Source organism: Panthera onca, chromosome A2, assembly GCF_046562875.1.
Source record: "Panthera onca isolate mPanOnc1 chromosome A2, mPanOnc1 haplotype 2, whole genome shotgun sequence".
NCBI lineage: Eukaryota > Metazoa > Chordata > Mammalia > Carnivora > Felidae > Panthera > Panthera onca.
This window is the reverse complement of record NC_138340.1, coordinates 84,978,336-85,266,693: the sequence shown is the minus strand read 5'-3', so window position 1 is coordinate 85,266,693 and position 288,358 is coordinate 84,978,336. Positions and strand designations below refer to the sequence as shown.

Here is a 288,358-nt window from a genome sequence, read left to right as displayed (position 1 = left end):
TTTTTTGTTACTGATGTTTATAAGATAAAAAATTGGTTCAAATAAGTGATGATGCAAAAATGCCCTTGTAGAATAAGCACTGTGTTCTGAAAGAAAAGACTGTTTACAGAATTTAGAGTCAATCTGTTTTCTCAGGTCACATCACCACGAAAGCATAAGTTATCCAAAAAAGCTAATGTTTGCAACTGACCCAAAGATGCATTTATTCCATCCTCTACCTCTGCCTCCCTTCCCCTAGATGGTGGTTAGACATAAAAGAGCCTTTCAGTGCTTCTTGGGTTGAAATTGTGCTGGCAGTTTTTGTTCCTTGCCGTGGTGAAAAATTCATCTCACTTGTTTATTTTTTTCTTATTTATCATGCTTGTATGTGTAACAAGTTCCAGACCTCGGATCTGGCAGAAGTTTCTAAAACAACATTCAGGAGTGATATTATGATGAGGCACTCTTCGATTTAGACTCTATGGAATGTGTGGTTTGTCTTTTAATCTAGGTGTGTACTCTGAGTAATTCTGCACCATTATGAATCCCTTAGGGGAAGTGGTTTTAGAATTTAAAGTTGGAAAAATGTATTTAGGTATGTATTTATGTAATTTTAAATAAATGGGTATCCATTGGTCTTGATGATATATTACTATACAAACATAATTCTTGTCTTAATGCTGAATAAGCACTATAGGAAAAAATGAAGGGGAATAAGACACTGTTCTTTTGAGGACAAGATAATTCCAAGGGAAATTGGGAATGTTCATACAAATCCTCAACATTTTTTTTCTATTCTTTAATTTCCTGTTAGTGTGTTAGGTTTCAACTATTTAATCTTGATGATTAAATTCACCTCTAGCCAACTATATTGCAATTTTTGTTCAGTCTCATTTGGTCAATTACAATATGTTCTCCATAATAACAAGTTTACAGTCAATATTGGTATAAAATCATTTTTTGTAAAATAGCATATTTAAAGAAAACCAGGTTGAGTTGTTTACTTTGTAATGTAGTGAAGTGAATTGAAATGAGAACAAGTAGACTCTGGTCGCCTGTGCCTGGTCCTGTGTCTTACGGTATCTAGCTATTTCAACCTGAGAAAATTTGTGTAAACTAACTGGTCTCATTTTAAATTACATATAAATTGACAAAGTTAGATTAAATGATTTCTCTTTATGTTTAGTTGAAGTAACTAAGGGATTACATTTAAGGACAGAATTATGCTGTCTTTTTTTTTTTTAATTGAGGTTTGACTGACATATTAGTTTCAGGTGTACAACATAATAATTTGATATTTGTATATATTGTGAAGTGATCACCCTAAGTTAATACCCATCACCACATATAGTTAAAATTTTGTTTCTTGTGATAAGAACATTCAAGATCTACTCTTTAATTTTTATTATTTTAATTCCAGTATAGTTAACATACAGTTTATAAAGTGTACAATATACAATATACTGATTCAATAGTTCCACACATCACCTAGTGTTCATCAAGGTAAGTATACTCTTAATCCCCCTTACCTATTTCACCGTCTCTTCACCCACCTCCCCTCTGGTAACCAACTGTTTGTTCTCTATAGTTAAGAAAGAGTCTGTTTCTTGGTTTGTCCCTCTTTTTTTTTTTTTTTTTTTTACTTTGTTTTGCTTCTTAAATTCTGCATATGAGTGAAATCCTATGGCTTTTATCATTTATTTCCATCCATGTTGTTGCAGATGGTAAGATTTCATTCTTTTTATAGCTGAATAGTATGTGTGTATATATACACACACACACACATACATACACATACATAGTATATTATTACATATACTTAGGTTATTTATTATATATAATAAAATTATATACAAATACTATATATATTATAAATAGTATATATATGTGTGTGTGTGTGTGTAATATATACTCTTTAAAGTTATATTTATATATTTAAAGAGTATAGGGGCATCTGGATGGCTCAGTCATTTTCGCATCGAACTTTGGCTCAGGTCATGATCTTGTGGTTCAGGCTTTGTGATGATAGCTTGGAGCCTAGAGCCCGCTTCGGATTCTGTGTCTCCTTCTCTCCCTCCCCTTCCCCTGCTCGCTCGCTCTCTCTCTCTCTAAAAAAAAACATTAAAAAATTAAAGAAAATTAAAAATATATATATATTTTTTATATGTTATTTATATATATTATATATATATATATATATCCATCCATTCATCCATCCATCCATCAATAGACATTTGGGCTGCTTCCATAATTTGGCTGTTGCAAATAATGATGCAATAAACAAAGGAGTGAATGTATCGCTTTGAATTCATGTTTTTCAAATACCCAGTAGTGCAATTGCTGGATAGTAGGGTAGTTCTATTTTTACCTTTTTGAGGAACCTCCATATTCTATTTCATAGTGGCTGCACCAGTTTTCATTCCCACCGACAGTGCATGTGTGTTCCATTATTCTCTACATCCTTGCCAAAACTGTTGTTCCTTGTGTTTTTGATGTTAGCCATTCTGACAGGTGTGAGGTGGTATCTCCTTGTGGTTTTTATTTGCATTTCCCTGATGATTAGTGATGCTGAGCATCTTTTCATTTGTTTGTTGGCCATATGTATGCCTTCTTTGGAGGAAGGTCTGTTCATACAAGATCTACTCTTTTAGCATCTTTCCAATTTAGAATTAGGCTACCTTTGACTTTTTTCAATTTCTCTCCCAATTTTTCAGTATTCCATTTCTCCTCTCTCTGCTTCTAATTGTTCATCCTTTACTTTCCTCTTGGTCTAGGAATACAATACCTCCCTTCCAACCTTCTATAAAACTAAAACCTTTACTTTGCAAGATTTTTTCCTAAGATCTTATCTCTGGTCCTGTTTTTCTAACTCATATTTTATTTACATTAGCTAAAAGGAGTAATAATGACTCATAAAGGCATAAATAATTATACAGAAACTTTTCCAGGCTTTTTCAATGTAAAATAAATATTAAAGAAGTGAATCACTAATAGAGATTTTTAAACAACTTGGTGAAACAGAGTTCAGAGAGATTCCTCTGAATCCTTCCCAGGATTCCTTAAAATTTCAGACAAATTTTTGTCTAATGATGGCAAATCATGTACCCTTTCATATTTTTTCCTTCAGGTGGAATACACACAAGTGTTATAAAATTATCATTCAAATTGAAACTAACATGCTAATTTTTATACTAACTAAGAAGTTAAAATTACATTTATTTGGAAATAACTTCATCTTTTTCATTTATATAAACTCCTGATAAAAAGTATTTTATGAAATTTTATAAAAGCTACGTAAAATTGTATATAGAATTATATAAAAGAATGCTGTCTCAGAAGCAAATAAGAATATTATAGTACATTGTCAAATATTTGGAAAAAGCAATTAGATACATTCATCTATGTCACTCTTTAAAGTTAAATAGCAAAGTTTTCTACATAGTATTTACTGGTATCTTATGTAATTATGCTTAAAGTGATTATATAATAAAATATTTATTGGACTTATTCCATAATGACTGGAAATTCAAAATACTTCAATTATCCCTATTACTAGAAATCAGGAATGAGAGGAGTCTATTTAACAATTTCAGTCAGGGGTACCTGGGTGACTCAGTTCAGTGTGTGACTCTTCATTTCATCTCAGGTCATGATGTCACAGTTTGTGAGACTGAGTGCCAAGTTGGGCTCTGTGCTGATGGCACGGAGCCTGATTAGGATTCTCTCTCTCTCTCTCTCCCTCTCTCTCTCTCTCTCTCCCTCCCTCCCTCCCTCCCTCCCTCTCTCTCTTCCTCTCTCTTCCTCTCTCTTCTGTGTATGCTTTCTCTCTCCCTTGAATTAAATAAGTACACTTTAAAAAATTATTTTTAGTCAAAAATTTTGATGGCCAAAAACTTAAATATGGTAAAATGTTGAAATAAAAAGTTACTTTTTTCTACTTAGGCGTGCTACTCATTTCAGTTTCATAAATGTATGAATAAAGAAGCCTGGCATATTTTAAAAAATGGTATATATTAAGGTACTAAAAATTTTACAGTAAACCTTATCATTAGTCATTGACTAAAATTAAAATTCAAAGTCTGGTGCACCACATGTCATTATATTCCTCAAAATCTGTTGAGTAAATGGCCTTACTTTAGTGATTCCCCAAATTACCCTCAGCAGATTTTATTTTCCAAACAAAATCCTACAAGGAAAAACAATGATGAGTAAAATGAGACATAAAAAAAGAGACTGGCTTTTCGAAACGGCACTAGAAAGATGAGCTTCTCTACTGGCCTAACTTCTCTATCATTGTTTGCAACTACCTGGGACCCAGTGTGTCTCCAAGGAATACAGTTCCAAAACTCACCTGTCATTTTCGATAATATCTAATGGCTTAGATAGAACTAACTCTTCTGCAAATAGCACTTAAATATGGACAAATGGTATTAAAAAATAGATTTTGAAATCACAGGAAACTGACACAAACCAGGCAGAAACTGGAGAGTTGACCCTTGAAAAAAAGAATTTTACTAGGTGAGTTCTATGCTTATATATTTTTGTTACTGTTGTTGTTGTTGTCATTGTTGTGTTTTTCTTGAGCCTTACATAGGCCACAACGTTGAGGAAAATTTTAGAGATCAAACAGAAAGCTGCAGTGTTATTGGGTTGAGGTATAGTGTCAGAGGCATAGAGTTTGGGGTTACCAGATCGCTGAAAATTAAGATTAATTCAGGAAAGGAGAAAGACATAAACATAGAAACCTGTAAATTTGCATATAACTCCCTTATATCCTTGGCTGAACTTTTAATTGCGTGAATATGAAAGACTACAAGAAATCATGCAGAGAACAAAAGCTGTAAAGCAGAAAATGTTGAGTAGAACTTCGAAGGCTGGTCACTATACGGGAGTTAGATTTTGAAATTTGAAATGTACTAGATTAGTGGGTTCTGTTAAAACCTAGGAAGGCCCACACCCTCACATAGTTCTGTGCCTTAGAACTAAGAATTTTCCTTAAGGCAAAACACAAACTGACCCTTTCTAACAAAATGTAAAATCAAGGCATCAGTCAGTAATTTAACCCCATGCCAGGAGATTAATTACCAGTTTTCAGAGGAATATAACAGTATCCAATATCTGTACAATATGTCACCCACAATGTTCAGTGTACAGTAAGAAAGATTTATGCAAAGAAACAGAAAAACAAGTGACCTACAATTAGGATAAAATCCATTCAATAGATCCAGACCATAAGATCACTAAGATACTAGAATTAGCAGACCTGGACTTTAAAACAGCTAATAAATATGTTCAGTGACTAGCTTAAAGAAAATTATCATATGAAATGCACCAGAGAGGAATCTCAGAGGATAAATTGGAACTGGTTTAAAGACTCAAATTGGAAATTCTAGAACTAAAAATTACAGTATCTGAAATTTAAAAATCCATTGTGTGGTCTTGGGATTATATTGGAGAGAACAGAATGGAAGGGCAGTAAACAGGAAGAGAAAATCAATAGCAACTGTCTAATATGAAGAAGAGAGAGGGGAAAAGTGTCTATGAAATGAACAAATAGAGAAACTGTCATCTATGAGACAATATCATTGTTTTCAAATATTTTTCTTTCCCAGTCTCTCTACACTCTTTTTTGAACGTCAAGCACATTAGACAAATTGATCTGTTTGTTAGACTGGATTCAAAAGTGAGAACTAATAATCAAAAAAGAAATAAATAAAAAAACAATACTCAGTTACATTTGTCTATAAAAGATGTACCTGAAATATGAATAACAGAGAGAATGAATGTAAAATGATAGAAGGGTTCATTCTTTACAAAAATAAAGCAAAATATGACAGAACTAAGGGTAGACCATGACTAATCCAAAATCATATTTAGAGCTTTTAACAACCATCTGAATAAATGATTGTACAATGACTAATTACCTAACTAAACAGACTATGTTGATACTACTATCAATCCCTTTGACCATATACTCCTCAAGTTGTGGAATAAACATTCTTTTAAGTGCACATGAAATGTTCTCTACAATAGGCAATATGTTCAGCTATAAAATGTATCATTGAGTTTACAAAGATTTATGTCTCTTCTGTCACAAAATTTAATCAGTCACAATAGGATACATACAAAGTAACATAAGTGATTTTTAAAATAATAACTCTTTCAATAGAAACATTTTAATACAAATGAAATGAGTTTTCAATTTAATTTATTTGAGGAATGGGATTAATGATTTTCAAAACTAGATAAATATTCAGTATTTATATTTTATAAGGAAAATAAAATAATAGAATTTCCTTAAATGATGTTTTGTCATTTTGATTTTGAATATTTTGAGTGAAATATTTTCTTTAGATAAAGTAACTGGATATTTGAAAATAATTTAGTAAATGGTTTTGAGTTTCCATTCAACCTCCTGATTGCATAGATTTTACTGCTGAACCAAGTGCACTTAGTTTACTCGTGCTATTTAATACGGTCAGATTCTCAAAGTCGGGAACCATTCTCTTCTGATCCTTAGGAGTTAATTTTGTGACTTAAAGGTATTCAATAAGTATTTGTTGAATAGATGAATATATATTTGGTTCAGGAAATGATAAACATTTATCAAAGGAAAATGAAACAGTAACACAGGAAGAAATTTAGAGCTAATATAGCATAAGATGTAAAGTATAAGTTAAACTGCATTAGCTAGAATAGAGAAAGCTTTTGACATACAACCTTATAATAAGTGAGATAATAGGTTTTACTGAGCTTCTTCATCCTATTTGAAGTCCCAGTCCACAGTATTTTGGATGGTATTAGAAAAAGTTTATGATAAAAATGAGAATATTTGTTTTACTTATATTTTAGGATTTAAATTTATAATATGAAGTCACTTTTAGACATTATCTATGAAATTATATTTTTAGCATTCACATCTTGATTTTCTTTGTACAGTGAGACTCAAAGAATAATATTTTGTCTTTCCTGAATTGGATGAGAATTGAAGACCTTAGGACAAATAGCCACATACAAAAGTAATTCTCTTTGTAAGTAGAAAACAAGAATTGTAACATAAGCCCTAGGACTTCGAAATTCTCCAACACACTCTATTATTATTCTTTATTCTTCCTTTACCTCTTCTCCACCAAGTATCTGGCTCAAACATACTTAGTCACTGTGTAGCCCAATGCTGTTACTCTTAAATTATACACCAGGAAACTTCTATTTAAAATCTTTTTCTCTTACCACTTTGTCTTCACAACAACAACTCTTTTGTGCTTTTATCCACCTGCATCCCACTGAGATGAGGTGGAGAACAAAGGCAGAGTTATTAGTATGGAAACAGAAGCACAAAGAACAAAGCAATTTATCAAGAGCATGTACAGTATCAGTAATAATGGAAATAAATCCTAGATATGAATCCTTAGATTCTCATGGTCTTATGCTGAAAGTTGGAAATTACATTAGAAACAAAATGAGTCTTTTAGGGATGTCAAATAAACTGGGTATTCTAATAAAGATATATTTAATATGGATGTCTTCATTTGGGGCTAAAAATATGTTTATACCCAAGTAAATAAATTTCATGTAAAATAGAATTACATAGCATGATTTTTAATTAACTAAAATTATTATGACTATCCCTGGAGTTCAAGTTTTGTTATTTCATGGCAGTAGCATTAAATGGGAACACAGAAATCTAAACTAAAATACTGGGTAACAGCCAATTAAAACACTGTTTGACCTTGGGGAAATAATTTCAGTTTCCTGAGATTCAATTTCTTTATTCATATAATAAAACTTTAAACCACTTTTATGTATAAAAATTTGAATCTTTAACTCTCTAGATAGCAGCTAAGTGACTTAGATTGGAAATATAAGCTTGTGTTTTCAGTCTGCACTTAAAGAGAGGAAACAAAGGAAACATATTTTATGTTTTGGTAGATGCATAAGCAGAGCCCAAGTTCATTTTTGTTGTTGTCATTTCCACTATTGTTCTCTTGTGTTATTTGACATATTTGTACCTAATACAGAACAAACTCTTTACTTTTCTGGATCCGTCCAAATGAGAGATCCAAATCATTATGAACAAGGAAAAATAGTGAAGCTACATTACTGCTGATGATTTCTACTAATTCAAGGGAAACATTTTGAAATTTTTAGTGGGAAATTTTAGTTACTTACATCCCTATAATAGTTGCTGAATGTTGATTCTTTTCTAACTAGGAACATCATTATCCCCTACTAGTTATCTAGATTTTTCAGGAGAGCAAACTGATTTGTAAAGGGAAGTGGATGGCTATAGAAATACAGAATAATGATAGCTCTTAACCCAGAATAATGATAGCTCTTAACTCATATACGTACAAACCCAAATGTGGCTTTGTACCAACTACTAAGTACTTCTACTCTATTCTAAGTATACATTCAGGAACGGGGTAATAACCATTAGTTGGGTTGTATCATCCCCATTGCCATTAGAGAGCCTAGTTCTTTAATGGCTTTTCTTTCTGTCATCCCTGGCTTACAGAGCCATCAATGAACCCATCTTTTGCTAAAAGTACATCATCTGTCTCTTCCCATAGTAGGTTTTCTTTACTCCAGCATAACCACTTCTCTGAGTCTAGCAGGTTTCTCAACGTCAGCACTATTGACTCTCTTTTTATATTTTAGTTGGTTAATATATGGTGCAATTTTAGTTTCAGAAGTAGAATTCAGTGATTCATCACTTACCTATAACACCCAGTGCTCATCACAAGTACCCTTCTTAATACCTATCACCCATCTAGCCCATCTTCCTCCTCCCACCACCTTCTTCATCAACCCTCAGTTTGCTTCCTATCATTAAGAGTCTCTTGTAGTTTATTTTCCTTTTGTCTCTTTTCTCCCCCGTATGGTCATCTGTTTTGTTTCTTAAATTCCACATGTGAATGAAATCGTAGGATATTTCTTTCTCTGACTGACTTATTTCACTTAGCATAATACATTCTAGCTCTACCCACGTCGTTGCAAATGCCAAGATTTCTTTTTTTTTTTTTTTTGATGGCTGAGTAATATTCCCTTGCATATATATACCACATCTTGTTTATCCATTCATTAGTGGGTGGACATTTGGGTTTTCTCCATAGTTTGGCTCTTGTTGATAACGCTGCTATAAACACTGGGGTGTATGTATCCCTATGAATGTGCATTTTTGTATCCTCTGAGTAAATACCTAGTAGTGCAATTGCTGGGCCATAGGGCAGTTCTATTTGTAGTTTTTTGAGGAATCTCCATACTGTTCTCCAAAGTGTCTGCACCAGTTTGCATTCCCACCAGCAAGCACTATTGATATTTTGGCCAGATAATTTTGTGTGTTTCTGTTGAAGCTGCCATGTGTATTGTAGGATGTTTAGCAGCATCCCTGACCTCTACTTACTTGATGCTACTAACACCTACCTCTCTAGTTGTGACAACCCAAAGTATCTCATCAATCCTGGGGAAGAAAGTAGTAGCAGAATTATCCTCAGCTAAGAACTATGATGCTATGGCATTTCCATAATTGCAAGCTGACATATCATGGGCCATAACTTTATGCTTACTTCTACAAATATTCAGTTTCAAGTTTGCACCATACTAGCAAAGCTGGAGAAATGTGGGAGGAACTTGATCCTGAGGGTGCTGGAATGAATATGGAAGATTCTAATTTTAAGTTGGACTGAATTTATTGGTATCAGTGCCTTTAAGGGTTGTGATTCAGAGTGCTAACATATAGAATTGGGACTGATTTAAATTGTTTGCCTACTTGGTTAACTGAAAGCAGAATCCATTGGGGGCTATTTCAAATAAATCTGAAATGCCAAACTCATGAGGCTCAGAGCAAGAGAAAGCTCTCCATGGGATCCAGTCTGAAGTTTAAGTAACTTTATTTCTGGTGCTTATGAACTAGTATATTCAAATGGATTTAAAACATATAAAGTGTGTTGGGATCCTCCCAATGGACAGAACTTTGTGCAGTGCACCTGGTCATCTACTTTGTGTGAAACAAGAAGTGGCTTTAGATTAGAATATACATGAAATCATGGACAGGGACAATGGTTTGCCTGGCTAGTCAGGGGCCTAGAAAGAGAAAGAGCAGTGTCAGAGACAAGAAATTCTGGAATAGAGATGTATGAATGTACACATAGAAATGGGAATCAAGGGGCGCCTGGGTGGCTCAGTCAGTTAAGCGTCCGACTTCAGCTCAGGTCACGATCTCGCGGTCCGTGAGTTCGAGCCCCGCATCGGGCTCTGGGCTGATGGCTCAGAGCCTGGAGCCTGCTTCCGATTCTGTGTCTCCCTCTCTCTCTGCCCCTCCCCCGTTCATGCTCTGTCTCAAAAATAAATAAAAACGTTAAAAAAATTAAAAAAAAAAAAAAAAAGAAATGGGAATCAAGTATGAAGATCCGTGTATCACACCCTCATACCTACAGGGAGTATCCACCAGAGAAGAACTACAAAACAACTCAGCAGACAAAATGATTTGTCCATTTGTAGTTAAGCCTTTTCATTCCACCTGACTGTAATGTGTCCATTGAGATAGAGATGAAACTTATGCATAGTCCCCAGAAAGAGAAACTAATAATGTTGTGTTCCTTATTTAGGGTAATCCCTCAAGGGTTGTATAACAGGATAGTGAGAGTCAAGATGACCACTTTGGACCTCTTCTGCCCTGCAGGGAACAACCAGAAATTCTCTCTGATGGGAAGAAACAGGAACTCTGGTATGTTCTTTTCTGTCTTGCCTACAGGATTTACTCGCCCAAGGCCCCACATGAATGTGACATCAGAGAAGGGAACACATTTTAGAGCAAAGAAGATGCCAGAGTGGAACCAGGAGTGAGGACTGTGTTACATTCTACACTAACCAAAATCTACTGACCTGACAGAACAGTAGAACAGCTTCTTAAAGTCATAGCTAAAGTGGTAGTTTGAAGATGACACATTATGAAAATGGGGCACCATCCTCTAGGATGCAATAAAGAAGTATACACTTTACATCAAAGACCTTTATGTGACACTCTACTCCCAATAGAAAGAGTAGATGAATCCAACAACAACAAAATGACTTATCGTTACTTCCAGTGACCCACTTGGGAGTCTGTGCTACCTGGGCTTGCAGTTCTGCCCATCATAGGCTTAGAAGTCCTGGTTCCCAAAGGGTATAATGGGACACAGCAAGAATCCCATTGAGTTAGAAAAAAATGATAATAACCACAAATTTAAAACATTTTTCTCAAGCACCTATTATATGTCAGGCACTGCCTCAGTTTTGACACTTCTTAGGCAACCATATCCAGTGACAGAATAATGCAACGGTATAAAGGACCAACTATCTCAGCCCAACCTGGGATTGATTCTAACTCCATTTTGATACACTGGGTGAGATTTCAAAACAACGTGTTGAATTGACTTGAATAGAGACATTCAGTTATCAAAATCAAATAGATTGCCTTTTAGCTCCAAATCCACATTTTATTGCCTGTTCTGCAAAAATGTAGATGAACCCTTTAAAGATTCTACTTTTAACAAGATTCTACTTGTATTGATGTTAAGCTTTGTCAGTAAAGGGGGCTGGAAAGATATTGCAGGATTAGTTTTCCATTGTGCTCTCTTGGAAGACTTTATAAATGCACAGCTCCTCTAGTACCTGGTTACAACAGCGAGGGCGGCCTCTCCATCGTCTGCTTCTGACAGTGCAGAAAGCTTCCCTAATGCACACCTTTTGCAGTGGGGGTTGTATATTAACCATTCTTTTATTTTCTATTCTGATGCTTTGACACACTGGGGCCTTGCTGATACTGGAGGGATTGCCCTTCCCAGTGTTAGCTAATGTCTATAGAAAGCAAACAACTTGCTTGCAAGAGCTTCTTTCATAAGCATACTGACCAATCCAGAGCCTAATCCCTAAGGATTTCCCTTTACCGGGTTCTCATACTCTGAGTCACTCTCCTCTTGCCCCAGTCATCCCTGAGTCAGGTACCAGACTACTAGAGACAGTTCCTATGCCCCAGAAGCTACTGAAATTATTCAAACTAACCAATCATAAGCCTGCTTACACTGAATTGCCTTTTTCTTCCCTCCGAAACAATAAAGTTTCTTGCCACATTTTCTTCTCACTCTCTTTGCCTCTCAGCTGACACTGGTGCTTCCCCCGATGGCATGCCCCCTCCTCTTGGGATGTGTGAATGTAACTGTCTTTTCAATAGCAATCATCTCCTGATCCACTGACCTCACCATACCTGAATAATAAAACCTACATTTTAAAATAGGTAGCTTCAGGGCTCCTGGGTGGATCAGTCAGTTGAGTGTCCGACTTCAGCTCAGGTCATGATCTTGCTATTTCCAAGTTGGAGCCCCGCATTGGGCACTGTGCTGACAGCTCAAAGCCTGGAGCCTGTTTTGGATTCTCTCTCTCTCTCTCTCTCTCTCTCTCTCTCTCTCTCTCTGCCCCTCCCCTGCTCAGACTCTGTCTCACTCTCCCAAATACAAACACTAAAGAAAAAAAAAAAAAAATAGCTTCTTCAACACTAGGCTTCTGCAGTGCAGTAATCAGTACCACTCAGGTATCAAAAGCTTCCCCAGCATACCCCTGGGTGGTTTCATAAGACAGTGCCTCTGATGACACAGCTCCCCAATAATAGCTTTTCCTAGATAATCACCAAAAGAGTGAGTGTTGGCAAGTTCTGAAGGACAGATTTCCTGCAAGTTGCACCATAACAACTACCCTTTCAGTGAGTCAGTATTATTTTCTCTCCAACAAACTCTGGATCTCAGGCTTTGGGGAAGGGAGACTCTTCTGTGGATACCTTATCTCATCTCTAGGGTGCTGACTGTTCCTTGTATGTTCCATTTCCAGATTTGTTAGAGTTCCCCTTAATTCCTACTAGGCAACCCCTTGTTTTTCCAATCCCCTGTTACATCTAATAATTCTTTATATTAAACTCTTCCCGCTCAAATTACTATATGGTTTTATTTCCTGATTGGATTCAGATTTATAAAGTATTAAAATACATACAATTATGAAGAGATGACTGAGTTTCACAGCCAATAGGAATTATACATTTTTTTAGCATTAGTGTTATTATTAATTGTTCAGCAAATGCTTGGAAAACACAGTCCCATTCCTAATACTTAGCATACTGGTCTGCCCTACAGTAGTTATTTGACCAGTTGGCACAAGAGCAATAACAATAGTCTGTGTGAATAAAGAACCAAATCTTCATTTTTAACTTTTATATAACTATTTATTTTTTTAAAAAATTATTCTGGATCAAGGAAAATTTCAAAATCAAAGTGTGCATATGGGTAAGGGGCTTAAGGAATCTGCTCTTGAAATCACTGTTGCACCACGTGCTAACTAACTTGGATGTAAATTATAAAAATAAATTATAGAAAGTAAAAAAAAAAATCAAACTTGGGAAAGAAACAACATAAAATTTACATTAGCTGCATGAGGGTGTGGGATATCTGAATGAAAGTCATGGTACTCCCAGTAATGGAAGATAAGCAATACATTTTACCAATGAAAGACCTAATTGTTCACATTATCTTTGATGTACCTCCTAGTTACCCTTACACTTCAATGACCTGCAGTTTCTATCGATTAACTGAGTTTGGCTTCCAAACAATTCATTCTACAAACAGATTAAGAGGTCACACCATGTGCCAGGCACCCTGTGGAAGATAAATTTTAGTAGAGTCATGCTGATAAAGCCTAAATCAAAAGAATAATAATGTAGACTTTCCATTTTATGGCCTGGTTATAAAGTCATTGTCTGATGTTTTCTGTAAATGTTCTTCCAACAAGTGAACAATTGGGAAACCCCAGGGTCTATGAGTAATTTCTGTAGAAAATTATCAGTTCTTAAATTTTCCTCTCTCTCATTTTTCTGGAAGATTCACAATTAATATGTTTAGAATTACTATTAAATTCTATAAAGAAGTTACAAGATAATGATCAGGGATCACACATCATGAGTTTTATTAATTTCCCACATTATTTCTGCTATTGACATTCTGTTTCCCTATGGCTAATTGGCAGTAAAATCCTTCACTCAAAAAGGAGAATAAAGGAGTTTATGTAAGCCAGATATATCCGAATCTGGAAAAACAGGTGTTAGATGACCTCAAGATGGTTTCTCCATGTGTGAAACACCAAACTGTTAAATGCTTTGTTCAACACAAGGTTTTTCCCCTCCTTACCACTACCCCCACAGCTACAAGATTTCTTTGTCATAACTCAGAAACAGTCCACTTGGCCCTCATATATGATTAAAAAAAAGAACACTATAAAAGGAAAAACCTAACAGATGGTAATGGGGAAATAAGTAGGCTCTGAAAAATAAAACCCCTCAATTCTGATTGAATTGAATCAATTCTGATTGAGGGGTTTTATTTTTGCTTCTCACTACACTACTTAATTTCACTTCCCTACACTGTGAAATAAGAAATATTATAAGGTCATATTATAAGGACATGAAAAGAATACCTTTAAAAGATATTTTCTGATAATGTAAAAAAGAACTTACTAGTAGAAATGCTTTTCTGATAATTCCAAACACATGTTGTCTTAGTCTATTTGGGCTGCTAGAATAGAATACCATAGACTGGATGGCTTATAAGCAACAGATACTCATTTCTAATTGTTCTGGAGCCTGGAAAGTCCAACATCAAGGCACCAGCACATTTGGTGTCTAGTAAGAGCTTGTTTCCTGGTTCACACAGACAGCAGTGTTCTCCCTGTGTTCTCACAAGGTAGAATGGGAATGGGGAACGAAGCTCTCTGGGGTCTCATTTATAAGGGCACTAATCCCATTTATGAGGGCTCTGCCCTCTTGACCTAATTACTATACAAAGGCCCCACCTCCAAATACCATCACAGTGGGAGTTAGGATTTAACATACCAATTTGGGGAGGATACAAGCATTCAGTCTATAGCACAGATGATAACTCCTTTCAACTACCTACATCTCAAGGTCTGGTTGTTGAGTATTTGTTACAGGCATAAACTGCATTCACTCAGCCTTAAAAAATAAAACAAATAAAATATTTCAGATCACAGATTCCTATTTTCCCTCCATCCTTTAACGTATTTTATTTACAAATTATGGTGATTTTTTTGTTTTCAATAATATTTCATTGTAATAGCAAATCATCTTTAGGACTATGGTATGGTATTATGGATAGTTCATAGTTACTAAAATCCCTGCCTTCTGATACATTTTATTCCTTTATACAAGGACCACCCACTGAGGTAATTAGGCAGTTGTTTTCCAGCTCATTCCTTCTTCATGACTTAAGTGAACATCTCAGTTTACTCTCTGAATCCTGGGAATACAGAGAAGAAACAGGAATTCTTTAAGATGTTTACTAAGGTAGCAAAGAAGAAAACAAGTGAGGAAAAAAAGTAAAGTGGTTTAGAGGTTTTATGAGGAAAGCAAATAATTCATATGATTTGATACATTTAAATCAGACTGGGCAAAACACTTAAGGAAAAATGATAGGAAACAAATTTGTTCTGGTCTCAAGGGAAGAGGAAAAGTGACTTAAGGTGGTCTTTTCCATTTCTTATTTATGTGATTAGACAACTTGATCTCTGACCTTTTTACTGACTTTGCTAAAGAAAAAACCAATTGGTAACAATTAGGATGTTGGCTTACTATATAGACACCTGCTCTAATAGCTAAGGCGAGAGTTGATTAATTTCAAATATGTCAGCAGCTGTCAGGTGGTAACAATTTCAAGTCATTTCTAACCTCAGCTGGGAGCAAACCAGGAGCACACACGGGTAAAGTTGCTTAGGAATCCTTGGATACATCGAATTCCTATTACATAAACATTTTGGTCACTTCTTCAGTTCCACTGTTTTAATTTAAAAACATTGGGTCGGGGCACCTGGGTGGCTCAGTCGGTTGAGTGTCCAACTTTTGGCTCAGGTCATGATCTCATGGTTCGTGAGTTCGAGTCCCGCATCGGGCTCTGGGCTGCCAGCTCAGGGCCTGGAGCCTGCTTCAGATTCTGTGTCTCCCTCTCTCTCTGCTCCTCCCCTGCTCACACTCTGTCTCTCTCTCAAAAAATAAAGATTAAAAAAATAAAAACATTGGGTCATTCCTAGTCTTTATGGATTATTTATAAAAGGACTCTAGTTGCCGTTTAATCAGACATCATATAGTCTCCAAATGTCAGCACATAGAATATGCTTTTGAATTATAACTTCAAGTGCTTTATATAAACAAAATAGCATAGCATTTAATGGGCCTCTTAACAATTCCCAAGGGTTTACTCTTATTGTCTGTGCTTTAAACCTGCAAATTGTATATTTTAATCACCAATTAGTAGTAAGTCTTGTCCTACATATATCATTCCCCCAGATTAAAGCCTCTCTTTGGCTTCCCTGTGCTCTTAAGGTAATAAGAAATCTCATTATGTGGGCTTAACACAAGTCTGGCAGTTGCCTCCAGCTTTATCTCTCCAGCTTCATCTTCTATTACATTTCCCTTATTTTTTCCTTCACATTTGCTTTCTCTTTTTCAGTCACTCTGCTCTTCTTTCATGTTCTGAACCAGCATGTTCCCTTCTACTGCAAGATCTTTAACCATGCTGTTCCCACTGCTAGAATACTCCTCCGTCCCCTCTTTGAGTTCGTGAAAGATCACTCCTTCAAGAAAAGTTCCCAGAGTTTTATCCCTAGGTCAGTGCCCTATTGTAGGCTGATACAGTGCTTTTTTATCCCTTGTCATATTCGCTTGGACTATTGCAGATTAGTGCCTTTCTGCCCCACTAGAAGGTACACTCGGGGAGACTAGGGGACTCTCTCTCCTTTGTTCACCATTATGTCATTAGCACCCAGAACAGTGCACAATACATACTTGTTAAACAAATGAATTACAGGGAAGTAAGTAATTGAACATTGTTAGGGCAAGCAAATGGTATGTGTCAGTAAATTACAAGGTCATCATTTTTAGATAAGTTTTAGCCAATATGACCAGCTTCAGTTTCTCTCACATCATCTGGCTAATGCCCTGCTATTGCTGTTTATGGACAACTGTATGTCCTATATCATGAAGTTTATGAGGTGCCAGGGTGGCTCAGCCGGCTAAGCATCTGACTCTTGATTTTACTTAGGTCATGATCTCATGGTTTGTGGGTTCAAGCCCCTGCTTGGGATTCTCTCTCTCCCTCTCCCTCCCTTTCTACCCCACCCCCTGCTGTCTCTCTCTGTCTCTCTCTCTCTCAATAAACATTTAAAAATATTTTAAAAAATAGAAGAAGCTTGAAAAGAAACAGGGAAGCAAAATCAACAAAGCAAAAGTTACTTCTCAGGTGAAATCACCACACCCTTCAAAAGAAAAAATAAAATAATTAAAATAAAATAAAATAAAATAAAATAATAAAATAAATGGAAAACAAAATATTATCACAATGACATGATAATTCCTTATTACTATCAAGAATAGTAAAATTCTGGGGGTACCTGGGTGGCTCAGTCAGTTAAGCTTCCAACTTAGCCTGAGGTCATGATGTTGCCATCTGTGAGTTCAAGCCCCACATCCAGCTCTGTGCTGACAGCTCAGAGCCTGGAGCCTGCTTCAGATTCTGTATCTCCCTCTCCCTCTGCCCTTCGCCTGCTTGTGCTCTGTCTCTCTAGCTCTCAAAAATGAATAAATGTTAAAAAAATGTTTTTAAAGAATAGGAAAATTCTGTTAAAATGAGGAAGGATAGGTCTTTCTAAATCTTGAGCAAACTCAAGAATTTTTAAATAACAAGAAAGGATAGTTGAAACAGTAAGGAGACTGGCATATATAGAGTAGTGGGGTTTACACTAGGAATGAGCGGATTAGATTGAAAAGCTGTGTGTATGTGCATTGTATGTTGTGAATTTCATGCTGAATTGTTTGGAACTTACATGGAAGAAATGTGGAATCTTTGTAGTATTTTTTGATAAAAGGTTTGACAATATAAAATCATTTTCATGATTAATCTGGAGAAAAGAGGCAGAATTTTTAGAAGCACAGAGACCGTATTTTGCAGTAATGCACACAGATAGCCGGGACTATATGGCTTACAAGGAGAATGAACATAGGGGACAGATACATGACATGTTGAAAGAGTAATTGCAGAGGCTGATAATTTACACAGTTAAAGGAGAGGAAAAAGAACAAAATGGTACATATTCAAGGCTTGTTGAAAGGCTAATTTCTTTACAAACACATTCAAAAGAGAGATACTATTAGTCTTGGCCAACATACTTATTTTCATACCTGTGTAATACTTTTAATTTGTATTTGAGAATGGTTGACACACAATGTTACATTAGTTTTAGGTGTACAACATAATTATGTGACTCCTCTATATATTGTGCTATATTCACAAGTGTAGCTACCATCTGTCACCATACGATGCTATTACAGTATCATTGCCTCTCTTCCCTATGCTGTGTCTTTTACTCCCTTAACTTATTCATTCCATACCTGGAAGTCTGTGCTCCCACTCCCTTTCAATTATTTTGCCCATCTTGTTATCCCTTTCCCTCTGGCAACCATCAGTTTGTTCTTTGTATTCATAGGTGTGATTCTGCATTTTGTTTGTTTATTCATTTGTTATGTTGTTAGATTCCACATATGAGTGGAATTATATGGTATCTGTCTTTCTCAATCTGAATTACTTCATTTAGCATAATATCCACTGGGTCCATCCATGTTTTCACAAATGGAATATCTCATTCTTTTTGTGGCTGGGTGATATCCCACTGTGTATATACCACATATCCCTTCTCCATTTGTTTATCAGTGGACACTTAGGTTGCTTCCATACTTTAGCTATTGTAACTTATAACGCAGTAAGCATAGAGGTACATACATCTCTTTGAATTAGTGTTTTTGTTTTCTTTGGATAAATACCCAGTAGTGGAATTATTGGATCATATGATGTTTTGATTTTTAAATTTTTGAGGAACCTCCACGCTGCTTTCTACAGTGGCTTCACCAATGTGCCTTTCCACCAGAAGCGCACAGGGTTTCTTTTTCTCCACATCCTCACCAACACTTGTTATTTCTTGTGTTTTTTATCTTAGCCATTCTGACAAGTGTAAGAAATGCTTTTACCTTTTGACTGTACTAAATCTCCATTTACGTTCTTGGTGCCCACATACACATAGGAATGCAAACATTTTTAGGAATGAAGGAAGGCATTTTTGCATTGGTGTTACCACTTTGGCCTCGGAATGAGTTTTAATCCCCATAGTAGTTCGTCGTGTAAATCCAGATTATTCCAGATTTTCCTGATAAAAATTAAACAGTATAGCATGAAAGTATCAAACCTAAAATATTGTACGTCTTTTTATATGTGTTCCCCATTCAAAGTCTGACAGAGGATAAGCAAAGTACACCTGTCAAAATATCTGCCAACAACAAACCAATGCAGCCACAACTTTAATAGCCAATAGTAATTTTAAAATTTGTAGCATCACACATTGATTCATGTTTTAGAATCAATGTTTAATTGTTTTCAAAATGTAAACAAGTCCTGTGGTGGTATTTGGGAGGCTCTATAACCAATTACTTATAATTTAAAAAATTTTTAATATATTTTAACTCTTTAAAAGTTATGATGAGAGACAACATCCATAGCAAATATATTTTGTATTAAGTTGCAACCCTTCAGAATCACTAACACATCAATGTGTTCTTCAGGGTTAACTCATCGCGTGCAGCTCTTAAAGCATTTCCAGCGATTTCTGTGCACGTACTTGAATTTCTTGTAAATCTTACCATGAATTAAGAAAGTACAGTTCAGTACTGTGTTTCCCCATTAAAAAAAAAAAAATTTAGGCCTCTGAGCCTATTCATTATTGTAAATCAGTATAAGTGAGTATATTATTCAACCAAATGTACCTGTTATCAAGCCCCATTAGTGAGGCTCAGATGCATTTTCTCAGTAGTTCCACATGTCAGAATAAAAGTGCAAATGGATAAATAACAAATGAACAACACTTTATTGTAGAGTATTACCACTTTTGGGTTTTCTTTTCCTCATTTTATATTTATGATAACAGTGCTTCAACTTCAATATTTCCCACCATCTGCTTATCCACCAGGCCTTGAAAGATTGTCCTGAAATTGCAAGGTAATGTCTGGGAAAAAGTTATGTTTGCAACTACAAATCTGTGTCAATCAAGATGATCTGCATATGGTACAATCAAACCAAAATAGAGCAATGACAGATATTACCTACAACTGTATTTTCAAGCCCTTGATTTCAATTTTTAACATCTTTAAGACAACAAAATTACTCTCATTGACACACATTAAATAAGTAAAAGCTTTACATGTGCATTGAGGTTCACCCTGTGATTTACTTTGGAGTTTTAGCTGGAAAAAAAAAGGATAACTTAAAAACAAAATATGTGCAAGGGTTACAGTCAAACACTCCTGCTTTTAGAGTTTTATGTTAGAAGATGGGTATGTGCAGAGAGACTGGAAGATGGCGTCGTAGGAGGATGCTGGTCTCACCTCGTCCTGCTGATCACTTAGATTCCACCCACACCTGCCTAAATAACCCAGAAAACCGCCAGAAGACTAGCAGAACAGACTCTCTGGAGCCAAGCATAGACAAGAGGCCCACAGAAGAGGGTAGGAAGAGCTGAGAGGGGGTGCGTGCTACGCGGACTGGCAGAAGGGAGCCAGGGCAGTGGAGGGGCAGCCCGCCCGGCAAGGCAGAGCCCCCAAGTCTGGCTTGCAAAAGCAGAGGGGCCGGAGAGAGTGTGTGTTGACAGCCAGCGGTACTTAACATCTGGAATGTTATAAGTCAACAGCTCTGCTCAGAGAGCAGGAGGGTGAGAAGACACCAGGAGGGAGAGGTGTTGAGCCCCAGAAGACAGAGATCAGCTTGGTGGGGAACAAAGGCACTGGCCAGCGCCATCTCCCTCTCCTATCCCCCAGCCGAAATCCCAAAGGGAACCAGTTCCCGTCAGGGAACTTGCTTGCACCGCGCAAACACCCAATGCTGTGCTTCTGTGGATCCATCCCTCCAATGGTTCGGCCTCCCTCCCAGTGCTGCAGGGCCCCTCCCACAGGGGACCACCAATGGCAAAGCAAGCTGAGCCTGCCCCTCCCGCCCCTGTGCACCTTGCAGATCCACCCCGGCTAATACGCCAGATCCCATCAAAGCAGCACCACAAGCCTGGCAGTGTGCAAGTAGCCCAGACAGGGGCCACACAACTCCACAGTGAGTCCTGCCCCTGGGAGAGAGGAAGAGAAGGTACACACACCAGTCTGACTATGGCCCCAGTGGTGGGCTGGGGGCAGACATCAGGTGTGACTGCGGTCCTGCCCACCAACACAAGTTACTCCAGACCGCACAGGGGAAGAGCCCTGCTGTTCCGCACCACTCCAGGGACTATCCAAAATGATGAAATGGAAGAATTCTCCTCAAAAGAAACTCCAGGAAGTAGCAACAGCCAACGAATTGATCAAAAACGATTTAAGCAATATAACAGAACAAGAATTTAGAATAATAGTCATAAAATTAATCACTGGGCTTGAAAAAAGTATAGAGGACAGCAGAGAATCTATTGCTACAGAGATCAGGGGACTAAGAAATAGTCATGAGGAGCCAAAAAATGCTATAAGTGAGGTGCAAAATAAAATGGAGGTGACCACAGCACGAGTTGAAGAAGCAGAGGAGAGAATATGTGAATTAGAAGATAAAATTATGGAAGAAGAGGAAGATGAGAAAAAGAGAGATAAAAAATCCAGGAGTATGAGAGGAGAATTAGAGAACTCAGTAATGCAATCAAACTGAACAATATCCATATAGTAGGAATTCCAGAAGAGGAAGAGAGAGAGAGAAAGGGGCTGAAGGTGTACTTGAACAAATCATAGCTGAGAACTTCCCTGATCTGGGGAAGGAAAAAGGCATTGAAATCCAAGAGGCACAGAGAACTCCCTTCAGACGTAACTTGAATCGATCTTCTGTGTGACATATCACAGTGAAACTGGCAAAATACAAGGATAAAGAGAAAATTCTGAAAGCAGCTAGGGATAAACAGGCTCTAATCTACAAAGAGAGACCCATAAGACTAGTGGCAGACCTATCTACGGAAACTTGGAAGGCCAGAAAGGAATTGCAGGATATCTTCAATGTGATGAACAGAAAACATATGCAGCTGAGAATTCTTTATTCAGCAAGTCTGTAATTTAGAATAGAAGGAGAGATAAAGGTCTTCCCAAACAAACAAAAACTGAAGGAATTCATCACCACTAAACCAGCCCTACAAGAGGTCCTAAGGGGGATTCTGTGAGTGAATTGTTGCAAGGACCACAAAGTACCAGAGACATCACTACAAGCATGAAACCTACAGACATCACAATGACTCCAAACCCATATCTTTCAATAATAACGCTGAATGCAAATGGACTAAATGCTCCAACCAAAAGACATAGGGTATCAGAATGGATTAAAAAAAAAAAAAAAAAAAAAACAAGACCCATCTATTTGCTGTCTACAAGAGAGTCATTTTAGACCTGAGGACACCTTCAGATTGAAAGTGAGGAGATGGAGAACTATCTGTCATGCTACTGGAAGTCAAAAGAAAGCTGGAGTAGCCATACTTATATCAGACGAACTAGGCTTCAAATTAAAGGCTGTAACAGGAGATGAAGAAGGGCATTATATAATAATCACAGGGTCTATCCATCAGGAAGAACTAACAATTATGTCTATGTGCCAAATACGGGAGCCCCCAAATATATAAAACAAATACAAACGTAAGCGACCTTATTGATAAGAATGTGGTAATTGCAGGGGACTTTAATACTCCACTTACAACAATGGATAGATCATCTAGACACGGGATCAATAAAGAAACAAGGGCTCTGCATAATACATTGGATCAGATGGACTTGACATATATATTTAGAACTCTGCATCCCAAAGCAACAGAATATACTTTCTTCTCAAGTGCACATGGAACATTCTTCAAGATAGATGACATACTGGGTCACAAAACAGCCCTTCATAAGTATACAAGAATTGAGATCATACATACCATGCATACTTTTGGACCACAATGCAATGAAGCTTGAAATCAACCACAGGAAAAAGTCTGGAAAACCTCCAAAAGCATGGAGGTTAAAGAACACCCTACCAAATAATGAATGGGTCAACAAGGCAATTAGAGAAGAAATTAAAAAATATATGGAAACAAATGAAAATGAAAATACAACAATTCAAATGCTTTGGGATGCAGCAAAGGCAGTCCTAAGAGGAAAATACATTGCAATCCAGGCCTGTCTCAAGAAATAAGAAAAATCGCAAATACAAAATCTAACAGCACACCTAAAGGAAATAGAAGCAGAACAGCAAAGACACCCCAAACCCAGCAGAAGAGAAATAATAAAGATCAGAGCAGAAATGAACAATATAGAATCTAAAAAAATCTGTAGAGCATATCAATGAAACCAAGAGTTGGTTTTTTGAAAAAAATAAACAAAATTGATAAACCTCTAGCCAGGGTTCTCAAAAAGAAAAGGGAGATGACACAAATAGATAAAATCATGAATGAAAATGGAATTATTACAACCAATCCCCCAGAAATGCAAGAAATTATCAGGGAATACTATGAAAAATTATATGCCAACAAACTGGACAACCTGGAAGAAGTGGACAAATTCCTAAGCACCCACACACTTCCAAAACTCAAATAGGAAGAAATAGAAAACTTGAACAGACCCATAACCAGCGAAGAAATTGAATCAGTTATCAAAAATCTCCCAACAAATAAGAGTCCAGGACCAGATGGCTTCCTTGAGGAATTCTACCAGACATTTAAAGCAGAGATAGTACCTATCCTTCTCAAGCTATTCCAAAAAATAGAAAGGGAAGGAAAACTTCCAGACTCATTCTATGAAGCCAGCGTTACTTTGATTCCTAAACCAGACAGAGACCCAGCAAAACAAACAAACAAACAAACAAAAAAACTACAGGCCAATATCCCTGATGAATATGGATGCAAAAATTCTCAATAAGATATTAGCAAATCGAATTCAACAGCATATAAAGAGAATTATTCACCATGATCAAGTGGGATTCATTCCTGGGATGCAGGGCTGGGTCAACATTCACAAATCAATCAGTGTGATACATCACATTAATAAAAGAAAAGATAAGAACCATATGATCCTGTCAATTGATGCAGAAAAAGCATTTGACAAAATTCAGCATCCTTTCTTAATAAAAACCCTCGAAAAAGTCGGGATAGAAGGAACATACTTAAACATCATAAAAGCCATTTATTAAAAGCCCACAGCTAATATCATCCTCAATGGGAGAAACTGAGAGCTTTCCCCCTGAGATCAGGAACATGACAGGGATGTCCACTCTCACCGCTGTTGTTTAACATAGTGTTGGAAGTGCTAGCATCAGCAATCAGACAACAAAAGGAAATCAGAGGCATCAAAATTGGCAAAGATGAAGTTAAGCTTTCACTTTTTGCAGATGACATGATATTATACATGGAAAACCCGATAGACTCCACTGAAAGTCTACTAGAACAGATACATGAATTCAGCAAAGGTGCAGGATACAAAATCAATGTACAGACATCAGTTGCATCCTTATATGCTAATAATGAAGCAACAGAAAGACAAATAAACTGATCCCATTCACAACTGCACCAAGAAGCATAAAATACCTAGGAATAAACATAACCAAATATGTAAAAGATCTGTATGCTGAAAACTGTAGAAAGTTTATGAAGGAAATTGAAGAAGATATAAAGAAATGGAAAAACATTCCATGCTCATGGATTGGAAGAATAAATATTTTTAAAATGTCAATACTACCCAAAGCTATCTATACATTCAATGCAATCCCAATCAAAATGGCACCAGCATTCTTCTTGAAGCTAGAACAAGCAATCCTAAAATTTGTATGGAACCACAAAAGACCCCAAGTAGCCAAAGTAATTTTGAAGAAGAAAACCAAAGCAGGAGGCATCACAATCCCAGACTTTAGCCTCTACTACAAAGCTGTAATCATCAAGACAGCATGGTATTGGCACAAAAACAGACACACAGACCAATGGAATAGAACAGAGACTCCAGAATTGGACCCATAAAGGTATGGCCAACTAATCTTTGACAAAGCAGGAAGGAATATCCAACAGAAAAAAGACAGTCTCTTTAACAAATGGTGCTGGGAGAACTGGACAGCAACATGCAGAAGGATGAAACTAGACCACTTTCTTACACCATTCACAAAAATAAACTCAAAATGGATAAAGGACCTGAATGTGAGACAGGAAACCATCAAAACCCTAGAGGAGAAAGCAGGAAAACACCTCTCTGACCTCAGCCGCAGCAATTTCTTACTTGACACATCCCCAAAGACAAGGGAATTAAAAGCAAAAATGAACTATTGGGACCTCATGAAGATAAAAAGCTTCTGCACAGCAAAGGAAACAACCAACAAAACTAAAAGGCAACCAACGGAATGGGAGAGGATATTTGCAAATGACATATTGGACTAAGGGCTGTAGTCCTTTGCAATCCAGGCCTATCTCAAAACCTATAAAGAACTAACCAAACTCCACACCCGAAAAACAAATAACCCAGTGAAGAAATGGGCAGAAAACATGAATAGACACTTCTCCAAAGAAGACATCTGGATGGCCAACAGGCACATGAAAAGATGCTCAATGTCACTCCTCATCAGAGAAACACGTATCAAAACCACACAGATACCACCTCATGCCAGTCAGAGTGGCTAAAGTGAACAAATCAGGAGACTATAGATGCTGATGAGAATGTGGAGAAACGGGAACCCTCTCGCACTGTTCGTGGGAATGCAAACTGGTGTAGCCGCTCTGGAAAACAGTGTGGAGGTTCCTCAAAAAATTAAAAATACATCTACCCTATGACCCAGCAATAGCACTCTAGGAATTCACCCAAGGGATACAGGAGTGCTGATGCATAGGGGCACTTGTACCCCAATGTTTATAGCAGTACTTTGAACAATAGCCAAAATATGGAAAGAGCCTAAATGTCCATCAACTGATGAATGGATAAAGAAATTGTGGTTTATATACACAATGGAATACTACGTGGCAATGAGAAAGAATGAAATCTGGCCTTTTGTAGCAACGTGGATGGAACTGGAGACTGTTATGCTAAGTGAAATAAGTCATACCGAGAATGACAGATACCACATGTTTTCACTCTTATGTGGATCCTGAGAAACTTAACAGAAGACCGTGGGGGAGGGGAAGGGAAAAAAAAAAGTTAGGGAGGGAGCCATAGCATAAGAGATTCTTAAAAACTGAGAACAAACTGGTTGATGGGGGGTGGGAGGGAGAGGTGGGTGGGTGATGGGTATTGAGGAGGGCACCTGTTGGGATGAGCACTGGGTGTTGTATGGAAACCAATTTGTCAATAAATTTCATATTAAAAAAATAAAGAAACATTAACAAAAGATGTTTATGCTCCATAAAACTATTTTTTATAAGCATAAATGTAAATATAAAACCATATGCTATTTTTAGCAAAGGGTATGGAATTCTACATTTACAGAAAGATGAGTAATATGCACAGTGAAACTAGAAGCTGCATTAATCCATGGCCTATATAATGAGTTAACCAGCCAGAATAGCTTAATTCCTTGATTGCTCTAGTCTGTATCAACTTATATTATAAGTCACCAGAGGGTGAAAAGCATAGATTATGGACCTAAGCTCCTGGGTTCAAAATTCCGGTTCCAGCACCTGATCCCTGCATGGTCATAGGCAAGTACCCACACATCTCAGTGCCTTGGTTTCCTCTTCTGTAATTCAAGTTGAATGAGACCAACAAGAAGTATTATCCATAGAATGCTTAGAATAGCACCAGACACTTAGCAATTGGTAAATAAAAGATATCTTTTAGCAGTTTTTCCAAAGGTTAAAACTATGTAGTAAGAAATAATATTATACTCTCGGGTTTGTAGAAATACTAGAATGCCTCAGTAGATATCATTGTTTTCCTTTTGCAACCATTGATTGAACCCTACTTTTATCAAAATTATTTTTGGATTTCAGTAATAACTATGTGATTCTCAAAGAACAAACATGATTTTATATACCTTCCCAATCATTATTTACATGAGCTTCAGATTTCATTCCCTGACTAGTTTATGATAGACAGGTACGTTGGTAGACATACTGACATATTCTGAAATCTAATGTTCCACATCTGATTTCAGATTAAAAAAACATTTCACTACAAATAAACAACAACCCAAAATATTGGAAAACCACTGAATCTAGTGTAATTGTCAGTTTGCAGAAGTAAAAGAGGTTTAAAAACATACAGTGTCATACCTGAGGTCATAAAGCTATGAAAACACACACAAATTTCCTGATCCCCACATCTTTGGTTTTGCCAGTGTGTTATGTTACATTTAAAAACACTTGGCTCATCTCTCTTTTGTAAATTAATTAATTGATAGATTTTTATTGAAGTGTGATTAAAATATAGTGTTACATTACTTTCATATGTAGAATATTTAATTCCACATTTATATACATTTCTCCGTGCTCATCATGATAAGTGTACTCTTAACCTATATCTATTTTACCTATCCCTCCACCCACCTCCCTTCTGGCAACCACCAGTTTGCTTTCTGTATTTAAGAGTCTGATTTTTTGTTTGTCTTCTTTTTTATTTATTTGTTTTGTTTCTTAAACTTCACATATGAGTGAAATTATATGGTATTTGTCTTTCCCTGATTGACTTACTTCACTTAGCACTATGCCCTCTAGTTTCATCCATGTTGTTGTAAATGGCAAGATTCCATTCCTTTCTATGACTAGCATTCCATTTTATATATATACATATATATGTAACGTATAAATATGTATATATAAAGTGTATTATATACTTATATTTATTTATATATATTTATATTTACATATAAATATATATTTATATTATATATATAAAGTATATTATACACCCACACATACGTATATATACTATATGTATATATACTACTACTTCTCTATCCATCTGTGAATGGGAACTTAAATTCTTCCATATCTTGGCAGTTGTAAGTAATGCTGCAGTAAACAAAGGGGTGCATATGTCTTTTCAATTAATGTTTTGTTTTATTCACTAGTGGAATTACTGAATCATATGGTATTTCTATTTTTAATTTTTTAAGGAACCTCCATACTGTTTTCCACATTGGCTGTGCCAATTCCTGCCAACAGTGCATGACAGTTCCTTTTTCTCTGTATTCTTGTCAGCACTTATAATTGCTTGTATTTTTTATTTTAGCCATCTGACAGGCATAAAGTGCTATCTCGCTGGGTTTTAACTTGCATTTCTCTGATGATTACTGATGTTGAGCATCTTTTCATATGTCTGTTGGCCATCTGTATGTTTTCTTTGGAGAAATGTCTGTTCATGTTTTCTGCCCATTTTTAAATTGGATTGTTTGGGTTTTGTGTGTTGAGTTGTATAAGTTCTTTATATATTTTGGAAATTAACTCCTTATCAGATATATAATTAAATAAATAAATAAATAAATAAATAAATAATCAGAAATGAAAGAGGAGAAATGACAACTCACATCACACAGATGCAAAGAATTATAAGAGAATTATGAAAAGTTACATGCGAACAAATTGGACAACTGAGAAGAAATGGATGCATATTTGGAAACATATAACTTTCCAAAGTTAATCAAGAGGAAATCAAAAATCTGAACAGACCTTTTACTAGCAACAAAAGTGAATCAGTAATTTAAAAACTCCCAACAAACAAGTCTAAGACATGAAGGCTTCACAGGTGAATTCTACCAAGTATTAAAGAAAAGTTACTACCTATTCTTCTCAAATTATTCCATAAAATAGAAGAGGAGGTAAAGCTTCCAAATTTATTCTATGAAACCAGCATTACCCTGATACCAAAACTAGATAAAGACACCACAAACAAACAAACTATAGGTCAAGATCTCTGATGAACATAAAAGCAAAAATTCTCAACAAAATATTAGCAAACCTAATCTAACAGTACATTAAAAAAGCATTCACCACTTTCAAGTAGTAATTATTCCAGGGATGAAAGGGTGGATCAATATTTGCAATTCAATGAGTGTGACACATCCCATTAACAAGAGAAAGGATAAGAACCATATGATCACCTCAAAAAATGCAGAATAAGCATCTGACAAAAGATAACATTCATTCATGATAAATACTATCAACAAAGTAGGTTCAGAGGGAATGTATCTTAGAATAATAAAGGCCATCATATGAAAAACCCACAACTAACGTAATGCTCAATGGTGAAAAACGGAGAGATTTTTCTGTAAGATCAGGAACAAGAAAAAGATATTCACTGTCATCACTTTAATTCAACATAGTCCTGGAAGCCCTAGCTACATCAATTAGACAAGAAAAAGGAATAAAAGGCATCCATATTGGTAAGGAAGAAGTAAAACTTCCACTATTTGCAGATGATATCATACTCTACATAGAAAACCCTAAAGATTTACCAAAAAACAAAAAACAAAAAAAAAAACTACTAGAGTTGATAAATGAATTCAATGAAGTCACAAAATATAAAATTAATATACAGAAATCTGTTGCATCCCTATACAGTAATAATGAAATAGGATAAACAGAAGTTAATCCCTTTGACAGTTGTACCATAAATGATAAAATGCCTATGAACAAACTTAACCAAGGAGGTGAAAGACCTTACTTCAAATACTGTAAAACAGTGATGAAAGAATTAGAAGATGACACAAACAAATGGAAAGATACCCCATGATCATTGGAATTGGAAGAAAGAATATTATTGAAATGTCCATGCTTGGGATGCCTGGATGGCTCAGTCAGTTGAGTGTCCAACTCTTGATTTCGGCTCATGTCATGATCCCAGGGCTGAAGGATTGAGCCTCATGTCAGTCTCTGCACTGAGAATAGAGTCTGCTTAAGATTCTCTTTCTCTCTCTCTCTCTCTCTCTCTCTCTCTCTCTCTCTCTCTGCTTTCTCCTGCTCTCTCTCTCAAATAATAAAAAAAAAATTTAAAGTGTCCATAGTACTCAAAGTAATCTACAGATTTAACACTATCCATATCAAAATACCACCAGCATTTATTCATAGAACTAGAACAAATAATCCTAAAATTTATATGGAAACACAAAAAACCTGAATAGCTAAAGCAATTTTGAGTAAGAACAAAACTGGATATATCAGAATACCAGATTTCAAGATATGCTACAAAGCTGTAATCATCAAAGCAGTATGGTACTGGCACAAAAATAAACACATAGGTCAATGGAACAGAATAAAAATTCCAGAAATAAATTTCCTTATATGGTCAATTAATCTATGGCAAAGAAAGCAAGAATATACCATCGGGAAAAGACAGTCTCTTCAACAAATGATGTTGGGAAAACTGTACAGCTAGATGCAAAAGAATGAAACTGGACCACTTTCTAACACAAACATAGAATTAAACTCAAAATGGATCAAGGATGTAAATGTGAGACCTGAAACCATAAAATTCCTAGAAAACATAGGCAATAATTCCTTTGACATCAGCTGTGGAAACATTTTCCTAGAAATGTCTCCTCAGGCAAGGGAAACAAAAGCAAAATCAAACTATTGGGACTACACCAAAATAAAAAGCTTATACACAGTGAAAGAAACTACAAAAAACAAACAAACAAAAAACACCAAAAAGGCAGCCTATTAAATGGGAAAGGATATTTGCAAATGGTATATCTGATAAGGGGTTAATATCAACTTATCTCCTTTTTAAAAAAATACTTGTCTATTTTTGAGAGAGAAAGCATGAGCAGGGGAATGGCAAAAAGAGAGGGAGACACAGAATCCGGAGCAGCCTCCAGGCTCTGAGCTGTCAGCACAGGGACCAACACGGGGCTCAAACTCACAGACCCATGACATCATGACCTGAGCCGAAGTCAGATGCTTGACCGACTAGGCCACCCAGGCACCCCAATATCAACATTATCTCTTAATGTCGCTATAAGTTGTAAATTTCTAGAGGGCTATTTGTGAAAATGACATCATTTTTGAAGTCTTAGCAAAACATGTTTTCAGTTGTGGAGATGTTTAAAAAACTAAAACTGTATTCATTGAATCCCACTTTTTCAGCTTTTGACCTATATTATGGAGATAAAAATACAATAAAAAAAATCAATTGTATCATATTTTGTAGAACATGATATATTGGTAACAGTAGAACCAATCAATTGTATCATATTCTGTAGAACATGATATATTGGTAACAGTGGATTTGGTAATTACTAGCTATAGTCCCAGGGAATAGGGGAATACTGTTTCAGAGCCCTTACTTCACATATTCTCTAATAGTGTCATCCAAAGGGTGATTCCAAAGCTTCATGTACATTTTCTAGAGGCCTGTAAAATTTCTCGTTATTATCTGAAATGTCTTGTCAACAGCCATTCTTTTTGAATGTGTAACACTGTCAGGCACATGATTGTGAAGATACCAGTTCAAATTGGTCAATTAACTTTCTAACCTATCAATTTAACTTATGTATTATGTTTCTCTCACAGGGCAGTTAGTACTTGAAGATTTCATTAAACAGTTCAGACACAGGTTAATTTATTACATTTTAAAGACAGTATGATATTTATTTTTTGATTTCTTATTGGATACCACTGAATAGTTTCCCAAAACTGTCATCAGTTTATTTTCAAGCCATATGTTGTGTTTTGCTACCAAGTCCTGCGAAAAGGAAATATCTTAATTTTTTATATTTTGTATTTTCTACTTTGGATTTATAGTAAACAACTTTTTCCCCCCTCAGACTTACATAGCATTTTAATTTGCTTTTATTATAGTCTTTGGAATTTTATGACTCATGTCACATTCTGACCAGTTATTTCCTGGAAGTCGTTTTTACATGGTTTGAGGAAAAAGAATAGGTTTTACAAAAATCCCTGTTATACCCAACTTGTTTTCCCATCTGTAGCTATTTTTTAAAATCTCTAATTTCTCCGAAGAGGTTGCACCAGTATTCACTCATATCTTGAGAAACTTAACAGAAGTCCCTGGGGGAAGGAAAGGAGAAAAAAATAGTTAACAAACAGAGAGGGAGGGAGGCAAACCACAAGAGACTTAAAAACAGAGAAGAAGCTGAGGGTGGATGGGGGCAGGGGAGAGGGGAGAAGGGGTGATGGGCATTGAGGATGACACTTGTTGGGAGGAGCACTGGGTGTTGTATGTAAGTGAATTTGACAATAAATTATATTAAATAAATAAATAAAATATCTAATTTTTTACTAATAAGGCAATTTGAGGTACATAGATACATTATTTTAAAAGAATGTCTTATCATAGACTTCAATTTTAATGCATTTTTGAAATAGCATGTATTTTCAATTTGGCACTTTACCTTATAGTATATTATATATATATATGTATATAATATATATATATATATGTATAATATATATATATAATATACATATATATATTTACTTGCACACATATAATTTTAAGGCATTAGAGTTTCTATTGTTTTTCAATAAAATGATACCTATTAATACTTTTAGAAATATGAAATATAGGTGACAATACCTAAATTCTTCAAAAGTAAAAAGAATCAGGTTATTTGCAACAAATTACACAATAGAAAAACATTATTTTAAGTAAGAATGGTATACTGTGTTCATACTACATATAGAATTAGACATATTACTTAAAAAATAAATGACTCTACCCTTACAGTGTGCATAATTTAATAGAAACCATCTATTATCCAATATTTTGTCAGTAGACTCTAAAAGTTAAATATTACAATAAATATTTTAGTTAAAACTGGCTACAAATAAATAATAAGCAAAATGTAAGTGATCAAAATAGTATTGTTTTGGATAGTCAAAGAAAATACCCTCTGGATGGTTTATCAGAGAACCAGTGGGAAGGAAGAAGCAAAGAAAGCCATATGTTTAGAATAAAAGATGATGATCGATGAAGAATTGCAAGCAAAATTATACAGATAAGATCACAGGATGGTACAAGATGTCGAGGAGTGCAAAATTCTTGCATTGCCCCAGTGTACCATGCGCTCTTTCTCCTCTGTTGTGCATTTGCACATTTTATTTGTTCATATTTACACCCCTTCCCTACTTATTCTTTTCCCCATGATTCCTTGGCATACTTTTCACCTCTAAATATCAAGAAAGACCTCTGCTTTGAAGACCTTCCTGACCCATCTGGAGACTTGGGAATTTATTTCTCCAAATTCTAATTGGTTTCAATTGGAACTGCTGTTCTAACCCACTGGTTCTCAATCTTCGCTACACATTGAGACCATCTAGAAAATTTTAAATGTATTAATGCTTCAACCTCACCCTCAGAAACTCATATTTAAGTGGTATAGGAGTACCATGGGCGTTGAAATTAAAAAAAAACAAAAAAACAAAACTCTCCAATCTCAAGTAATTATAAAGTTCACTGGTTTGCAGAAGAACATTCTAAAATAAAATTTTAAATAAATTATAAATATTATTTGGTCTTATTTTACATATGAGGAAATTGTCATGCAGAGAGGTCAAATAATTTGCCCTAGAAACCTGCTGAAGCTCACAAATTAGGTTAAGAGGCAGAACTGGGGTTTGAAACCCGTTAGTGTAATTTCTGACCCTGTGATTGTTACCACTATAACTTAGAAAGGATAAAACTATTTAAAAATACATATTCTTGTTAATCATATGTCATATGTGACATATGAGTGTTGGAAACAAATTATTTTAGAGGTTTAGAAGGGAAGAATTATTTATGACCAAGAGCTCAAGAGAGGGTTCGTGGAGGAAGTGAAATTTGAGCTATATTCCCAGACTGTTTCCAATATTATGCATGGAACTTCATGCACATACACAAAACACCTTATTGAAGCTTTGCGTAATAGCTACTCTAGAGTTGAAGTGTTTTAAGTGAGATGTAGCATTTCTTGGAAGTATATAAGAAGCAAAAATTGAATAAGAATGAATGCACCTATATTTAGGGTCATGAAGTACGGTGGATAACTCTGTTAATAAAGAGCACAGGATGTGAGTCTATGCTAGAATGAATATTTTAACCTTGAGCATAAACACAGATTGTTACATGATTCGAAAGGAAGTGTTATATTTCAATGAGAATATCATTTTCCTTAAATCACATGTGGAGAATTATTCACCAAACACTTATAAATTACTTTCCTTTACAATTAGGACAACGGCAAGGATGTCCACTGTTACCAGGACTGTAATATTACATTAGAAGTTCTAGAAAATACAATAGGATAAAAAGCAAAACAAAACAGTAAGAGATTTAGAGAAGGATAATCTACATTTGTGTCATTTGTGGTTATACAGAAAACCCAAAAGAATCAACTTTATATCTTTTAGAATGAAAACTAGAGTTTGATAAACTGAAGAAAGCTAAATAAATAAATAGCCAAACTTGACCTGTTTAAATGGTGGCTAGGGAAGACTACATTTGTGATAGCCTCTCTGTATGGTATTAGAAATAAGTAAGAAGTGTATAGAACATACAGGAAAAAATATTTACATCAAAGAAAGAGAAACATGCTATATCATTCAATGAAAAGTCTGATTCTGGGGGCAGCTGGGTGGCTCAGTTGGTTAAGCATCTAACTCCTGGTTTCAGTTCAGGTCGTGATCTCCTGACTCTGGGCTGGCAGCGTGGAGCCTGCCTGAGATTCGCACTGCCCTCTCTATCTGCTCCTCCCCCACCTGCATGCACATATGCACTCTCTCTCAAAATAAATAAATAAACTTGAAAAGGCTGATTTTGTAACGCAATTCATTTTCTTCATGATTGTATAGATTTAATGCTCTTCAAGTCACTATCTCAATGGGCTGTTTTTGGTAACTTGACAAAATAGTTTCAAAATGTACATTAAAAACAAGGAAAATGTGAAATAGAATGAGTTTAGCTATGCAAGTTGAGTATGAAATTACAAGAATTAAAAACATCCCAAGGGGTTGGTATAAAAAAGCAGCATATAGATTAGAAGATTATTATGAGTAGCCCTGAAATAGATCTTGTAACATATGGGAACATAACACTTAATAAAAGATGCCTTGCAATGGATAATGAGGGCATTTATCTTTATTGAGTCTTTGTGCTATATGTCAAATTAAATTATATGTATTTAAATAATTAAATTTATAATTAAGCCATAAAAGAACAAGAAGAAATATAGGTAAAGATTTAATTTATATTAGTAAGTTGGACCATTTTCTTGTGACAATTCTATTATTCTAGGCCCAGATTGATTTGAAAATTAAGTGAATGATGGTTACGAAGCCTCCCTCTGGGGGAAGAAAGGGAAATATATATATGCACATATAGAAAATCCTGCATATAATTACAGATAATTCATAAATATTGGAGAGGAGATATATGGGTAGAGGATAAAGAGAAGCAGTAAATCATATGTGACTACTGTCATTCCATCCCTCAAAAATCAACTTTCTTTTAGGTAGTCCCACTGGATTCCTGAATTAAATTGAATCCTGCTTAAGTTTTGGGATAAGAGAAGATAAGATTATGATTATGAGGTGGTATGGGGGAGGAGAGTTTCAGGTGTCAGTGTATTCTCTTTACTTCCCTTGACAAGTAAACACTATTGGTGGGAATGCAAACTGGTGCAGCCACTCTGGAAAACTGTATAGAGGTTTTTCAGAAAGTTAAAAATAGAACTACCTGATGATCCAGCAATTGCACTACTAGGTATTTACCCAAAGGATACAAAAATACTAATTCAGAGGGATATATGCACCCCAATGTTTATAGCAGCATTATCAACAATAGCCAAATTATGGAAAAAACTCAAATGTACATTGACAAATGAATAAATAAAGAATATGTGGTATGAATAATATAAATAAATATAAATATAAATGTACAATGGAATATTACTCAGCCATCAAAAGAATGAAATCTTACCATTTACAACAACATGGATGGAGCTAGAGAGTATTATGCAAAGCAAAATAAATCAGTCAGAGAAAGACAAATACCATATGATTTCACTCATAGGTGGAATTTAAGAAAAAGCTGATGAACAAAGGTGGAAAAAAGACAGAGGCAAGCCATAAAACAGACTCTTAACTATAGAGAATAAACTAAGGGTTACTGGAGGGCAGGTTGGTGGAGGGATGGGCTAAATGTGTGATGGGATTAAGAAGAACACTTGTGATGAGCACTGGGTGTTAAATGTAAGTGATGAGTCACTAAATTATACTTCTGAAACTAATATTACACTATATGTTAACTAACTGAAATTTAAATAAAAACTTGAAACTATAAAAAAGAAAAAAAAAGTGTTGCTACAGACTGAATATTTGTGTCTTCCCAGAACTCAGCGAAATACTAAGCAAAGTGTGATGGTATGAGAAGGTGGGGCCTTTGGGAGATAATTATATGATGAGGTTGGAGCCTTTATGAATAAGATTAGTGTCCTTATAAAAGAGACCTTAGAGAGCTCCCTTCCCCCTTCTCCCATGTGAGGACACAGCAAGAAAATCTGTCTGTGAACCAGGAGCAGACCCTTAGCAGACAGCAAATCTGTCTGTGCCTTGATCTTAGCCTTTTCAGACTCCAGAACTGTGACAAATGTTTGTTGTTCATAAACCATCTAGTCTATGGCATTTTGTTATAGCAGCTTAAACAGACTAAGACAGTGGTAAGAGGACAACTGCATAGCATACAGATGAAAAATAGAGATTCCTGTAGCCTAGTGATACTGCTCCCTTCTTTTTTTACTTAAGTCTTTTGATTCCCTCTATCTTGAGCAGAAACATCCCTTTCTTTGAAAAGCATCCTCTGACTTCCCAAAACTATAATTCCTATGTTCTTGGTTCCCAGTTTACTTTGTGCTTCTTAAAAACACTTAAAATGTTCATATAATTATTACCTAATACCTCTCTTCTCCATAACACTGCATAGTTCCCTGAGAACAAGAAATGTGTGTCTTAAAAAATCACTGATCCCTAGAGTTTATTCAATACCAAACACATTCTAGTTACTTGAACAATAGATACTGAATAAATAAGGTGGCATAAATAATAAATCATCACTTTCATAACTTTTTACAATTTTGCTTCATCACTCAAAATTAGTTCAGCTACTATGCAAGGCACTTGCTCTTGGACCTTAAAATAGAATTTAATCTCAAAAATTGAGAAAATTTTAAAATCATATGAAATGTCTAGAGTATAGAAATAACACCCATTTTGTCATTGAAATAAGTTCAGCAAATTCTCCTGGATAATGATATATAGCTTTGCTCTGTTTTATGATTCTTTATGCCATGTCATATAAACTAAGTGCCAAGCTGTGGGGCCTTCTGGTTCTATCCTGGGAGCATCATCTGGACAGGCATTGGATTAGTAGATCTACAAAATCAAAGAGGGTTTTGTGATGTGATAGACCCTTTGGAATTTGAGGATCAAGTTCCAAAAGCTTCATGCATGCTCTGGCAATTCTTGGCAATGATGCACCATACTCAGAATAGGAAAGGCAGAACCACTTATACTGGAGACTTAGGAGGATACCAGTACCAGAGTTCTGATGATCTGTATTATCAAACCATCTCTCTGTCTTCCCTTTTAGCTGTTCTAAGAGAGATTCTCCACAAAGTCCTCTAAAAATATTTCTATACAAATACCTTTTAGTAAATGACATTTTTATTAAATAGTTCATTATCAGTTACAACTATTGGACTTAACACTATTTCTGTGAGAACTTATTTTAGCATTTTCAGTGTTATAAATGGAGTAGTAATTAAAGAATGATAAATTACTTTGCACCTCTACACTAGCCATGAGAGAATATTTAGATCTCCAATAATTAATAAATCATTAGTTAATTACCCAGGCCAAACACAACCAGGCAAAAACTTCTAGCAATTAATTTATGAGCACTTGCTTTTATAATTATTTTCTGGAATTTGACCCTCATTATATGTATTGGAATGTAAAGTGTTCTATTTCAAATTCCATAAAATGTAGAGTTAACAGTAGTGTCTAGAAAATTGAGCAAAAAGCTTATTACTGTATATTTTTACTCCCACTAAAGAAAGTTACTTATTGGCTAAAACCATTAACAAAGCAAAAGGGATTCCATTATGTTTTCAGGTACATAATAGGAGACAGAATTCAAATGAAATAAATGCTAGAGGAATTCAGAGAATAATATTTTAAAAATAGAAAAATTATAAAAAAATTATACCATATTGACATTGACATGTATTATGTCAATACATGGTTGTAATCTTTTTACTGATTTTGTGGGTTCGGGTTTAATATATTTTATGAATGTTTGATAGAATTTATCTTTACATCATTCAGAGACTGCGACTAAATATTGTGCAAAGACTGAGTAAGAATGACCCTAAAATGACAGCACAGTAATAAACCAGGTAACATTTTCTTGGAGCTCTAGGCAAAAATTAGGTTTTTAGGTGTGGGATTGGTAAAGCTCTTTAAAACAACAAGGAAACCATCCTGAGTTGAAGTGCAGATATTCTTACATCATAGACAATTTCAAGCTACCAACAGTTTACCAACTGACTATCACAATTCCTGAATATTTAACAACCATGTTCTTCTGGGCACAACCTGCCTCTGCCCTGAACTCACTAGTTTGTCTTACAGAAAGGAGAGAAGAGGAGGGGAGGAGACGGGAGGGGAGGAGAGGGGAGGGAAGGGGAAGGGAGGGGAGGGGAGGAGAGGAGAGCAGAGGAGAGGAGAGGAGAGGAGAGGAGAGGAGAGGAAAAGAAAAGAGAAAAGAAAAGAAAAAAAAAGAAAGAAAACACACCTACACACAGAGAGACAGAGACAGAAAGCAATTATTTAAATTACCATATTTTGACATTAAATGTATTCGAAGAAGTCTAGCAGAGTCCTTATGCATAATGGTTACTTAACATTTTCCTTATGTTCTTATGTGTCTGACTCTATGCTAACTCAAGTAGTATCCTGGGAAACGTTTAAGAACCAGTTTGGTGAGAGGACACATTTCTGTAGCATATACTCCTATCATGGCTGATTTAAAATTACTAACCTGCTGTCAATGAGCAGAATTAAAAAGTAAAGTGCAGTAATAGTAATACACCATTAGATAGTATTTTTACCATAGAAAGACAATACATTTAAATAGCCTCGAAGCATTAACAATAGAAGTATGTAGTAAGAAAATTATGAAGTCATACGTTCTAGATGGTTATTACATTTGTTTTTAATATAATTAAGTTGTAAAAGTATATAATTAAAATTTTAATACTGACTATGTTGGACAATTGGCTTCCCAAACCCCTGAAAATATAATAATCCATTCTACAAGGCCAATACAAGCCTACTCGGGATGCCACTACCTCTTACCACCCACCTGCCTCCCTGACAATCATGTAAAAGTAATGGAAAGACTTGGAGCCTCCCACCAAACTGAGACCTCTACACAGAAAGAAGCCAAAGTATCACTGCATGAATCTGCCAAAACTTGTACCCAAGGTCACTACCAGGATATCCTATGATAGTTTCCTATCCCTTTCTATAAACAACAGCAACAAAGCCGTGATCATCTGTCATTTTAGGCCCAGAGATGTCATCAAGTTTAAATCCAAAAGTAATGTACTGGGTATAGGAGTAGGGAGGTAGCCAAGACCAGTCACATCAGATACATTCTGCTCTCTTTTGTCTCTCCTTTTCCTGAAAACACCTGCTGACAAATGCTAGTTAGTCCTGTGAACAGAGCCTGAGATTCAGAATGCTAAATGCTCTAATGATTGCCTGCAGCTAACTGAGAGCAGATTAATATCTTCTCAGCAAAGATTTTGCTCTGCTCCAAGTGCTCCAAGCACTATGATAAACTCGTAAAATAGATGTTCTCATTTAATCTCATTGCTTATTTTTAAGTTTTTTTAATGTTTGTTTATTTTTGAGAGAGAGAGAGAGACAGAGCACGAGCGGGGACGGGGAGAGAGAGGGAGACAGAATCTGAAGCAGGCTTCAGGCTCTGAGCTGTCAGTACAGAGACCGATGCAGGGCTCGAACCCACAAGCCTTGAGATCATGACCTGAGCTGAAGTTGGATACTTAAGTGACTGAGCCACCCAGGCGCCCCAGATCTCATTACTTTTTTAGTAGAAGTCTTATATTTCCATTTTTAGTAAGAAGAAACTAGGCTTGGAGAAATTATATAACTTTCCAGGACCCACAGGTAATAAATGACAGAGTAAGATCTGAACTTAGGCTTCAGAAACTGTGCTTCTAACAATCCCACTATCCTGCATAAGGTAATCATGATGATGTTTATGATAATAATGACTGACATTTTTTGAGTGATACTTTTATACTAAGTTCTGTTCTGAGCACTTTATTTGTAGTGACTCATCTAATCCTCGTGACAACTGTGCATTAGTTAGCACATTGCCTCAATTCTAAGATATTATGGACTGTAGACACACTATTGGCCTGACGCCACCATTCAAGGAGAAATAGTAGCATGACATGTACTATGTTAAATGTCATATAGATTGAAGATATATAGAGACTGAAGATAGATTTAAGATATACATCTTAATTTAATAAATATTTTAAAACATAGAGGTTATGATAGAAGACCAAAGAAATATGGTGCATTAATGCCTGTGTTAACAAGAACACCAAAGGAAGAAAGTCTGTATCAGGAAGTGCAAGCTGTAAGGGAGAATGAGAAAGTGAAATTCTAAATTACTTGAAGACCATGCAGTTTCTCTAAATTTCTGTATACACTGGTATTCACTACTCTGACATCCTTTTCTGCCTTCCTCTTCCATAATGAAGGATACTGTGATTACATTGAGCTTAATTGGATATTCAGGATAGTCTCTCTATTTTAAAGTCAAATACTAGCAACCTTTACTCCACGTGCAGCCTTAGTTTCCCTTTGCCATGTAACCTCACGTATTCACAGGCTCTGTGTATTAGGACATGGACGTCTCTTGGGGGCCATTTTTCTGCCTACCCCAAGGACCAAACTGTAGAAACACTATAGCTGTCCTTCATTTCAATTAAAAAAAAAATTAAAAATCTAGAGAAGAGTTCCACTCAGTCTGGCAAAAGCCACCTGCCCATTTTTGTGGCAAGGATGGGATTGGGAGCCAGACAATATATCATAATTGGCAGTCCCAAATAGAGTCCTGTATTTTTTAGTGACATGAGCAAGACATGATTGAAAAGAAAAGACGGCTTTTCTCAGAAGGAAGGAAAGGTACTAGGCAGATCAAACAGTGGCTGGCCCAGTGTGCAGCCTTTTCATCCTGACCTTCTGCTACTTCTTTAAGGCACAGAGTGTTCTAGGCATACCATTATACTAGCTGGTTCTTCCAATTGCCTTTCATTTTCCTATAGCTCTTCATATCTCCTCTCAGATGGTACAGCCTTCCTGTCATTCTCTGCCTATGGCAATCTTCATTCTTCTAATTACACTTCAGATACTAGTTTAGAAGAGAAGTGGATTTCTGGAACCGCTTAGTTCTCAAATATTCAAACCATCTAATGCCATATGAAAGATTTAACAATAATATTGCCATTATTATGAAAGCAAATATTATCCTTTCTCATTGCTTGAATGTTTCAGAAACCCTCTTAACTCTTAACTTGGAAAAATTCATTTGTATTTGTCTGCCTGTCCTTGTATTGTCCTCTGCTTTAAGAGTTATTGCAAATGCTTTCCAAAAGTCCAGGATATTTGATTTTGCTTTTGAGTGATTTATGAATGCCAAGTTTACTTGCTAGTTCAAATCTCTTTTCCTACAGCTCTAATAGAAAATAATGACAATTCCACACCTTCAGGCCATTTGACTTATTTGTGCAAAGGGAGATTTAATATTCAAAGGGTATGTTTTGTATCAGAAAAGAAGTCATTGAATCAAAATTAGATTTTACTAGGAATTACTTTATAAAATAATGATTAAATTCTGACATAAAAATCTAAAAAAAATAGTGTCTTGGCATATGCTTCATCATATCTTATTTTTGTATAAAATGAAATTTGTCTTAAGCATATTCATGAACATCAGTTCACTGCTCTAACAGGGAGTTCTAAGACCAACACATTACTGTGTTCTCAGAAAAAGGTTCTGAGAAAAAGGTTTTGTTCTCATTATGGGGAAGCAAATTAAAATGCCAACTCTTGGGCGTCAGGTTGGCTCAGTCAGCTAAGCATCTGGCTCTTGATTTCAGCTTAGGTCATGATCTCATGGTTTGTGAGTTCAAGGCCTGCATCAGGCTCTGTGCTCACAGTGCAGAGCCTGCTTGGAATTCTCTCCCTCCCTCTCTTTCTGCTCCTCCCCTACTCTCTCTCTCTTTCACAATAAATAAATAAACTTAATTTTTTTTTTTTTTTTTTTAGAAAGCCAACTCTTACTTTTAGGTAAATGAGATGATGTATGATGTCAGTATTTGGTAAAACAATATCAATTAAATTCTCTAAATGCAATAAAGAATGTGAAAATTGTGACAAATAGCACAGAGGTTTGATTTTTTACCCTAGAGATTTTATCCATGGGATAAATCCAAGGCTTTTTACACTTTTTAACTCTTCTAATAATTGTGGGCACTTCTGATTATATTATTTTTCTAATAACATAATGCTAATATTCACCTGAATAATTCACGTGGGGAAAAGTTTGGGGGCTTCTCTTCAGAAAAAAAATTGTAATACAATGCCACCCATCCATGTTAGATTTTATAGTATTTGGACCAATATTATTTTTACATCTATTAGATCTCTACTAACAGTTTTTCTTCTTAAGTTACTTAATTTTAACTTGAATTACCTGAATGTGAAACAAAACTTTTTGTTGGACCTTGACAAAATTCACTTTGGTAAATCTTGTAAAATTGGTTTGTCTTCTTAAATCGCTAGCTTGCTAATAGCTGGTAAAGTATTTCACACACACTTTCGGTCTGATTAACTGACACTCCTTCTTTATTAAAACACTTTAAAATGCTGAAGCTCCTTATGGCTCTCTCCTAAGCTTTCTTCCTTTACCACACTGCACTTTTTACTTGGACTTTATTATCTTCAATTACCCTCTGTGTGTGGGAGATTTTATTTTTTTATTTTTTTTTTTTTTAATTTTTTTTTCAACGTTTTTTATTTTTGGGACAGAGAGAGACAGAGCATGAACAGGGGAGGGGCAGAGAGAGAGGGAGACACAGAATCGGAAACAGGCTCCAGGCTCCGAGCCATCAGCCCAGAGCCTGACGCGGGGCTCGAACTCACGGACCGCGAGATCGTGACCTGGCTGAAGTCGGACGCTTAACCGACTACGCCACCCAGGCGCCCCAATGTGGGAGATTTTAAGATAGAAATCTGAATCCTGTAACTGTCGTCTGAGCATCACACTAATGTAATAATCATTTGCCTACTGGACAGCTCCACCCAGGTGTACTATAACTACCTCATATTCAGTGTATCACATTCAGGGAACACATGATTTTCTCATGGCCAGCTGCCTCCTCCTGTGTTCCATTGTCAAAAAGTGACTTTAAAATCCACTTAGTTGCTTAAGCCAGAAAGCAGATAATCATCTTTGATACCTCCCTCTTTCTTAAATTTTCTGTCCAATCTAGCATCAAGTCCTGTCAGTTTATATCAAATCTATTTCAAATATTTTCAATTTTCATACACTAACTGGATCCACACATCTACATTATCCACCTCCAAGCTATAATTCCTCAGCCAGAAAATCTGATGAGATAAATATTCTATTTTTTTTCCCCTTAAAGGAAAGAGAAAATGCCTACTCTTTGCTTTTATAACCCTATCATACTAAAGAGTTTACCTTTAATCTTCTAGGAAACTATGTGCCACCCAAGATTCAACATGGAAGTGGATTATGCAGATTTATTTTTTTAAAGCAACATTATTGATATTTTGAAGCATGGACAAAAAAGATGAATGACTACATTTACTGAAGCAAATAGATTTTATCTTTTTTTGCCCATTCCTGTAAATCACAAGCACTTAGATACATGTCTCAAGTGAAATTTCTGCAGAAAATGTTGTTTATCCAACAGCAATGTCTACCATCTGTGGGGAAAGGGTGTGGCTCATGAATACAGGAACATCAACATACTGGATAGAGGGTGAAGTTCCTGAGGGAGCAGTGCCAATAGCACTGAGACTTTTGCAATGGGAACCAAATGGAGTGTTGGAACTGAAGAGATATTTTAGAAGTTGACAGCAGCATGGCATCTCAAAAAAGATAATTAAGAAACAGGGATAGGAAGCAGTTTTCTGGAGTCTAAAAGAAAGTTTGTCCATTCCTGTACTTTGGTTTTGGCACAGATGAACTACTAATAAAGTAGGGATGAAACGAAGAGAGGCTTCTGCAATCTCTACGTCTGATGTCTCCCACATATTTTTGTTGTATTATATTAAGTTTTTGTTTGTTTGTTTTCAGATGACTATCTTTCTTTTTTTTTAATTTTTTTTTTCAACTTTTTTAATTTATTTTTGGGACAGAGAGAGACAGAGCATGAACGGGGGAGGGGCAGAGAGAGAGGGAGACACAGAATCGGAAACAGGCTCCAGGCTCCGAGCCATCAGCCCAGAGCCTGACGCGGGGCTCGAACTCACAGACCGCGAGATCGTGACCTGGCTGAAGTCGGACGCTTAACCGACTGCGCCACCCAGGCGCCCCCAGATGACTATCTTTCTAGATTTGCAGGAGCAATTTTCTTTTGGAGGCTCTCTTGGGATAAAACTAGAATATTGGTTGAAAGGAAAGAGTATAGCATTCATAGAACCTAACTAATATACTTCATATATGAATCACAATGTTATTTATTAAAGCAGCAAATGTTTGTTCAGTAAATCTTTTGAATCATCTTGTTTAATTATTAAAATCAGTAAACATTTGTTCACTGACTCTGTATTACCTGAGTACATACTCATTAATCCAGGGGGAATAAAAAGGAAAAAAAAAAGTAGCATAGTCCCTCCCTATGGAAGGGGTTAACGTTTTCCATATTTTCAGAGTAAAATTAACTACTTAGAAACTATCCCTCTCCTAGAGCCCTCCAAGCCAACCTATTAACCACTGTGTGTTCATAGGAAGGAAGTGGTTCCATCTAGGGCTAACAGCCAAAAATCTTGCATTCCATTCCATTCATTGCTTCTGTTACTGATTTATTGAGTAATATTAAGTAGCAATTCTGTAAACTTTCTCTTTGTCCTTGTGAGTGGGCAATGCACTGGAAATTCCACTAATGTGGGCATGGCTTGGGGCATGACAAATAAATAGGTGGGGACCAGAAGTACATCTCTGGCACGTCTCAGGAATGTCCCTAGAGATGGCTCATTACTGAGTAGCTGAGCAGAGACATGACTCAGCCAGAGTTTCTGCAGTGGGCTGTCTGGGGCAGCTATGAAAGTCTGGCAAGGGCTATGGATCAGCCGGTGTTTCCTGGATGTAGAAGAGAAAACTGAGCCTTCTATTTAGAATCAGCGTTCCTAAATCACAATCTGATTATACAAAGGAAGTTTTTTTCAGCACTGCAATATTAAGACGTCTTCTATCTCCTTACCATAACTTTTTCAAATATTATTAATGTATTTGAAGCACATTGAAAACAATTATTATTTAATCAGCAGATATTAGAACTTATCTTTGGAATGGATTTGTTAGTAAAATATGTTGTTTTTACAGCTGAAAAGTGAAGAAAGTCTCTGTTGGCAAGGAAATAACCAAGTGATCTATAAACTTGTTTCTTAAGAAATAAACACTAAATTGGAAATGGAAGAAAGGGGAGAGGAAAGAGAAGAGAGAGAAGAAAGGTGACCAAACAACAGAACAGAAAGGATAAAAGATTCTGTTGAACAGGAGTGTTGAAAAAATAGTACTTACATAAATTTTTCTTGTAAGTGATATGATATCCATATAGAAATGTATTTTGCATTGGGGTTTTATGGCTTGATATTTGTTTTGGGGATTGTGTTCAGTCTCTGATAAGAAGAAATTTAAGAATTTCTCTTTATATTAGGTATCGCTGTGTTTTCCAGTGTTTAATTTTTTATGACAGAAACTGGGCAATTAAGACTAAGTGCAATCATTCTGTTGAACTTATTGGGCAATAGTTGCATGATCCTCATTTGTAGGAATTTGTTTGTCCAGGCTCATGTGACAATTTCTTTATGGCACAGAAAGAAGACTGTAATTGTCTTTGCTGTGTCCTTCCTGCCTGTCCTTGGTGTATTGCTTATAACAATGAGTTTGTATTTATGAATCAGAAGATGACTAGCTTCTAACTACAAAATTAATCCCCTACCCCTGAAGGCACCAGCTGTCCCCAGGTTAGATAATTGCCATTATTCTCAGACCAAAAAGTCCAGTTCTATCTAAGACAGAGCCTTGAAATGGGAGCCCCTCAAGAGGCCACTTTTGATTCAGCAATCTCTTATCAGAGTATCAATGAATTCTCACACACAGTTTCTTTCTTTCTTTCTTTCTTTCTTTTCTTTCCTCCTTCTTTTTTTTTTTTTTTTTTTTTTTTTTTTTTTTTTTTTTTTTTTTTTTTTTTTTTGTAGTAAAGACCAAAGATTCCCAAAGGAGGCTATCCCAAACCCATTACTCAAATCTGGCTTACATGTTACTGCTTTATTAGCCAGGACCTAGTAGAGTGGTCAAAGAACAGGACACAGGGAGCAGATGGTAAATTTTATGGTAGAGTTGACTCAACATCTGAGAAATATGTAGTGGACAGTGTAGGGCCTCTTCACAGATCCATTTGGATTCTCTTTACCATTCTGGTGTGGGGGTTCTGGGCTGTTAATGGTTTGATGTGTATTCAGCAATCTCTCTCCTACCTCTCAACAATGACGGAAGCCTGTCAGATGCTGTGAAAACAGCTCTCTTGCCTCCAATCGGGGTGCTTCTAAGACACAGTGTATACTTCAGAGCTCCCTGCAGGCTGAAGACTTAGGCTTGAGTCTACATCTGCACTGTTGCTTGGCTTCCTTCCCTTCTCTCTCCCGCTTCCTCCAACTCCCGAACCAGTATCCCCTGGGGGCACTTCCTTAATAAATCACTTACACATATGTCCTTGGCTCAGGGTCTGCTTCTTTGGAACCTGACCAAGACAAAAGGAGAGGTAAGTGAAAAAGGAGAAAAAGGGAAAATAGGAATCTCCAAGTGTGAGATAAGAGAATAGATTACCAGAAGGCAGGATGGAAGAGAGCAAGATAATCTGGAAAAAAAGGAGTAGAAGTAGGGTGAAGCAGGGGACAGAAAAGCAAGTTACTGTAGTCTGGGGCCACAGTATGTTGGTCCTTCATTTAGGGGTTCTGAAACATGATTAAACATGATCCTTGAACTCATATTGATTGGGGATAAAATTCCAACTTCGCCACTTCATAACTGTGTAAACTTTGGCAAGGTGTTTTACTCTCTAAGCTTCTATTTTTCCATCTATAAAATGAATCTGAATGTTAACCCTTGGAAATACTTTTACATATGGAAAGAAGCTTTATACCTAAAGGTATTTATTGCAGCATGATTTAGAGATGTGGTTCCCAACTGGAGGTTGGCACATTTGGCCATATTTGGGGGGATTTTTTTTCACAATTTGGGGATGGGGAAGTTACCAGTTTCTAGTGGGTAAAGGCCCAAGATGCTATACATCTTACAATGCAAGAGACAGCATTCCACTTCCATCCCCAGTAAGGAAATATTTGGACCAAAATTCCAATAGTGCCAAGATTGAGAAACTTTAATTTAGAGCAATAAGAAGTTAAAAGCAAACTAAATATTTAAAACAATGAAAAATAGAGAATTATTAAGTAAATTATAACACATCTTCTAGATGATGTGCTATAACTGAAAATAAATTATTTTGTTGATTCATTGATTTCATTCATTGATTCCTATGATGAGATTATAATAACATAAAAAGTGCTAAGAGTCTGTAATTGTGCAATTCATTTATTCAAGTCATAATTTTTGAGAGCTACTTCATGCCAGGCATTGGACTAGGGAGATTATAGTTGTGAAAGAGATACATGTATTGCTATCATGAATTTACATTCTAGTGAGGAGAAAGAGCCATGGGAAGATGATAGATAGATAGATACATAGATACATAGATAGATTGATAAAAATAAGTTATGAAAAATTTACTCACTAAAAATAAGAATAAAAAGTAAATGCCTGCATAATTAAAATAATAACTAAAATATAAACAAATAAATGAACAAGGATTCTCTGAAGAGCTGACATTTCTACTTAGATCTTAAATACTAGAAGTTGTGAAGCATGCAAGAAGGGAGAGCATTCCCAGGCAGAAGACCCCAAAGTGAGACCAAGTTTGGCACTTTTGAAGAACATAAAGGTGAGGATCCAAAGAAAAGTACTGTTAACAATATAGACTGTGGGAAAAATAGATTTGAAGTGGAATTCCTGCTCCATGAGATACAAAGTGAGATGTTCATGCGCTCAAAGACTGTTTTGTCAGCATTGCTTCCTCATCTGTAACTGGGGACAAGAAAACTTCTCAGGGTCATTATGAGAATTAAATCAGATAATATATGTAAAGTGCTATATGCTTTTTATGTAGTAAGTACTCAATAAATAGTTTTAATTGAATAAAAAAATCAAGATTTAAACATATGCATAGGATATAAACTGAATACAAAAATATGCATATATTAAGCCTATACAATATTAAACATGATACACATTATAAGGGTACAGAAGGTATAAGTATAATAGATTGAATGACCTCTAAGATATTATCTGTTGATACCAGGACTCTGGATTCCTGTACAACAGTAAATGACAAATTTCTGTACGGTAGTAAATGAACTGATTTCCTGAGAACCAAGTTCTCCGAACCCATGAAGAATGAGTATCTAGTTTACTGAGGTATGAGAATATGGTGAACACAAGGTGACAACAGAAAGAGGTCTGGACTGGTAACTAACAGGTATTGATTCTATCTTAGGCTTTAATGCATATTAGTTTTATTATTCTAACTATTCACCAACCAACTCAAGCATCATTTTCTATAGGTATTAAGAATGAATTAGGCAACATGATTTCAAAGATTCCTTCTAATTCTAGGATAATAGCATTACAGATAATTTAGGAATAAAAGGCAGCTTGACGAGATTTTAATCTAATCAAGTATAAAACTAGTTTTTAGATAAAAATACTATTCCCAAAAGAAAAACTAAAGGAATATTCTATATTAAGGGAAGTGTGTATTAATAACTTGTATAAAGTTATATTAATTTTTTAATGTTTATTTTTGTGATAGAGAAAGAAACAGAGTGTGAACAAGGGAGGACAGAGAGAGAGGGAGACACAGAATCTGAAGTGGACTCCAAGCTCTGAGTTGTCAGCACAGAGCCCACGTGGGTCTCAAACTCATGAATGGTGAAATCATGACCTGTGCCAAAACTGGATGCTCAACTGACTGAGCCACCGAGGTGCCCCTCCATAAAATTATATTAATTATCACAACCAAAATATAGTGGTTATAAACTTTTTGTTTTAATGCATTTGCTTTTAATTTAACTTTATATACAGAAGTGAAAAAGGCCAGGTTTTTACAATAAGTAGTTTAAAGAGACGAGGCAGGCACATAAGGAAATTCTATAAATACCTGCAGTGGAGAAACACAAGTTGGCCTAGATATCATTGTAATGGCCGTACATTAAACAGAGGCCATTTCTGACACTGGAAATGGCATCACATGGAATGTTTAACCCAGATGCACAAATCCAAAATTTGGTGCATCAATATTCCTTTTATACCATAATTAAAAATAACTTTATCACTAATTTATCACATCAGTAAAATGATTTACAAATATTGGTTCATCACATAACAAAAGAAATTAATGACAAGTGATGAAGGTACTGGCTTTGTTCCACATAAGTTCACTGAATAAAGAACATGGGTTTAGTGGTTTACAGAAAGCCACATTCAAATAAGATAAGGTCAGGGTCAGGATCCACTTAAAATCCATTAAAATGTCATTGAAGTCACTGTTCCACCACACATCAGAAGGCAATTTTACTGTCTGGTGATAAAGAAAAATATCCTTACAAGGAGATGCAGAGACTTGCAAAGTCCTTAAGACTAGTGAATACATAAACAATTTTACATGAATATGTTTAGTACATATATTTTTACTTACTTAATATATATATATTAATTTATTAAATTAGAAGAGATATTATCTAATGAGTAGATGGAGCATTTGTATTTATATCTTTCCCAGTTAACTTTGTGGTAAAGGGATATTAAAGGAAATGTAACAACCAGGTGAGCAGAATGGGGCTATTCATGAGATTTTGACATATTTCTAGAAGATGGAAAGCATATCATAAAGTGATACTATTGAAAAAGGATAGGGAAGCACTTGGGTGGCTCAGTCAGTGAAGCATCCAACACTTGATTCTGCTCAGGTCATGATCTCATGGTTTGTGGGTTCGAACCCCACACTGGGCTCTGCCCTAACAGGGAGCCTAACAGGGATTCTCTTTCCCTCTCTCTTGACCCATCCCCCGCTTCTGCTCCTTCTTTCTCTCACTCAAAATGAAAGAAAGAAAGAAAGAAAGAAAGAAAGAAAGAAAGAAAGAGAAAGAGCAAGAAAGCAAGCAAGAAAGAAAAAGAATGTGTGACCTAGAGAATATGGGGAGAAGGCAGCAGTTGGTGAGGAAAGAATCAGTATGTGCTACAAAACTACAAGAAGGTTAAGAACCGGGGGTAGCAGTAACCATAAAAGATGGAAGATTAATTTAAAGTTGTAGTTGGAATAATTGGCCTACTCTGTTTATTGCAACTCAATGTAGAACACTTGGCAGGCAGCTTTTTAACTCTAAGATCAAAAATGAACCTTTAAGAGTTGTTGTATGTCTGGAAATAGTCATCGTAAGACCAGCTATCATAAGACCACCTATATTTTGATAGTTAGGGATCCAAGTACGTAGCAATCCAATTTCCTGACCTCATTCCAAGCAGTCTGGCAATCAGCAAATACCTCACACACATAAAGACTGATAACCATGAGTCCACATAAATGGAAGACTGAAGTTCACAGGAAAGTTTAGAAGAGTATGAAACATGAAAAAGCCAAAGTGAACAAACCAAAAATGACCCTAAGGGAACAGATAATTCATAAAAGAGAATAAAACATAAAAAATATAATAGGCTCATTAGGCTTTTCTAAAGAATATACTGTACCCATCATATAAGAATAGGATTCTATAATAAAGGAATAATCAGAGAACAAAAGTGATCTCCTAGCAATTAACAATTTATTGCCTGCAATTAATTCACTAAGAAGTTTAGAATATAAAGTCAAATTTCTCAAGAAGTTAAAAAAGATAGAAGATCAGTCCTGGGGACATAGGTCAAACTAATAAAAATTTCTAGGAAGCATGAAGAGAGAAAATACAAGGAAGAGAATTAAAAATAAATTAATAGACAATCACTTCTGAAACTTAAAGGCATAAGTTTACAGATTAAAAGGGCTGAGTACTGGGGTGCCTGGGTGGCTCAGTTTGTGAGTTTGAACTCTGCATTGGGCTGTCTGCTGTCAGCACAGAGTCTGTTTCAGATCCTCTGTCCCCCTCTCTTCACCCCTCCTCAACTCTCTCTCTCTCTTAAAAATAAATAGATGTTAAAAAAAAGTTAAAAATAAAAAAGAGCTGAGTACTTAGGGAAGGATGTGAAAAAGATATACATTTAGTAAAATATCATAAAATTTCAGTATGGCAAAGATGAAACAGGTTAACTACAAAGGAATAATAATCAAACTGGTATGAGACTTCTTAACAAAATTGAATCCTGGAAGAAAGTGGTATAGTGCCCCCAGAGTTGACCAGTCTTCATACTGGAACATATGAAGAGAACGGTGGATGGAAAATCATCTCCACACAATTAAGGTGTGAGAATATTACTTTCCACATAGTCTTTTTAATTTTTTTTAAGTTTTATTTATTTTTGAGACAGAGTGCGAGAGACAGCGCAAGTTGGGGAGGGGCAGAGAGGGAGACACAAAATCTGAAGCTGACTCCAGGCTCTGAGCTGTCAACACAGAGCTGGATGCAGGTTCAAACCCATGAACCATGAGTTTATGACCTGAGCTGAAGTCGGATGCTTAACCGACTGAGCCACCCAGGTGCCCCTCCACATAGTCTTTTTAAAGGGAGTTCCTTAAGTATAGGTTGCAGAAAAATTAAAGTGTAAATGGGCAAACTAGCCCCAAAAGAGGAAGATGAACATAATGGAATGTAGAAAAAAAAGAATCGAAACCTTGAGAGAGTCATACAGATATGTACCAGAGTATTTTATAGAGTAATCAGCCTCGACTGCAGCAGGACAATGAACGGTGGAGAAGGGAGTTATTTCATGAGGAAGAAAAGAGAATTTCATAGGTTTGTTACTTTGAGAACTTTGAAGAACATAAAACATGATAAAGACTACAAAAAAAAAAAGTTCACCTTAGCGACTCAGTCAATTGAACATCAGACTCTTGATTTCGGCTGAGGTCATGATATCAGGGTCGTGGGATCAAGCCCCATGTCGGGCTCTGTGCTGAGGGCAGAGCCTGCTTTAGATTCTTTCTTTCTGCCCCTCTCCCTGTTCTCACTTTCTATGTGTGTCTCTAAAAAAAAAAAAAAAAAAAGTCACCTTAAACTTTAAACTCCAGGATAGATATAAATAATGGAATAAATGACTAAAAGTATAGAATAGAAAATGTCATCACAGGTTCCATGGCAATACTATTTAGGTGGGTATGAATAAGAAAGGCCTCATACTGCCTTTCAATTTTAAAAAGTAAGCTAGGGACGCCTGAGTGGCTCAATCTGTTAAGTGTCAGTTTAGCTAAGGTCATAATCTCATGGTTCATGAGTTCCAGCCCTGCATCAGGCTCTATGCTGACAGTGCAAGGCCTGCTTCATATCCTCTGTCCCCCTGTTTTTACCCTTCCCCCACTCATGCAAGCACATACTTGCTCTCTCTCTCACAAAAATGAATAAACATTAAAAAAAAAGTAATCTATACATGAAGACCAGAAGTGTTATTTATTATTTAGAACAGACTAAAATGTAACCAACCTTAACAACATGTAAGAAAATGCTCACATGACTGAAGAGAAGACATTGGAGAAGAATTGAAGAAAAAGTTTTGGGTAGTAATAACATACAGATTTTACGAAATGAGATTTTGAGAGACACTGGCAAGTGTTAACGGAATAAAGAATAAAAGTGTAAGAATATAATTTAAAAGATAAACAAAAGTGAAAGTAACAATAATCATAATCTCACTCTTACAGGAAGAGAAAATTGAAAACAAATGATATATTTTATGAATTCTCTGCTTCCACCTATCATTCCACGGACACAAAAGATCACCTCTGAAATTGAGTAAGAAATGTTAATATACCTTTACACATGTTTAAAATTAGAGTGTGGGACTGGAGGAAAACAGGAATTAGCCAGAGAACTGCTATTTTTTATTATTAAGTCCATCTCTACGATTTGCTTTTTAAAATCAGCGCTCCTTTAAAAAAATCTTTCTCTTTTGTAATATTTTAGATTTAGAGAAAAGTGACAAAGATAGTATAGAGTTCTCATATACCTTCATTCAATTCCTTCCAGTGTTAACATTTTACATTACTGTGGTACATTTATCAGAACTAAGAAACTGGGATGCCTGAGTGGCTCAGTCAGTGAAGCGTCAGACTTCGGCTCAGTCCATGATCTCATGGTTCATTCATGGGTTAGAGCCCTGCATTGGACTCTGGGCTGACAGTGTGGAGTCTGCTTGGGATTCTGCCCCTCCCTCTCTCTCTGCCCCTCCCCTACTTGCACTTTTTTTCTCTCTCAAAATAAATAAACTTTAAAAAATTAGCTAAAAAAAAAAAGAAAGAACTAAGAAACTGACATTGATTCATTACTATTGACTGAATTCGACTTTATCTGGATTTCACCAAGTTTTTCATAATGTCCTCCATGTTCCAGATCTAGAATCCAGGGTCATATTTTGCACATAGTTTTCAGGCCTCCCTACTCTTCTTTGATCTGTGGCAGTTTCTCTGTCTTTCTTTGTTTTTCATGACCTTGACAATCCTGAGGAGTACTGGACAGGTATTCTGCATAATGCCTTCTAATTTTGCTTTGTTGGTTGTTTTCTCAGTATTACACCATGGTCATGGATTTTGGAAAGAATACAACCGGTGAAGTGCCCTTCTCTTCACGTTATCAGAAGTACATGCTATCTAAATTATATCACTCATGATATTAATCTTAATTACTTGGTTATGTTAGTGTTTTCTGTGGTTCTCCACGATATAGTTGCTATTTCCCCTTGTGTAGCTCTATTCTTTGGAAGTGAGTCATTAAGTCTAGGCCACAAGCATGTATGGAGACAGAAATTAATCTTCACCTGCTGTAGGGGGTAGTGACTACACCTCTTATGTGGAATTCTTCTGGGGAGAAACATTTGTCTCTTCTCCTTCAATTATTTATTCATTTTGTCATTTACATCAGTATGGACTCAAGTATACTTATTTTATACTTTAGTTAAACCTAGTACTATGTTACTTATTTTGTTCCTGAAATTGTTCCAAATTTGCCCTTGAGAACTCTTTTTAAGTTGTGTTTCTTTGAAGTGTTTCATTTTCAACAGTTCTTTGCTTTTTGGAAATACAAGACAATCCAGACTCTTTGTTTGTTTGTTTATTTGTTATTTAATTTTTTTAAACGTTTATTTATTTTTTGAAAGACGGAGAGAAACAGAACGAGAGCGGGGTGGGGGGGAGAGGTAGAGAGAGACACACACACACACAGAATCTGAAGCAGGCTCCAGGCTCTGAGCTGTCAGCACAGAGTCCGACATGGGGCTTGAACCCATGAACCATGAGATCATGCCCTGAGCTGACATCAGTTGCTTAACTGACTGAGCCACCCAGGTGCACCTATTTATTTATTTTTGCCCCAGTCCGAGAACCAGCCATTTCTCCAAAGCGCCCTGATTCCTTTTAATTGGAGAATGGTATTCAGAGACCAAGGTCTAGCTAGGTATTGGCTGTGCTTGTTGTGATGGTGTCATTGCTTCTAGGATTTCTCAGTGTATACTGCTAGGTATTATATGCATGTATGCTGATCCATGTATACATACTATATTAAGGTTCTCCAGAAGAAAAGAACCAGTAGAATATGTGCATTATAGAAAGAGATTTATGTTAAGGAATTGGTTCATGTGGTTATGCAGGCTGGTAAGTACCAAATCTTCAGGATGGGCTAGCAAGTAGGAGATCCAAAGAAGAGCCAATGTTTCAGTTTAGATTTGAAGGACATCTGTTGCAGAATTCCTCTGTGCTCAAGAGAGGTCAGTCTTTTTCTATTCAGACTTTCAACTGATTGACTGAGGCTCACCCTCATTATAGTGGGTAGTATACTTTACTCAAAGGCCACTTATTTAAATGTTAATTCCATCCAAAAAGATTCTCACAGAAATAACCAGAATAATGTTTGACCAAATATCTGAACACTGTGGCCCAGCCACGCAGACACATAAAATTAATCATCACACATACATATCTATAACTTCTAGTGAAACAGGGAAATGATCAATGATTCCCGATACATGTCAGATATTTTATATTGTTACTTGGTTTAAGCTACACGGTTGTGGGAAGGAAACATCATTGGACAAGTCAGGATTCTGAAGCTGGAAGAGAATAGAGAACTTTTCCAAGTTCTCACACAATGTTAATTTGCAGCAAATAGTATGATCCAGAGAAAAGAAGATAGCACAGTGTAGGCAGCAGGAGCAGAAAATAAATTAGTATTACTTAAGTTCCTATTGCTGCCATGGAAAATGCCACAAACTGGGTGGCTTAAAACAACAGAAATTTATTCTCTTACAGTTCTGAGGTTAGAAGTCCAAACTCAGTGGTATCAGCAGTGCCATGCTTCCTTTGAGCCCTCTCTGACAATCCTTCCTTGTCTCTTCCAGCTTCTGGTAGCCCTCAGATATTCCTTAGCTTGTGGCAATGTAACTCAAATCTCTACCACCATATTCACAAGGCCTTCTTCTTTTAACTTTCTTACTATTTTTTAAATGTTTAATTGTTTTGTGAGAGAGAGAGAGAGCGTGTGTGCAAGTAGGGGGGGGGGGGGCAGAGAGAGAGGGAGAGAGAAAATCCCAAGCAGGCTCTGCACTGTCAGTGCAGAGCCCTATACTAGGCTCGAACCCATGACCTGTGAGATCATGACCTGAGCTGAAATCAAGATCTTGACACTTAAGTGACTGAACTACCCAGACACCTCAAGGCCTTCTTCTTTGAAAGATACCACTCATATTGGATTAAGTGCCTACTCTAATGACCTCCTAATTTGGTTATCTGCAAGGACTGTTTCCAAAAGGTCACATTCACAGGCACAGGGGATTAGGACTTCAACATATATTTTTGAGAAACACAATTGAACCCATAATTCCTCCTGAGTAACGCTGATATAATTCAGAAAGCTGAGGAAATTGTAGTTGAGACAATGTAGTCACGGCCTACATGGAGGGAGAGCATTCCAGGGGATGTGGCAGGGCTAAATGGTGATGACCCAAAAAAAGTAGGAAGAGATGGAGATTCTGAGTACAGCATTCTGTCTTTCCTATGTTTCACTCAGACTTATGTCCTTACCTTTCATTGTTTTCAAATCTTGGTTGAGGTGTAGAAGATAGGATATGCTAAAAATATAAGCTGTAAATGCTAACAGAGTTGTTCCTTGCAAAATTCCTTAAGACAGTAGGATGCAAACTCAATTGTTAGAAATTATAAGAAATGGGAAATAAAGTATTTCCCTCCACCTCCAACTTTCTTTGGAATTGTAGAAAGCAAAATTTTGATTCCCTAAATGCTTCCATATTTCAGCAGCAGGCATGGGCTTTTTGTCTCAGAGATGACAGTGAGGAGTTGACAGTACAAGAGGAAAGGGACAGTGGTTGTAGGTACCAGGGTGGCTTACTGTATTGATTTGTAACACCATGTAAGAAACATTTCAAAAAATTCTAAAAGACCATACATTATTTGGGTTAAACTATTGTGTAAACTGGCATGTTAATAAAATATGGATCATCAATATGATTTGGTTAGTCACCAGGCTATGATGCCTGAGAAAAGGAGATTCATATTTGAGCTTATGTCAACCTGTAAAATCTTAGCTTAAAAATGATGAAACTGCACAGTGAATAGATTATCTCTTTCAAGTCTAAATATGGGGAAAATGTTAAACTTTAAAAGCAAAGGACACATGTTTGCCTTTCCAAACCAGAGAAAATTAAACACGGCACATTCAAAACTTCACTGAGTGTTAAGCAGTGCATTGTTTAATGATTCATTGTTTCAAGGTTACTTCCTCCATTAAAAGTAATTTCTTGTGTTTAATTTGTAGATACTCCCACCATATTTTGCTTTCATTCAAATCATTATCCAAAATAAATTTTTTAAAAGGCTGATAAGGGAGGGAGTGCAAAAAAGAATAAAAACAACAGATGATTATGGGTTTAGAGAGCCTTAAAATGGAAAACAAAATGAATCAAATATGCATATCTTGTATAAATGTGTCATATAATCAAATTGTACCTCAGGAGATACATAAGGTAAGGTATGTAAAGAAGATAAATCCCATGGAGAAACAATATATTATTACCAAAGAGCTTATAACACACTCAAGAGATTTAAATTAAGTGGAACTCAAATAATGAAGTATTTCCTAATATTAGACTGTTGCACTGTAGAAACCTTTTCAATTTGGTCTCTATACACACACATAGACAGTAACAACATTGATAAATGGATGCACAGAACTAATTTGTACTGGAAAAATTAAGGTTATGTCTTCAGTATACCTATGTTATAATAGAATTAGAGTATATTTTAGTGTTTGTTCTTAAACACTGCAGACCCAGGGTCGGAATATTCCTAAAACATTTTAATAGGACACTTTTTCAAAATATATGCATGTGTGTTAGAAGTTAGGGGGTAGGCTTTTTAAAATAAGGAAGACAAATTGTTCATATTGAAAAGAAAAGTTGTCTAGATAAAATCTCACCCAGTGATTTTCTGGAGTTATAGGTGCACATTTATGTTTTCTAAGGTATCAAGGAGAAAAATATCCAGTAATAACACTTGATTCCCTGGTCACAGCTCCATGCTTCTCAATAAAGTTTACTTTTATAAAATTTTCAAAGCTTCTGTAATCATGAGGTACAAATGCTTGTTTTTCCTAGTTAATATGGGTTTGCTGTAGATAAATACAGAGTATACCATATATCCCTGAAATAATATGCTAATAATTACAAAAGTTTTGCATTAATTTCCTCACTGTATCTTAAAACTGAATATTTGGTATTATTGATGACATGTATTATAACTATTTCAATCATAGCTATTTTTGAAAACCAACGCATGTATGTATATTTTTAACTTGGATATATTAGGGGAATATGCTGATTAAAGGAATCTTTTGGATAAACTGCAGAATCTTTTGGTAAAGCAAGTTTTTAAACACCATGCTATTATTAATGCATTAGATTACTCCAGATGTTTAGTATCTGAGATTATTGTAAATGATATATACCTTAAAAATAAAGAAAGAAGTGGAGATGGAAATCTAAAAGTTGATAGATTAAAATATGAAAATAAAATTAGAAAATTGATTTCTTAAAAGATTATATTCTTGTTGCTTCAGATTAAGACCTTGGTAGAAGAAAGCTGGAATAAAACATAAAGAGAAACAAAATTATATCCAATTTCTGGAAACAGATATTTTTTCTCTTTCTATGCCAAGAATTTCTGCTACTAGTTTCTTTTTAATCTGCTCTTATTTTTATGTTTAATGCAACAAGATTTTCACAGAATCTTGTTTTAAATTTTACACAAAGAACTCAAAACATATTTTCCAAGTTTTAATTTTGAAACTTAAATGGAAAAAGAATTTAAGATTAATTCATACCACCTGTTCCTATAGTAGTTGATGATCAAGAATCAGCCAGTTCAAATGTTCCCACAGTTTTTACAAACTCAAATTAAAATTCAAATATGGCCTAAAGGGAAAAATACAACATAATTACCATTGAGAGTAAAGTTATGAACCTTGGAAAATGGTTACTTAAGAAGCCTGTAAGAAATTGCACGTGTTTGAATGCAACACCAACAGTGACAATAAAATATTTTATTTAGGCTTTTTAAGGTCCACAGAACATCACTGAAAGGAAAGTTTGGTTTAATTAATTGGATGACCATTTATCCAACAAGACTTGGCTTTGCTGCTGGCTGAAAAATATCTAAGATTCCTGGGTCTTGTTCTGTAGCAGTTGGGCATCAATGGAGAAAATGTTCATGCAACTGTAACATTAAGTGATACAGCAAAGGAATAAACAAATTTATGGGAATACAGAAATGAGAGAGAAGGTGTTAACACACATTATACTATCCAATTAACCAATCAACCCAACGGTAGTTGTAATTCTTATTTTGCAAATAACAAAACTAACACTGGCAAGCAAGCAGAACTCACAGTTAGGTATTAGAGATGTAAATAAAAATTTATTTGACATCAAAACTGATAAGGTTACCAATCGATACATAACATCCAGGACTTGATTACTGCTTTTGCCTAGAATTATAGAAAAAGGAATTTTCTACAGAGAAGATTTATTTGAGGTGAGTTTCAATTAATAAGAGAATTTTCTAGGTGGATGAGATGGAAAAAAATAGGGGAAATAGCATGTGCAAAACCACAGAAGTGTGATGAGGCACAGTGTGATCAAAGAATTTAAGGTATGGCATTTGATACATATGTAGCTTAAAGTGACAGAGGAAGGAATGGGTAAGAGGGAGTGAGGGATTAATGTTAACAAAGGAGTGAAAGGGAATGTAAGAGCTACTAAAATAAACTGGAACCTTATCCTTCAGTAAATGAACAAAAGATTTTTTGGTAACCCTTGTGACAGTTGGCATAACAGGTAATCTGTGACTTGTAATTTTATTTTATTTATTTTATTTTATTTTATTTTATTTTTTATTTTGAGAGATAGAAAGAGAGAGTAAGTGTGTGCACATGCACTGGAAGGCAGGGGAGGAGCAGAGGGAGAGAGAGGGAGAGTATCTTAAGCAGGCTCCATGCTCAGCACAGAATAGAACAGACATGGTTTTCTCATGATGGAAGAACAAATATTGTTTAAAAATCTATTCTACCCAAAGCAATCTATAAATATAATGCAATCTCTGTCAAAATACCAACAGTATTTTTCACAGAGCCAGAATAAACAATCCTAAAATTTGTATAGAACCAAAAAAGACCCTGAATAGCCAAAGCAATCTTGAAAAAGAAAAATAAAGCTGGAGATATCATATTCCAGATTTCAAGTTATACTACCAAGCTGTAGTAATCAAAACAGTATTTTTTAAAAAAGCAGTATGATACTAGCACAAAAATAGACATGTCCATCAATGGAACAGGATTGAAAACCCAGAAAGAAACCCACTATATAGTCAATTACTGTTCAACAAAGTGGGTAAGAATATGCAATGGGGAAAAGACAGCCTCTGACACATGGTGCTGTGAAAACTACATGTGAAAGAATAAAACTGGATTACTTTCTTACACCATACACAAAAAATACACTCAAAATGGATTAAAGACCAGGGAGCCTGGGTGGCTCAGTTGGTTGAGTGTCTGACTCTTGATTTTGGCTCAGGTCATGATCCCAGAGTCTTGGGATCAAGCCCCACATCAGGCTCCACACTGAGTGGACATATGGACACTGAATGGACAATATGACATTGGCCATAACAACATTTTTCTAGATATGTCTCCTGAGGCAAGGGAAACAAAAGCAAAAATAAACTATTATGACTTCATCAAAATAAAAAGTTTCTTCACAGCAAAGGAAATAAATAAAACTAAAAAGCAACCAACTGAATGAGAGAAGATATTTGCAAATGACATATCCAGTAAAGGTTAGTATCCAAAATACATAAAGAACTTATACAACTCAACACCCAAAAAACAAATAAACCAATTAAAAAGTGGGTAGAAGGCATGAACAGATATTTCTCCAAAGAAGACATACAAATGGCCAATTGACATATAAGAAGGTATTCAACATCATTCATCATCAGGAAAATGCAAATCAAAACCACAGTGGCCATGAGATCATGACCTGACCTGAAATCAAGAGTCTGACGCTTAACCAACTGAGCCACCCAGGTGCCCCTGTGACCCGTAATTTTAAAATCAGACTTGATCTTCCCTGATATTGATTAGTTTCATGTTACTTAGGCTTGAATCCACTGTGTAAATTTGTTTCTGGGTTAACATTTACTAAATTCACATAATTTACAAACTAAATATTTTAAAGGAATAAAGCCAATTTATATAATTTTATAAAGGTATTTGGATGGATGATGAAAGAATTTGCATGAATTTTTGTTTTGTAACTGGGTGGTCCATTACCTAGCCAATTGTTATTGGTTGCCTCTTCTCCCCCCATATTCCCTAAAATCCTCCTCCGTCTACATGTCAAGTTGTTCATTAATCACTACAGGTCTAACTGTTCTAAGAGATGTACAGGAAGATTAGACAGTGATTCTGCTCTCAAGCTGTGGGTTCATGATGAAGATAGGATGTCTGCATTTATAATACAAATCTATGGGATGAAATATTTAGTATCCAACAAGAGCAGAAAACCTTCTTCAGAACCTAAATAGCCTACGAAGAGAGGTGAGGGTCTCCACTCCCTTTTTCCTATTTATTGGACTATTAGATTGATGCACCAATAGCAGTGAAAAACAGGAAGCACATGGACTCTGGAACAGGCAGATCTGAATTTATTGCCTCGGGGTGGGGCCCAGGTAGGGAAAGGGTACCTCAAATTTCTGAATAAGCTTTCTTGTGTGCACAATGGAGATACTTCTGTCTTCTCTTTGGAGACTAAAAGAAGTACTCTTTGTAAAATATTTAGTAAATAATACATGCTCTTTCAAGCATACCCCCCTCTGGTACACTTGTGGTCTAAAGTTCAGTGAGCCCATTGCAATGGATACAATCCATCAACAAGAAGTCTTTCACTGAAATGTACCCTTAGAGTTGCATATTTTAACTTAAGTCTGTTTGTTAAAAAATAAAAATTATATGTCCTTCTTTAAAGTTATTAAATGTCCCTTGAAATTTCAAAGCATTAAGTATCATGACAAAAAATAAGGAAGGAAAATAAGGAGTTGATGCTTTTTAAGTTTACTCTATGCCCCTCTCCATCTTCTGGAAGTCACTGGTAATAGAGGACAACTTGAGTTCAGCATATGATTTTCATCATGAGAATGTCTCTACTAGGTTGTGAAAGTTGTTTACACAATTCGATTCTCTACTTTCTAGTCAACCATTTAAAATCCATAAAGAGTAGAAAAATGGTGAAATCTGAAGATTACATGGAAAAGGCCTCTGACCATGTTAAAGGGCTGTGGATTGGAGTCAATTAGCCGTAACTAACAGTCCTGAATTCATTACTCCAGCTGGTTATTATTTTTGAGCCTCATTACACACATCTGACAATCAGAGGCACTTATGCAACCCTCTCCTGGCTCTCCCATGAGAATAAATATGGAAAGGGTTTTGTACTCCCAGGTGAAGAGAAAGAGAGCATTAGATACAATAGGTCTATAAAAACAGTTTGCCTTACTTCAAAGAAATATGATTGTGGATGCATGTATATATGTATATTCAACTAATGAGCATTATCTTTGAAATAATGGTGGATTGCTTTGCAATGGCAGTTGTATCAAATTCATCTTAAAGTCATGTAGTCCCCTCACAGAGATTTTACATGAAATATTAGAATAAAGACAAAACAGAGTTTGCATTTCACCCCTGTGATACAAGTGTGAATGATCACAACACTCTTACAACTTTATCAGGTGCAAGTACTAAAAAAGCAAAGTCACCAGCAGACTCTTTTACTGAAATTCTTTAATATTCTACTTTTACATTTGAAATATTGTAATTTGTAGACATTAGAGATAATGTGTTCTTATTTTGGTTGAGTTGGAAAATATGTCACTTTATTATGTTTGAGATGTTGAAAGATATTTAACAAATGGTGAAGAATTAAACTCTGAATTTTGTTAAGAGTTTGTACATTTACCTGGCTTAAAATTACAAAGGTAAAAAGAAGAAAACAGTGAAAATTCCCTTTCTGGCCAGTTTTCCTCTCCAGAACAAACCACTGTAACTGTTTGGTTTGTTTAATGCCAGTGGCCCTGTAGTTTGAGAAGCCTAGAATGTAGGCTGACCTGAAATCAAGAGTCTGACACTTAACCAACTGAGGAAGAGATCAAGGGTCAGGAATATACATTAGCAATGTGTTAAGAATGAAAGTAGAGGTACACTCATCTTATTGAAAAATAAAGAATGGTTTTAATGAAGGAAATACTAAAGCCTATCAACTGTACAGAGAGTAATTGCACACATAGATTTCTAGACCAGACCTGTTTGACCGGCTTGGTCTCAGAGCAGCTAATGTACCTAAGGAGAAGAAAGGCTGATGTAAACAAAGTAAATAACCATTTGAGGCAGAGACTTTCCAAAGATAAAGCTCAGGAAATTTAAAGTGCTAGTATCTGGAAGTTGAGAAGAGGAAGAAGATAGAGAAGAGAAGGAAGGAGAATAATTCTTGCTCAGGTTCATATTCAAGAACTCAAGGCAGTGAGTCAGTCACGCTTAAGTAACTCTATTCCAATATTTACTATCTGTGTGTGACTTTGGACAAAGCTTCAGTGTTCTCTTTTGGAGATAGTAACGTCATTAAAGAATGCTATTCATATAATACACAAAGTGCTTGGAAAAATGTAGTCTCTAATCTCCTGAGACAAATATTACTTATGACAATAAGAAGACAACTTTCCATCTCTGGAGGATTGAGATTCTTTTGTTAGATAAAGTTGATTCATATAGCTCATCTACATGATGGAGAAAAATCTGAAAACAGTCTACGTTCTGTAAATTTGAAACGAGAATTCACAGCTGCACAACTCATAAACAAAAGATGGGTACATCACTCAAAATCAGTCCAACAGTTAAATGGCTTCTTTCAGGACCATCAAAAATATAAAATATTAAAAATAAGGCCACTACAGCAGAGAAACTTCAGTGTATAAGACACCACACCATTTCTTTAACATCTTAATGAGACTGATTCTAAATATGTTAACTTGGCTGTTTTTTCCCAAGATACTTTGATGAGGGCAAACTTTGTGGCCTCTAAATTGAATTGTGTCATTACTCCTATGGATCTATTCAGTGTCCTCCTTTCCCAAACTAGCTCACTGAATTAGCTCATATTGTTTCCCATGTCTAGGGAAAGAGTCAAAGACCCAGCCTAGGCAAGTGGCACTGGCCATCAATATTTCTTATATAAAGGTCCTGTTTTATTAAGGTGTTTTAGGTTTCTGAGTAGTTTGGAGAAATGGGGGCAGAGAGAAATCTTATTAGGGGCACCTATTGCCACTCTTAAAATTTCACTGTATGGCCCAAGTTTCAGGCAGGCATGAGCACTAATTAAATGTGCCTTGGCTTAATGCTTATCAATAATTTCATGACTTATTTTGAGGTGAGGCCAATGGTAAATATCTCAGTGCTAAGCAAATACTATTAAATGTCTCAGTATTAAACAAAATGCATTCAGTTAAGTACATTGAAAAGAAGTTTATTTACACAAGACAGAATCACAACACAAATTGCATCGTCTGCGACTAAACCTAAGCTATTTGTCATCGTTTCCAAAGCTTTGTAAATATGTGTGAAACATGGAGTTGATTCTTTGGATTTTTGTAAACTGAGATAGGTAGTAAACTTCCTTGTAAAAACAGCATTTGACATGCATGTCTTTATCTTGGTTCCCTGGAACTTAAAGATAAAATGTATAAATATATTCTACCTTACATCGATTTACAAATTAATCAGTGTCTTGTGGCTACACATTTCCAAATTAACAAATATATACTTTGTGTGAAGGTTCACAGCAATCTTCTCTAATGATTTCTTCTTCTCCTTCCTTAATTTATGACTCAGACATCACTGGCAAGATAATAGTGCTCGGTATATGGTGTCTTAATCAGTTTTAGAAGTACTTCAGATAAATGTGCTTGGTGCTTATTCATGTTTGCATCTGCCTTTTAAAACTGTCAGATGTTTGGTGGATGAAATTCATTACTAAAACTTATGTTAAGGAGCTGCTCATATTTTTATTGCACTAATCATCACAAAAACAGCTCAACTGTGTTAAACTTTTAAACACCCCATCCATTGAATCAGTAATTTCCTTCATAAACATAGACATTTGAAGATAATATTTGCCCTGGAATATAATTTTGAACTTCTAAACTTACATTCTTTTGAACTCTTAAAATGGCATTTGATGTCATCCCTTCATAGCTCATCTATACAGAAAGAGTTAAGCATGTTTATGTCGACAGGACATGACAGGTGGTGCTTAGACACAAGGAAGAAACGCCTTAATCACCTGTTCACTTCCTCTTACCTGAGATTTAATTCAACTGTCCCACACCAGCAATGATTTTTCACCCCCAGAAGTATTTTCTGTGATACAATTTTTAAGAATTTAGTGATCTGCTTTATTTCATAAATGAAAAAATATATATATAAAGAACAAGTTGGAGAAATCATATTCCATATTTTCTACATACAGTGACATCTGTGGGCTGCTGTAGCCCAAAGTGGTTTTTAAACAACTACCTGCTCATTTTATGGGGGTCAAAGCTCATTTCTACCGCTGTTCAACTATGTAGTCCGTTGTGGTCCGTAGAAATAATTTTCACTTAAACATTAAAGCCAGTTCCAGACTGTAACCAGTTTTCCTGAAAGTAGTGCTGGAAATATACCTTTGAGTTTGTAAACTATTCTCTTGGCATGGTTCAGAACAGCCTTCTTCCACAAAATTGTTAAGGAATTTCTTGTAATTATGTTTTGAGGGAACGTCTATCCAGGAGGGAAGAGTACTGGACAGGAGTCAATGTGGAGAGGTCAACAGAATTACTGCCTTATGGATATTAAGGAAACGCAATGGGAAACAATACCCATTAAAAGGATAAACTGCGACGAGATAGTTGGTTTATCTCTACCGGTTTTAGAAAATCTTCAGCAGGAAAAGGATAACACCCGTGCCCTTTTAAAAACGCATCTCTTTGCCTTAAAAGGATGCAGTGATCCTTTTCTGGCAAGAAAGCTGCTTTGCACTTTGATATTTATGGCTAAGCAAATCCTGTATGCCTTCCAAGAGCTGCCGGTAACAAACCAAAGCTTTAGAGCGCACCCTGTGAGTTGCTCACTCCGCCGCGGACCGCGAGAGGAGCGGACTCGGGCAGCTGGACCTCTAGCCTGCAGCGACGCATTCCTGCGTCTCCCGGCAGCGGGTCCCGGGCTGGGCCCCGCCCCGCCCTGCCGGCCGCTCGCCCGCCGACCGCCCTCGCGGCTCCCTGCCACCCTCTCGCGGGCGCGCTCTGGGTGGGGCCTCGCGGCGGCGGAGATGCGGCGGGTGTGCTGGGCGGGTGAGGCTAGCCGGCTGGGCGGCGCGCCCGGGCAGCCCGAGCCGCGCGCCGCGTCGCTGTAATCGGACACCCGAGCGCTCGCCCCCGGTGCCCGGCCACTTTCCATTCACTCCGAGGTGCTTGATTGAGCGACGCGGAGTCGAGCTCCCGGTGCCGCGGCACTGCTACGCTGAGGATTCCTTTACAAAGAAACTCAGACGACCGGGAAGAAAGAATTTCACCGCTGGGACGCTCTAGAAATTAAGGTCTTCTGGGAAAAAGACTAGAGAGGCACTCGCGGAGCCACACCGGTAGCAAATTGATGACTTTTCCGTGCTGATCTCTTCCCATCTCGGTAAGCTGGGTTCCTTATTGTCAGCATTACACATTTAGCAAAATACCAAGCCTAACTTTTGGTTCTGCGTATCGACTTTTTACACATCGGTGTGCTTGAGTCTGGACATATTCTGAAGAGCACATGCAGTTTGTCAGGGAAGTGTTTCCCTTGCTGAGAGCCCTGCTTGAGTTTTCTTTAGATATGACACCTGCGGAGAGTTTAAAGTGGAGTATTTCCGTGCCTTCTGATGTAGAACTGCTCGAGAGGACATAAAAGATTCCTTTTCTTACATGTTGTTAGTGTTCCATCAGAAGTGAAAACAACAAACAGCATGTCTAAGTGAGTTAAAGGGAAGTTATATGGGGGGAGGGGGGCGGGCACATGTAAGACACTTGGCTTTCAGTCACTTCTCATCGCTAGGTAGACTTGAAATCACATTGCTCTGTATACTTATTTCATTTGACCTGTCATTTCATCTCCACTATTATTCTTCTCACTTTTTAGCACATGTCGCTTTTGGTGAGACATGTCAGATAAGACACTGATAATAGCAATACGTAAAAATGTGTAATTATCTGCCTGCTTAATGAAGTGAGGAAGGTTAGGCATATTTATAGCTTTTTTTTTTTTTTTTTTGGTTTAATTATAAAGTCAACAAAACCAGGGAGCAAATCATTAAGGGAAAGTTATCCTATAAAATCAGTTTTCTTGTAAGTTAATTTAGGTATGACAAGGTGAAGAGGTTGTGGAAGCAGGAAGAAACTGTTTCATTTGAAAATTACCAGTACAAACATCTCTAAGGTTTCCTCCCATCTGTGTGGCAAAAGAGGCAGACAGTTTCGTTTCTAAGTCTTATGACATGTGTACCACCTAGGAAATCCACTGTTTAAAATGTTTCAATTGTTCAACATGGCGTGTTCAGTTTAATTGTTTAATTAATATAATACTTTTTTTCTTCTGTATTAGTGAAGTAGTCTTTTCAATTTTTAGTGGCATTTCTTTCTTAAATAAAATAGTGTTAAGATTTTAATGTAAATAACCATATAATACTGAAGATTAGCATTGTTTTAACCTGTAAAACATTTCTAGATTAAACTCTGTCATTTTATTGTATAATTATATTAGACTCAAAATGACAGGATTTCTTTCATGGTCCTGAGTTTGTTTTGCATATTGTGGCCACTAGAGCTGCTGTAGATAGATCTCTAGTTACCCATTACCAGATCTTCCTTAGTATTCAGACATTAGTTAATAGCATGTATCAATTTTATAGCTACAGTTTCAAAAGGTAATGCTTCTGTCTCTGATTTATCTTTTGGAATTTTGACAGCTTGCTTTCTGGTTGATTTATTTTAAATATGCATTGAGGGATACATGGTTCAGTGGATTGCTCACCACTAAGTCATTGGTTTGAACTTGGCACTAGTCCATGGTTACCTCATCTGCATCATTTAACAGCTGCATGGTCATCTGTATAAATTGGCAGATAACTAATTTGAGTGATTTCAGTGGTCAGGGATTGAGCACACATAGATTTATGTGTAGAAACATCATTTCAGAGATATTACTCCAAAAGAGCTAATGAGGGTGGAAGCAAGTGGGTATACATGATTTTTCATGTGACTTTTTCTTGCTACTACAATATTTATGGTAGAAAGACAAGTTTTCATCTAATACCCACTGGTACCATTCTCAAGTCTTTTCAATGTTATGTGATTATTAGATCAAGTTTAAATATGGAGTTTCCTTTGGGAATCAATACCTTTTTCCTAGCTGCTTTGTTCTGCTTTAAGATTAGCATTATTTCCTGGAAAAAGAAACAGTTTCTCTTTTTGCAAAGACTTCCAGACATAAATGAATTAAATCCAACTTTTCACATCGAAGCAACAAAGTCAGAGCACCTCCTACTGTTTGCATGACTGTAAAAGTTCAGATATATCTTTTATGAATAAGGTGCTCTGTCTAGATCACTAGTTATATGTGTGTGTGTGTGTGTGCACGCGCGCGCACACACACACACACACACACACACGTACGTGTATGCTCCTAAAATGTGAAATGAAATATAACAAACTTGTTACCTCTCTTTTAAAGGTATTTTCTCTTGGATATTAATTTGCAAATCTGAAGAAATGGCAGTCCAGGCAATTTTCGTGTTGGTTGGAGTATTTGTTTGTTCTATCAGTGTAAAAGGATCGTCTCAGCCCCAAGCAAGAGTTTATTTAACATTTGATGGTAAGATAAATACTCTGGAAAAATGTTATTTGAAGTCTTTTTAAAAATTTCACATCCAGATTCAAACATTAATAATAAAACACAGTAAAATATTATTGAATGTTGATTAATTTTAAAAATATTTACTGGACTGCTTTTTGGAGGACATGGCTATTTTAAATTATGTGTTCATAGGCAAAAGCTCTCTACTACATGTGTTTATGAAAATGCTTGAAGTATATTCTACCCGTTTTGAAGTTTCTTCTTAATAGTCACCTGGTGTTTGAGAAACACCCTCAATGTGCTAATGCTCATCAGCAGAGAAGTCTATGCAAGTTTAATTACTTAAAATTTTTCTTCATAAGTTTTGGTCTTGGCCTCCAAACTTGTTTCTCCATATGTTGTTCTAATGGTGTTTTTTTTTTTCCATTTCCAAAAGGCATTCCTGAGGTTGGCAAAATCTCCTAATTAATTGAAAAGGATCTAAAAGAATAGTTGGAAATATGTTTTTGACTGCTGTTGTGTACAAATGTTTTCTTCAGAAGTTTGGGAAAATTGGCGTGATTTCAAATTTGCACAAATGTAAAAGGTGTAAGATCCTCTGAGGAAATGGTTTGCCAAATGTATCCATGAGCTTTGATGTATATAGTTCAAACAACTTACAGATGGATGATTTTGGTCAGTCACATAACCCATACTAGTTGGACGTATGGGATAAGAAATAGATCAGGAAGATCATCTCGCCAATAAGGGTTATTTATATTTTTATTACTTCTTTCAACTTAAGTTCTTCATAAACATTGGTGTCATTGAGCATATTTTATTTTACTTGAGAAACAGTAAACTCTCAGAACTTTCTATAGCAGTGTCTTTGAAACACTCTATTATCTTGAATTTCAAACAGCAGTATGACTGACACTTATCAGTCACATGGATATCTTATTTTTTTTCTTTCCTTCTTAAGTCACTAAGGGCTTTCCCCAAGGTTATGATAAGCACTGAAAGAGCTTTATTTAGAACTTAGAGTGTGTGACCTTCTAATTGCTTCTTTAGCTTCTAAGCCAGTCATTCCACTAAAAACCCATGGCTGTCCAGTTAAGTTATGAAGAAAGGGAAAACAGACCCTTTGAAGTGTCTTTTTTTTTTTTTTTGATTACTGTAACATCTTGTAGTCTACTTATACCTTTTCTTCCAAGTTGAGAACTATGAAATATCTAATCAAATGAAAAATAAAGGCATTAGGGTGTATTGCAATTTCTCTTTTCTATATGTCTCCCAATATGTAGAAAGATGGAGTGGTCCCACAGGTTAGTTATCTGAACCTGTTCTCTCTAATACATCAAAACTGACCAAACTTTTTTTTTTAACCCAAACTTAACCCAAAATTTGTAAACTGTAAAAGCACGTGTATCACCAGAGATAATCCATCAAGTTCATATTTGAAAGACTTTACAGTTTATCTTTTACAGAAGAAATTAATTAGTATAATCTTTTAAAACCAAACTAATACTAAGTAGGACAGTAACTACTATATATAAAGTGACTAGAAGTTGTGATGGGATTTTTAAAATACTCCATGTCTAATATTTTAAATGCTCTCAAAGTCAAAACAGATTCTTGCAGAATGAGACTTACCTTAATTTATAGCATATGTAGAGTACAGCATGATGCGATAAGCTTTTGATCTGAGATTTCTACCAATTCCTGATATTTTGTTTTTCTGAAGAGTCATGCTAGGAAATAACCAGAGATACAGAGTATCACTTTATTTGTATTAAAGATATATATCAACAGGGAGAACAAATAATGAAACTCCATAATTTCTAAATTAATACAAAAAACTCCTGAAGTGAACTATATTTTAGACATATTATCATAGGAAAAATACCTCGGACAAAAAAAAGTGTTAAAAGGTATAAATTGTAATCAGCTCATCATCCTCTTCTTAATAGATTAGACAGTGCACCTGTTTCAGTGTACCTTTTCCAAATTTCTTATTATTTAAAGTTTCTCATTTTATTACAACTTTTCTGTATATCACAATAAGTTACTAAATTTCTTCCAAAGTGGTTTACTCTTTACATCAAAATATAGAACTTTGTAAGGGTGACACATATATGAACATATATTAATTAAAATACATATAGTGTATACTTTTATTTATTTCAAAATTTCTATCACTATTTTTCAGCCAAATATTATGAGTTGGAAAATGATTCTGAGGAAATTCAAATAACATCAAATTATATCATCTGTGTCTTTATATTCTCAGAATTTCCTTGCCTCCTGACTCTTTTGTCTTGAATTATTTTCCTTCACCATTACTTGGTCTTCTGCCAGTCTCTTTCTGGATGGAACTTTAGAAGAATCCTCTCAGTCTTGCCTTACAGTCCAACTAACAAAGTCAATTTTAAAATGTGTGAAATGAGATCTCTTCTTACATCCAAGTTTTATCCCTTCTTGTAGTAGAATGATGCAGAGATAACATTTGGGAAACATTGATTTACACATTTGCCTTCCCTATTGATCTAGTGTAAGGTCAACCAGATGGTCATCTGTCCTGTGGGAGAATGTATTTCAGATGTTATTAATTAGTTACATTTGTACAAACTAAATCTTGCATGTTAAAAAAAACTATGGTTCCTATTAGATATTACACTTTATAATTGTTATCATTCTAATTTTATTCCAAATAGCTTTTCAAATAAATATAAAGTTCATGAAATACCTTTTGATTAAGTTGAATTTTTGTTTAAAAAAATCTGGTGGTTTAACAGATTCACATTTCATAGCATTATTGTCATTGTAATTTTTTTCTCAGAAAATCTTTGGAATCTATAAGGGTCATAAGATAAGTCAAGGCTACATATATTCAATAGACAAATTTGTTTTGCTTGTTAATATAAAAGGGAAAGCATTGTTGAAATGGTTCTGCCTTTATCCAGTAGAGACTTTAGCCTGTAGTATTTTACATAGCCAGGAATTGATACTATAGTTTGACAAAAAGCATCAGTTACATGTCATTTTACAAAAAGGTTCTAAGGTTGAGAAAAATGGACATATTGTTTATATTTGAATTGATATAAAACATGATTACTGAGTTAAATATGTTAACATTGTTTCTGTTTAAAAATGAGGTAGATTCAAAATAAGATTATTTTTCACCTAGTAATTAGGTTGTGAATCTAAAATGTTAAATTTGTTGACATAAAGTCATCTATAATATTACCTTATTATCCTCACTGTGCCTGTAGGATCTGTAGTAATGTCTTTTTCTTCATTTCTGATATTATTAATTTACATCTACTTCCTTTATGTTCTGACTGCTGTAGAAATCATTTTTTTCTTTTTATTGATCTCTTTAGATAATCAGCTTTTGGATTTGTTGTGTTTTTTTTCTTATTGTTTTTCTGTTTAATATTTCCTTGGTTTATGCTCTAAAATGAAATTATCTTATTCTTGTCTTGTGTTTAATTTACTCTTCTTTTTGGAAATTCTTAACATGGAAACTTAGATCACTGATTTGAGAACTTTTTCCTAATGTAACCAGTTGTGCTATAAATTTCCCTTGAAACACTGTTTAGCAGTGCTCCACATATTTTGATAAAATTTGTTTTGTAGTCAGTTCAAAATGTCTTCTAATTGCTCCTCTTACTTTTTCTTTACTCACAAATTACTCAGAAATATGTTGTATAATTTGAAGATATTTGTGTATGTCTTATGTATCTTTCTGTTGTAGATCTTTGATTCAGTTTCTTGTTGTCAAAGAACATACATAATATGCTTCTGATTTTCTAAAAAACTATTAAAAATCATTTTATGACACTGAATGTAGCCTACATAGAAAAGAATCTGTATTCTGCTTTTATTGCATGAATGTTTTATTAATGCCAGTTAGATTCAGTCAGTTGATGGTTTGTTATGTTTTCTATATCCCTACTGATTTTCTGTCTACTTATTCTTTGAATTACTTACAGAAGAAGTTGAACTTTCCAACTATAATTATGGATTTGTCTATTTCTCTTTTCAGGTCTATCAGTTTTTACTTCATGTTTTTGAATTTCTGTTTTTAATACTGACCTATTTAAGAGTGTTATGCCTTCTGATGAACTGACCTCTTTTCCATTACAAAATATCACCAATTATTTTTGGTAATAATTGTTCTGAAATTAATTTTGTACATAAAACTTCTGTCTTTTTTGTGTAAGGAAAAATACCAACAAAATTTTAGTTACAATTAAGTAGGGAAAATGTTTGTCATGATTCCAGTGACCTCTGGGAAGTTTTTGTTAAAATATTAGGAAACATGTCTAAACATATATTTTTTGATGTATGTAAAAGTATGGACATTTGATTGGCAGTGCAGTATAGTGAGAACAGCATTTATGTGGAAAAAATAACAGAGTTTTCAAGCTTTGGTTCCTCAGTAATTAATTCTGAAACTTTGTCAGGACCTCAGTTCTCCCAACCAGTTAAAAAATTTGGGGGCTAACTAAACTCTAAGACTCTTTATTGCCCTAAATTTTTATGATGTTTAAGCTTAGTTTTTGTTTTTGTTTTTTTTTTTATAATATCATCTTCTTTAAGGAAGGCTTGTATAGTAATTCCTCTCATTGCTTTCAAGAACATTTTGTATGAAGGACTTGGGCAAGGGACAGAACAAAACTAAACAATTTATAAAAGTTCACAGATTTTGAAGTCCTACAGAGCTGATTTTAAGTCATAGTTGCTTGCTACTTTCTGAGGAGTGCTACATTGGGGTAGTTACTTAATCTCCCTAATCCAGAATTTTATCATCTGTAAAATGGGAATGACACACACTTCATAGAACTGTTTTGAAAATGAAATGAATTAAATTTGTAAAATGTATTGTGTGCTTATAGTGTGCATCTTGTTAAAATACACAAAGAATTACTCTAATTGAGTTAACATTTATAAATTCCTTTAGGGTACAAATATGGTCTTCTTTTGTACTATAATTAGTCCCCCCCAATTAGCATAGAGACTGCCATTTGTTATTGTTCAATAAATGTTGAATTAACATAAATTTTGATACTTCTTAACCACTGTACCTCCCCAACCAGTAGAGCCTTGGTACACTATAAACACGCTTCAGTGAATCTTAGTTAATTTAAAAATAATGATAGAGACTAGGTAGAACACAAAATTTCTTCATCATAGCATTAAGGTAAAAGCATCATGGGAGAAAAATTTTGGTTAATTTGTGGATGAATAACTTTAGACTCATATCCTGGTACACTGCTGATGGTCAAATATTTTCCATCTAGTTACAACCTTTTCCTACATTATACATTATACAGAGATTCAATGTTGTCTGGGAATTCAACGTTTATATTTACCCTTCCCAGTTAATTCTCAAATCTCCTAATTATTGTATTTTCTTCCCTAATAGACCTTCTTCTCTATAGATGTTAGATATTTTCTTCCAGAAAGTTGTTGAGTGTGTGTGTTCAAATTTTATTTATTTTTGAGAGAGAGCACAAGTAGCAGAGAGGCCTAGAGAGAATCCCCAGCAGACTCCACACTATCAGTGAGGAGCCAAGAAGGAGCTTGAACTCACCAACCATGAGATCATGACCTGAGCTGAAATCAAGAGTCAAATGCTTAACTGACTGAGCCACCCAAGCACCTCTGAGTTTTTTTGTGTGTGTTTTGATTGGAAGCATAGTGTTTTATATTAAAAGGAAGAGATCTCATATATACACAGCCTTCCAAAGGGCCTTGATTGGTGGCCTGTCAGGGATGTTGCCTTAAATCTTAATACTGTTGGCATATATATAAGTTAGTATGTCTAGCATGTCTAGATATGTCTAGACTTTTAAAGTAATGCACAAATGCATTATTTTTTTTAAGATTCGGTTTTTTTGAAAGTCCAATTTTTCATGATAAGCTTGAACTTAATAAGAACTCCATCTACTTAGTTTACTTCTTATGATTATCATGGCATAGTGGATGGCTTGAAATTGCATTTAACTATTTGCCACTCTTGGGACATTTAAGAGTACCATAAAGGGGCGCCTGGGTGGCTCAGTCGGTTAACCGTCTGACTTCAGCTCAGGTCACGATCTCACGGTCCGTGAGTTCGAGCCCCGCGTTGGGCTCTGGGCTGATGGCTCAGAGCCTGGAGCCTGCCTCCCATTCTGTGTCTCCCTCTCTCTCTGCCCTGCCCCCTTTCATGCTCTGTCTCTCTCTGTCTCAAAAATAAGTAAACATTAAAAATAAATAAATAAATAAATAAATAAATAAATAAATAAATAAATAAGCAAGCTTTAAAAAAAAAAAAAAAGAGTACCATAAAGCCTCAGGAAGGCAGGGAGTCATGATAATTAAATCAGGATAATTTCTGATCCACTTCTGTACCTTGATATGAAATATATCTGTATAAATAGACCCATAAAATAAAATACAAATGTAAATATATCCATATAAATACCAAGTATAGGTTATATACATGCTCCTAAAGTAATGGCTGTTAAATATTATATTTTATTTTTTACCCTTTTTCTTTTGATGAATAAATTGAAAATTATTCAGGAATATTTGCTCTTTGGAATACTTTCTATGTGAAGAAATTAACACCTGAATTCACTATTTTATTATTTAATTTTTTCAAGGTTATTTATTTATCTTAAGAGAGAGAGAGCCGGGGAGGGGCAGAGAGAAAGAAAGAGAAAGAGAATCCCAAGCAGGCTCTGCACTGTCAGTTTGGAATCAGATTTGGGGCTGGAACTCACAAACCACAAGATCATGACGACCTGAGCTGAAGTCAAGAGTCAGACACTTAACCGACTGAGCCACCCAGGCACCGCAAAATTCACTACTTCAGTTGAGAATTATTTACTCAATTCGTTTATCTTGTATTATCTAATGAGTATTTATATTATTAAGTTACTGAAATAGCAAAATTTCTTGTTTGTTTATAAGATTGGGTATCAACTGCAATTCAGGAGTTACCCAAAATTACACAGTCCCACCTCTGTTGCCATAAAGGCAATAATTCAGTCATGTGCATGTTTTGTCTCTCTACTACAAATGTCTAAGATATCAGACATTTTTAAGTAATCCTGATGAATATTAGATTATGATTTTTATTTGCATGCTTTTAGATCTAGAAACATAATATCCAGAAATAAAGAAGTAGTATATCCCCACATCACTCATCACTTTGCTCTTAAATAAAGAAGCCTGGGACACACACACACACACACACACACACACACACACACACTCAAAACACAATATAAAATAAAGAAGTAGGATGCACTCAATATTCCACAGGCTTCAAAAAACCTGAATATCATTTTATTGAATAGACAGCAGTCTGGCTCTACTTCAGGTTTTCTCTTGGCTTGAAACTCTTATGAGTTATCAAGATGCCCATGGAAATATTTAAGGCAGTGAAAACTCAAAAATAAATTGACTGATAAATACATGGCAAAAAAGTCGATTATTTGTGACTGCTATTAATTCTTTGCTGGTGTTCACTAGAACAGTAAAGATCCCCTACTACTAAACTGCTTTCCACCCCATTGAAACCTATGACTCATGGCTTTAAACTCAAAAGGAAAATGATAATTAAAAAATTAAAGATTCTACCATTTGGATACATTTTTCTTTAGCTAATATTGGCCAGTTTTTCAGCTCAAGGTTGACTTTTACATTTACATGTGCACAACAGTGTTTTAAAAACATAAAAATGTCAGTCTGAGTTATATTGGGAAACAAGTATATTAAGTGTAGGGACTTAGCTTTCATAGGATTATAAGTTCTTTCAGTTATTTACTTTGATGCTTTTTTGCCTTCTTTCAGTGCTGAAATTTTCATTAATATAATTGTCAAAGTCTCCAGGTCATCGATAGTATATAAATGAAAGATGACGAAATTTTACAAAACACCTTTTATCTTTTAATACCTGCCTCATTTGACAAGAAGCATAATAATTAAACAACAAATAAAAGGACCCCTGGGAACTAGTGAGCTAAATGAATTGTTGTTGGACAATAAACTCAAAATAATAAATTGTGTCTTTATGAACTCTGGTAGCATTAACATTACAAGGCACATTTGTTGAAAACAGTTTGTCTATGGTTGCCCAAGAGATAAAAATAAAGCCAATTGTTCTTGATTTTTCCATTAATCTTGGAGAACGCTCCTTCTGATTGTATTGAATCTTCTGAAATATTTAGTTCTTGGGAAAACTTGTGTTAATACAGCTTAATTCCCCTTCTGACGGTTTCAGTTAAATGCCAATTAAACATCTTTAATAACATAAACTATTTATGTTTTAATAAACTCAGACTCAACAAGGAATGCTCTGTGAATAAAACTCTGCATTTTTCCCCTGTGAGAGTGTCTTTAAAATCAGGAAGGGATTGATAAATACAATTATGAGCGGGACATTACCTAAATCATAAAGAGTCTTAAGTAGAGCAGCACTAAATTTATGATACAAGAGCAAGTTAAAACTGTTATAAACACATTGAGAACAGAAGATGAGAAGAAATTGCTGAGAAATTTCATGTCTGTTTTTCCCTGTAATATATATTGATTCAGGACTCTTAGTAGTCAAAATAAAATGAAATATCTTTTATAGCCTTGAATTGGGGAAGATTTAAGTAGTGCAAAGAATGTCCCTTGAGAAGTATTAGGATAGAAATATGTTACAATGATGTCTTCTTTTAAAGATTCTTAGAAAAAAGTTGGAAACTCCTATTTTCCTGGCATAAAAAAGTAATTCTAATAAGCTTAAATCTGTTGCCAAAAGACGATGCTGTGATATTAAGCCATTTAAAAACGTACAAGGGTCCTGAAATTGAGAACAAAGCTGAGATGCTCCAATGACCTGAAATTAAGAGTGAGTGTTTTGTGCTATGTTTATTCAGTCATCTGATCAAAACAATTCCATGAGAAAATGTGTCGTAGTCCATGATTATCCATAGATATGTGGAAACAATTATGACTGAACTCTTGAGCTATCAAGAGATGCTAGGTGGTTTAACTAATTAATGTTATTGAAATATAATTGATATACAATGTTATATTAATTTCAGGTGTGTGACATAATGATTCAGTAATTCTATACATTACTCAGTGCTCACCATGGTAAATGTAGTGAACGGTTGTTACCGTAAAACATTATTACACTGTTATTTATGATATTATTCCCTATGCTGTACTTTTCATCTCTGTAACTTGTTTATTTTATAACCGGAAGTTTGCACCTCTTAATCTCTTTCACCTGTTTTGCCCATCCCCCCCACCCTCCTCTCTGGAGGAGAGTTCTCTGTATTTATGAGTCTGTCTCTGTTTTTTTGTTTGTTGGTTCATTTGTTTTGCTTTATACATTCTGTGTATAAGTGAAGTAATACGGAATTTGTCTTTTTCTGTCTGACTTATTTCACTTAGCATAATGCCCTCTAAGTCTATTTATGTTGTTGCAAATGGTAAGATTTCATTCCTTTTTATGGCTAAGTAATATTCCAGTCTGTGTGTGTGTGTGTGTGTGTGTGTGTGTGTGTGTGTGTGTGTGTGTGTCTATACCGCATCTTCTTTATCCATTCATTTATTGATGGGGCGCTTAGGTAGTTTCCATATTTTGGCTATTGTGCATAATGTTGCAATAAACATAGGGGTACCTGTATCTTTTCGAATTAGTGTTTTTGTTTTCTTTGGGAATACCCAGAAATGGAATTACTGGGTCATATGGTATTTTTATTTTTAATTTTTTGAGGAATCCTTCTACTGTTTTCCCTAACGGCTGCACCAATTTATATTCCTCTCAGCAGTGCACAACACTTCTATCTTGTCTTTTTAAAATGCTAGCCATTCCGGTTGTTATGAGGTAATAGTTCATTGTAACTTTGGTTGGTATTTCCCTGATGATTAGTAATGTCGAGCATATTTTCATGTGTTTGTTGGCCATCTGTATGTCTTTGGAGAAATGTCTATCTAGATCCCCTCTGCTCACTTTTTATTGGATTATTTATTTGGTGTTGAGTTGTGTAAGTTCTTTATATATTTTGGATATTAATCTCTAATTGGACATGTCATTTGCAAATATATTCTCCTGTCTGGTAGATTGCTTTTTCATTTTGTTGAACGTTTCCTTTGTTGTGCAAAATCTTTTGAGTTTGATTTGATCCTATTTATTTTTTCTTTTGTTTCCCTTGGTTGTGGAGAAAGATCCAGAAAAATATTGCTAAGACTGATTACTGCCCATATTTTCTTCTAGGAGTTTTATGGTTTCAGGTCTCACATTTAGGTCCCTAATCCATTTTGAATTTATTTTTGTTTATGGTATAAGATAGTGGTCCAGTGTCATTCTTTTGCATGTGTCACCTAGTTTTCCTAACACCATATATTGAAGAGATTGTCTTTTCCCCATTGTATTCTTGTTTTCTTTCTGACCATATAAGTATGGGTTTATTTCTGCATTGTCTATCTTGTCCCATTGATCTTTGTATCTGTTGTTTGCCAGTACCATACTATTTTGATTAGTATGGCTTTGTAGTATATCTTGAAATCTGGGATTGTGATAATTCCAGTTTCCTTCTTCTTTTTCAGAATTGCTCTGGTTATCCGGGGTCTTTTGTGGTTCCATACAAATTTTAGGATTTGTTGCTGTAGTTCTGTGAAAAATACTATTGGTATCTTGATAAAGAAAAAATACTGTTAGTATTTTGATAGGGATTACATTGAATCTATAGATTGCTTATTTTAGATAACCTGGTTTATACTCATTCACATGTTTATTAAATATTTTGATGTGTTACTCACATATGTAGATTGAAAGTGTATGTTACATACCTTTCTTTGTAATTTGATTTAGAAGAACACTTAGAAATAAAGATATGCATTTTTCCATAATATCCATAATATCCATAATATCCTGGATATTCCATAATATCCATAATATCATGGATATTATCTTATGTTTTTACAAAATAATTTTGGTTATGTATTTGCATTTATATAATAATCACTAACATTAATATTGCCTTTGTGCCAGGCATTATTTTTAATTTTCTTAACAACACTGTGAGTTAGGTGCTATTTTTATCCTCATAAAATGGAGATTCTGCAAGAGTAACTTGCCTGAGGTCACAGGGATGGAAAAGGACACAATTAAAACACAAGCAGTCAGACGCCAGAGCCAGAGCCATTTTGGTAGATGTTGCTAGAATTAGTTTTAAGATTCACAAAATCACAATTAAAAGAAAAGAACATTTTTCTCAGGCATTCTGTAAACTCACTTTATCATGTTAAAGGTGTCACAGTAGACTTCTGCTTTTCTTTTAGAACATCCATCCTTCCTGAAAATAAAGGAGATAAAATTCATTCTCTATACTGCCCCTAATTGCCCCTTTAATTTCAGATTCACCCAGGTGAGGATAAGGGAATTACAACTGTGGAACATGCTTATTTCGTTGCTGTGGGTAAGGTCTTCTTTTGTGGCTGTGGAAACAAGTTTGAGCTCAAAGGATGACTGTAGAAAAATTTATTATTCATTCCCTTCACCTCACTGTGCAAATTAATCAGAGTAGTCTCCATAAGTTCAACATAGCCTACACTTTCTCTTAAAGAAAAGAAAATGATTGGTTCTTTGTTACAGATACCACTGTAGCATCAACTAACTATAACACCAAGATATGCTCAATTTTTCCATTTCCTAAATATCTTTTATATAACAAGGTATGAAAAACTATCATTTTGGTTTTAGTTCCATTACTGTCAAAAGTAAAAGTATCGAGAAAGAGCTCAAATGTAAGCTTTGGGCAAATTCCAGCACTTCTTTGCCTTCTGCATTTTCATTTCTTTGTTCCTGAGGACCACTGTTGTTAATGAAAACAAATTTAAAAGCACGGAACAGAAAAGTTTGACGTTTTCTAATGCAGAAGTGTGAGTTGGCAAGAAGGGCACATAAAAGGGAGAGCTCAGTGCTGAGCCATGTGCTATTTTAGGGTAGCGCCAGCCCTGGAACAATGTGCTGAGCTGTAAAAGATGGCAAGTTCATTCTACATTTTCAAGGTGCATGCTTTTCAAAAACAATCTTTTCAGCCTTCCCTCCTTATTCAGTGGGAATTAACTGCCTTTGAGAACTCAACAGTGGTAGGTTACTGTTGCAGACTGCTTTTAACTTTTTGGAGATTTTCCACTTGTTATGTCTTTTATTACAGAATGCCTATGAAGTAGTTAGGCATGAAGGCCCAGACAGGCTAACTGTTTTGGCTAACAGACACAGCTTGATGGTGGCAGAGACAATACTAGAGAAAATGGTATATGGAGAGAAAAATTAACTATAGCTGTCCTTGTAGCAATAATTTATGGATTATTATGTCAAACTTTAACACTATATTAGAAATGTTTCTCAATTCTCTTTGGAAAGGTTGAGGCAATAAATATCAAAAATTCGTATTTTATTTGTCTCTAATTATATAAATGAATGAACAGGCTTTGTCTTGCCTTTCCCAAGTTGCAACGCCCATAATCAAGAGTTTTGTTGTGCTATATACATCAGGATACCATTTTCCTCTTTGTCAATCCTTAGAATATTCTATTCTGCTTATTTATATATTGCCTTAGGAGGAAAACAGTCTTTAAAATAATTTTTTTAATGTTTATTTACTTTTTAAGGAAATAGAGAGAGAGCATGAGCAAGGGAGGGACAGAGAGAAAGGGAGACACAGCTTGAAGCAGGCTCCAGGCTTTGAGCTGTCAGCACAGAGCCCAACGTGGGGCTCGAACTCACCAACCAGGAGATCATGACCTGAACTGAAGTCGGACACCCAACCGACTGAGCCACCCAGGCGCCCCAATCATTACAATAACCTTATGTACTCGTTTGAAGTGATATCAGTGAACATGCCTAATATTCCTGCCTTTCTCAATATTAATACCTGCTAGCATTTAAGATACTTCATTAAAAAGTATGAAATATTCTACCTAATTAATTCTTAAATTACTTCCTCACTGAAACTATTTTCTTATAAATAATGAGCAGATACCAGACTTTGAATATAAGATTGGTCATATTTTTTAAATTTCTTTTAGTGTTTATTTTTGAGAGAGAGAGAGAGAGAGAGAGAGAGAGACAAGTGAGCGTGAGTGGGGGGGGGGGGTGGGCAGAGAGAGAGGAAGGCACAGAATCTGAAGCAGGCTCCAGGCTCTGAGCTGTTTGCACAGAGCCTGATGTGGGGCTTGAACCCACAAACTGTGAGATCATGACCTGAGCTGAAGTCAGACACTGACTAAGCCACCCAGGCACCCCTAACTAAGATTGATCACCTTTAATCTTATATGTAATGTAATGGCTAATATCAAGTCTCTAGTCTCAGTGGAATTGATAGACCAAAGGAGTCAAAGCAATATAATTTTACAAACAATAATTGCTACTCTTCTAAGAAGAGGGTCAGACAGCTGATATCATAAAATGAAAACCTTGATTCTCTGCAGGAGTAATAGCACCAGAGAAACAGTTGCTAAATTCTTTCAAGAAAAACATCTTATTTCCTTGGTATGGAGTTTCACTTTCTAAAAATAGAATCAGTTATGGAGAGGGGATGTATATCTGAGTAAAAAATAAATGTCCTCTCTATACACACACCCACACACATACCTACATACACATACCCTGTGAGTAAAGATTTGTTGTGTTTCACACAACAAATTAGGTCTTTCCTAAGTGTATACTGTCCTGTAAATGCACAGAACAAAAATTGAGAAGTCAGGGGAAAAAAAAGCTATTATATTCCTGGTATCGTTTTTAATATATTATTTATATGTTTTCTTACTTTAAAGGTTCAAATACCACAACTTTATATTTTGCATAATAATTGGGTGATTAGCTCGGCAAACACTTTAGTACTTGTCATATTACTGCAACACAGGTGTGCAGTAACAGCTTGGTGCAAGTGAGCTGAGGGGCAGAGCAAGAAACTCTAGTGACTTCTGTATTTGAGCCTTGCCTCCTTCCCATCACTGATGGCGAGGAATGGCGAGAACTAAAGGACTTGCTGAAAAACAACCTGCCAGAAGGAGGTAATCCATTTTTACTACAGCTAATAGGAACATAAAGGGAATGAATGGGGCAAATCATATGTAAAGACACCATCAATGCATGAATTTGTTCACTAGGCTTGCTGCTTTGACAGCTAGTGAAGTCTTACAACCCAGGTTGCTAGTGTTACTTACTGTAGTTAGCATCAATTGCCAAGGAGTTAGCAGATTTCCAATTATAGCATGTGAAACATAATCTTTCATTCCGTGTTTCATTTTCTAAAGTCTTCATTTCACAAAATTAGATTAGAAACGACCTCTTTTCTTTTGTAAATAGACATAATTTTGTACAAACTGTGTGAAGTGCACCAAGCTGGCTCTTCATTCATTACTGAAACTTGATAATGGACACAAGTCTGAAGATTTTAAGACCACACTAACAAAATTAGAAACTGAGAGTAAAGGGAGTCAAATACCCTAGTATTCCTGACCTTGCTTATTTGGGTCGGGTAAAAGTGGTGTATGTGGCCACAGTTTCTCTCAAGTGTTGGAGACCATTACATGTAAAAGCGCAATTCCAACAGAATTGTAATTCTTAGTACAGGGACCTCTTCATTCTTGTTTAATGAATAAATGAATAGCAGCAAAGTGATAATAAAATTGGCTTCTATAAAATAAAAGTTGTGTTGAATTTCATTATGAAATTAGAGTTCTGTCTCTATGTATACAAACCATTCAATAGACTAGATTGAAAAACTTTCAATAAAGAAACTTAAGATGATGACCAGGCATGTAGAAGTTTTGATAATATGATGCAGTGAATATGTTGGAGCTCTTTTTATAACTTTCCAACCTCTTAAATACACACTAGTTGTTATAATTGAAACAAAAACAAAACCTCATGACTTAAATTTATCCCTTGATTTGAAAAGACTTATTGGATAATTTATCTTGTGTCAGTTGCCAGTAAGAGCCTTAAACATTCTCTAAACCTTATCAACCTGGCTCTGTATTTACACATGCACGTTATTAAGCAATAATGATGCAAACAGTGTGAAGTAATTAGAATCTCATTGGTATTATATACAAATCTGGATTTAAATAGAAGCAGTCTTTCTTGGCATCAAAAACTTCCAACTTTTGCTGGTCCATCCACCTATCGTTACTACATAAATTCAGACCCATGAGCGTTTCTTTTTTTTCTTTTCTTTTCTTTTCTTTTCTTTTCTTTTCTTTTCTTTTCTTCTTTCTCTTTCCTCTCTTCTCCTCTCCTCTCCTCTCCTCTTCTCTCCTCTCCTCTCCTTTCCTTTCCTTTCCCCTGAACAGTAATACTCAGAACATTCCAAGAGACCAGAACTTTAAGCTGGAATAAAACAATGAATGTATTATCATCACCAAAATGAACACTTTGAATTTTATTAGAAGAAACCAATTAAGATGTTATTTTCAAGCAAAGGGCTTGGCATGGCTTCAGGAAGTTACTTTCCTGAGTCGGGCAGGGGGTTAGCTGGCACAGAGAGAAGATCTTTAGCTTAACGTCTTGACAGCTTTAATGCTCATGCAACTGGGAATTTTTTCTTTAAGCTGATTCTCTTAAAAGCATGTTTCCTGCCACTGTTCAACATAATTGTATCAATTCCATTTTTCATTAGTACTCAAAACCTGCTGATATGACTGGAGTTTTAAAACCATTGTGTGAAAATCTAATTATGCACAATTTTTTTTCCAGAGGATCTTATAATGTGTGTGTGATATGCAGGGGTTTTTTTTTCATATCTTAAGTAGGATAAACAAGGAGATCTTTATGCCAGTATTATATACTTTGGTTTTTCATTTAATTGTATCAACTGTAGCGCTCTAAGCTATTTTCTATTACAGGAGGAGAAGAACATTCAATAGGCTATATTTTGTTGAAGAAAAAAGGAGTACATATTGCTTTGCTACAGAAAAATAAAACATTCTGATTTTAGGTGAAAGGAAAGGATTGCTTCTCACTTCGTTGTGCCTATATTAGCTATGTCTCTTTTGTAGTTGGTTTATTTTCAGCAGTTTTTCTTTATAGAATCTTGAATGATCCTCTGCACTATTTACTTCTCCTCCTATCTAATTTTCTGATATGTATTTGACACTTTTCTATACATATAGCTATGTGTAGACATATCAGATGTTACATTAGAAATTTAAAGCATAAAATAGACTCATCCAGCAGTTTATCACCTTGTGTTTATTTTCCTCATGTCCCCTCTTTGGTTTTTCTTCTTTTTTAATTGAAGTGAGAAAAAGATTATCAAGCTTAGCCTGAAATTATTCACGAAATGGTGAAAGCCTCAGAGCTCAGGTGCTGATGGAATGTGTAACAGGAACTGATTTAAAGATGGCCTAGAGTTAAGATGTGTCATTTATGTATGCTTTGGAAGTGAAATTCAGTGTCCTGAGCACTTAGGTGAAATTATCTTTACAACAAATAACCATATTTGCTTTCCAAATTTTCTAATAAATATTTGATAATAAAACAGAATTTTAAAACCTTTTCTAAAACTGCTTCTGGGTAGATTATAGATTATATATTAGATTTTTATAACTAAAGATAAGCTTGCTGAGGTCCATTAATAGCATAGATATTTTTAAATGTTTATTTATTTATTTTTGAGAGGGGGTGGGGCAGGTGCAAAGAGAGAGGGAGACAGAATCCCAAACCAACTCCATGCTGTCAGCCCAGACCCCATGAGGGGCTCAAACTCAGGAATCATGAGATCATAACCTGAGCTGAAATCTAGAGTTGGACACTTACCCTACTGAGCCACCCAGCCCCCCCTCATAGATATTTTTCAAGGTATACAAGTATCTGTATTACGTGCCAACACTACAAATTATGTTCACCTTAAAGAGAAAGCTGGGAAATATGGTTAGGGTTGATTATTGGCAAATTATGGGTCAGTATGAAAAAAAAGTTTTAGACTTTTATAAACAGTGTTGTGTCTATCTGTCTCTTATTCCTTTGCTTCCCACTCATCCTCCCTACTTTAGATAGATTCCATTAATACATTATTTAAATTTAAAAAAAAGACCCAAAGAACTGTATTGAATTCCCGGAATATTTTAGGGTGCCCATCCTGTGCAATGCTGTGTGTTACATCTTTCGATACAAATAGAAGTGTAGCATGAATCCTCTCTTCAGTGACCACCTGTTCTTGTCAGCAACATAAGCCAACTTCATAAAGAACTGGTATACCAGGCACACCAGGCCATAAAAGAGGCACAGACAACAAGAAGAGGTCAGTTTTGAAATAAAAACATTATCTTAAATTGGTTTAGAATATTGGCTTTAAACCCATTGTTGGCATTAATTATTCTGCTAGAAGGGATTACAGTTTTTATCATGGTTATAAACTAGATTGAGAGCAGAGTTCAGTTGGAATGCCAAGGAAGAGATATTTGCATTTAACCAAAGGTCTCCAAGCCTCTGAGGCAAGGCACTTCTGCAGGATTTTGTTTTGTTATTTACCTCCAAATTCCCAGCAGTGCCTGCAACTGCAGAATCAGTATCACTGCCTGACTGATCAGTTGACAAACAGCTTGACTCCAGTTTGCCAAATTGTCTTTAAATGCCCAGCATTAAAAATCCGAAACTGTTTATAGTGGTGGTAGAGATGGGGGACTGCTTTTATCCTTTCCATTTCTTGATTTCCAAATCTCTCTTGTTAGCTCTGGTGCTCACATGATCTCTCTTTCTCTCCTTCCCCGCCCCCCCGCCCCCATCTTGGCCATATTTGAGGGATAGAGCAAAGGCATGAAGGAGCCTGTCTTAAATACCAGAAGTTCAAAATAATCAGGTCTTCAGAAACATCTTCCATGCCCCCAAATAAATTCTATACCAGAGTTCGTGCTTCTCTGGGCTTTCATTCCCATCAGCAGTTTGTCCCTACATCATAAGGGTATAAGACAGAAGAAATTAAACCAGAAATAAAAAAATCAGTAATTCTGAGTTTTGGGAATGAGTGAATGAGTTCAACCTAAGACCTTTAAGAACAGTGATTCTCAACATTGGCTACACGTAAGAGTCATCTGGGAGCTTTAAAATCCTGTTGCCAAGACCACACCCAGAGTTTTTAAGTCAGTATGTCTAGGGATGGGGTGTAGAAACTAGTGTTTTGAAACTACTCCAGGCAATTCCAGTCTGCAGTTACATTAGGAATTACTGTCCCCAAATCCCTGAAGTTCACTTTCTACTAAAGAACATGAGATCTACAAGGATTTTTTAACAATGAAAGAGAACTGTATTCAATCTGTTGCTCTAATGGTTTCCAGCATAGTGATAAACTGTAAATTTTAGCTCCTTTAGTCAATAATTAAGATTTGCAATGCCAGAGAAATAATCAATATAGTCATGCAGCATAATGGGTTGACAACCCATTGAAAGTAAACAGATATCCTTCCTTTCTGTGTGAAATGTGAAGATCCATTGCAAAGCCATGACCTAGAAAATTATGTTTTATTTTCTATTTCCTTTATATTTTGAAATGTAGTGACATCTCAGTGAGGTTCCTGACAACCTAAGCTAGGTCTTCATTTATGTTACATTACCAGACACAGAGTCTCTTGCTAAGAAGATTAAATAAGTTTCATGCAATGGATACTCTCTCATGCGTAATTTCATTTGTATGTATTTTGTGCCTAATTGTTGGATAACAGACTCTCTAGAAAGTTACGAGATTATAGGTAGTAGTGGTGGGAGGTACAGGAAGTATGGGAAGTATAGGTGGGAAGAATGGGAGTAGATATAAGATAGGGAAGATTTCTTCTCAGAAAAAAATATGTCACATATGGAAATGAGAAGTTCTGTTCTTTTTTCCTATATCATGCTTTTCTAGCCTCTTTTATGAGCATGATGTGTAATAGGTACTTAATAAACGCCTGAAAATCAAAGAACAAATGAATTATATCTGAATCAGCAATTTAGAGTAGTAGAGAGGAGCAGAAGTAGGTCAGAAAGCACAAAAGTAGTGAATCAAACTCTGTCTAGCTCTAAGTTCCAGGATCATGAAGTGCCAATAATTCAGAGATACCTTTCTTAAAACACTTTTAACCTTCTTAGAAAATTACCTTGATTTAGGTCTCTGGGCTTTGTACTGTGATCCTACTATTGTCATGTAGGCAGGAAAGACATGGCTTTTGTTAGCTTAGGAAATATGTCTGCATACTTGCAAATCAAAAGATGTCTGGAGTAAAATACCATGTGTAAAAGTTATGAGATAGAAATAAACAAAGCAATATTATGAGCAGGTCAATAAACAAAACACACATCAATTACTTTGGGCCTTTGAAGAGTCAGTGTTGACCAAAAATGATATGTCATATTTACTTGTTTACTTTAAAACAGCATGAATTAAAAACTTGGCCATTGTCAAGAGCTTTATGGTGTATGTTTCAGTGCACCAATATGATGTCTTTCATTGGAGAAAAAAAGAGGGAAAAAACTTTCTGTTTTTGTGGAAGTTATGTTTAACACCTTGAAATGTACAATATATATAAAATGAGCAAACACCAGAAAACACATTTTACTCATTGGATGCAGTTTAGGAAGAATAAAATTAGTCAGCCACTTATTAAATGAAACAGCAAATGGTATTCTAGGACATTGTGTGTTTTTAGGATTCCAGTCACGTCAAACTCAGGTATCATTTTTTCTAAGCTTCCACCTATAACTTTATTGATTGATCTTTAATGGAAAGATACATATTTACCTTTAAAAGAAATGATTAGATTTAGTGTGCTTCTATTATTTAGGACCTGTTAGCAGGTCCTGCAAAGTATATAAACAAAACAAAGCAAACTGACAACTAAGAAATAAATGAATAAAATAGTTCTGGGAATAAAATACCAATCTCTGGCCTAGTAGACTTTAAGAATACAACTCTATGTGTGTTAAAATGCAGATTTCGGGGCGCCTGGGTGGCTCAGTCGGTTAAGCATCTGACTTCGGCTCAGGTCATGATCTCGCGGTTCGTGAGTTCAAGCCCCACGTCAGGCTCTGTGCTGCCAGCTCAGAGCCTGGAGCCTGTTTCAGATTCTGTGTCTCCCTCTCTCTGACCCTCCCCTGTTCATGCTCTGTCTCTCCCTGTCTCAAAAATAAATAAAATGTTAAAAAAATAAAATAAAATAAAATGCAGATTTCACAACTGTACTTCCTTCAGTGGTACAAAAATAATTGCTATGCTACATGGAAATCACTTTTGTAAAATACTAAAATAGCCACATTCGTAAATCTTAGGGTCATGAGTCAAAGGTAGTTTTGGTCCCGCCCCCCCCACCTCCACGGAGTATTTCACTTATTTGTTTTAGAGTATCACTGATAAAAGTCATATCATCATTTAATTCTAACATGACAAATGGAAAAATTGCCTGACTTTTCTTATATTATTCAGGTGGAATTTATACACCAAAATAAAGTGTGGTAATTCCTTGTACCACCCACTTTAGCAGGCAAAACTGTGACTCAGTTCCCCCACCCAATTATACCAGGGTGTTCAGTACAATGTGCGAAATGAGGTGTTATAGTGCAATATTCCCCAATTTATTTTTAAGCCATTTAGTCCAACATCTCTTTCAGGGAACACATACTAAAATACAAATTATACATTTCATTCTTGTTTCTGTGTTATCTCAGAAGTAAAGAGGAAAAAAGTGAGGGAGTATTTATATGATTGTGCTATGAACTAGTCATAAAGGAACTATGTTTTATAAATTCACATATTAGGTAGAAGGGTTTTATTTACTTAAATTTAATGGATAATTTACAGGACAGTAGTGAATAGGCCCTCCTACCTATTATCTTTGCCTGGTTTAAACCATGGAACAACTGTTTCTATTTTGCACAAGCTGTGGCTAAGGCAAATAGGTCAGGCTTAGGAGCTGATTGCCTGGGTTTGAAATATTTCTCCAACATTTAGGAGCCATGTAATTCATGGCAATTTCCTCAACTTCCATTGACTTTTTTTTTTTTTTTTTACTAAGCTATCAACTAAAGATGAATTAGTTGCTACCTCATATTTTCCTTATGAATTTTAAATGTGGTAATGTATGTAAAACATTTAGCAAATATGACACAGAGTAAAAATCTACATGTTAGGCATTATTTTTATAATTTTGTATGAAGCTAAGGGAATTAAAAGATGACTAAGATATACTCCATGCCCCTTAAGAATATATTGTCTACGGGAGCCTGGGTGGCTCAGTTGGTTTGGCGGCTGACTCTTGGTAGGCTCAGGTCATGACTTCATGGGTTCAGAATCTCCCTTGTCCTTGGGCTCCTTGCTGTCAGGGTGGAACCTGCTTGGGATTCTTTTGCCTTCTTTCTCTACCCCTCCCCTGCTCGCACTCGAACTTATATGTGCACTGTCTCTCTCAAAATAGATAAATAAACTTTTTGTTAAAACTCAGATTTCAGTTGATGCTGTATATTTCTCATTGGTCTTAAAAAGTCAGAGGATTAGGAAGCATAGAGGGGGGCTGAGTAGGGCTATCCCCTTCTAGCCTGGTTTTCTTTACTCATTTATGCTCATCTGTCTAAACCTCACCAATATGAAGTTTTCTACTCTTGACACAATAACGGATTAAATCTAGCTAAAGCAAAAGCTCTTTTAAGAATGCTTGATGGCACTGGGCATAAAAGAAAAATAGAACTCTTTCTTTCAAGAATATATAATTAGAAAAGGAAGTAAGCGTAATAAAACAAGGTTTGTATCATAGCTTTCTAAAATATATACATATATCATGTTCATGATATTGAACATGAATTGACCCAAATTGAACAAAATAATACATTTACTTTTGTCTTTGTTTCTGAAAATACTAGTTACAAAAAAGTATGTTGTGAAAGGGCATTTAAGAAATGTTTATCTAGTGAAGGGAATCAACAACAGCACAACTGATTTTTTTCATAAATATGTAGGTATATGCATATGTTAAGGTTTGGACAAAGGCACAAATTGCCTATAAAATCATATAGGCTATGTTGACAGATTCTGGAATAGAATTTATCAAGGCACTATGATTAGTAGAAGTTAGAGAACTTATGGGTAGGCTGGAGTTAGTGTGATAATATAGGCCATTATATCATATCTAAAAAAGTTCATAAAATTTTTTATTCAATCATTTAAAACGTAGCACCAGATATCCTAGCTTCATACATATTTATTTAAATAAAGATATCCTTAAAAAAATTTTGTTAATGTTTATTTATTTTTGAGAGAGAGACAGAGCATGAGCAGGGAAGAGACAAAGAGAGAGGGAGACACAGAATCTGAAGCAGGCTCCAGGCTCTCAGCTGGCAGCACAGGGGCGTGGGGCTCAAACTCACAAATTGTGAGATCGTGATCTGAGCCGAAGTCAACAGTTAACTAACTGAGCCACCCAGGTGCCCCTAAGGAAAGAGATATCTTATGTAAGTGTTCTGATATACAACACAGTGTTATTATGGAAGTCTGATCCCCTGGTACTGTGAGCAGCAGGACTGATATGATTTGGTTCTGCCCATATTTTGCTAAATATTGACAGACAAAAATCATTACCTGGAGCATATATATACTAATAATATAATTCATTTTTATTATTATTATGATACATGTCTCTATCTTTGTTTCTATTATTCTTATGCATGGAACTCAATGTTACTCATCTTTAATAAGAATTATTTCAGATTTAGTCTTTGGGTTTACATATTTTTCATTTTTTAAATCTGCAAAATTTTTTAAGAAAAACAAATATGGAAATGGTCTACATAAACTACATGTAAATTCTCTCTCGTTATTTTTTATGATAGTTCATAAAGAATTTAGAATTTTTCATTATGTATTAATTTCAACATAACTATGATCCATTGTTCTGTACAATCTGACTATATCAGTTAATAAAGATACTGCATAACAAAGTAAACTCTTAATTTAAAAGTTATATTTAAACCAAGTAGCATAGTTGCTTTAATCTTTAAACTGTAAGTGCAACCTTCTTCTTAATATTTTTAGCTTGAATTTCCATTCAATTCTTTGTTTTCCCTAGTATCTAATCTTTCACCTAGTTAGATAGCTTCGCACTATTTTCTGAATTTTTTCCTCAGCCAGTTACCTTTCTGTTGAACTTCAGTTTCTTGATTCTCATTCTTTCCTCTTCTGTACGTCTGAACCCTCTTTTCTGTCCGTGTGCCCTGCCTTGCACACCTCATCTTGTTTTCACTTACCCTACCCTTCAAAGGGAGGCCAGAATTGACCTGGGCAGAGGAGCGGTTTGAAAACTGTGGTCTTCCCTACTAGTCTTTTTATGCCTTTTTTTTTTTTTTTTTTTTTTTTTTTTAACTATATTTACTGCTTGCAGTCCCCAGTGTTAAAAGAAGACATTTCTTCACTCCAGAGATCTACTTATCCAATAAGGAACAAAAATAAAAGAATATTGCTTTTTGTTGTTCTGTGTTTTGATGGCAGTTCCCAAATTTAATATTTCTAATCACTGCCCTACAACCCCATACACTGCCCCATAGGCTACTAGTGTTTTCCAGCTGAGGTTCCATGTCACTGTTACAGACTGGTCTAGGTGGCTACCTACATACATGGCTTTTTGTTTCCCTTTCTATCCTTGTTTTTTGTTGTTGTTGTTTGTTTGTTTATTTTCCTTTACTCTAGACACTTTTACAAAAGGTAACCTGAGATGTACCTGTTCTTGAAAAGGGCATATGACTGAGGCCTAGTTAATTGACAGCATCAGGAGATAGTAAGATGAGAAAGAACTCCCATAATTGGAATGACTAATGGGCAGATGACAAGAGTTTTTACTGTTACCTTGAGTTGATGCAAATGATAATATATGATAATATCAATGGGTACTGTGAGTAATTACTTTAAGATGCTGATTTCATTGTGGTTTGAAGCATTTTCACGTTCTCTACAATTGCATTGTTATTATAGATTAATTTGTTATTACAGATTAATAAGTGAGTCTAATGTTTGTGCTTGTAGGGCTATTTAAAAGCCACTTTAAAAATCACATAATAGGGGTGCCTGGGTGGCTCAGTTGGTCGAGCGTCTGACTTCGGCTCAGGTCATGATCTCACGGTCTGTGGGTTCAAGCCCTGCATCGGGCTCTGTGCTGACAGCTCAGAGCCTGGAGCCTGCTTCGGATCCTGTGTCTCCTTCTCTCTCTGCCCCTCCCCCACTCTCACTTTGTCTTACTCTGTCTCTCAAAAATAAATAAATGTAAAAATCACATAATAATGTGAATTACAGTATTGTGATTATGCTAAAAATTGTGTGAGAATACTATGATTGATAGGAAAAACTAAACATAAATCTTACATTTAAAATGCTGTGCTCTCTGTATTTTCTCTTTTCATTTCATTGCATTTTAAAAAAATATTATGAAAAACATTAATGAGGGAGTACTTACAAACTTTATTCATTTACTAGTATCACATGCCTAAATATCAGACAGTCAATGTTAAGAGTGAATTGTGGGGGAAAAAAAATAAGAACACTTGACATAATTAATTTATGTAGGATGAGCTTTGCTTAGATAGCCCTAAATTGAATCATCACCTTGATTTTAGCAGATCATAGAGATATTTTAGAAAATGAGGTAACTGGATGTTTCATAAGAGATTTTTTCTCCTCTGTGTATTTTTAAAGCTAATCATTGTTTCTACCTAGATAATTAATAGATTGCATATATTACTAAGACCCTTTTATATTTAAACCTATAAATCTCTGCCATATTCTAATCACTCTATGCTAATATATACTTTGATGTAGGAAATGAATTTGTTTTATTTATCAAGCATTAGAATTTCCTCACATTTACATTTAATATGTTCATGAAATTTTGCCACTTTGTTAAACATCATCAATAAATATATTTTAAAAATTAAAAGATTACTGTATCTCAACATTGGATTCAGGGAACACTGCCCTGCATTGTCAGTTTACATAGGGAAAACTAATGAGGCTATAAAGAAATACTATCTGTTTTATTAGAATTTCTTTTACTAGTGAAACAGCTGGAAAAACAGAGTTAGTCGGCTGGCTTCCATTTTCCATTGCTTTCTGCCCTTTAAATTCAGATTTCCTCTTGTTCGTGACCACATGCTCACCACACACAGACTCCTTGGTTTGTTACTTTAAGCCACATAGAGATTAAGCACCATTAGTAAAGACTAGTTTAGGAAAAGTTTTAACTAAAATAAATGGCACTTTCAGAGTGTGGATTTATGGAGAGTGTGTGTATGTGAGAGAGAGGGGGTGGGTGGAATAAATCAATTAGGAAGAAATCAGGTCATGGTGGTTGGGTTGGGTGCCATTAGTGATTGAGACATGTTTTATGTTGCAGTCTTATTTCTAACAGTCTAACTGAAGTAAAATGCTATGTGGCATTCTGATGGCCAGAAAGAATATGCATACTTTCCTATATTTAGAATCAGAATTTTATTGCTGAAAGAAAAATTAGAGGTCATTTAATCTGGCCCTTTTATATTACAGCTAAAGCCTAAGAGATTGAGTATCTTGGACACTAGGCAAATAACTACAACTTGAGTATATTTGTTACTTGTCCACGGCATTCCCACACCATCCTCCCTCTCTTCTCTACCTATCCATGTAAGGGGTATGTAGCAAAACTGCAAATGCAGTGGGAAGGATAAGAGAGAGGGAAAGAATGGATCTAATCAGGCTTTAAAAAGATATAATCCTAAAAGATAAATTGAGAACTGTGAACTAGGAGAGTCTTTGAACCAAAAGCAAATAAACATGTGTTGATGTTTTATACCTACTGTTTACAGTTAGCATCCCAAAGAGAAAAAAAAAGAAAGCATTTATAGTCCTCTGCCTCCCAAACCCATGAAGTGCTAATTAGCCAGTATCAGAGCAGGTCCAAATCCCTCTAACTTTGGAAACATGTTCTCTGGAGAAATATATGAATTTTGTTTAAAAAAAAATTCTGTTGGGAGAAACATGCATCCATGATCTCTGTATTTCTAAAGAACTCCTATAATCCTTCTGGTGAAAAATGTGAAAAAAATGAATCATGTAAAGGTTAATTCTAATAAACATTCTACTAAAATGATAATGAAATAAGTATACTAGATATGAAGAATTCCACTTTATTGGGGAGGCACATGAGGTTTATTTTTTTAAGTTTATTTATTTATTTTGAGGGAGAGAGAGAACGTGCACGTGAGCAGGGGAAGGGGCAGAGGGAGCGGGAGAAAGAGAATCCCAAGCAGGCTCTGTGCTCATAGCACAGAGCCTGATGTGGGGCTATATCTTATGAATTGTGAGGTCATGAACTGAGAGGAAATCAAGAGTCAGACGTTTAACTGACTGAACCACCGAGGTAACCCAGGGAGGCACAAGGAGTTTAAATTGCACATATACAAATCTAATTCAGTTTTTTTAGACTCTTTATCAATAGAGGCCCCCATATTTAAATGTGAAAAAAGTAGTATATTCTAATACACTCTGTTATGCAACTGCCACAGTTAAAACTTTAGTTCACGATATTCAGGAACTATTTTGACATATTTGTATTGTCTACCAAGGGAAGAATTATCTTGTTGCACTATAAACTGGATATTTATTTCATAACAATGGTAAAAGGACTTTGGGAGGTGAGATTAGTTTTCTCATCATTCATGTGTGACAAAAGTTAACACTCAAGTGAGTTATAGCAATATAGCCAAAGTAGAGAGATGTCTTCCGTTACCTTTCAGTCATGACACAGCATTAAAATCCTTGTAACTTTTTAGGGTTTGTTTGTGTTTTTAAAATCCTTATCTGTTTCATAATGGCTGAAGGGAAATTTAAGTTAATTTTTTTGATAAGTCCAGGTCTTTTGTTTTCAGGAATTATTTGATATACCTTGGTAATATCCTTAATGTAATTCCCTGAATTATTCATGTAATCTCAGAGCTAGAATCTACATAAACACTGGATAACAACTAATGCAAAATACACAATGCCCTATATCAATATGATACCTCCATCAAGCCTTTCAAGATATTTTCTGATTTAAAAATTTCTGATTGAGGACCTACCGCATTTAAGGCATCATTTCCTTTATTAAGCAGAATATCCGCAAATGATGGATTCCTTGCTTTCCAGGAATATACAGTCCCATTAAGGAGAAGAAGAAAATAATAAGTCAGTAGGTGACACTGTTAATGATTAGTATTGAAGGCTAAAGAGATAAAAAACAATAACAACAACAACAAAAGAGGTGGTGTAAAATCTGAGTTTTACCTGAAGAAAGTGTACAGTTTAAGAACATGCAGCCATGAAAAAAGGTGGGGAGTGTATCTAATAGAGCAATGGTATAGACATTAATTTCCCAACTTGTTCTGTTTGAGTCTCAGCCATCATGTGATGGATTTGAACGATGTTGATTTATAGGGATTAGGATGAAATTGGATTGGAGAAACTAACCTGGCTAATGTGTTTCCCAAATGTTCAGATAAGTTGATTGGCATGGCCAGTCGGTTGGAGTTCAAGGTACAACATTAAGAAAAAGGGAGAGCTAGACAAGGAGACAAATGTAAACAAACTAGTGAAAGGGGATGATTGTTATTTAAAAGTAAGCAGAAACTCTGGGCATCAGATTTTCTGCCTTTTTTCCATTAATCATCTTCTGATGAAAGAGTTTAGGGACAAGAGGTTGAAGTAAACTTTGATTATCTAATACAGCATTGTTCCTGACTTCCATTCTTTTCTGAAAAATAGGGGGATACTCTAAGAATAGTCAATGTTCTATATTGTTTTAGAATAAGTTCACAAGAGACAAAATATTTTCATGCTAGAGCAATGGAAAACAGAGGGAAAAAAAGATCGTAATACAACCACACATGCCTAATTTTAACAGGGGAGTCACTTATTCAGAGTGGAAGTTTGGTTAGGAACTTGAGTAGATCCAGAAAAAAATACTTACACCTGAATTTTTAAAAATTACTTTAAAAATGAATGCTAGAGACCATGTTTTTGAAGAATCTGTATTTGTGAAAAATGATCTAGTGGCTTATATTCTTCAACTCAAAACATATTGGAATGTCTTAGTGTCTGTTATCTATAGGATGCTCTGTCTCTCTCTTTTTCCCTTTGATTTCAACACTTCTTAGGACATCATTTTCCTACAATGTCTGGGACCTACTTCTGTCTCCTTTTTTAGGCAATATACATATGGAACTTAATCACAGGTCTATAATAAAGTAGAAAGTCCTGTGAAAAGAAGTAAATACCATGACCATCTTTGAAATATTGTATGTAAAAGAATCTATATAACTCTGCAGGATATAGATGACCTTGATATTATATATTTTTTTAAAGACCCCATTAAGTGTTAAAGTAGAGAATGGTCTCTCTGTAAATACATTTCAATAATCTGTGCTAAATCTCCCATTAAAACGTTGGAATGTACTCAACATTTAACTGTGAAAGATTACAAAGAACTGCAAGATGAATCAAATGTCAAAGTAATCTTTGTCAGTTTGTAAAGCAGTAGTTTATTGTCTCCTGTAAATAGACTATCTATACAAGCCAATAATTTTGTATGTGATCCTAAGATTTTAACATTATGCAAAGAGTAATTACAAAGTTGTATTTCTAAATGAAGCAGCCTGTAACTAACAGAAAAATAAATGGAGGAATATATATATATATATATATATACATATATATATATATATATATATATGTGTGTGTGTGTGTGTGTGTGTGTGTGTGTGTGTGTGTGTATTTAAAAATTTTTAATGTTAATTTATTTTTGAAAGAGAGAGGCAGAGTGTGAGTGGGGGTGGGTCAGAGAGAGAGGAAGACACAGAATCCAAAGCAGGCTCTAGGCTCTGAGCTCTCAGCACAGAGCCCGATGTGGGGCTTGAACTCACAAATCATAAGATCAAGACCTGAGCGAAAGTCAGACGCTTAACCAACTGAGCCACTCAGGTGCCCCGGAATATATCTTTTTTAAGAAGACATTTACTATTTCAAACTTTTGCAGTTATTATCTTAAACACATAGTAGGCACTTTTAGAAGAATCAGAGGGAAAAAAATACATAATTATTCTTATTTTAATTCCATCATTTCAAATAGTTTTTTTTAATGTCTTATTTATATTTTAAGAGACAGAGAGAGAGAGAACGTGAGTGGCAGAGGGACAAAGAGAGAGAGAGGGAGACAGAGAATCCAAAGCAGGCTTGAGGCTATGAGCTGTCAGCCCAGAGTGGGTGCTGGGCCCGGACTCACGAACTGTGAGCTCATGACCTGCTCTGAAGATGGCCGCTTAACCAACTGAGCCACCCAGGCACCCCTGAATTCCACCATTCCAAATGCTTTTTCCATCCAAGAGTAAATGCCATAGTAATACAATTTTCTAGTTACTGTGGGGGAAATAATCATGATTTAGGCAAAGTATAATAGTTCAGTTGTCTGGATAATATATTTCAGTTAAGCAGGTGAAATTTCTAGTCCTGGTACCTTTGTAGTTTCTAATTTGATTTTGACTATTATAGTCAGCAGAAAAGGTAGAATATTTTTCCCCAGGACTCAAAAAAATAATTTTCATATTTTTGTTTGTTCTTTAAAAAAATTAGATATTTCCCCTTAGGAAAAAAAAAATAATCAATTGATCATCAATGTATTTTACCATTAAAACCAGAAAAAAGAGTATGAAAAAGAAACATAGTTATGTCTCTTTGCTTTCCATTGCTTTTAAGTTCTCTTTCCTCATTCTCATTCCTCTGGAACCCAAATTATTTGAAGAATTTTTTGTGTGTATGTAATGCAATGGATATAGTCCATTTGTCAGAATTTGAAGGGGGGTTGGAGCTGATAAACTGGCCTTCTGGCTATTTCTAGTACACACAGTAGAGGTATCATGGGGAGGGAGGATAGGGATGGAGGGACATTGGACTCACTGCAGTACGTTGTGCATGGTGAGGAGGTACACATATCAGGAGTTTGGGCTCAGGAAGGAGTGTAGAGGAAAGATGACAAAAGAGCTTTAATGACTGATGAGATACTCCTGTCTCACTCATGGGCCATCTGTAAATTTGCTAAGCATCACAAAATGCTGAGTGTGTCTGAAATTTCTGTGGAAATCAGCAGGAAAGTGGAACATCCAAACACTATCTCACATGGGTTAGAAGTATATGTAGACTGCTCTGAACCAAGAAGTAAAACAGAAGTACAAGACTTTTGATTGTAGTAGGCCAAGAAATTTGGGTTTGAAGCAAGATTCACTAAATTTTGTTAGCTTAGGGAGGCATCAGGTAACATACAGACTACATGTGCATATGCTTCATAAAGAAATACACTAAAAGGGGTGCCTGGGTGGCTCAGTCAGTTAAGTGTCCAACTTCAGTTCAGGTTATGATCTCATGGTTCATGAGTTTGAGCCCCGCATCTGACTCTGTGCTGACAGCTTAGAGCCTGGAGCCTGCTTCAGATTCTGTGTCTCCCTCTCTCTCTGACTTTCTCACAAAAATAAAAATAAACATTAAAAAAAAAGAAATACACTAAAATACAATACTGGAAAGATCATAAAATGATAGCATTGTATCTAGATTGTGCATTTATTTGATACATACACAGGATATTTGACTGTTTTGGGGGGTTTCGGAGAAAGTGATAATATGCTAGTAATATCACATGATCCAGGACAGTATTTAAAAAACAAAACAAAACAAACAAACATAACTTAGCTAGAATCTACATTTTCTCTGTAGAGATACTACTGAGCTCTTGGTTCTTCTTTGGTTATTTTTGGAACTCCATGAACTGTGTAGTTAGTTCATTATGTGCCAAGCTAGTTGGGGAAAGTTCAGTCACCACTGAACATATGTGTTTCAGCCTTCAGACCAACAGATTTAAAAAGTAGCAAGTATATATAATAAAAAAACTCAGCCAAACCTCAAGTGAAAAGCAACTTTGGTCATTTTTGAGCCTTTAGGTTATTTAGAAGTGGTTTCTAAAGTTTATTTTACCAAGTACCCTTTCAAGATTATAAGTTTTCTGAACTTACTTTCATATTTCTTTGTACACTTTTAACCTTGTCATTAATCTTTTCATTGAGTTTTATGGTCGATGTTGAAAAGGGTGTGGCAAGTAAAGGGTACCTTTGGAACCTTGGAAGACCCTCAGCTTCCTTCAGGAAACATTTGCCTGTATCAGCCACTGAGGAGATCAAAACTAAAAATAAGCTTTCTTTTTTCTTGCCCTTGATTGAGCCATGGTAAAATTTTATCCGAAAGTGACAGCAATAAATGTTAACGATTTACATATTGAAAATGTGCTAGATTAAATTGGACAAGTGCCCAGACTGTCAAAGACAACAGACTTTTTAGCCACAATGTCAATGCCTTCAATATGTTAGATTTCTGAAAACAAATGGTTTCTCTTAACACACATCTAATCTGATTCACTTCTACACATTTTAATTAGTTTTTCCAATTATGAGAACAATAGACTGCATTTGAGAAGATCAGACATCTAAAAACTGAATAATATGGTTGCTAAATTTGCTTAAAGGTGCAAAGATAAAATTTGGATGATTATTTTCCCTCTCCCAAACCCATGGTTGTCTTGACTAAATTAGTTATTTGTGACTGTGGTATTAAAAATTGTCATAGATACAAAAATATTTTATTATTGGATACTATTTAGGAGGGTGCTACACAAAGGAATCCTTTTTTCTTTTTATAATGTACAATGTCTCATCGTTTCTATCATCACATTTATGCTTAGAATAACTACTTTTACAATATTGTACTGTATTTGGAAATGTTTACTATTGTGTTGTTATTTTTATGTAAATAATACACATTTTAAAAATAAATAAAATAATATACATTTTACTAATAATGCACACTAAATTTATAAACATATCTCTTTGAGAAGAATATATTTTAAAGGTTAAACTGAATTATAATTTAAAACTTATATGACAGGTATTTTAGGTCAGTCACAAGGATGGGTGATAATATAAGAAAGAAGAAAATGACACTTTCTATATTAAAAGGTAATTATACATGATAAGTAATTACTTGCAGATTTATCCATAATATAAAAAGGAGATTGTATGTATGTGATTATATGTAACACAAAGTGTACAAGATTAGGAATACTGAGGCCTAGATTCTAGTTTTAATTTTACTTCCTATTCCTTTAAACTTCACAGTCTTTCCTTTTCTCTTATCTAAATGAAAATAATAATAACTTTTCTTTCTCAACGGGATTATTTTGAGATCAAATAGAAAAATAGACATTTATTTTTGTGATATACAATTCAGGACATATTTCAAATATACAATCAAATCAAAGACATTGTAGCATTAAACTATGAGACAAAATACAGCATATTGTATCTCCTTAATTGGACTTAGTGTATTTCTGTAATTATTGTGGTTATAGATATATAAAATGTTTACTATGTCCAGGCATAATCAGAACCATTTCAAAGATCTTTACACCTTTGCGACATGAAACAGAAGTAGTGGGAAAGACAAAATTCAGTTACTTAAGAATAACAGATCTTGGGGCACCTGGGTGGCGCAGTCGGTTAAGCGTCCGACTTCAGCCAGGTCACGATCTCACGGTCCGTGAGTTCGAGCCCCGCGTCGGGCTCTGGGCTGATGGCTCGGAGCCTGGAGCCTGTTTCCGATTCTGTGTCTCCCCCTCTCTCTGTCCCTCCCCCGTTCATGCTCTGTCTCTCTCTGTCCCAAAAATAAAATAAACGTTGAAAAAAAAAAAAAATTTAAAAAAAAAAAATAAAAAAAAAGAATAACAGATCTTTTGAATTCTTTGTCATTTACTATATAAATAGATGTCCAGTGTGTATCATCTTCCTTTCAGATGTCTCTTCACTATATTAGTACTGTAAACTTAGTGTTCATGTCAATAATTTCATATCAAGTACAAAATATTTCTTTTTAAATTTCCTAGAGGCCATTTCAGGAATATCTCTGACTTTAAGTGGTGTAAGGGAAAAAAATGCCAAGGGACATCTTTCTAAAATGTTTCATTTTATTTTGTTTAAATCTGTAATCTTTAAAACATGCAAAGAGACTTCTTAGACATTAATCTATATTCCCATTCTTTTTTCTTTATATAGACTATTTATTATATTGTTTATATAGACTATTTACTGGTGTCAAACTAAAATAAAAATTTTACTCTTTGGGATGTCTAAGATAACATAAAAAATCAATAGAAAGCCTCTATACTCGATCATGTTGACTGTTTGAATATTGCTTTAAAGATATAAATTTGGAGTCTTTTAAGATTCTCTTGCATGATACACAACTGCAGGTTGGTATCCAGGCTCATTTACTCTTTATTCTCAGGTAGGCAGTGCTTTCAATTCCTGGAACAGGTCTGTGTTATAATGAACTCTAAGAACCATAAAGCCTATAACCAGCATCTCAAAACTGGTTTGACAGATTGAAGGTAATACCCTTTAACTTTTGCCTTGAGGCTACTGTATTTCTTAATACTATAATTTGTTAGACATGCTACCAATGCTTTGAATTGGGAATTTGAATCATCCACTTTTATGTTGGTTTGGGGAGGTAAATCATCAATTTAATCTTTCTGCTTTACTCTAAATTCAGCCTTTACTGAAGACAAAAATCTTAGTGAGAGGCATTCAGTGGGTCACTCTTTTCTATTTATTGACGTTTGTTTTCTCAACCTATTTCTGGCAAACCAAATTGAAATAATTGTTTTGGATGCTATCTATAAATTGGCAAGCTCAATCTGTTTAAACATTTAGTAACTCTTTTCATTTAAAATTTCATCAACATGTTAAATAAGGATTCCATGTGAGAACATGTAAATTTATTTGACCCATGCCTTAAACTTTGGATCTGATCTCTAAAATTACATCGCTACATTAAAATAGAAATCTTTTCATGGGATAATTTATCTAGTGTGTATGTATCTAGATAATTTATCTAGTTTGTGTAAGCTAAGCCCTGAGAGGCTGTAAATATATGCCACCGGTTAATTAACATAACCTATTCGTGACTTTACATCTACATGCACACATTTAAAGATCTTAGTGGTCAGTGTTAGAATGAGAGAAAAATTGATCAATATTTGTTGCCTAAAAATATCCTAATTCCTTTCTCATTGGTCTTTTTTTAAGAAAATAATTGACTTAGTGAGATTTTTTAATGTTTATATAAATTCAACCATATTATTCAGCGTTAAGGACAAACGCTGGTTTATCTAACCAGCGCTGGCTACTTTTTAGCACAAAGCTTAACAAATTTTAAGATATTATGTTTTACTCCTAGAATTTCGAATCCTTGATCGCCAAGCCACTTCAAATAGTCACTTGCCATGGGTGACCTTGTGAAAGAAAGTGATCCTTAAGAAGTTTAGTTTCTGAATGTACATACATGCTCAGCTAAGCCTTTTTTCATAAATACATGGACATAGGAATACATACTGCATATACAGCATACACTTATTGCACAAATACCAACTGAGAAGCACTTTACCAGAGGTTAAAAATATGACGTGATATGTGCAAAGCTGTAATTAATTAATTTGCTGATTGGTCTTTACTGTGAGCATCTTCAACAGGAGATGCATTCACCAGTGATCAACTATCCCTCCGTTTGAATTGCTTTCAGTGGATAATGTGAGTATGCTGTAGGCTCAGTGGAATCTTACGAAAAAACACAGCTGCTCTGAAGTCTCAAGGGAGACAACTGAAACTAAAAAATCAATATGTCACCAGCAGGTTTGTTGTAATAGATGCTTAGCACAGCAGGTTTGTATAAACTAATGGCTCACTAGGCAGTCACAGGACAGTTAGATTACAGGACTGCAGAGGCAGAATCACCAGGGCGGCAAGGCATGCAAATATACAAATGTGGTATTTGGAGCGCTGTTGGGGGGCAGTGAGGCTAGAATTCATAGGTGCCTTGGCTGGGATATAGTAATGAAAAGAGAGAGATTTTGAACTTAACAAATATACGTGGGTGTAACAATCACTTCGAATTGACTCTTGTATTTAAAACTCATTATCAAAGAGCTGTTACATTTTTTTACTTTATTGGAATTTTAGATGAAGTCACCAGTGTAAAGACTCTTTTTTTTTTTTATTAATGTTTATTTTTGGGAGAGCACAAGCTGGGGGTGGGGGCAGAGAGACAAGGACAGGGGATCTGAAGTGGGCTCTGTGCTGACAGGCTGACAGCAGTGAGCCCGATGCAAGGCTCGAACTCACAAACCAACCGGGAGATCACCATCTGAGCCAAAGACCAACGCTCAACCGAATGAGCCACCCACGTGCCCCCGGATTTTTTTTTTTAAGTAAAAAGTTTCCTTACACAATTGACCTAGGGATTAGAGAGAAAAATGAGAAAAGCTATGTTCCCAATGTCTGAAAACATAAAAAGCAACTATATTTACATTTCAGATGTCAGGTAATACTCTGCTTAAGGAATAAAATATAGGGGAAAATTCTAGGTTGCAAAATTTTAAACAAATGTTAGAATTATCTTCCTTGTCTCGTTCTAAAGAGAAGTGTTGTCACAAAACTATAATCTTATGGAAGTTTGCAACTGCAGTGACTTCATAAAAAGAATGACTTCAACTCAACAATAAAATATTTTACTTATACCTTTGAGAACCAAAGATTTCCTTAGAATCCTTTTTTCTTTTAAGGACATCTAATGCATGTGTTTTTTAAATTCATACACTGGCCTTAATGTTTATTATTCTTCAGGTCTTTACACAGTTTTCCTCAACAGTCAACATATTATTACAACCTGGTTTGTGATGTGTCATCACAATCTTGTGACCTTTAAGCAGAAATTTATGATGTACATCAAAGCAGTAATAAACACATGAAGAAATTCTTCTACAAAGGAACAGTCACTTCAGTATTTCTGCCGAACATGTGGCAACAGCTTACATCTCGGTTGCCTTGCACCAGCTTCCATGGAAAACAATGCCACAGTTTGTAGGAGCATGGATGGCTTATGTTCTCACATCAGCTTTCCCTCTGAGTCTGAAGTTTCTCTCTGCCTGGCCTTTCTGTTTAGACTGCTGGAAAGTATTTGCTACTCTTCTTCGCTATAGAATTGCCTGTATAATAGTCTGTAAAACACAAGTTTCATTCATTTCTTTGCCATATTGGAACATAGTGGCATTTTTTAAAATTTTTTTTTAACGTTTATTTATTTTTGAGACAGAAACAGAGCATGAACAGGGGAGGTCAGAGAGAGGGAGACACAGAATCCGAAACAGGCTCCAGGCTCTGAGCTGTCAGCACAGAGCCCGACGCGGGGCTCGAACTCACGGACCACGAGATCATGACCTGAGCCGAAGTCGGATGTCCAACCGACTGAGCCACCCAGGCGCCCCATGACCAATAGTGGCATTTTTAAGAACAGATATTCTTACAGCCTATCTCGTGTTTGACAAGTGAGTTAATGGGCCTCAAAGTTTTGTAGCAATTAGAAAGAGGTTAATTACATAATTTAAAGTCTTCTATGGTGGAGTCAAAAAACTACCTTGATTCTTTCCTTAATAACCTTTTGATTGTGGACCAGTCTGAACTTTGTTACCTGTAAATGGTAGAAATTCAAATGGATCCTTAGATCCAAAATATTTTCTTAACATTTAAGGGAAATGGGTTTATTGAATATATGACATTTTTTGAGATATGTTCATATATAAAATTAGGGATAAATTTCTTTTGTTTATAATGTTTTATGACTATAAAGCAAAAATACACTTAACTTCAATTGAAGAGGGCAGTTTAACATAGCAAATGTTGTTTTTCACTGACATGAAATTTCTGCTCACAAAGTGGCTGTGATGCTGACTTTAACCCAGACTAGGTTATAGCCTCTTGCATTTACGGCAGTGCCTCGCACTCAGAGTGGACTCTAGAAACATTTCTTGTAGGAAATAATGACTACCAAGTGAAAATGAAAGATAAGTGATGATCCTCGCAAATTATGGTTAATTGATGGTATGAGTTCATTGTAATGACATCTTTGGTCTTTTCCTCCTAATTTAAGTGTATGCTTTGATACCATGAAGGACCACAGAAAAGCTGCTTCTGAAGCATGTCTTAGGGCAAACTGTGAGCCTTTGTGTCCAGGACAGGAGGAACACCAGGAAGCATGTTTGAGTCATAGGACAAAAAGACAAAATGTCACTCCAAGGAGAGGGTGAGAGCCTTATGTCTGAGTGTGCAAAAACAGTTGTGGAAGTGAGCAGCCGTTCTCAGAAGCTCATGTAATGAGAGTAAGACCAAAATTTTTCCCCAGAAGTTTATGCTATGGAATTATACGATTACTTTTACTTGATATCCCAAATGAGTTGCCTCTGATTCAGTTTGAAACTATCCCCGATCAGGCAGTCCAAACACAGAACTGCCTGTACCCCATTCTGCTCCTTGTGATTTGGAGCAAGGGGGCCATGATGCTGAGGTGTGTGCTTCCACCCTCTGAGATTTGGAACCAAGTCTAAATTCCAATTGTGCTGTGATGTGCTTAGGCAGAATCAACTTTTCTTTTTTTTTTTTTTTTTTTTTTTTAATTTTTTTCAACGTTTTTTATTTATTTTTGGGACAGAGAGAGACAGAGCATGAAGGGGGGAGGGGCAGAGAGAGAGGGAGACACAGAATCGGAAACAGGCTCCAGGCTCCGAGCCATCAGCCCAGAGCCTGACGCGGGGCTCGAACTCACGGACCGCGAGATCGTGACCTGGCTGAAGTCGGACGCTTAACCGACTGCGCCACCCAGGCGCCCCCAGAATCAACTTTTCTAAGCCCCTGACTTTACGTTTGGGAAGGAGGCTGTTGTGTTAGATTTAACATTTCTTAATTTTCTACATTTTATGCTGATTGCTAAATGTGAAAAGCATTACATGTAGTGTGGGTTGTGGCATATTAACAAACATATGAGGGAAAAATGTAGAAAATTATAATCGGAAAACAGGAAAGAAGTCATTTCAGCTAATCTACCTGTTGGAAGAGAACTTGTTTTCTCAGGGAGTCTGGTGTCATGGAATGAGATGCCGTGGAATCCTCGTAATTTTAATCCATTCCTTCTGCTTCTTCTGCTTTATACCTGAGTTTAGGTGAATGTCACTTTTTAATAGGAGTCTCCTCTTCAGGACCTTTCCTTTTTTTTAAATGTTCATACGTGCACATCCCTTTTTATGTGGAAGCTGTCCAAATTAAACATTTGTGTGTAAAGATTTTCCAGATAACTCTCAGAGACTTCTATTGGATGCCCTTACTGTAATATAGGGCTTATACTAAAAAAAGGAAAAAATAATATATCCAATTCAAACAAGGAAAGAACTCTTGAACTCAGCCATGCATACAAGAAAAATAAATTGTTTGAAGTGAGACATGAGGTAATCGTGGCTCCTCAAGGGGGAGGCCAGTACTAATCTGGCACTAATGTGCCTGTTGGAGATGAAATGTTTCATTGACATTAGTGCTTAACAAGTTACCAAGTGTTCAGTGAATGCCTACTATGAGTCAGGAGTTCTATTACGTGGCTTTTTTATATGATTGCATTGTAGGAAATAGGCAAATTAAATGAGGCATAGTTGACAGTGTAAAATAGAAAAAAAAATGTGTTTTCTAAAAATTCCACATTGTGTTTTGAGGTTTCACTCCATGCTCTACAGTGATTCAAAGGTCTTGCAACAGTCCAGCCTCAGAAAATAAGAATGCCGGAAGGTGTATTGAATTTCAGGCCAATAAAGTACCTCCCAGGAAATAGGGACTGTGTTCATGGACATGATTAACACATCTCATTTTATAAATTGAGATCATTTGAGTTGGGGTGGATAGCATTTTAGTGGTCTAGTCCATACAATATTGAATCATAGCATTTTGGGAACTGGATGTTGTAATCTATAGTATCAGTTTTAAATGACTAGAGTCTACTGATTCTTTTTGTATGATCATGGTAAATTTCATACTGCATACGTGACACTTAACCTTCTTGTGTGCCTAAATGTTCCTTTATGCTACTGTTTTTCCTCTTACTGATATATTTATGCTTTATTTAAATATAATACATGCTAAAATATTTATTATTAGATTAAATCAACAGAATCATGAGTACTGTATTTCATGATTTTTCCCCCAATACATGATATTTGTGTCCATATACAGATGAACTTCCTCAGCCTTTTATGCTTTTCAGCAAGCTTTCTTTGTCACTACAAACTTTTTGTGGCTTAACATTTTCCCCTTACACTGTCATCATGTTAATGCCCTGGCTGATTAGAGGTTTACAGCCCCAGTCATTGGTTATCTGCACAAGGAGCAGTATGAATCTAATTCTCTAACCTTATTTCAACCCATTGCTGCTGCTGCTGCTGTGAAGCCAATTGTAAATGCAGATAATAGTTTCCACGATTACTAAGATAAACACCACATGTAGGAGAAGTTTGATTTTTCCATATTACAAAAGATAAGCTCTAGGAGAATGTAGCAATTGTAGCATTCAGTTTCCTAATCAATTGCATATGCAAAACCCTTTCAATGATGCCAAAACTTGTCTATTATTTCTTATAAGTACTGTATAAAACTCAGAGTGTGCTTAGAGGAAGTATCAACCTATTTTCTTGGAAGCTGGTGCTGCTATGTTTCTGATGGGGAAAAAAAGGACTTCATCGTAAAGCACAGCATAAATTATATCTTAGAGGTTCTTTTTGAATATAAAAACGTTACAAAATTAGCTAAGAAACTATAGATAGAGCAATATTTAAGTTTCCTTTGGAAGATTAATCATGTTATTGTTGACTTCTTGGGTAAAAGGATTGATATGCTTGAGTGTGTGTGGGGGGGGCAACAAGGATAACACTCAGGTATGAAATTTTTGGTAGAAGATCATTCTTTATCAGAAACACCATTGTACATCCTAGCAATTATTTTTAGCTGTTTGTCGTCAAAGTTATAATTCCATAAGAATGACTATTATTGAATATTTACAATGCAAGGGACTTCACTAAAGGACATGCTGATTTATTTCATGCTCTAGTATGATCTACTTTTGGATAAGAGCATTGTTTATGAGCGCGGGTAAGAGCGAACGTTTCAATTGTATTTCTCCCTCCGATACACAAACGGATACAGATCTTTGGAAAGATTTCTGTAAATTATGTAACATGTATTTCCAAGATAAGCAACCATTATGATTTTTAAACATGATAAATCACAACATCATTCAAATTCAGCTATTCATGTAACAAATACTTATTATTTAGCTCTTATTATGTACCAAATACTATTGTAAGTGCTCAGAATATCATTGAAAAGACCAAATGCCTCTACCACAGTGGACCTTATATTCTTGTGGAAGAAGACATAAATAAACACTAAACATGAAAAATAAATAAATGATCAGTGTCCTAGACCATGATAAGTATTATGGAAACGGAGACGTGGAGTAGGATAATGGCGCCCTAGAGGGCTTAGGGCAAGTGAGGCTGCAATATTAAAGTGGCAACCAGTGTAGACCTTCTTGAGACTGAGACTAAGCAGAGACTTGATTGAGATGAGGGATAATCAACGGGTATCTATGGGAAGAGCATTCCAGACAGAGGAAGGAGCCAGAGCAAAGGCCCAAAGGTGTGAGGGAGCATTCCTGGCAGATTCCAGAAAGAAGACCAGTTCGGCTGAAGCAAAGTGAGGGAGTAGGAGAGGATAAAGTAAAAAAAGGTACTGGTTTGAAGGGGGGAGGGGGGCGGTTGGTGCACATCTCATTAGGGCAGTACTGTGATGAGCCCCCCACAAAGAGAAGAGCTGGGTGTTCTGTAAACTGGATAGAGAAGCCTTACAGACCTTTGGCTCAAAGTCATCCTGAATTAGGTTTGGCTATGTGTCCAAAGTCATTTTAGATACCAGCTAACCTCTTCGTGGTTTGCCTCCTGTGATTCTGACTCCATGTTGGTATTTTGCCCTATGGCTTTAGCTCAAAATAGAAAAAAGAAAGACAGAAAAAGAAAACTGTGTATACAAAGAGAAGAGTCCATAGCATAAGCCAAGGTAAGGAGTAGCTAAAATTACACACGTAACTTAATGCATGGCCTGAGAAGTGTTTTCACCGTGTTATTTGTGTTTGGGATCCATGCTTCTTTGCCTCCGCTTCCTGGTGCAGCATCTTGAGAGCACAGTTAAGTGCCTGCAATCTTACTGCATCTGCGTCTCTCTCTGCTTCTTGCTCTGAGGACTGAAAAGAACCAAGTGTCCCTCTTTCTGATTCCCCGTGCTCTGGATTTCTTTACCCTTCGTCTGTGAAGGGACTTTTTTCCATCACTTACTGTCCTTGGCCTGTATCTCCAACAAGTCCTGCTTACATGACCATTTCCATTAATTCACGGTCAGATGTTTCCCATCATTAAAAAAATCCCTTTCTACATCAGGTTTTTAGCACTGTCTGTCTATGTGCCTTCTCTTGTTCAGTACCGGGCTCTTTGGGTGCATTTCTGTACATGCTAGTTGCATGCTCTCTCCTCCCTGTTAGGCTTCGGGTCTCTGCAGTTGGAATTCTTCCCAATTACCTCACTGAAGGGTCACGGTCTCTTTACTGCTATATGAGGCCCCTTTTCACTCCTTGTATCTGATCTGATCTCCATATACCATCTGACACTTTGGGCCACTTTTCTTCTTGAAAATATTTTTTTAATGACAATGTTCTTTCAAGTCATTTCCCACCTCTATGGTAATTTCTCTCTGATCATTTCAAATTCCTCCTATTGCACCTACTTTGTAAACACCAGTGTCCCCAAGTTCACAGTCCACACAGTCTTGGCAATCTCATTCCCCCACAAGGCTTCCTGTCAGCATCTTCATGCTACGACCCTGTCCAGATGTATCGCCAGTTGAGGTCTCCCCTGAAGCCAGTGCTCTTACATACAGCTGTGTACCAGACACCCGTGTGAACATCCACATCCCATAGTTGCCCTTAAACTCAACATGTCTAATTCTGAACACCCACTCCTTCCCCTAAATTCCTCTCTCTTCCTTCCATACCTACTTCTGCGCCTAGTAAATGACAACCCTGTATATCCCAGTGTCCAAGCTAGGAACCCAAGTGCCATTATTATTATTATTGTTGTTGTTGTTGTTATTGTTATTAGAGCAGTTTTAGATTCACAACAAATTTGACAGGAAGATACAGGTTTCCCCATAAACCTTCTGCTCTGACACATGCATAGCCTTCTCCATTATCAACATCCTCCACTAGAGTGATTGATTTGTACAATTGACAAACCTACAAGTGGCACATCATAATCACCCAAACTGTACAGTTTATGTTAAGGTTCACTGTTGATATTGTAATTCTGTGAGTTTGTACAAATACATAGTACAAATATATAGTTTGTGTCATACAGAACATTTTCCCTGATGGGCACCATTTTTTACTCCTTTTTCACTCCCTCCACTCCTCTCATGTAATCAATTACCTTGTCCTTTACAGCTTACAACATAAGACTTCCTAAATTACCTCAGTGTTTCAATGTCCAGTTTTGTGAAATTATATTCATTTTGATTCTATAGAACTTGAAGGAAATACAATAATTTCCATTGTGAAAATAAAATTCACATTAATGGAAGAGGCTTATAATCATAAAAAGTTATTAAATTTGAATGAAGATTATAAATTTTAAACTTGTCATTACAGACTCTACCCAAAAGTGTGCTTTAGATTGAAAGAAATAATTTTAACCTGAGTGGGAATTCAATACATAGGTTCTATTGAGAGGAATTTTGCCTTCTTTCAGTCAGATTGCTTCCAACTACACTACATCTAATCTCACACGTCATAAATTATCTGTTACATTTCAAAGTTTGCAGAAGAGTTAGTTTGGGGAAAATTTTTAAAATACATAGTACTTCATTACAATCAATTTTCTTATCCATACAGAACAAACGACTAGATAGGAAAAAATATATTTAAATTATATATTTGCTAAAACTACATGAAGATGGAATTTAATTTTAAGAACAGAGGAAAACATAGAGTGAATATAATTTCTTTAGTTCCATCTGTCAACTAATAAGTATATTTAAGGATAAATGCAGTTATAATACTGTTTGAAGTATCAGTGGCCATTATCACCAAATGGCATGAAAACATTGAGACAAGATTAGGTGATGGAGTATATGATAATTAAAATAACCCTTTAGATTAATCTTTCCAAGGATTTAAAAAATAATAATCTTTCAGTATGATGGAAAGTGTTCTGTTGAAGTTAAAGAACTTCAGCCTATATAGAGCTTGACAATTGGAGGAGAATGAGGCAGAACATTCCAAATTTGAAGAATTCAGGAGGGTGTGACTAACAAATATCATATCTTGAAACACATAATAAATTAAGACACTTGTTAAAAGTATATGGTAACCACTGTAAAGAAAGTTTGTGGTGTAATGAAGAGTGACCTATGTGTGTTTCTTATGATATTGTGCTATGTAAATTTTGTAACTATGTATTTTTAACATATACTCACAATCGTGCTATGATCTTTTTCCAAAATAACTCTAATTGCTTCAGACTTTACAAGGTTGGCTCAGAGGCAAACTCTAGCATGTCAGAATAGTAATCTTTATCACTTATAGCTAGCTAGTGGCCATCTAACGTGACAGATGGCGCCCTGCCCGTCCTCAGCAGCTTGTGGGACAAAGCTGAATGTCAACACCACTGGGATGTAATTATTGCAATCTCTTGGGCCTAGTTTGGCGTGACCCTGAAAGCAATTCCCCAGGAACTGCTGGGAGCAATGCAATGATGGAAAGAGCAAAGAAATGAGCGCTTTTGGAAACCAGCAGCGTTTTCATTTTACTGACAAGTGTTTTCACGCTGCTTAAGAAGAAGTATTTTGTGTGTGGCAAATCACATTGACAAAGAAATTGAAAAATTTATGGGACTTTCAGTGTGGCCTGTTTTAAAAATTATCAAATGGCTTTCCTTTATATTGCAGAAGGAGTTATTTAATGATCAAAACAATTTTGAGAAATATTTTTTAACAGTGAAAAAGAAGCCTCATTTACACTTCAGTTGTTTACTAAAGTAATTTAATAATGCTTTTATGTTTTGAGACAAAAATTGTAAATTACGACCAAAACTCATTTAATCTAAAACAACCCTTCAGTTTAGATATTGTTATTAGCCCCAATTTATGGATGGGGTGATTGAGGCACAAAGAGGTTAGTTATGACAGAAAACCGGTGGTAGATCCAGGACCCAAGCCAAGCCATCTGGTTCCAGAGTCGTTGTTCTTAATCATCTCACTTTTTCTATGCTGCCTTATATATTTCTTTATAACACTCAACCCACCTGTGTAGTGTGGTAGCACCTATAAAGATTGTGGAGCTTGATACTGGATTCAGTATGAGAAAATTTGAAATTGCAAAGTTACTAAAAAATTAACTCATTAGAGAAATTATTAATATGTAAATTGATAGTCATAAATTTCTCCACAAAAAGGTATCTTTTAAATAATGTATTATTATGTATGTAGTAATATATAGTAACATATATTAAGCAATTAAGTAATATATGTAACATAAGATGTAAAGTATATTATAATAATATATTATTAAGTATTACATATATTCTGAGGGTGCTGAAAATATTTTTTAGTAACAAACAATATCATGAAAGAAAGTATTCTTCTATATGCCATTTAGTGGGGAGGACTTTATAAAACTGTCACAAAGTTATTTTTCTGAATTATGAATAGCACAGACATTTCTCTTATATATGAGAACAAGCATCTGAAAGTCATGCTGCTAATGATAAGAACTGAGCATGGTGTGTGTATTATCTCATTAATTCTTCATAACAGCCCATGAGGGAGGTGCTATATATTATAACTTCATTTTACAGATGGGGAACCTAAAATAGAAGTTAAATAACTTGCCCACAACCTTTTAAATAATACACAGAACAAGGGAGTACCTGTAGTGTAAAAGCAGGTGCTTATAATGTAGATATAATTCTGGTCATTTCTCAAAGGCCTGCCTATCCAGATCAGTCAACCGCTGAACAAGAGATACTGAGAGCCTAGACGCCATGAGGAAAGCACCTCAGGAATTGTAAATGCTGGAAACAGCACTGCTAGTTGTTGTGATTTTTTTTGTTGTTGTTGCCTTGGTAGGAGCAGTCGGTTCCAGATATTAGGAGAAGTAGAGAGATAAGTTCAGGCCTTCAAGGGATTTTACAGGCTAATTGCTAAGAATGTTCTTATTGTGAAAAGATCAAAAACCACGGATGATAATTTCAGCGTATAAACAAGAAGCACCTTAGGAGCCTCAGGGGGTGATTGTGGTGTGGGGATACCCTCCACCCATATCTCCAGTCTGAGGAGGTGGCTTTGAGGTGGGTCTTGAAGGAAGAAAAGGCAAGGTGAGGTGCGAGTGGGAGGAAGGACGTTCTTGTTGGGAAAGGCAGGAGCAAAGACAAAGGTTGTGTTGCGCTTGAGGGCTGGAGGAGGTGCAGACGGGCATTTCAACAGGAGCTTCTACTTTTGCCCCTGCAGTCTGTTTTCCACAGAACAACTGGTTGTATCTTAAAAACATAAATGAGATGGGGCCCCTGGGTGGCTTAGTCACTTAAGCATCTGACTCTTGATTTTGGCTCAGGTCATGATCTCCCAGTTTGTGAGATCGAGCCCCACATTGGGCTCTGTGCTGACGGCATGGCGCCTGCTTGGGATTCTCCCTTTCTCTCTCTGTCTCTGCCCCTCCCATGCTCATGCTGACTCTCTCTGTCTCTCAAAATAAATAAATAACGTTTTAAAATGTAAAAACAATACAATGAAAACATAAATGAGAGTATGTTACATACCATAATTCGAGGATTTCCCATCTCACTTGGGATTAAAAACCAATTGTTACAAAGTCTCTTCTCAGAGGTCTCACACATACAACATGTCTCTGGCATGCAGAAGATGACCTTAATAAGTGGTACAGGCCTGGCTGAAGCAGAGAGGGCTTCACCTTTGAGGAAGCAGTAAGGAGTGGTCAGGACTATGGCTCCCTCTAATGCAATGGGGTGGTGCTTAGCTCCAGATGCCCCACGCGGAAGTAGCCCTGCTATTGCCTTGTGTTCTGGTCTATTTAAGAGAGCCCAGAAATACAGATTTTTATGTGAAATTCCTTTTGAAAACATTTGTCTCAATATCAATAGTAAAAAAAAAAAAACAAAAACAAAAAAAACCCACTACATCTGTAAGACAGATGTCCAGATCCACAAGCCGCTGGTTTATGACCTCTGCCCTGTCAGTCTGGCTCTGCCTTGCTCTGAACCACAGTTCATGGTACTCTTTCCCCCTGCTCACCACATTCTCACCACAGTGACCTCCTCTCAGGTTCTCAGATTTTTTTTAGCTCTTCCACACTCTGGGTCCTGTGTGTGTGTTGTTTTCTATGCAGACTGTTGTTTTGGGTCCTTCTCATTCTTCAGACCTCAGTTCAGCATTCACTTCCTCAGAGTGGTATTTCCAGATCCCTATCTAAAATTACTACCCCACTCCTTGCCCTTTGTTTCCTTCCCTTACACCAGTGGGTCTCAAAGTGTGGTCTGGGGACCCCTGCAGGCCCCCAACATCCACCAGGAGGATCTCTAAGGTCAAAATTAGTTTTATTACAGAATGAGATGTAGATTTCTTTTTTTCATTCTTATTATTTCATGCCTGTATAATGAAGTTTTCTAGAAGTTACATGACAGGTGGTATTGCAGATTGAATGCAGAAGAAGATATAAAAATTCAAACATAAAGCCAGATATTAGAAAGATCTTAAAAAATGTAAACGATGCCAGTCTTCTCTAATTTTTTGCTTTGAAAATATTGCTATTGTCATAAAATCATATCACTTGTGTTTTTATGGTTATTAATATGTTAATTAATATTTAAACTTTTCCTCCATTTTCACTTCTATTATGGTAAATGTCAATAACACAAAGCCAGAACAAGTTCTTTGAGGTACATAATAATTTGTAAGTGTGCAAAGGGGTCTTGAGATCAAAAATTTTGAGAGTTGTTTTTAAGATATATATCGAACACTGACATTACCTCCTATTTACTTGTTTATTTTACTAAAATATAAGCACCATGTGGGCAAGGACTTTATTATATTCACCACTTTAACATCCTTCAGCACCTAGAATAGTTCGTGATGATTGTACACACTCAGTAAACTTGAGAACAAGTGAATTAATATATGAACAAAGACATCTGAAAGGGAGTTATATTTAGGCTAGGTTTGAGCCAGCTCTGTTAGATGCTTTGCATACAAGCAGCATTGTGAAACTGATCATGCAGCTAATGCAGAAAAAAATTAAAGTTTCCAAATAGAAGTAACAGGAGAAAAGTTCGGTACTAGAAAAATGATTTTATAGTGAAAGTTAAATGAAATAAAACCATTTTTAAATTTGTCTTCCTGTTACGTTACATCTTTACCATCTTTTCAACTGAATCCCCCCCCCCCTTAGCTTTTTGAGGGGTAGGGGTTTTTGAAACCCTTGTATATTTCTTACAGCTATAAATATATTTGTGCTAACGAATGAGGTCACATCAATTTAAATGGAACACTGAACAGAAAACACAATTTAGTTCGTTAGTAAGGTCTGACAAATTTACAGCCAGAAATTCATGTTAACTTTTATAGAGCAACATAAATTAAAGGTGGCCAGTATTAACGTCTGAACTCTCTCAGGGAAAAATACACGTATTCCTCCAAGGCAGGCCGTTAATATAAGACAAGGAGGTGTGGTGTCTGTGGTGTGGTTTGAGGGGCTCCAGGGGAGGTCTTTCTCTCTCCCACCCAGGGGCACAAGTGTCTAAACTCTACCATTAAAGAGACATTCTCTAAAGTGTCTCTTTCTGCTGTGCTCTTTTAAACTACAAATCCCATAGAGAACATTAAGATTGGCGCTCTGGTACCAAACCCCTGTTATTTAATTCTGGCTCCATGTTATATTCACTGCATGATCTAATGCAGCAAGTTGAACATCTCTTTGCTTCCGTTTATGCATTTGTAAAATAGAGACTTCTATAGAGTTGTTGTGAAAATTAAATAACACGTGTAAAAAGAATTCGAACAGCCCCTGACACATAGTACGTTCTCTGGCAGTGTTAGTGTTTATTGTTATGGCATCGTGGGCAGCATAGCAGGCTGAGTGTGCAGGAGGACTAGCCTTACAACTAAATGGCCACGAAACCGATTAGGTCATTTCACATGTCTAAGCTTTGATTTCCTTACTAAAAATAAAAAGAGAAAAGAAGTCTTGCTTTAGTTCAACTAAAAGGGAGAGGATCTATTTAACAAATGCATGTGCTGAGTGAAAGGAATACATAATGCCTTTTAAAAATGAATAAGATCCACAGTCTCAGTCAGTTTTCAGTCTAATGGGAAAAAGAAAATATAAACTCTTCGAGAGCTTTACTGCAAGCATCAATAAGGTGGTATGGAATAATGGAGAGGAAGATGACAGTTTTGGTTAGTGGCATGAAACAACACATGGGAGGGAAAGGAGCTTTTGGATGGACATTGGGCACATTAGAAGGGTGTTGTCATGCTATTCAGCATGACAGCATGACATGAAAAGAAGGCCCTGATTGAGGCTGTTTCCAGAATGAAGAGTGCACTGTGCTTAGCACACAGTAAGAGGTGGTGTAGTAGTAACATTAATCTGGGAGAAACAGCATGGAGGACACAGAACTCTATCAGGTATAGTCTGGGCCTTTACAAGAAAGAGAGGAGGCTGGAAATTTTGAGGATGGGAGTTTTTGATCATCTGTCATCTGTTCTGTTAAGGAAATAAGCTTTGATGGCAAGGTAAAGGAGGAATTGGTGCAAAGAGAAAGTATCCAGGAAGGGAAGGAACCTGAAGTTGGAATTAAAAATGCGAAGATCCCAGGATTAGAACCCACTGGACTCAAGGCCCTTGTTCATTTGAGGAATGGGGGAGTAAGAGTCAAGAACGATATGGAGATCTGAATCCCAGAAATCAGAAAAAGGCTATTAAGTGTATAGTGTTTTAAGGAAAAGGAGATACTGGTTTGGGGAAGAAAATAATACATCTAGCAATAAATTCTATGCTTTTAAATACCAACAGAAGGAAAACATATTGATCAAAAACATATTTGAGGTGCTCAGGGCTCCTCTGATTCACTTTGCTCCTGCCACAGTGCCTGGCATAGAGAACATCAATAAATACAAATCCAACCTGTGGAAAGGTTCTGGTGTGGGGTCTGGAAAGACCAAGGAGAAAAATGTAGAAATGGGAACGAGAAATAGCTGTGTAGAAAAACATCACCTACTGTACATTTTTACTTCTCTGTGACTTTTTTTAAAACTGTTTTTAAAATTTATTTATTTTTTTAATATATGAAATTTATTGTCAAATTTGTTTCCATACAACACCCAGTGCTCATCCCAAAAGATGCCCTCTTCAATGCCCATCACCTACCCTACCCTCCCTCCCACCCCCCATCAACCCTCAGTGTGTTCTCAGTTTTTAAGAGTCTCTTATGCTTTGGCTCTCTCCCACTCTAACCTCTTTTCTGTGACTTTTTATGGGGCTGTAAATGCCAAAAGTTACACAGAAAATTTGTGTTTTTAACATTTAAGAACTAATCTATGAACAACTGGATTTATACATCAAACAATCTATGCTTGTCTTATAATGAGATGCTGATTTTCTTTGCTGCTAAAAAACATACTTTCATTAACATTTTGCTAGCTAATTATAGTTAATTATGAACATTAAATTCATATGTGATTACTCACAGCATTGCCAAATCTGTGCCTGAGAGGGGGAGGGGGTCATTCTGGTTCATTCATCTAAGTTACTAAAAATTGCCCTGAGCTGTAATACCAGGATTTTATATAGAAAATACCCTTTTGAAAAATCTCCACTACCCTAATTGTAGTTAGAATTGTAGTTACTCATAATTTATTCCACTGAAATTATGCAGGGCAATTTATGCTCTTAAATATATAATTAACTCAGGTTGGGGGAATACTAAATCTCTTTCCTAACTTTAAACATGTATTTTAGTGTTATAATGTAGCCTTTGCTTTGACAAAGCAAGCTTGTTATGCATTTAAAATGGATAATTCCCAATTTACTGATAAATTGTTTTCCAGAAAGTTGTTGGTTGTTTGCTGCTGTTGCTTTAATGACACCTGGTACGGCCACAATAGCAGGCTATACAACCACCCAGACATCAGCTGAAGTTGCCTGCAATCTCCTTGCTACTTGTGGAATTTCTCTAGACTGCAATGACCTCTCCTCCCTCTAACCCAAATAACAAAGTTTGACATTGTCATGTAAGTTTCACAAATATTAGTCTTTGCCTCCAGAGAAAGGAAAGTATATAGCCATCATCTGGTTACAAATACATGACTAATGGACACTTATATTAATAATCAGTGTCCTTTAAAATATAAGGGAGGGTGCTACAAAGGGAAGGCGTGTTTGCTTTGTTCCTGGTGTTGCCTCAAGTCTGCCATTTCTTTGTTAGTCTTCACTGGAAAAGTACAGCCCCCCCCCCTTTTTTTTAAGTTTATTTATTTATTTTGAGAGAGAGAGAGAGAGAGAGAGAGAGAGACAGAGCATGAGTGAGGGAGGGGCATAGAGGGAGGGAGAGAGAGGATCCCAAGCAGGATCCGTGCTGTCAGCACAGAGCCTGATGCAGGACTCCATCTCACGAACTGTGAGATCAAGGCCTGAGTTGAGATCAAGAGTCAGATACTCAACCCACTGAGCCACCCAGGTGCCCCAAAGTACAGCACTTTCTATTTTAGAAGTCTCAAATTGCTGCCTACAGGCCAGATTGACCCACAGGTATGTATAGCTTGACCTATATACACAGTGTTAAAGAAAATAGATTAGTTGCCAATGTTGTTCAATTGCAAGATTTCATAATAAAAACTAAATTTTCTGTTTCTCTTGCAAAATTAGAAAATCTGGCAGTACACAGACTATAGTAGCTATGAAATAGCAACCCCCTTTAGACAGGGCACGGACTTTTCTATTTCTACTGCTCTTATCATGTCTTACTATTTATCTTAGCGCTGGGACCAAGGCTCACTTCCTATTGATCATCAGTTTATAATATCTCTTGGCTTGCTCGACTCATTTGCCTTACATACTTAGTCTCTAAAGGTATGGAGTACTTGCTTCTCGTGATGTCTTCTACAGGGAGAAGGTTGGCATGTGTGTGTTTATATATACGGATATATAAAAAAATGATAAATATGCTCCCATTATAATGTTGCTCTGCACCCTCATTTCCCTCCCTAGTTTCAGTATTGCCACATGACCCCTACCTGTACCAGGAGTACACAAAATTTCACAAATGTACCTGTGACAAGACAGGGAAACATGGGGAGTTCAACTGACCTAATGTTAGACAAAAGTGAGAACAGAGTTAAAGTCGCAAAATCATTTTTTAATTTTTTTAAAAGTTTATCATTTATTTTTGTTGAAAGAGAGAGAAAGCACATGTGGGAGAGGGGCAGAGAGAGACGGAGAGAGCTCCACACTGTCAGCCCAGAGCCCAATGCAGGGCTCGATCTCAGGAACTGTGACATTGTGACCTGGGCCGAAATCAAGAGTTGGATGCTCGACTGACTGAGCCACCCAGGCGCCCCTTCACAAAATCATTTTTATTAGTGATTTTCATACTATGGTACTTTGAAATATTGCCACTTTTATTAGGAGGTGGGTCCTAATATATAAACATTGCCTTCTGTACATCTTCTCTTTCTTTGAAAAGATATATTTTAATTATTTCAAAGCATTGTCCCACAACCACTAATCAGAAGGTATTATTACGAATTCCTATAATGATATGTTAAATTGGTAATTTGTTGTTTATTTCAAGTATTAACAAGTAAATGCTTTCCAAATAGGCATTCCTCCAATAGGCATTCCAACAGGACCTCTTCCCTGGAATTCTCTCTCACTTTTTTCTGCTTATCTAAAACTTGCTCTAGTTTGTCGGTTCACAAGCTTCATTGTTCCACAATTTGAGCCTTGCATTGCTCTCTGCATTCTCTGTAAGCATATCTAGTTGGCTAATGTGTCAGCTTTTAAGCTATGTAGGCGTAAGAACTTACTTCTGTGCAAAGTTTATGTTCTTGTTTAATATTTCTACCTTACAATATTATCTTAGAAATGCAGTGTCTATAAATGCAAATGAATGTTGCATATATTTTATAATGCTTCATATTTTGAGTGATTATTTACAATCAATTAAAATTACTACTGAGTTGTAAGAAGCTCTAACAATGAGCTTCTTCAACACCAAGTTAATATTTATTTCTTCAGAATGCACAGACAATTTTCAGTAAAAACAAACCCCTTCTCCAGCTGCCCTGGCACTTTGCATGAGTGTTGATTGTAATTATGCACAAGCATCATCATGGAATTCAGTGATACACAAGGCTTTAATCAGGTGACATGACTACTTCTTGAAGAACTGTGAAAAATGCAGAATAAAAATAATTGTGTTAGATTTAATTCCAGATGTTTTTTTTAAACCAAGAAGCTTCTTAGAGTGTGGTTTTCATTGTGCAAATAAACTTCTTTTAGTTTTAATTTTGATCAGAATATCGTAGGAAAAACATGGAACTCAGAAGACAGTCTTTCTTTTAATCTTGGGCCTGAGTATCACCATCTAGCTATAGAATCTTAACAGATTACTTAATTTGCCTGAGAATTTCCTTATATGCAGATTGAATCTATGACTATATCATAGAATATATGATCTACATCACAGAGTTTTTCGCAAATTACTGAGGAAATATATCTGAAAGCACTTTGGAATCTTTAACCTGTTATAATAATGTAAATTACGTTATTCCAATTGTTAGGTAAATGTTATTAAAAAGATTATTTACTTAGTACCTACTATATGCAAAACACTAAATTAGCTACTACAAAGGATAAAAGGGAAGCAAAATATAATACCTCCTCTTATACATTTATAGTTGGGAACTATAATGTATGAAATTATCTCCTTACAAATAAAGCAAAGTAGAAACAGTGTAAACTAAGCACTATGGATATTGAAAAGAGAGAGATCAGAAAAATCTGGATGTTTGATACGCATTCTTAATGATAGAAAAATGAACTTTGGGAAAGAATGTTCTAAGTAATAGAGAGAACAAAAGCCAAGACAGGGAGATAGAATGATTGGAATATGCTTGGGGCATATTAAGTAAACCAATAGGCCAGAGTGGAAGATATGTTTAGAGGTGTCATGGATGAAATGGACAGACAGGTTAATTAAGTATTACAGGGTCTAAGTTTACATGTAGCCTATGTGGAAATGAGGCCTTTAAAAATTTTTTTTAAACATATCTTTTAAATATGTCTCTGTCTCTTTCAGATACCATTTAATTTCACACATTAGTTTTCAGAGAGCTTATGTGACCTGTTTAAGATCACAAAGCTAATTAATAAAATATTTCTAGAAATGTGATGTTAAGAAGATTCATATTTCCCCAGAACATATGTAAATACTACAAATGATTAAGATAGTAAAATACATTTAAGAAATCATCTCAATAAGGGCATCTGGGTGGCTCAGTCGGTTAAGCATCTGACTTTGGCTCAGGTCATGATCTCGTGGTTTGTGAGTTCGAGCCCCACATCAGGCTCTGTGCTGACAGCTCTGAGCCTGGAGTCTGCTTCAGATTCTGTGTCTCCCTTTTCCTCTGCCCCTCCCCTGCTCACTCTCTGACTCTATCTGTCTTTCAATAATAAATACACGCTAAAAAAAAAGAAAAGAAAAGAGATCATTTCAATATTCAGATGATGAAAAAACACTTAATATATAATGTTGGGTGGCATCAAATCCAATAGAAAGGATGCAGTGAGAGCTGGGGAAACGTTAAGAGAAAATGAAAGATATCCCGGAAAGTGTCCAGGAGAATCACAGCACTTTTCACAGCAGAAAGTAAACAAGGCAAAGGCTGGTTTGAAGGTAAGATAATGAGTTCTGATCAACACATGCCGTGGAATTATATTTACAAAAATCAGGAAGAGATATTTAATAGACATTTGGTCGCATTTTTGCAAGCCCAGGAGAGAAGTAGAATCTAGACTGATAGACTTAACTGTCTATATCTATGTGGATCTGGGGAATAAACCTATTTTATCTGATAATATTTTGGAGGCTCTATGGTGGGTTTTTTGGTGTGTTTCTTTTTTATATTTTCTTTTTTTTTTTTTTTTTTTTTAAATTTTTTTTTTTCAACGTTTTTAATTTATTTTTGGGACAGAGAGAGACAGAGCATGAACGGGGGAGGGGCAGAGAGAGAGGGAGACACAGAATCGGAAACAGGCTCCAGGCTCCGAGCCATCAGCCCAGAGCCCGACGCGGGGCTCGAACTCACGGACCGCGAGATCGTGACCTGGCTGAAGTCGGACGCTTAACCGACTGCGCCACCCAGGCGCCCCTATATTTTCTTTAATATACAATGCAATGTTGATTTCAGAAGTAGAATTCAGTGATTTCATCACTTATATACAACACCCAGTGCTCATCACAAGTCCCCTTCTTAGTACCCATCACCCATCTGGCCCATCCCCCCCACCTCCCTCCATCAACCCTCAGTTTGTTCTCTATCATGTAGAGTCTCTTGTGGTTTGTTTCTTTTTCTCCCCCCAACCCCCCCACCACACACCCTTCCCATACGTTCATCTGTTTTGTTTCTTGGTGTGTTTTTCTTGATTATTATTATTTTTTTTTTAATTTTTTTTTTCAACTTTTTAAATTTTTATTTTTGGGACAGAGAGAGAGACAGAGCATGAACGGGGGAGGGGCAGAGAGAGAGGGAGACACAGAATCAGAAACAGGCTCCAGGCTCCGAGCCATCAGCCCAGAGCCTGACGCGGGGCTCAAACTCACGGACCGCGAGATCGTGACCTGGCTGAAGTCGGACGCTTAACCGACTGCGCCACCCAGGCGCCCCTTGATTATTATTATTTATTAATCTACATTATATCCAATCTTTCTCGATATTTTTCTCTAATCATTGGGCAATTGAACATTACTTTAGTGACAACATAATAACCCTGCAACAGTGAGTTAAACATTGAATAAAAACTCTATGAAGAGAGAGACATGGTGTTTTAATTAAACATTATATTCTTAGAGCCTAGTGATTGGCAAAAAATGTATACTGAAGAATACTTTTGAAGGAGTGAATGTAGTTTTTTCAAAAATAGTTATATGTTTTGAACTTTGAGATAATCTTTATAAAGGCTTTAACCTTTTAAATTTACAGCTGTTTAATTTGTATGAACGGAGCTAGATTCTGGCTTGATATATATCTGACTTGATATATTGCCACAACTACTTCTTGTAAAGTGTGATGTAGCCATAAAATGAAGTAACATAAAATTTAGGTATTTTATTGGATATTCAAAGCAGGCCTATAATATTGAAAACCATTGCAAGTAAATATTTTACATCATACTATTTAGTGATGAGTTTAACTGCAAATTAAACTTATTACATTGTTACAAATGATGACTAGGTAATTTCTAATGTGTTTATAATACGTTTTCTGAAGTAACTGATCTAGAAGCAACGCCCTTTGGAAATACTTTTTTTTTTCTTTTTAAAGAGAGACTTTTCTATGGTTTAAGAATGGATGGATAAATAGATTTAAAAGTCAAAGTTTTGTTGAATATAGGAGAAAAACAACTTTTTATATGCCCTATATTCAAAATCTGTGTTGTAGTATTGTCAGGGGGAAAAAATGGCAAAAGTATTTTCTTATTGCTATGTTCCCATTATTTTGTATTTGGTCAACTGGATAAAGATCTTTGTTAATTAAGTGAAAATCCATATTATTTCATCCCGTGTGCCTTTGATTTAAAGTCACATATAAAGCTATGTCAACATTAGTGACACTAAATAAACAAAATATAATTAAAGAAGAAATGCCAAAGCATGCTTCGGAGGTACCTGTGGAAGAAAAAGCACTCACCAAGCAGCGGGTCTCCCCAAACAGAATCTTTCAAGCCCCACAGCACCTGTCTTCATGGTATTCTATGAAAAGAACCAAGCAAACAACAAAGGTTTGTGTGGGTGGCCTCCTACTCACTGTCCATCCCCTTTGACTGAATGCACTTGCCAGTGTTGTTTCTGCCACTGCTGGAAGAATAATGGCCCTGGGCCCTTGACCTCTGCAGTTTTGGATTTCAAACCTCCACTGTGGGTTTCTGCCAATTAAACTTAGATCATGCTTTCTGATTGAGATTATTTAAGACTATCAAATGGAAACAGGAAAATGTCTCTGTAACAATCAGGTTGTTGGACAGAGCTCAGGCTGTATTTAGGTTTTACCATATTGAGTCAGTTTTCTCTTCCATGTTGTAGCAATGTTTTAAGGGACATAGTTGGACCTATCATATGCCCAGAGTCTCATGTAAACAGAAGTATGATGGTTCTCCATCTGAAGGGTAGCTATAATCAAGATGGTGAAGAATCTTGGGAAAGTAACAGCAGTGTCCATATATCCCCCAAATCCGGAAAATAGTTGGCCATCAGGGAAGATTCATAATCTTTTTTAAAAAACTTATTTTTATAATTATAAGCTTAAGCTCCTGGATTATAGTTATAGTTTACTATATTCGGTTAACACTAGACAATAGTTAATTTCCCCTAGGAAATAATATTATTGCTGAGTGGTGAGTGGGATGAAAATACTGGCTTATATGCATTTGCTGGACACGCATGTAAACACTAGGATTATTAACAGAAGAATTAAGACTTATTTGAATAAAAGCTAAGTGGGTATCATATAGCCTTTTATATTTTATACCTAAGTAAAATGTTGTTTCCCAAGTTTACATATGAATCTATAGCCCAACAGAAGAGACATTCTTAAGAATAGATTATTTAAAGCATAAATTATGTTTGGCCGACTTACAAAAGGGACTCCTAAACCAAAGCATATGTGGAAGGTGATGAAGATTTCTAAATTTCAGTTCAGCTCAAAAACATTTTCTGTGCCAGCCACTGAGCTGGAGGCTGAGCTATCATCACCAAATAAGGCCTTGTGCCTTGTCTTACACAGGAGCTTGTCATCCAGTGAACCCACAAAACACCCAAACAGAGGCTGTCAACATACGGTGGCAATAGTTTCAGTTTCAAAATTTGTGCCCCTGAACAATCGTTAACATAGAAAACACACACTCCAAAAATTATATCAGCTGTATATTTGATTTAAATCTCCCATTTGGATGTCTTCAACATATGGAATTCAGTTTGTGCAGTCCTATAGCCATGATCGATGGAGGCTTGGTTGCTACCCTGACGAAAGCTTTTCTAAGCATTTGTGAGCTTACTGGATCCACCTGAGGCTTGATGTAAATCTTTAGGATGAACTTGGAAATCAGAGATCAGATATCCCTTCTGTGGATGTGCTGGATACTTTTCCAAAGCAACCGAAAACTCTTAAGACAGGTGTGCCGAAACAGCGATGTGTTTGTTAAAAACAGCAATGGAAGTGATTTCTAGACCCACAAACATTAAGGGGAAAAATTATCTATATATGTATGTCTGAGCATGTAACTAGGGTAAAGCATTATAATGCCTCATTTATATATTTAAAATACATAGTTTTCACACACAAAAAAATGGGGAATTATCTTTAGTTTTTACTATTGCTCATTTCCCTGGGATTTATGGTCTCAGAACTAAAGTATAATGAATGTCTGTTTTAGGAGGGAGTTTCAGACAAATGTTTCATATGATGAAGGTTTCAAATTATAAAAGGTAAAAGAAACAAAAATAAGCCTAAAAAACCAAAAGCTCTTAGACAAGTCTGAGTGCTGCAGTGAGGGGAAAAATAATATGACTCTAAGGAAGGAGTCCAAACTTCATTCTTTTTAGATACCACTCAGTTCTAGCATGTCTAGGGTTCAGTTATATTCCAATTTAAGTTGGAGTGAAAGATTTATTTCCTCCCTAAACTATGATTCCTAAATTAAATGGAAGAGAAATTGTAGAATTATCTCTACTTCAAGGCTGGAGCCCATATAGGCTAAAATGCATTTGACCTAATTAAACATCCCAGGACTGGGGCACCTGGGTGTCTCAGTCAGTTAAGTGTCCAACTTTTGGTTTTGGCTAAGGTCATGATCTCACGGTTCATGAGTTCAAGCCCTGCGTCGGGCTCTGCACTGACAGTGGGGAGCCTGCTTGAAATTCTCTCTCTTCCCCTCCCCTGCTGTATCTCTCAAAATAAACAAACAAACAAACTTAAAAAAAAAAAATCCCAGGGCTGTGTGGGATGATATAACAAGAATGGTCTCTCATCTGTACCTAGCAGCTTTATGAACTTGGATGGCTCAGCCTGATGTAATTCAAGCTTCTTGTTTCTTCTATTGATCTTGGTAGGCATTTAAAAAATATCCTGTTCATTTTTTGCACTCTTATTTGAGTATATGTGATTTGTAAACACAGATATTTGATGCCATGACTTACTTTATTTAGTGGTTTCCTCGTCTATAAAAATAAGGACTAAAATTCCTCCTCAAAAGCTCTGTGGTTTTATGAATTTACAACATAAAACTCTAATTTCAAACTATCCTATGAACGGTACTCTGGTTTGCTGTACATTATTCACACAGGTTTTTCAGTTTAGAGTATATCTGGATATCTAGATAACCAAACATTTTCTTCTGAGGTCTAATGTCAGGCCATCAATTAAACTAGATGGAAGGCCTACAGGCAAACATCTTTGTTCTATCATAGTATAGATCAGTAGATCTCAAACCTGCTTGAGATTCAGTATTGTCGGGAAGATTTATTTAAAGTATGCATTGTTGAGCCCTACCCAAAGGAATTGTGATCCAGTGGTTTACAGTGGGGCCTGGGTTGCTTATTCTTATAAGACTCTCCTGAAAGCCTTCCTCTTATACAGAAGGATTTAGTAGTCTGCACTATCTAGAGTAGCAAATGCCTAATGATACTTTCAACATGTCAATGCTTTAAGTGTGGTTGAGTCCTTTAGACATATTAAAAATAAGGTGAAATTACAACAATATCTTAGATAACCACATATCAGGGTCCAATATCCAAACACTATGGAAGTTTCAGGGGAGGAGAAAAAATTATCAGCCTGACAGGTTCCGTTTCCTACTTTGTGAATATAGAATATCCTTGGCCACATTTAGAGACATCACATTTAATAACAAGATATTAATAAACTTGTCTTGCAACTAAGACACTAGTAAATGCTTAGCTGTTAAAAGTCTGTGAGCTGGTAAAAATTCTTAGTTTGCTTAGTTAGCAAAGAGCTTTTAGTTCCTTTATATAGTCTTCATGCTAAGTCTGATCAAACTTACTGGTCATTACTGGTCTGATCAAAATCTTCCCTCAATATTACTGTCAAGCAGTAGAAGGTCTGGAGAAAGGGAGGAGCTGCTGGTCATACTATCTAGAAAATTTTTGATACGTTTAAGTGTTCATAATTATGTGATTTTAATTTTTTTATAATATATTTGTGGATAGAGAAAAAACCGTATCAAGTTATGGCTACTAATTTTTAAAAAATTTTAATACACCTTAAGACAAAAATTAATATTTTAATATTTTATCTAGTAATAAGCAATTCTGAGATGTCCTGTCTGGGGAATGAATTATGTAATTTAAACTTTTTGGGGGGTCTTTTCTAGCTTTTTCCTTCCTTTTTACACTGCTGAACATGTGCGAAATTATTATTTTATTGCATAATTTGTTGAGTTTAAGAATATATGTCATGTGGACACGTTCTGAAAGTTCTAATTCCCTTTAATAAAGGACCCCATGTCACTGCTGCCAAAGCCAGCATCACTTGAAGCATTGCTGTTCTCTTCTTGGAAGTCAGGAATTGGACTCTAATTTAAAGAACACAGATAGATACATGAGAAGACAAAAAGAAATGAAAATGAATTAAACTCAGGAATTAATTTAATGAAAGGTATAGTTGGAGGTGAAGAGAGGTGTTTTTCACTAACATACATTGATGACGAAATTTGTGAGGTTAGGGCCTCAGTGACTGCTCCTCCTGATCCCATTATCCGGTGGCATGTGGTTGTTAGAATGAAATAAGAGGGAGGAAAAAGGGAGGAAAGGGAGGATAGGGCTAATGTTGATTTTTGCTTCAAGCTCAATCCCAGGGGCTGTAATTTTCATTCCAAAGCCTAGGGGAGGCAAATGGAGTGACCATTTAGGTTGATAACCCGCTTGAATTTCTGCCATACTTGTTGGGGGTGCGGTTCCTCTTGGTTCACACCAAGGGCCATAGGCCCAGATAAAGGATCAGGTCCATTTTCTTTTCAGTTCCAGCTTCTTCAGCCATGGAGACATGTAAATGAATGAGTGTTACCCAGTAACAGAAGTCAATAAGATAATAAGACATCGTTTATAACATATTTTTCTAGAAAAGAATTTATATGCACAATACTTCTTTGTTTATTAATCCTTAAACTCTAAGCCTAAAGTACACAGTTTTTATCGGCATAAATTCCTCTTCTGACCTACTTTCTCCATCAGGATTATGTGTCCTTTGAAAATCTCTGGTGGGGGCGTCACCATTATTTGAATGCAGTGCAGCATGGCAGTGCCATTCTCTCCCTGCCTTTGCTAATCCTTGTTCCTTCCAGGTTATCAAATTGTTAGTTCGCCGTGAATTCATATTCATGGTTGTTTCTCGTTGTTGTTGCTTGAGTGTTGATGTTTTATTGTGTCTCACAAGCAGGCACACTTCATCTGTTCTGTGTAGGAGAAAATGGACAGGAAAGAGCAATTGTCTTAATATGCAGCCTCAAAGGGTCACTTTTTAAACTCAGATTATCTATCAAATCCATTGTTATCCCGACACCTTTATGAAATTGGAAGAAAGGTGAATTTTTACCTGCATATTCATGGAGAGCCCTTCCACAAATAATAATAATTTTAAACCTCTAAAAAATTTGGTGACAATATTTAAGAATTCCTTTGCTAATTTATGAAAGACTATTCAAAACTGTATTATCCAAATACATTTAATCCAAATATCTCCTCACACACAGCCCCTTTTTAAGAAGCAAGTAATAAATTCATAAAGGCTTATCTTTTATATAAATATATGATAATGAGATTGCTAAATACATGCCAAGTCTAGTTAAAACAACATGAGTGATTGAGAAAAGTTTATTTCTTTAAAGAACTTCATGGTGAACAGAAATTTAAACACAAGCAAAACTAGTAATCTCCCCAGCTCAAACTGGTGTTAACAACTGAATATCAATGAAGGTAAATTGTTAACATTATAATCTCTTTTTATTGCTCTCGGTTCCCTTGCGTTTACACCATGTGTATTCTACTGCAGTCTTTCAGGCTTGTGATTAAGGTCAAGGACTCTGGGGTCAGACTTCTCAGGGAGTCAGGCCTGATTCTGTCACTTAATAGATGCTGTGACTGTGGGCATGCTTTTGAAACATCTGCACCACGGTTTCCTCACCTGTGTAAGGAGAAAAATAGTTCTCATACATATGGTAGCCATCCATCTCAGTGTGCCACGGATAGTCCCCATTCATACCAGTTGTCCTGAAGGAATTATTACTAGTTCCCCTTTCACATTCAAAAATGTCCCATTTTAAATGATAAAATATAAAGTCTCTTTTCTTATATGGCTACTGTAAAGAATAAATAAGCTGATCCATAATTATATAAAGCACTTATAGAAATGTTTCTTATTAATACAAGATTATTATATTTCTTATCTATTTTAATTCCATGTAAAGAAACACAATTGACAAGGGAAATCCAAAAGAGCTGTCCATGCCCTTGCATAGTAACATAATGGAAAATGGAGAAGCATGACATCCTCAACACTCTGAAAATACTATTTTCAAAAGATCTGGTTGTATCTTTTCTTAGTATCTAAGTATCTAAGTATCCTAACATCTAAGTATCCTAACAATATATTCTGTCAATGGGTCCACAATTTAATAATTTAAAATCACTAGAATAATAGAATGCAAAAATGGAAAATAATGTTATCGGTAGAAAACATATATGGAAGTTAGTGTTGAGCTTTCAAGCAGCTGTTATTTTAGGCCCATAAGAGGTTATGTATTAGCCATAATATAACTGGATTTAGCTGCTGGGTAAATATCCTCTCCATAAAGGTATAAAAGCACAGATGGCCAACCATTAATACAACGGATGCAGGCCTGATATTGAGCTGATGAGCATCAACTTGCCTGTACTGATATTAAAATATTGAAAAACCCCAGGTGACTTTTTCCCACTTTGCTCACATGAGCTCTACCCCACCACCTTGGTCTCACCCAGGATCCAACAACTAAAAGGTTCCTTTCTGGCCCACCAGCAGGTCCCCAGAATTGGGTTCCAGCATTAGTCTGTGACCTTTCTAATGGGAATTCCTTTGCTGTTCCTTTAATAATCCCAAATGGATGGCAGGGAAAATTATCCCAAAGCATGAGCAAGTAAAGAAGAGTAAGTCTCCTCTTCCCATGTAGATTCATAAGCTGCCTTCTTGTGCAGTTCATGTGGAGTCTTCTCTAAAGTTCACTTCAAAGAAAACTGATGGGAACCCTTGGAAGGACTTTATCATTTTCTTTGACAGCTTTTTTTAGTGGAGCATATGATTTTCCAGAATTATAAGAATAACCTCAGCAACCTCACTTAAAGCACATAACCTATTTTTCTGGATCATTCTGATGTCTAAATTTGTAATCATACTGTATTAGAGAAAAGTTTTTTTTTTTTTTTTTAAATGCATAATGACCTGAGTTTTCACTGTGGAGAGTAAGATAGTGAAATTATTTCATTTTCTTTGAAAGGATGTCAAAAAAGAATATCCTTTTCTTTTGAAGAGCTTTATGAATAACAAGTGACACCAGCTACAGTTCCAAGGGGACACACATGCATTTTGTACCAGTGACATTGATAAGGTCAGGGATTAAGCTTCGTAACAATAATTCAATAGTAATGCGGGAGTCGACATATGGGAGTTTCTTGACTCTCCACAGGGTTGCTCGCAGAGACCTGACTAGGGAATGTAATAAACAGTTTCTTCTGCTTCCAAGAAATTGTGCCTGAGTCTTGCTAAGGTGGCAGGGTGCTGGTGAAATGCTCCATCCCTAACAGCGCTCTGTGTTTGTACTAGCAGCTTAAGTAACTCTGCGTAAGAATAATAAACTCAGGCATTTAGAGATGACAGAGGGTTTCCGAAGTGTGGAAAAAACCCCAACCAAACAAAAGTGGTCAAGGATCTTCCCCTTTCGATCATGTTTTTAACATGCTAAAATGAACGTTTTCACTGGTGTCAGTTTTGATGTGTGAATGCAGCGAACACTGGTTTTAGTAGTGGATTATACTAAACTTTTTTTTCCCCTTTAATGCTTGGCATCCCCTGTGGCCGTTTTGGACTATAACTTCCTGTTCTTTGCATGTTCTGATACCATTATCCATAAAAATGCAGCTCTTCCATCCTGATCCACCAGAACGTCTCAGCTGATGCCAGCACTGGGTTGTTTACCTATCCTCTGAACTCAGAGATAGTGATTTCTGTCAATGGCACTACATATAGGCTAAATAACGGGCTCCCTGAAAGATAGCTACATCCTAATCCCCAGACCCTATAAACGTGACTTTAGATGGCAAAATTGACTTCACTGATATGAACAAATTTAAACTCTTGAGATCTGGAGATTATCCTGGGTAATATCCAGGTGAGACCTAAGTACAATTACATGTTTGCTTATCAGATAGTGATAGAGAAATTTGAAATCGAAGAGGAAGAGAAGGAAATGGGACCACAGAGGGAGAGACTGAAGTGAGGTGGTTTCAAAGCCGGGGAATGTCAGTAGCCCCAGAATCTGAAAGAGACAAAGAACAAGTCTCTTCTAGAGCATGCAGAGGGGATGTGCCCTACCAACGGCTCAGTTTCAGCCTGGTGATACTGATTTTGGACTTCTGGCCTCCAAAATTGAGAAAATACATTTATGTTGTCTTTAGCCACAAAGCTCATAGTAATTTGCTACAGCAACACAAAAACTAACACACCCTGATTCAGAAACTACACATGTATAGATTTAAATACCTCTTCTTTTTTAAAATACAATTTTCAACAAATCACACAGGTACAGGGGCACCTCAGTGGCTCTGTTGGTAAAGTGTCTCACTCTTGATTTTGGCTCAAGTCATGATCCCATGGGTCATGGGATCCAGCCCTGCATGAGGCTCTGCTCTCTTTTTCAAAATAAACAAACTTAAAAAAAAAAAAATAGGTACAGGAAAAGTGCAAAAATATTCTGTACCAATGAGTTATCATGTGACTTGGCACAAAGAAACCATACTTTCATCCAGACTGAAAAATCTATGTGTCCTCCTTTGTCCCTCTCAATTCTTATTCTCCTTGAATGTAACCAGTGCCCTAACTTCTAACAACATTGTTCAGTTTTGCCTGATTTTGAGCTTTTTATAATTGAACTATATAGTATATTTTATTTTTGTCTGACTTTTTTTTTTTTTGAGTCATTGACATTATGAGTAGAAGTAGTTCAGTCTTTTTTATTTTTTTTTTTAATGTTTACTTATTTTTGAGAGACAGACAGACAGAGTGTGAGTGGAGAGGGGCAGAGAGAGAGGGAGACACAGAATCCAAAGCAGGCTCCAGGCTCCTAGCTGTCAGCACAGAGCCCGACGCAGGGCTCAAACCCACAAACTGCGAGATCATGACCTGAGCCGAAGTTGGATGCCCAACTGACTGAGCCATCCAGGTGCCCCAGTTCAGTCATTTTTTTTTTTTTTTTATTGCTGAGTACCACGCCTTATAGGAAAATATCATACTGTATTTATCCATTTTCCTGTTCATAGACATTTATGTCATTTCTGGATTGGGGCTACTGTGAATAAAGCTGCTATGAACATTCATATACATGTGTTCTGGCACAGACATAGGAATTGAGTAAGTGGATCATATAGTATGCATATGTTCAAATGAAGCAGATAGAGCCAAATTATTTTCCAAAGTGGTTATTACAAATTTATATTCCTTCCAGGAGAATATGAAAATTCCATTTGTTTTATATCCTTGCCAAATTTTGGAATTACTGTCTTAATTTTTTTTTTTATTAAAACAAAAGATTTAGCTATTCTGGTACACTGTGGTATCTCATTATAGTTTTAATTTTTATCCTCTGGATAAATAATGATTTTGGATACCTTTTCAAATGTTTCTTGTTCATTTGGATATATTATAGGGCAATTATTTCAACACATTGCACATTTTATTATAGTTTATGTTTTTCTTCCTGATTTCCGGGAGTTCTTTATCCATTCTGGATATCAGCACTGTGTGGGTTATAAGAGTTAAATATTTTTCCATTAGGCTTTCTTTTTAGCACATTCGATGTTGCATAAATGGAGGTTCCAACTTTTAATGTATTCCAATTCATTCTTTTCTGTTGGTGTGTGTATATATATACATATATATGTATATGTATATATGTGTGTATTTAACAAATCTCTACCTATTCAAAGCCCATGAAGATAGTCTCTTATATTATCCTCTCAGGGGTTGTTGTCTAACTTTTCAATCTATAATAGACCTGCCTTCCAGAAGCAATATACACATTTATATTTGTACCAATTGAAGTTGAGAGTATCTGTTACTCTATACCCTCATCTATAGTGTTTCTTTTCTTTTTCTTTGAAAAAATATTATGCAAAGGTACATTATTATCCACTATATTCAGTAGCATCTCCCTTTAAGAAAATGTATTTTTGGGGCGCCTGGGTGGCTCAGTCGGTTAAGCGTCCGACTTCAGCTCATGTCATGATCTCGCGGTCCGTGAGTTCGAGCCCCACGTCAGGCTCTGGGCTGATGGCTCAGAGTCTGGAGCCTGCTTCTGATTCTGTGTCTCCCTCTCTCTCTGCCCCTTCCCCGTTCATGCTCTGTCTCTCTCTGTCTCAAAAATAAATTAAAAAAAGTTAAAAAAAAAAAAGAAAATGTATTTTTATGCATACAGTTTTTTGTTATACATGGAGTAGAGGCCTTGATAAAAAGTAACATATAGTCTATCAGTTTAAAAAATATATTAAGACTTTAAAATCAGGGAAAATATTTTTTCAGCAATGGTAAGTTTTCTTTTTACATATCTATTCAGCAAAAGCATCAATAGTTCTTTAACTGCCACCATTAGTAAAATTTAGTCTTGCTACTTCTAGATCTGGTTTGAAATTTTAGGTGGAAAGGCTGTTTATGAGTGATGTAAAATAAAGGCTAAATAACTATTCTTATATTATTTTTCATGCATTACAGTAACTGTAGGAGATTACGCATCATCTGCTCATGGTGGAATTAGATAGACATACTTAAGGCTAAATTTAGAAACTTATCTGCAAAATGATGTTTTGTATGACATTCATATACTGGGTTAAAGAGGCAGCAAAAGCTCTTAGATTAAGAAACATGGGTTTCTGTAAAACGTGGTAAGGGAAAGGTGCCGAAGTGGATTTATGAGTGATCTTATCATCTATTCTGCAAGGGATTGTGTTCAGTTTCAAGAGAGGGATTCCAGAGCCAGAAAAAGAATTCCTTGATCTAGATTCCACAATAAAATCATCATAAGTAGATCCATCTTAGATTAAAACGTGAAAAGAAAACATGGGATGCAAATGACTATTTTCTATAAACTACATAAGCTGGATAAATGATATGTTAGAAAGAAACACTAAATTAAAATAAGATAAAGGGAAGGATGACAAGAAAGAATGCTTACTTGAAGAAAAATTTGGACTTGGAGTATTTTGCCTGTTTTTAAAAATATACTTAACAGAGGAATTGAGAGAATAGAAATCCTTTGATGAATAAAAAAACATCAATAACTGTAAAAAGGTTGGGACTAAGAAGTTGTTTTAGACTTATCTAATGGAGGCTTTCTTTTTTCTCTTCCAAATGTATTAAGAGAAGGAACTTTTGACAGTGACCTATGACCTGACCTTGAATGTTATTCTATGTGCAGGGTATGGAGACAAGAAGGCAGTAAAGTTATCATCTAATAAATAACAGTTTTTAAATTGTTTGTATGCACTAGTGTGTACTAGATAGGCATAGGGATCTCTTTATAGATGGAGGATTTTAGTCAAGAGAATATATGGCTTCCTAAAAACAAACGAAAAAAAACAACTAGAAAAAAAAAAAAAAAAAAAAAAAAAAACAGAGAGAATACATGACTTCCTAAGTCAAAAATTAGAGCTTCAAGTAAGTTATGAGATTAAACAGGGGGCATAGTTCTAGCCTAAATCCAAAAGGAAACATTACTTGAAATGTTTTTTATTTATTTTTACAAACTTAAGTTATTTATGTTTTTATTCTGAGTATCGTATCAGAGGAAACTAGAGATATACAAATTGAAATTTAGTTAAGTACACATGTCTAACCATTGTTCAGAAATTATGTAACTGCTTCTGAGACACTAGGATTAGGTGCATGTGTAGCAATGGAAATAATATCAGGAAAGAAGAAAAAGCATATTCTAGATAAAACTGGAAAGAATTCCATCTATGTTAAGATAGGGGTTAAGAGTAGTTTTAAAAAATCTTAGAAAAGACCAATGCTAGAAAGGATCTTATTAATTGGTTCAATTCTGTTATTTACAGATGCAAAAACTAAGGCTGAATTAGATGATATGTATAAGAGTAAAAGGCTGGTTTTAAGAACAAGATTGTTGTTTGCTACCGATTCTCTTTCTAATAAATGCCTCTGCCACCTGGCTGTTTGTAACCGTGGCTCTGCTGCCTGCTCCCTCAGTCAGCCCTGTGTAAATTGCTCAGTATTGGTAGCCTTGTTGACTAATCATGCTGTTGACTCACTCATTGTTTGTCCTAATTGTGGCACAAGCAAAATGAGAATGCCAAGTGAATTTGCTCCTATTACTTTTGTAAAAGGAAAAACAAACAAACAAACAAACAAAAACTCAACTTGTTTGTACCAGCATTATTCAAGTGTGATCCTCCATAACTGGAGAGAATGCCAACAGTTGTTACCAGTCCACAACGTGGTAAATACAGAAAATCCTGGTACAGACATTTGACATCTACCGAATCTAATGTTAAGAAATCTGGGCTTTTATTTTGTATGGCTGAGTTGCTGCTGTTAATTTTCATGTGCCCAGATATTTACTTTTATTATGTTACAAAAATTAAAACAAAACAAAACAAAAAACACTTGTTCTTCACCACTGATCATTTGAAAAGGATTAGGCTATAACACTGTCTCAAATTCCATCCCTGATAAATGACAAATACTTTAAGTCAGGCAACATCACCTGCTGGGACATATAATCCTTTCTCTTCTCCCTCCCCCTCCCAAATTGGGTTGAAAATTAAAGGACTTTTACAGATTCATTTAAACAATTTTCATTGAATAGGTATAGTTTTCCAGTCTCTTTAAGGCATTCTGGAAGTTTCTAAAATAAATAATAAAATTTTTAAGAAGTGCCTAGATTGGGGGAAAATGAGTCTGGTTAGGTCTAATATGTGTAAGAATGAATGTGTACTCAAAGTGTTAAAGTGTAAAAAACTTTAGAGTCAAGCTTTCCTGGATTCTGGATTCCAATCCCAATTTTACTACTCCTTAGCTATAGTGGATCAGCACCTATTTGACTCCTCTAACAGTAGTTTCTTTATAAGACATAAAGTATTATATACAAATCTCATAGTGCAAGGATTAAATATATGTAATTAAAACACATCTTAGTGCCAGAAAAAATAGTATGTTATTAATAAAGGTAAGTCATTCTCATTTCTCACAGGAGAAAGTGAGAATTGGGAAAGACTTCATAGAAATTATAGTGTTAGTGAAGCCTTAAAAATATGGAAAAGTTAGCCAGGCAAGTAAGACAAAAAGACTAGTGTGAACATAGCTGATAAGCATGACATAGTAAGATGTTTTTCAGACATTACAGGTAGCTCTACTGCAGGAACAAAAAAGATCAAGGAGAAAATACCAGGTGTTAGGGCTGAGGTGCTAAGAGAGTGGGTCAAGTCATGAAAAACCTTGCTTTACAAACTTGTAGGCATGGGATTTTCCCTTTAGATAGGACATTTATAACCTGGGTACATGGACCACCTCCTCCCCACCCTCCCACCCCCCACCGCCCTCATTGAACATCGGAGTGATACCTGAATGAATTCCAGGGTATCAGTGACATCCTGAAGTGTGCAGCATTTTATGACTACAATCGCATAGGAAATTTCTGAGGAAAAGAAAGGCTGTAAGACTTGCTAGATTCTTAAAGTGCCCCCACAGCTTCTGACATGCTCAGAATAATCAGTTTAGAAATAGGAAGTCACTGAATAGACTTAAAGTAGGACAGGAGTGCTGTGTAAAAGCCATCATCGTGCTTAACTTTTAGATGGTAGTTAACTCAGGTGGAAACATGAAGCTGATGTGAGAATTCCACTTGATTTGTAGGGTAGGGTCACAGTTGTTGTATCTGTAGCATCCAGAACACAGACTGCCTCATAGTGCCCATGTTTTCCCAACATTCAGTAAATATTTGAACAAAGGATAAGACTGATGGCAGGCAGAGAAATTATCTATTTCATGCAATTATCCAGTCAGAGATGACACTACAAGTGTCTAGAATTAAAGAGTGGTAATTGGAATAGAGAAGAAAGGATAGATTCAAGAGACATTTTAGAGGTAAATCAGCAACACTCAGCAATTGATTGATTGGCTGTGAGGGAGGAATTGAGAATGATATCCTGGTTTATAGGTTGGATGATGGATTCCTGTGCCATTCTGTGCCTGTCTTTAAAGATAGTTATCTTCTACTGACTTGTATTATATTACTACAGCAAAATAATGAGCCTGTAATTGTTCTAACTACTTTAATTTATTAACTTAATCCTAACAAACCAATGAGATATATGATTTCATCATCCCCATTTTATAGATGAGTAAACTTAGGCTCCAAAGAATTAAGTAATTTTGCAAGACACAAAAGTTGTGGCAATGAGAGTGTTTACCCTGACACCCTGACCACACTGAACATGACAGAACTTATAAGACTATAATGAAGATAAATGATTATTTATGGAAAATCTTAGAAAATATTATTGGACAAACATTTGCTTCATTATCGTTATTAGTAATAACATGATAATTAGGCAGATGGGCTTTTGCAAGGGAAAACTGTGAACTTTAGTACAGCTTATAACAGTCATTTCTTTTCAGGGAAAATTAGTTTTGAATCTAAAATAATTAGCTTGAAGATTTGTATTGTATTTATATATCAGTTGGGGATCTTCAGTACCAAAACTTAGGGAGAAAGCTTTTCTGCACAGATGATATAGTTGTGCATGGCCCTTCAGTGCCTCTCACTTGTGTCTATCTCATGCATTTTTGAGACCCTCCAAATTCTTTGTAGAAACAGGAGAATTGAGCCAAAGTATAAATTATCTCTAATCTTCACACAAAGCTTTGTGAAGAAAAACAGTCTCATCTTTTGGAACACCTTAAATTCTTTGTCAAATTATTTTTTTTTTTAAGTCATTGTCTTTGTCAAAAATTCACACATAAATGCATAGACTCCAAAAACCATTCTGCTAGTCACATACTGATATTAATTCTCTCCCAAACAGCATAATATTTAGAATAAATTTGAGACTTAAGGCCAGAAACAATATTAAGGATTTGAAGATAATACATTTTTATTTTCTATTTTCTATGACATAGAAAATAAAATGGGAGGACATTGTTTAGATAAAGCGAGCAGGGATATTCCTCAGATTAGGTGCCAGTTAAGATCTGAATCATAAGAAGGAGGCAAGCTTGGGAAGATCTTAGTTAATTTCCTTGGCAATCACCCTGGTACTGCAATTTTCCACAATTTTGATGTGTTCAACAGATCTCTGAATAAGTATTTCTGGAAGGAACTATTTTTATCCCTATGAATTTTTATTTTTAATGAGCAATTCACATATATCTTCTGTATATTAAAATTTGGAAACCACTTCTTTACTAAGAGAAAAGTGAAGGAGACCAAGTCCTCCAGCTGAATGTGTTCTCATCTTCCATGAGGGCCTGTGGACTATGGAATTTGAGTCACACAGACTTACATCCAAAACTTGGCAAAGTTACCCAAGATTCATCCACAATTTTTTCATATATTTATGCAGAAAACAGTAGGACCTGGTTAGTAGGATTGCTATGGAGATTAAATAAGGCAGTGCAAACTTTTTTAGTAAATTGATAGGTACTTCATATATTCTCAGTAGGTAGTAGCTAGCATGAGTAGTAAGTTAGGAGAGACAGACTAGAAAAAGATGAAGAAAAGTATTTAAAAAAAAATAATTTGGGGCTCCTGGGTGACTCCGTCAGTTAAGCATCTGACTCTTGATTTCAGCTCAGGTCATGATCTCACAGTTTGTGGGTTCAAACCCCACGTTGGGCTCTGCACTTACACGGAGCCTGCTTGCAATACTCTGTTTCTCTCTCTACCTCTCCCTTGCTCTCTCAACCTTGCTCTCTTTCAAAATAAGCAAATAACAAACAAAAAAATTGTTTGCTTTTTGGGGCATCTGGGTGGCTTAGTCAGTTGAGCATCTGACTCTTGATTTTTGGCTAGGTCATGATCCCAGGGTCATGGTCCATGTTGGGCTCCATGCTGAGTGTGGAGCCTATTAAGAGTGTCTCTCTCTCTCTCTCTCTCTCTCCCCCTTGCCCCTCCCTCACTTGTGTGTGTGTGCATGCGCACTCTCACCCTCTCTCAAAAAAAAAGATCATTTGCTTTTGCACTGAAATTTGAGAATTATTTTTGGTAGAATTTGGAAGCATTATAACTTTTTATTGGTATACAAATTTTACTTCAATATAAATTAGACATTAATTCACAGACTTTATTTAGCAGGATCAGGTCAGAAAACAACTGCAGAGTAATGCCCGAAAGCTATGACAGTGCACAAATAACTTGTTTAAAATGGAGACTTTCATCTTGGAATAGAGACTAACACTGATGAATGATAGCTACTATGCTTCAGGTGCTTCACACATTTTCCCTATTAGCATAATTGTTCCACACGATAGGTATTATTTCCATCATTCAGGTGGGAGCACTTAGGCACCAATAATTTAAATAACTTGCCTAAAGCCACATAGCTAGTCAGATGCAGTGCCAAGACTTGAGCATATATCTGTCTTCAGACATCAGACTTTATTCCAGAAATGCATTTGGTTAAAAAGGCACAAAAACAGAACATAAAAAGAGTTTCATTTAATTATCTGTATGTCTTAGGTTAATATGATTTTTGGACGTGAATTGTACTAACTTGAATTAATTGTCCACTAGGACGTTAAAAGACAATCTTAGTTATTCTTACATTCATTATTTATGAGTAATAAAACTTGCAAAGCTTTAAAATTATGGAGGTACAACTTGTATTTTTCTTTGATGAAGAGAAACCAAAGGCAAATGCCTAACTAGAAACCTGTTTATCCACTTTCTGGTTTTAGGGCATAAAGTGGCTTGTTTTACTTAATCTTGCTAAGTCACTTGAACTGTGTAATGTGAAATCCCTCAAATAACACCATCCCAACTCTCTACACCTGTCGTTTTGCCTAGTAAACTATGTTTTGCTTTTTGAGATTCAGGAGAAAAACTGGCTATAAATCAGTGGAATGAAACTTCCCTCCCCGTTAAAAAGACGGCTGTGAGCTGTTAATACTCAGGTCAAACTTTTGGTTTCCCATAGCCTGTCAGTTCCTCTTTTAAGTGTGCCTTATTTCCACAAAAAGATTTTACTTGTACTCTGAAAATTAAAGAGACAGTCTTGGCTCATGGATGCAATAGCATTTTGTAAAATAAATATGCTTTGAGTCCATATTCTGCTATTCTCCTTGAAGTGCCTCCAGGAATGATAAATATTTTGTTTCCAGAGCAAAAGCAGAAAAGTGCAACAATAATCTTCTCTTTTGAAAGACTGAATGATGCTGCATCCACTCCATCTCAAAATACCAACATGTGAAATTTGGAATCAAAACGGTTTCCCAATCTAGGATGAAGAAAAGAGAAATTGTATAGACAATGTATATGCAAGCCATTGTATACATGATGAGTCTTAGGCTTTTCAAAGCTGCAGGAAACGTGGTCAGATCCTTTGTGTTTTCTCTTGAAAAGAATCAAAGGGGAGCTCTATTACTTTGTAGAGGCACACTCCCGAGGACTCCCTTCAAATCTCTTCTCCAGCAGCTGAGCACTGAGAGTCACTGACCTTGTATTTTAGACAGTGTCAGGGGAGAGAGATAAAGAAGAAAGGAGAAAAGAAGTTTTCTGCACTGAATGACTGGCAAATGTGTTTAAAGTGAAATGAACATGTCTCTACTGTCCTCTACATTTTTCCAACTTGTTTCTTTGTTTTGAAGCCAAATGCAGTAATTTGGCTAAACAGTGAGTCACACTGAATGAAAGAATGTTTAGATAAAATAGCTGTCTTTTTAGGAAAACATCTCTGTATTTCTTTGTTCACGAAGCCTGGTTCTTTAGATTTGAGATTTTATTGTATACAGTTTATGATATTTTTCTGTGTGCAAATGAAAATGGGTTTAAGAATGCATCAAGTGAAAGCAGAGTTCAAGAATTTTGGTTGGTGGGAGAGCTGGGTTATTAAAGTCCAAATAGTCTGTCTTACTAAAAGTTGTGGGTGGTCTTCCATCATCCTGAAAGAATCTAGGGATCAAAAAAATTTGGCAATACAGAGCTGTTTCCCAGCTAGTGATAACTGGTATTCCTTTCTTTGGGTAGTTCAACATTTAGTTAGGTGTGGTACAACCAGACTCCTGGATGAGAATATTTTTAAATCATAAAGGTCTGTGGAGAAAGTTTGCACTGCCTGATTCTCGATTAAAGAGTAATTATAATTCTTCAAACTGACAGAAGCTTAAATTGAGCCACCAGTATTATCAGACTCTTATTTTTAACTGAGCACATCATGAAGAAGACTGTTAACCCAGTTGAGTATTTTCCAAGACTTTTGTCTATGCATATTTATTTCTATGCAGATACCTTATAGTTTAGTTATACAAATATTTTATTCTACTTTATTCACTTACTATCATATCAGAAGATAATCTTGCTCTGAGAACCCCTTAGTAGCAGAAATATCTTCCTACCACAGACTTCTAAGTGATCATGTCTTGCACTTTCTCAGACTTTTTTTTCCATTGGCACCTTACACACCTTAGGAAAAATCAGCCACTTTGGTTTGATACACAAGGAGTTTGCATCACTGCATGTTGCTCGTGTGACATTCAAGAAGTTTGCTTTTTGGCATGTTGGTTGACTCCTTGCTTCTGCTTAACAAAGTTCACCCAAATCCTCTTCTTTATCACCTCCAAAAACTTCCTGTTATCCTTGGATCTCCCATCTCAGGACTTCTATTCAAACTCTTTCCATTCCCTAGAAAATGTTTATTTACTAACTTATATTTATTCCTTGGGCCATGGCTTATATGACACTTCCCTACAGCGGCTTTTTCTGACTCCTGATGTGTGGCAGCCACCCTTGCCTTATACGCTTATCCTGTCTTCTACCATACTTTGTTGGTGTTTGGTAAATGTTAGCGTTTATCACTGTGATTATTAGTTTAATAGATAAAGTGGCTCAACTAATATTTGTTGAATGAAGAAATAAGGTCAAGCATTTCCTTCTGTTTAAGATCTCCTTGTTATTTCCAGGAAGCCTTGACCTTCCTTCTTTAGTGCTCCCTTGATTTCCTGAGTCATCTTCTTGTACTCATAGCTGTTTGTATCCCTCCCATTCTGCACTATCCACTTTGAGGAGAGAGACCAAGAATGTTTATCTTTTTACCTAGCCCTGGCTTATCTACTGTCTACTGAATGATTGAAAAAAATATATACCTCAAAAATATTTTAATTTTGTGTAGAGATGATATACTATATTATATAAAAGGTAAGCTTTGTGTCATAGAGAATTGTGGCACGAAGGTTTAGAAAACTTTGTGGGGGGTGAGATGTGACAAGAGACCTCACTCAGCATATGGAATCTTTACTACTCTTGCTACAACCAAGGGTACTGACTAGAAGTTCCCACTGGAAGGCCACAATGTATCCAAAGGAAGTTTTGTTGGAAGTGTGGAAAACCAATAAATAGTTCAAATTTCGGGATAGACAAGTGTTCAATACTACCATAAGGATCTTTCCATATGATGGATCTGGTATAGTCCCTTGGGGGATTGTCGTGGAGTAGTGGGGTTTATTATATTCTGTGTGCTCTGAGATTTTGCTGGTATAATATACCATGTCATCTCTTCACTCCTGCCCTTTACACACACGTTGGTTTGAGGTATTGTCTTCTTGTCTTTAAACTTTTACGTCTCACCATCCAAAGACCTTTAGCGCTAATATTTTAAAATTGTTCTTCCTAGTCTTGTTTTCATATTGAATATAGCCTGCTTTCGAAACGTAACAGCATGAAAAAATGCTTTCTATATCTCCAAAGCTCTACTTAAACAATTGTAATGAAAGTATAATATCAGATTTGGTAGAGACGCACTCATTTACACCATTCTCCAACTGTTATTATATCCCTTTCTTTTTTTTTTTTTTTTTTTTTTTTTGTGGCTTTCTCTTGTGTTTCTGCTTTTGTTTTGCTAACTACCTTGCATCTTCTGCTTTTGAACACCTTGCCCCAAGGCAGTTTTTCCACAAGTGTCAAGAGTTCTAGAAAGGAGGTGTCAGATCAAGTGTCTTCTCCTCCACAAGTTTATCTCCCTTGTTTACATCTGAAGTGGACACTCTGAAGCCGAGGCCCTCCTGGCAGTAGGAACACCTATGATCGTGATGACTCAGCACATCCTTGCACCAGCTCCACAATGGCCTCAGATTTGGTTCTGTTTTCCACAAGTTGCTCCCAGTTCAGACAATCTCAAGACTTTTTAGCTATTTCCCAATTGTATATTCTTCATACTCTGAGGTAGAATCTAGCTGCCCCTTTCCATACAAGGAGCCAGAGATTGACACCTAACATCCTTGAAAAGTGCTTTCATGTCTCCCAAGTGAGCTTGGAGGAAGGCAAGTCAGAATGTATAATTCTCCAGTTGATTGAGCTGTATAACACAAACAGAGTATGCTTTAGGTAGGGGAAAGAAAAGCCTTAGTTAGGTTTTGGTTTAGTTTCATTTTTTCCAGAAGAGACACAGTTTTATTTCTGTGGTCATATTTCTAAGATAGGATTTTAAACATATCCTTTCTTCCTGTCAGATTTATAGTAATATGAAAGATTACATTAGCTTTACAGATATTGTACAACAGTAGATAATACTTGTAAACAGTGGAAAAGGAATTATTTTCATGGACATTTTTATTGCTGCAGGGAACATTAGAGATTATTCTCCTTAATAAATAATCTCATTCTTCTTTTATTTTGTAGATTTAAGACCTAAGGTCAGGGTGGGTAGAAGGGAGAGATTGGGGGGAGGAGGAAAAATCAAGCCCCTTATCAGCAAATGGTAAAGCTGTTACTTCAGCTCTGGTTGGCTAATTCCAAAACCCAGCCTCCCCTCTTGCCTCCATAAGCCTTACCTTTTAATAGGAATAGATTATAATCATGTAAACCCAAATATTTGAAATTTGATAGCACTTTTTCTCATTTTATTGGCTCATGCTCAAAATTTTTAATTCACCAAGATTAAAAGATCATAAGACTCAATATAGCAGAAAAAGGGTAGAATGTGAATGGACAAAGAACTTTGTCTTGGATTCAGAGGCAGTTTTAGCTGTACAGTCTAGTCCCACACCCTCCAATCCATGGTATTTCAGAACGTTTCAAGTGATCTTCCAGGCAGTCTTTAAGAGAAAACCACTGAGGGAAATTGAGCAAATATCAACAGACTGGAGAGCTGACCTCATCTAGGGGATCAAGGCAGCCTTTATGAAGCATCCAATTTCAGTTACATTGAAACTGCTGCTTGAGTTATGAGTGGAGGTTAAAAAAAAAAGGCAGGAGGAATCCTTTCAGCAGGAGGAAGAACATGCACAAAGGCCCGGAGGCAGAAAGGAAGAAGGCATGTTTAAAAATATGAAAAGAAGGCCAGAAGGGTGAGAACACAATGAAAATAGGCAAATAGTGATGGTTGAGGTTTTCTAGTGAGCTAATCTCAAACCAGATCATGGTAAGGACACGAAAAACATCAGATGTTGTTCTGAAAGTAATGGAAAACCATGCCAGACAAGAAGAGGCAGCTTAAAAGTGGACTGACCATATAATTTAACATCCAAACTATGACTCCTTTGAGAGTGCAGAAGAGGTACTATAGATGATTTTGCTGGAAAAAAACTGGACTGTCTGGAGCAAACTAGAATAACTTTCCTTCTTAAAGGCTCCTGTATATTGGCTGATTTTCCCTCTGACAACAACTCCTGGGAGATATTCTGTCTTTACTGTTGTCCTTCCCTGGTCAGGCTCACTGAATAGAACTGTTTCCCATATTCCTACTTTCATCCATTTGGCATTTTGCTAGAGCTTTTTACCTTTATGTGAAGTGATGTTCGACTCTGATCTCATTTTTATGTAGCCTTTCTCAGACTTGCTATGCTGGTTTCGTAAGAACACCATCCCTGAGAAGTTTTGATCATTCTCAAGTTGTTTGGAGTGTGGTCACCCCATCCCCTCCCCCTCTGCCATGCTTCTCAGATTAGCAAAGAAAATTTGAGAGGCAGAAGCATTTCTTATACTACATTTGATATTGCACAGATTCGTGGTGTATGAATGTAATATAAGAAGTATACCACATAATAGAAGCCCAACAAATAGAGTTGAAGTCTGTCTGATTTGAAAAACGAGGATATTCAATTGAATTCATGGATTAAGGGACTCCCCTTGCTTTGAATACTGGCTCTAGCCTCTTTTACTCACTACTATGTGACCTTGGTTAGATTGCTCAAATTCTCTGAAACTTGGTTTCTTTATGTGTGGAACAGGAATAATATTAAGGCCTAACACAAAGGCTTTGAATGCAAATTAAATGAAATACATTTATAAAGCACATAGAACCATTATTCCTAATGGTAAACCCACATGTGGTGGCTATTTGGGGCTATTATTTTTGAGCAAATGTGGTTTTAACAACATGCCTTCTAGCCTCTCTTTGCTACAGGAATTAGGAGCTGTCTTTTCAGTCTGGTGAAGTTTCACTGCTCTTTTCTTTATCTGCCTGTTTGTCCTAAAGGGACAGGTGAAGTTCAGTTTCGAACCCAGTTTCAGAATAGTGAGCCTCGGGGAGAGGATGGGTCATTTAAGCCCACTCTACTTAAAATTCTTCTGAGATAAGACATTCTGGAGAGGAAATTATCCTGTCAGTAGCAATACCTCTGAAGTAAAAGATATCCTAAGGCTTTACTTTGAAATCTGTAGATGTGCATTTTGCCTGGGGGAGAGCTAAGGTTTATGTTGAGAAGGTCATGGTGGGCTAGCCAAACAGAATAACAGAATGTAAGATAAGATTTGCAATTGTTGTAAGGGCATGGTATCTTCATATTTGTGTCCTCTTATTTGAGCAGTATCTAGTCAGCTGTGATAAGGGCTTGACACATATATTGATACATAAATTAATAACACATCCTGAACTTTAAATCTAATTAACAAGTAACCACTGCTTATGTTTCTAATAGAGGGACCCCTGGGAATTGATTTTCAATCAAGTAAACTTCTGTCTACCTGTAATGTATAAAAGGCCAAAGATAATGTAGTATTCTGAGTGAATGAGTTCCCCTACTTAATAGCTTAACAAATATGTATTGTTCATGAAAGAGAAAGACTCTCCACCCTCCTCCACCAAGATCATATTTCTGAGCACTTGAATGAGTTTTTATTGACTTGGTCACCACAGAAATGTTAAGATCTCTGACTAGCTCAGCAGAGAAAAAAAGTTAGCTCTTACGTGGTTAGAAATAGAGCGTTATTTATAGACAGAATATATTACAGTATATTAAATTATGTTGTAATTGCTACAGCAATATATTGACTATATTCAAGTGAACTCAGAAGCTTTCATTGCTAGGGTTTATATTCTGGGGGAATGTATTGTTCTCCTAGCCTTGGTTAAATTCTCAAGGCTAACAGTAGTTTCAACTATATGAAGAAAAATCCATGTCAATACATGAATTTCAGGTAAGCATATTGTGCTGCAAATTTTCCCTCCGGGAGCGTTGGCATGGAAGGCATTACAGTAATTTTCCATCATAGAACTCTACAGTAATACAGATTTCAGGATAGAAGCATGCAATGCATTTTTTTTTTTCTTTTTTTAATACTATTTCCCAGGAGATTTTCCCAGGGACTTAGAGACCTGCACTGCCCTTCGTGGGGCCACTGTGTTTTTTAATACTACATATTCTCAGCCAACGTTCCTTCTCAATCAGTTGAGCATGTTCTGAAAAACAACACAACTAGTTCTACCTCCAGTGCTATAAAAAGGTTGACATCATTGTTAAGATTTAAAGAAATATAGGACAGTGCTACTCTTTGACTTGTTTAGATGAAAGGCCAGTAATTGTGTTTCACTTCTCTCACCAGCCAAATCATGAAATCAGTCATGTTCTCTATCTGTGACCAAATCATTCAATCATTCCTTTATGTTGGGTCTGCATTAAACCAAAATTATGGATTCTTCAGTCATTCTTGTTATAGATAAAAGTCCTCAATGCATTGCACTCATGTCTTTCTTCTAAAAAAGAGTTTTGTTTTGTTTTGTTTTGTTTTGTTTTGTTTCCCAAGCTCCAGAGTTCAATTATGGCTAAGTAACAGCAATTGAAATAGCATTTAAACAAAATAGGCTTGGCTTCTAGGTTTCCAACAGGGCACTTCTTAAGTAAATCTTCCTTGGTTAACAGCTGTCAACTGTCAATGGGCGGCAGGTAATTAAATTGGAAGATAGCTTTATGGCTCAGAAAAATAGATAAAATCCTTGGACCAGAAAGGTCTTAAGTTAATGCAATTATTGCTCCCTCTGGTATTTGAATTAATGAAAGAAATTGATTATTTTCTGATGAAACAGATGAAGAGGAAAACTGCCATTGTTTGTCTCTTGCAAATAAAATTCAGTTGAGGCTGTTTTCCCAGCTAAGATCACACTCTTAGTTTTATTTCAGTATAGATTAAGAAGAGAAGGGAAAAAGAAAAATAAAAAGGAATATTTTGAGAAAGTAGTGGCACTAAACAAACTATGATAGAAAGGGTGAGAAGGTGGTAGGTAAGGGCTATGAATACCTGGAAGATATGTGAGCCAGTAAGAATTTCAACAACAGGAAATGAAAATGTATGGATTTTTTTTTAACTTATATAACAGAAGTAGTCCAGTGATAGAGTAGCTCCAGGTTTGGTTCAGAGATCAAATCGTTTCTTCATCCAGGTTTTTTTGTTTTTTCCTTTTGAAAAAATTTTTGCTTGCCATTCTCAGCTAGCAATCTTCTTGGTAAGCTGTAACCGCTGCGGATATCATATCCTTACATAGCAATGTCCAGAGGCAGAAAAGAAATCACCTCTTATTTTATGCCAGTCTTTAAAACTGAAGGAACCTCTTCCAGCACCCCTGCAGAAGGCTTCCCTTTAAATCTCATTGACCAGAACTAGTCACATGTCACATATAGACCACTCACTGGCTGGGGGGTGGTGGGACAACTGTGGTCGGCATAGACCAACTCTGCCTACAGGGAAGAAGGGGAAAATTATCTCTTAGACAGAAGGTCAACAGTGTCTCCTGTTAAAAGAACACGCACTGATCCTCTGCTGTGTGCTGGTGAAACATCTTGTGAACTCTGTATTAATATAACTAATTTATAGATGAGGAAATCAAAACTGGGCAAAGTGAGGTAGTTTTCTTAAAATAACATACTTAATAAGTGAAGAAGCTAGGATTTCAATTCAGAGCTGTCTGACCCCAGTTGTATACCCCCACCGCAGTATCACGCTGCTGCTGATACATCATGATGCACCTTCAGTTTCAATTACAGAGCTTCTCTTTTTGGTTGAAACAGTCAATGCATCTCGGTGTTTTACTTTTCACTTTAGACTTATTCCCCTCAGAGTGTCTTCTCAGGGCTTCCTCAGAGCTGTCTACTCTCAGAGACTCACATCATCCATGAGAAGAATTGAAAAACTCTACCTTCAGATTAGATATTTCTAATGGCAAGTTAATATTCTAATTTTACATGTTCATGAGACATATCTGCTTTGATTTGAATTTAAGCTATCAACACTCAAGTAATCTCTGTACCAAAGAAATTTCCCTTTCACATCTCCCAAAAGTAGTAAAGGCACGTTCATTTCTCCTGTTCTCAGTTTACAGCTTCCCTTTACCCCAAGACCAGCTTCATATAAAATTATTCCAAATCCTTTTTTTTTTAAAGTGTTCTGTACATCAACTCTTCCTTTCCATTCTTAGCATATCAGGTCTTCAGCAGCATCGTACCTGGACTAATTAGCATCTGTTAGGTTTCCAGACTCACATACTTCAAAATCATCCTGCCCCTCAAGCAAACTATTTTCCTTAAAAATGACTTATTATTTTATACTCCTGTTCACATAATCTGAGTACATTCTCCATGTGAAAAAAATGAAGTATTAAATATATGAATAAATAAAAATCAGGCAATCTGGTCCTCTATATTTTCTGCATGTCTAAGGAATTATTCTTCTTACTTTTCTGGCTGACACTTGATGTCTTTTCCCAAGTCATAATAATGTAACCCATGTCCCTATAGGACAGACACTCTGTTAAGCACTTGATGTATATCAGCATCATATATGCTTGAACCTCACAACACCCTATGAGGTAGGTACTATTATTATTCTGACCTTACCCGTGAAGACACTAGAGTACAGAGTGATAAAGGCACCTGCCAAGTATATATAGAAATGGCAGAGCTAGGATTCAGACTCTAGCAGTTGGGCCCCAGAGGCCATGAACTCAGTCACATTTTACTTCTTTAGTCTATGTATTTCACCGGAGTGTTATTTACTGCTACATGTTGAGCATCTATTCTTCACCCCAAGCTATAACCTTCTCCTGATATTTTTATATAAAAAATGTACAGCCATGAATCTCCTCCATATGCTGAAAAGCAAGCTTTATGTCTCCTGAATTTCAGGCAAAATCAAGGCCATCTTTGTTTTTGCAACTTTTGAGAGACGTTTGTTGGGATTCCTTATTCTCTCTCATATTCTGAGCTCTTTCATTTTCCCCCCTATGTCCTAAGAATCTCTGACCTAGCAGGGGCTGACTTTTTGTTTTGTTTTGTTTTGAGAAAATACAGATAATTTATTTATTTATTTATTCAATATATGAAGTTTATTGTCAAATTAGTTTCCATACAACACCCAGTGCTCATCCCAAAAGGTGCCCTCCTCAATACCCATCACCCCCCTCCCCCCCTCCCACCCCCCATCAATCCTCAGTTTGTTCTCAGTTTTTAAGACTCTCTTATGCTTTGGCTCTCTCCCACTCTAACCTCTTTTTTTTTTTTCCTTCCCCTCCCCCATGGGTTTCTGTTAAGTTTCTCAGGATCCACCTAAGAGTGAAACCATATGGTATCTGTCTTTCTCTGTATGGCTTATTTCACTTAGCATCACACTCTCCAGTTCCATCCACGTTGCTACAAAGGGCCATATTTCATTCTTTCTCATTGCCACGTAGTACTCCATTGTGTATATAAACCACAATTTTTTTATTCATTCATCAGTTGATGGACATTTAGGCTCTTTCCATAATTTGGCTATTGTGGAGAGTGCTGCTATAAACACTGGGGTACAAGTGCCCCTATGCATCAGTACTCCTGTATCCCTTGGGTAAATTCCTAGCAGTGCTATTGCGGGGTCATAGGGTAGGTCTATTTTTAATTTTCTGAGGAACCTCCACACTGTTTTCCAGAGCGGCTGCACCAGTTTGCATTCCCACCAACAGTGCAAGAGGGTTCCCATTTCTCCACATCCTCTCCAGCATCTATGGTCTCCTGATTTGTTCATTTTGGCCACTCTGAGGGGCTGACTTTTTTCCTGAATGACATCCCTCTACTCTTCCTTGCTCTCCTCATGAAAGAAGTTGTTCCAGTTTCTGGGCCAGCGGCACCACTGCTGCCAACAGCATCACCTGTCTGTCTTTGAGACCTACTGAGGCTCAGTAACTTAGAATTGTAACTAGGTTAGCACGCCACACAGCGCTCAGCATCTCAAATCTCCTGTTTCCAGATCTGTCATCTAGTCTCTTGTTTAAATCATCTTTCAATGTCTTTTGTTCTTATCTTCTCTCATGATTTACTTCTCAATACTCTTCTGAAGTATTTTTATAACTGCTTAATGGTTTTTTCCACATAGAAAAAAAAATCTACACTTTACTCTCAATGTATGGACGCAGCATCAGAGACTATGTTTTGTGATCGTGTGTTAGTAATTTTAGGGGTGTGGTTCCTTAAATTAAAAGAAAAAGAGAAAAATAGAAAAACGTGTACCTATTTGTTCTAATTCTATACATCGTTTTGATAGTGATTCAAATTTGATAATACTATACTAATACTAACAGTAATAATATTAGAATTTATTGACTACTTTCTCGTCATTAAATTCAAACATTTACATGTAATAATTCAATTGATTTCCTTGGGAACTCTTATTAGAAGGTGCTATTGGGAATTTCTAGAAGTGTATTTGTGATTCAGTGTCTAAAATTTAGAAATAGTACATCTACATCATTGAAAGAGTAAAATGTGCAAGCAAACTGCTTTCTAGAGTTGTCACTCTCTTATGATCATAATCCCAAGAACAAATCAATCCTGAATCGTTTGGATGGTTCAAATTTATCAACAATTTAAAACTGAAAAAATGAATGGGAAAGTCTTAAATTGTACAAAGGAGCATTTTGACTGGAAGAAAATTGATTCTGCTATAATGACTATTGATTTTTAAGTTTTCATGGTACATCCATAGTCTTCAAAGTTCAGCTATACAGGCACATATTTTACCCATAATGTAAAAGAAGTTAAATGAGCATGAATGAGTCAGTGATCACTGAGGTAAAAAATCTAAAAATTCAGATCATCTGAATATTTGTAATTTTCTTTTTGATATAGGCATAAGCATACTCTCATTTAAACAGCACTGCCTTCTGAATGAGGTATGGCTTGTTTTCACATAATTTATAGAAAAAAATATCAAACCAGTTAGAATTATGTTGAGTAAGCAGGAAATACCAATCCTAAAATGATAAATGTATTGAGTATAACCATAAAACATCAAGAGAAGCTAAGAAGACATCACATTGTCAATGCTTTTGTTTTTGTTTTTTGGTTTTTTGCTCAGTCTGCTCACTTACTATATTTTTTTGTTTGATCTCTTTTACTTTTGAGCTGATGATAGCCAGTAATAAAACTGAGTTGGGATTCTTGCAAAATGTGAATAATTTTGCAATAAAATAGTACTACCATAAAATTTAGCATTGCATTTATTGCTTTATTTATGTTTTACTTCAGCAAAGAGGCAAAAAATAAAAATATCCACTAACACAATTCTATTTTAAAATTAACATATTATTGTAGGGAGGAAAATATATCTTAACTTTCTTAGTAAATATTTATATAAAATAATTTTCATTAAAATAATAGAATCATAGAACCAGGATACTCTATTTTCACCGTGCTGTTCACTATTTCAGAGCTTCGAGAAACCAAGACCTCTGAACACTTCAGCCTGTCCCACCATCATTTAGACTACAGGATATTATTAATGGATGAAGATCAGGACCGGATATATGTGGGCAGCAAAGATCACATTCTTTCCTTGAATATTAACAATATAAGTCAAGAACCTTTGAGTGTAAGTTAATTATTTTCATTAGGGCCATGTTGACTTTGTTTTATTTAAAAATTTCACATACAATGAAAAAATTGTGTATTTCATTAGAACTATAGAAAATACTGGCCACATGTCAATAAATAATTGGATGTTAGTGCTTATTTCATGGACTGAAAATATAATCAAGTCAGTTCTGTCTGTCTAGCTTCGTAGATTTTAACACTCTAAAAACTGAAGCTAAATGAAGAAATACTTCCTGTGTGTATTTGTGTGTGTGTGTGTGTGTGTGTGTGTGTGTGTGTGTGTGGAGAGAGAGAGAGAGAGAGAGAGAAACATGCAGTATAGCCTGACAAAATGATCAGAGTAAAGGAAGATCTACCTTGTCATCTGTATGTAATCCAACAAGGCTTAAAGGAATTAAAAGGAATATAGTTATTAAGGACACTGTTCTTTGAACAAGTGTGACCTATATTTATCATTCTATTTCACAATAAGGAAATAAATTTATCTTTATTGGAGTAAAAAAAATAAAAAATAATTATTTAAAAATTTGTCACAACAAGATTTCTGAATTTATTATTTTAACAAGGGTCAATGAGCTGGAAATTCAAAACAAACCAAAACAATAATCATCACCATCAGAGACTTGACCCAAAGGTACAGTTACTGAGAACACTAGCAGGGTATTTTAGAGAGGGAATCTCTTGGATGCAGTCCAAGTTATTTTAGCTATTGAAGTACCTGGAGACCTGTTTTAAGTAAATCTGCTGTGGCTGTGTGGTTTACCAATAACAATATTAAACCAAAATAGCAATATAAGTGTAAATTCATTGTGATATAAGCAGTTGAGAAAAGTGTACTATAGAAGGAAGGAAATACACCTTTTATTGTATACATTAGTGACCTTATTTTAATATGTATCATTAGGAAATGGGCATATACTATTAAAGGCATTTGTTAAAGGAAAATTGGTGGGAGTCATAAAATCTTTAGGAATTTGAGTTCATAAACTGGAAGAAAGATCTTGAAATATAAATATAGAAATGCCTAAAAGAAATGTGTTAGGATAAAGTAAATGATGACTGTCATATATACAAGTGAGATTATGCAACCTTTATTTTCCTTTCTGAGCAGGTTTTCTGGCCAGCATCTACAATCAAAGTCGAAGAGTGCAAAATGGCTGGCAAAGATCCCACAGTGAGTGCCTAAAAAAAACCCAAAACTTAAATATTTGGTCTTTGAATCCATGTACCTTGAGTGCAGCCAAGAGTAAGACAAAGGGTGTTGGTGTTTTAAATCTTCTGCTGGACGCATGGCAAAAAATGTAAATGTAAAGAAGTTGGAACTCTTAAACACTGTAACTTAGGAATTCCTGACCGGGTAAAAATTTTTTGCATTGCTTCCATTATTGCATTCTGACACTTTTCATGATGGATTTCAGCAATAACCTCTGTTCCAGTGGATCCAACCTGCAGAATTCTCAGCAGGCCGCTGAAATAATGATAATGCAAGTGTCTGGAGAAGCTCCCAGATACCATGTGGGCTTTTCCAAAGAAAGATCTCGGCAAAAGGGTACTGGTGAGCCGGCACATTCCAGAGGCGTAAATCACCAATGATTAGTGGTATCTTTGTTAGTTAAAAATAACCACAGAAACAAAAACCAAGGCAGATATGAACATCAATTAAATGTTCAGTATGCAACATTTGTACAAACTGTATACCTTTAAGTGGAATTCCATGTAAAGAGTTAAGAAATAAATCTGTATGGATTTCTACAAACAATCTGCTGAAACTGACATATTAACTGATTCTTGAATATTATAAATACATGGAGCAGATCTATAATGTATATGTTATTTAATTTTATAAAGAAACATGTATGTCATCTTATCTTCTTGTCTCAAATCACAGAAAATATCATAATGGAACCATATATCAGAATTACCCACTCTTTTACAAGTAATTTGGTAGAGAAGTTTTTTATGCATTTATTCACTCTTTCACTCATTCATTCAGCCAATATTGATTGAGCCCCTATTATGTGTCTGGCATAGTATTAATTGCTACAGACATAATTGGTGCCACAATAGGCACAATCTGACTCTTCTCAACTTTATTATCATATTGGAGAAGTCACCGTTAATCAAATGAGCATAGAAATATGTGCTTATGCAGGTATGCAGTTTAAATATGGCAGTTGGATAGAAAAACTAGTACTTGTACACACACATACACACAATGAAATCTGAGGTCTAAAGAAATATGACCTTGAGGGGTGCCTGGGTGGCTCAGTTGGTTGAGTGACTGACTTTGGCTCAGGTCATGATCTCACTCACGGTCTGTGAGTTCAAGCCCCATGTTGGGCTCTGTGCTGACAGCTCAGACGGAGCCTGAAGCCTGCTTCAGATTCTGTGTCTCCCTCTCTCTCTGCCCCTCCCCTGCTCATGCTGTCTCTCTCTCTCTCTCTCTCTCTCAAAGAATAAACATTAAAAAAAAATTAAAAAGAAAGAAATACGACCTTGAGCTAGTGTGAAAAATGTTGACTAAGCACTTATTGTAAGTGTAGAGATAAGAAATGCTGATTTCAGCGGCTCAGTCTATGCACTGAGCCTTGAGAGTGAGGGTTTCAGAGATTCATCATGGTGGCTCAAGGAAAAAACTAATTCTTGTGGAAAAAGGAAGCATGGGAATTAAAATTTTATCTTCGCTGACTCTCAACAGTCCAGGTATGAGGTTCAGAAAATGCCTGGTGCGAGACAGAGTCATGGAAGACTCTGACATGTAGTATCTCTGGGTCTCACTGGAGGGTGTTGTTGAGAGAGCTCACTGGGAGTGACTTAGCTCTGGGTCTCGCTTTTTCAGTTTTATAACTGATCTTTTAAGGGAAATTTAAAAATGGGCTGAAGGAGTTGCACAGGCATATTTGCTACCCACGAGATCTGCTGGGCCATACTCTACAGGAAAAAATCCAGAGAAATGTGTATACTTGTCTTCTAGGGAACCAGTAGTAGAGTGAAGTATAATGTTGTGGAGAAATCTTTTTTTTTTTTTTTTTTGTCTCATGAAGCTATTATTTCTATAATTATGCATGAATTTAAATATTTTTTTTTATTCTCTAACATTTTAATCTCCCTAAAATAAAGTTTTTAGCCATTCTTATGGATCCTATCATGTCTTGCCCTTTGCCACAGTAATATCCTGTGGCTGTAATTACTGAATTTAATTGTCCTCTTTGTTCAAAAAGATTTTCATTTCCCATTCATATGAACTGTCAAAGACAGGATATGTTGGATTTAGATACCATTGCACATTCTCTTTCCAAAGATTGCTGTTGCTTTTGTGAAGAATCTCAGCCAAATCATTTGATGTCTTTCTCCCTTTGGCAAAATAAAAATGCTCTGTCATTTGCTTTCTTATAATTAAGAGTCATTAGATGAAATCTTCAATACATGCTTACATTTTCCCATAGTTTACTCATGTTGTAATATCGTTCATGGATATCTTTAAATTCTGCTATACTGCAAAGTAGTATACATAACAGAAGTAACTGGTGAAGAATTCTCTTCCAGTACAGCCAACATTGTTGGGTCCTGAGAAATAATCAGCCTAACTCTATCAAATACATGTTTTGTCTGTGCAAGAGAAGAGAATCTAACTCATTTCATACATGTGAAATACTTATAGAGAAGTGTCTTTTAATCAGGACACAAAAAAAAGACCAGTGGTAGAAAAGTGATGCTAAATCAGTTTTTACAATTCTAGAGCATGACATTTTTATTACATTCTTTAATAAAACCAAATATTTAAGAATTAATATTAATTCTGTTACAATAAATACCTAATAATATTTTATTTAAAACAGAGGAATTGAATATTTTATTTTGTAGAAATCAGTTAGCCATTGTGAAGAAACCAAAGTAGAGCATCTACCTTTAGGTGTGTTTACAATATACTAGAGATGATGAAAAATATATGCAATAACTATCAAATAATAGTAGCCAACATTTAATAGAGTGAGCCAGGCACTGTTCTAAGGCTTTCTTTTAATCCTCACAACAATGCTACAAGATGGACATTATTGTCATCGTTCACATTTTTAAGATCAAGAAACCTCACTAAGAGAGTGAGGAACTTACCAAACCTGCCCTGCTAGCAAGTGGGAAGGAGGCCACTGCCTGGCTCAGGCACATTTTGGCTCTGGATCCTGAACTCTTATCTGATAAAACATGCCATTCACCAGGAAGAGTTTGCTAAATGCTAAGTATACACACAAAATACAAAGAAAAAACACACTAAAGTTGGGATATTTGGGGAAGATTTGATAGACTCGATGGCAACTGTGTTGGGTCTATGTTAACCTTTCTCTTTATTTTATTTTAGTGATACTGAAATTCAAATAAGTTATACCCTTTTCCTCTTTCCGCCTTTGGCACAAATCACATATGACTCTCTCCTTGTTCAATTATCTTCCCATCTTTTTAGCCTGGAAATCATCTGTTCCTCCTCTCAAGTGACAGTGCAGATGTCACTTCTCTGGGAAGTCTTCTCTGCCCACCCAGGACTGGGCTAGCTGTTATTGTGTGTATGCCTGAAACACTCTGTCATATATTTCACTGCATTTTTAACTATAACCCTCCACTCACTGACTGGTAATACTGTGTAGTGTCATTATTCTCTGTGCTCAGATCTTTATCTAGACACTTAATAAAATTTAAATAAGATCTGAAAAAGTGGAGATAGAAACAAGCAAGCCTGGGAATTTGTTTTAAGTGATTGTCGGGAGTTAGAGGTAGGACATGGTGGATGATGAGTGTATTTGTGTCCTTCAATTAATAATGTTTGTAATAAATTCATTATGCACTTATTTTAGAAGTTCATTTTGGTTAAATTAAAATATTTTTATTTTAAATATTATAGTAATCATCTACTAGGCAAAACTTAAACTAGTGACAATTAAAATCCATACTGCTTTAGCAACTGAAAGAAAATATACACCATGGAATCAAGTATCACTTATTCCTTTAGATTTTTTAACATACCAAATTTTAATTAAAGCTAGAAAAAATAACACTTAATTATTAGACAATAATTCAAGAGAAGCTAAAGTTTGATCCCAGAAATAAAATATCATAGTATTATAATAAACTAAGGTTTATAAAGAAAATACATTGTCCTAGTGGGAATAGAACTAATTTTCTGCCTAGCTAAAAGACTATAATCTGCCTCCCATTTCCCTCTGGGCCTATATGTATTCACTCCTACATGCTTCATTTATTTCTAAATGTTAATAATTTATTCATTCTCTAAATAAATTGAGCTTGAACAGTAGCACGTGCTGTCAGACATATCCAATGAGATAGGGCATAATGAATGCACTAAGTAAATACTGTAAGAGATTGTTGAAAATTTAAGCAGGATTACATATATTTAGACATATGTGAGTTACATGCACACAATGTCAAAGTTTTTTTATTAATTGTAGAGTGTCAGTTTCCATATTTATGTGACCAAAGGATCCCGAACTACTGGAAAATCTATTTTCTTTAGAAATATATTTATCAGGGCACTTGGGTGGCTCAGTTAGCTAAGTGCCGACTTCAGTTCAGGTCATGATCTCACAGTTCATGGGTTTGAACCCCACGTCGGGCTCTGTGCTGACAGCTCAGAGCCTGGAGCCTGCTTCGAGCTCTGTGTCTCCCTCTCTCTGCCCCGCTCCCCCACTCATGCTCTGTCTCTGTCTCTCTCAAAAATAAATAAACATTAAAAATTTTAAAAGAAATACATTTATCATATATCTTGATTTATTGTCTAGACCAAAGAAGTGTAGGCCAAGAAGAAAAGAATAAAAGGGATTTTTTTCCTCCATTGCATAGTATGGGCCATGAAGAGTCAATATTTTTAAAGTCCACGTCTGTGTTCCAGGATACCTTTTCAAAAACATTTATGCTAAAAATATCATAACAAATATATGTTCAATGCAGAAATGTTTGAAGGCCTAGAAAAGCATGTAAACAGCAACAGAAAACCATCTCTTCTTATCTCTTTGACCCTGTAGACTTAACCTCACTGTGCCTCAGTTTTCTTATCTGCATAATGGGCATTCTTATAGTACCTATGAGTTGTTATTATGATGTTTAATGAGTTAATATTTGAAGAGAGCTTAGAATAGTATATAGAGCATAGTAAGTGGTATATTACTAGTACATAAATTAAAAAATTCCACTATCAAAATGTAACAACTTAAAAATTGGGTGTAGGGGTGCCTGAGTTGCATGGTCAGTTAAGTGGTTAACTCTTGGTTTCAGCTCAGGTCATGATCTCACAATCTAGGAGATCAAGCCCCTTGTGGGGCTCTGCGTTGACAGCCTAGGAGCCTACTTGGGATTCTCTGTCTCCCTGTCCCTCTGCCCCTCCCTGACTCATGTGTGTGCTTATGCTCTCTCCCTCTCTCTCTCAAAAATAAATATTTTTAAAAGATTCGGGGTATACTTTTTCAGCATTTTATTGTTTGAAATATAAAGGTATATAAATAAAATGGTATTATGTTCTAACTAATGTTAACACCGTTATACTTCATACAGCATTGTACCAGGAAATAGTTTTGAAAAGGAATTTTTTAAAAAAGCATCCACGGTATTGAACTGCACTGAAGGCTCATTCTCTAAACCTTTCATAGATGTCTGCTACTATCAGAACCTATACTAAGCTCTGTCCACTTCACCGGATTTGTCCTAACAACTGAAATAAAAAATACATATGAAAGAGTCCAATATCTGACACTGTGCATATTTATTATGTGCCAGACACTATTCCACGAGCTTATTAGTATATTGCTGACAACAAATGTAATCATCACCATTTACAGATAAAAAGACTGAAACACAGAGAAGCTAAGTAAATGTCTCAAGTTCAAACAGCCACTGAAAGGTAAAGCTGAAGTTTGACCCAGGTCAGTTAGCTCTGAACTTTATACACTTGAATCCACTGTCTACTTCCCATCTGAAGACTGTGGCATGATGACAGGCCAACTCTAATTGCCTCTCTGGTTTCATCACACAGTAATTCACTATCCCCTCTAGACACCACTTTCAAAGTAAATCCTGCTCTGTCATGCCTCCATTATTTTGTTTATGCTCTACTTTCTTTTGGAATGCTCTTCCCTTATGCTTTGGCCTATCAAAATCTCTGCTTATTCTTCAAGTTCCAGCTAAAATGACACCCCCTTCTCAAACCCTTTACATCCAGGTCAGCATTACTCATTCTCTCAGATTCTTTCCTCCTATAGCACATTTTTAAAAAGTGTAACTCTGCTATAGTATCTACTAAGCCTGATGTATCATGGCTTCCTTCATCGGAAAGGATGAATCTATTCATTTCAGTGTCGTTGACACGATATGCAAATTATAGAATGAGTTCAGTAAGTATTTGCTGGATAAGAATGATATGGTTGCTATGGTCTAAATCAGAAATAACGTGGACAGAAACTATGGAAATGGAAAGTAACTAGAAAATGATTTTCAGTAATTAACTTGCTTTTTTTTTCTTCCTTTGTGTTTATCTCTCTGGGGAACGTTGGTGGGGCACACTGAGCATCATCAGGTAGTCTGAAAATCTGTCTCATGGTTAATCAACCCCTTTCTTTAATTTTTTTTTTCATATTTATTTATTTATTTTGAGAGAGAGAGAAAGAGAGAGCACAAGCAGGGGTGGGGCAGAGAGAGAGACAGAGAATCCCAGGCAGGCTCCCTGCTGTCAGTGCAGAGCCTGACATGGGGCTCTATCTCGTGAACCATGAGATCATGACTTGAACCGAAATCAAGAGCCAGATGCTTAACCGACTAAGCCACCCAGGCACCCCTCAACCCCTTTCTTTTCTTTTTTTTTTTTTTTTTTTTTAATCTTTATTTATTTTTGAGAGAGAGACAGTGTGTGAGCAGGGGAGGAGCAGAGAGAGAGAGAGAGAAGGAGTCACAGAATCTGAAGCAGGCTCCAGGCTCTGAGCTGTCAGCACAGAGCCTGATGCGGGGCTCAAACTCACCAACTGTGAGATCATGACCTGAGCCACAGTCGGACACTCAACCGACTGAGCCACCCAGGCGTCCCTCAACCCCTTTCTTTAGAAAAGCTGGATGTTGGAGGCTAGCCATGGTTCAAGACACAGCTCAGTCACTTAATAAAACTTAGAGCACTTCATTTAACCTTTTTTGGGACTCAATTTCCTTATCAATAAAATGGAACTAATACTTTAATTGGCACATTGCTTTGAGGATTAAAAAACAATTAATATCAAAGGCTTAAGAGCTCTGTAAATATCAATAACTTGTAAAAACTCCACTCTGCCAAGTGTGGATTCCTCACCCAAAGACAAAATACAAAGTGATTAAAAGTACAAGATTTGGTTAAAGATTCTTCTAAATATTTAAATTTTTTATTTACTTTTGAGAGAGAGAGAGAGAGAGAGAGAAAGAGATGAAGTTCAAGTGGGGGAGGGGCACAGAGAGAGGGAGACACAGAATCCAAAGCAGGCTCCAGGCTCTGAGCTGTCAGCACAGAACCTGATGCGGGGCTCGAACTCATGAGCCACAAGATCATGACCTGAGCTAAAGTTGGATGCTTAACTGACTGAGCCACCCAGGCACCCCCAAAAGTACAAGATTTAATGTTAGACATATTTGTGTTTGAAAATCTGTTTTACCTGTTTCTAGATCAATGGCATTAAGCAAGTTAACTAAAAAAGCTCTAAGCTTCATTTTTCTAAAAGGACTTGTACAAATTGAATGAATGTTAAATGCCCAAGTGGCATAAAGTACTCTTAGTAAATATGAGCTATAAAGGTAAAAATCAAACGTCCTGGGAAATAAAAACAGGTTAAATATATAAAATGATCATTCCAATGTCTAGAACATAATAAATTATCAACAGATATTGGCTATAATAAGTAAATATAAAATGCATATAGAAATATACATGAAACAAGTATAATCTGTACTTGAAATATAAAACATATTAGTGCCATCCTTCTTTTTTATCAATACCAATCATTCATGATAGTAAACTGTCTGCAAAACTCAAGAGGGCATATAATCTGTTATTAATAGAATTGAATTGGATTCATGTCTTATGGGAAAATAGTATATACAGAATCCTAGAATAACTAAACTTGGATGTGAAAAAAGTAAACACAAGGCTCATTGCTCACTGATATCCCTAATGTAGACATGTTATATACACACCATACTTCATCTATTCTTTTTCTACAGAGAAACACATTATCATCTGCAGTTACATAGTCAATTTCCAAGTACCTCTATAAACAGGTGTCAAGATACAGTGATACTATCTATTTAACAAAAATTCTTAATGTCTTAAAATAAGAATAGGTGTATAGTCTGGTCTGTAAGGATTAATTTCTTTGGCAGCTGAGTTAATGATTGATTATTTCATAATAAAATCCATAATAGAAACATATGTATAAAATTACTACATAAAAATTAAGCATATATAATGGCTGGCAAGTACTTATATAAAAGGAGAAAATTTTGAGAAAATGTAAAATAATATTGACTTTAAATTTAACTTCTAAAATCTTTAACTTCTACTTTAACAGAATTGTTTTTTGTTTTTTTTTTTACTTTTCAAATAATAGATGTGCATTATAAAAAATTAATAATATGGTACCTGGAAGAGAAAAAAGAAATATATGTTGTCTGACCACCCATGGGAAAACCAGTGTTAACTTTTAATATATTTATAAAAAAAATTTATAATCTATAACATTTTTAATGATGTTCTTTGTGAAAAAAATACAAAGAAAATTCAGTTTCAGGCTTGATTAATTTGTAGTCAGCAAAGTCTAGTGAACATAGCAATATAGACATGCAATGATTACTTCAGTCACAGGGATATGCCTTTGGTGCAGACTGTGTTTATATACTTCTGCAAGGTCATAGTCAACTTATAATTTCAATAATTATTTTGCATTTCATTGAGTGAATCAATGACAACATTTCCAATGGTTGGAGTAGGAGCAGGTGAGAAAGAAGACTAGGGAAGAAGGTATTTTAGGGGATGAAGGGCAGAGAGATAATAATCGCATCACAGTGCTGGCATTTTGTTTATGGCTTGTTTCATTCACCAACTCTAAAAGCTAATAGTGTTTGCCATTGTGTACTCACGATGATATGGACCTTGTATAAGCACAATTTCATTAAAAACATGTTTATAATATGTGTGTGTGTGTGTGTGTGTGTGTTTATAACATATTGATGAAAATTTGAGGAAACAATTTGGTGTACTTTTCGATTTCTCAATTTTTTCAGGTAAAGAGTAAGTTCATAAAGTTTCAGAACATAAAAACTTACACAGTATATAAAATATTGAAATATGAGACAGATATGCCATTTTACTCATTAAGTTGAACTACCTTCTTGCTGAAGTAAACCAATAAAATAAACAATGTTGTTCTCTTGTTATCTCCTAACAACAACAAAAAAGTGAGAGCAGAAAGGAAAATATATAGCGAAGTATGACAGGACCACTTAGAAATAGCAATACAAGTCCTTTATTACTAACTGCTTATTCACCTACTCTTTTAGCATGGCTGTGGGAACTTCGTCCGTGTAATTCAAGCTTTCAACCGCACTCACTTGTACGTTTGTGGCAGTGGGGCTTTCAGCCCAGTGTGTACTTATTTGAATAGAGGGAGAAGATCAGAGGTAAGTGTAAAAGTTTTTCATTTTTAGTTATGGTGTGAGTTTCAAAGATTTCTTAAAACTGTATTTGAGAGTAAAAACTTGGAATTATCATCAATAGCCATTAAAAACCTTCAAGCCCTTTTAACTCTAAATATATTCCATTTGGTTACTGTCCCCCAAGTTACTTAGAGTGTAGCTGTTTTATATAACTTCTGAATAAAAAATCTGCAAGAGACAAAGGAAATAAAAGTGATGTAATTTTATAATTATTTAGAAAGGAAGGTATCAAAAATGCTTATTCCAAATTATAGGAATATTGTAGTATAAACTCACTTTCTTAAACCTATTTTAAGTAATTTTTTATTTAACTTTCAAACTTGGTAAACTTTTATGAGATACCTGTAAGAGATATATAAAGCAGGATGCCAGGTGCCTTTGCTGAAAAGAAGTTTCTATCAAAGGTCATACTTTGATTTTAGACAAACATTAGTCTACACTAGACTTTTCTATCCTTTTTCCTACATTAGTTAAAATGACTTGGGGTTCTTTGAACAAAAACATTTGCTAAACACTAAATGTATACCTAATGTATAGATAAATACAAGCTGGTTGAACTTCACCTATGAGATTTAAAACCGTGTTTGTCCCAGTTTAAAATTATTGACTTAAGAAAAGTATGCATTAGACCAAAGAGTTTTTCCTTCTTCTTTTAGTCAAACATGTTGTTTTAACAAATGTAAGCATTTAAAAAACTTAATTATTTCAAATTATCTTGCTTTGTTTCCATTATACAACTTAAATCTAGAATGTCCAGTTCTTATATATTAATTCAATTTTAGAGATTAGAACTGTTAAAAAAATTAAATGTTGCTACTGCTATATCTTATTAAGTTTATCCTCCCTTAACAAAGATTAATCTACTTTAGTACAAATATAATTGAATAATGATTCTCTTTATATTACTTTATTATTAAATTTTTTTCGGACATGTAATTTATACATACATATCTTTTGGTAAATAAAAAGTCATTTAAACATAACTGAGTGGTTACAAGTTGACCCCCAAATGTCAAATGAGGCATTTCCAGGTGGTTCAAGATGATACGAAATATTACAATTCTTAAAGAAAAGTAGAACTATGCCTCTTGCAAAAGTACGTTGGCTACGTTGAACTTGTCATTAGAACCACATGCCTGTGATCAATTGATTAAATAAACTACTGCCCCAGACGTCTGCCATCTGTCAGACACGCCACTGAAGGCTGTGCACTCACTGTACTAGCCAACAATAGCATAGCAGTTTTCAGAGCACAGATTTCAAATAAAATCATTTTCCCATGTACAAATTGCCCACTATGCACTTCAAGGCTTAATTGGAAAGTCGGTCCAAAAAATAATCTCCTTTGGAAAACCAGCATGGAATAAAATTTAATCACTTTACTAAATATATGAACTACTTTAGTCTCACTTCAAAAGATAGATTTCAAAGGGGAAGCATTTCCATTAATTAATCTCTTTAAATAATATGTGAACATCTTAAGTGCCAATTTAAGTATGAAAAGAGTTAATGAATTTTAAGCTTTGTATGCAGTCAGTTCAAGTCAAAGGGTTTTACCATAACATCATTTTTATGTATCTATAGTATGTAAACAGTAACAGAAATATAGACTATGTAGTTTATCAAACATCTCCTGTATTTATTTTCTTTAGTTTAGGATAAAAGATCCCCTAGTGTAAAATGAAGACATGATACAGAGAGGTTGTATTTTGAGAGAATTTTCCTTCTTATGCATCACTATCATTGCATTTTATAATGACCAGAGATAGTACTTACTAGTAACACCATGTGCTGATACTGAGATATGGTATTTTTCCTGTATTTACAACCAGTTTGACAGTGAACCAAATTAGGGTCACATAATCATTACTTATTCAGTTTTATTTCTTAGATACTATCGACCACCTTCTATCTATCTGTCAAATAGTCATTCATTTTTTTCTCAGAGAGCATTTTCTGAGCCTACTCCACATTTGGAACATCACACACTTTCATTATATCCTATGAGTCTCCCATTATTCTGTGAGACTGACTCAGAGCTTTCCTAGAACATTTCAGTGATGCCCATCCAAAATGCCTGCAGTCCTTGCTACACCAATTCCTAACCACGGTTCTTCTCTTCTGTCCGCCGTCTTCATCCCCTGTCTTCTGTTCCTGGAAAAAGATAAAGCAACACAAGTAAATAATGACTTGAAATAATGAATAAAACATTAAAAAAAAATAGTGGGTTAATTTCACTACACATTCATGGACTATTCCTACATCTCATTTTTGGTTGATTTTATAAGATGTCTCCATACATTGGTTCCAGCAGTTGAATACCATTTAAGCCTCTGACTCTGCCAGTCATTAAGCAGATAACCTTACCTTTGAATGACCAAGCATAACACAGGCATTCAAATCATTCCCTGTGCCATTTGAAGCAAATTAGTCACCAAACTTTTCTGCTTATGTGTCTTTTTGTAGCTTTCCTTTTGTCAGAAAAAAAGTTGTCCATTTTCCTTCTCAATAAAGTACTTTTATCAATAACCTTTATTACTGTTTTATATCTTCATTTCCTTTCTCTTGCATTTACTTTTTTTCCTGTTTAAAAATAGGATCATATTTATTTTCCTTAAATCATTATCTTGGGTCTGTGACTTTTTTCAACTTCTTTTTTCCCTTTTTTACTGATCACAAAACTTCTCAGACTAGTAGAGTATGTTTTCTGTTTTACATTCCTGTTTTTCATATCATTATTAAACCTTTCTGATCTGACATTCATTACTACCCATAAACTAAAACTATTTTCTAGTGGCCAAGAGTCCTCAGTGATCAAATTAATTCCCTTAATCTGCATCCTTTTTCCTTGACCGATCTATAACATGTTGGCCATGCCCCCTATTTTTCAATGCCATTATTAACACCTATAACCATGAAACATTTTGCCATGCCTTCTTTCCTAATTTTTCACCATTTACTCTCTTTCTGGTCCTATTTATTTCTCTTTTATTGATTCAATCTACAAATATGTATTTATTTAATGATAATGACTGACACACTGACACAAAATTATATTAGAACTTGTAAGCTACCTTTAAGATATTGATCTTTATCTTGTGTCAAAGGAGAAGCAACTGGAATGATCTTAAGCAGAAAATGGCAAGGAAAGCATTGTGTTGTCACTGTGTATTGTATTATAAATGATTGAGGGTAGGGAGGGGTTGAGAGGGCTGTGGTGAGATCAGTTAGAGAATGGATATAATAGGCCAAGAAAGAAAGTATTATACTCAGGGGAGTGGCAATAAAGACAGAAAAATAAGCACAAAGTGTAAGATGGTGTAGTTGACAGTGGTGGATTTGGCTATATAAAAGGAAATTTACAATGATACAGGTATTGACATTTTTGTTGTTTGTTTTTCATTTTTGGTTTTTGGTTTCTTTAGTTATATAGTTGTCATGAACTGAGATGAGAGAGAACAAAGAAAATCATGTTTGAGGTTAAGGTTTTAAGCCTGGGTTGGGTTCTCTTGAGTCTGAGTTGCTGTTGAAAGATCCAAGTAGAAATGTCAAGTAGGCAGTTGAATATAAAGTTGGCTATATAAATGTTTGAGTCGTTGTTTTACTAGAATAACTGAAGCCCAGGAAATGCAAGGGTTTAATCACGCAGAGTACTGTGTGAAAAAAGAAGAGTGATTATGCTTGAGACTTGAGGGTTTCTTAATTTAAGGGCAAGATGGGGGAAAGGACCTTCAAACATGACTAAGAAGAAACAGTCAGAGAAGTAGAGAGGCGGGAACAAGAATGTGCTAATGCATGTATTAGTGTATGTGTATTTATGTGTTTGGTAGTAAGAAGTTAAAGACATCTCATTTAAAGGCTTCACTTAATCTGCAATTATATGATCAATCATTTGTTAATAGATTTGTCTATAGTGACAGTGGTTTGAAATTATTAATGGAACAATCAATTGATATGAGTGTCCTTGAAAGTTTGCTGAGCTGTATAAGGATCCATTTTGTGTTGGTGACCAAAAAATCATTATTTTTGTTGAATTTACCTTTTTGGACTACCTTCTGCAAAATACTTAGATATATGGAAACAAGTATGGAGAACGTACAGGTAGACATACCCTTCCAGACTGTGGTTTCAATGAAAAAAATCGCAGATTCAAGGAACTTAGTATTTCTGTCAAAAACATATTGAAAATAAATAGCATTGAATTTATACAGGTTAACAAAAAAGTCAGGAAGACAGAAGGCTGATGAACTGAGAAAAAATGGAAAGGAGATAAAATTGAAGATTTGTTGCTATGTGCTTGAGTTAGTGATTATTCTGGTGGACCATACTCTTTCTGGTGATGACAAGATCTAGACTATAACTGTGTGAGAATGAGGACGCCGTACAATAAAGAAATCGTTCAGTGGAGAGCAAGTGGTACCTAAGCAATTTCATCAACTCCTTCAACGCCAACTCTCACTTTTTTAGTATAATATATGTACATCTCTGGCTAACTGATCACAGCTGGCTTTACTAAACTTCATTGCTTTTCCTCAATTATTTGTTAAGTAAGGTCATTGTATAAATACTGACTTTTTGGAAAATAGACATAGTGAGGAGTCAGGAGACTGAATTTCAACTTTAATTTTGTCATAATTTAACTACATGATCTTGTGCAAGTTATATTTTCCTCATCTGTAGAGTTAATTCATTGAAGAAGATCATTCTGTAAGAGTTTTCCAGGATAGAGGACTGTGATTTTTTTTAAGTTCTATGATTCCCCCATCATGTCAGTGATATTCTGACAACACATCAAAATCAATGTAACAAAAATGAACTAGTTTTATTTTCTTTAAGGAGTCAAAACTTCAGAATCATCTTTGTTTTCTTCCTCTTCCTTGAACCACATCCAGTTGGTAATTGATTGCCGAGCTGTGTTGATTTTTACTTTACAAATTCTCTTGCATCTTTACTCCTCTCACCATGATCACTGAGATCCTGGCATGTCAGAGTATTATTACCTAATTCCTGGACTACTGCACTAGAAAACAAATCTATTTTCTTTAATCCAGTGTCTGTTTTTATAACTGCCTTTCTCAATCTTCTTAAAACACCAAGGTAAGACCCAATCTTCTTAAGCAGTGTTTTGATTCTTTCATTTCCATACTCAAAAATATTGAAACTGAATTTCTTTCAGGAAAATTTTGCAAAACCTTAGCTTAATAATTAAGATCCTCCATAATCTCATGCAGCCTACAAAAGTGAAAACTTTGGTCTTTGAATTTTAGTAGTAGCTTTTACTGACTTTAAGAATAAGATAAATATACAAGCAAAATATTCCCTCTCTGTAAGGCTACGCTGACCACTATATTTCAAACTGAATTATTACCTCTCATCCCTGGGTTTCCCTAGTTCCATTTTCTGCTTAATTTTTGTCCTGATCACTGAGCACCATGTAACATATTCTATGTTTTGTGTATTATTCTTTTTATATTCATATTTTCCATCATTATATTATAAATTACTTGAGGAAGAAGATTTTTGTCTGGTTTACTGTATTCCTCATGTTTTGTTGGTGCCTGGCATATAGTAAATGCTTAATAAGCTGGCCCTGAAGCAACTAATGATGGCTGAGGAGTGCATGGCAGACTTTCAATGTTCATTTAATATGTGTTGAGTCAAAAACATGCTCAATAAATTTTTGTTAAATGAGTGAAAAACATTTTTTATCTAAATTATGAATTATTTTGTTGAATTGAGTATAATGCTTATATAACAAAATTAAGTGGTGATAAAAATTTTGTATTTTATAAATGTCTTGATTATTTTGGAACTATTATAATCCTTGTATACATTATTCCTCTATGGGCAATTTTCTTCTTTTGGCCAGTGTTCAAGCTATCTAGTTCAGGTTTACAATGATCCTTGATTCCCAGGTGGTTTTTGCCGATATAGATTTGAAAACTTATTGAATCAGCTTCACGGGGATTGTAGTAGAATGAAAACTTTTACCTAGTGAAGTTTGCTTATAATTTATAATTTCTTCACATAGGCCAAGAAAGTCTTAACAAAGTAAATTAAGAAAACATAGGCAAACCAATAAAAAGCATATTATTTATGATGATGCTTTGTTTATTAAAGAACCATCTGGTTAACTAAATATAAAGCTACTTATTATTGCTACATTTGTATTTTGTCTATAATAAAGGACCAAGTTTTCGTGATTGACTCCAAGTGTGAATCTGGAAAAGGACGCTGCTCCTTCAACCCCAATGTGAACACGGTGTCTGTTATGATCAGTAAGTCAAAAATAAAAGAGGGAGGGGGAAATATAAAATAAAAAGGATTAAAAAAATAAATTCATGACATGGTGTGCCCATTGGGAAGGTAGCATGAATGATAGACCTAAATGAGGTAACAGAAAGTTGTAAACTGAGAAATTGTAGTTTCTCATTTTCAAGAATTCATGATTAAATGATAAGCAATTATTTTTTCACTTACTGTGTTGCTGATGTCATTTCTAGAGCATGTCAACATTTACAAAACATGTATTTGTATACATGTAATGAAATATAAAGTAATTCTCAGTGTTTTCTGTAGTTGTTTTTGTAGTATTCAGTATACCCATTTTTCCTTATAAATTTTAGCAATATTTTACAGATAATTAAAATGGCAGTTCTTTTGGAGCACTTGGGTGGCTCAGGGGGTTAAGCGTCTGACTCTTGACCTCAGCTCAGGCCATGACCTCATGGTTTGTGAGATCAAGCCTCACATCGGGCTCTGAGCTGGCAGTGTAGAGCATGCTTGAGAAACTCTCTCCCTCTCTCTCTGTCCCTCCCCTGTTCATGTAGTCACGCTCTCTCTCCCCCACAAAGTAAACTTTTAAAAAAATGGTATTTCTTTCAAATGAAAGAATAACAAAGTGCATGTCTTAGCCAAATACATTCTCTATCAATTGTCCAGAAGGTACTATACTAAAAAGAGGTGGTAGCAAAGTGACTCCCCCCCTCCCATTTTCTATAAAATGTATCAGTTAAAAAACATGCCCAGTCGCTTGGTGCTATATATATTAACAAATCAATATCTTTGAATCTCAATCATTGGATGCCTTTCTGTAATTCACTTAAAGGCATTCTCTTCTGGTTAATTAAGACACTTCCAGAATATGCCTGACTTAACATGTGTTGCCTGTGGGGACAAATCTGGGATTTCAGTGTGTTGAATGGACAGTAGATGCTTTTACCCTTTGCTTTCTTATGTGTTGCCGGTGATAAATTGCATTACTTGACAATGGAACAGGTGGAAACGTGATTATTGTTTTCAGAACACCTTGCTTTTATTCATTTAATGTAGCAACTCATCTTTCTCATATTTGGAAACTAAATTAAGACAGGTGCATCCAGCACTGACTAAAATGTAAACTTGGAGGTTATCCAGTGAATTCTTTCCTATGATTATTCAGATTGGGCAGGGAGGAGATGAATGTATATCATTGGGACCAAGAAGTATAAAGCTTTGAAGTCACAACGTACCCAATTATGTCTGATGCAGGGACTTTTCAGATAAGCTTCTAAATATTATTTAATAGAGTCAGTGCATGGAAAGTGTTTTCATTAGGAAGAAAATTGTATTCACCTATCAAAATGGTATGCTATGTAATACTAGATAAATATGTAGAGTTTTTACTTACTTCAAGTTAAATGCTATGAAAATAAAATTCAAAGTTGTGTTAACAATTATACTCATCAAATATCATTTGGAACAAAAAAGGCTTAAAACTGGGCACTATAAATATTCCTGTTAAACTTGTTAAGTCATTTAATAGTTTTGTCCTTAGAGAATTGGATTTGTTTAGAAAATTAGTTATTGGCTTTCATATACTAAGGATCCAAGACTTCAATTCCTATGCTTATGTTCCTATACTACCTTTCAATATTTTGATTAACATTAGAACTTGAACTATCAAAGAGTCAGTAAACTATTTGCTTACCTTAAAAACTGAAACTAAAAGGGGGAAGAAGTTTTATTAGCTTGCATTTGTCATTTTACTTGTTCTATTGATTATCCCTCTAACATTCTCTCCAATATTATCTCCAGTATTACACAGTCAATTTGTGTAGTCATCTCACTTTGGCATTTGGGGCTTTATCATGTCTGTTGGATTGCAAGGTACTAAATAACACAGAATGTTTAAAGTGTTTCTATCTGTTAAAGTGCCAAGAAGCATCAAGAATTGGAGAATTCCAAATTTCATAATATAGTTGTGGCATCTAACCCAGTGTGCAAGTTTAGTGCTTTTTGCTATTTTGTCATGCCATTGTTGTATCACAATAAGAAGTCAGATGACATTTCTTAAAGAACCTATAAAGACCCTAATGAGGTTTTTCTGGTCAGTGGAAGTAAAATTCGAAAGCAAAGTATTTTCGGATTAACGTTAAAAAGCACAAGTTTATCTTTGCATAAATCCTCCACAAACATTCTGAAAAAAAAATCCCTATTCAGAATTCTTTTTAAAGTGGAATTGATTATTTCTTATACAAAATAAAGCAGAAACTTCATTATTCCTGATTTGCTGTTGAAATTACTGAGAATTTAAGACAGGTTATGAAGCCAATTAGACTGGCAGGCTTTTGTAGTAGCTAAGACATAATTAATAAGTGGTATGCAATAAGATTAGACTCAGCCCTCTCTGCCATACATCATCCTCTGAGTGTCCTTTTTCCTTTTCTTCCTGGAAACAGATCCGATAATTGACAGCTGTGTTAATCAATCCATTGAATAGCAGAAATTTATAACCCACCATTTGGGGGGTATCAGGTATAAAAAGAATGTGAAATAATTAATTGCAAAATTATTTTAATTGTCACAACCATTGTATCTACAGAATACTTGTGTAGATGCTTCACAAATGTTCACAGAATTTTGAAGCTAAATTGCTCAAAATGCTTTCATGGACATTTTTGTTATCTCCCTATAATCTGTTCCCACGGACCTCAGACCCCTACTAGGAAGCAGAACTGGGCAACATAATGCCTGCCATACCCACTCGCTCACTGGTAGGGGTCCAGTTCATGACCTGATGAGATCATATTGGAGATTAAAAACATTTCATTCTCCATTCTGTCCTCGGTTAGCTGGTACTGCTTATTACTAAGGAGTGAGACTGGAGTGCTTCAAAATGCTACAGTCCTGCCAAAAGGACCATGATCTGAAGGTAGCCAGACTGATTCTAGAACATCAGTCAAAGAAAAAAAACTGCATGGTTTTTCCCTGGATCAGACCTGATAACTTTTATTCTTTTTTAAATAGACATTTAACTACCATTTTTTACTCTAGGGTCGCACATACCAGTTCAATGCTTACTCTCCTTAATAGGCAAAAATTAATATGGACCTTAACAAATAAGCTCAATGTCTCATGTTGTGCAAATATATATTAAAATATCTGATTTTTCCATTAATGATGGTAATTTAATTTTAAAGTATATTTTTTTATCTCTGTATTCTATTTTTTATGGTTTCATATGTCAAACCATATGTGTGTTATTAACATAATATTATATTTTTAGCATAATGTTAATAAATTGAGTGTTACAATTGAAAAAGTAGCACTTTATTCACCTTATAGAAACCTTATAGCATACAAATTAAAACATATACTTTTAATCATAAGATAATTTTACCATTAATAATATTTTGACAATAAAAACTAATATCTTCAATCTGTTTGGTGAAATCATGGAATTCTTAATATAGTGAAAACTTTTGAAATCATAAGCCAATTCCTGTATTTTACAGATGACAAGATAGAGATTCAGGTGTTAAATGACTTAGCCCTAATTCCCACTTGGTTAATTACTGCCACAATTAGAAACTGAGTTCTCTCTTATAGTAGTTTTTATTTATTTATTAAAAGAAAGTAATAATTAAGCTATTTTATTATCTTTAACACATATATTATTTCCACCATTTTTGATACATACTATATAAACATATGTATTTAGTATAATTAAGTGCAGGCAGAATAATTTTTATTTCTATAACAAATAAAGTTGTTTTAGTAAACTCACAGGCAATAATGACATCAGATTACATTTTATCCAATGTTTTTATGTGATGGACAATGAAAAACGACAATTATAAACACTCTGTAATTTGTGTGATCATCTAATAAGCAAGTTCTTGATTTCTAAAAAAGATTTAAAATTGTGTTGACATTTTCTTTTTCGTAGATGAGGAGCTTTTCTCTGGAATGTATATAGATTTCATGGGCACAGATGCTGCTATTTTTCGAAGTTTAACGAAGAGGAATGCAGTCAGAACTGATCAACACAATTCCAAATGGCTCAGTGGTAAGAAACATTTTGTGCATTTTTTAGAATCATCCTTTAAACTATTTTATTCTCTAATGAAGAAAGGTTAAAATTGTTTGAAAAGCCATGATGTAAGTCACAATTCTGTACTTTATTATTTTTAATATTTAGGATACATAAATAATTGAAGTAGTCCATAGTTCATATTCTAACTCTTTATTAACCATCATACAATTGTCATAAGATGTATTAATAAATAAAAATGACAGTGATATTTATCATACAGGCTCACATTTAAGAATCTTCTCCAATTATATATCACATAAATATGCTATTTTACTCATATAGTCTGCTTGAATATTTTATTTTATTATTTTTTTAATGTTTATTTATTCTTAAGAGAGAGAGAGAGAGCATGAGTGCGAGAGGAGCAGAGAGAGAGAGAGACACGGAATTCAGAGCAGGCTCCAGACTCTGAGCTGGCAGCACAGAGCCCAGTGCAGGGCTCGAACCCATGAACTGCGAGATCGTGCTTGAATATTTTAATGTCAAATCTAAAAAATTTCCTAAATTTATGATAGATATAATGATTAAAATATTTTCAAGAACTCCTCCTATTTGTTTTATATTTATATTATTAAATTATAAAACTGGTATATATATTTTTTATACTTTATTTAGTACTTAATGGAAATCATAGGTATGATAACTTTATGATTATAAGCATTCAGTTGTTTCCAATTTTGGGGGTGTCACATGAATTTCACATCATGAAAGATATTCATTTGACATTTGAAATGTACAATTTCAGTCATTTGCTGTTGTTTAGAGGAGGCAGAAACCACTAAGAACTTTGTCATTTCTCCCTGGGGAAGATTTCTAGCTGACCCTAAATTTGGCAATCCACTTAACATTGCATAGCAAAGCATGAATCACCACACTTAAGCATCTTATTTCACTGATAGACAGGCACAAGAAAGCATTGATTGTCCATTTACTTCTTCAATTTATGACACTAGTACATCTGGAAATAGAGTATTCTAAAACTTCTTTTGTTCTTGAAATAAGGAATCCCTCTATGTCTTCAAATGACTGCATTTTTTCCTTGAAAAATTTCCCCTTCATTTCATATGCTGTATTTTAAGAAAAAAAAATGTGTTTTTCAGATCTTGGACTCCCTACTCATTCTGCTTCAGTGAATTTGAGTTTATATTATATGCACTAGATTGAAAACTATACTTTGAAAAACAAACTTTTTTTTTCCGTAAAATGGCCATTATATTCCATGGGAAATAACTGGTAGAAACGTTTTTACTTTTTTAGAACTCATCATTGCCCAAAGAATTTTTGCATTTATTGAACTTCTAGAATGTATTGTGGATAGGGAAAAATAGGTTTTTTTTTTAAATACTTATTTGTATTTGAAGGAGAGAGAGACAGAGAGAAAAAGCATCAGGGGGGAGGGGCAGAGGGACAGGGAAACAATTTGAAGCAGGCTCCAGGCTCTGAATTGTCAGCAAAGAGCCTCATGCAGGGTCTGAACCCACGAACTGGAGATCATGAGCTGAGCTGAAGTCTGACACTCAATCGAGTGAGCCACCCAGTGCCCCCCAGGAAAAGTAGTTGAAGCTGTTATATTATAGATATATTTTGTGGCACTTGACATTCCAAATACAATATGTTGTGTGAATACAATTACTGCTCGTAGACTTTGTGCCTATGAACACTGAATTGTTCTTCTGTACCAAGGATGGAGAAGGCATGTGCCTGTGGTTTACTTGGGTGGACGGTAGATAGATTTCCATCATGAGTATATATATATTTAGTCTTTGTATTTTTTTTCCAGAACCTATGTTTGTGGATGCACATGTCATCCCAGATGGCACGGATCCAAATGATGCTAAGGTGTACTTCTTCTTCAAAGAGAAACTGACCGACAATAGCAGAAGCACAAAACAGATTCATTCCATGATTGCTAGAATATGTCCTGTAAGTATTAATCCTGTCCTAATTTGAAGAAAGACTCACAAATTCAAATTGTATAAATGTATTTTCTTTTGCTAATAGTTTGTTTTCCTACTTTCATCTACTGTTACAAATTAACTCAATATTGAGAGGAGACATTTTAAAGATTTTTTTTTAATGTTTATTTATTTATTTTGAGAGAGAGAGAGAGAGAGCATGCACAGGTGGAGGAAGGGCAGAGAGAGAGGAAAGAGAGAATTTTAAGCAGGCTCCAAGATGTCAGCACAGAGTCCCACATGGGACTCAATCCCACGAACTGTGAGATTATGACCTGAGCTGAAATCAAGTCAGACACTTAACTGACTGAATCACCCCAGTGCCCTGAGAGAAGACATTTTAATTTAATGTTTATTCACATCAGTCATATGAGATAAATAAAAAAGCTTAATTCAAAGAAATATTTTGGTCATGGTCTTACACAAATGAGAAGTTTTATTTAATTTTTGCTTTTCCACTTAATGCATTAATCCATTTAATACATTTGTATTAAAAACAAATAGCTAAACTGTACATCACAGAAACAGAATAATTCTTGTGAATAAAATACAGCAAAACCTCAGTAAGGACAATTGTTGGGGAACTGTCTACAACAGTGAAAATTAAGAAATGCATTAATAAAATACAGTCCTAGTTAAAAGCAGTAAACAAATGGTCTTGTGTATAAACAGCAAGTATACAGAGCAACTCAAAAAAGCTCATGATGCCCTCTCGTATGAGATTTTTACAGGTTTTCCCTGACTGATTTATGATTAGCATACTTTGTGCAAAAGTGTTTCTTCAAGTGTTTAGTATTTAAAATCATTATTTTTAGATATTACAGTGTTCCACTGATTGTGGAGGTCATCTGCTCCTCAGGCAGTAAAGGCAGCAGAAGGGATGAAAGGCTTCTGGACATACAGAAAGCAATCAGTAAAGACTATGTGAATGATCCAAACACCACTTTTCCTGCCCTAGCCAGAGAAATGTGTATATTAAAGCATTTGATTGGAAATACTGAGGACTAAATGCTGACACAGAGAAGTGAGTGTCAAATTGGAGACCATTTGATAGAAGTATAAACATACTTTCCAGACCACAATAGCACCTATAATCTTCACTGCATACAATAATTTATGTTCATATTGAAGACAATGAGTTATCAAGAAAAGGCACATTAAATTATATGTTCTCCATAACATTTCAAAGGTATTTCATCATACATTGTTAAATTTAGAAAGCTTTAGGGCATATATTTATTAAACTCCTCTTCGAAACATCTTCAGTTGATACCATATTGGAGAAAATTCATTGCATAGCTATAGCTATTTTATAAAGCACTATAAATCTTAAATATTCCTCTTTTTTGATATGCGGATATAGTTAATATTTGCATACTTCGGATTATAACAAATCCCCAAGATATACAAATCTAAGATGAATTTTTAATACATTTTAGTATTTATTTAAGCCATCTGAAATGTGTTTTCAAAATGGTTTCAGAATGACACTGGAGGTCTGCGTAGCCTTGTCAACAAGTGGACGACCTTCTTAAAAGCGAGGCTGGTGTGCTCTGTAACCGATGAAGATGGCCCAGAAACATACTTTGATGAATTAGGTACATGGATTTGAGATTGAAAAATGTTTTTGAAAAAGATTTTGTAAAGTTTATATGTTTTAATAACCTCTCAGCAGAGGATGTATATTCCATGAATGTTCTCAGCATAAATCATGTGCCAGTTTGAATGAATGATCTGTTTACTGTTCATAAATTTCTTTAAGTACTTTTTAAATCTGTTTTGCCCCTGAGTGCACTACTGAAACATTTACTTCACTGAATTACCCAAGATATGTGAATGAGTGTGTGTGTCTGTGTATGACAGAGACAGAAAGAGAGGTGCTTGTGTAATTGACAAATGAGTAATGATATATTTGTGCTTTTCTAAATTTTTTTAAATGTTTTTATTTTTGAGAGAGAGATAGACAGAGTGTGAGCCAGGGAGGGGCAGAGAGAGAGGGAGACAGAATCCGAAGCAGGCTCCAGGCTCTGAGCTGCCAGCACAGAGCCTGATGCGGGGCTCGAACCCACAAACCGTGAGATCATGACCTGGGCCGAAGTTAGATGCTCAACCAACTAAGCCACCCAGGCGCCCCTATTTGTGTTTTTCTAAAAGAATGTGTATTTCATGTGCATATAAATTCTAATATTCTGATTTGAAATCAGTTTGTATGCAAATACAGCTAAATATTTTTACTATTAATAGCTAATTAGCAAAATCAAGGTTGGATGGGAAAGTTTCAGGGTGGAAATTAAATTTGTACTCTAATCAGCCCTTCTTGGGTGACCCTGAGATGAATTACTTTCAGGATGTGTGACATAAGTAGAGTTATACCAGGTCAAATAAGAACTTACGATCTGATTCCTTTCTACCAAGAAACAGTTCTCTTTTTAATCAGAATACCTTGATACACATCTTAGTGTTATGTTTACTAAGTGCCATTTAGAAATGACATTTATTTTGCTTTAACCCATTAAAATGTAAACTACTGGCTATTCTCAGATTTTTTTTACCTCATCATCTGAGAGGTAAGCAATAAAAATGGGTTACATCTTTTTTTTTTTTTTTTTTGTATTTCCCAGCAAGAATCTTATTTGCAAAAAATGTTACTAAATTCAGACCTTTCTTGTAATTGTGACAATTGATTATTCACTGATGTTTCCTATCAGAAATCTACTTCCAGGTTCTGTTCTGTGGTACTGAGCCTTACTATCTGTACCTTTGTCTTTGCCTTAATATACTTTAAACTTTTTGTTATTAGGCAAATTATCAATTAAGTAAAAATGTCACTAGCAATTTTAACCAAAAGCCAAAACAGTCTTCTTTTATATAAGGAAAAAAGTCGCTCTGAGTTTTCTTCCACATTCCAGCTTCCAACCCTATGTCAAAAAGAAACTGTGAACGTAATACTTTTTAAATTTAAAAAACTATTATGTTATCTTTAAAGGATATATAGAAAATGCATACAAAAGAAGATAGGAAAATATAGCTCTGCTAACCAGAAATACTTACTGGTAATCTTATTGTAATCTGTTATATAGTTGTACGATTTTCACATGATTCTAGTCTATATTACGTACCACTATACCTTTTTCGCTTAATATTACTTCACTAGCATGGTTTCCATAAGGTTGCAGTCTATATACATCCCTATAGTGTTTGTATGATATTTCATTTAATTCACTTTACCATGTGCCTTTCATTGGGTTCACTTAGTTGTTTCCAGATTATAATGATACTGCCAGAATATGCTTCTCGATAATATTTTTCATAGTTGAAATTATTTTCTTGGGGTAAATTTGTTTTTAAATATGGTTAATATTTGGGAACTTTAAACGAATGATATTTTCCTTTTATAGAGGATGTGTTTCTGCTGGAAACAGATAACCCAAGGACAACACTAGTGTATGGCATTTTTACAACATCAAGGTAATTATTAAACAATTACAGCTTATGTGTTAAACAATAAACTTCACTAAATGACAGTAATCATTACAAAACATTCTTTTCAGTTTTTAATTTTACAAAGCATTCAGGATATAACCATCCTGTTTTATTACTTTTGCCTGGTGACCAAAATATATTCAAGCTGAACTAATACTTTCAAAATGGTTTTGTACAGAGTATTTATAATGATTATATGCTATTTTTCTCAAAGAAAGGAAAATATGAATTATAATGTAGGAATAAAGTATATAAGATATTTTGTTATAAGGAAGTAGTTTGAAGATCCATGATTCACCTAAAACTTTTGGTATTTCTACTAAAATAAGTTTTACTTCTGGAGCAATCTAAAATGATGACTGGAAACTAATAAAATAGTGCACTGGTTTTCATGTCCCATATGGCAGTATTTCATATACTGGAAAATAGGTTTAATGTCTTCTAACTTCTCTGGGATGTCCAATCCTAATTTTCATATACTTCAAGACAACTTGCCGTCTTCTCACCTTTTCCTAGATATATTTGTGTTAATGCAGAATGTAATCTGTGCCTTTTATTAGAAAACCAACCAAAAAACAAAAATTTGACGATTTTAGCATTCTTCTTTAGCAGGGCAAGCACAGCATAATTGTAAACTGTAATGGTCCATTCAAGGAAAAATAAAATCACAAAGATATTGATTATATGTCATATTTACATTTGCCCTATAAAATATGTAAAAATATGTCCTACAGGATGAACAGTTTAACTCGTGTTCTAAAAGAGAAAATGGTCTTGAGTTAACTCAGAAATAAGTGAACAAAGTGAAAAGAACCAGATTCTTCAGAAGAAAATGTTTGTTTCAAAAAAATATTTCTACAGTTTTTGTTTTCCCCAACACCAATAGTCTTTTGAAAAATTCATAATTGTCATTTCTGAGCAGCAGTGCTAATGATTAATAACATATCTTGTTTTTTTCAATGGGCATCTAAGTTTTCCCTTAGGCATCTAATTTAAGAGATATATGTAAGTCAGAGAAATGTTTGTTTCAGTCAATCTGCCTTAGTGACAACAGAAATAGTTTTTAGTAAGGATCCAAACACATTCTCTGAGATTATGTTGGCGTTAATGTAATGAACTTTTTTTAGACTTTACTGTTTTTGTTTTTCTTTTTTTTTTGTCATTAACAAGGAAAATACATAAATTATGACAACTTAGACTCTCTGACTACTCTTTAGGATAAATGTGAGAACATTCTCACGTTAAAATAATCTTAAGACAAAGAAATACAGTTTTCTCTTAATGAGATTTATTTCTTTCAGTTAAATTATGATAGATTTTATTGACAGTGACTTAGAATTCAAATTCATATTTTTGAATAAATCATGAATTTATTTTTTGTTGTTAAGATAAACTAGTTAGAAACTCTTTGACTTGTCCTATATTTTGGAAACATTGAGAACTCTTCTATAACTTATTATTGTCTACTGCCTCCATGAAATGGATTAAATGTTTTAATGCTTTATGTACCAATGGCTTATTTCAAAATAGGAGAGAAGATCTTTTAGCTTTACAGTGTGTACTGTAATGTTCAACTTTTCCATGATGAATTATCAACTCGTCATCACAAACCTTGCCATCTGTTTTTTTAAATTGTATTTAGAAGTTAAAAAAAATAAGAAAATGGATCTCTTTCTGTTTCTTTTTTTAGCTCAGTTTTTAAAGGATCAGCAGTGTGTGTGTATCATTTATCTGATATACAGACTGTGTTTAATGGGCCTTTTGCCCATAAAGAAGGGCCCAATCATCAGCTGATCTCCTATCAGGGTAGAATTCCGTATCCTCGCCCTGGAACTGTAAGTATCTAGGAAAATTTCTTTGTTATTTTGCTTTTTAAAAAACATATATATATAACTTACCATGATATGATATCATGTTGATGTTTATTAAATATAATCGAAGGGAGCCTGGGTGGCTCAGTCAGTTGAGCGTCTGACTTCAGCTCAGGTCATGATCCCACAGTTCATGGGTTCAAGCACTGCATTGGGCTCTGTGCTGACAGCTCAGAGCCTGGAGCCTGCTTCAGATTCTTTGTCTCCTCTCTCTCTGCCCCTCTCCAGCTCATGCTCTGTCTCTGTCTCTCAAAAATAAATACACATTAAAAAAAAAAAAATATATATATATATATGTATATATACACATACGTATATATATTGCATTGATATACATATATATGCAATATATATATATATTTACTGACTTACTGATTCACTTATTGTAATTTTTCAGGTTATGGGTTCTCAGATTTGGTATTTTACAAATATGGTATAGTATAGCACTCTCCACAAATTTTTCTAAGTGCTATTGCTAATAAAATCTCTTTTAGATTTGAAGGCAACTGGATATGTTAGACATGGCAGAGATATTTTCCTAATTTTATTGTCATAAAGCCATAGTTTGGAAATTATTAACATTTTGGCGGCATCCTGAAAGAATTTTAATGCTTTTCACACAGCCCTTCCTAATATTAAGGAATGTTACCTATCTTAATAAAGGAATAACCATATGAGAATTAAGTTACAGATAAATCATACGTAGATCTTTCCATTGTAAGGGATATATTTAAAAATTATGTTGTATATTTCTCAAAGAAAGAAATAGTATGTATAAATAAACACGATGAAAGTGATATTCTAGTTCAGTAAAATATTTGTAAACTCTACAGTTTTGAGGTATACAGGTATATCCATGTTTTGTAATACCAGAAGTATTAAGGAGTACGTTGAAAACTAACCTTTCCAGCTACAGACAGTGCACTGACCAATTGGAATTGAACTTTTTCCAGCACTACAACGATCACAGTCCTACTATTTATTTTTCGTTTGGCGCATTATAATGCTTTATTGAATTCTAGAATATTGATTAGTTTTTGTTTCTATAAAATGTCACATGGTACACTGAGAGGAAACAAGAGGAATATGATTTTCAATGGACTTTCATAGGGAATATAATTTTCTTATATTTTCAGTTTCATAATATGGTTATAATTATAAAATAGGGTGGATGTGAGTAGAGAAGAATGATTTTATGGAAAATAATCAAAAGATGGTTGTTAGAATATTATTTTCTTAAAATGTTTCTTTTTCCTTTTTCCTTAGTTATGAAGTTCCCTCTGCCAATATGCTTTTAGATATTCATCCCACATAACTATTTGTTAATTGATAATTTATTTTTTGTGTTATTCTTAGAGTTTATTTGAAATGTATTATTCAGTCCTTTATTTTTCCATCATCTTAAATGTGTGGTTTATAGGAATAATTAACTTTTATTTATTTATTTTTTTTTAATTTTTTTTTAACGTTTTATTTATTTTTGAGACAGAGAGAGACAGAGCATGAACGGGGGAGGGGCAGAGAGAGAGGGAGACACAGAATCGGAAGCAGGCTCCAGGCTCTGAGCCATCAGCCCAGAGCCCGACGCGGGGCTCGAACTCACGGACCGCGAGATCGTGACCTGAGCGGAAGTCGGCCGCTTAACCGACTGAGCCACCGAGGTGCCCCAGGAATAATTAACTTTTAATTAAAAGATTATCATCATTGCTCCTTACCTGTGAAACAATTAAATTTTGAAGAGCCACACTTAATCATGGCTGGGGATGAAGTCCTATTATACAATTCACAATCTATCCCCTTTTAAATGATCTCTCTTTGATGCCCATAGCTCAACAGAAAGTGGAAAAAGTACTTAATGATTTTGTATAACACAAGGAAAATATCAACAGATGTATCAATCTCAGGGTATCTCAACTTGAGGTGGGTTGGGTAAGGAGCAGAGATTATACAACAGAAGGGGGAGCTGAACCACTTTCAAATTCCATTATAACTCATGGCTCTCATTATTTCATTCAGTGCCCTTCATTCATTTCCAGGGGACTCACTGATAACCTATTCAGAGATAAATGTTAGTTTTGAGGATTACTTGCTATTTGAAGTTGACCAAGTCGTTCCTTCATCTTAATACAGAAAATTAACGGGAGGTTGTGATAGAATATGCTTCCATTAATTATTCTTTTTTGCAACACACATGTGGGATTAGTCAAGGAACGGGTGGTTTGTGAACTCAAAAAATTCTACTTTCCTCCAAGTATATCCTTAAGAGACATTTCTCAGATAAACCAATAAGATTGATAAAAGAGAGCCATGCTAATTGAATCAGGTCTGAGGCCCCAGAGCCTCAGTGAGTTTGGGTCGGAGCTACTCTATATCCAGTTTACAGAACATATTGCGTACACCTTGCCTTGTCTCAAGTAGGGATTCCCAGTAGTAACTTGAGATTAGCATGGTGAGAGTAGTTACAGTATGGAAATTGATGACTATTACAAGTGAGGGTTTTGTTTTGCTTTTCCTAAAGAAAAGCCACCTCTGTTCCCAACCCTTGTCAGACTTCACCGGAATGGCAGCTCAAAAGGACTCTCAGGAATCATAGTGAAAAAACCATTCATGTTGAATAGCGATTATTCTACATAAAATGTGGGAATAGATAAACCCCTTTTATTGAAACAAAGTAAGCCAATGCTAAATTAGAAAATTCTGCTAACAGTCCCACTTTTCACTCTTTCCAAGCTGCTAAGAATAAGCATGTTTTTTCTGTTGTAAAGCAGTGTGGTATAAGCCAGGGCTTAGTAACACACATCTGGAGCTGACTCCGTGAAATAAAGGGAGTAGTCGGTACTTGAGACATATTTCTATAATGTGGTTTCTTACATCTGGTGTTGAGACCGGAGCAGCTCCCTTAAATAAAAAAATTGTCAGATGAGTGATCCTTAGGGAGTAAAAGAGGCAGGGTGGAGGAAGACCTCTGGAACTCCTTCTGGAAAAGCAAACCTCCCAGATTTAGTCCCTCCACCCTTCACTGAACAACACACCATGAAGTCTCAGCTGTGTGACTCAGAGTGGCCAGTGTCTGTCTCTTCCCTGGGCTTCCAGGGTTTAATATCCCACTGATGTAGCCAGAAGACCTACAGCCAAGTGACCCAAAGCATTCCCTCTTCTCTCGGGTTAAAAATGTTGCTTCTGAAGACCTCCCAATGAAGAATCAACTGTCATTGCTGTATTTTATTTTCCTACACAGTAGTTCAGTTGCCAGGTCAACCTCATAAATACATGACTGAATTCTTAAAGAAATGACAGGGGCAGACATTGTATACCCTCATTCTAATGTTCCTTGTAGGTGATTCTTTTAAAGCAGGGTGGATAGCTATGTTAGCAAACTGCCCCAACTAGCAAGCACAAGTCAGTGGGAAGAATCCTGCCAATTGTGTCATAATGTTTTTCCATAAGTGATTCAAGTTTGTGGAAGAAACAAGACACCTTTGGTATGTTGCAAAGGGCAGCCAAAGACTGCAGATTCTCTCTGTGGCTGAGCTAACATATTACATTATTCTGTTGCAACGTGTATAAAGCTTCTGTAGAAAATTGTTTTTGCTTATGCTATCGTGTTAAGCAGAACCTAATAAAAGTGTTCTGTTTTAATATCTGTTTATAAGTGGACCAGAACCATCTGCTTTAATCATTGTGCTTTACAGGTCTGGTACCTGGTGCAGCAAAAGAACACAGAAACTTCATGACCCACCTAGTTAGTGTTGGCAAGAAAAAAGAACTTTATTGCTGGCACTTGTGTTGATTCCATGCATCTTTTCATGGTTCTTACATTAGAAATATTTCTATTCTTCAAGGATGTTTAAAACACTGTGAAGAAAGTTTACAATAAAATATATAAGGCATATAGACATGAAAAATTCATTATATGTTGTTTCATATCATTATTCAAGACACATGAATAAAATAGACAATAAATATTATTGAAGTCCAGAGGACAGAAAGACTGCCATGGGATAGCCTTCTCTAGAGAAGGCATATAAACAATAAGAGACTGAACTGGCCCTGAAGGCAGTTGGATTTGGATAATTTAGGTTAGGAAGGAAGGATGTTTCAGCTTACATTATAAGGCAAAGATAGAAATTAATAAGTCCTTCTAGAAGCTCTGTATGAGCTAATAGGACAGGAGCAGAGCAGTCTTGTCAGCAATCGAGGATAAATGCAAATAGGATGAGGACCAACTGGTGCATAAAAGTACAAGTCTTCAACTATGTAATTCTTTAGGCTTCAAATAAAGGGTCTAGACTACCAAGGGTTTCAGCAAGGGGATCACTTTCTCTCAGAATACAAGTTTCAGAGATCAATGCCAGAAACTAACCCAGATTCTGGAATGCCAAATGTCCATGTATTTATCCATATATCACTCATCTTTCAAGTGTTAGGTCAAGTTCCTCTTGACCATGTCAGTCTCTCCTTCTCTGACTAGTTTTGCCTTTATTTTCCAGTCTTTAATCTCAACTCCTACCGCCTTCTTCTACTTTGTGCTCTATGACCCAGCAGTGCCTCAGGAATTACAGTTCCTTAAATATTCCAACATTTTTATCCTATCTTTAAACCTTTCACCAACCCTGAAACCCTTAAGTTCTCTACTATTCTGAATTCATTTAAAATATATTTGCTCTTAAACATATATGACAACTGATCACAAACCAACATTTGTTATTTATTTTGTCTTAAATTATTATTATATGACTTAATTGTTATTTTGCTTTGAATATACCCATCTTCCTTACTAGAATACTTCTTTCTAGAAGATAATGGTAGCTTCTTATTCTTATGTCTCCTACTGGGCACATCGAAATGCTTTTTGACTAAAAGGTGAATAAAATTAGTCGGTTAAGTGTTGGACTCTTGATTTTGGCTCAGGTCATGATCTCCCAGTTCATGAGATTGAGCCCCGTGTCGGGCTCCATGCTTATAGTGCAGAACCTGCTTGGGATTCCCTCTCTCCCTCTCCGTTTATGCCCCTCCCCCCCCCAATTAAAAATTTAAAGAATGTGTTCAAAGAATGGAGATATTCTATTCAATATATTAATATTGAAAACTAGGATCATGGGTGTGCTTTGTGAGGAGCATCAGAGGATGGAAGACATCAAGAATACCTAAAAATAGGAAACAAATTAGGTGAGGATGACAATTGCTGATACGTCCTTAACATGGCATTGTTATTGTTCCCAGCATTTCACCCAGCACTTTAGTAATCAAAATACTTAAAATGTCTTTACTCAAAAAAGGAGTGCCTGTCACTGCTTGATAAACAGAATGCTAGAACTGGAGAAAAACAACTTGAGGTTTAACCCAAACTACTTAATGAAAATTTGCAGAGCTAAATCAGCTTTCTAAAGAGGGGGACACCAGCCTCATTTGTGGACAGAGGCTTTGTTTTATGGTAGTACATGGATGTTATATTTATCTTGAGATTTTAGTACATATGCTTTCTCATATCACAAAGCAAGGGATAAGTTAGTTGCATCTTATTTGTATTTGGTAATGTTACACTGAGCAAACTTGCAAGTCCAGATACAGAACCTGCAAAGGGTCATCCATTTTTGTTCTTGTCACCATTGTTCTCACTCACCCTGTGTCTTATCTGTAAAGTTTGTGCCACGAATCAATGAAAAAAAATAATTATTGTCAAAAAGAATTCTTTGGTAATTTCGAAAATAAAAGCCTACCAGGAAACACTTGTTTCTAAGCAAGAAGTTCATTGTGACTATAAAACAAAAGTCCCAGATAGGGGACATTTGAATGAATATAAAATAACTGATTAGAGTTGTGAGTTGATTTATTTGGGTTACTACAGTTTTGAGCACCTGAAACATAATTTTAACCGAATTTCAATTAAATAAGGCCAAGAAACCAGACACTTATAATTTAATCACCTTATCACACATGAAAATTGTTAACTGGAAATTATATAAATTGCTCAGTAATATATGCTAACTTTGGATCTTTCTGGAACCTACAAATGAGAATGTTTGCAAATATTTAAAGAGACATCTCAGCTTAGCAAACCATAATTAGTGGTGTTTTATGAGGAACTGGAATTATTTGAATTGCCCGTGCATTTGGTCTTTCCATTTTTTCATTCAGTGAGCAATGTATTTCCCTTTTTCCACTTTGTGTGTGGAATGAGGGTAGAAAACACCCATAATTCTACACTTTTCAGAAGTATGGAACATATGCATCAGTTTAGAATACCCTCAAATGAAATTCTTTGTCCTCATTTGGTCTTTTTTGTGGGCAATTTATAAACATGTATATTTAAATATAATGCTTTTTCCTAAAAGGAAAGCACATGAGCCCCAGATGAAAGTCTACTTAATGGGATTATGAACGGGGAGGCTTAGTTTTATTATTTGTCTCATTATCTCTCCTTACTGAAGTCAATTAATTGCTCCTTGTGCCTTTCTATAAAAAAAGAGCTATATTTACTGGTCCTGTAAAAAGTTCTAGTAACGTTAACTGATCAAAGTGAGTCAAAAAATTGCATTCAGTATGATAGAGTCTAAATGAGTGAGGCAACATTATAATTTGCTGAGAGTTATTTGCAAATGTGAGTCTGCCCAAGGATGCTGGTCCAGAGGCACTAACATTGTGGGAAAGTTGTTGCAAGGGTTTAACCTAGAGATCACCATGTTTTGGGGGACCCCTAAAGTTATTTTTTCTCTTTTTATATTGAATTAACATTAAAATTTTGGCAGATTTCACATAAAATTCCACATTTCTATCTTCTGTTGAAATCTGGCCACACCAGGATGTATTCCTGCATAGGAGCAATCAGCTAGAAATGAGTGTTCATTGCCACTCTTGAAAAGGTATAACTTGGGGCACCTGGGTGGCTCAGTCAGTTAAGCCTCTGACTTCAGCTCAGGTCATGATCTCACAGTCTGTGAGTTCGAGCCCCGCGTCGAGCTCTGTGCTGACAGCTCAGAGCCTGGAACCCATTTCAGATTCTGTGTCTCCCCCTCTCTGTGCCCCTCCCCTGCTCATGCTCTGTTTCTCTCTGTCCCAAAAATAAATAAAAACATTAAATAAAAAAAATTAAAAAAAAAGAAAAGGTATAACTTTCCAGTATGTTACTGACCCATTCCATCCTACTGTTTGCCATAGATTTGCTATTGATCAGAAAGTTTGCTTTGTTGATTTCTTTTTACCTTGTACCTCTCTAAAGGGGATAAATGAAAACTAGAAAAGAAATGGTCTTTTTCAAGAAAATATGACTAAATATTTTTTTGTTTCTAAAAGTAGAAATATTGACAGGTATTTATTTAATAGGGTTACACAAATAATGTTTGTATGTGTTAAAGATTATACCAACAGCTTTGCTTGTATAACTTAACACTTGGATCCTATTAGTGGATAAGTTTGAGTTCCAAGCTTCAGAAGCTCCCAGCCTGCCCCTGAGCTTGGCCTCAGATACCCTATAAATGGAATCTTCTCCCCAGAAGCCCTTGTCATGCGCTCTTTCCAGAACTGCTAAAGCTGTCCAGCAGTCCCTTTTCAGTTATTATTGCTGTCTAGCTGCCTCTTTGACCTTGATGCTCTGAATCTTTCCTCTCCTGGCCAGAACTGAAGCTCTTGTTTCATACAGCCCCTGCACCAAAATTGAATGCCAGATGTAATAGAGTAATTCTCTCAATAAACTGCTCTTTGTTGAATATCTACTCTTTATCAGCTGTGTTGTAGCTCTGAGAGTGAAACGATGAACAAAATATACCCAGTTCAGGTCAATACATACCTTACATTCCAGAGGGAGAAACAAACAATAGACATACAAACAACAAATATATAATATACAGTTAGGTAAGTAGAGCTGTGAAGAAAAATAAAGCTGGTTAAGGAGATAGAAAGTAGAGATGGAGATGGGGAACTATTTTTATATGTGTTACCTTTAAAGAAGTAACTTTTGAACTGAGAACTGAATGAGGTTCAGAATGGAGTTATAGGGAGAAGAGCGTTCCAAATGGGTATAGCCAGTGTCAAAGTTCTGGAGTGGGAGCGTGCTTGAGACTGAAGAAGAGCAAGAGGTACTTTGGGAATGGTAGATGAAAGCCAGACATATAGGAGCTTAGAGACCATGCTAAGGGATGGGAATTTTATTCAAAGATTAATGGAAGTCGTAGCAATCTTTTCTAGAAGGGAATTATCAGTTCTCATTTTCCACATCCAATCCAAGTTCTGACTTCAGAGATCCCTCTTTGGGGAGGAAAGAACCATATGGAATAAAACTCTTGTATTGAATTCAATTCTGATTGAATCTGATAATGATAACCAGTTTTAGCCAGTGATAGTACTAGATTATATCCACAAGTGTGCCCCCCCACCCCTAACAACACTGTCACTGGCAAGAATAGGAATAGAAAAGTGACAGATGGGAAGCGTAAAAAGTTATATATAAAATGGCATCAACTTCTCTCCAAAAACAAACGGAGTAGGATAAGTGGACTTAGCCTTGTTCAGGTGGTCAAATTGTACACTTTTTTAATTCATTTGCTATAGATAGTTGTATATATAGCCATGTTGTTTTCTCCTCAATGAGTAGCAAATATGATGGTTCATCTTACGGTTTTTTGACTTTACAATGATGCAGAAACAATACAAGTTCAGCAGAAGCTGTAATTTGAATACTTAATTTTGATCTTTTCCCAGGCTAGTGATTTCTCCTCTCTGGATGCTGGGTAGGGCAGCGAGCGGCAACCCCCAGTCTTGTGATCACAAAGGTCAACAACCCATACACTTACAGCCATTCTGTGTTTCACTCTTAGCTCAGTCAAAAAATTACATGAGCTATTCAACACTTTAGTATAAACAAGCTTTGTGTTACTTGATTGTCTCTAATTGCAGGGCAATATATGTGTTCTGAGCACGTTTAAGGTGAGCTCAGCTAAGCTATGATGTTTGGCAGGTTAAGTGTATCAAATACATTTTTAAATTACAGTATTTTCAATTTATGATGGGTTTGTCAGAATTTAAACCCATAATTGTAAGTCAAAGAGGATCTGTGCTTACAACAACTTGAGCTTCTAAATATTTTGAAAAGTGGAGGTCTTTTGGTTATTACTAAAAGGAAGTAACTATTTACTAATTTGGTTCTTTTTAAAATATTTTATTAGTGCCCAGGAGGAGCATTTACGCCCAATATGCGGACCACTAAGGAGTTCCCAGATGACGTTGTCACTTTTATTCGGAACCATCCTCTCATGTACAATTCTATCTACCCAATCCACAGAAGACCTCTGATTGTTCGTATAGGTACTGACTATAAGTACACAAAGATAGCTGTGGATCGAGTGAATGCTGCTGATGGTAGATACCACGTCCTGTTTCTCGGAACAGGTAAGTATTTGAGCTCAAACTATACTTTAATGTGTAGTCAAAGAGCATAATAGGTCAGGACCATAATATTGGAATCAGAGAGACTCCAATGGTATTTCTGTCTGATTCTCACTGAGGTATTTAATGTCTCAATGCCTGTTACCACATCTGTAAAATGGAGTTAATAAAACAAATTACTGTATAGGCTTATTATGAGTAACTAGTGGAATAATATATGTAAAGCACCTAGAAGAGTCCCTGGCACATATTATAGTGAAATATAATAATTATGAGCTGAATGAAAGTATGGGAAGACTTTTAAGCATGGGTTAGTGTTTCTCTCAACTGAACCAAATTCTGCAACTTTAAAAAAAATTTTTTTTAATTTATTTATTTCGAGAGAGAGAGAGAGCACAACTGGAGGAGGAGAAGAAAGAGAGAGAGAGAGAGAGAGAGAGAGAGAGAGAGTCCCAAGCAGGCTCCACACTACCAGTGCAGAGCCCATTAGGGGACTCGAACCCATGAACTGCAAGATCACAACCTGGGCCAAAGTCAGATGCTTAACCAGCAGAGCCACCCAGGCACCCCTGCAACTTTTTAATAAATACACAGAGTCATTTTCCAGTGATAATGATAATGGTAGATGGTTCTAGATAACATTTAAAAGTGAATTTAATAACAAATATAGTTTTTTTAAATGGTAGTATTTTAATATGTATTTTAATGGTAGTATTTTAATACATTCACAATTGTAGTTTGTCAATTTACTTTAATAGACTAGTTGAGTGAAAAATACTCTTGTTTGTAGACCTACACGAATGTGGAATGGCTGACCTTGTAGCAGGAGTTCTCAAAATGTGGTCCGCAGACCAACAAAATCAGTATAACCCAAGAACTTGTTAGAAATACAGTTTCAGGCTCTAGTCCAAGAACTCTAGGGATAAGACCCAGCGTCTGTGTTTTAACAAGCCCTCCAGGTAACTTGATATACACTAAAGTTTGAGAACCACTACTCTAGAGAAAAAAACTAGTTTGACAGGCAGTAATTAACATCTTTCAAACATTCCTGACTACCTTGCAGGAAGTGATGAAATCTCTTTACCTATAATATCAGAGCTACTTCATGAAATTAGGTAATTTCTCTACTAGTTTCAGAAATAGATCTAAAATGTGTCTGTAAACCTGATTTATAAGATGTGCTGTGGTGCAGGGGTGCCTGGGTAGCTCAGTCTGTTAAGTACACAACTGCTGATTTTAGCTCAGGTCATGACTCACGGTTTGTCAATTTAAGCCCTGTGTCAGACTCTGTGCTGACAGCATGGAGTCTGCTTGGGATTCTCTGTCTCTCCCTTTCTCTCTGCCCCTCCTCTGCTCTCTTTCTCTCTCTTTCTCAAAAATAAATAACTAAACATTTTTTTTTAAAAACAGATATGCAGTTGTGCAATATGTATTCTGAGCTTTCAGGCTTCAATCAGTTTAAGATGTGGATATTTTTTCCTAGCTAAATAATACTTTCAAAGTGTGCCTTTCTTATGAAGTTCTTACTTTGTTCTTACACTTAAAACCCAGATCTGAATCTTTTAGTCTCATGTAATTTCAGTTTGTATTGGTCTGAGGGCAAGAATCTGCTGACATGTACTATTTGGCATCCTGCTTCACACCTGGACATATCTGTGTTTTTACTGATCCTCGCTTTGCTTGCCCTGAGAAATAATCCTTCCTTCCCAGATGAATCATTCTTCAGTGTTCTCAATTTTATCCTTTCCTGCTATCTCCAGGACCTTTCTTTATCACTTATTTTCTTATTCGCTTTATTTGTTCATTTCATTCTCTACTATATCTTTGGCTTGGAAACCTTACACCAGGATACAAAACTAGACAACACCTCCACCTGTTGCCATCCCTGCTGTTCTGCCAATTGTGTCAAGGTGTTCAGTGTCCTCATAAGAAAATCCAATGACCTTAAACCAATGAAGTGCTTCCCTTTTCTCTTCGCGTCACGTGGTATTGCAGAATCTCTCTTTACCTGCTGCTTCGGCCACAAGTAATATACCTCCCTTCTTTCCCTGGCAGTTCTGTTTCCTTCATTAGCCTAGCTTCCTCCGGCTGGTGAGCATAGGTATTCCCGAAGGCTCTGTCCACAGTCCTCTTCTTTTTACATATTCTTTGGCCATCTCATTTATTCATGTGCTTTTAATTTTCCATTATGTACAAACAAATCCCAAATGTATATCTCTAGTCATTGCCATTTCCAGAGCTCAATATTTGCATTTACATCTTTTTAAAAAAATTTTTTAATGTTTTATTTATTTTTGAGACAGAGAGAGAAAGAGCATTAATGGGGGAGGGTCAGAGAGAGAGGAAGACACAGAATCTGAAGCAGGCTCCAGGCTCTGAGCTGTCAGCACAGAGCCCGACGTGGGGCTCGAACTCACAGACCGTGAGATCATGACCTGAGCCGAAGTCGGACACTTAACCGACTGAGCCACCCAGGCACCCCATCTTATTTTTTTTTTTTTTGTATTTTATTTTATTATTTTTTTTAATTTTTTTTAAAGTATTTAATTCCAGTTAGTTAACATGCAGTGTTAAAGTTTCAGGTGTACAATATAGGGATTCAGCACCTCCATTCATCACCCTGTGCTCATCACAACAAGTACACTCATTAAGCCCCATCACCTATTTCACCCATCCCCTCGCTCACCTCCCCTCTGGTAACCATAAGATTGTTTTCTATAATTAAAATTCTGTTTCTTGCTTTGACTCTGTCTCTAGTTTTCTTTGCTTTTTTTGTTTTGTTTCTTAAAGTCCACATATGAGTGAAGTCATATGGTATTCATCTTTCTCGGTCTGACTTATTTTGTTTAGCATTATACTCTCTAGCTCCACATTGTTGCAAATAGCAAAGTGTCATTCTTTTTTATAGCTGAGTAATATTCCATCGTGTGTGTGTGTGTGTGTGTGTGTGTGTGTGTGTGTGTGTATGCAAATACATTCATCACTTGATAGACACTTGGGCTGCTTCCATATCTTGGCTATTGCAAATAATGCTGCTATAAACATAGGGGTGCATGTATCCTTTTGAATTAGTGTTTTTGTATTCTTTAGGTAAATATCCTGTAGTGCAGTTGCTGGTTCATAGGGTAGTTCTATTTTCAAATTTTTGAGGAAACTCCACACCGTTTTCTGCCAGTTTACATTCTCACCAATAGTGCATCACATGTTCCTTTATTTCCACATCCCCACCAACACCTGTGTTGTTGATTTACATCTTACTTTTAGAGAACACAGATTGTGTAACTCCTTAACATTTCAAACATCATGCTTCAAACTCAACTTACCCACTTCTAAGACTCTCAAACTCTCAGACTCTTAATCAAGTCTCCCATATTTGTATTCTTACCACACATTCCTTTCAAGGTTCTGTTTGTCCTTGATATGTAATCTCTCTAGGCATATCACAGTGGTAAGCTCAATAAATATTTGTCAAGATGAATTGAATATCATGACTAAATACATTGCTACTCATATAATGAAGTGAATTCATAACTATTTGCAAAAGTTATTCTTCATTTGCATATAAGCTGTGTTCTCCAAAGATGTAACCTCCATGTGGAGGACTTTGAAGAGTTGCTTTTAGCCTTGGCTCAATCATCTAACATGGAGTTTGCATTTAAAAAAAAATTCCTTGAGTGAAGTGGTAAATTTTAGAGTCCTTCTTCTCCCTAATATCTTATATCACTCATAAAAAATGTTTTCTTTTTTTTTTTCTTTTGGAACTTGTGTTAAAAGTGGACTCTGATGTCACAGTTGGGTTGTTTTCTCATGAAAGTCTGCATAAAATATGTAGATTTAATGGATGGAATTTTCAAGTCTTTATAAACTGTGTAGCAGTCTATTCAGATAGAAGGCAGTAAAAAACATACTTTTGCACAAATTCTTTGGCTTTCCTTACTACATAAGTATCTGGCACTTTTACATAGACTTTTTATGTTGGTATTTAAACATTTGTGTCATTTTGAAAAACAGTGTTTAGGGATATGATTTTAATTGTACTGAGACGCTTCCCTAATGATTCCTTACAAAGCCACATGAGTCTCTGAAAGACTCTCCTCCAACAGGAGAGTACATGCTATGATAGTACCTCTGCCGACAGCATCTTTCTGAAGAGATGATAACTCACTTAACCATTGGATCTTGTCCCCATGGTCCAATCAATCTGCACTGTAATTTAGAAGCAGTGATTCCAATTTACCTGAAACTCTAACAGCCAGTATATTGGTATAGAAATATTTGTTGCCCAGGTAGTTTTTGGATCGCTGGCAAAACTTCTTCAAAAGAGTCCTCAGTGCTTGTGTGCTACTAAAAGTGAACAGAATAACCTTTTCTGAAATGGAACTTGGGAGAATTACAGGTCACTGCTCCCAAGGATTTCTTACCTTGTGTATCTAAATATCTTAGGAAGGAGATAAGATGTCATGGTGTTGCCAACTCCCTAATTACCGGAGAGCTTTTCAGCAGTTATAAGTAAATAATAATATTGCAAATACTGCCAGAGGCAAGCTTCTCTCGTGGCTTCCTTTTCTCTTTACCGTTATGGAAAATTCAGAGGAATTCAATGAAGACATTAGCTGTCAAAGAAGATGCCATTAAAAAAAAAAAAAAAAAAAAAAAAAAACTTAAAACTTACATGACAGTTAACTGGAATGAAAATAGGATATTATGTAACTGTATTCACTTTGAATATTGTGAATGATTTTGTAACTCCCAGAATCTCCATGGTAGTTATGTGGGTCCAATGCCTGGTAAGAGTTACAATTAGCCCCTTATAGTGTACTATACTGGCTGAGTTTGAGAGGCTGATAATCTTACTCTCCACTCGCCTGGAACTACTTCATTATATTTTGTGTATTGTCAGATTCAAAGACAGACAGACAGATAGATAAAATAATAACTGAAAGAAAGAGAGGGAGGGAGGCAAAAAGAGAAGGAAGGAAGGAAGGAAGGAAGGAAGGAAGGAAGGAAGGGGAGGGGAGGAGGGAAAGAGGGAGGGAGGAAGGAAGGGAGGGAGGGAGGGGAGGAGGGAGGGAGGGACAGAGGGAGGAAGGAAGGGAGGGAGGAAGGAAGGGAGGGAGGAAGGGAGGGGAGGAGGGAGAGAGGGAGGGAGGAAGGGAGGGAGGGAGGAAGGGAGGGAGGGAGGGGAAGGGAGAAAGAAAGAAAGAAAGAAAGAAAGAAAGAAAGAAAGAAAGAATTTGAGCTTTGTCTACTCATATTTTATTTCTTACAGTTTGCATTGTCAATGTCTAGTCTAGGGTTCAGCAAACTACAACCTAGACCAAATCTGACCCACTGCATGTATGGTGCATAAGCTAAGAATGTCGTTTTACATTTTTAAATGTTTGAAACAAAATAAGAAGAATATTTCATGAGCACTGAAAATGACAAAATTTGTAGATTACCACGTACATGAATAAAGTTTTATTAGAATACGGCCACAGTTATTCCTTTACATTTTGTCTGTGGCTGCTTTTGTGCTACAATGGCAGAGTTGAGTAGTTGCCACAGAGACTGTTTAGCTCACAGAGCCTAAAATATTTGTTATTTGGCCTTTTAGAGAACAAGTTTGCTGACCTTGTTTTGTCTGATAGTTGGATAATTTAAGAAAAATTAAGACTTCTTAAAGGAGCTATTTTCTAATATGTAGATATAATACAGGAATTCATAATGTTGCCCAAAATAAATATTTCTCCTTTTATCTTGAGTAAAAAATATTCTGCTGTTCTATTAAAACTTAAACTAGAAACTAAGTTTCCTTTTGTTCCCATTCATTCCTGCTGCTACTCCTCTAAAAAAGATCTCATGTTGAAAAAAATGTATCTTAAAATCACGTTTTGTTTTATTTGGTGGTATTTGTTGGTGTTTTGTAGCATCTTTGTTTTGTTGTGGTTTGTTGTTTTGTTTTGTTTTGTTTTGTGCTGTGTATTAGTTCTTAGAATTAGTGATGTGGGTATTTTTATGATCTTTACCCGCTCCCCCCCACCCCCCCACCTTTTTCTTAATCTTTAAGAAAGGCTGTAAAACAGCCGGCAAGGGCTCTTATAGGATTAACATTTCTATTTTAACTTTGCCACCTACTGCTTACATCCAGGCCATTTGTTCAAAGCTGACTATATTGCACAAGTGAAGACATTTTTGCCTGTTTTCTTTTTGGAGTTATGAAAATATCTAAATGTCTGGGTCAAGTTCAGATACATTCGATCAAATTTATATTTTTAGCACTATATATGAATCAGAATGACATGTGATTTCTGATGAAAGCACGATAGTTTCTTGTGAATGGATGTTAGTAGTTTAGGATGATTTAATGCCATTATGATTTTTAAATGTAAGGTCGATACATGTGGTGTTCTGCCAAAATTCTTATATACTGTGTACTGTTTCATGCTTCTTATTAGCTTCCGTTTCACTGGATGAGTACTAAGTTGGAATGTTGGCTCCCACAAGTCCTTTGAAAGCGTGGAGTTTTGAAGTGCATGCCACATATGTGACTAAAGTCTTAATACGTTTGCCTTGCAGCATTACAGGATAACTACCTTCATAGGAATGAACCGGTTTTGGCAGTCCTGTCTCTTGGAATGGCACACTTAATGAACCACAGAGCCAGACATTTTGATTTTTAAAGAACTCCCTAAAATACTCCATGTAAAATTTGATAGCTAGAGCTGTGCTTTTGAGCTCAGAAATGACTCCCATCAGTTGGAAGCTGGGCACGAATGTCACTCTGAGGATAATGTCTAGACTTCCCCTTTGCTTAGGAGTGAGGAACAAATCCCTTTATAAGTCACTGGATTTTAATAACATTGTGGTTCACTGCTTTCCAAAGCAGAACCTGGAAACTTCTGAGAATTTACCAAGGATTCTACTGGGATTTTCACAGCAGGAAAAACTAATGGAACACAGTGGAATGATGGCTGAATTGACAGGAGAAGATGATAAATCGCGGTGTGATGATTGCTTGATCATGTAGAAGAGTAGCAAAAAGGGAATATGTAAAGAGAGGGAGGAAGAAAAGGAAGGTAGCCCATACAGTGATTGCTAATCCAGAAATAAATGTTCTCATTTAAATGATGCCTCCAAAAGACAGCTTCTTGAAAACATATATGGCTAATTGCTGAAAAACTTTTATTGCAAATAGCAGAATTTTTTTTTCTTCAAGACACTCTTCAAGATATATTTTTTTAAGACAGCATACAATCTCACATAGTGATTATATAAATCACTTATAGTGTTCTTAACTTGCCTGAATAACCCATTTATTTATTTAGTGTTCCACTTATTATGCAAATAAGTATACTTTTTTCTGAAATCTTTTATTACTATTATAATGATGCTAATTAAATTTATTCATAATGCATACCTTTTGTTTAGAATCTCATCCAACCCTTATCACTACTCTGTGAGAAAATGTGAGAATGCAGATGCCATGGGGGGCAAGGATATTTGTCTGATTTATTCCCTGTTGTATCTTCAGTACTTAGAATAGTGCATCACTCAAAGTTGCCCCTCAGTAGATATAAATGAATGAATGAATGAGCTGTACTTATCCTCCATCATGTTTGGATGGAAGCTCAGGTGAGTTAACATCACATAGATATTTGGTATATTGATACAACTAAAGTATAAACTCTTGCTGGCTGATTTCATATCCTGAGCATTTATTCTCTTCAAGTTACTACCTCGTTTACCAACACCATTTTATATTATTTTTGTTTTACTTATGAAGTTCAGGTAATTTAACTTATTCTTTCTCATTTTACAATGAATTTAATATTTCATCCACAAATGTCAAGATGATACTATTCATGAGCTGACATGTAGCATTAGCATCAGCATTGTTTTGTTTGAGCACTTCACTCACTTTTGCCTACCCACATATTGTCACCGAGTCTTACATGTGAATAAGACACATCTTAAAAGGTGACAGAAGACTTAGAACAGACCGGAATTGTGTGTGAATTAACTCAGCTGGAATTTAAACTGTGAATCTGAATCACTTCTTGGCCTTTTGGCTAAGATCAAGCGTAAACTGTGAATCTGATATCTTTTTATGTAAGTAACCATATATTTAAGAATGAAGGAGGTTATATTTTGGGGGGGGAGGAGAGGTTGCAAAAATGGAGTAGGTCTTCACCTTAATTTTTGATGTATCACTAAAATCTTTGCTCATTTCAGTTTTTTTAAGTGGGGCTTATATCTGTCTTCAGTATGTCTTACATACTCACCAAAACACATGTAGATCTCTTTGGCATGCTTCTGTTACTTAATTAAAATGGGTTGTGCATACTCAATTGATATATTTGGAGAATTTCAGAATATCACGCATGGAGACAGTGTCTCTCAGCAGGAAAGATGCTGATGGTTTGCTCTGTAACATTGACTCTTTTACCATTTAGTCACTGATGTTTTCCTAGGTGACTTGAAAACCACTACAGCCAAATCTCATCCCTGTGTGTTGCCTTCATTTAACTCTTTACTCATATATGAATGTAAGTCCATTTTCTAGCCTAAAAACGATCTAAAATCTTTCATCTGTGTGTTAAGAAGAGATAACCACACTACGTTTTTGTTTTTGATGTGCTGCCAAGTTTCTGTGAGGCAGCTTTAGCAGCTTTTGTCCCTGGGAGAAGAATTCACAGCCTTATACTCAGCATGGCCAGGCCTTCTCTATGTGATTACCCAAAGGAGGTCTATAGCTAGCTCTTAGTTGTGGGGTGGTTTCTGTAGAAAGTCAGACTTTAAAGTTGTTGTTGTTGTTGTTGTTTATTGAACAACAAGTTCAAATTTTGTAGAAAATGGAAGGAAGTGTTTCATTTTAGAATATGAAGTATAGTGTAAATTGGAACAAAAAGATGTGAAACTTGATTTTCTGAGGTGAATCTGTGGTATTAAAGTCATATATGTTTTACTTAGTTGTATGCTTATTTTTCTCTTTCACTGATGTGTCAGGTAGACTAATAGCCCCCCAAAGGTTACATCGTAGTATCTGGAGTGTGTGCATATGTTACCTTATGTGGCAGAAGAGACTTTGCAGATAGGATTAATGTTTCAGACCTTGAGATGAAGAGATTTTCCTGAATTGTTTGGGTGTACTCCATCTAATCACATGACTTCACAAAAGTAGAGGACCTTTCCTGGCTATCATTAGGGGGGGGGAGATATGACAAAGGAAGACATGTTAGAGAGATGTGATCCTGCTGGCCTTGAAGGGGGAGGAAGGGGGTCCATGTGCCAAGGAATTTGGATGAGCCCTAGAAGCTGAAAATGCAGCTTCTGCATTTTCCATTTTCAGTGGATTATCCTTAGACTATCCAGAGAGGCATGCAATTTTCCTGACACCTTGATGTTAGCCCAGTGAGACCCATGTTAGACTTCTTGTCTAAGGTAATAAATATATTGTTGTTTTAAGATCAGAATTGGTGCTAATTAGTTATAGCAGCAACAGGAAACTACTATAACTTGGTTTTGAATTCTAGCTTTGTTGAAAGACTACAATAAAACTATTTGAGGGGCCCCTGGGTTTCTCAGTCTGTTGAGTGTCCCACTCTTCTTGATTTCAGCTCAGGTCATGATCTCAGGGTTGTGGGATTGAGCCCCACATTGGGCTCCACGCTGAGCATGGAGCCTGCTTATGCTTCTCTCTCTCACCCCCTGCCCCTCTCCCCAATTCACTCTCTCAAATAAATAAATAAATAAATAAAATCTATTTGATGTTTCCCTTAAGAATTCCTGAAATAAAAATAATCAATCTGATGTTTTAAAACTCTGTCCAAGCCTTTGCTGATTAATGCAAAATGATAATATGTTTTGTTCTATAGCTCCTTTTCAACCAGTACAGAACAACATAGTAATACATCACAAGGATATTATTTATTCACTCATTAGAATTTATTGAGTCTATTGCATGCCAAGGCTTATGATATATAAGGAAACATAGCAATAACACTTACCTTGAAGGAGCCCGTGGCCAGTGGAGGAGACAATTCAATCCAATTCAGTAAATATTTTTGGACACCTATTATGTGGCAGGCACTCTCACAGGTGCTTGTTATGTACCAGTGAACCAAAGAGGCTAAGATCTCTGCCCTTGTGGAGCTTACATTCTACTGGAAATAAAATTAACCACAATAAACAAATTATATAACCTGTTTAAAGTTGGTCATTGCTATGAAACACACACACACACACACACACACACACACACACACACACACACACCTACCTGGGGAAAGGAGATTCGTGGTCCAAGTTTGTCTCATTGAGAGGTTAGAGTTGAGTAAAGACTTGAAAAAATAAGAGAATTAGCCAAAGGAACATCTAGGGAAAGAGCACTGTAAACTCTTCATAGACAGTATTGTGTTAAGATCTATAATGTAAGGATCTGTAGAGTTCAGGAAGGAAGTGGCTGCCTGATACAAGCCTGATACATTTGAGAAAGTTTTCTATTGCTGCATATCAAATCATCACAAGATTACTGGCTTAAAACTACACACGTTTGTTATTTCAGTTTTTGTAGATGAATCCTTAGCTGGACTCTCTGCTCAAGGTCTCACAAAGCTGCAAAGTGTAAGCCAGGCTGCATCACTTTCTGGAGTTCAAGGTGTCTTCCCAACTCACATGAGGTTTGAAAAAATTAAGTTCTTTAATTTTGATACAGAAATGAGGCCACACTGCCACATGGATCTTTTTATCGGTCATTCAAGTCATGGTTATTTGCTGCTTCAAACTTAACAGAGTTTCTGCCTTCATTTGGCCAAAATGGGGTTCCATATACTGTGGCATAGTCATGGAATTGGCATGCTATCAACTTAGCATTATTCTGTCAGTTAGAAGCAAGTCACGCATTCCACCTGTACTCCGCGGGAGAGGATACACAAAGGCATGACTCCTCAGAGGTCACCTTGGAGTGGTTCAGCCACTGTCTATATACATTTTAGGTAGATCACTTCGGCAATGATGTGGAGCATACATTACAGGCAGAAAAAGAAAGCCAGTTAGGAGACTTTTGTTTAGTATAGGAAAGAAAGGATGAGAGCCTAAATTAAGACAGATGTCAGAAGTTGGAAGTTGAGAGGGATTACTGGGTTCAAGAGATATTTTGGAAGAGGTAAGGACTTTATGATAACAAATTGATTTGGGAAAGGTGGAAGGGTGAACACTGTGTTTAGAATGTTTTGTAGATTTGTAGCTTGGCAATAGGTGGAAAGAAGTCTCACTCACTGTTCAAGGGAATATAGAGTCAGCAAGCAGATTTGGAGAGTAATGAATTCCTTTTTGAATGGCACACATACACTTTCCTATGACCTGGTTATGTATCAGAGACTGAGTTTATCACCTAAAATACATTATCTTAACAGAATCTCGTAGTGATCCTATGAGTTAGAATCAGTATCCTCATTTTGCAGTTGTGTAAACTGAAGCTTTGAGAGGTTAAATGGCTTTCTTAGGGTGTGAAGCTATTAGGAGCAGTAATTAAATTCAAAAACATGCTTGCTCCACATTGAGTTAAACATTTGGGGGACCATCCAGATGAATAAGTCAGAGAGTGTTGTTGTAGATACACTTCAGCAGAAAGGGCTGTGCTAGAGATATAGATACGGGAGTCAATAGTGATGTAGGTGTTAGCTGAATCCATGACAATCCTTGAGGCCACCCTAGGAGACGGTGCAGATAAAAATTTAACTCTGGGGTGCTCATTGAAGGGTACGAAAATAAAGAATATTTACCAAAGAAATGGAGAAGGAGCAATTATGAAAGTAACAGAAGAGGAGGAAGTAACATCATGGTCTCCTGGATCAAAGACAGCAACAGGTGGGAAAGAAGCAGTGGTCAAGAGCATCAGATGTGGCACAGCTGTGTCTGAGTGACCTTGTAATATGCTCCTTTCCTCATTACCCTGTCTCCTTTTGTACCAGCAAGATTTGAGAGGGGGATTGCCATTCCAGTGAAAAGAATGAGATGTGAACAGGAGGAAGTAGGAGGTCAACAAGGGCAAGTAAATGCTAGGTTGAGAGATGACCAAATAAAGAAGGGAAAGCTCTTCTCTGTACCCAAGCACCCAGAAACATAGGTAGATGCTCCGGGCCATGGAGCATCCAATATACACTTTAAACTCTGACAACGAATACCCGACAGCCTATCTTATGATAAAAATGGTGCAGGAAAACAAGTTAATTAGTGACCATAAAATTTATGAATCGCAGATGAGTGATTCTTTCCCTGGATGTTGGAAGGTTAAATAGAAAGAGTTGGCCCCAGTTTTGAATCTTTGCAAATTTAGTTGTTGCATACTGTGTGGGATTAGTTACACCCTACAGAGAATGTACACCTGCATTATTCAAAGTAAGTTTATTTATTTTAAATTAAATTGAAATAATTATTCATTATATAATGCAATGATGATACTAAAATATGATCTATATGTTTTAGTAGTTTACAACACCCTAAAACATTAATTTTAGTGATTTCTGAGGCCCTATTTGAGCGCTCTTTAGTTGTATCACTAGGAAACTGTAATAATGCATATGTGGATGGATTATCACATAGTCTCATGCTAAATTAATTTTTTTCTAATCCTCACAGAGAAAATTAGCTTCTAGAACCAGAACAAACAAGCACATTATGTTGTAAACTATTACAAAATTTATAAATTTCATTATTTCTTATAGAATTGCTGATTTAATAAAATTGTTGGCATTAAGATTTCTCGTTCAACTTTTCTCCAGAAGACTACTTTTTAATTAACTTATCTAAATAAAAAACTCTTGAGTTTTTACACAGCAGTAATGGATATAAGTACGTGTGTGCTTACCTGTGATATTCTAGATCTGTATATGGCAACGTGAAATGGCAAATTAAAATTTCCAGAGATCTTCATCATAATGGCCAATTCTAATTTTGGTTGGGATTTTTCCAAAACCTTGTTAAATATAGACCAGCTTGTTAGAATAAGTATAATAAGTTATCCTTGGATGAATTCTAGACTAAGAATTAGAGAACATAACTTTGACTTCAGAGGACATAGGTTTAAATCCTGCCCTCTATTACTTGTCAGTATTATGACCTTTGCAAATTATGTAACACCTCTAAGCTTTACTTTCTTAGTTATACCTACTTTATGAACTTATTTCGAAGATTGAATGAGATGTTATGTGTAAAACCCTGAATGTACTCCCTAGATGTTAGTAAGTATTCAGCAGGTACATGTATACTTGTACCTACATAATATATATTTATTAAAAATCAATCATATATATCTAAAAATATAAATACATATAAGTATGTATGTACATACATAAATATTCTGAATTCTTATCATGAATCCTGATACTGCTATTCTACTCACTAGGCATAGCAGTGAACAAAATACACAAATGCCTCTTGTTTTATCGAGTAAATATCCTTGTGGGAGGAAACAGGAAATCAGTAATGTCTGTATAATTATTTTCAGTATTACTTAAATTTGTGTACCCTATATTAGAAAAAGAGGAGAGAGAAACTGCAGATGTTGGGTGAATCGGCTGGCAGTGTAGGGGGCATTTATTTCTTTTGTCTGGAAATAATAGATAAAAAAAAAACATTGATATATAAGAATAGTAAATAATGTTATGTAACAAAGAGTGGGAATAAAGAAGGAAAATTTCAGACCACAGAGAGTAAAATTGGTTATATTCTCCATAGACTTTACAAGGAAGGTTCACATAGGCTCTCTCCTTTGATCGTGCACAGCCTTGTCAGGTGTGTAAGGTCTGTCCACATTTTACAGAGAAAGTTTATCCCAATTGGAAGTGTAAAACCAGAATGGAAACAGTGAATATAGAGGACACTATTGTAGGTTAGAGGATGTAGGTGTATTTTCTTTTTCAGGAGTGGTGTAGGAACCGCCATTAACTAGGCTGTTAAGAACAATGTTTACCTACTGGTGAGATCTAACTGCGAAAAGAACCATCAGAGAGCATAGTGGCTCAGAGAGACTCAGTGGTCAGCCTGGAGGGAACAGCGCTAATTGGTTGTATCCCTTCCAGTGTAAATGCTATTAGGTGATCTCAGTAGCAGTGTCCTGAATTAGAGTAGCTCAAGTAGGTCTGCTTTTGAATATTTACATTCTACTTTATCATTTTAGTAATAACTGGAACATAATTTCAGTCTGTAGCTTTACTTAACTATAGCTTTTAAATTATTTTTCAATTGCTCAATTTTCACATGCTTATTTTTTAATGAAGTTGATGAATAAAAAAGGAAAAAAGAAAGAACAAGCCATCCTCATTTATATTTCCTATTTGAAACCAAATATATTTTGGCCTTCAGAAGTATTTGAATAGAAAAAGGTGAGGAGGTGCCTGGGTGGCTCAGTCAGTTAAGCATCCGATTCTTGGTTTTGGCTCAGGTCATGATCTCACAGTTAGTGAGTTTGAGCCCCACATCAGGCTCTGTGCTGCCAGTGCAGAATCCCTTCTTGGGATTCTCTCTCTCCTCTCTCTCTCCCCTATTCATTCTTTGTCTCTTCTCTCTCTCTCCCCCCCAAAATAAAATAAACTTTAAGAAAAAAAGGTGATTGTGTATATATATTAGGTAAAATGGCTTGCAGAACCTTGGACCACACCCCATAAAGTACATAGTACTATTTCTGCATTGAGACGTAGAAATCTTGAAACCAAATGCAATAAATAAAAAAACATAAATAGCCGGAAGTAAAAGTGCAGGTCAGGTTTTGTGATCAAATTAGTTCAAATCAGTACAGATTTTACCACCAAAGGAATTTAAAACAAAACAAAACAAAACTTTTGAAAATTAGACTTGCAGAAAAAAGATAACGGGCCTACCTTTGTAGCAATGTGGATGGAACTGGAGAGTGTGATGCTAAGTGAAATAAGCCATACAGAGAAAGACAGATACCATATGTTTTCACTCTTATGTGGATCCTGAGAAACTTAACAGAAACCCATGGGGGAGGGGAAGGAAAGAAAAAAAAAGAGGTTAGAGTGGGAGAGAGCCAAAGCATAAGAGACTGTTAAAAACTGAGAACAAACTGAGGGTTGATGGGCGGTGGGAGGGAGGGGAGGGTGGGTGATGGGTATTGAGGAGGGCACCTTTTGGGATGAGCACTGGGTGTTGTATGGAAACCAATTTGACAATAAATTTCATATATTGAAAAAAAAAGGATAGAACTGAAAAAAAAAAGATAACGGGCCTACATTAAAAATGGAGTGTAATCTACTGATATAGAAGTATTATACTATAAATGCTGATTATATTTTCACTCTGTAAGGTATCACAAATGGCTCTGCTTGGCTCTTTTGGGGGGAAGGGGAGATTTTATTTTACTGGCACTTGAGATTCTAAGAAATCCTGCTTGCTTTTTTAGTAAAGATTTATTGGTTCACAAATCTGAAAAACAATGGTAGAATGGCTTTAGATGTCGTTTCACTAGGGCTCTAGCTTCTTTCTTTGGAGTTTTGGGCTCTGTTCTCCTTAGCAGGGAGCAGGAATCAGCTTTGTCCTTATGTCAACCATTGTCCTACTTACAAATGGCTGCAGAAGTTTGCAAAGATATTTGCAACTCAATCAGCTCTGATAGAAAGAAGGTCATATCTGGTTCTCTTTGTTCTTCCTGTAAACCCAAGTTCCCATTTTGTATTATTTCCCTTTTGACTAAAACACATTCTTCAGCATCTCTTCACAAGTGCAGGAGATCTGCAGGCAACAGCTTTTCCCAGATTTTATTTATCGAAAGAATGATTGAGTTCATCTTCATTTTTAAAGAATATTTTCACTGGATATAGAATTCTGCGTTAACTTTTTTTTTTCACCATTTAAAAAAGTCACCCCATTATCTTCTGGCCTCCATTATTTCTAATAAAATGTCATCAATAATGATATCCCTTGTTCTCATGACATGATGTCTTTCTTCTGTTTTTCTTTTTTTTCCTCCAAGTTTTTTTCTATAGCTTTTGGTGTCAACAGTTTAAATATAATGTGCCTAGGGGTGGCTCTATTCAACTTGGGCTGTATTCAGCTTGAGTCTCACTGCATTTCTAGATGTACAACATAATATTTTTCATCAAATTTGGAAAGTTTTCAGCCATTATTTCTTCACATATTTTTCCAATCTCTCCCTACTGTCTGTTCAGAGCTCTAATTGTACTTATATTAGAAGGTTTAATAATGTCACATATGCCCAAAAGACTGTTCACTTTATTCACTCATTTTTTTCTGTGTTCTTGCAAGTGGATAATTTCTATTGATATGGCTTCAAGTCATTGACTCTTCCTTCCTTTTTTTTTTTAAGTTTATTTATTTTGAGAGAGAGAGCGCAAGTGGGGGAGGGGCAGAGAGGGGGACACAGTATCTGAAGCAGGCTCTGTTTTGACAGCACAGAGCCTCATGTGGATCTCAAACTCAAGAACCATGAGATCATGACCTGAGCTAAAGTTAGATGCTTAACCCACTGAACCACCCAGGTGCCCCTCTTTATTCTTTCAACTCCAGTCTGCTACTAAGTCTATGGAGTTAGACTATAAATTTAGCAAATGACACCTGGATTTGCTAAGTTTGCTAAGTTTAACACCTGGATAATTTTAATTTCTTTTTCTTCTTGCCTATTGACCACACATTTCTCCCCTAAACACACACACTCTCTCTCTTTCTTTCTCTCTCTATCTCCATGTATAATGATTCTCATTGTTGTTGAATACTGGACATTACAGGTAATATTTTGGCCTTAGGTTCTGTCTTCAGGGGAAAAGTATTAATTCTTGTTCTGGCAGACAGTCAGCTAGAATGGGTTTAGACTTGTTTTACTGTTTGTTAACTATCTTGTGCTCAAGGTAAGTCACTCTAATTTAGCAGGGCTCAAATTCCAAACCATCTCCCTTATATGTCTTATCAGGTCTTGGTTACAAGTTTTGTTCGGATAGCTCTAAACTTAGGTCTTACTCTAAAATGTGGCACTTACTCTCATAGGCTCAGGCTTTTCATGTTAGTTGGATGCCAGCAGTTTTAAGAAGGTGTTAGTGAAATCTGTGCACTCTGGTAGGGCCAGAGCTCCCACTTCACCTAGGATTGCTCCTCCCAGAATTCCTGAAACTATAGTTTATCTGTTCTGTTGTCTGCATAGCAGCTGCAAACTGTTAAGCCCTGGGAGGTCCTATCCTGCAAACATATATCCTAGGTATCAGCAAAAAAATCATAGGGAATTTCCACATGGACTTCTGGAACCCCATTTCTACACAGCTTTGTCTGTCTGATACCACATACCACAGAATTACTTTGCTTCTGTTGCCCCAATTTCTTACATCCTGCCTCCTCTTCTCAGTGGGACCACCATGCACTACTACCTGGACAGCAGCTCTTTGAATCTCTGTTGGGAGATTTTTCCTAGGCAGAAAGTGAGGTGATGATGATTATCTTGTGAAGATTATCTTGTGAGTTTTTCTTCTTTTAGTCATGTGCTATCTACTATCCATTACTTAGAAAGAATTACCTCATTTAGTTTGTCAGTTTCATAGTTGTTTACTGCAGGAAGGCTATTCCAGTATCGGTTACTTCATCATGGCCAGCTGCCATATTGCCCTCCAGAAAGATGTTTTGGAATGTATTTCTACCAAGCGTTTGAAACAGCTATTTTCTTATATCCATGCCAACCCTAGGTTTTATCATTATTTTAAGATTTGCAGATTAAGTGGGTATTTTTATAATTTCATATATACAAACTTTAAAAAATATATGTACTTTTTCATATATATACTTTATATACAAATCACATATATCTTCATAATTATATAATATAATTTTCAAAATGTCTGAAACTTTTTATTATAATTTGCTTGGAGACTCTCCCAAAGTATTTTAGTACATTCCAATTCAGTAATTAATTTTATTTATTAGTAGAAAATATGTTTTTAAGCTAAACTGAAGCAGAAAGAAAATTAAAAATTAACATATGTATAAAAAACTAATTTAGTAGTCTCTTTTTTTGACAAATACAACTGCCAAGAAACAAAATAGCGTACAAGGAATTGTACTGTTCATATTCTGTGATTTGCAAATGTTTGAGCAGATATGCATTTCTTCTGTAAAGTTTGTTTAAAATTAACACTTCTAAAAATTATAATAAGTCTGTGATCTGACATAGAAAACAACACCCAAATTTTCTAGGAGACTCCCTAGGTGATTTTGAGTGAGATCGTTTGAACACCACATTTTGAGAAACTATTTTTTCAACAGAATATGGTCTCTAAACCTGAATGGTAGTTTCTTAGGAGTGAGATGACATTAATGGTGTCAGCAAATACACTTGAAAGTCACTGAATTCTGTATTTTCTTTACACTGCAGAAAAATATTTTAACAGTTCTGAAAGGTTCTTCAGCAAACAGCAAAGAAACCTCTTTAACTTAGGTTAACCCAGTACTATCCAAATTTACTTTACCCTACAAACTTTTTACACTATTGCACTTTAGGAGATGCTGAATAGATAGCATTTGTTGATACTGCCTTTCCAAGGGCCTTCCCTCAAATAGAGACACTAAGATGCCTTTGATGACCCAGTGGGATTCTAACTGCCCTAAGGACTGTTGCTGAAGGTTGTCAATATCACAGCACTTAAATTACCTTTTCACATTGGGTGTGAAAAGCTCTGCTAAGTGTGAGAAATTGTGCTAAATGACCTAGTTCAGAAATTTCTTTTCTTTTTCCCTTTTTCTTTTCTTTTCTTTTCTTTTCTTTTCTTTCTTTTCTTTTGGTAAGAGGAGAACATTCATGAATAGAATTGCCACTTTTTAAAAGTATATTTGATAAAACCATTAAAAGAATGTAGCAGTTTGATAACCTAACAGAAAAAAATCTATTATGAATACATATTCTAACTAACATGAAAGAAATCAACCAACTGGTAAGATCTAATTATAGAAACTTACAAGGTAGGATGTCTAGTCATTTGTCCCTCATTTATATATAAAGCTTTCATTTGTCACACACAATTATTGCAGGTTTGGGGGAGCTTCAGTTGTTTCTTTATTTTAATAAACAAATGCTTCAAAAATTATGATAAAGGAAGAATTGCCATTTAACAAATATACTGATTTTATCTTTTATAATACTAATTTTAATAGTAAATACTACCACTGATTTACTTGCAATAATTGGCTCTGAAATCATATGTAGGGCTGCTTGGGTCGACATCTAGAGGCACCACGGTGAATATAGAGGAAAAAGAAGAAAGTCTTGAGTATATGCCTTCGGAATTTGTGTGTTTCTTAACTAAATTGAATAAGGCCACTCCTTAGCAGGTACATTAATTACCAAAACCTAGAATCAGATTGGCTACACAATTTGCAGAGCCTGGTGTAAATTGAAGAATCAGAGTCACTTGTTTAAAATTATTAAGAAGTTCAAGGAGGTGACAGCAAAGCATTAAACCAAGTATGGGTCTCTGACTGCAAGACTTTGAGGGACTGAACAGGTCTTACAGCCAGGAAGCCAGCCCTGACTAGATTATTTTGACAGATTAGCAATTGGGGGAAGGGGTCTGACTAGATCTGATTAAGGAGGCAGTGTTCTCCCAGATCCCCAGGTGACCAGTGGCAAGCAGACAGTTTGGCACGGCCATTTCCAGTGAAACACCCTCAGGATTATATTTTAAATGAGACTCTGCTGATACATAGACAAAGGACCATTCAAATGACCTGCTGGGTGATGAGCTATGTTTGATCACTTGTTTGAGACAGCCAACGTTTACTGTGCTATAAATGCAAGCTGTTCTTTTGTCTGCAGACAGTGGAAAGGTTTAGGAATAATATTGCTATGATTCCTTGTATTAGAAAGAAAAAAAAATCCTAGATGGTATAAAATGTATATATAGCAGGAAAGAAGCTTGTCTGGGGAATTTTCTTTAAGGATTCAGTGAAACAAAAGAAAATTAAAATTACTAATGTGGATTGGTGAGTCTACTATGTTATCTTTGTATATAGGTTTGTATCATGCAAATCACTTAATAAAACTTGTCCTGCTTGATTCACATCACAATGCTTCAATATATTCAAGGTATGACTATTATCTGTATCTCACAGATGAGAAAATTGGGGCTTAGAAAAAAAATGTTGACTCCAATAATGTCAAAAATTTAGTAAGTGATTGAACTATAAATAAAAAATGACTTGTACTTATTGAGGGCATACTATGATCATGCTAAGCAATTTCTGTGTATTATTCATTTAGTTTTTATTAGTCAGAACTCTTTTAACTGAAAGTGACCTTGTATCTTTCTTAATCTAGTTTAAAACATTAATGTGTTGTATGTGTGTTTGTGTCTGTGTGCGTGTGTATGTTCAACTGAGAAGTGCAGAAGGCAACCGCAGACATAACTGAATTTGTGCTTAAATGATGTTTTCTGGAATTTATTTCACCCGCTTTCAATTCTACTTTCCTCTGTATTGTTCATTCTCACATGGAGTCCCTGCATGTGGTCAGAAGGATGGCCCTGCTCCTCCAGATTTACAAGTCTTTAATAGCCCTGATCTCACAAAGAAGGAGGCTCACAAATCTCTAATTCCCAGGGAAGGCTGGGCCCTGACTTGTTTCTGTGCCCACTCCTTCATGAATCACCAGGGTAAAGGAATACTCTTATTGGACAGGCCTAAGTCATGGCATCTCCCTGGAGCTGGACGAGAGATACACACACCATTCCTTAACTGTATAGATTGAGAATGAGAGACGTGTTTTCAAAAGATGTTTCAGGGTGTTATTATCAAAAGAAAGGGAAGTGATTGAGGGTAGGCCTTAGATATCCATTACAAAGGTATAATTATTATTTATATTTACACACAAGCAAACTGAGGCTTAAGGGAAAAAGTATACTCGGCTTCACTGTAAATGTATGATAGGTATGGAGCTTACCCCAAGGAAATAAAAGCAATACCTCAAATTCTATAAAACAATAGAAAGGATTTATGTTTCGAGTATATTCAAGGAATGCCATTCTCACTACCCTCAGAAAGCAGACATTTGATAACTATATTATCATCTTCAAACTAAAAGGTACAGAGATGGCTTTATGTAGACATAAGTAATTGGAAGTTTTATGGATATTCTGGAATGTGTATCTTTCAATGACTAACATTTTAATGGGAACACACTTACTACTTAAAAAACCATAAATTCTAGACCATAAACTGTTGAGTGCTCTGCCTATTTATTTTTGCATCCATACTGGATATGACACCTGACACGCTGAAGGCACTCAGTAATTTTGTGTTAAATCAGTGAGTGAAAATGGGTGGCGGATAACCCAAGTCAACTTAGTTATTGACCTCAAAAGTGTTTTCTATATGGGAAACTGAAGGATTTGTATGTCTTGAAAAAAAAGCTATAGACATCTACCATGACTGCATTTTGAGAGTAACTATCACATTAACATGGGTCTACTTAGGGAGTAGCCATTGGCAATTACCTGTGTATTGGCTCTTCTCTGGTGTCAAAACTGAATGAAAGGATACTTAAGCGTTGACAACTGATCGGTCTCTAAATACTAGTATATGTTGTGCCTTAGTCGAGATTAAATTGGACCAAATTAGACGTATGTCTTCAGAATCTGAACTAGAGACAGTGGGAATCAGGCAGTTTGTAATGAAGGCAGAAATATAAAGATATCCAGAGTAGAACCTTGAAAATAGTGTAGAGTTAGGGTACTTTTTCCCCTGGCCGCAAGTACTAGAGATCTTGACCAATCACCTAAGTTGTTGATCAACTACTAGAACTGTGTGTGTGTGTGTGTGTGTGTGCGTGCGCGTGTGTGCGCGTGTGTGCGTGTGTGCATTTAATGTTTATTTTGAGAGAGAGAGCATGAACAGGGGAGAGGCAGAGAGAGAGGGAGACACAATCCTAGGCAGGCTCAGTGCTGTCAGCACAGAGCCCCATGTGGGGCTCCACCACATGATCTGTGAGATCATGACCTTCAAAAATCAAGAGTCAGATGCTTAACTGACTGAGTCATCCAGGTGTCCCTACTGCTGTGTCTTTTAAATAGTCCAGTTTCAGTGAGGTGTGGCATTTGGTAAAATAACTACATAATCAGGTAAAATTCTGAGCACCACATTTTAAATAGGATAATGCCAATTGCACAGTGCCCAGAGAAAGACAAGCAATAAGATTTGGATTTGAATTTGGATAAGTATACCAGAAGTGAGTGCTCATGCTTAGACCAGAAGAAGAAATTATAAAGATAAATGTGGAGGGATGTAAAAAAGAGATTGAATGCATTCTTGGTAGCCGTAGAATAAAGGCTAATCAATAAAAGAAACAGAGCAGTAGATTTAACTGAAGAAGAAAATTTTCAACCTTTTGCTAACTTGTGAAAGATGATCTTGGACAATAAAATTCTACTGATAAGATATTATAGATTAGATTTCATTAGATAGAGATTCTTCAATGTAAGGAATGCATTGTCCAAATTTATGGACAATTTTCTTTCTTTTTTTTTTTTTTTTTAGAAAGCTAAACTAATTATTAGAGGTGGACTTAGCATAAAATTTAGAGTTCCTCTTTGTAATTGTTTGGGGGAAGACACAAACAACTCTTTTTGTATTTTTATATTATTTTAAAAGAAGCTTTCCCAAATTACATAACTTTAAGGTCTCATGAAACCTAAATTAATAATGATGATTAATAACACCACAAAGATTTAAAGCTATTCTATTCATATTTGAATCCACACATTTGAATGACTATTCTAACTTATGAACATAAAACTTTAATATATGGAATTCTAGTAAGAACCGATATATTCATTTGTGATGTACTGATGAAAGTTGAACCAGTGTAATGAAGAACGTGCAGAAATACTAGCTCATAAGTACCAGTACATGCCTAAAGGTGGAAAAGTAAAGGAACTAAAATGGATATTTATTTTCTTCAATGTCAGACTTAAATAATATATTTTTATCATAGAGCCAGACACATCGTGGGCATCCAATAAATATGTGTTTCTCTCTGGGGATCTTGCATTTCGATGATTTTGTTTGAACTTGATTTTCAAATACAAATGTCACCAATTTTTGAATTTGCTTATTTTTTTGCAAGAATTTCCGACAAGTTGACAGTCAGTTTTATTTGTTAGAAAAATATTTTTTTATCTTAATGGCCTTAAAATAAAAGGGAATCTACTCATCATTACCAGCACAACAAAAAAATAACTAAAATAGAAAGACAAGCAATAAATAAAAGTGATGCTCTAGCTTTTATTGCAAAGGAGTCAAAAGCATGTATTGCTTTATCTTTTTATTAAACCATTTTTATAGCCGCTCTTTGGGTAATATTTTATAAATGGCATGAATAAAGTGTGTGCGTATTTGTTGTGGATCCTTTCAAAAGTAATGACGATTTGTGTGAAATATGGCTCACATAGTAAGTTAAAACGTTACGTTAAAAACAGGAGCCAGTTGTCTCATTTGAGAATACTTAATTCTTTTCAGAGCTGATAGTTTTATCTTTGGGAATCCCTGTAATCAAGATTCTTTTTCATGAAGTTTTATTTCAGAGTATGGTTACACAGTTTCTGCTCTGTCTCTGCTCAAGAAAGAGGTCATTGCTGTCGTGAAGAATGGCTACAAGCTGCAGCAAGGAACCATAAACCTCTGCTGTGACCTCTTTAAAAAAAAAGAAAAGAAAAGAAAATATAATGCCTATGATAACATGATTTAAAACAAAGATGGTTTTACACTCTCATTCTTCATACACGCACATACACGTGCTCACACACAATACTACACAAATCCTGACCTAGCTGTTACAATTTCAAAGTTTTTATTTTAGGGTTTTTGGTACATCCTATTCCCTTAGAAGTTTCCAAGGCTCTTGGTGATGAATTGTTAATAGAAACTGGGAAACACCTGCAACCATACTCATCCATTTTAATTGTGACCTGTCTCTGCACAGCATCGCCCAATGTTTTTCACTTCAAATTTATACACACATTTACCGATCTTCCAAGAAAAATAGTACCAATTGCTATCAAGTTTAGAGTTTGGAACTTCTAAAATCAGGTGCTCATACTTTGTATCCTCACAGGGCACAGGGATTGGTCTGGCAAAATCTCTAGGTCTTGTTCTTCAGTACAAACATTTTTATTATAATTAATAGGTTTTAATTTTTTAGTTGGTAACATTTTATTTAAAATTTTTTAAATCTTTATTTACTTCTGAGACAGAGCATGAGTGGGGGAGGGGCAGAGAGAGAGAGGGAGACACAGAATCAGAAGCAGGCTCCAGGCTCTGAGCTATCAGCACAGAACCCGACTCAGGGCTCGAACTCACAAACCGTGAGATCATGGCCTGAGCCAAAGTCAGTCACTCAACCTACTGAGCCACCCAGGCGCCCCTTAGTTGGTAACATTTTAAAGTAGAGTTTATTTTTTATAAGAATTGTTTGAGGGGCACCTGGCTGGCTCAGTCAGTAGAGCATTTGACTCTTGATCTTGGGGTCATGAGTTTGAGCCCCACGTTGGGTGTAGAGATTACTTTTCAAAAAGTAAGAATTATTTTGAATCTTTCAATTTAGGTTGATAAGATAGAAACTATCAATGTGAAATGTGATCTTTTATGTCAGAGATACTCTTGCCTGTGGAATACAGACCACTTTGAGATGTGAGATTTGGGAATTAGGGATTCATCACTAAATGATTAAAGTCCTGTACAACTCAATTTAAATGAACTCTTATTGACATTTCTCAACGGAATTTTTAAATATTCCAGTATCTGTTGACCATAATATATCTTTACAAATTATACACCCACAGTTACATGTTCATACTTAAAACTAATGACTTGATGTTTATGATACAGCTCATTAATTATTGTAATATTGTAATATTTTGTATTGTATTGTAATATTTTAATATTTTGGTGAGGAAATACATTTTTACTATATCATTCATTCACAAATTTGCTTTAACCCCACGTTGCCGAATCTCAACTAATTTCTTTTAAACCTAAAATGTATGTGATTGGTAGAGTGGCAAAATTATATGTCTATAAAATGCTTATGTGACATATGAAACTATTTAACTAAGAATATTGGCATAAATAACATTTTCTGTATGTATTACATTTATTTGGGTGTCACTCAAATAAATTGAGTGACAATTTATTGAGTGACAAATAAATGAGATTGGGGCAATCTCATTGGAAACATGAGTAATTTTTTTTTTTTTTGCTTCAGTTTATTTGGACCATGTAATTTCATATTTTCCCCTGAATTTTAAGAATATCCAAAAAATTCTCTCAAATGTGTGTGTATGTGTGTGAAAACAGTAGAATTATTCTGTAAATACGTGTCCACATCTGATATGATAACACATTTATGTTTCTGCTTTGAAAATTATTTTGAATTGCGAGTTAAACATTTTATTGTGTCTGAAATCTCTCATGGCCACAGATCAAATGTAAATTTCTAGTGCTAGTGCTTATAGTACAATTATAAAAATTCGTTTGTGAATTCATCTTTTTTCTCAGATAATTAAATCATTATGTATCAGTGTTAATGAAAACCTGGGAGTGTGACTTTATGACGTTGGTTTGGAGGTTTAACTAATATTCTTAAGGGCCAAACTTACAATAATGTATTAATATTTAAAGAATACACACTTGGTTCAGAAACAGAACTTTTGAGTTTATAAGACATTCAGACATTCTCTTCTTTCATAGTTCTGACTGCACCAAATAGGTACAAAATATAAGATGTTCTTATTAGTTCAGTCTGAATTATATATTACCTCAATTTAAATGTACGAAGTTTGAAAAAAAATAAAATAAAATAAACATGAAATTTGGAATAAAATTAGAATGTGGCAAATGGTAATAGTTGAATATACATGGTATTTTCTTGATGACTAATTAATTACATAAATAATATTCTAAATTCTAAGCCAGTGGGTTTGTGTTTAAATGTCTTTCTTTCCTACATCGCATTGAGTTTTGTTTTGTTTTTTTTTTCTTTTTTCTTTGATTCAGATCGAGGCACTGTGCAGAAGGTGGTGGTTCTCCCTGCTAATAGCTCTTCCAGGGGTGAGCTCATTCTGGAGGAGTTAGAAGTCTTTAAGGTTTGAACATCTCTTTTGTTAATCTCGGAACATGCGTGATGGATGGAACTATTTCATCTTAGGGCCACTTGGGAGGAAAAAATACTTGATAAAAGATCAAATAAATGTCATAAATTTTTGAGGGTAGGAAACGCTAGATAAAGTGAGAAATATAGAGCAAATATTTTACTGAAGTGTTTTTTTTTATGCATTAGAAGTTATCTTAACATTAAAAGATTAGTTTTTTTCAGTGATTATCACGACTCCAAGAATTTTGGTCATCATTATTTTTATAAATGGGCTTTTGTGGTCAAGGTCTAAAAGATTTGCCGTGAAAGGGCTTTTATCATTTGCTTCACAAGCCGCTGAAACTTAAATGCTTTACATTATTGATTGTTAGATAAACTTTCTCATAATTTTTTATCCAGGAATTTTAAGAAAAACTACTTTGCTTTCTCTTGTTTTATTGCTTTCAATTCAGATGTCACTCTGGTTACATAAAACAAATGTTGTCTCTTTACCACTCAAAACTCATGTTCTGCTGAACTTGAGATTTCATTATTGTTCTCTTTGTTCTTAAATGTGGGCTTAAAAAAAAAGAAAGAAAGAAAAACAGTATACAGCAACAATAAAAAGGCACACAGAAGGAAGTTCATTCCTGAAAGACATAACCTGCTCAGAAAAAGGTGCCTGTTCTTTATGTATCTGTGATCCCGGAGAGCAGATTTGTGGTGTTCTGCACACCCTTCCTTCCTTAAGATGAAAGTCATTGAAGTTCGAGTGGTTTATCTGATAAATACTTGGAAAAATGGATGAAACACAGCCAGAGAGGATCTGTTAGGACTACGAAGATACTTTGCCATGGAATCAATCCTATTGCAGACTACTATTTCCAAATTAATCAATTAAGGAAAAAAAAAAAAAAAGCCCATGGATATCAAAAGACCAGAGTCAGCCTTTATTTTTTTTTTAATATTTATTTATTTTTGAGACAGAGAGAGACAGAGCATGAACGGGGGAGGGTCAGAGAGAGGGAGACACAGAATCCGAAGCAGGTTCCAGGCTCTGAGCTGTCAGCACAGAGCCCGATGCGGGGCTCGAACTCACGGACTGTGAGATCATGGCCTGAGCTGAAGTCGGACACTCAACCGACTGAGCCACCCAGGCGCCCCCAGAGTCAGCCTTTAACAGTAAAATTAGCACTGTAGGACTCCCAGGAGCAGGCTATTGCTGGGTCAGTAAGTTGCTTTGCTTAGTTGAGCAGACTCAGAATATATTAACTTATTAATATATGGGAACATATATTACTGAATTTATAAGCATGTAAGTGATCAAGATGCATTTTTTTGGGTTATGCTAATAAATTTTAAATTTAAAGAAAAACATTTTTTTAAATAATCAAATGAAATCTGAGGAACTCTGGCAATTTTTCCAGAATGTTATTAAATTTACAATTTTTAATGCTAGACTCACTTTGGCATAAGGTTCTTCATAATTAGCGCGTTAATGTTGTGCTTACCAAATGTTAACTATGTACCTTCAAGTGCTTTTTCTATGCCTTGCTTGATAAAAGAATTGATCATTTCACTAGATTAACCAAAATTGCATTATAGATAAAATATGTTTTCCTCATTCGATTCAATAAGAACAACTTGGCTTGGCCAAAATAGCAAAGTACTTTATTCTGGAATTTTCCTGAAGATAGAAAAAATTATTATTATTGCAGAGCTTCATTTTTAATTCTGAAATATCAGTTTTTAATAAGCAGAAAACTTTAAGTGAGTTTGACACAAACCCAAACATATAAGTTATGGAAAGCTCTTAAAGAAATGTGAGTCATTCTGATCATGTGCTAACTACTTATGGTCTGTTATATAAGTTATGCTGGTGTTATTATCATGAAGAATAAACTCTCAGTGGAAAAATAGAGTCAGTCAAGACTAAAAAATGTTGAGCTTTCTTATGGAACCCTATGCCAGTGATTGATATGGCTAAACAGAGACACAGTTACCAAATACAAGTTACTTACTGTCTTCCACATGGTATTTGTGTCATATTTTCTGATGTGAGGTAAAAATAACTGGGTGTGTATGATATAGTGTGATTAGCACGTGAGGAAATAATGCATTTGAACTGAAACAAATTCCTTAGCTAAGTGTCACCCTGATATATTGCAGAAAACACAATGTAACTTTTAAAAACCAGACCCTTTGTTTATTTTATAGAGTGCAGAACCATAATTTCTTCTTTTAATCCTCTGTCCAGAATATTTCCTGAAAATACATCCAGCTTCCTCAAACTTAACTTATATAAATTGCAATATGGTTTGTGTGTGTGTGTGTGTGTTTCTATGCAATGATCAAAACCTGTGGCAAGTGAATGTTTAGATATATTACCATTTTCTCTTTTGAACATGTGTAAGAACATATACCTCTAGAAACGAAATAATTGTAGGTACAGTTAATTTTGAGTGCTTTCTCTCACTGGAGCTATTCAAATGAAACTTCACAGATGTTTATCAGGTTATCGCAAGTCTAATTTTGAAAGGAAGTATATTTTGTTTAAGAATAAAGTTTATGAATAGAGTGACTTTCAAAAAGGATTACTATTTCAGAAAATTCTTAGGTACTTTCACTAATTCACATTTATCAAGAGGACATTTTCTAACAATATTTCTTTGTTTGCAACAGAAGAATTAATAAGCATGATTCATTCTAATACATCCTTCCAAAGCAACCTCTGGCAGGTGCAAGGTAGTATCTTATGCAGATAGTGCCTCTGCTGTGGAGGAATAACATGGGGTACCATTCCACAGCATCTTACCCACCCCATTCAAGCCTAAGTTTTATTCATTGGGTTCAATATTCCAAGATGTAATTTTTTCAATTCTTTCAAATTTCTCAAATTTTTATTCCTTTTCTAATGACTGTGTTGATCATGTGTTATAATTGCTACTTTTTTTTTAGTTTAAGCATAGATATGTGTCACAACCCATCTTTATCACCAGCAAAGGAAATGTAGTTTATAGACAAGTGTTGCTAAACTTTGAAAGTATACATGCATATATAGAGAAATGATGATTTCTTGAATTTTAAAAGAAAGGAGAACATTTTTAATGTAAATATTTTTAAAGAATTATTTTAACAGCTGACCCCCCTTTTTTTTTTTAATTTTCAGAATCATGCTCCTATAACAACACTGAAAATTTCATCCAAAAAGGTAAAAACAACCCCGTTTTTATTTTATTTGCATGTTATAAACCTTTACTATGATGAAAAATATATTCTGTAAAATATTAATTTTAGTATTAGAAAAATAACTAATACCATTTACAGGATACCACAGAATCACCTTTAATTTTGGTACATCATTTACAAGCCATTAATGGAAGACAAAATAGGTCTATTTTGTATAAAAGCCCATCAGAGGAGAACATATAAATATACACAGCAAGATATTCCAACATTTTGTATATCCTATATTCTCAAATATTACAGTGTGTGAAGCCAACCAAAATAAAAGTAATCTTTTTGTAGGAAGAACTCGGCATAATGTTTGGGCTACTATAACATCACAGACATTCTCAGGGGCTTGGAATGAGTAATCAATCCTCTTTTGAGTCACTGCTGCTATCACATGTTTGAAATGTGCAATGCATTCTTTTATGCTTATTTCTAAGGAAGTGCTATTTTTTTTTTTTTTAGAGTTTATACATATCATTAAAAAATCTGAATGTCTCAAATCTAAACCATATAAGGATTCAGGTTTAGAGGAAGAAATGTTTGACTGTGATTTTCGGGAATGTTTAATCTTCTACTTCGTGCCTGCACATGCAAATGCACAATGACCATGAAAAGGAAAAGCCCTATCCCAATCTCTACGTGTGTGACTCACGTACTTCTCCAGGCACAGGTGTTCTCTCTGAAGATAGTTGTAAGGGGCAGAGTCATATAGTCAAAAGTGGAATAGGCTTCAGAGTGGGACTGACATGCATTTGAATACTAACTTGTCCATAAATTATGGACAGATCATTAAACTTCACTGACCCAAGTTTCTGCCTCTACAAGGTAATGCTTTTCTCACAAATGAGTTAATTTATATAAATTGCCTAAAGTAAAGCAGGTTTTGGTAACTGTTTAAAGAGTCTGAGATCTATTTTTCTTGGAATATGGAATAAAGATTTTAAGTGTTAGCAGAAATGATGACATAACGTTACTGTTCTTTACCTTATTTGGTCTGATACAGATGAAGAAGTATTCCACAGTCAGTCTTGTACGCTTTTCACTTGACTCAATTTTATGAAGAAAAATAAATAGGGTACAATGGAGCTAAAGATCTCATCTGTAAAAATGTTTGTGTGGTGCATAACAAACATTTTCCCAAGTAACAAGAAGCCATTCGTCATTTTCCCCAATGTCCTAGGGAGCTGATCCCAAGTCAGAATTGTCTTTGAAGTCAGCAGGGAAGCCCTTTGTTTACAGTAGCTTAATGAAAAGAGAACGTGTCAGAATAAAATTCAAAAAGGACACAGAGCCATTTGTGTGGCAGAGTAGTTCAGTATACAATTACAGTAATACAAGTTACAATACAACTTGAAATTCAGCTGGTATACTCATAGTTCACAATACATTCCGTTAAATTGCAATATGCAGCACGCATATGCACACAGGACAGACTGAGTATTATATCTGTCTTCAACATCTTATATTACAGATAATTAAAAATGTTTCTTTCAATCATTAGATTTAGGATATGGTAATTATTTGAGTTTTGGGGAACTCATTTGCACAACTGAATACGACATTAAATTTTCAGTGAGAAAGAATTACAGATTATCGATGGTATTTCATATACATTTAAATACCATGAATTTAGTACCTTCCCTAGTGCTCAGATTATATTATTTTCTATTTTATGCTTCCTTATTCCCTAGTTTATTCTTGCATTCCATATATCACAAGATAGTTGGATTAATACAAATGATAATTTCTAGAATAAAACTACCCATATTATTTCCTGAAATAAACCAGTTTCCTTAAAATATTTTGATGCAGCTGATGTATTCACTATATCTGTACTCAATAAATTCTTATTTGAAATGTTCTTAGAGAAATTATTATTGTCAAAATATGCTATTGTTTTCCTATAGTTTGATTGTCTCAAGTAGGGATCAATCATTTGCAGCCCAATTTCTAAAAAATTAATTGATCTGAATAAAATATTTTTTATTGAACAGTACACTGAGATTTTATTCAAATTATTAATTAGAATTAAAAAAGTGTAAGATGATAGTTAACTGGCAGTTTATTCTACTATGTTATTTAACATTCATTGAGAGGTTAGGAGTCAGACACTATTCTAAGGATTTTATATGGAGTTAGCCCTTACATTTAGTTCTTTAAAAAAACTGTGTGGTATAGGTACTGTATTATCCCGGTTTTATCGAAGAGGAAGCTGAGATTCAGAAAAGTTTCACAGTGTATTTGTGGTTGCACTGGGATTTGAATCCCAGAAGTGTGGCTCCAGAACCTAGTGGATCAGTGGTGCCCCTGTTAATTTAAATTTTAAATTTTAAGTTGTATATATGTGAAATATGTATAGATGTCTGTGTGTGTGTGTGTGTGTGTGTGTGTGTGTGTGTGTGTACATGTGCATATATGTACATATTTAAGTTCCAGCTTAGAGATTCTCTAGCTTGAATTATACAATATCACTTCCTTATAAAATAAGTGTGAGTTAGAAACTTAATCTTTCAACTCCTGAGAACTAATTTATGCACAGATAAAAGAATTGGAGCAGCATCGTAAGAAGCTCTTGACATCGAACAAATGAAGGAGAGTGAAATCTTTATTTATGACTTAGGGTGCCGCAGATCACTGGATCATACAGAAAAGTTAAGACATATCTAAATATAAATGCTGATATTCTTCTAAATAATTTAACATTCCTCTAATGAGTAATACGTTATTTTCAAAGGCATGTGAAACATGTTTTTCTTTAATTTTATCTAATACTGTGTACTGTTTTCCTTAAACTTAAAAATACCCTTTATTTTAGACTTGACTTTTTCAAATTTACAAGGTGATGGGTTCCTATATTTGAAGAAAAAGAAAGCTGCCTGTGCACTCAAAAAAGAAAGCAAACATCATAATTTAAATCTGTAATATATTAGCTCACATCTGAGAGAACAGTAAATCCCAATGTCTAAAATGTATTACCGTTCTACATAGGGCTCTGAGCTTTTTTTTTTTTTTTTTAAACAGGAAAGTGGTAATGTTCTAAGCATATTAACATAGGAGAATTCTATTTATTTTGGCTTTCTACCCTCTGTACTTCACTTCTTATTTTTAGCCTATTTTAAAATGAATCTAAGTTGGTATAGACACATTATAACGTGTTCCTGCTAAAAGTCCTCTTTAATGTCCACATCTGAAATAAATCATAATCTTTCCTCTAATAGCAACAGTTGTATGTGAGCTCCAATGAAGGGGTTTCCCAAGTGTCTCTGCATCGCTGCCACATCTATGGTACAGCCTGTGCTGACTGCTGCCTGGCCAGGGACCCTTACTGTGCCTGGGATGGCCATTCTTGCTCAAGATTCTACCCAACTGGGAAGCGGTGAGTCCCAAACATTCAGCTGAGAATCAAAAACGATGTTCCCAGACAATTGAGTCATGCTCCACACATATTCTTTTCAATGGCGTTAGAAATAGTAGCTATGTTCAGCATCACGTGTAGTCAATGAATGAAGTAAATGCCTATGCTTTATAACTTGAGATTTTCACAGATATGTGAGGATACAGTCCTTTCGCTTTTGTGGGGTTTTTTGGTTTTTATTTTATTTTATTTTTAATATAATTTATTGTCGAGTTAGCTAACATACAGTGTATACTGTTAGCTTCAGGGTAGCTTCAGGGTAGTGTGCTGTTAGCTTCAGGGTAGCTTCCCATGATTCATCGTTTACATATAACACCCAGTACTCATCCCAAGACATGCCCTCCTCAATACCCATCACCCATTTTCTCCTCTCCCCCCCCACCCACCCATCAACCCTCAGTTTGTTCTCTGTATTTAAAAATCTCTCTGGAAAAATTTATTTCTCCTCTTAAAGCTCCTGTAGCTACACAATCCTGTGGACCATCAAAAAGTTCAAACAGCATGTAACATTTTTGCATTACCTGAGTTTTTATATGCTTCAGTATATGATTAAACTCCACCTTCCTAGGGTTTCCTGTGGCACTTAATATTTCTATAATCAAACGTTTTCTTAGTTTTGGCAACAGGAACATTGCTCCAACATGGTTACCCTGAATTGCTTTCAGAACCTTGATGCCCATGCTGTTTACCTCTTAGAGGGGTAAGTGCATGGATGCTGGTCAGATTGACAGAGTTAGGCAATGTGAGGCTAAGTGCCATTTATCCAAGCAAAAGCTCAGATAGGAAACTCTGAACCAACTTGCACTAAGTTGGAAGGGACCACCAGTAGTGACACTGATTATAGAACAAAGAATATGCATAATTTAGGGTCAGCCAAGGTCATAGCTATTTTCAGTCATCTCTTGATGTGGGTCATGATGGGTGGCAAGGCCAAAACCTGACAAAATTAGGGTCAGCAGGAGAGAGCAAATAGGACCAGCCTTAAGCCCTAATGATTTTCAAGTAAAATCATTGGGGTGAAGGTGTTTTATAGCTTCTTTACTCACTGTTATACATATAGGCCCTTAAAGACCTTGACAGATTAAAGGAAGCCTAGCACTTCTGCCTGTCAAGATTGTACTGATACTTTTATTTATTAGTTCAACAAATTTGTATCATGGAACAGTTATTTGCCAGGCAATGTTCTAGAGCTAGGCATACAACGTGAAAAACAAGAACAATAAAAAGATGAAAATTCCTGCCTTGAGGGATAATAAATTCTAGAGGGGAAGACAGAAAATAAATAAATAAGGAAGCCCTCTAGTGTATCAAATAATGATAAGGTCTATGATTTTTTTTAATTTTTAATTGTTTTTTTAGGTCTATGAATTTTAAAAGGGCAAAGAAGGGAGACAGAGGATGTGGGAAGCAGGGAGTTGCAATATTAAATGGATGGTCCCACTGAAGGTGTGGTGTTTGAAGATGGGCTTAAGTGAGAAGAAATGGCACAAAGGCATTATCTGGGAGAATAGCATTCCAGGGAGAGGAACCACATATCCTTAAAGCTGGAGTGCACCGAGATTGTTCAAGAAACAGCACTGAAACTAACGGGGCTATGGTGGAATGAGAAAAAGGAAGCGTAGGAAGAAACGAGGCCAGAATGCACGATGACTTAGGACTTACCAAGTTATTGAAGGCTTTTGTTTAGAGTGAAACAGAAAGCTACTGAGGGCTTTTGAGCACATGAATGATATTATTTTGACTTTTGGTTTGAAAAGATCATCTGGTTGGGTTTGGCTGGATTATAGCCCTGGGATAGGAAGTGGATGGGGAGAGAGGAGACAGAAGCTGCAAGGCAGTTAGGGCACCGTGAGGATCCAGGTAAGATAGAATGTTGGCTCGCACAGGGATGATAAAGGTGGAGGTGGCAAAGTGGTCTGATTCTGGATAGAGCTCACAGCATCTGCTGATGTATTATATGTAGGATGTTAGAGAAAGCGAGGACTGAAGAATGAACCAAGTCCTCAGAACTGAGCATATGCAGTTGTAGTTTCCCAAGAAAGAGAAGACTATGGAAGGAGCAGGTATGTGGAGAGAAAGATGATGTTAGCAGTGCCTATGAGATGTTAAATCTCATATAATATGAATTTGGAGTACACAGGCATGGCCTGGGATGGATAATTTGAAAGACTTTTGTATTTAAAGGCATGAAATGTGAAGAGAACACCCTTTCTTTAAACCAGTACTTTTTTTTTAAATTTTTTTAAACGTTTATTTATTTTTGAGACAGACAGAGAGAGACAGAGCATGAATGGGGGAGGGTCAGAGAGAGGGAGACACAGAATCCAAAACAGGCTCCAGGCTCTGAGCTGTCAGCACAGAGCCCGACACGCAGCTCGAACTCACGGAGCGCGAGATCATGACCTGACCCGAAGTCGGACGCCCAACCGACTGAGCCACCCAGGCGCCCCAAACGAATACTTTTTAGTATCTGTGTTCAAAGACCCATGTTCTTCTGTGTCATTTTAAGATTTAGGCAGGAAGTCTATGGTGTCTTTTGATTTCTACATAGAAGTTTAGAACCTCAGTACCCTGAGATCTTCTGCTGGCACTGGACTAGAGATCTAAAACTGAACACATAGTATGAGGAAAGCAAACTCCACATGTAATCTCAAATCAATGATATTTGTAGCCATTGCTGGTATTCTTTTTTACCAAACTTGTTTTGCACTCCCAATTACGATAGCAGTGATATTTAAAAATTATTACCATAATTGTTTGTAGGACAATACATTTTTCTTGACAAAGAGTTCTAAAAATTAGCATGTCTAACCCCTAGAATACAATCGTCTACCTATTAAACAGATTTAGTGCTAAACGAAGCTGAAGCAACACACTTTCTTTATTATCATTATTATCATTATTATTATTTATTTTAAGAGATAGAGAGAGAACGAGTGGGAGAGGGGCAGAGGGAGATAGAATCCCAAGCAGACTCCATGCCATCAGCGCAGAGCCCAGTGCAGGACTCAAACTCACAAACCACAAGATCATGGCCTGAGCCGAAACCACGAATTGGATGCTCAAACAACTGAGCCACCCAGGTGTCCCAGAAGCAACACACTTCCTAAGAATGAAAGTGATGTGAGGATTACAAAGTGATTCTTACCATAGTCCTTGAGGCATACCAGCCTCTCGGCTCTAATGTGAATGAACTGGAGATTACACTCCTTCCCTGCATAATTTCCAGACCTTGGCTTTGGTGAAGCATTTTTATTTAACAAAGAATAGTTCTCAAGTAAAATTCCATCCTATATATAGATTATCATTGCATATTTGTGTTTTGTTCTCATATTCTCCCTCTAATTACAACCCCAGTTATCTTTTCTAAGATGTATGTTTAAAGGTAGATTTCACATTGTCATCCTAATACCACAAATCATGATCTTAATCATTTCCTTCTAATGAAGAAAGAGCTGGAACTATCTTGCAATTTTTTAATGTTACAATATCATGCCTGATATGAAACCATGTATCATAGGTTTGCTGTTAGAACTAATAAATGAATTCAGTAAAGTTGCAGGGTACAAAATCAACACTCAAAAACCTGTTGCATTTCTATACATTAATAATGAGCTATCTGAAAGAGAATTTAAGAAAACATTCCCATTTACAATTGCATTAAAAGAATAAAATACCTAGGAATAAATTTAACCAAGGAGGTGAAAGACCTGTACGCTGGAACTACAAGACATTGATGAAAGAAACTGAAGAAACTGAAGACACAAATAAATGGAAAGATAATTCATGTTCATGGATTGGTAGAATAAATATTATTAAAACCGCCATTCTACCCAAAGCAATCTGCAGATTCAGTATAATCCTATCAAAATTCCAATGGCATTTTCCACTAGATTAGAATGAATAATCCTAAAATTTGTATGCAATCTCAAAAGACCCAAATACCCAAAGCAATATTGAGGAAGAAGAACAAAGCTGGACGCATCATGTTTCTTGACTTCAAACTAGATTACAAAGCTATAATAATCAAAACAATATGCTATTGTCATAAAAAAGAGACACATAGAATAGAGCAGAATAGAGAGCCCAGAAATAAATCCATACATATATGGTTAATTAATTTACAACAAAAAAGGGAAGAATATACAATGGGGAAAGACGGTCTCTTCAATAAATGGTGTTGGGAAAACTGAGCAGCTACATACAAAAGAATGAAACTAGAATACTATATTACACTATAGACAAAATTTAATTCAAAATCATTTAAAGACTTGAATATAAGACCTAAAACCACAAAACTCCTAGAAGAAAAGATAGGCATTAAACTCCTTGATATAAGTCTTAGAGATGAGTTTTTAGATATGACTCCAAAGCAAAGAGAACAAAAGAAAAAATAAACCAGTGGGACTATATCAAAGTAAAAAACTTCTACACAGAAAGGACATCATCACCAAAAGAAAAGGCAACCTACTGAATGGGAGAAAATATTTGCAAGCCATAGACCAGATAAGGGTTAATATCCAAATACATAAAGAATTCATACAACTTCGTAGCAAAAAAATGAAATAAAATAAAATAATTTAAAAAAACAATTTAATTAAAAAAGTGGACAGATCTGAATAGGCATTTTTCCAAAGAAGACATACAGATTGCCAACATGTCATGAAAAGTTGTTCAGTGTCACTAATCATCCAGGAAATGCAAATGAAAACCACAAGGAGATATCAACTCACTCACTCCTGTTAGAATGGCTATTATCAAAAAGACAATAAATAACAAGTGTTGGAGAGGATGTGGAAGAAAGTTTTGTTGGGAATGTAAACTAGTGTAGCCACTATGGAAAATGGTATGGAGGTTCCTCAAAAAATTAAATCTAGAACTACCATATGATCCAGCAATTCCACTTCTGGGTATTTACCTGAAGATAAAACTCCACTAATTCAAAAAGATATGTGCACCCCATCGCATGGAAACAACCAAAGTGTTCCTCAATGGATGAGTGAGTAAAGATGTGGTGCACACCCGCACACACACACACATGCACACACACACACCCTACTGGAATACTATTCAGCCATGAGATATAATGAAATCTTGGCAATTTATGACATGGATGGACCTTCAGGACCATCCATATGCTAAGTGAAATAAGTCAGACAGAGAAAGACAAATACTGTATGATCTCACTTGTATGTGGAATTTTAAAAACAACACACCAAGTTCATGGACATAGATAATAGATTGGTGGTTGCTAACGGTGGGGTAGGGGATGGGAGAAATGAACAAAGGGGTTCAAAAGACACAAACTTCCAATAATAAAATAATTAAGTTATGGGGATGTAATGTACAGCATGGTGATTATAGTTAGTAATTCTGTATTGCCTATTTGAAAGTTGATAAGAGAGTATATCTTAAAAATTTGCATTGCAAAAAAATTTTGTGACTGTGTATGGTGACAGATGTTATCTAGATTTATTGTGGACATTGCGTATACTCATAGCCAATCATTATATTGTACACCTGCAACTAATATAATATATATCAATTATTTCTCAATTTAAAACAACTACAAGAAAAGGGGGAAAACATGTATTATGGGTTGAAAGAGGAAGTAGTAATCCTTAAAGAGCTGAATCTCTAGCAGTGTCTTAATTCTGTCACAAAAAGCTGAAAAAGTTTCATCTCTATCATCTAACTACCTATCTATTATCTATCTATCTATCTATCTATCTATCTATCTATCTATATCTATATCTATATATATCTTATTCTTTGACATATTCATACCCATCTTTGGCTAGCACACTGAAAGTTTTATTAACAATATCCATATTATTGAAGTTCTCCAAATTATTTTAAAACTTAGTTAAGCGTATATCATAGTGAATGCAAACCATGTTTGCTGAATCAAGTATTTCCTAAATTCTCATCTATTTTTAGTGATTAATAGTAATAATAAAAATGATCACTTGTATTTTCCATATTCATTTTCTTTAATAGTGTTAACTTACCTGGTTTTATTGCAATTGTATTGTCTATCTATCTGGTACACAAACATACCATGGAGAAATTCATAGGAATGAAAATCAAAAACGTGTCTTTTGTATAGAAACAAGTACAGTGATATTTAGAAATCAGTGTTTATACTTTGATATAATAAAGTTATTAACTATTATTGGCTCAGTAGTTTCTCGTTTTTAAAAGTTTGCTCCTAGCAAACAATACAAGCAATTTTCCTTTTCATTCTCAAGTATTTTAAATATTTGTGCATTTGTATCAAATATTGCAATTTAATCCCATATGTTATTTATTCTGGATTCAGACATGCAAGTAAGAAATTTTATTCTAAGACAAGATAATCAGTTCAGCCTTCAAGTAAATTATCTGTTTTATATACAAGAACAAAATGATTTCATTGTTTATCCAAAGGATTAGACTCTGAGGGAGAAAACATGGGTAACTTGAGCCCAAATCCCAAATCCTACATGCAGTATAATATTACTCTGCCTACCAGCATGCTTTTGCAATGCTGAATGAATGCCCTAAAGGGAATCTACAAATACAAAAAAATCTCAGATAGCTGTCTTGCTGATCTCATCATTTAAGCCAAGACATAATAATGCTTTTCTGTATTGGAATGTCTGGAAGCTATGTGATACCATAAATTCAGGTTGTCCAGCTATGTAAACCATAACATAGTGCTAGTCACAGGACAATCATTTTAACCATTGTGAATGATATTGCTTCTCTAGATGGCTGAAAATCACTTTTTCAGCAATAAGAACTCTCACATGGTGCTCATATAATATAGAGCACTCACAAGTAAAAATGCAGTGACTTAGAAATATAGCAAATGCAATGCAATAAAAAGCTGATATAGGAGCTATTCTAGAGTACAGCATTAATTGTATTTGCTGAGACAAGAGTGACTTTTACTAGTTTGTGTGTATGTGGTTGTATTAGAAATATAAAATTAAATAAGGATTATGACTTTTTTAGAAAAAGAATGCATAAATAACACAAAATGTTATAGCTATATATCCATAAATAGATGTATATAATCCATTAAATCTACAAGCTACGATTTGCTGTAACCTTAAAATGATTTTTTTCACTATCAGTGACTTTGAGATTAGTCTCACTTTGTGAATTTGGTAATCCCTGTGTGATTTTAATATGTCTGCTCTTTAACTGAATATTTAATTTACCTTTAAGGTTAAAAATGTTAAGAGAGACTTAACAGCTAACCCAATTAAGTAATATGCTTGTTTACATATATTTCTCAGCCTTGATAGTAAACAATCAGTTTATCCCTGTATTCCTAATATTTAAAGAGAGGTTCCTTTCCTACTCTCTTATAGCAATCTTCATCCCATGATTTATTGCTAAGAGAATATCAGTTGCTCTATTTTGGTTTGTTTCACTATGTGATACAATTGGAATTATATGTGGATAGATAGATTTATTACATTTTTATTAAATATAATTTTATTAAAAATATATAATTTATAGACTCAGGAAATTAATTAGTATTGAAATAATTTAAAACTTTGCTTTAAATAATAACCAGTTTAGAAAGAATGTACCTAAATTTGGAAATGCTTAAACTGATGATACATAACAACTAAAATGCAATGAGTGAACTTTGGATCATGAATAAAAAAAAATCCATAAGGGATACTTTGGAGACAATTAGGGAAATTTTACTATAAAATGTGTATTGTATGATATTATTGAGTAATCTACTGTTGTTATAAGTGATTATAAGATGCATGCCAAAGTATTTAAGAGTGAAGTATTATCATGTGTGCAAACTTATTTTCTAAAGGTTTTCATATATGTGCATAAATAATATATACACAATACACAACACAGTACTTGCATATGATAGAAAAAAATAAATGTGGCAAAGTATAACTATTCATGTCTCTATCAGTGTTCATTGTACTCACCACTTTTCTGTTGACTTGACATTTTTCAAAGTGAAAATTTGAAGGAAAATTCTTATTCTAGTAAATGAACAATTTTGCTTAATTTTACACTAAATGTGCATGTTCTATCACTTATTTCAGAAAAGTTTTAAAATATCTTAAAAGTATTAGAAAGTGTTGACTCTTCTAAGAAAGCTATGTTCATTTAAGAAAAAAATTACAAGAAAGAAGATGCCAGTGAATTTATACATTAGAAGTTTCATCTTAGAAAATTTTGGCTGAATGTCCCTAAATTAAAATTTACACTATTAATTTGGAATCTAACATTTACCCAGGAAGTGCAAATAATAAGGGTTTCATAGCCATCTTCTCACTCTTCCTAGATGGGGAGGGACAGAATTAATTCCTAATGAAAAAAGGGTTAAGTACCCATCCTGTCATGGAAGTGTTGAACAAGAAATGTGAAGTAGCTGTATTAGATAATCAGACCTGTTTCTTTATGAAAGTTTAGGCAATTAAAATACTGTGAAATTAAACATGCAATCTTTTAAGTGTGGTGTAATCAGCAATGTTAATTCTAAGTCAGTTTTATATATGTCTCTGCACTTACAGGAGGAGCCGAAGACAAGATGTGAGACATGGAAATCCATTGACTCAATGTAGAGGATTTAATCTAAAAGGTATTAAAAGTGAGCAATGGTCAATTTTGGTAAACAGCAGCAAAACTCTGTATCACATTTCAGTGAGGGAACCTTCATAATAAATTCAGATCTCACATTTTAAGGAAAGATTCACTATGAAGATTCTTGGTGTTCAGATACGGAAATTAAAAATCAAATGTCATTTGTATGTATAGTAAAAAAGACAAATGTCCATGGACACAGACACCTTGGGTATGTTAGTTGGTAGGTCTTTCACATAGATATCAGTTACAGATTTTCCTAGCTATTATTTTCTTTCTGAAGAAACAAAGCTGTTACCTTCTTTCTCAAGAAAAAAAAATTGCTCTAAAAACTTTACCACTGAAGAACAAATAGAATAGTGCCCTGTTTGTTTGTTATTGTGGTAAATAGAAACAACATAAAATTTACCATTTTAACCATTTTAAAATGTACAGATCTGTGGTATCAAGTACATTCACATTGTTGTACAACCAACTCATCTCTAGAACTTTTTCATCTTTCCCAAGTGAAACTCTATACCCGTTAAATACTAACTCCCTATTCCCCCTGCCCCAGCCTCTGGAAGCTCCCATGCTATTTTCTGTCTTTATGAATTTGACTATTCTAGATACCCCTATATAAGTGGGATCACAAAATATTCTTCGTTTTGTAACTGGCTTATTTCGGTTCTTCAGGGTTCATTCATGTTGTTGACATGTGTCAGAATTTCTTTCTGTTGGAAATGGAAAAGTCTTCTATTGTATGCATGTATCACATTTTGTTCATTCACTCATCTATCGCTAGACACTTGGATTGCTTCCACTTTGGACTATGTGAATATCCTGCTGTTTTCATGGTATACTACAGTGCCTTGGGTTTACAGTTTATAACCATTCCAGTACTTTTGGCGGTCCTGTCTTATGTCTTACAGCAATCTAACCCGTTTTTCTCTGATCCTCACATGTAGATCCCGTATTATTATACTTTCCCCAGTATACTTTCTCCCAGCTCCACATCAATCCCTTGAGTGAAGTATCTTCAGACAGAGCTCTTCTTAGTTCATGCAGGTGCTGCAGACACACTCTTGCTAACAATTCACACCAAGATTCCTATTGCTAATATTTTTGAGTGTGGGCCTTTCTTTAGTAAAAAAATGACATTACTAACTACACTAAGTATAAGGAGAAAATTATGACACATTTTGCTTGGTTGTTCCATACATCTAAGGGAATACATCCAAGTTATCATTTCTCTGTATACTATTTTATAAATACTTGTGCCAGTTGTACTAATAGTATTCGCTCTAGTGTTAGAACTGTCTGTCACTAGGGGTCACGATGAACGAACATCTATGTTGGCTTTGTGTCAGAACTTGAGTTAAGTGCTTTTTAATGGACTATCTCACTTAATGCTTATGAAACTGTACTACAGTTCTATAATTATCCTTGTTTTATGAATGAGGATTCTGTTTATGTCTAAGCTACCACATGATTATACTAAATGGTCTTCCTAAATTAAGAATTTCAGTAAAGAACCTATTTGAAAACATAATCCATGTTTTAGAGCCAAGTAAAGCTGAGGCACAGAAAGGTCAAGTAACTTGTGTAAGGTTACACACCCAGCATCATTGAAGTCAGAATTTTGCTTCCAATACATCTGAATACAAAGATTGTGTCTTTAATCACCACTTCCCATTGTAGACACTCTTTGCTTTCTGACTTTTCCTGAAGCTTCTGAATTTCATCTATACTACATTGAGTATGGATGAAACTGGCTTTAATAATGCCTGGCACTTACTAACTCTTTAAGTAAGATGTGTTTCCTAATAATTCACAGCTTTGGTTTTCTCAGCTATGAAAAACTGAGAAAACTGAATTCATAAGTATATTGTAATAATTAAAAGTTCAAAGTGATATGAAGGACATTCCTTGGTATCAAGTAATTCTTGAATAAACATCAATGCCCCCATGTCTTTTTGTCCTTCCTTTTAGGCTAAACACAGCAGGTAAACAATGTATAATAGTCTGCTTGTTCAATGATTAAAAATTGCCTTTTGGTGGTTTCTATAGATGATCACAATTGTATAGAGAAATAAACTTTCATATAGGAGAATATGCTCTGAATTCTATTCCCTGTCTTTCTCCTTTCATTTTTGCTTTTCAGCATATAGAAATGCAGCTGAAATTGTTCAGTATGGAGTAAAAAATAACACCACTTTCCTTGAGTGTGCCCCTAAGTCTCCACAGGCATCTATCAAGTGGCTGTTACAGAAAGACAAAGACAGGAGGAAAGAGGTGAGTAAGGCAGCACTACAGCAATCAGTCAGGGCTTTGGAAAGACATTAAATCACCACCCCTTAGTGAAGTTCAGATCAAATGAAAAAGAAAAGGCATATGAACATCCTTTTATGTCCTCAGGATGACAAGTGCCACTTCCTTTAAAATCCTTTGTCTGTAGAGTTGATGAATTAATTAGAAATCCTTGCTGCCTGCACTCAAGACGTGGGTAGTGATAGGAGGAAGCATTTGTAAAAGAAACAAGATGTGTGCAAAACCAGAAGCCAAGTTCTCACTCAGCAGCACCTTTGTGTGATTCACAAGATAAAAGGGAGCTTTAAAAAAATTCAATTTTCCTTAGCAAGAAATTTCACTAAACTATAACTTTTATGGTAAGAAGCATTTTTCTGCCGTGCAGTAATCTATTTCCTTTGCTTTATTATCCATAACTCTATGATTTTGGTTAGGTAATGTATGGAACCATTGTTTATGGGAGCACTGCCTTTATTTAGTGATATGGAAAAAGCAGTTTTTTCAAATAAAAGGACACTGACATTAACTTTTCACTGATCTTAAAGAGCTGTTTTAGAAGGGAAACATTGTAAAACAGCATAGGGTGAAATATTATAAATAATGAAGTCCCATAATACTCATGTCATGTTGTACTGACAAATAAGAGGAAGAAGAAGAAAAAAATATATGTATATATAAAGCCTTTGGGTAGTCTAAAATGTCATGTTTTTAGCAGTGTTCATAAAGTCTGATGGAGCAAAGGGGAAAATGGAGCCTTCCCCATTTGGGTGTATTCTGTTGTGGACAGTTTAAGTACTACATATTAAGTTAATTAGGACTATGTAGAAGGGACACAATCCAAAGCTATAGAACCAGGCACTGCATCAGAGTTACTGAAATAGATGTTGGCTCCATATGGGGAATACTTTACAACTCATGCCTGCCTGTCCAAAGACAGTAGGAGCAGTTTAGTCATTGTGCGTCCATGTCTATGGGATATTAAACCACAGGCTGATGAACACTTGCATAAGAAGAGATTTAACTGAGGGGCGCCTGGGTGGCTCAGTCGGTTGAGCGTCCGACTTCAGCTCAGGTCATGATCTCGCGGTCCGTGAGTTCGAGCCCCGCGTCAGGCTCTGGGCTGATGGCTCAGAGCCTGGAGCCTGCTTCCGATTCTGTGTCTCCCTCTCTCTCTGCCCCTCCCCCATTCATGCTCTGTCTCTCTCTGTCTCAAAAATAAATAAATGTTAAAAAAAAAATTAAAAAAAAAAAAAGAGATTTAACTGAGACACATGGATGGCTCGGTTGGTTGAGCATCCAACTCTTGATTTGGGCTCCGGTCATGATCTCACAGTCCTGAGGCTGAGCCCCTTGTTGGGCCCTGTGCTGGGTATGCAGACTACTTAAGATTCTCTCTCCCTCTCCTGCTGCCTCTGCCCCCACTCAGGAACGAGCTCTCTCTCTCAAAAAAAAAAAAGATTATTTTTTTTAACCATCTGGAGGAAAGAGGAACTAGATGAACGTTAGGACCTCTTCTTGCCCCAGAATTCTATGATACTAAAAAAATCTTTTTAGACATTATTATTAATAAAAATATTGTTTAAGATCTGTTTACTTTGCTACAAAAATCTGTCATCAAAAAGGACTTGAAATTTCTACAGACTAGTTAATTTTAAATTCTTTTGAGTGGATATAGGTGATAATAATTGTCTTACAACATAAGCTGAGATAGAAGTCATAATGTGTGGTGATGATTATTGTACAGAAATGAAGTTCTTAGGCTAAAGCATGGCATGTATTCATGGACAGTCCTTCTTGAGAAGGTCTGTGTGTATATATGTGAATTGGAAATCTACAACTCAAACAGGGATTACCTTACATGAATAAAATGTTTTTCTTTAATTCACTAAAAAGTTAAATAGAGGGACATCTAGGTGGCTCAGTTGATTAAGCATGCAGCTCTTGATTTCGGCTCAGGTCATGATCTCACGGTTTGGGTCATGGGATTGAGCCCCACATCAGGCTCATGCTGAGCACAGAACCTGCTTGGTATTCTTTCTCTCCCTCTCTCTCTGCCCCTTCCCAATTTGAACATGCGTGTGCTCTCTCTCTCTCAAAAATAATTAAACTTAAAAAATATTAAAAAGTTAAATAGAATCATATACAATCAGTGAATATAATTTGTATTATTTAAAGAAAACGAGTACATACAAGCTTGAATACATGCCACAGAAATAATGAATGCAATTAATAATGGATCGAGTTCTAGATTTAATGATTGAATCTCTTTTGTGATATTTCTGATATTTTATTTCAGAATGCCCAAGAATGTAGGGACTCAGTTATTACTATCTTGCTTTTTCTTCAAATCATAAAAGCATAAGATTGCTGTAAGACTAGGAAAACATTAACTATAATATAATTATGCAAATCTATTTTATCTAGAATTTATAGAGCACAATTCTACTCCTTACTTTGGCTAAGCAAACTATTACTGTCTTATTAAATTTATCCTAATTCTTTCTTAGTAGTTTAGGCAAAAAGGTGCTTATTTCTCATGTTAATATGTAAATATTGAATTTTTTTAAAATAATGTAGACGGGGGCACCTGGGTGGCTCAGTTGTTTAAGCGTCCAGCTTCGGTCTATGTCATGATCTTGCTGTTCCTGAGTTCGAGCCCCACATTGGGCTTTGTGTTGACAGCTCAAAGCTTGGAGCCTGTTTCAGATTCTGTGTCTCCCTCTCTTTCTCTGCCCCTCCCCAACTCACACTCTGTATCTCTCTCTCTCTCTCAAAAATAAACATTAAAAAATTTTTTTTAAATGTAAGACAAATGATAAAAGCTCATGGAGAAAATGTACATAGTTCATACTGAATAGCATAAAATGATCACTAAAAGTCCTCTTCCCCTTCACTTCAATATTTATTCACAATTCCCCAAAGTATAAAGCTACTAGGAATTATATATTCAATCATAATGTATTCCTCCAAATATTCCCCATAATTTTCCTATTTTTATCATTCTCTTTGTCTCTCTCTCTCTCTCTGATGTACACTCACCCACTTTAATATCAGTAAGTACATATGCAGCTAACTTATTTTTCCTAGCCACATAGTGTTCCACTATATGAATATATCTTAAGGTTTTTTTTAAAGCCATCTACTGCTTAGGTTATTGTTTTTCTTCTTATCAAACATCATTTACATGAATACTTGCATACTTGTGACTGTATCTTCTGGAATAAATTCCTAGAAAAGAAGTTTCTGCATCACATTTTATATACATGCTATATGATTTTATCAAATTGGCGTCCACAATTTTTCCTAATTTTACACAAACATAAAAGGCTTTCTCTCTTTTTTTCGAATGCATTTCTACATGATTGAAACTATTTTGGGGACACACTTAAACTTTAAAAATTAAATTAATATCAAAACTTCAGTTTATATATTTCAGTCCTTCTTCCTGGCCTCCCTCTTCTAGGTCTGTTCTATTATCTGTATTTCACTTGTATACTTTGCCTTTTTGTGCTTTTGTGTGAAGCTTACTTTTTATCTAAAACAATCTATGTTTGATTTTTATTTCGTTGATAATAAAATACCTATTTACACAGAAATTTACCATTTAAAAAATAATTGTACATGCATTCCTTTATTTTTATTTCGGTCAGGGGTGTTTTTTTTGTTTTTGTTTTTGTTTTTTCCCTCAGTGAAAGAACATTCTCGAGTATGCATGTCAAAGAACTTCTTACCACTTAAGTTTTTAGTCTGTTTGTTGGCAATACTATAGCTAGAACTTTAAGAAAGATGATTTCATGCATTTAACTAATATTCAGCAAATAATAGTTTTTCTAGGGCAAGCCTATAATTAAATATTACCTCATAGCTTTGTATTATCTTTCCTTGGCAAGTAAAACTACTTAGAAGACTTAGAAGATGATGGCATTTCATCTTATTTTTAGTCATTCTTTAGTTTGGGATAATTAGAAAAAGCCTCGATAGTATTCAAAACTCAGTCTCTGCTTACATGATTTTTTTTTTTTTGAGTCATCTTACTGCTTTAATAAAGTAATGAATTGTCTCAGTTTTTACTTAGGAGAATATTCATTCATTCATTAAAAAATGATAAAAATTCAACCATTTAACTGTGGCTTAATGATTTTACTACGAAGAGAGTATTTTGTTGCAATTAAAGACAGGAATTCCAGGATGAAATAGATATTTTAAATTATCTGTGAATTTTGTGTATATAGGTTGACTGTGATTCATATTCCCAAAGCAACCAAAACTCTGTGCTTATTGGTGGAGAAACTACTTCCATCCAAAGGGAATGAACTTTAAACTATTTTTGGCAATGTGGGTGATAACTTCATCCTGTCTTTAATAGATTTTAATAGATTCAATGCTCTTAAGACAACATCTCCTGGGCAAAACAGGCAGTGGAACTGACCAAAACTTTATGTTCACTAAGAAGTGAGCTGATCAGTACTAGATGCTTTTGCCAAATTTGGAAGTTCAGTGATACTCTGTATATGTTGATCATATCTTTTTAGAAGACACAGAGTTGGGTTTGAATCTTTGATGAATCTCTCTTTTAGGTCAAGCTGAATGAACGAATCATAGCCACTTCACAAGGACTTCTAATCCGCTCTGTTCAGGATTCTGACCAAGGACTATATCACTGCATTGCAACAGAAAACAGCTTCAAGCAGACAATAGCCAAGATCAACTTCAAAGTTTTAGATTCTGAAATGGTGGCTGTTGTGACAGACAAATGGTCCCCATGGACCTGGGCCAGCTCTGTGAGAGCTTTACCCTTCCACCCAAAGGACATCATGGGGGCATTCAGCCACTCAGAAATGCAGATGATTAATCAGTACTGCAAAGACACTCGGCAGCAACATCAACATGGAGAAGAATCCCAGAAGATAAGAGGGGACTACGGCAAGTTAAAAGCTCTCATCAATAGCCGGAAAAGTAGAAACAGGAGGAATCAGTTGCCAGAGTCATAATGTTCTCTTACTTGGGGCTTATGCTTCCAGTAAAGAATGGTCTGTCTTCAGTGATCAAATTTTGAGCAAACAACCTTGTGTTTTAACCCATGGGAAATTCCTGATAAATGTGGTTACTCACTCCCAAAGTGAATATTACATGAACTGAAATGAGCATGCATTTTCTTGTATGATATTGACTAGCACTAGACATGTCATGGTCCTCATGGTGCATATAAATATTTAAGTTAACCTAGATTTTATTTATATCTTTATTTACTTTTTCTTCAAAATCGATATGGCGGCTATAAAACTAAAATTCTTACATCCCTTAATTGAATGAGGGCCATAACCCTGTGATTTTCCTTCCTTGCATTAACGGTTTAGATTTGGAATTGTCACTGATTTTAAATATGAGCACAAATGCCACATTTAAAACTTTTACATTGTAAAAGTGGTATAAATACATGTGATAGAGTAGCTCTCAAAAGAAATATTGAATAGATACAAGTCAAGGAAGAAAGCATCTAAAAATTGTATAAAACGTGAGTGATTCATAAATAAAACAATGAACAGTTTATTTTTTTTCCAGTGAAATATATTAATTTTTTTTTATTATTGTGAAAATGGTCAGTTGCTGATACCTGTTATTGATCTTTGGGTTTTTTTCTTGTTTTAGGAAGATAAAATAAATGACCCTCACCATAAACATCTTTGATTGGAGTTATGTCAGTGAAGCATTTAAGTTTATATTCTTATGCTATTACCTTCCAAACGAAAGCACTTTTTTTGGAAGTTATTTAAGTTATTTTAGACTCAGAGAATATAATCTCACACTGTTTAATTAATTACTGTATTTGTTCTAACTTTCTAGTCTGCATGGCAAAGTAAACAATATAAGAAGAAAAAATGAAATATCAAACTTGTATATGAGAGGTGAAACTCAAATGGGGAAAAATAAAGTAAGGAATGTAATTTTATTAAGAGCTGTTTATAAAAAATATAACTAATTTTTAACATCAGTGATTAATTTCAATAATTAACTCTCACATTTTTTTGGTTTGCCAACCTTAGATATCATACAGATTTTAAGTCACCAATTCATTTTCTTTTTAAATGATATTTAATGTGTGCTGAAGAGGTGCTCATTTTGTGGAGAAATGAAAAAAATTCAAATATGAACAAAAATAGACATACTTTCTTTTAAAAGAATGCTGGTACTTATGCACACTGGTATATAAATACAAATATGATAAGTTCTATAATGAGTAAAATAACTTTCTTCTATTTGTAAGTTTGGATCCTTTCATTAGAATAATTTATTTTTGAACGTTTTACTCCAAATAGCAATTAAATGGGAGAAATATGAGAAATGTCTTTCTATTGTTATATTTCCTTTAAAAACACAACTTTTGCTTTTTTATTTTATTTACTTTTCAAGAAATGGTCATGTTTCCAGGTGCAAATAGAAATTGCATCATATATCTTTTCAAAATCTAGTACAAAATTATAGGTATAGTTTATAGTCCACAAAGAAGTTAAGGTAGATTTATCACCTTTTTAAACGCCACAGTATAAAAGCTTGAGCTAAATCATTGTCCAAATGAATGTGATCATTGATCAGAATCTAAGAAGATTTAAGATTTCTGATTTCTTATTTAAGATTTCTGATTTCTTATTTAAGTGGTGGTAAATTATGATATTATATAAGAGGAGGCCCCAGTGAGGGCAAACACTGCAGTTAAAATACACAACATAAATAATGTTCATTCAAAAATAAGCTAATAAACAAAAGCTATTTTCCAAATGTGTATGATTCTAAAGTACTCACTAAAACAGTTTATTATACAGATATTTTGCCTGCTTAAAGAATATAACTAAACTTCTTTATTTCTTCTCTATGTGCAAAAATAGAAATGCACATCAGTGGAAAGCCAAATCCATCTTCAATGTTTGTGACCATTCTATTCTATGTACAGAGTTAAAGTAAAATTGTTTTAGAGTCAGAAGATAGGGTAACTACACAGGTCCCCTTGCTTAGTGTAAAACCAGAATGATAGACAATAAGGGTGTTTAGTTTTGTAATATTATTTGTGCTATTTAATACCTTCTCCTTTGAGCATTATTCAATTGTATATACTTTTATTACATTTAAAATTATAGAAAATCTTGAACATAACTGCCAAATGTAAAGAAAAATTTCTCAAAAAATATTGTCAACATATACTGAATATTGGTGGTTAATTAGTATTATTTTGTGTAGTTTGACATTTCAGTGATTTAATATGTTTTCCATTTGTATTGTACATAAAATTTCCTAGGAATGCACTTTTTTCAAAGTGTAGGTTTGTGAATAGATTTTAGCATGATGAAACTGTCATTACGGTGAATGTTCACTCTGTGAGAAAACAAATGAAATGTAGTTAGTACCTTAATATTTAATTGGATATTGAAGACATCATTTGCCTGGCAAAATAAAATATGTTGAATTCCCCAAGAATGTCTTCAACTTTTCTTTCTTTTTATTATTATTATTATTTTTGTTTTTAATTTATATCCAAGTTAGTGAGCACATAGTGCTATAATGATTTCAGGGGTAGATTCCAGTGATTTATCCCGTATGTATAACACCCAGTGCTCATCCCAACGAGTGTCCTTCCTTATGCCCCTTAGCCATTTAGCCAATCCCCTTACACAACCCCTCCAACAATCTTCAATTTATTCTCTGTATTTAAGAGTCTCTTCTCTTTTGTCCCCCTCCTTGTTTTTGTATTATTTTTGCTTCCCTTCCCTTATGTTTATCTGTTTTGTCTTAAATTCCTCCTATGAGTGAAGTCATATGATATATGTCTTTCTCTGACTGGTTAGTTTCGCTTAGCATAATATCTTCCAGCTCCCTCCACATAGTAGCACATGGCAAGATCTCATTCTTTTCAATTGCCAAGTAATACTCCGTTGTGTGTGTGTGTGTGTGTGTGTGTGTGTGTGTGTGTGTAGGTATATATATATATATATATATATATATATATATATATATATATATCCATACACCACATCTTCTTTATCCATTCACCCATTGATGAATATTTGAACTTTTCCATACTTTGGCTATTGTCGATAGTGCTTCTATAATCATTGGGGTGCATGTGGCCCTTCAAAATAGCACACCTGTATCCCTTGGATAAATATCTAGAAGTGCATTTGCTGGGTTGTAGGGTAGTTCTATTTTTAATTTTTTGATGAACCTCCATACTGTTTTCCAGAGTGGAAAACCACCAGTTTGCATTCCTGCCAGCAGTGCAAAAGAGATCTCTTTCTTCACATCCTTGCCACCATGTTGTTGCCTGAGTTGTTAGTTTTAGCCATTCTGACTGGTGTAATGTGGTATCTCATTGTGGTTTTAATTTGTATTTCCTTGGTGATGAGTGATATTGGGCATTTTTTCATGTGTCTTTAGCCATAGAATGTCTTCTTTGTAGAAGTGTCTATTCATGGCTTTTGCCCATTTCTTCACTGGATTATTTGTTTTGGGGTATTGAGTTTAATAAGTTCTTTATAGATTTTGGATACTAATCCTTTATTTGATATGTCATTTGCAAATATATATCTCATTCCATCAGTTGCCTTTTAGTTTTTGCTGATTGTTTCCTTCACTGTGCAGAAGATTTTTATCTTGATGAGGTCCCAATAGTTCATTTTTGCTTTTGTTTCCCTTGCCTCCAGAGAAATGTTGAGTAAGAAGTTGCTGCAGCCAAGGTCAAAGAGGTTTTTGCCTGTTTTCTTCTCTATAATTTTGATGGCTTCTTGACTAATGTTTAGGTCTTTCATCCATTTTGAGTTCCTTTTTGTGTATGGTGTAAAAAAGTGCTCCAGGTTAATTTTTCTGCATGTTGCTGTCCAGGTTTCCCAGCACCATTTGCTGAAGAGACTGACTTTATTCCATTGGATATTCTTTCCTGCTTTGTCAAAGATTACATGGTCATACGTTTGTGGGTCCATTTCTGGGTTCTCTATTCTTTTCCATTGATCTCAGTGTTTTTGTGCCATACTGCCTTAATGATTACAGCTTTGTAATACAGCTTGAAGTCTGGGAGTGTGATGCTTCCAGCCTTGTTCTTTTTTTTTTTTTTTTTTTTTTCTCCAGGATTGCTTTAGCTATTCAGGATCTTTTCTGGTTCCATACAAATTTTAGGATTGTTTTCTCCAGCTCTGTGAAGAATGCTGGTGTTTTGATAGGGATTGCATTGAATATATAGATTGCTTTGGGTAGTATTGACATTCTGACAATATTTGTTCTTGCAATGCAATCCATGGAATATTTTTCCTTCTTTTTGTGTCTTCTTCAATTTCTTTCATAAGCTTTCTATAGTTTTCAGTGTATAGATTTTTCACCTTTTTGGTTAGGTTTATTCCTAGGTATTTTATGGATTTTGGTGCAATTATAAATGGGATCAATTCCTTGATTTCTCTTTCTGTTGCTTTATTATTCGTGTATAGGCATGCAACCGATTTCTGTGCATTGATATTATATCCTGTGAATGCTGAATTTATGGGTCAGTTCTAGCAGTTTTTTGGTGGAATCTTTTGGGTTTTCCACATAGAGTATCATGTCGTCTGTGAAGAGTGAAAGTTTGACTTCCTCCTTGTTGACTTGGATGCTTTTTATTCCTTTGTGTTATCTGATTGCTCAGGCTAGGATTTCCAATACTATGTTGAATAACAGTGGCAAGAGTGGACATCCCTGTCCTGTTCCTGACCTTAGGAGGAAAGCTCTCAGTTTTTCCCCATTGAGGATGAGAGTAGCTGTGGGTCTTTCATATATGGCTTTTATGATTTGAGGTACGATCCTTCTATCCCTATGTTTTTGAGGGTTTTATCAAGAAAGGATGCTATCTTTTGTCAAATGCTTTCTCTGCATCTATTGAGAGGATCATGTGGTTCTTGTCCTTTCTTTAATTGATGTGATGTATCACATTGGTTGTTTTGCGGATATTGAACCAGCCCTGCATCCCGGGTATAAATCCCACTTGGTTGTGATGAATAATTCTTTTAATGTATTGTTGGATCTGGTTTGCTAGTATCTTGTTGAGGATTTTTGCATCCATGTTCATCAGGGAAATTGGTCTGTAGTTCTCCTTTTTAGTGAGGTCTTTTTTTGGTTTTGGAATCAAGGTAATGCTGGCTTCAGAGAATGAGTCTGGAAGTTTTCTTTCCATTTACAATTTTTTGGAACAGCTTCAAAAGAATAGGTGTTAACTCTTCTTTGAATGTTTGATAGAATTCCCCCGGAAAGCCATCCGGCTCTGGACTCATTTTTTGGGAGATGTTTGATTACTCATTTAATTTCTTTATTGGTTATGGGTATGTTCAAATTTTCTCTATTTCTTCCTGTTTCAGTTTTGGTAGTTTATATGTTTCTAGGAATTTGTCCATTTCTTCCAGATATCCCATTTTATTGGCATATAACTGCTCATAATATTCTCTTATTATTGTTTATATTTCTGCTGTGTTGGTTGTGATCTCTCCTCTTTCATTCTTGACTTCATTTATTTGGTTCTTTTTCTTTTTGATCAAACTGGCTAGGGATTTATCAATTTTGTTCTTTCAAAGAACCAGCTCCTGGTTTCATTAATCCATTCTACTGTTTTTGTTTGTTTGTTTGTTTGTTTGTTTTGGTTTTGATAGCATTGTTTTCTGCTCTAATCTTTCTTATTTCATGTGTTCTACTGGTCTGTGGTTTTATTTGGTGTTCTTTTTCCAGTTCTTTAAGGTGTAAGGTTAGGTTGTATATCTGAGACCTTTCTTCATTCTTTTGGAAGGCCTGGATTGCTATGTAGTTGCCTCTTATGACCATGTTTTGCTGTGTCCCATAGGTTTGGGGCTTCATTTTCATTGGCTTCCATGTGCTTTTTAATTTCCTCTTTAACTTATTGGTTAGTCCATTCATTCTTTAGTAGGATGTTATTTAGTCTCCAAGTATTTGTTATCTTTCCACATTTTTCCTTGTGGCTGATTTCGAGTTTCATAGTGTTGTGATCTGAAAATATTCATCGTATGATCTTGATCTTTTTGTTCTTGTTGAGGGCGTATTTGTGTCCCAGTATGTGATCTATTCTGGAGAATGTTCCATGTGCACTCGAGAAGTATGTGTTCTGTTGCTTTAGGGTGAAATGTTCTGAATATATGTGTTAAGTCCATCTGGTCCATTGTGTCATTCAAAGCCATTGCTCCCTTGTTGATTTTGTGTTTAGATGATCTTTCCATTGTTGTAAGTGGGGTGTTGAAGTGCCCTACTATTATGGTATTATTATCAATGAGTTTCTGTATTTTTGTGATTACTTGATTTATGTATTTGGGTGCTATCACATTTGGAGCATAGATGTTACAATTGTTAGATCTTCTTGGTGAATAGACCCCTTAATTATGATGTAATGCCCTTCATCTCTTGTTAGAGTCTTTATTTTAAACTCTAGATGGTCTGATATAAGTATGGCTACTCTGGCTTTCTTTTGGTGACTACTAGCATGATAGATGGAGAGCCATCTGTTTAATTTCAATCTGAAGGTGTCCTTAGGTCTACAATGGGTTTCTTATAACACCATATAGATCTTGTTTTCTTATCCATTGTGTTACCGTATGTCTTTTGATTGGAGCATTTAGTCCACTGACATTTTAGAGTAAGTACTGAAAGATATGAATGTATTGCCATTATGTTCCCTGTAGAGTTGGAGTTTCTGGTGTTGTTCTCTGGTCCTTTCTAGTCTTTGTTGCTTTTGGTATTTTTTTTTTATTTATTCCATCTTTTCTCCCCTCAGAGTATTCCCCTTAAAATTTCTTGCAGGGTTGGTTTAGTGGTCACGAACTCTAATTTTTGTTTTGGAAAATTTTATCTCTCCTTCTATTTTGAATGACAGTCTTACTGGATGAAGATTTCTTGGCTGCATATTTTTTCTGATTCTGTGTATTGAATATATTCTGCCACTCCTTTCTGGCTTGCCAATTTTCTGTGGATAGGTCTGCAGCAAATCTGATCTGTCTTCCCTTATAAGTTAAGGACTTTTTTCCCCTTACTGATTTCATGATTCTTTCCTTGCTTGAGTATTTTGTGAATTTGACTACGATATGCTTTGTTGATGGTCGATTTCTGTTGAATCTAATGGAGGTTCTCTGTGCTTCCTGGATTTTGATGTCTGTGTCTCTCCCCAGGTTAAGAGAATTTTCCACTTGATTTACTCACATAAAACTTTTATCCCCTTTTCTCTCTCTTCAACTTCTGGGAACCCTATGATTCAGATGTTATTCCTTTATAATGAGTCACTGTGTTCTCTAATTCTTATATCGTACTGTTTTGCCTTAGTTTCCCTTTTTTTCTGCTTCATTACTCTCCATATGTTTGTCCTCTATATCACTGATTTGCTGCTCTATTTCATCCCTCTTTGCCACTGTGGCATCCATTCATATTGCTGCTCAGTTATAGCATTTTTAATTTCATCCTGACTAGATTTTACTTCTTTTATCTCTGCAGAGAGGGATTCTATGCTTTTTTGAACCACAGTTAGTATTCTTATTATTGTGATTCTAAATTCTGGTTCAGACAACTTGCTTATATGTGTGTTAAGTCCCTGGTTGTCATTTCTTTCTGTTCTTTCTTTTGAGGTGAATTCCTTCATTTTGCCATTTTGAAGGAAGAAAAAGCGTTAATAAAAAAAATAAAAATTACAAAATTAAAAACAACACCAAAAAAATCAAATAAAGGGTGCTAACTCCTAGGTGTGGTTTGGTCTGGTTGTTGAAAGAAGCTGTATAGAATAGAAAAAAAAAAAAAAGGGAAGGAAACAAAGGGAAAAAAAATAGGAAAAAAAGAAAAAAAAAAGGAAAGCATCAAAAATTTCAAAAAAATGAAAAAATTAAAGAGAATAAAATGAAATAATGAAAGTATAATAGAAATTTGAAAATTTACACAAAGTATAAATATAATAGAAAAAAGAAAGATCTTTTTTATAAAAACGGAAAACAAAATTTTTTCTTTCTGTATTCAAGAATAAGAAAAGAAAAAGAAAAAAAAATTGAATGGATGGACCAGTGAACAGAATGAAATAAGATTGAAATTACATCCAGCTTCCCCTAGAAGTCAAACTATGAAGCCCTTTATAGTCTACAAACTAATCAGGGAGAGAGATTTGTGCTCTTGCAGAGCATGGTGGCCCAGTTGAGTGGGATTTAGTGTAGCCACCACATTCTCCACTAGATGGCGCTACTTAACTTGCTGGGGTGGATCACTGTGGTGCGTGTAGGCGTGTATGCGCATGCGTGGGAGGCGTCAAAATGGTGTCACACAGCTACCCATCTCTGGTATCAGTACTCTGTGCCCTTGCTGACTTGCAATCAAGCCCACCCCTCCTGTGTCTCTGGCTTCCGTCTCCTCCCCGCTTCTACACTGTGACCAAGTTGTTCAGCCTGCCAGGCGGCACGGGCCTCCCGAGTTTTATCTCAGTCAGGCGGCCGCGTCTCCAAACCCCTCCCTTCTGAGCACCCTGCAGCTTTGACCCGCTCAGAGCCTCTGGTGAAAGGTCTCTCGAGTAATGGCTGGGTGCCGGCCCACCCCCTGGAACGTTGGCAGGACTGTGTTGCTGTAGATGCTCAGAGACTGCGGCCGGGTGCCAGCCCACCCCAGAGAAAGTTCGCGCAATCGTGTAGCAGCTGTGGTTCAGGGATTATGGTAAATCACAACACCCACCTGGCACCAGGCTTCAGTGAACTGTTAACGTCTTTTTTCCAACACCAGCGAATGTGGCTGTTCTCTGCACAGGACCGGACATCCTCCAGCCTGAAGATCCCTCTGCTCTTGCTGTCTGCTCCTGGGCTTTTGCCCTTCCCACCAGAGCACCACCAGGTATTGAGCTGTGGAGTTTCAGGCTCTTCACTCCCCTGTTTATAGTGTACTCATGGAATTTAAGCCCTCTCCTTTCTCCTTTCTCCCTTTTTTTCCAGTCCCTTGCAGTTCCTTTCTCTCTCTCTTTTTTGTTCAGTCTACTCTTTGTCTTTCTTTCTCTCCAGCTGCTTTCAGGATGGGATGGGTAGGGGGAGCGGGGAGAAGAGATTGCTTTTCCTGTACTCCCCACCCACCCCCGCCTCTCCATCCTCTTTCTGCAAGCAATAAGTTCCCTCCCTATTCTAGGTAGCTTCTCTCCCCCAGTTCACCTCTCTGTGCCTCGTACCTACCTGCCAAGTTCTGTGGTTCAAGTTGTGCAGATTGTTGTGTTTATCCTCAAACCAGTTTTCTAGATGTGCAAGATGGTTTGGAGTTGCTCTAGCTGCATTTCAGGGCCGAGGGAAGCAAAAAAAAAAAAAAAAAAATTCCATGCTGCTCCACCATCTTGGCCCCTCTCTCAACTTTTCTTTTTAATGTTGGAAACTTACAAGTGCTTGTTGACATGATAGAATCTACTGAATCTTATACTTGTTTTTCTCTTTTTAAGTTTTACTTATTGATCCATTTTTGTGAAAATAATGCATCTAGATATTTCAAAATTCAAAACTTCCAGACGAATATACATGGAAAATTCTCCTTGTACCATTTTCCCTCATTTATTCAAGTCCTAACCCCAGAAGAAGCCAATATTGTCAGTTTCTGTGTAAATTTCTATATTTTACATATATGCAAGAAAATTCCCACTTGTTTTCTCTTTAAAAGGCATTGTTCATCCATTTACACCTATCAGCTTTGCAGATTATGTTGTTTCTAACAGTGGGGGGAAAATGTATAATTTAGGAATGCTTGGTGTTTGGAGCCAGACTGCCTGGATTTGAATCCAAGCTCACTATCTTGGAAAAGTTACTGAATTTCTTTTTGCCTTAGTTGTCTGCCCAAGTTCATACCAGTAAAGTATTAGAACAGAACATATGATATACTAAGTGTTCAATAATATTTAATGTTTTCTTTGCTTAGAAAGTGACATATTGTTAGAGCAGAAAGGAATCTTCATCATGTTCTTTGTTAAGTTACATGCCAGTGACCCAGGTTGGGGAGCCTGCAGTCAGCAGGTTAGATAACATCTTACCAAGTAAAATGAGCCTTTATAAAATTGAGGGGAAGGTAGCCACAAGTTAACTCATAATTCTGCTAACGCATTTGAAAGACAGAAGCATTAGAGATTTCTTCTATTTCTAGGCCGTAACTCTGTAATAACGTAAGTGGAGAAAAAGTGAACAAAAATATTAAAAATTATCTCAACAAATAGTCCAACCTCATGATTCAACAATACTCCCTAATTGCATCATTATTTTTCAGAATCTCTTTTGCTTTTAATTCATCTTAACCTTAGTTTAAAATAATTGTAATATATTTCGTATCATTTAAATGTGCTTTTGAGGCTTTATGCCTCCTACCTAAGCGAAAAAGTATTTAAGAAAAAGATGATGTAGGGGTGCCTGGGTGGCTCAGTCAGTTGAGCATCTGACTCTTGATTTCAGCTCAGGTCATGATCTCACGGTTTTGGATAGAGCCCCGTATCCAGCCTTGTGCTGACAGTGTGAATGAAGCCTGCTTGGGATTCTGTCTCACTCCATCTCTGCCCCTCCCCAACTCCCTCCCTCCCTCTCTCTCTCTCTCTCAAAATAAACTTAAAAAAATTAAAAAGAAAAAGATGATGTTTTTCTATACCTATTCTTGTAGCTAAAGTCAAGAAAAACATTGCACCTTTGTATTACAGCATAGTTAAGCCTGTAAAACACTTAAGTCTAGACAAGGAAATAATCAGACTCAGTAGAAATGTTTATTTACCTAGAGGCATTGAGAATTTCATTGAACTTATGCATGATTAGAAACCTTTGGGAGACTGAATTTTTATTGTTTTTCCTTTAGATTTTAACCCACCATCCTTTTATCCATCATCTTTTGCACAAGAATACCAGCCTCTCTGCAAAATCAAATCATTTGCTATACATTCTATGTGTGTGCCATTCAGTGAATCCCATTGTCAATAAATTGTTTTTCCTAAGGGGTTTCTGATATATATATATATATATATATATATATATATATATATATATATGTATATATTTCGTTTTTTTGTAGTTTCATAACAATATTACTTTCATAGCACATAGATATTGAGAATTGGGAGAACTAGCTTCAAGATAAGAAAATGCCATCCTCAGTCTAGTGACTAATGTGTTTGTCTATTCACCTCATAAAATAATACTTCAACCCAGTTTGAATTGTGTATTTCTCAGGGCTATTATGCTGCCATGCTCGAGTGTTACTTACATAAAATGCTATTAAAGAATGACATTATAACAAACACATTAAGACTGTTTATTCTATGTCAGGTTACCTCTGACAAAGAACAAAACCCAAGAACAAAAGCATGGTGAAGCCTATTCCTTAAGAGTTTCTCTGAATTATTTATATAAAAATGTCATTCAAGCATTTTATGACTCCAAAAACAATGATTTCTGCATGGCAGAATGGATATATGATAAAATTTTTATGAAACTAAAAGCCATTACTATTGTTTCTCTGGATATTTTTCTTTTTTTTAATTTTTTAAAAATGTTTTATTTATTTTTGAGACAGAGAGAGACAGAGAATGAGCAGGGGAGGGACAGAGAGAGAGGGAGACACAGAATCTGAAGCAGGCTCCAGGCTCCCAGCTGTCAGCACAGAGCCTGACGCGGGGCTCGAACTCATAAACCATGAGATCGTGACCTGAGCCAAAGTCGGATGCTTAACCGACTGATCCACCCAGGCACCCCTCTCTGGATATTTTTCAATATACATGTGATCCTTGGCTCATGAAGGGGGTACAATGACATAAAAGGAATTTCCTGTTTTGTCTTTCAAAATGTTATTTCTACATTTCTATATAGGAAAAAGGAGTTGAAGCTTTCTGTTTTCTTTTTTCTTTTACTTACTTGTGCTTTCATGTTAGATATGGGAGGTTGTAATACTCTTTCTTTCTCTGCTACATCATGGCTTTCCAGAGAAGCTGGACCTTCAAAGTATCTTCTTTTGAGTTGATGTGATTTGGCATTTGTAAATCATGGTATGATGGTTGAAGTCAACTTGACTCCTGAATAGAAAAGAAGCTGTGGGAAACACAACCTGAGGAAGTGCTAGTTAAGCCATATCAGCTTGGGACAATCAGTAAAGTCCCAGTGATGTTTTTATTTATGTATGTGTATATATTTGTTATATCATGAATTATGCACACATAAATTCACAAAACAGCTGTATTCTATTTATTTATTATTTCAAAATAAGTCTCAATTTCTGCTCCAAGTTTCTAATCCAGCTCCTTCACTTATAAATGATATAACCTGGGAACATTGCATCCCCCTGGATGAACTGTTGCTTTCTCTAAGATTGGAATTATAACAGTATCACATATAGTAGTGGTGAGAATTAAGTTAATACACATGGAATTCTTGTAGTGCCTGACACATAGTGAAGACCCAGTAAGTACATGCTATTATTTTTCCACTAGGAGACCATAACTATTTCAAATACTTGGGCATTTGTTCCTCTTTTATCTCAGATTGCATCAAGGTAGTTCAATTGGTATTTGATGTAATTTATCTATATTGGCATGCATGGCAACATAATTTTTTTTAATTAAACTTTGCTGTCAGTGCAGAGGTATCCCCTGGGTTGTCCCTTGTTGCCCGTGCAAAGTCCTTTCAGAGCAGGTAAACTTTCCACTACATCCAAAAATGCTTAGAAGAATAAAGATAATTATTTCTGCTATTTTTGCATCATTCTGGGAGACAAGCCAAGAGCCCCTCTTACCTAAAATTACTGGGGAGTGTGTGTGTGTGTGTGTGTGTGTGTGTGTGTGTGTGTGTGTGTGTGTGTTTTCTTGGCCCCTCCCAGATCTTATACATCCTCAAGACACAAACCCAGAAGTAAGATAGAAATATAGGACCCAAAACCCCTATTGTACTCACCACCCTTTACTTTTCATTGTTACAGTCTCTGATGGCAAGAATTATTCATTAAATATCTCCCATGAGATTAAGCAGTGGCTTTCACACCCTGGCACTAAAGTACCCTCTAAGATATTTTTGAAAAGCTATGTAGCCCCTAACACATTTCTAAGTTAACATCTCCTTTTTTTATTCTGTTTAAGTACTTGCAAAAGATATAATTTCTGGTATGGCATAATTATGAAATTTTAAAATAAAGCAGGTGTTTTTGTTTTTAATTTTTTTTAATCTTTATTTTTGAGAGAGAATGAGTGTGTGAGCAGGGGAGGAGCAGAAAGAGAAGGAGACACAAAATCCGAAGCAGGCTCCAGGCCCTATGCACAGAGCCCAGTGCAGGGCTCAAACTCACGAACCATGAGATTATGACCAGAGCTGAAGTCAGACGCTCAATCCACTCAGCTACCCAGGCACCCCTATTTGTTTTTGTTTTTGCTCCATGGTTTATCTAGAGGTATGTTGATACAGTTCCAAATGCTTAGGGACCTTTTTTCAGATATCTTATTATCAAGTATCTATTAATTTCTGATTAAATACCATTGTGGTCAGATGATATAAACGGAATGGTTTCAAGCCTTCGATATTTATTAGGACATCTTTTGTAACCAGTCTATAGTCTATGCTAATAAATGCTCCACGTCTGTCTGTTAGGTGTATTATTCATTGTCAACTAGATCATATTGGTCAATAATGTTTTTCACATCAATTATATTTTTATTTTCACTTTTTGGGGTTTGTTTTGTCAACTCCTGAAAGAATATTGTTAAATTCCAACTATGCCTTATGTCTGTTTATTTCCCTTTTATATCTACCAATATTTCCCTAGTGTATATAGAAGCATTCAAAGTGCATACACATTTAATACTGTTATTGTTCTCAATGAACTTGATCCTTTCAACGTTCTAAAAGTTTTTTTTTTTTTTTTTGTACTAGTTTTTCCAAGTCTACTTAGTGTAATGCTATATCATCACAGCATGGTACAGATCTTTCTTGACTTACAAAGGGGCTATGTCCTGATAAATCCATCGTAAGTTGAATATATCCTAAATCAAAAATGCTTTTAATATACCTAACCTACCAAATATCATAGCTTAGCCTGGCCTAACTTAAACATGTTCAAAATACCTTAACCTATGGCTAGGAAAAATCATCTAACACAAGGCCTGTTTTATAATGAAGTGTTGAATATCTTGTGTAACTTATTGAAAACTTTACTGAAAGTTGAAAACAGAATGGCTGTCTGCATACAGAATGACTGCAGGTGTGTGGTTTGTTTATCGTCATGATCACGTGGCTGACTGGGAGTTGCAGTTCCCTGCCTGTGAGGATCACAAGACAATATTATACCACATATTGCTAGTTCAGGAAAAGATTAAAGTTCAAAAATCACAGTGTGGTTTCTATGTACTGACTGATTTGCTTTTTCACAATCCTTTAAAGATGGCAGAGTTGAAAAACCATATGTGAAAACATCATAAGTCATTTAGCTATATTTTTGTGCTCTTTTTGATGATCTAATGATTACAGTATTTTTCTTTATGTATTCATGATATACTTTCAAATGATAGCTATTTTTAAAACATTGTAAGAATCTTGCAACTGGATAATTCAACTTACCTTCCTCTCGCTTCTTATTCTCTTGTTTTATTATATTCTATTGTTATATATGTTATAGTTCCTATAATAATTACTATTATTGCTTTCTAAAATGATAGCAGTGGAATTAAAATACAAGAATTTGGCGCCCACCATAATATTTTTAAATAATAAAGAACAAGTTCTCTTTTAACAGTCAGAAATTATATATTATTCCTATTTTTCCTTATCCATATATCTATTCTTGCCCTACAAAATTTTATCCTGTATAAGCTTTATATCTTAAAGACTTGGATTACTCTCTTAAACAGTTTTGCAACAAAATATGTATATTTGTTTAATTCCCATTTTAAAATATCCCGTGGCCATAAGGCTCTAAATGTTAATATTTTTAGATTAAGTTAAAATTATAAATTGCTATAATTTGGCCAAAGACCACAAATAAATTCAAAATTCTGAGTCACTAAACATAAAAAGTAAAATCTTAAATGAAAACACATGTAGTGATATAAATGGAATGGAAATTCTTCTTCTTCTTTTTTTTTTTTTTTTTCATTAGTTAAGGTACCTGTGTACAAATCTTACTTGAGGGAATGAAACAAGGTTTAACCAAAATCTTACTCCTAAGTTTTGTTTTTAGATATGACAGCCTGAACAAATTGTACTTACATAATTTAATGGAGCTAGAAGAAGTTTCATTATAGTGCTGCTATTCAAATATTTAGATATCTTTTGAAGAATGTCTCACATCATTATTGTCAGAATCTGTTTATTTGTAATTCGAGTATAGCTGATGCACGACATTACATTAGTTTCAGGTGTACAACATAGTGATGCAAGTTCTATGTACATTATACTCACAACATGTATGGCTTCCATCTGTCAGTATACAATGCTCTTACAATACCATTGACTGTATTCCCTATGCTGTGCCCTTCATTCCAGTGACTTACTTATTCCACAACTGGAAACCTAACTCTCCCACTCCCCTGCACCCATTTTGCCTGTTGCCCTCACCACCTCCCCCCTGGAACCATCAGTTTGTTCTTTATATTTATAGATCTGATTCTCCTTTTTTGTTTTTTGTTTTTCCTGTTTGGTTTATTAATTTGTTTTGTTATTTTAGGGTCAAAATTCATTTTAATTAATAAGCTAACAATTTGATTATGTTCTCTTACAGTCTTATTTAAACAAATTTTTTGAAACCATCATTCTTCTCAATACTTGTCCCAATACTTAGAGCCCTGCCTTTGATGGATTTTCTGCTTCAGTGGGGCCATCTCCATGGTTTTTCCAGAATAATACTTTGTAATACAGACTTCCAGAAGCTGCTTGCTTACTGAGTGGCCTTGGGAAAGTTACTTAACCTCTCTGTATCTCTTGTGCTCCTTATCTGAAAAAATGAGGAAAATAATATTACTTACCTCATAGGGTTGTTATATATATATATATATATATATATATATATACACACACACATATTATATATATACATATTATGTATATACATACATATGCATGTACATATTATGTATATATATACATGTTATATACATATACATATATATATATGTATACATGTATATATATGTGTGTGTTTATATGTGTGTGTGTGTGTGTGTAGTGTTTACAACAGTCCTGCCGCATGATTAGGATATTATTAGTTCAGTTAATGCTCTTCTTACATGCTGTTATAAAAACCCTCTGTTTCATTCAAAATTTCCAGTGACAGTTTATCTTTACTATTGCTCTAATTTCCATTATCCCTGCTCCCCTGCCCTGTCCAGCAGGCAATCTGACAATCATTATTAACTTATGCCCCTTGTCGATCTTCATTTTTAACCCTAAACTTTTATTTTTCCAAATCAGGAAAAGGCTCTTGACCCATTCCTTCCTCAAGTTGAATTCCTTCACCATTTACCTGGTAACCTTGGATTTACTGTGAGAAGCCGGCTTTCCTGGAGCTTAGATTTATTCATCCTGGATGTTAGCTGTCATCTACAGTGTTACAAACTTGACCTTTTTCATAAGACTCCTTGCTATCCCCTTTTTACAGCCTCCTGTCAATTCTACCCTGGCAACCCTCCAGGCATAGTAAATCTTGTCTGAATTCACAGTGGGAGAGAAAACTGTGCTAGGCCACTCATAGCATCAACTGTTACGGCACCATCAGAACTACCATTATTATCCTCTTAAAAACAGCCATCTATTGAGCATTTTCTGTGAACATTGGTATACAAAGGTATGCACTATATCTAACTATCTGCTTCTTTCACAGGAAGGAAGTAGATGGTATTAATATGTTTTGCAAATGACAAAACTGAGAGTCTTATGCATTTACATACTTGCCCTGAGTGAAAAAACTTTCCAAAGGCCCAAAAGCATAAAATGCAAAGACTCTAGCTCTAGGCTTTAAGCATATTCCATATTTCATTATCCAGAGTTTCACTAAGGAATATCCATGAGAAAAATATTAATATACAGTAATATGATTTATAGGTCTCTAGGTAACCTCTTACTCAAACCATAGAGTCTGAATACCTAGATTTGACTTTCTAGCTTACTATTGCCTTGTTTTGCAGGTCTGAGGTTATCATGGTAACAACAGTCTCATGGGACTATCAAGGTTGAGATAATTCATGTAACGTACTTGGAATTTACATAATGTAAAGTGAATATCAAATAAATATTGGCAGTTTTATTACTATGCCTCTGATACTGGAAATACCATTTATTAATTCTCTCAACAATTATTTATTGCGCACTTAGTATGCGCCAGGCAGTATTTTAGGTATTAAGGTTATGGCAGGGAATATATCACTATCTCTCCTTTTGTGAAATCTACTTTCTAGAGAGAAAGACAAGAAACAAGCAAATAATTATGTAATAGCTTAAGTTGAGATTAGTGCTATGAAGAAAATTAAATAAAGGTAAAGGAGTCGTGGAAAGATCAGGGGGGAAAGAGCATTCCAGACAGAGAATCAAGCCAGGACAAGACTCTAAACTGAAGAAAATTTTGCTGGATTTGAGGGAAAGAAAAGAAGACCTGTGTGGCTGAATCTAAGTAAAAGAGGAAAATCCACATGTGAAATGAGATCCAAAAGGTAGAGAAACCAAGTCACTGTGTCCTGATGACGAGGGTGAGAAATTTAGACATGACTCTAAGGCTTACAAAAGCTACTGGAGGCCAGTGATGTCAGATGACTGATTTACATTCAATACAAAATATTTCTAGCTGTATTTCAAAGGACTTTGAGAGCAATAATGCAAACAAAGAAAACAGAAAGACCAACTAGGAGTCCAAGACATTTTTGAAAGCACATAACTCTGATAGATTTAAGTATTGACTCTCATTCACATGGAGGTACAAACAACTAGTAGTAGATCCCTCCTGGAGTGTAGTTTTGAAACAGGGAAGTAAGGGTTGATATGAGACAGTATTTATCCCCTGTGGTTGAGGAAGAATTGCTGGCTCGGTGTGCCCTAGAAGGGCAAAAGGAACACCAACAGAGGTCAAGAGGTAGCTTGAAGAAAGCCCTAACAGTGGTCCTGAAGCTAGAATATGCATAAACTGTCAGAATCAGGGATTTATTACCTAGTAATGTCCAGAGAAGCAAATGGCTTTGGTTTCAATATTGGGAAACAAAACAGTCATGGATAAAAATCTAAGGGTCGTTAAAGACAATGTTGTGTGGATGCTTTAAGACAGGCTAGGCTCACGTGGACAGTGACTGTAAATAACTGAGGATGCAAACGGCCATTATGGATAAGAGTCCACAATAAATAACCTTCCTGAAGATACGATGCAACATGATTAAGAGACCAAATATTTGCAAAGGCCAGCTGTTTTAATGGCCCCGTTACTTAATCCTGATTTTATTTACTGTGGAATGATGCACTTTCATCTTGCATTTAGAAATAAGCTGTCTACGTCAATGGGGACAGCTTAGGGAGTGGAGCATGTGGTGAAATATCATTTTTTAGAAGGGTGAAATGGCCATGCAGTTTATGTAGGAACTCATATCTTTAATTAGGTCACTGGGGTCAGCACTGAAACAGTGATTCCCTGACTATTCCTACTCCTCACAGTAGACTCCCACACCCTAGATTACTGCTTTCCTCTGTCCTGTGAAAAAGGGAAACAAAGTGTTTCTAGAAAGATGGTCTCTGTACTGAATGCCTTGAGATAGTTTCATCAGAAGCTGGCATTGAGGTTTTGAAAATCGAGTTAAACCCAGGTTTCTTCTTAGCAACAGAATAATTATGGACACTTGTGAATAAAAATATTTATGGAAGATAAATTTGAGGAATAGGAGAAGGAATAAAAGACCGATTCACTTCTTTACCTCTCCTTAAAGAGCATTACCCTGCACCACCCACCACTACCAAAACCATTAGCTTAAGGTCAAGAAAAAAATATTTATAGCCAGAAAACAGCAAGGGGAATGCTTAATGTGTTCTGAGATTATTAGCACCGGTTTTTCTTCAATTCATTAGGAGAAATCATAAAAGTATTTTTTTCAGGCTTCCTTGAAATCCTGTCATTTAGAAGAAAAGGATAGCTTTGTGAAGCCTTCTACTTCCCCAGGTTAGTTTATCCTTTCTTGCTGTTCCCACAAGACTTGTTCATACTATTATAATATTCACCCTGTTTATTACATTTAACCTCTTATTTTTGTGTCTTGACAGCTATTTTATTCCTAGTGTCTAGGGCATTGTCGACCATATAATAGGTGCTTACTAAAAATATGGGGCCTTCCCTTTTTAATAGTATATAGTAAATCCTTTTAAACTCTAATATCTAATGAACAGGAAATCATTAATACTATATACTGTGATACAGATTTCAGAGCATGAACAGTTGTTAGTTTGAAAGTTCATAAACTTTTCATTATGGTAACTAGAACACTAACACTTATCAACAAACAAGTAACAATCTACCATGTACTTCCATATAGGAAATGAATAAGACCATCGCAATTCTCCAAGAGAAAGTGAAAACGAATATAAAATATTTGTTCATAGAAGATGACACTTAAATAACTGTCTATTACAAGGGCAACAAGAGAACATGAATAAAATATGTGCTTTGCTCTATTAGTGTTCTATTCACTACATGAGTCCTATTGAAATAGGCTTATCTGTCTCCCACCACAGTACCTATCTGGTAGGCATTGCGATATGAATTTTATAGATGGAAAATTAAGCTCAGGCCTTCCACAGCTCACAAGTTGCTGAGCTAGGATGGAAAACCACACTTACTTTTTGTCCTGTACCTCCAAGGTAGTAACAGTTGAGAGAGTGAGGACATCACTGTAGTAATCAGGAAAGGTTTCATGTTCAGAGGGTCTTACAATGGCCTGTGCAGTATTAAATTTATATAGGTTAATGAGGAAGAAGGATATTGCTGTGGGTTTAGAGGTGGGAAATGTCTAATAAATACACAAAAGAAGATCCACTGGTTGATTCTGAGAGTTGACGTTATGAAGAGCAAAGATTAAGTTCGATGTATGTGCAAGCAAATGGCGTACATAATGAAATAAATGTGATCTGCTATTCATTTTTGAGAAGGATATACTTAAGAAGGGAGAAATAACAGGGAAATGTTTACCATGATGGATGGATGAATGTCCTGGCTGTTCCTCTAAGGAAATCAAAGTGAGACGGAGGAACTAAAGTTAAAGTGGTGGAAGAATAATGAGCACTTATGTGTTCTCAGTAACTCAGTGGGCACACCGAGCACTAGGTTTTAATTACACATATGTGTGAAAGCAGAGAATGCCTGTGATACTTACATTTGGGTTAATTGAATAATTACTAATGGATTGGAATATTGCCAACTTTGTGCTTTAGGTTTTTATAAAAGAATTAATAATGATGATGATGATGAAGACAATATAGCTCACATTAATGAATGCTATTTCTAATTACCAGGCATTGTTGCATATGTGCATTATCTTGCTTAATTATCATTTTCACACCTAGGAACTACATACTCTTATTATTTACCTTTCTACAGATGATGAAACCAAAGCATAATCATATTAAGAAATTTAACGTTAATCAGAGAGTTAGTAAGTAGAATATTCTAAACTATGATGCCCTTATTACATTATGATTAGTTGCCCATAGGTGTCCAATGAGACCCAAGTGATTTTTAATGTGGGGATAAGACTTTTTTTTAGTTTTATTTACTTATTTTGAGGGAGAAAGAGAGAACACAAGCAAGGAAGCAATAGAGAGTGAGGGAAAGAGAGAAAAATCCCAAGCAGGCTCTGAAGTGTCAGCACCAGACCCCAGTGCGGGGCTTGAACTCACAAACCGTGAGATCATGACCCTGAGCCTAAATCAAGAGTCGGATGCTTAACTGATTGAGCCACCCAGGCACCCCAGGAGATAAGTTTTGATAGAAATATTAATTTCTATAAATGAGAACTTGTAACTTTGTCATCTTTTTAATAGACATTTGTCTCTGCAGATAATATGATTGCATCATATCAGAATTTTTCATAACTTCCAATTATGCCAAAAACAACTCTAATGTCTCAGAACATCACTTTTATCACAAGAAAAATCAGTGATAAGATCAGGTTAAAACACCACCCATGTGTAGAATTATTCACAATAGGCACACTTTAGTTGGGAAAAACTTTCTGACGAATTTAGCAAACATAGGGCTTAAGAATCCAAAAAATCTAGGGCAATGGATACACATTGTCAGGACACACTGAAACAGCTAGAGATGAAGAACAAAGTGTTTTTAGTTAAAAGGCTCTTACAACTCAGAATACTCTGCAGTGAAAAGTGTGAGGACAGGTGAGAAAGCCAGGGCTCTTATAAGAGCTCTTACAGAACCATTATACAGATTACAAAATTGAGACCCATAAAGAAGTCAACACATTTTATAATTTGGCCAGTTCTATTTCTCGATGCATTGCTTTCCCTATATACATAAGTGACATAGAGGTATGGTTAAATAGTGCAGAAAAGTGAACACAAAACCAAAAAATTATTCTTTTGGCTGCCAGCATAAAATAAGTGAGAGCCTGAGTTCCTGAGATTCCAATTTATTGCCTGGCTGCTGTTCAACTGCACTAACTAGACCAGATTTTTTTGGTCAGTCTCATTTGGCTTTGCTCAGCTACACATGGCCTTGGTGTAAAGCAGGGCCAAAATGAAACAAGAATATGTTTTTCCTTAATCCACATTTTCTGCTTGGTGAATAAATGAAGAGCTTTACCCTCAGGGTCACAATGACAATTTTATCCAATTTTCTCAGCAGTAGTTGATCATTATCTTGTCAGCATCATTGTTTTTGTTTTTGTTTTTAAACTGGCGCTGGGAGTCAGACAACCAACCACAGGTATAGGGGATAGAAAAATGATCCAAAAAAAAAAATCATTAAAAAACCCAAGTTTGTCCTCTGCTTCGCCTCTCTTTTGTAGACAAGCCAGCATACTATGGCCTGACAATTGATGGATATACCTCTGACCTAACCCAACATCATCTTACCCCCCTTGCAAGCGACCTTCTTTTCCCCATGTCCCCCATCATTCTATCTCCTCTATTCCAGTGCTTCTCAAGATTTAACGTGTATATAAATCACCTCCAAACCTTGTTAAAAAGGAGATTTTCATTCAGTAAGCCTAGGATGGATATGGAAATTCTGTATTCTTTTTTCTTTTTTTTTAAATATTTATTTATTTAGAGCAAGTGCGTGAGTAAGGGATAGGCAGTGAAGGTGGGAGAGAGAGTCCTAAGTAGGCTCCACCCCACCAGCGTGGAGCCCGAAGCGGGGCTTGATCTCCCCAACCCTGAAATCATGACCTGTGCTGAAATCATGAGTCGGACGCTCAACTGGCTGAGCCACCCAGGTGCCCTGGAGATTGTGTATTTCTAAAAAGCTTGCAGAAAATGCCCATGCTGCTGGTCTGCAGGCCATATTTTGACTGGCAAGACTCTATTTTACTTTTATAATTGATGGTTGAGAGGATGAAGGTAGATTTTGGAGGGAGAAAAGAATTCATTTATTTCTCCTTTCTTCCCATTCTTCACAGAAAAAACGTTCCTTTTCTTTGCACACTACTAGAAACAATCATGATCACCTGCGATTATTAAGAAGCACAGACAGTATTTCCTGAATTATAGGTACTCTAAGGAAATTTCTAAGATTAAAGTAATTTCATCTAAAGTCGTAAAACAGTTGTGAAGCAGCCTTCCAGATTTCAGGTTTTGGAAGAAAGGTGAGCAACAGCAACCTGAGTGAGGCAACAGGTAGTGAGGTCTGTTTATTAACAGTTTGGTCTAGACGAGGAAGCAGAGAACAGAGAGGTCATGGAACTTGCAGTGGGAACTAAGGAAGTAGAGTTGTATAAGAATTTTACTTCAGATAATTTAAGTTTATAGACCACTAAACAAAGAATCAGTGATTGGGAAGAAGAAATGTTGAAAACAAAAGTGGTTTTACTGTAAGTCAGATAACTGAATGTATGGAATATATATAGAAGGCTGCTGGGTAAAATAATTTTATTTTAAATTATTTTTAAATGTTTAATTTAGGAGAGAGAGAGGATGGAGGGAGGCATGGGGAAGGGCAGAGAGAGTGGGAGAGAGAGGATCCCAAGCAGGCTCCACCTTGTCAGCCCTGAGCCCAACATGGGCTCAGTCTCACAAACAGTGAGATCATGACCTGAGTCGAAATCAAGAGTTGGATACTTAACCGACTGAGCCACCCAGGTGCTCCAGTAAAATAATTTTAAAATTAAAGAAAAAAAAGTATATATTAATCTTTTCTAAGCTGGGTATCTTACTGAACTGTAGACACACACACACTCTTAATACCTCATCATTTTAATTTTTTTTTTAACATTTATTTTTGAGACAGAGAGAGACAGAGCATGAACGGGGGAGGATCAGAGAGAGGGAGCCACAGAATCTGAAACAGGCTCCAGGCTCTGAGCTGTCAGCACAGAGCCCGACGGGGGGCTCGAACTCACGGACCGTGAGATCATGACCTGAGCTGAAGTTGGCCGCTTAACCGACTGAGCCACCCAGGCGCCCCATTATACCTCATCATTTTAAAAGGCTTCTTGAGACTGTTGTGACCTGGCTGTTATCACAGAGGATAGCAGGAAATGTTACAAAATGTTCTCTAATGTTAAGGGCAAGGGTATGATCTGAAGAGTGTGTTTGATAATATACCTGATAATTCTGTTACACCAGTATATGCAGATGTCATTATTTTACAATGGCAAAGAACAGTTTTGAATGAGGTATTCTCTTCCATATTCTGCACCTCATTAGCCACCACAGGACACCCACAAGTGGAAAAGGAGGTTCATGATATTGTTTAGAAGTAGGATTATTTGCCTTGCTGTCATCATTGAGCTATACTTACAAATATATAGATTTACTCATTTAACATCTGCTTCTCCCATATGGTTACTCAGAAGTACAGGCTTAGATCTTTCTTGAGATAAGCAACTAAAATATTTTCTTAACTAATGGATGGATAATGATGCTATCAATTTTGTCACTTCTGCAAATTCATCTTTGGACACTGTATTCAGATTACCCTCAAATGTGCATTTAAGTATCAGATACCACCTAAATGTCAGAGAGAGAAAAACTAGACTAATCTTGACAGTCTGGAAGAGCAATGTTGTCAAAGGTCATCAACAAGTCTGACAGAACAGTCCTCATTAACAGTGTCTGTCAGCACCTCCATTTGGAAGTAATTTGGATATTTGCAGTGACCCCATCAGTTCTGATTGGCTGGGCAGTGACCTTGACCAGGGTGAAACCTGTTCAGTGTAGCTCATACAATGCACTGTAGGTGGAATTCAGGATGACAGATGGCAGTGGGGTCAGTAAAGAGGAACTTGTCCGTCACTGCTATTGAAGACGAAGCCACTCAACAGCATAGTTCAACCGGCACAGGAGCTGTGTGTGCATGTGCCACAAGAGAATTGTTCAAGTTCTTTATTTTTAAAGAAATTCTAGTCTCATAATCTCAGAATTCATGAGATTGATGAATAAGTGGAAAGAAAAGCATAGCGGTTGGAGTTTAGCAGTAAACTACGCATTTCAAAACTTGTCTTTGAGTCAATAGCCAAGGCTTAAAAAGTCATGCTGCCTATATCTTTATTGTAGATAAATTCCTAATCAAAAACTGGTTCCTGTAATATTTTTCTTCATTCTTGCTAAAAAACTGAGTTACCAAGAGTAATTACTTGGCTCTTCTGGCAGATACAACCCTTCCTTTTACCTCCCTCATATATCACAGAATCAATATGAAATATAACTATGATAATACAATATATTATATATTCTAAGTGCTAGACTATAAAAACAATTATATCTTCCGGAAATAATCAGCCTTTGATAGAATAATCTGGATCTGATTTTTGTAGTTACAGCAGCACTTCTTTATAGATAAAAAATTAGGAATGGATCGGATATTGAATGTCATGTATAACACAGCATTTCGATTCTGTGCTCTGAGTCTGTCATTCAGAAAACACAAGGCATACTGATGGGCTAAGGACCTAATGGAAATGCATATATGTCAACTAGAATAAAATGATGAATCAAAAAGAAAATGCCATAACTTTCAATTACTCATGGGATTTTTAACAATCTAGAAAACCTTTTTGAATTCAAGACCTTTCTTCCCCATTCGCTGCTCAGCAGTTTCTCCCAAATCTTTTATCGTTGATTTCCTCCTTGTAATATTTTGTACCAAATGGCCAGTCATTCCCAACCAAAGATGAATAAAAAATGACAAATGGATTTATTTCATAGAAAAATACATTAATAAAACTAGAAACAGATGATGTAGTTAAGTTGATTTACTGCCTTGTGGATTAGTCAGTGTCCACATCTAGCATTTATTTGTTTGTTTGAGGTATAATAGACATACAACATTATATTATTGCCAGAGCTACAATACAATGATTTGATATTTGTACACATTGTAAATGAGCACTCCAATAAGTTTAATTTTTCCCTGTTACTGTATAAAGTTACATATTATGCAAAATAATATTGACTATAGTCACCATATTGTACATTATATACTCATGATTATTTCTTTCATGGCTGCAAGTTTATACCTCTTGATCATTTTCTTCAATTTCACCTCCCCCAAACTCCATCCCCTCTGGCAACCACCCGACAATATATTCCATTGTGTATATACTATATCTTCTTTATTTATCCATCAATGGATACTTATTTTCATATCTTATCTATTATGAATTATTATGAATAATTCCACAGTGAACATACAGGTGTATGTATTGTTTCAAATTGGTGTTTTTATTTTCTTTGGACAAATACCCAGACATGAAATTGCTGTATCATATCAAAGTTCTATTTTTAGTTTCAAAGAGTCTTTATACTGTTTTCCACTATAGCTTTAAATTCCCAAATTTACATTCCCAAAACAGGACACAAGTGTTCCCTTTTCTTCACATTCTCTCCAACACTTGTTATTTCTGATCTTTCTTGTAATAGTCATTTTTTGTTGTTGTTGTTGATATTCAGCTGTATTTTAGTGTAATATATCTTGGCTATTAAACATTTATTTGTTAGTATATATCACACCGTATTATATCAAATCATATATATTGGGTATATGGGAGTAGGTTGCCTTTTTATTTTGTTGATTTTTCTTTCGCTGTGCACAAGCTTTTTAGTTTGATATAATCTCATTTGTTTATTTTTGCTTTTGCTACCATTATGTTCAGAGTCAGATTCAAAAACATATCTCCAAGAGCAATGTCAGGGAGCTTACCACCTCTGTTTTCTTCGAGTAGTTTTATGGTTTCAGGTATTATGTTCAAGTTTTCATACTATTTTGAGTTAATTTTTAAGTATGGCGTGAGATAGTGATTCAGTTTCATTCTTTTGCATGAAGCTGTCCGGTTTTTCCAGCATAGTTTATTGAAGAGACTGTCCTTTCCCCCCTGTATATTCTTGCCTCCTTTGCCATAAATTAATTGGCCATATACATGCAGGTCTATTTCTGGGCTATCTATTCTGTTCCATTGATATGTGTGTTTGTTTTTACACTAGTACCATACTGTTTTGATTATGATAGCTTTTAATATAGTTTTAAATTAGGAGCCATGATGCCTCCAGCTTTGTTCTTGTTTCTCAAAATTGCTTTGGCTATTAAGGATCTTTTGCAGTTCCACACAAATTTTAGGATCGTTTGCTTTATTTCTGTGAAAAAATGCCATTGGGATTTTGATAGGGATGCAGTGAATCTGTAGATTGCTTTGGGTACTGTGGACATTTTAACAGTATTAATTCTTCCAATCCATGAGCGTGGAATTGTTTTCCATTTATTTGTGTCTCCTTTATTTTCTTTCATGAATGTCTTCATTTTCAGTGTATAGTTCTTTCACCTCTTTGGTTAAATTTATTCCTAAGTATTTTATCATTTTAATGCAGTTGTAAATGTGATTATTTTCTTAATTTCTCTTTCTGCTAGTTTGTTATTGGTGTATAGAAATACAACAGATTTCTGTATATTGATTTTGTATCCTGCAACTTTACTGAATTTATTGATTATTTTAACAGTTTTTTTGGTGGACCCCCAAACTGTTTTTCTTTATGTAATATCATGTCATCTGGAAATAGTGTTCTTGCCTAATTGATCTGTCTAGGACTTCCAATACTATGTTCAATATAAGTGGTGAGAGTGGACATTTTTGTCTTATTCCTCCTCTTAGAGGAAACACTTTCAGCTTTTCAACATTAAGTCTGATTTTATTTTTTTTTATTTTATTTTTTTTAAATTTTTTTTAACGTTTATTTATTTTTGAGACAGAGAGAGAGCATGAACGGGGGAGGGTCAGAGAGAGAGAGGGAGACACAGAATCCGAGACAGGCTCCAGGCTCCGAGGTGTCAGCACAGAGCCGGACGTGGGTCTCGAACTCACGGACCGCGAGATCGTGACCTGAGCCGAAGTCGGCTGCTCAACCGACTGAGCCACCCAGGCGCCCGAAGTCTGATTTTAGATGTGAGCTTTTCATATGACCTTTATTAGATTGAGGTACATTTCTTTTATATCCACTTTTTGAAAGTTTAGATCATAAATGGGTGTTGAATTTTGTCATATGCTTTTTCTGTATCCATTGAGATGATCTTATGATATTTATCCTTCATTTTATTAATTTAGTGTTTCACATGGATTGATTTGTGGATGTTAACCATCCTTAAGTCCCTGACCTTTACCATTCTTTCTCTTTCTTCTACTAAATTTGGGCTTTCTTTTTCTTTTTCTACTTCCTTGACTTGTAATGTTAGGTTGTTTATTAGTGATATTTTTTGTTTCTTGATGTGAACTTCCCATTTAAAACTTTTTTTGATGCACCCCATAAGTTTTGGTATGTTTTATTTCCATTTTAATTTGTCTCACGTATTTTTTTTTCTTGATTTCTTCATTGACACATTGACTTTTCAGAAGCATGTTGTTTGGTCTGCATATATGTATGAATTTTCCAGTTTTTACTTGTTTTTTTTTTCTTCTTCCTGAGTAGAATGCTTTCATTTATATGAAATTAAGCTTCTGTGAATTTTCTTAAAAAATTTTTTTTAACGTTTATTTATTTTTGAGACAGAGAGAGACAAAGCATGAATGGGGGAGGGTCAGAGAGAGGGAGACACAGAATCTGAAACAGGCTCCAGGGTCTGAGCTGTCAGCACAGAGCCCGACGCGGGGCTCGAACTCACGGACCGCGAGATCATGACCTGGGCCGAAGTCGGCCACTTAACCGACTGAGCCACCCAGGCGCCCCAAGCTTCTGTGAATTTTCAAAATGTAAAAGTATCAAAGGTTTTACACTACATCAAATGAGAATCAGTAATGTTCACCTTCATATCAAAAAAAAAAAAAATCAAGTAGAGGTTCAACAATCATTATATAAAATCTGAAATGAGTGACCCAAATTTTAAATTATCAGTAGATAGCTCTTCAATTTTAAGGGTCCCTCAGTATACTTTGGTTTGAAACAACAAAAAAGGACTATTTATTAAAGCATGAAAAATATTTCCAGAAAAGTGTCCAATTTGGAAAATGAAAACCGTAACCCTTGGTAAGTAGGAAAAATACAAATCATACACTGAACAGAGGGGAACAAAAAAGGCAACTGACCTTTATAGGAATCAAGACAACACCATGGACTTATATAAAATCTTCCCAAATCAGCAACATACCCTGTATTATCATGTTTAGAGCACTGTAATTAAAGCAAGATAGTTTTTTTATTAGTTGCATAATCTAAAAAAAATGAGGAAATTTTGAGCTATACCTCTAAAAGGACCAGAGTTGTCATTGAAATACACATTTTTTAAATGTAGGCCTCACACCCAGCATGGAGCCCAGTGAGGGACTTGAACTCATGACCCTGAGAGTAAGACTTGAGCTGAGATGGAGTCTGACACTTAACCAACTGAGCCACCCAGGCGCTCCTGAAATAAACATTTCTTGAGAAATTGGGCAAAGTTCTCATTTATGGGAAATACGTTTTTTTTTCCACAAAGTGAAACTGAGAAAAATTGTATCAAATGAGAAATCTTTTTATCCAAAGCAATCTCTTTAAATAGCTCAATAATGCAATACTTGAGAAATGTAATTTTTCAACTCAGACTTGAAACAAATTATTCAATAAACATAATCGAATCTTAGTGCTTGGCACCAGAGTTTTCAAAAATTGAACAATTGTTTAAACCATCATACTGTTGTTCTTAAATCCCATTTTAAATTTTTTTATGTAGTGCTACTTTTTATTTTCTGAAGATAGTTTGTTCAGTCTAAGACAATCTAGACTGAACCCTGCAATGTACAAGCATGACTCAGTTCACTTCAAACCAAATGGTCAGTCTTTTGTTTTTATCAAAATCATATTATAATATTCATAACAATTAACCAGGATTTATCTGTGAACAAGGAAGGACCCACAGGACATTGTCTGTGGCATTCTGTGGAAAGTCTGTTTGTTCCTTCTTTCGGCTTCCTCTTCTGAAACATTTTCATGAGCTTCTTGTTACTCTACTTTTTTCAAAGGTTGAGAAGATTCTGATAATAATTATTTTGGGGGGGAAGGGTATGGCTTGATCTGTATCTTTTTGAAGGAAGAAGGCAGTGCAGCACAAATATCATACAGAGTCCCAATGATAGTCCTGAAAGCAGAGCTGCTAAAAGCAAAAACTGTACATTATCCCCAAACCCATAATCAAAGGTCTTCAATAAAATAGTTACAGCAAGTCCTGATCCATGAAGATAGCTGAAAGAGTGCTGACATACTATTCATCAGAACAGAATCTGGGCCAAACCATGATGAAATGGGTTCAGTAGTTTTCCACTCTTTCTCCTTTATAGTTTATGAAGTCCTTCTTATTCCTTGAGCCCTGATAGCACCTAAATTCACCATCTTAACAATAGTAGATGGAAGGAAGGGCAGTTATGATAAACCATCCACTCAGTCCTGGCTGCTCTATGACATCCCCTTTTGCAACATTAACCTCAAGATGTTCTCCCCATTAAGCAAAACTTCTCCATTCTGGTTGTAGATTCTGACAAGAAAGACACCATGGAGCATAAAATTCTATCATCCATTCTCCTTCCAGCAACTCTCTCCTGTTCTTGCCATGATGTTGGGCATGTCACTCTACTGCACATGGGTCCAGGGAACCCCACAAAACAACAGCAGGAGCCCTGCTACAGGAACCATGAGACTCCTGGAGGGTGTCATGTCTGGTGTTTGCCCCCCCCCCCGCCACATCTCCGTTTTTACTCGTAATTGACTTCTAATTTTATACCACTGTGGTTAGAAAAGATGCTTGATATAATTTCAGTCTTCTTAAATTTATGACGATTTGTTTTGTGGCCTAACATATATTTATTCTGGAGAATGTTCTGTGTGCACTTGAGAAGAATGTGTGTTAGGTTGCTTTTGGATGGAATGTTCCATATATATCTGTTAAGTCTATCTGGTCTAACATGTTGTTTAAGGTCGATGTTTCCTTATTGATTTTTCTTTTCTTTCTTTCTTTTTTTTTCCTTATAGATTTTTCTGCCTGGATGATCTATCTATTAAGGCAAGTGGGGCATTAAAGCCCCTACTATTATTGTATTGCTGTCTATATCTCCATTTAGGTCTGTTAATATTGGCTTTATATTTTTAGATGTTCTTATATTGGGTACATAATTATTTACAGATATTATATCCACTTCTTGGATTGACCCCTTTATCATTATATAATCCTTTTTTTTTTTGACTCTTATTACTGTCTTTGTCTTGAATTCTATTTTTTCTGATATAAGTATAGCCACCCCAGCTTCCTTTTGGTTTTCATTTGTATGGGGTATCTTTTCCATATCTTCACTTTGAGTGTGTATGTATCTTTACTTCTGAGGTGAGTCTCTTGTATTTTTTTTTTATTCAATAAAGACTTTGTCTTTTGATTGAAGAAGTAATCCATTAATGTTTAAAATAATTATAGATAGGCATGTACTTATTGCCATTTTGTTCATTATTTTCTGGTTGTTTTATGGTTTCTCCCTCTTCCTTTCTTTTTCTCTTGCTATCTTCCCTTGGAGTTGATAAATTTCTTTAGTGTTCTGTTTAGATTCCATTCTCATTACCTCTTGTGTATCTACTATAGGTTTTTGCTTTGTGGTTATGTGGCTTACATGTATCTGTTGCCTAGATGTAGACCAATCTATTTTAAGTTGATAGTAAATTAAGTTTGAACACACTCTAAAATTCCACATTTTCCTGCCCCTTTCCCATGTTTTCTGTTCTTAATGTCACATTTTGCATCCTTTTATTTTGTGTATGCCTTAATTGCTGTAATTATACTTATTTTTACTGCTTTTGTTTCTTAACCTTCATGCTAGCTTTGTAAGTGATTAGTCTACTACCTTCACTATAGATTTATCTTTACTAGTGAGATTTTGCTTTCTTATATTTTCTTGTTATTAATTAGTACCCCTTCTTTTCAGCCTAAAAAAAGCTATTTCTTTTAAAAGTCAACATGTTAAAAATGTTTTTAGGTTTTTTTTTTGTTTTGGTAATGTTTATTTATTTATTTAATGTTTATTTATTTTTGAGACAGAGAGAGACAGAGCATGAACAGGGGAGGGTCAGAGAGAGAGGGAGACACAGAATCTGAAACAGGCTCCGGGCTCCGAGCTGTCAGCACAGAGCCTGATGCGGGGCTTGAACCCACGGACCATGAGATCATGACCTGGGCTGAAGTCGGACGCTCAACTGACTGAGCCACCCAGGCGCCCCTTTGTTTATTTATTTTTGAGAGAGAGAGAGATAGAGCGAGAATGAGCAGGGGAGGGGCATAGAGAGAGGGGGACATAGAGGATCCAAAGCAGGCTCTGTGCTGACAGCAGAGAGCCTGATGTGGTGCTCAATCTCACTGAGCCGTGTGATCGTGACCTGAGCCAAAGCCAGATGCTTAGTTGAGCCACTCAGGTGCCCCCAAAATCAACATTTCTTTTAAAGCTGATTTAGTGGTGGTGAATGCCTTTAGCTTTTACTTGTGTGGAACACACTATTTATCCTTCAATTTTTTTTTTTTTATTTAAAATTTTTTTTTAACGTTTATTTATTTTCGAGACACAGAGAGACAGAGCATGAATGGGGGAGGGTCAGAGAGAGAGGAAGACACAGAATCCGAAACAGGCTTCAGGCTCTGAGCTGTCAGCATGGAGCCCAATGCGGGGCTTGAACTCACAAACTGTGATATCATGACCTGAGCCAAAGTTGGAGGCTCAACTGACTGAGCCACCCAGGCGCCCCGTATCCTTCAATTTTGAATGTTAACTAACTGCCAGGTATTCTTGGTTGGAAGGTTTTTGCTTTCAATACTTTGTATATATCATGCCACTCCCTTCTGGCCTATAATGTTTCTTTAAAAAAAGTGCTGATTGTCTTATCGAGGTTATTAGTTTGTAACAAGTTGTTTTCCTCTTGCTAGCCTTAAGATTCTCTCTCTTCTCTCCCACTGTATCTTGATGTGGCCTTTTTATCTTTTGTTGTGGAGGATCCCTTTAGCTAGTTTTCAGGTCTGTTTCAGAGAGAAGTGTTTTATATGTAGCTGTAGATTTGGTGTGTCCATGGAAGGAGGTGAGTTCAGGATCTTCCTATGCTGTCATCTTGAGCTGCCCTCCCCATATCTGGCATTTAGAATGCCTCACACATATTTAGAACAAAGTGAGAATCCTTAATAAGAACCCACTGAACTCTGCTTACTAATTACACACCAACATTCTTCTCTATTCTAGTTTGAAAAGGAGCTTGCTGCAAGGCAAAATATTACCCTGGACATCCAGACCACAACTTATGGACATTTATGGTTCAGTTATCAATTTAATTTTTTCATTTGGTCATTTTATACATGACAGATGACGTCATCCAAATGGCTTTTAGGATAATGCTTCATTTTCACTGAAACACTTTGCCTAACTGAATTTGAGATACTTCCCATTTGGGTACAGCAGCTTTTATAAAAATTGCCTCAACCAGGCTCATTACAGCTAAATTTATACCACCTGTTTTAATGTGTATATTGTCATGACCCACAGAGACTGCATTAAGTAATTAAGAGACAGACCACATAATGTCATTTGCTGTAACTGAATCTGTGGTTTCAATCAATAACCACCTGAAAGTGCCTGGGGCTACAGGATTAGGGCATAACCTGCTGAGGCAAGGCCTCGGGGGTCCAAACGAGGGTGCATTAATTGTGACACCATCCTGCTGTTTTCAGTCTCTTTTCAATTAGTCATAAAAGAGCATAAACCAAGTTGTTAAAACCATCCAAGATAGATTCTTCCTTCCCTTAGAAAAGATCTGATATAGAGCTAAAGGTATAAGAAGACTGCCAGTAAAAATCATGCATTTTAACTGCCTTTCTAAGATGTAGCTTATCTCCTAAAGAAGGGCTGAATCATGTGATTGCTGCAGACTTCCTTATTCTCTAAAGACCAGAAGAAATAGCCATTTTGAAGTGCTAATGTAACTATAAACACAATTCATTTTATTTGAGTTTTTATAGTTCCACCGGTAAAAGGGCTGTGCAGCTGTTGTTTGCTAAATTGTCATTTGTTGGGTTAAAAGTTCGTCCCACTCATCCAAAGTATGGTCACTGCTCAGGAATCAGATGACCACACCAGAGCTACATATTATATGGATCATATAATTTAATTTGGATCAGTTGCTTTCCAGATGCTAAAATCTGGTGCATTTATTAAAAATTGGCTTAAGCCCTGATTCACTCTGGAATTCAACTGAAACAGACTAATCGAATGGGACTCATCCCAACACATATGTCTCCTCCAAGCTGCTAGTGATTTAGGGTTTTGATGGCACGTAGTGACCATTGGGTAGATTTGTACTTATTCTAGGCAGTTCACATGCAATAGTGTTTCCACCCTACAAGAAATCTTGAGGTGGATGTTTCCCAAATGCATTTTCGGACAAAGGTCTTGTACAAAAGAAGAAAAGAACACTTTTACAAAGACCAAAGAATATTTCCTGTTTAAGAATTTTGGATGGACATATTCAAGGGCTTTTTCAAACTCTACAGGGTGCTTTTGGAATATGTTTGGAATATAAACACATGTTTGCACATTGCCCAGCTGCCACCTGGCCTAGAGTATGACCTTTCATAGCATTTTTGTATTTCGAAGCAAAAAGGAATCTTGGTGGTCACTGGGGTCAGACTGTCCTTTGCAGAAAAAAAAAATGGGACTAAGATAAGCTAAGTAATACACTTGCATGCATTTGATTTCCATCCCAGCCTCCACATGCTCTCCCAGGACTCCTGGTTCTGTGGCAAGGATGCAACTCAGCAGCATGGCACTGACTGGTGACCTTCTCTCCCTTCTGCTTTTATATTCACTTATCTCCCTTTCACTTCTGCCTTTTTTTTTTTTTTTTTTTTTTTTGGTTTTCCCTACATTTACTCCTGCTCTCCCACTCCTATTTTCCTATCTTTCTTTTTGAAAACATCTCCCAATCTATCACTAAGTTTTAATTATAGCAATAAGAATAGCCTGCAGAAATAAAAGAAATAAAAATCCTACTAAATAATTGCTCATATAATTTCTGACTCCTCTCAAGTTTCAAATGAGAGTGTTTATTGTCTATAGCATTTGTCTGAAAACTGTACTATCTTATGATATTTGAGGTCTTATTGTATTATATTTATTTTTACTTTTTTTATGTGTGTATGTAGACACAGAGGCCTCAGATTACTTTGAATCCCCCAGAGTACCTAGTACAGTTCTGGACTATCTGATTATTTAAAGAGATTGATTTTATGTCTAGAACTTTTAGATCAGTGGCTTTGATTTAGAAAATCCAGTCGATCACATGGCTGCTTACAAATACTTTAGGGGGAATAAACACTACCAAAATGCAGATTTACCTGTACCTTGAATGGCGTAGGCATTTCAACACCCCATTTCATAATAAAGTGAGATAATCCTGGAATTTGATTTAGGCATTTTAAATTTTTAGGGATTTAACTTCCCTATTCAATTGAGAAATTATCTCAACTCTTTCATTAAATCTTTGCTTCTACAACACACACACACACACACACACACACACACACACACACACTATCTGGAGTGCAAATATACCAAAGAAATAAGTTCATTTGAATCACTTTAATCATTAAAGTTTGTTAACCTTATCTTCAGTCCTATATATTCAGAATTTGTGTGATAGCTATAACAGAATGAATGTTAGAAATACCATGTTAGAATTACAGAAATGTGTTGCAATCCCCATCATTAATCATAATGGAAATCTATAAATTAAGGAAGTAAGAATAACCCAGGATAACAAAAAGAGCTTAGGAAACAGCAACAGAAAATATTTGCAGTAAGACACTGATGGGGAAATGTGTCATGTGGAGTACAAGTGTGACTAACAGAAGGTATAGTGGCCAGGAAGAGACTGAGGATGACAAAGTGACATAGAAGCTAGCAGGAAGGGTGTGAGGACTACACTGGCAGGAAGTGCAATCGTTCCTGCAGATGGAATGACTGGAACACCGCACTAGAGCAGACTGACCCATGTTAGCCAATCATCATTGCTGACTCATGTGGGTCACAGAAATATGAAAGGTCAATGAGGGGCATATTGGATGATATAGATTGTACTGTGGGAGTACTGAAAGTTTAAAGAGAAATGGGCAGGATAAATTACTGAGATAATTCGTTTTGCTCTCATGGTGTCACTTCTCTTTTTACCTGGTCCTCATACTTCAAAGGAAGTAACCAGGCCATGGTATTCTCTTGCCCTTGAGGAGATTTGTGTAGCTTGAATGAAAATCAAAATTGCCTTGGAAAAATTGGCTCTTTAAGATTCACTGCATATTATGGGGTGCCTGGGTGGCTCAGTTGATTAAAGCATCTGACTCTTGATTTTGACTCAGGTCATGATCTCACGGTTTGTGGGATGGAGCCCCACATTGGGCTCTGCACTGGCAGCACAGAGCCTGCTTGGGATACTCTTTTCTCTCTTTTCTCTCTTTGCCCTTCTCCCTGTCCGTTCTCTCTCTCTCAATAAACAAACATTAAAAAATGATTCACTACATATTCTTCATATTGTGTTAAATAACTTTATATAAATTAACTTCATTGCCTGAGGAATTGCATTTAAAAGTATGTTTAAAGTTTATATTTCTATTAATTTCCCAATTTTATTGAGATACAATTGATAAACAGCACTGTTTAAGCTTAAGGTTGTAGCATAATAATTGAACTTACATATATCATTCACACAATTACTACATTATGTAGTTATGTCATATAACCATTATCTTATATAGATATTTAAAAAGGAAAAGAAAAACTTTTTTTTCCTTATGGTGAGAATTGGGGATTCATAACAACATTTCTCATGACAACATTTATATACACCATACATACAGCAGTGTTACCTGTAGTCATCATGCTGTACCTTATGTTGCTAGTACCTACGTATGTTATAACTGGAAGTCTGTACCCTGGACCACCATCCTCCATAGGAATATGTTAATATGTTTATTAACTTTTGCATATTACATCATGGTGTATGTCCCAGAAAATTTTTGAAAAATAAACATACTGGGTTTTTATTTTCTAATTGTTGATATTACAGATTCCACATGCTTACATATACTATTGCTTTTCCATATACATGTTCTATCCAAGGTGGTCTGCTCACTGATATGTCTGCATATTTCTTTCTGTAATCTTTTCCATTTCATTGGTGGCATGCCTTCTCCAGCCTCTTCTCAATGGTTGTAAGTCCAATCCATTGTCTATAGCCTGTTTTCCTTTTCAACCCTTGCCCTGAATTTTCCTTTCATTTATTTTTTTGTGTATTCATTACTTCTCTGGGCCTACTTTGCTCTGTTACTAAGATAGAAATATTAATATCAAACCCAGATAGTATTTGTGAATATTAGGTGAAGTCAGTGTAGGGAAACATTGAATAAGTGATTAAGCACTACAAAAATATAAATAATACCATTCATGTTTTGTTATATTTTGTTTTTCAATACATTGTTATGTTTATTCTAATTATTTATGTTATTATTTGTTGTGTGGGTGTCACTGTTATCAATTTGTGTACCTCCTGTGTGTATACATATTGCCTTTTCACTAGATTACTAGGACTTAAAGAAGGATTCACTGTTTATTTGTGGATCTTCCACCAGCACATAGATGGCATCTTGTACATGAGAGATCCTCAGTGATGTTAATGGGATAATAAATTCTATTACATCATTGATTCTAATATTTGGATTTTGAATTTAAACTGTTCTATAAAGAATTTTAAAATTAAAACAGCGGAGTATAAATGATGGTCCAGAACTTATATGTGGTTTATTAGGAGAAATGCTCAACCAAAGGGCACATCCTTTTGCATCGGTATGCTCCATTCCACCACCAACTCCTATAAATACATATCTTGAAGGAGTTTGTTGAATCTCCTATAAAACACACTTCAGATCACAACTTCTCTAAGAGAACTACAGACCTCTCAGACACAGCTAATCACATTCTCTGACTTATTTCTGTGACATCTGTTTCATCTATAGATTTTGTTTTACCTTCAATTATGTTTTAAATGCAATTACTTCATTTACATGGCTTTTCTCCTGTTATATGGTAACACTTAAAGAGTAGTGATAGTGATTTTCATTCTTCTCTTCCCAGTCTCTACCACGGTGCTTGGCACATGCTGTGTCTATAATGTTCATGAAATTAGAATTAATTAAAATTAATTTGAGGAAATCAATCATTTATATTGCTTGATAATTGTAAAAATGAAAAGACTTGAGATGAAAATTTGATCTGGGAAAAATATATATGCATTTATACCATTATGTAAGTTTCATCATCATAAAATTTTGATAAACTTAATGATAACAACAATATGCAAAGGTGATATATTACCCTCAAGCATAGAGTTGAAAAGAAAAAGGATTTCATGGTATCTACTAAATATAGTTCAGCCAATATCCATTTGTGATGCCATTAGTTACTACCTACTGGCTAGTGTTCAACCATAATCAGCAAATTAACACATTGTTTTCCTGATGATACTTCTATTTTCTGCCTAATGGTGTATTAAGTTGGCTCACATTGGGTGTCCTGATTAGAATCAATTGACACATCATAACATTGTTTATTGAGCATGGCAAATGTTTGCCTAAACTCTTTTGCTTTTGTGTCTTAAAATAAATAAATAAAAAGTGTGCTAAGGAGTCCTAATAAGAAAATTAAAGTCTTCTGTTGAGAATAGGTGTTCTGTGTTCTAGTCCAAACCAGTGAACACTTTTTAGAATTTAAATTAACTTGAGTGTATTCCAGCATTAGATTCTGTGATCATAACCCTCTTCTTGAAACACTCTTTAGCTGGCTTCCTTGAGACTATTCCTTTAGCACTAGGATATCCTTGTCCCTACCTGGCCACAGTTCAGTCTCTATTGCAAGTTCTGCCTATCCCTTAGAAGTTAGTTTTACTCTGAGTTCTGTCTAAACGCTTCTTGTCCTCAGCTGGTGTCATACTGGTGATTTGAAAATCAAGATATTGGGGCTATCAGTGCTCCTATTTTATTATTGTTTTTAGTTAAAATTGTGTCTTTTTTAGCCTGTGAATAAGTAATGATAATCTATATGCTTACAGTGAAAGTAAACCCACGAGAAGCATCTAGCACCTTGTCCTGCACTGGTGGTTAGTAAATGTTTCTTGAGTGCTAAGTGGATACTCCACAAAATATTTTTGACGCAAATAATGATTTTTAAAAACACCTTTTGCATGATTTGAAAAATGAATAGTGGGGCGCCTGGGTGGCGCAGTCGGTTAAGCGTCCGACTTCAGCCAGGTCACGATCTCGCGGTCCGTGAGTTCGAGCCCCGCGTCAGGCTCTGGGCTGATGGCTCGGAGCCTGGAGCCTGTTTCCGATTCTGTGTCTCCCTCTCTCTCTGACCCTTCCCCGTTCATGCTCTGTCTCTCTCTGTCCCAAAATAAATAAAAACCGTTGAAAAAAAAAAAAAAAAAAAAAAAAAGAAAAATGAATAGTAAGTCTTTCTGTGGGCTTACAGAAGCTTCAGTTTTCTTTGTCTATAATTTTCATGTATTTTAAGATAATTTCCTATTGCCCTGAAATTGCTTTGGATAAATGTTGAGTTCTCAAGGCCATGGAAGTGACAATTGTGAGATTGCAGAAACCCCTTATTTCTTTTGTAATAGACTTTTGGTGTGTGCAGGGACCATCTTATTGAAGAAAGGTGAATCAGAAAAAAATTTGTGTGAAGGTAAAATGTGAGCAGCCATCCCAAATTGATTAAAAGTTCTCAAGTTATTTGGTGACTTAATCTGGAATTAAATAAGAAGTGTTGGTTTGCTGGCTTTTACTTGTTAAGATGCTCCCCAAAGCTGATTTATTAGTCACCTTATTTCTGGAACATTCTAGTCTTAATAGTGGTAAAATGTTATGAAGTAATGACAAGGGAAGGGCAAAGCCATGGTTAATAGTCATTGTGCAATAAAACCAAGTCTATTCACCTTCAAGGCTCAGTTCAGGATCTGTTTAACAAGATTTTTTTTCCTAATAAAAGAGAAGTCAGGCAGTTCCTTAATTTTGAAATTGCATCATTTCTTATTATTCTGATGGCCTGGCTTTTATATTCATAGTTCCTGTGATGTATATTATTAGTACAGTTTTAGAAGTAAAAGTCTAGAGACTAGTAATTATTATTATATTTTGGCCTGAGAGTAGATTAAATTTTATAACTAGTAAAAATAATACTGCAATTAAATGTATAGTATGTACACAACATGCCAAACTTATTTTAAAACGTATATCTTTTGTAAATTATTGAATATGAAAATTTCTTGCTATCCATAGAAATTTATTCACCAATTGGCATGAGGAATGTTAATGTGCTAAGCAAAAAGAGTAATATTAAGACTTTCAACATTGTGGGACTCACCTTTTTTTAAAGCATGAAACTTATTTTATATTAAAAAAACCCCATAAAATTCCTAAGTTACATTTGATGTAATTAAACCATGCACAATTTACTTTTAATAAGAATTAATAAGAATTTTGAAATGATTTGTGTGCATTTAAAAAAACATATCAGGGGCGCCTGGGTGGCTCAGTTGGTTGGGTGTCCGACTTCAGCTCGGGTCACGATCTCGCGGTCCGTGAGTTCGAGCCCCGCGTTGGGCTCTGGGCTGATGGCTCAGAGCCTGGAGCCTGCTTCTGATTCTGTGTCTCCCTCTCTCTCTGCCCCTCCCCCGTTCATGCTCTGTCTCTCTCTGTCTCAAAAATAAATAAACGTTAAAAAAAAATTAAAAAAAACATATCAGACTCGATAATAAAATCGAATTTTCCTTAATATTTTGCCAGAAGAAAAAAGGTCTTCTGTAAACTAACCAAAGTTCCTAGAGAATTGAAAGAACAATAATGCCACATAGAGAATAATGAATTAGCATCATTAGAGTAAGACGTACTTGATTCTGACTGAATTATGAAATGGCCAGCCAGTACCAGATACTGGAATTTGTCGTAAGTTACAGACTCACTTCAGACAGAAACATAGGTCAGAAATACCACTGTCATGATTATAGTGGACAAGCATTTTCTAAATTGTGAATAGTAGTGGACTATTAGAGTGTTATACATTCTCTTATTGTATCTGATGCACCCTAAAAACATGGCTATTGTGGGCTCTGCACTGAGCGTGGAGCCTGCTTAAGATTCTCTCTCACACTCTCACTCTACCCCTCTCCCCAGCTCATGCTCTTTTTAAAAAGTAAACAAACAAAGACGTAAATAAAAACATGGCTTTCCCTCCTTTGTTTGAATAGAATAAAATTTTAAAAAGTGGAAGAATCAGCATAGAAAGTATTTTGAGGACATTTTTCAAGCTCTGTATTTGCTTCTCACATCTGTAATAAAACAAAAACATACCATAATATCTTAATCTTTGTTTCTGCAATACACAGTATGTGAAACTAAAAAGATTCCACTTATATCAATTAATAAAAGAATAAAGTAAGGAGAATTAGTTGCTCTAGCAAAAAATAAATCCTTTTTAAATATCTCATTTCCAAAATGATGGCCTAAGGGTAGTCGTTCTCAAAGTCTGTTCTCTGGACCAGCAGTAGCATCACCTTTGTACTTGTTATAAATGCAGATTTTCAGGTCCCACCCACACCTACCTAATCTGAAAGTTCGAGAGTGGAGTCCATCAGTCTGAGTTTTGATAAGCTCCCCATGTAATTCTGATGTCCACTACAGTTTGAGAACAACTACCTTAAACCATGAGCATAAGTTAAAAGTAAAAGAGAAAGGTCTGAATTTCTGGGTAGACTCATTGGTTCTCATTGAGTCTCAGTCCTGCCTACTGATCCCATTTGGGGATGTTTTCAAGACCCCAGCCCAGATCAAATGAATCAGAATCTCTGTCTTAGCATGAGCATTTTTAAAAGTTCTCTGGTGGTTCTAATGAGCAACAGGCTTGAGAGGCATGGTTATTAGTTCTCTGTGCTTGTTCTATAGGTCAACCATTTCCTGCATATTCAGGTTATTCATGTTGCACTTTTCCATTGATCCTGATTCCCTGATTTTCTTTGTTAACCCATTAACTGAGGTATAGAGAGCCAGGGGGAGCATGGATCAGCTTCCAGAGTAGTTATATATGCATTGCTCCCATTTTGGGCAAGAACTTTTATATCCAATTTAAAAATCAGCCCACTATCCTTTGGATTATTAAATAGACTTCACTACTGTTATTCTTACTCTGTCTTCTCCCTTTTCAGTCCATTCTCCACATAATGCTGTAGCCAGCATTGTCTTTCTAAAATACATATCTGGTCATATTCACATTCTTAAAAAAGGGCTTGCAAGGTTGCACATAGGGTCCTGTTTCCTCTGTCCACTGTTCTCCTCCCCAAATTCCTTTTATGCTGCAGCCATATGAAATGTTTAGTTTAGTTTGTTAGTTTGAACCCAGCATGTTTTCTCTGAACAGAGTACATGTTACCTGGAACACTGCTCCCTGACAAGTGGTCACCATTCACTCATTCATCCAAGACTTTAATATGATTCTTCCAATTTAGCTGATCATCAGCCCTTGAGATAACACTCTCTGAGGCTCCTTAGAATCTCCCTGATGACAATTTGTTATATAGCTTGCTTACTTTTCTGGAGTTCCCAGTGACTTAAAAATTAATGAAGGTTTTGGGGCGCCTGGGTGGTTTAGTTGGTTAAGTGTCCAACTTTGGCTCAGGGCATGATCTTATGGTTTGTGAGTTCGAGCGCCGTCTTGGGCTCTGTGCTGACAGCTTAGAGCCTGGAGCCTGGTTCGGATTCTGTGTTTCCCTCTCTCTCTGCCCCTCTCCTGCTCATGCTTTGTCTCTCAAAGAAATAAACATTAAAAATAAATAAATAAACATTAATTTTTTTCATTAATGAAGGTATTATTCATGTATTTATTGTTAATTTTTTGCATCTAACATAGATCCTAATCATAACATTTCCAATAAAATTTATTATGTAGGTGAAAGACTGTTAAACACAATTAAATAATAAATTAAAAGTAAATAAGAAATGCACCAAAGGAAAAACAAAAAGGCAGTATAGAGTCAGGAGTGAAAGTTGTGCATTAACTGTACTGTGATAGACAAAGGGCCCAGATGGCTGATCTCCCAGGTAAATGGCCTTTTTCGTACACCAGCCTGACACTTTAATCCTTTCCTTTCCATCTTGCATGAAAATACTATCTTCTGACAAAACATTTCAGAGATGCCATTGTTTTATTAAAGGGAATTAATAGGTCAGCATTTCCTATACTGTGTTCCTGAAGCATTAGATACACAAGATTTTAATAGATATTTTATATAAAAATATTCTCTGGCCAAATAATTTTGGGAGATATTAGATTAAGTTAAGTAGGATTTATTATGCTAAACTATTTTGTTAATCTCCAAAAGAGAAAAATTGTAAGCATTTATTTGGATTTTTTTTGAGAGACATCTAGCAGAGGTACTCACCAATTAATTGAAACAGTTTGAAAAACAATAGTTTAAAAGTATCAACAAAACTCTAAGAAAGTTGAGGGGAAAAAAGGGAGAGGGTGTTGCAGAGAGGTTTTCTCCATCCTAAGGAAACTAACTGATCAGAATTATTTTCTGATCCATGGGAACTTTGTGAGCTTGAAAAAAAAAAACCTATACATACAAGTATTTTTTAAAATTTTTATAAGGGTATATAATTTATTAGATTTACATAAAATTTTCCTATTAATCAGCCTCATTAATATTGTAAAAAGAACATCAAAAATCAACACATCATATAGAAATTCACATTGATTGCCAAACTAAAGTTAAAATATCTTACTGCTATTTTAACATATTTTAGAAAGATAATTTGAGCCTTTTTAAAAACTACCTTGGGAATAAAGAATTGACCAATTTGTGTGTTGTCAAGGCTATTTAAAAGTATGTATTAAATATATAAATATACTGCATATAGTATACAATATGATAAGCATAAGATATTAATCTTTCTGTAACTACACATTTTTGTTGAACATGCAAGTCACTGTAGTGCATAGATTTTCTGAAATGTAAATATAAATGCATAACAGTTCAGAGCAAAAGTATAACAATGCTGGCTGAAATAGACAAGGAAAACAAAGATACAGGAGGGACCTAATTTGGCCCTGAGGGAGAATAATACGGGACTTTTTAGAGTCTTGGAACTTGGAGTTTAGATTATATTGAACAGTGGAATGGGGCAGCATTCCTTTCCAAAGTTAAACTTTGAGTGTCCGTGGGTAGCATTAGTGGGTACCCTACCCTGTGTGCATTTGTAGTTAGGAGGCTTCTGGGAGAAAAGGCACTGACACCTCAATCATTGAGATTTGAAGGCATAAAAGCCTAATTGACTGGCTAGAGTGCAAAAGACTGAGTTAATCTTGTCATTCTCAAACTCCCCTCAGTAAGGGAAGCTGGACCACTAAAGAACACTTAGTGCAAAGGTCTAAGTTATCTGGGGAAAGTGACTTTTCAGGCACATTGTATGCTTAATTCCAGAACTTCTCTGAATGACTCTTCTGGCACAGAGGAAAAATTTAGAGATAGTCACTGTGACCGGCTCATGTCATTAAAGCCATTTCAAGTTTCTCTTATACACGGGGAACATGGAAGTGTAGAATCCTAACTGGGCTTACTTTAGAGGGCCTAGTGGGCAGTGTGTGTGTGTGTGTGTGTGTGTGTGTGTGTGTGTGTGCGCGCGCACGCGCATTGTACATGCACACATGTGTTCATGCTTCATCACTATTTCCACCGAGGAAATGTTCCTCTTCCTTTCATAGTGATATCAGTCCATAGTCCCACCCTCTCCTAGCTACAGGACTAGGCCCCAGATTTGGCCTAGCTCACCGGGATAAACTATATCCCCAATCAATGAGTGTGGTATTCCAACAGGTAGACATGGAACACTAGCAAGACCAGAGTCCTTCATGAGATTAGATAGACGCTGGTAAAGAGAGAGGCTTGCTATCTTTCGATTAATAAAATATGTAGATAGTGAGCTGAGGCTGACACACATCCTCTTTCCCAACATGTGCCTAAGAATGAAGTTATCACTGGGGCATCTGGGTGGCTCAGTCAGTTAAGTGTCTGACTCTTGATCTCTGGTTAAGTCTTGATCTCAGGGTTATGAGTTTGAGTTCCACATTAGGCTCTGGGCTGGGTGTGAAGCCTACTTTAAAAAAAAAAGAATGAAGTTGTCGCATAGAGGAAAGCAGAGTCCAGATACAGAGAAACTGAGTCAGGCAGCTTTGTCAGAGACTCCAGATTGAAATGTGCTCTAAGTCTACCCCATGCTTTGACTTCCCATGTGCATAAATCAACACTTTATTTATTTACTTATTTATCCACTTATTTAAGCTAGCTTCAATTTGTTTTTGGTTTCTTTTAGAGAGAGGCGTTTACTAATGGATACATCTTTTCACAAAGAGGAGGCAGGAAATGGATGAGGTCACTGGTAGAAGTTTTCATCAGGATCTTGGGGAGCATGGCATTATGGATTCAGGAAGAGGTGTTTGATGTTTAGGTGAGCCACAGACTTGAAAAATTGCTTAGGGCTTCCAGCAAAGTTAGCAGTAATGTTTTATGTACAGTTGGACCACTAGAAAGAATAGCCATCAATCACTGGCAACGTCACATGGGCCATACTCAGCCAATGGAAGGAAGGGGTTTGGAAATGGAGTTTGACCTGTAGGAGCCTGCCTTGTGGTATTGCTCCCTTGGTATCTGAAGGGTAAGTCCAATGACAAATAGTTCATTATTCACCACAAGCACACGTTGAAAATTTTTAGAACGGAAGTCCTTATAAACATTGTAATTTCTGTAAGCAAGCTTGGTAGAGCCTTATAGCTACTGTGATTTAAGGTACAGTGTTAAGTGTATCTCAAATTTCTTACATTGAAAAGAAGCGAGGAGAAGTCACTCTAGAGAAAGGGAAGTATTGACGATGAAACCTGGGTAATTCATAAAACTTGGAGAGAATATTAGACTGACAAAACAAGGTGAAATTTTGGAAGGGGGTGTGAGAAATAAGCCTGGCTAGTTAGAAGGCTGGGTTACGGTGCAGTTTGTCAGAGAAATTTGAGTTTAATGTGAAATGGTACAAGGAGGGTTTTATTATCACCAAATAAATGTGTGCTGTAGGCACAGAGCCAGATGTGGGTCTCAATCTTGCAAACCCTGAGATCTTGACCTGAGCTGAAATCAAGAGTCAGACACTCAACTGACTGAGCCACCCAGGCACCCCATATATTACCAAATAATATAAATTTAGCATCATTTATTTAACTTGGTTTCAATAAAAATGCAATCACGCTTCTTACTTTCTAGCTAGTTGTTTGAGTTTTCAGGTTTCCTTCTGTAGTATAAGATCCTTTATTTCTCTTTTTAAGATGTCCCACCAAACTCCCACCCCACCCCCATGCTGAATTGTCCAAGAACCAAGGGGCTTACACATAAAGGATATTAGTTCTGCTTCCAAACACCAGATAGTAAGAGAAGACAGTAAGGTCAGGTTAGCCCACAACCACAGTTGGTTTGATAATGAGCATCTCACATAATCAGATGATGTTTCTTCCTTCCTTCAGAAATGTCCTGTTAGTCCAGATACCCACACAAGATGGCAGTGGTGGCCATCTTCCAGCTTCAAGAATGCAGACCTTAAATAACATTTGTCTTCTAGATGTTGTTTTCAAAAACAGGACACCATACCACAGTGGCTGGGGGTCTTAACTCATGCTGACTCACAAGAAAGCTAGAGCACAGGGATGTTCTTAGAGAGTAAACTCCAAATTCCACAAGCTCTGCCTCCCAGCAGCTGATTATGGAGTAAATTTTGCTGCCCTCCTGCAAATTGGCTACAGGCTGAATGATATCTGATGTTCTCGAGAATGTGGATAAACTGCAACCTTTGTAAAATGCTGATCAGAGTACAAATTGCTAAACCCACCTTGAAAAGCAGTTTCACATTTAACAATTTTCAAGATGCTTATATATAATAATTCTCCCTAAATATAAGCTCACGATGAGCATGATGTTCGGCAATGGAGAATGACTACAAAAATTATGATATGGTCATGCAGTCGATTAAAATTCAGTAGCAAAAATGAATGAACAAGAGCTACACACGTCAACATAGATAAATCTCACAACAACAAAATCAAAGCATAGAAGAACACATGCAGCCTGAGGCCATTTATCATTTCAAAAATATGAAAAACTGAGAAGTGTAGTTACAGGATATGTACATGTTTGGTAAATCAATAAAGTAACACATGGATTGATAAACACAAACTTCAGGATCCTGGTTAGCTCTAGAGAGGATGGAGAGAGCTGTGATTGGAGTTAGGTGTATGGAGGCTCCAAAGATAGTAACTCTATGTAATATAGACAACGTAAGTGTTTCATTCTTTAAACCGTACATTCACACTGTATGTTTTATGCATTCCCATCTGCATACAAACACAAATAGAATTTCATAATGAAAAAACTTTTAAAGCATCATTTTAATGGTCTCTGTAGTTATATAAGTGCAAGTCCGGTCAGAAAACCTTGGTCTCTGGCTCACAAACTACAGGGAGCTGAAGAACTATTTGCATAAGAATCTCAGGGGCTTTCTGAGAGTGAAAGACCATAATAGCAACTCCTCCCTAGCTGTTCTCTACACACAACCACAGATACTTGTGACCAGACCATGAGACACTGGGAGAGCCTCCTTATACAAAAGCCTTTCTGTGGACGATGACCACTCACATCTTCTTCCAGGAGTTTTACCTCCAGGTCTCTCCCTTCCGGGTGACCAGGGCTCAAAAGTGTCTACCTGTGTACCCATCTACTCCACATTTGTTCAACATTTCTATTCTTCTAACTTCTTCTATCCTTCTCTTTTCCTTTTTTCACCTACTTCCCTGTTTGTTGTTTGTTTTTGTTTGTTGTTTTTATTCTCTACTTACCAAATTCTTTATTTTTTTAAAGTTTATTTATCTTGAGAGAGAGAGAGAGAGCGAGCAAGCGAGCAAGCACTAGAGGTTACAGAGAGAGAGAGAGAAAGAATCTGACGCAGGTTCTGCG

At 35.6% G+C, this 288,358-nt stretch overlaps 1 protein-coding gene and 1 pseudogene across 1 annotated transcript; one reads left to right on the top strand and one right to left on the bottom strand.

Annotated features, from left to right (window-relative positions):
* Nucleotides 1–66,669: 66,669 nt before the first annotated feature.
* On the top strand, nt 66,670–243,065 carry SEMA3C (semaphorin 3C). The gene is made up of 18 exons (XM_060632331.3): nt 66,670–66,999; nt 69,076–69,216; nt 153,991–154,151; nt 155,265–155,327; nt 164,726–164,845; nt 171,069–171,159; nt 175,092–175,211; nt 177,019–177,161; nt 178,677–178,791; nt 180,592–180,661; nt 182,367–182,511; nt 191,709–191,931; nt 217,969–218,057; nt 221,214–221,255; nt 224,497–224,654; nt 233,237–233,304; nt 235,450–235,580; nt 240,173–243,065. The coding sequence occupies exons 2-18, from the start codon at nt 69,114–69,116 to the stop codon at nt 240,584–240,586; spliced, it is 2,256 nt and encodes a 751-aa protein (XP_060488314.1). The 5' UTR covers nt 66,670–66,999; nt 69,076–69,113; the 3' UTR covers nt 240,587–243,065.
* A 5,932-nt stretch (nt 243,066–248,997) lies between these two features.
* On the bottom strand, nt 248,998–270,910 carry LOC132676451 (thioredoxin-related transmembrane protein 1 pseudogene; annotated as a pseudogene).
* Between the last annotated feature and the right edge of the window lie 17,448 nt (nt 270,911–288,358).

Coding starts and splice junctions, on each gene's coding strand:
- SEMA3C (XM_060632331.3), top strand. CDS start 69,114: ATGGCAGTCCAGGCAATTTTCGTGTTGGTTGGAGTATTTGTTTGTTCT. Junction 155,328..164,725: donor TGGCTGGCAAAGATCCCACA/GTGAGTGCCTAA, acceptor CTACTCTTTTAG/CATGGCTGTGGGAACTTCGT. Junction 218,058..221,213: donor AGGAGTTAGAAGTCTTTAAG/GTTTGAACATCT, acceptor TTTAATTTTCAG/AATCATGCTCCTATAACAAC.